At 40.6% G+C, this 265,628-nt stretch overlaps 1 protein-coding gene and 1 long non-coding RNA gene across 5 annotated transcripts; one reads left to right on the forward strand and one right to left on the reverse strand.

Annotated features, from left to right (window-relative positions):
* The first annotated feature begins 7,988 nt into the window (after positions 1-7,988).
* LOC127060150 (uncharacterized) lies at positions 7,989-11,182 on the forward strand. The gene is made up of 2 exons (XR_007778803.1): positions 7,989-10,449; positions 10,748-11,182. It is a non-coding gene; the product is annotated as an uncharacterized LOC127060150 (long non-coding RNA).
* An 18,757-nt stretch (positions 11,183-29,939) lies between these two features.
* Positions 29,940-224,870, reverse strand: APP (amyloid beta precursor protein). Of its 4 annotated transcripts, XM_050970759.1 has the most exons (17): positions 224,651-224,870; positions 176,360-176,527; positions 155,026-155,155; positions 121,685-121,797; positions 120,081-120,274; positions 113,990-114,189; positions 103,010-103,177; positions 96,770-96,903; positions 87,422-87,496; positions 87,090-87,248; positions 75,810-75,938; positions 73,661-73,760; positions 55,476-55,697; positions 47,652-47,705; positions 36,367-36,467; positions 32,778-32,924; positions 29,940-31,180 (listed from the first exon to the last, which is right to left on the reverse strand). In XM_050970759.1, the coding sequence occupies exons 1-17, from the start codon at positions 224,705-224,707 to the stop codon at positions 31,079-31,081; spliced, it is 2,253 nt and encodes a 750-aa protein (XP_050826716.1). In that variant the 5' UTR covers positions 224,708-224,870; the 3' UTR covers positions 29,940-31,078. The 4 variants fall into 4 exon arrangements, with proteins under 4 accessions (XP_050826716.1, XP_050826733.1, XP_050826724.1 ...); XM_050970776.1 differs by lacking the exon at positions 103,010-103,177; XM_050970767.1 differs by lacking the exon at positions 47,652-47,705.
* Positions 224,871-265,628: the final 40,758 nt, after the last annotated feature.

Consider the following 265,628-nt stretch of genomic DNA (forward strand, 5'->3'; position numbering starts at 1 on the left):
TATGTCGTGAGCACTGATCCTGGGGAGCAGCTTCCAACAGGCTATTGTACCACAGTGTTATTCAATGTATTATTTCAAATTACCAATTAAGGACTTTAATCTTGAAGCCTCTGCCTGCTGGGGAATCTTGTATTTCATTTTTTTAACTGTATTTGGCCTTGTGATTACCTAGGATGCCATGGTTTGACACTGGCCCAATGCCAGGCACCCACAGCTGGGCAGAGGAGGGAAAAGGGAAAAAAAGTTAACCAAGGATTCCTGAGTTAAGGACCAGCAGAAAACACTTCAAGGACAAAACAGGCTCAACTTTAGTTGCAAAGTGAAATTTATTACTAAGAGAGTCACAGGAGGATAATGAAAAGTAAAATAAGCCCTGAAAACACCTTCTCCCCCCCAGCCCCTCCTTCCTTCCCACTGACAGTGCAGGGAGACAGGGTGCAGGTTTGGTCAGTTCACCACTGAGATTTTCTTCCACTGCTCCAGGAGTGGAGTCCATCCCCTGTGAGGCCACGGGGTCCCTCCCACGGGAGAGAGTTCTCTGTGAACTTCTCTGGGCTGGGTCCACTCTCACCAGCAGCAGCCGTACCACACCTGCTGCAAACATGGGTTCCCCCCTTGGGCACACAGCCTCCCAAAATTGCTGCATCGTGGCTCTCTTCCACGGGGTGCAGTCCTCCAAGGACAGGCTGCTCCAGCCTGGGAGCAGGAGCCCTCTCTCTTCTCTGGGTCTTCCACTGGATCACAGCCTCCTCCAGGCATCCACCTGCTCCAGCATGGGCATCTCCCCCATGGGCTGTGGGTGGATCTCTGCATCCCCCATGGATCCATGGCCAGCAGGGGGACAACCTGCTTCACCGTGGCCATCACCATGTCCTGCAGAGGAGGCTGGGATCCAGCACCTGGAATACCTCATCCACCTCCTTTTCCACTGACCTTGGTGTCTCCATGTTGTTTCATCACATGTTCTCACCTCTTCCCCTCCTCTGACTAGAAGCAAAAACTTGTGACTTTGTTTTGATTTCCTTCTTAAATATGTCATCACAGAGGTGTTACCAACCTCTCTCGTTGGCCCAGTTTTGTCCAGCAGCATATCCATCTTCAGAGCCATCAGCCATTGGCTTTGCCAGACATGGTGGGAAGCTTCCAGCATCTTCTCACAGAAAAAAAGGAGGGGGGGGCCAGCATCACTGTGGCCCCCCTGCTGCCAAAAACCAGGCTGTGCCAAACCAATACATAAGAGCTCTCACTAGAAATGTATACTGGTAATGCTCTACACTTTTCCATTGCTCGAGCCACTGATGACAATTTTGTTTCAACCAGGAACCAAATAAAAATTTGTTCACTGCAGAGAAACACAAACTTCATACCAGCTCAATATGACTTTCACAAATAATTTTGGAATTACCGGAGCTATCTACTTTATTTAAGCACTTTGTTCCTTCCTTTTACTTATATGACCTTTAAAAGTCTTCAGTGAAGTGCAAGTACAGCAGGCAAAAGTATTCCTTTTTCCTGACAGTGGTCCCAGAGAGTGTGCTAGCTCAGCACCTGCCTTTTGCCAAGGGACATTGGTGCCAAAATAAGTCCAGAAGTCACTCTCTCCTGGGAAGCTTTGCTTTTTCCTTTCTTCCAAAAGACATGCTGTGTGTGCAGACTCATTTTCAGGAGATATTTTCGACATCTTTTAATCTAGTTTGTGTCTAGAAAATGCATTTTTTCCCCATGACCTTCAGGGCAATCAGTTTTCTGTATGGAAAAGAGGCAATTTCCCTTTGCAAAGCTTAACTTAGACAATGAAAAAATGCCTGTCACTTGCTGGAACTGTAAATCTTTGGTCATTAAACAAAATCTTAATTGAAATCCTGGCTGTAGTGGTTCAGCAAACCAATAATAGGTGTAAGAGAAGCAAACATAGATATTACCAAGTAGGATCTCATGCAGCTTCTTTCCCAAAAGATGAGCTCAACTGTACCTATAGAGATTTCTGGCTAAAAAAAATTTGAATAAATAGTCTTCAGCCCCAGGAAAAGAAACCTTTTTTCAATGCTGATCTGAGACTGAGAATTTCTTTACCTATCTTCTTTGACAAGGATTTCTCCACCCACACCTATCACACATTCAGAATTCAATATGCATTCTTTCTTGTCAAAGAAGAAATCCTGATGTGCTTCCCACTAGTCTGTGTGTTCTAGAATTGTCCATGGTACTCTACAGCAATTCTGGATAGCTTTCAGAAAGAAATACAATTGTGCTTTATGCCTTGATCATATGAAATCCATTAGGTTCTTGCATAGTAATACATGTTGGCAGCCTGTGACAATTATAAACATGTTGATTCAGTGTTGTGTTGTACCTGCTTTGCCTTTTAATGAGGAGCCTGTAGTCTTAATGGTAAATTAAAATGCAATTACTATCACCAGAAGGACCAGGAAGGAAACATTCTCAGCAGCCAGCCCTTCAGTATGACTGCTGTCACCTCCAGCCCCCATAAGAGCTGATGCTGAAGCTTCATTCTTGTAAGATTAAAAGAAAAACTCCACTGTGCTGAGCTCTGTCCCTCAGCTGCGCTGCTGTGCCTCACTCTTTCTCATTTCGTCTGTGAAGAATTTACAGTCACAAGAAATAATTAAAATACAACTTCATTGGATATGAATCTTGGTAATGCTCTTGAAGAAGGAGGTCATTGCTTGCTTTCAGATTATGGAAAGTTACAATTTTCTTACAATTTTTTTATTTCAGAAGAACTGAGGTGATTTTCTGTGTACTGTAGTGGGGGGAACTTACTTTTGGGTGGAAAGTAACTTCTTAAAAAGAAGTCCTGCTCCACTACCAGCATTTCCCAGCTGATGTCACACTGACAATAGATTCAAGCACACCAGAGGTCACCAGCACTCCTTATAAAATCTAGTGATGTTCCTGAACAGAGACATGTCCTGGGGTTGCAGGAGCGAGATGCATCGACACACACAGCAGAGCTGAAGGCTGAGCATGGGCACCACTGGGCAGCTGAGCCCCACTGGGAGGGGGCAGAACAGGTGTGGGCAGGGGGCTGGTGCAAGGACATATCCCAGCAGCCTGACAGCCCAGCCCTTCTGTAAGAAACAGGAGGCCTGGGACCCCCAGTCTGAATTTGCAGCGAGTCTGGAACAACTGTTCTGAGAAATATCAATAGTTCATTTGTTTTTACTGGATTTTTGATGTGCCCCTTCACACTGTTTTGTCCCAAAGCCTAGCACAGAGCTTCCCATTTGCTACTGCTGCACCTTCACCTTTCCAAAGCTGCCTGGTTGGGTTCAACCTTTCTGGGCAAGTGAACATCTCTCCTTCTCCTTTCCACCACCTCCAGCTGCTGGCTGTAAGCACAGAGCTTTTGTCTTCCTTGCTGGAGGCAAGGTATATCTCCTGGAACAGCAAGTAGTGAATTAAATTAATCAGTTGAAAATGGCTCTTTTCAATCCAGGATTTTTCCAAGTATATGAAAATTATTCCCATCCTTCCCAAATAAGTACTTTGGTTGCCTGTTGCATTGCAAGCTGAACATGAACCCAGTCATAAATAACAAATCCAGCTCACCACCACAAACCAGCCTTTGGGCTGACTGACAGAGGTTTTGACAAATAACAACTCTCCCAGAACACAAGCATTTGACTGGTTAAGAGTCTGGGGCGCAGAGTTTAGACCAATGTCTGTGTAGCACCGGGAGTCTTTGAATTGCCTGTGAAATGGTGACAGATACAATAACCCAGGCTGTTTGCTGATGACCAAGGGGAGTTTTGTCGTGTGTTATGTCTCAGACACATGAACATCATGGGTGCTATTAATGTAATACGTGGTGATCCCTGACATGAGGACTAGCAGTCCAAGGACCCACGGAAATTGCGGAGAGAGACGGAGCGAAAAGCTGAAAGAGGCCAGGAAGAGCCAAAAATAGGCAGCAAAGGCTGCAGGAGCTAGCTTTGAAACAAAGGTCACAGGAAATCACAGCCAAAGGGCTGTGGGGAAAAGAAACTGGAGAAGTTAAAAAAGCTAAAAAGAAAGAGGCTGGAAAAGAGCCCGAAAATAGGCAGCAAAGGCTGCAAGGATACAAATAGCAATGAGGATTGCAAGTCAAAGCCAAAGGGGTGTGTGGAAAAGAAACTGGAGAAGTTGAAAATAGAAGAAAAACCCCACAGGAGACCATGGGCACCTGGATTTCAACGTCAGAAAACCCCACAGTACAGGTATGGAAAATTTTCTTTAAGGAATGGAATATAGACTATGATGAAGAAGCATTATTTAGATTAATTACATGGGCAAAACCCCTCAGACTTGACACAACAAAAGAAATTGCTTTTGACCTTAATACTTAGGAACTAACTTTATATTAAAAGCAGCCTTGAAGGGGGAGTGTCATGATTCGCTAGTACAAGCAGGGGCTGTGATGGTTTGTTAACTGATCTCAGAGTGCAAAAAACAACACAGAGGGGATTTCAGTATTAATCAAAACAAATGTACCTTTTATTGAGTGCTCACAGCAAAATGCGATAGAAGGATTAGAAAGGAAATAAAGGATAGAGAGAGAGAGAAAGAGGGGGAGGGGAATACAGCTACCAACGGAGAGATGAAATCCTCGTGGTCCGGCCAACAGATCCATCCTGACACGTCGGGGAGAATTCCAAAGTCTCTGGTTTACTAGGGGGTCTTTTACAGTCCTCTGCTGGGAGGGGAACAGGTAAAAGACAATGGAGAATGAGTCCATTGAAAACAGGGACAGACAGTCCATGCTCGGAAGCAGGGCAAGTCAATTTCAGCAGTGAGTGGGACCCATTGTTCTTGGTCCAGCGAACACATCTGCAGGCAACGCTTGGCAGACATCCTGCTTCAGCCAGCCCAGTGCCCCTGTGTCAGAATTGTGAGGGTCTCAGTCTCAGTCCTTGGGAGGGGCCTTCAATCTCCATCTGTCACGGTGGTCGTGAGGCAGATGAGGGATTTTCCATGGGGGATCACTGAAGTTACCCCAGAAAGTCAGGCTTTCTGCAAAGCGGGTGGCATCTGGCCAAGAGGTGGGGAAATTCATGGGTGTGAAAAACACCAACCACTTGTTTGAAAATCGTAAAAGTTTAATAGTAATAAAATGGTTGTAAAAATAGTAATAAAAATTAGAGTACTAAGAATTTGGACAATCAGAGTTAGGACAATAAAGGACAATAAAAAAGCAAAGAATTATGAATGTTTGGATGCTTTCCTCTTGAAAGCTAACAAAGGATTAACTCTTAAAAGCAATAGCCTGTTGCATATTCATATATTTCATATATGATTCAAAAATTCTTTTCAAACAAAGGGTGTTTTCTGGTTATTGTCAACTTCCCTTCCTCATCTTGCAAATCAGTCATCTCAGCCCCCACCAAGTCTGGTCCTTCACGATAAGGAGGCAATAATTCTTCTCTTGGACATCTTGGTGCCTTGTTGCTGTTGTCTCTGTGCGAAGAATTTCTTGAGCCAATTAGAAAAAGTATCTTACATGGCATAGTTTATATTTTAATATTACGTTATAGCCAAAAACTATATTTAACACACTACTAAAAAGGATTAAGACAGTATAACTTTCTAACATATCACATATAATATTCATTTTAATATTAGTGAAAAGCCAACCATATAATACTCATTTTTCACAATGGGCTATTGTGATGAGCGGGGATCGTGAAGCAGGTATAAGACACAGCAAGCACACCTGCAAACAATCACTTGGCGAGCATCCACCTCGAGCAGGCCGGAACTCCAGCCAGGGTCTTCAGGGTCTTGGTCTCTCTCCTTGTGACAGTGGTGAGGCAAATGAGGGAAACTTTGGACTGTCTCTTACAGGGAGGAAAATGCAATAAGAGTTATAAAACCATGGAGGCTCATTTTAGATTTAATAAGACTAGTAAATACTAAGCTATATAGGGAGGAAAGCACACCAGATGAGTTTTCGGGGGGAATGCGTGCCTTTCTAAGCCCCAAAAGCATGTGGGGGAACACATGGCCAGCCATGCTGCCTCACCTGGCCAAACTGCACTGAATTACTCCCCTGCATCAGCACTGCTCCCAAGAGATCTGTGAAAAATGCCAATCACTTGTTTTTTTTCAATTTTAAAAGTTTAATAGTAATAAGATGGTTATAAAAATAGTAATATAATTAGAGTAATAAAAATTTTGACAATTAGGATTTAGGACAATACGAGACAATAAAAACACAGAGTTACAGATGTCTGGGTGCCTTTTTCTGGGTAAAATAAGCCTGAGAAAAGGACACACAGTTAACAGAGGATTAACCCTTAAAAACAACAGCCTGTTGCATATTCATACACCTCATACATGATGCATAAATTCCATTCAAACAAAGCATTCTGTCTGGTCAGTGTCAGCTTTTTCCTATTAATCATAACGACGTCTTCAGAGCTGAGTGAGGCGGGAAGAAGTTAGCTTCTGATAAAAGAGCAATAAATACATTTTCTCTGAAAGATTTAGGTGTCCTGTGACTGCTATCTCAGTGCGAGTTCTCTCTTTAAAAAAAGTGTCATACATAGCATAGTTTCTATTTGAACATTTTGTTATAACCCAAAACTAAATTTAAGAGAATTATTACAGAATAACGTTCTGACACAACACATATAATATTCCTTTTAATATTTGCGAAAATCCAATCATAAAATACCCATTTTTCACAATATCCATGCCCTGCAGCTCCCCAGCACGGAGAGGCACCGCTGTGCAGCGAGATGGAGGGGGGCGGCGGGGTCCCGACCGGCAGCGGGGATGCTCCCATGCCAAAGTGCCATGCGGGGCTGGGGGTCCGATACAGGCACCCATGCCAAAGGGCCATGCTGTGAAAAATGTGTATTTTATTATTGGCTTTTCGCAAATATTAAAATGAATATTACATGTGTTATGTCAGAAGGTTATGCTGTTTTCATTTTTTTAGTAGTGTGTTAATATATAGCTTTAGGTTATAGCAAAATGTTAGAATAGAAACTGTGCTATGTAAGATACTTTTTAAAAGAAAGGACTACTAGCAAGATAGCAGCCACAGGACACCTAAATCTTTCACAGAAAGAGAATTTATTGCCCCATTATCAGAAGAAGCTGACTTCTTCCTGCCTCGCTCAGCCCTGAAGACGCCCTTAGGATTGATAGGAAGAAGCTGACACTGATCAGACAGAATCCTTTGTTTGAATGGAATTTATGCATCATGTATGAAGTGTATGAACATGCAAGAGGCTATTGTTTTTAAGAGTTAATCCTCTGTTAATGTGTGTCCTTTTCTCAGGCTTATTTTGCCCAGAAAAAGGTACCCGGAGGTCCATAACTCTTTAATTGTCTCATATTGTCCTAATCCAAATTGTCCAAATTTTTATTACTCTAATTATATTACTATTCCCCCCAGCCCCTCCCTCATTCCCACTGACAGTGCAGGGAGACAAGGTGCAGGGATAGTGGTCAGTTCATCACCAAGATTTTCTTCCACTGCTCCAGGAGAGGATATAACCATTTATAACCATTTTATTACTATTAAACTTTTAAAATTTTAAAAACAAATTATTAGTGTTTTTCACAATGCGGAGCTGGGAGATCCGATACCGGCACCCCAAAATTGCCCCCCAGTGCCGGGAGCGGGCAGCTGCTGCAGAGATCATCCGCAGAGATCAGCCGCATTTGCCGGCGCCGTGGCTGCGGGCATTATTCAGGCAGCCGCCACGGTCCCGGCAAGCTCGGCAGCCCCGGCAGCTCCGAGACACCGAGCGGTCACCGTGAGGGCCCCGCCGCCAGCCGCCATGGGACCGCCGGGCCGAGAGGGGGTCCCTTGTCGCCATGGAAATGCTCGGTCCGCCCCTGCCCGGAGCTGATTGGCTCCGCCATCATACCACGCCCATAGCCCCGCCCCCGCAATCAGGGCCTGCCTGCCACGGCGACGCGGGGGTGAGGCCCGATTTGATGTCACTACAAATGCCCGGGTGTTGTTTACGTCACATCCGGAAGCACGCCGGAAGCAGGAAGCTCCAGCCCCATGATGCAGAGCCCGGTCCCGGCACCGAGCCCAGCCGGGCACAGCAGTCACTGCCATTGTCACAGCACCACGGCAGCTACAGGCAAGGTCCAACAAGCTGGGGAACTCCCTACAACCCTGTCAACACCAGCTCCAGCCCCTGGGATGTTCCGAGCAGGAAACGCCCCCAGCTGAGACCCAGTGACCCTCTGGGTGGGGGTAAACAGAAGGCTCTAGACTGTGGAGATGTAGAAGGGGCTGAGCTGACTTCATCATCAGAGACCTGGCAACAGGGTGGGGGAATGATTCCAGCATTCCCAGCGGTGTGAGGAAATGGGACAGCACCTGAAAAATACACAGCCTTTAATTGGCAAATCCTCTCAGAACTACGCTAGCTAGCTGCTAAACATGGGCTGCTGTTGCAAATATGCTGCGATTTATAACTACTACTGAATTAACCCCGTGTGATATGAAGTAGATTGTGCAACTGCTTGGTACTCCAGTGCAATACGTAATGTTCAAATCGAGCAGGAAAGCTTATGCAGAAGATCAGGAACTAAAGAAATCAAGAGCTTTGAACCCATGTTTCGTTCCATATTTCAAAACCTCTAATAAGCTGATAGCATATGATGAAGATAAAAATACTGAAGAGGTATCACACAAGAATTACAAAAGTGTACAGTTGTTTGTTAAAAATGCCTTAGAGTTCATAGTGCAATATTTGTCACTGCTGTTTGCATTTATTAAAATCAGACTCCTTAAGCCTATGGTATCTGATTTTACTAAGGTTATTAAGAGAGTATTACATTTCTCTCTCAGTCATGGGCTGCTGTGTATCAAAGAGATGGTAGGATATATATATTAATAATTTGGCTCTTAGTATTCCTAATAGCCCTGCTTGCATTATTACTAGATCAAACCTGAAGATTCAAAGAATATAATCATCTTAACATTCTAGGTCCATTGACACATACACAGAATATTAATTTACTAAATTCATAGGCAAATTTCAACTACAAAGCCTCTAACCAAGAATTTACCACCTATCATAATTTTAAAACCTAAAGTCACCTGTTAGTGCCAATAACAAAATTTCTAACTCCTAATAAAAGGAAAAAAGTAGACTGCTTGCCCTGTTATTCATGTTAACAAAATTTTCTTGCACTAGAATACTGTTCAAAACCAATGTTTCGTTCCTTTTCTTATTTACTCTACAAAGAAAAAAGGGGGGAAAAGGTTGGGGTGAATGCATTCCCCCTTTTGAGTCTTAAGTAATGTTATGTTCTCATGTTTCACAATGAATCATGTAACAGTACAACGATCCTAAACCCAAGATAAAAGCATTACAATGGACACTGGGAGCCACAGACACCAGCCCTTTGTCAGACACCATGAGCCATTTAACCAAAACAACTGATAACTGCCTCATAGAAATCTGGAACTTTTGAAATGACAGTTCATATAAAGACTGTTTGTTTACAAATTGCCTTATCTTTTAAGTTTGTTTTTTCTTACAGCCCTAAAGTTGAATGTTTCAGAGTTCTCTAATCTCAGTTCTGAGTAAAGATATAACTTACAGCTTTGCTTACAAACTATTTTTCATGTTTACACACTGTTTTTCTGTTTAAAAATTGTTTTTTTCTAGCAGGTAGACTTTCTTTAACAGTTTTAGGAGTTAAGTAGCTTGTTGTTGTTAAAATAAGCTAATTTGTAAACTAACCATTAAGAAATTCTTACCTGCAGGCTCTAAACCAAAATGCTGCAGCTTCACTAATAGATAATTCATGCAAATTAAACCATACTATTTTCTGTCATCCTGTTTGCTAGGGACTCCTACAAATAGATGACAGAGAACAAGTCACAATTTTTAGTAAAGAAAAATTTTAGGGTGAGATGTTGCATTGCAAGCTGAACATGAGCCCAGTTATAAATAACAAATGCAGCCCACCTCCACAAACCAGCCTTTGGGCTGACTGACAGAAGCTTTGACAAATAACAACTCTCCTAAAACACAAGCATTTACTGTTAAGAGTCTGTGGGGTGTAGAGTTTAGACCAATGTCTGTGTAGCACCGGGAGTTTTAAATTTGCCATGAAATGGTGTTGGATAAACAATAACCCAGGCTGTTTGCTGGTGACCAAGGGGAGTTTTGTCATGTGTTATGTCTCAGACACATGTACATCACACGTACATCATGTTATTAATGTAATGGTTGCCTGCTGTGAGAGCTTTGAGCTGAATTAGAGTAAGATGGTCACCTGGAGTAAGACTAAAATCATTAATCATTGCTCTCCTCTCTTCCTTTGGATGAAAGTGGCAGGCTGCAGCATTTACAGCACCAGAGCCTCAGCAGGCAGGACCGCTCTCTGTGAGCCTGCAAGGGGAAGGTTGATGGCTGTGCCCTGGAAGGGCACACCATGGCCTCCAGGCACTCCTAACTCAGGGTGAGAAAAAAGGCTTCCCCCATGATGCTTTGTAATGACATGTTAATTACCCCCAGTTGTGTCCTCCCCATTGGCCTTCCCTACCCCTTTTACCCTTATATGTTCACATTCTAGCAAGTTCTTTATTCCCTGTTTTCCCATTGGTTCTCATATCCCTACCTATTCACACTGGCACTCCCTTTTGGTTCCTACCCTTTGTACCACCCCTGTGCCCTCAGTTCATTGGGCCCTGGTGCTCTTCTCCTCCCCCTCTTACCCATACTTAAACCTGGACTCTCCTTTCCTTCTGGTCTTTTAGCCCTGGACCCTTTCTTTGTGTGGCTTCAATAAACCCCATGGAAATTCCACCCAGGAGACCCTTCCTGCGTTTCATTCACCGGGAGCTATCCATGGCTATGTGCATGGGCTGAGTGGTTGTTTGCCTGCCTGCCTGAACGCCTTCGACAGAGGATGCTTTCAGGCAGGCAGTGGTGACTCACCACCCTGCCATGCTCCTGCAGTGTGATACAGCACAGCACCAACAGCACCCTCCTCTCCCTGACACTGATCTGTTCTCTGCCATTTTCAGTGGCCTGATTGAAGCACATGGTGAGAAACGCCATTCACTTGTTTTAAAATTGTAAAAGTTTAATTGTAATCAAATGGTTGTAAAAATAGTAATAAAAATTAGAGTAATAAGAATTTGGACAATCAGAGTTAGGACAATAAAGGACAATAAAAAACCAAAGAATTACGAATGTTCAGATGCTTTCCTCAAAAAAGCATGGCTCACTAACAAAGGATTAACTCTTAAAAGCAATAGCCTGTTGCATATTCATACATCTCATGCATGATTCAAAAACTCATTTCAAACAAAGGGTGTTTTCTGGTTATGGTCGACTTCTCCCCCCTTCCTTTTGTAAATCGTGGTCAGGCTCCATGGAGTCTGCAAGGAGACTAGTTCTTCCCAATAAGGTGGCAATAATTATTTCTCTTTGGGATTTTAGTGTCTTGTTGCTGTTATCTCTGTGAGAAGAATTTCTTGATTATCTCATCTCTTTCTTGAGCTAGTTAAAAAGTATCTTACATAGCACAGTTTCTATTTTAACATTATGTTATAACCTAAAACTATATTTAACACCCTACTTAAGAGAATTAATACAGCATAGCTTTCTAACATAACATATAATATTCATTTTACTATTGTGAAAAGCCAATAAAAATATGCATTTTTCACACACATCTACTGAATTAAAGTGGGGGAAAAGGAGGGGTGGGGAGGGAAGCTGTGAAGCTGTAAGGTATGTGTGCCTCCTGTGTCACAGAACTGTGCTCCCATGTATTTGCTGGAGAAGCACTCAGAATTCCCTGTGTCCATGGGTGTTGCTGCAGCTTTCTTTCTACTAACCTTGGGTTCTCTCTGTCTCTTGATGGTAAAATCCTGGGTGCATGTGCCTGACAAAATGGATGAAGGGTATATGTTTTCTTAAGTGCAGATACAAATAGCAGGGAAATTAATAGAAGATTGCAGTATTAATAATTTGAATTAAAAATTGCAACATAATCTTTAAAATTCCTACTCATTTGTGCATGATTCCAGCTTCCTAATGAGCTGTGTCAAAAGATTTATGATCTTTTTACCTCTTCAAAAGTGGGGCCATTTTTATTAAAAAAACATTCCAGTTATGTTATGGCACAACTCCATTTTTTTAGCAAATGGGGGAGAGGGGGATCCCTTCAGCTGCAGCTCCCATAGCAGCAGAGATGCCCTGGCCTGGCTGGGCTGCAGCTTCTGCTGAGAGAGGCAAGAGCCCTGCCAAGGGCACAGCACTGCCACCTTCAGCAGCTTGTTTTCTTCTACACTTCTGTCATTCTCTACAAAGCTACAGTCAGGGTTTTCTGGGAGGAGAAAGACCTTTCCTGGCACTTCCAGCAGCACACTGACAGTCAGCTTGAGCCTTCAGTTTTTGGTTTAATTGCCTTTGATTGCCTCTTGCCTTAACATTTGGTGCCTTTACACCACCTTGCACCTATTCTGCCAGTACTTATTTTTCCTCATTTCTAAAATACACCTGCTGCTTAGTAACAAAGGAGTTAGTTCAGAGTGACCCAGAGCCTGTGGTGCACTGTGCCTTCAGAGATTGTTTCTGCCTGGGAAAGGTTTGCACCTAATCTCCTCTGTGGCACACAGCTCTGACTGGGACACACACACATCGGAGCCTTCCTTCCCTGGACTCAGCCCAGAAGCACTGTCTCCTTGCCCAGGGAGCAAGCATAGCACAGTTGGCCTGAAAACTCACACCCCAAACCTTGTGTATACCAGCTCCCCTCCTGGGTGATGAGTACCATCCACATACCAGCTGTCCAATTAATCACTTGCAGGCATGGAGAAGATGGGGTGTTATAGCCAGAATGGGAAAGAGGCACACACTGCAGCTTTGCACCAATAAACATCTATTGCTGAGTGAAGGAGCTTTCTGAGGCAGCCATTGAATGCTTTAAAAATGTCCAGCTGTTTTGAGCAGAAGGCTTAAACTGTGTGCCTGTAGGAATTCCTGCTGGTTTTTACCCTTGAACTTTGCTTCTCTAACTTGCAAAGCCTCTAAATTTTTGTGTTCTGATCTGTCACTCTTGCTCCCAGTTTTCAACCAGAGTCCTTGTTGTAGAGCTAGCAGCCTCTTCAGCTGGATCCTTTGTTGCCCCACCGTGTCTTGGCTCACTGTAAGTCTCTGTCATGTGGCATGCAATCCTGTGAAAAAATGAATAAAATTTGAGTTGAGATGACTCATTTGAGATGACTGTAATGCAGTGTAAAAGCATTGACAAATTGCATGGCCTGGTCTCACATGACCAGGATAGTGACAAAACCTAATGAAGCTTTTGCTTTTTGGTTGTGTGTCTGGTGAATTAAGAGGCTGGTCCTGTACCCTTGTTAAACAGTTATCATGAGCAAGCTCAGGGCACTCTAAACACTAAAAAAACTTTCCTAATTGTCTGTCAGACAAAAGCGAGTCTATGTTCCTGCTGAGTCAGCTTAGGTTCAATTACTTTTAGCTTGCTGTAGATTCAAGATGGGAACTACTGAAAAATCACTTGGCATTCTGAGGTAGGGTTAACATCTCTTAGTGAGTGGGGGGGAGGGGTGGACAAAGAAGGACAGGAAAGACTGACTGTGTCTTACACCTGGAAAAGAGACACTGTTGACTCTAATGGTCTGGTTAGGATCTGCTGGGGGAGGGGGGTGTAAAATAACCCTCCTGGGAGCCTCCATTTAACCCACTGAAATATTTTTTTCTCAGAGGGATTTTGGTGTATGGAAGATAGATCCCTTTCAGAGCACATCAACCTGCAAGGTCTGTTTCAAAGGTGCACAGGTGCCTGATGGAGATGTAAGAGCACAAATCACTGAGGGCAAGGGGAGGGGTAACCCAAGTAACTCTGCTTGCTCCAAGCTTGAAGATTGAGTATTACTCAGGAGTGAGAGACTAGAGTAGGCAAATCTTAGAGGAGGATGGAGGAAGTCCTCTGAGGAAAGGGAGAAGAGAAAGATGACAGAAGGAAGTGCTGGGATTCTTTTGTATTGACAGTACTTTTACTACAATGACAAAAGCAATGGTCACTAACCACCCTACTGGGGACCAGTGTGTTTGGGGCCCTCAGTGACAGCCACGAGCTCCATATGCCACCAGAAGACTGGTTCCACTTCTGGCTAGAAACATCCATTCCACTTCCACCATGAATGTGGTGAGGGCTTGGAAAAAACATACTGACAAAGGTATGGAATCCAAGGCTGGACCAGATGCCCTGAGTGACAGGAGTCCTTCTGCAGAGGTGTCCATAACTATAATCTGAGGGTCCATGAAAGCCCATAAAGGGGTGGTCAGCCTTGGCAGTCAGTGCCATCAGAGATCCCCTGACCTCAGGATGGGAAGGTGAGCACAGGCCAGGAGCTCCAACAAAGGAAGAGAGCCTGAAGGACTATCTGACAAACTCTGTGCACCACCTTACTCTGGCACTCTTGTCCACCCCAGACTGGGTAATGGTTGGCTGGCAGGCCTGGCAACCTGGTGAGTTGCCCCAGGGCACCAGATCTTCTGATCCCAGAGCTAAGCTCCCAGAAATTGACATGGAACACCAGAGTCACAGCTGATGGTCTTGACTACAGCCACTCCCACTGAGGAGCTGGATGTTTGCCAGGCACACCAAGGGCAGTGAGGCAGTACATGTCCCCGAGCCTCTGGTCACACTCAGACAGGGGCATGGTGGTCACTCAGGAGGAAATCCTGCCATCCTCATCCTCGTGGAAAAGACAGTCCATCACAACAGACATCAGGTATCTTCCTGCCTTCAGGATTAATCTTGCAGCCTTGACCCACTGTCACCGACATGTTTTATGAAAAGTCCTTTCCTTAGGATTTTTCCCCTCCCGAGAAGCTGAGAGGCCTCAGGAACAAACTGTAAACAATTCTTATCTGCTGCTGTGGAATGCAACAGGGGAATCTGTGATTGGCCTCATCAGGCTGTTTCCAGTTACGGGCCAATCACAGATCACCTGTCCGGCCGGTCTCGGTCTGAAAGAAGACTTTGTTATTTCATTCCTTTTTTATTCTTAGCTTAGCCTTGTAGGGAGATCCTTTCCTCTATTCTTTTAGTATAGTTTTAATATATTATCTATCATATACTAACAAATCAAGCCTTCTGATACATGGAGTCAACTTTCTCGTCTCTTCCATCATCCTGGGACCCCTGTGAACAAGACAACAACCCACAGCCCCTTGGAGATCACTCTGTCCACACATGAACAGATAAGCCAGCTTTGTGGCTTATCCAGGTGAATGGATAAGCCAGCTTTGTGGTGCCCCTCAGGAGTCTCATCAGCAAAAACAAAACCAGAGATTTTTCTGGCATTAACCCTTAAAAGGGCAATGATGTGTGTACAAACTGATGTGAGCACCAACAGAGTGACAGGCAAAGGAAAAGACACTGCAATACTTTCTAAAAGGGATGTTGTGTGAATGAGACAGGGTTTGGTGGGGTCACTCGGCTCATGAAAGTGCCAGACTGTATGTGCAGCCAAATTCTTTAGCCCTGAATGCTGGATTATAAATACTCTGAAATAAACACCTTGAATTTAGGTTGTAATGAGTGTGGCAGGACATGTCCTTCCCCTCTACCACAGATAGTTGGTGCATAAAGAATAACCTTGGGTGAAACACTCAGCAAGGGGTCATGTCTGGCACCAAAAGGGCTCAAACCCCAGCTAAGAATCAGCACCTGAGTCTGGAGAGCAGATGTAGGAAGAGATAAAAGAAATATTCTTTACTGAGAGACAGTTTTAAACTATAAAAATAGACAAGTTATCACAGAGGCAGAAGCCTTTTATACCTTGACAAATGTTCAAGACTTCTTCCTGGAGTTTGGATGCAGATTCCATGGTTACTTTCCTGGGAATTGAGGGAAAGGGTCTCGATGTGTGCCTCACCAACAGTTAGATAAGATAGATTGAATCCTAAGTTGTATTTCTTTGCTGGCTGTAATATTAACAGGTACCTTTAACCTCACACTCTATTTGCTTACTAGTAGTTTCTTTTTTGTCTTTATTCCTGTCATTTCCTATTAGTTGGTTTTAAGTCTTATCTCTGTTAGTTTTGTGTCTATTAAATAAGTAAATCATTCTATAATGGACTGAATTAGTCATTATTAAAGAACTTGTGAAAGAGAATGGGTTTTGGGGTGCTGGCTACCTCAATAAAGCTACTGCCTGCTGCCAGAGCCCTGGGCAAAAGGCAAGGACTTACCTAAACCCACATCTATTAGTAACAACTGTAGCTTCACATTTCTCTTCACACACAAAAGCAAAGTACAATAATTTTTCTCTAGAATATTTCCGGGATCCACATTCTGTAAACCTCAGAGAAAGAAAACACTATTCTTATCATTTGCTGTGCCTGTGTTTGTGCCAAAGTAGAATGCAACATGGAGATTATTTACCCAAAGTGATGGAGTTTTGTTTCCTTGGCCTGTCAGGACCCAGGGTGTGTGTGTGGGGGGGACTGTTGGGTGGCAGTCAGGAGATTCTATGCAGAGTGTGCAGTGTGTGCAGGGTTGAGTGCTTGTCAGATTCAGTTTTAGATGTATAGAATAATTTAGTATAATAAAGTAATTAATTAGCCATCTAATATCCACGGAGTCAGATGCATCATCATTGTCTCCCCTCATTGGGGCCATGGCAGGTTGCAATAAACAACGAGGACACGAGATGCCTCAGGACCAGGTGCTTTGATCAGTGGATCCACACTTATTACATTGCATTAATTGCTAAGGTAGGCTGAGCCAGATGTAACACCAGGTTTCTCTTTATCAAAAGCAGCAGCAGCATGAAGTTTCCATTGCGTCTCAGCACTCATTCCTATCCAGAACAGCTTTTATATTTGATGGTTTCCCTGCTCCCCTGCTCTCTTTTCCAGCTGATTGAAGAGCTCTGTCTTACTTAGCCAGGAAAGAACTTGCTTTATTTTTTCAGAATTGAAACTCATGCACTTCCCAATTTCATTAAGTCCTGAGCTTGAAGCAAAACAAAATGAGAAATGTTCTATGTTTACAGATTTCAAGTTAATGAAGACTTTGCTCACAGGTAAGGAAAGGCTATCAGTGCTTGTTGAGGTCTAATTATTTCTTGTTGGAGAAAATCTGATTTTAAGCCAGTGTTTCCTTCAGCTGAGTGCCATTAAAGTAGATTTTTAAAAAGCTACTTTGGAAGAGTTTACAGTTGACATGGTCTGCAGCCAGGTTGGAGAAATATAATCAGAGGAGGTTTATTAAAAAATGCATGGGTTTGTGTTAATGAAGCCAGAGTTTGTTCTTGAGTTGTGTAATAGTCTGCAACACCATAAAACTGAAGGAAACATTCATTACACATTAGCAAAATGCTGAAGACTTTATTGTGTGTATTACAAAATAGTTTAGTCAAACCATATGGAGCCATTTAAAATGCCATTTGGCTGACACTGACTTACCTACGCTGTGCATATATTTAGTGCTCATTATAATTTTAGGGTGAGACACATCTTTTTTTTAATAAGGTTCACTGTGAGATAGAGGCCTATTTTTATAATGGCCTTTGACTTGCAACATTTCTTGAGTTCCGTAGTTAAATTTGAATTTTAAATATGAAAGTCCAAGGTAATGAGAATGTTGTGTGTTTTATAAAGCTCTATGGAGCTGCAGACCTCAAAGAGCTCTAAATTATTTAAAAATAGAAATAATAGCAACATTTTCCATCTTTCTTCACAAAAAGCAAGAGAAATTGTTTGATTAGGTATTGGCTGTGTTTGTGTTTTTACATACTGTAGGACTCAGACAGGGAATTTACTGGGACAGGGAAAAAGTGAACCTCTGTGATGCTTTCTGAGTCTAAAACCCTGACTCCTGTTGTCTTACCTGCACACAAGCACTGAATTTTGAACAAGTATGTATTTTAGGTATGCTAACTTAGTAAGATTTCTAACACAGAAACAAGTGTACTGTGCAAGTGGCTCAGGAGTTTTAAAGGGCAATTTTATGATCAGAAAAGTCCAATGTAATGTTACTCTCTGTGTCAGCCACAGCAGCACGAGGGATTCCATTTGTGCTGCTGACAGACAGGACTAATCTGGCCAGTGTCCCATCCACAGCATCACAAGCAGGCTGTATCCATGGGACTGAGGCTGAGCACTTGGGAGTGAGATGTGAATGGACCTTCAAGGTCTTGAAATAGAGGCAGATAAGAATGCTTAATATATTAAACCCTCGGGATCTTGCATTGCTCAAGCACATGTTTTGAATGCCTAGGAGTGTGAAAACTGCAGAGTGCTCCTTCCTTCAGTTAAACTTGTTACAGCTCTCCCACACAGCTATCAGAGCCATGTGCCAGGGCTCACAGTTTTAGGTAGATCAATGGAAGACTGATGTACATAAAAGCTGTGGGTTGGGGGTTTTTTTAATGTGTTTGGCTCCCAAGCCTCAGATGAGTCAGGGTAATGATTGGAAAGTCCTTTAGAGCAATCCAGGAAGAAAAACAAGGGATGAGAGTGTTTATTCCATATCCTCAGGGCTTCAGAGCTCTGTCTCTGGTTCCTCAGAGAAGGGCAATTAATCCTGTCCAGAAAATAGGTTTGTATGTCTCCTCCTTCCAAAAACTGTGCAAGGTTTACTTTTCTGCTCATAAAATGCAGTTAAGGTTTTTGCTCACTGTTCATGACTACCTTAAAGGAAGCCCTCATGACTACCTTATAGGAACCTTCTTAGTCCCTTTTTTCTCCCAGGCTCAGTTAACTTGAAGCCATGAGATGGCACAAGCTGAGCCCTCCTTCCCTGTGCTGAGGAGTCACCTCCCTGTGCAGGCAGCTGCAGAAAATGGGAGAAGCATGTTTGTGACCTCGGCAGTGGGAGGCTTGAGCCATCTTGTGCCTCGTATGCTGAGGAAGGCTTCTGTCACTGGACTTGTCACTGGGAAATAGAAACTCTGAGGTTAACCAGCTGAAGTCATGAAGAGCTGTATCTGTTCATTATGGTATATTGAATGGACCCTAGGGGAGATAAAACAGTACAGTGGAACTGATAAAGCAGCCTGATATCTTAGGCCTGATGGAGCAGAAACCATGGGAGACACAGACACAGATAACAGATCCCTGGGGTGGAAGTGACCAAGAGATATGTTGTGAAACTTTGTAATAATTACCAGCTAACTGATGTCATGAAGAATGTGTAACCAATGGGAAATTGTTACCAAAAATAGAATCCTATATAAGTAAAAACCCCAGATGTAAATGGTTGTGTTCTCAATAAAGATTAGCTTCTGATTCAGCTCAGTCATCCCTGTCTCTCCATTGCCAGCACGACCCTACTTGGTAGGTGGGCATGGGGCTGAGCCCACACTTGAGGAGAGACGGGCAAGCAAACTGGCTTCCTTGACTTCTGGAGCCTGGTGGGAAAGGTGGGCATTGCCTGGGCTCAGAGATTCTTTGTATTCCTTCTGTCCCAGGAGCAGCTGTGAAATCACAGGCATCTTCCCAGAATGGGTCTCGAGGTTTTGCTGCAAACGCAGAAGTGACCTGCAGAGTTTAGCTCGGGGTGGCAAGATGGGTGAGTGGGGCATGAGAGCTCCCTGACCTGCAGCCCATTCCCTCCTCCAGGATCTGAGGCTTGGTGTTGGTCCTTTGTAACTGTGGCAATCAGCCAACGCCTAAATTTCTAATTGCTACTTTTTAAATGTGGTTTTACAGGGAGAAGTCCAAAATGCCACTTACTGCCACAGTGCTAAGATTACTTTTCTGTCTGGAGTTCAGATTCCAGAGCTGAAGCTACCTTCAATCTGCATTTGCCCTCTTCAGCTTAACCACAAGGCCAGTAGCAATTTAACTAGAAATATATGGAATCCTGATTCTTTAATATGGCCACAAGGCTTGAGAATGTGGGAGTTTTGAGAAATCCACAAAATAATCATTCTGATTTGCATTATCTTGTTGAATCACTATGTTTAAACATTGTATTATTTTATCAAAGTCATGCTTAAAATGAATGATTCAGTCCTTTGGCAGGACTGGTCTAAAAGTTTAAAGTTTACTGGTTAGAGTTTATTATCAGACATGTCACTCTCCTAAAAATGCTGGGTTTCACTCTAATGATTCTGTGCCACACAAGTGATTCTGCATTAAAATGTCAATAAGGACCAGTAGCAGTTTTCTTGGCTAGACACACTCTGCTTCGGTATTTCTCCTATATGGAGCACGTACATTTCTGAAAGCCATCAGAGCCCCACCTTGCACTGCCATGTTCCAGATGGGCCTATCTCAACCAGGCATTGTGGATGTTAAATCTTCCTCAAGGTTAGCACCAGCTAACATACACTCAGCCACAGAAACACAGAGTTGTTGAGGTTAGAAAACACTTCTGAGATCACTCAGTCCAACTGTGCCCCCAGCACTACTAACCCCTGTCCCCAGCTGCCACATCCACACATCTGTTAAATCCCTCCAGGGATGGGGACTCCACCACTGCCCTGGGCAGCCTGTGCCAGGGCTTTGCAGCTCTTCCAGTGAAGAAATTTTCCCTAGATTAAATCTAAATGTGCCACAGTACAACTTGAGGCAATTTCCTCTTATTGCTTGGGAAGAGAGACCAGCTCCTCACTACATCCTCAAGCAGTTGTAGAGAGCAATAATAAGGTACCCCAAGCTTCCTTTTTCTCCAGGCTGAGCACCCCGGATTCCCCAGCTGATCTTCACAAGACTTGTGCTCTTCCCCCTTCCCCAGTGATGTTGCCCTCCTCTGGACTTGCTCCAGCACCACAATGTCTTTGTTAAAGTGAGACATCTGGAGCAGAACACAGTGGATATCTAGGAACCTCTTACACCCTTCCCCAGCTTTCCATTTCAGTCACCATGAGAAGCAGGATGCTGGGCCTAGGTGGACCTTGGCTCTGACACTCTATATCCATCTGCTATTCCATCTTTCTTTAGGTTGATCGTGCCAGCACTATGCAGTGCCAATCAGAATTTCCTCTCTCTACTTTGTGACTCTGTTGGTGTGTCCTGCAACCCTTTGGAAGGTGTTCTCTGCTTAGGGAACTGAACATGCATTGGAAAGTGTCACAGTGGGGATGTGGTTGTTTCTGGATAAACTGCAGATTGTAAATAGAATTTGCATCATGGATGAACTCTTTTTGTGGCTGCAGGTGCTTCCTCCCCTCAGAAGAGGCTGTGAGTTGCTCCACTCTATGTGAGCACATGAAAATTTGTGTCAAGACACTTTTGACAGAGGATGTCCTGACACCTTCTCTGGATGCAGACAGAACTACAGCATTAGGGCTGTTCTGGGCAAGCAGCAGAGAGAGACTTGGCCAGTCCTCCCTGGGGGAGAGCAGCTCTTCTTTGGGGTCTGTCCTCAGCTTGCTCCTCCTGACTTCCCCTTCATTTATGTTTTGTTGGTTTTTTTTTAATGGGGCATTGAATAGAGAATCTCATTTTTCATATCTAGGTTTATATACCTTCTTTTATATCAATCATGTAAAATTCAGGCTTTGCAAAATGCCAGCTGTTGACTGCAATACTCTTTTGGCTACTGAATTTTGGCAGCCCACAGACATTTACAGCAGATTTTCCAGCAACTCTATTGTTAGAAACAGCCAGTTGCATTTGGGGTTTTTTTTTGTTTTTTTTTCTTTTTCTGTGCCAGGGAAACAAAAGAAAACAAAAGAAAACTACAACACTTTGTATAGGTCATAGGGCACAAATTATATTTTTATAAAAGACGGCTAATTGTAGCTCAGTCTTTTATTGCTCATTTTTTATGTAATTTCTGGTGAGACTTTATGTTGTTGCAAGCAAGGGGTTTCTAATGAAGGTATCTGCAAGGCAGGTGGAGATCATTTTTGGTAGCACTGTCTCAAGACTGCCCTGGCAACAGACCAGGAACTTCATCCTGACTCCCCAGGTGCTAAACCCACATGCTAAATCAGCTTCCCAGATCCATCCCTTACAGTGCCAATGAGCACTCCCCCAGGAGGTCAGTGGGCAGCCCGAGTGCTGGGCATGGATCAGGATTCCAGCCCCCACTGCTGCCGGTGTGATTCTGGAACACCAAACTTGTCAGCAGTGGGCTGGATCCCGGCTAACATAAAACACTGGTGCAGCCCTGAGCAGCCTGAACATTACAGACACATCCTTGGCTGTGCCTGGGCCAGGAACACTCAGTGAAGGAGCAGAGTTCAATGTGGTTGGCATGGGCTGGCACAGCCATACAGCAGGCCAGATACAGGGCTTGGAATTTCCCCTCCAGACAATCCCAAATGAGTGCCCTGGGCCTGCAGTTTCATCCCAGCTAGGAAGGGAAGCACAGCCTCCAGCTTTTCCCCAAGAAGCAGCCAGTTTACATACACAAAAAAACCCAAAACAACAAAAAAACCCTGCTCTCTTTTTTCCATAAAGCAGGTTGAGGGACAAGGCTGTTGAAAAGAAAATAAACCCCACTTCCCCAGTATTTATTTGGTTTAGGTTTGTGAGGAATGAAGCCCACTACTCTGTTAAAATGGAAAGAAAATTTAATAAGGGACAACAGGGGACAAAGTCAGTAAAGGAAAGAGAACAGTGCTGGGTGCTTAGCCACAGCCAGAGGCACACCACTGAACACAGCAACACCCCTTATATACCCTGGGCACTGCATCAGCCAACTGCATATTCATAAATGGTCATATATATTCAAACACTGTAACATGGTTCCTCCTCTGTCCTGCCAATTTGGAGTGTGTGCAGTGGCCTTAGCCATGGTCATTTGTTACTTTTCAATAATTCAACAGGTTTAGATTCCTTCATTGGTTAAATGTTAACATTGCAACAACTCTTCACCAACGTTGGTATTACAATGCAACACTCACATTAGAAGAATTCTAAACTTTAGCCAAACTTCTCTTAGAAAAGTCAGCATTATAAAACACATAGTACTCACTCTAACAATTATGAAAGCCAACTATAGTATATTTATCACAATTTCTCCTCTTCCTTTTCATAAGTCATTTGTCTTGAGCAATGATTCTTATTTTTAATGTTGGTGATACACTCACGTTTTTCATAAATCAATTCAGCTTCTTTGAAGGGATCCTTTGTTTTGTCTTTTATCTTTTACCATTATATTTTATGCCGTTCCAGAAATAGCAAATTTCAGGTCCATTGGCATTGCTACTACTGGCATACCCTGGATTACACTGGTGATTAGCCAAATATAACAGGGAATCAGACAAGGAAAAATAATAAACCAGCTGCTGCACATAAGAGAAAGAGGCTTAGTTTTTTCCACCATTCCATTGCCAATAAATTGTCCCACCACTGGCTTTTAGTATCAATTCCCATTTCTGTACTGGGACATGGGCTATTTTTCTGATATCCCCTTTATCATCTATTTTCAAGCAGCAGTCAGATGTATTAAATTTTCTACAGACACCCCCTTCTTCTGCTAATAAGTAGTCTAAAGCCAACCTATTCTGATACACTGCATCTCTTGTTTGCCTTTGTTGGTTTGATGTTAATTCCAGGGCTAAAGCAATTTTGTTAGTTATTATTTCTACACCTGCTTGGAGTCTTATAATACAATTTAGCATATAAATTGGGGTTCAGTATCCCCAAATTCCATCTTGTCCTATGTGCCTGGCTGTTCTGGTTTAGGGCAAATTTGGGAGGAAACCTCCAAAGGGGCCCTCCAGAAAGCAAACCCACAGGTCCCTCCCCCCAACCGGTTTGGGAAGGATTCCTTGGAGAGAAGTGGAAAGAACCTGTTTATTTAACAGGCACAGCACCCCCCAACACACAAAATGATCAGTACCAGATGACACCACTCTTTCACTGCTCTGAAAAAGATGACAAATTCAGAAAATCTCTCTGGGAGTGGTTGCTCTGTTATCAGTCCTTCCAGCGCTGGGGCAGCTGCTGCAGCCACAAGATGCAAACTCTTGGTGTTCCCAGGTCCCAGTCCGGAGCAGGCTCGAGTAGGTCCAAAAAAGGGAAAGAAAAAAACAAAACAGTCCAGGGAAAAATTTGGACTGCATAGCTAAACTAACTAATGAGTAGAAGCAAAAAAGCAAGAACAAAGCAGGAGCAAAGCAGAAGCAAGAGCAAAGCGAAAAGCCAAGCAAAAAGCAAAAGCCGCACTGAGTACTGCCCCGTCTGTGTGTCCCACCAGCCATGGGGGAATGGCTGATAACAAAACAAAACAAAACAAAACAAATCATTCACTCTTCAGAGCCAGTCTTGAAGGCACAGAACATAATACCCAGCATAAACAGAACAGATGACTGGGGATACAAGCATCATAACGTCACCCTAGGACACCAATGATGCCAGAAGAAGCCGATGGAGCCGCCAAAACTGGCGGGGCATGCCTCTAGCTCAAAATCTCCCAGGGCCACACAGACAGGGTGTCCATCCTGGACTAACATCCAGCAGTGAGAAATGAAGCCCACTACTCTGTTAAAAATGAAAGAAAATTTAATAAGGGACAACAGGGGACAAAGTCAATAAAGGAAAGAGAACAGTGCTGGGTGCTTAGCCACAGCCAGAGGCACACCACTGAACACAGCAACACCCCTTATATACCCTGGGCACTGCATCAGCCAACTGCATATTCATAAATAGTCATATATATTCAAACATTTTAACATGGTTCCTCCTCTGTCCTGCCTTTTTGGAGTGTGTGCAGTGGCCTTAGCCATGGTCATTTGTTACTTTTCAATAATTCAACAGGTTTAGATTCCTTCATTGGTTAAATGTTAACATTGCAACAACTCTTCACCAACGTTGGTATTGCAATACAACATTCACATTAAAAGAACTCTAAACTTTAGCCAAACTTCTCTTAGAAAAGTCAGCATTATAAAACACATAGTGCTCACTCTAACAATTGTGAAAGCCAACACTGTAGTATATTTATCACAGGTTTGGGGTTTTTTTCTTCTCAAGGGACTCTAAAAGTCAAATTAAGACTCCAGAGCTCAGTTGCCTTCCAGGCAGGGACCGCTGCTGGCCATAGCTTGACTTTGCTCTCATCTCTGTGCAGTAGCTGGAGGGATGCAGACCTTTCTTCATAAACCCCTCTCAGAGGAACAACATGCGGGGTAAATAGGATTTTGCCTGTTTCTTCCAAGCCCTCTCATCCTAATTAAATGGAAAAAAGATCCTGTGCTTGAAACACGCCCCAGAGCTACAGCCTAAAGTAGTGTTAAATACAGTTAGATGGACGTGGTGCAGGACTCAAAATAACCATAATTACCACAACCTGTTTTGGACCAGCAGCAATGTCACAGCTATTTCAAGTATCTTCTTCCTGGAGGTCAGCCCCTGCTGAGGTGTGTCTGCCCTGTTCCAGCTAGTTTTCTTCCTCTGTCTCTCTCTCTTTCATTTTTTATTAATTAGCAGCATTTTAAAAGACCAATTGTCTTGGTTTTGGAGACAAATTTCTGGAGAAATGAGCGTTTCCTCTAAAGTGAAAAGAGCTTCAATAACTCCCTCCCTTTTCTTCTACCAATGAGAGAAATTTATACCAGTGGATGAAAGTGAAAAAAAAAAGGCAAAGAAATTTATTGACAAAATAAAAGGGGGGGGGGGGTGTGAGGGGCATGTGCCCACAATGCACAGAAAAGGACTGAATAAATGCTAGATATGAACTCCCAGAACTTACTCTCCATCCACACATGCCCACATCAGAACAAAAAAATCCCAAAAATGCCTAGGGAAGAAAATTACTCGGACTGACCATGTGGCCTGGAGAACAAAATGGCAACTGGTCCCTTTTGTCTCAGGGAAGGGGAAGAGGAGTTCATGCAGCAGCCCAGAGTGAAGCAGATGGGAAATCTGTTGAATTTCTGGTGTGGGTCCCCTCCTCACAGCAGCCAAAGTTGGTGGATTTTAATGTTCTGTCTCGTGTTGCTTCAGGTCCTCCTAGGTCTTTGGTTCGGGGTGGTCCCGCTGGCTCCTGGACAGGCCAAAAAGGAAAACCAGCCAAGCCGAAAAGAGTTCAAGGGAAAAACAAAAAGCCAAAAAGCTGCTGGGAGGATTCCCAGTACAGCCTCCAGGCTAGGGGAAGGGTAGGGAAAACACTTCTTGCTTTAAGCAAGCAAAAAGCTCGATCCAACAAAAGTAACAATGCAGCATCCCTGGTCCACTCTGGAGAACACCGGAGAGAGATTGAGCAGAGCCCACACCCTGCATTCCAGGCTCCAGCCCCGCTCCCTGACTCATCTTAAAGATACCACAGCCATTTCTGGGCATAAAGTAGACGATTAGGGAATAAGGTATCATAAAATCACCCCAAGACACCAATCACCCTTTGACCTAGGTGGTATCCTATCTGAAACTGCTGTGGATGCTTTACTTGAACAATCTTCCTCAGAGAAACTAAGTTACAAACACAGAATCATGGAATTTTCAGGGTTGGAAGGGACCTCTGGAGATCATCCAGTTTAACCTCCCTGGAGCAAGTGACACAGAAATGTGTCCAGGTGGGTTTGGAATGTCTTCAGAGAGGGAGCACCCAGGACTTCCCTGGGCAGCCTGTTCCAGTGCTCTGCCACTTTCCATGGAAAGAAATTCCTCCTTGTGTTGAGGTGGATCTTCTTGTGTTTTAGTTTATAGCCATTACTCCTCATCCTGCCACAGTCTTCCTAAAAACCTGCGTTGAGGTATTTTTATGTGCTGATGAGATCCCCTCTCAGTCTTCTCCAGACTCAACAAGCCCAGCTCCTATGGGGTCTCCTCACAACAGATGCTGAAGACCACACATGGGAGGCACTAGTTAGGGAGACTTGCTTTCTAATTCAGTGTCCAAATTCAGCTTTAACTAAGAATCCTATTGAAGCCAGAATATTTAATTACTTCAATATAAATCTCAGTACTTCTATTTGGAACCTTAAAAGATTTTGCTGTATAGTCAGCCAAATAAATTTCCCAGGACTGTAGAAAGCTGTGGGAAATATTCAGTGCTTGCTTCTTGTAGGAAGGAGGAGGAACAGATAATTGCTGGAAAGCAATGAGAGAGAAGAGCCATTATAGCCTGACTTAATTGAGGCCACTCATTTTCAAGTGATGGAAAAAGTGCAGAGAAACACAAGCAGACAGTGTTATTTGTAACCTGTTCTTATGTGTGATTAGGCTGTTTTCATGCACTCTGCCTGGAGGCACTTGAACAGCAGCTTGCCTACTGCCCACAAAATCCATTAGTTTAAACAATAAAAATGAGCCATTTGGCCACACAGTGAAGGCCCTCAAAAATTGCTTTGGTGAGTGCAGACACAACGAGGATGGAGACTTTGGAGCTGTGCAAAGATCACAAGAGACCTAGAGGAAAATGCAGCTGCTGTGAGGTGATGTCTGCAAAGGCAACACAAAGCCTTGGCTTGCTTTTCCTAGATAACCACGTAGTCAGAGAAACACAGCATCATCAAGGTTGGAAAGACACTCAGGATCATTTATTTAACTGTCAACCCATCACCACCATAATCACCCCTAAACCCTGTCCCCAAATGTTGGTTCTCCAGTCTGATTTGGAGGCAGATACTGAATTCAGAGCATGGCACATTTTATGGTGGCTCCACCACTGTGTGCCTGAAAATATCTGAAGAACCTTGCACCTGGGACTCATTAACCTGAGCAAGCCAAGACAAGCCAGCCAAAGCAAGACCTCCGGCATGCCCAAAGGCTGAGGAGGCTTGGTCTGGCTCTCATCCCTGCCTGGCACCACTCTTGCTTACCAGGGACCACCCTCCCTAGCCCTGCTGATTAACCTGCAGGGCAAACACTTTCTAACCATGTTCTGTTGAAATGGACAGGCTAGAAAACTTCTTCATTGTAATAGATCAACTCAATAGACAGGGATATTTTTATGTATTCCCCCACCCCTCCAAGAGTAATTTCCTCAGGGCTGGAGAATAGCATTTTGTTTCCAGCCCATGGCTTCATGCAGTGGCCCTGCCTGGTTTGTTGCTGAAGAGGGTGATACCAAATCAATCCCACACTTAGAAGCAAGGCATTCAGCTACTGTCCTCAGCAAGCTTTTCTACTTTGTGCTCATTCATACCTTATACAATCTTTCCACAATAAGGAGCTTGCATGGCTAGAGATAGGTAGGATGCTGCCACTTTCACCTGGGAACATCAGCTTCCAGAGTTGGTACAGTTGTGGGAGTGTTTCTCTTGAAGTTTTGGGAACTTCGTTCACACCTTGTGCTTTCCATGCATGTCACAGTGTTCATTTACTGCCTTTCTTTCAGGAGAGTGTGTGCAGGGAATCATAAAACCTGATCACTTAATCAGAGCATAAAACAGCAATCTATTAACAGCTCATGCACAAGGAGCAAGAGCAGCACCAGCATCTCGCTGGACACATAACCCCACACCAGGAGCCTTGACTGGCTGGGAATTGGTGTTCAAAGCAATTGCATTTTTCTATAAGTGGGATTGCATGGGATTATGGTATTATAAATGAAATTTGCTCTAAAGGCCAGTGGTTCTCTCTATCTTATGGATTATTCCAGCTTCCTCTCAAAGGAATTTTGATAATCCCTCTTTAATGAGACTGGGCTAAATTGAATTACATCCTGCCTTCCCCCTGAAGTGGGATCATCTTCCATGACACTGGACATGTGCACAGAAGAGTCTTACGTATTCCTTTCTAGGTGGTGTGTGTGACCTATATAACACCTATACAAACAGACACAAGCTTAACCTAAATATTTGTAGAAGAATTTTTTTCTTTAAAGGAGCTTGGGGCCTGAAAGCCTCTGCTTATCATCACACATTATTCTGGCCCAACCAGTTCAGTTTTAAAACTGGAGAAGGTAAATCCTCTGGGGGCATTTTGTAAGTTTTTTTGTAACACACTGGTATTCCAAAGCCTGCAAATAACACCAACCACTTCCAGTGTTCTGATCCCTTGAGATGAATTCCCTTAACACAGTAGAAATGGAAGAGCAAAGGGAATAAACACTTGGTTGGTAACAGGCAATTGGAAGCTCTGCAGTTTTTCCCACTACTGGTTCAGAGTAGTAGGTGTCACCTCATCATCCTGAATCTCCCCAGATGGCTTCTGAAATTCCCAGACCTGGTTGTTCCCTCACTGACTGAACATCCCTCCTGGCCTGTCTGATAGCATGGCTGTGTTCCAGGACAGCAGGTGAATTACGTGAACAGGTGAGGTTTTGGGTAAGATCATGGATGGGGAAGGACTAGTTAGTAATAGTTGAAGTCAGGAACAACTCAGCCATTTGCCTGAGCTGTGCATCCCCACTGCAGCCATGCCTCATCTTGCTTGCTGAGACAAAGGCTGCCAGTGATGCTGAAGACGAGGCTGCCATGGCTTGCACACAAACTGAGTTACAAGGGGCTTTCCCTGAAGAGATCATGCTGTCTTTATTCTGCTCCTAGTTCTTCCTTCAGTCCTGCATTGTCTAACCCAGTCACTGTAGAGAAACAGTAATTCACTTTCTTTTTCACAAACACACCCCTCCAGTTTATTCCAGAGCCCATTTCCAAGTTTGAACAGAGGAGTCCTTATTTTGGCAGGAGAGCCCTGTGGTGTGAGTTACTGTGCTCTCCCTGTGCCACAGGAGCGCTCCCAGAGAGCCAGGAACTGAAGGAAGCTCTCAGGCAATGGAGTGAACATGCTGGGCAATGGCTTTGCCCTCTTCCTGCAAAAAAAAAACTCCTGGTGCTGCTGTTCTACCCTCCTGGGCACTCGCTGTGAGGCAGCAGAACCAAGCTGGGTGCAGTCTGGGAGGCTCCTCCTCGCCTTCACCAATACAGCACATTGCAAGGCACAGATCTTGCCAGAAAGCCAGCAGAGGCGTGGGGAGGAGAGGGAAGAACTTGCTGGTAAACCACGGCAGGGGATGACCAGGGAAGTGGGAGGTTGGTTAGCCATCCACGCCATGCTCCTTCCTCTGCATGAGCAAGGGTGGCTGGTTGGCACAGAAACGCACTACTACAACAGGGCTCCTCCAGGAATGTATTTATTTACATTAAAACACTGTTATACAAACTGAAAGTAAAAGAAAAGGAAAAAAGGAAAAGACATCTCAGAGGGTAGCTGTGCCAAAGATGGCACTTCCCACTTCCTGCCCTGTCTCAGTGCTGCCTTCCTTCTGCTCCAGTCCCACTGTCAGTGCCGCAATCTCTGTAGGATCCCAACTCCCTCAGTGTGAACACCCTTGTATTCTGTTTAAATGGCTTTCAGAACTCTTTGTTTTCTGCCTCCAAAGAAAACTCTTGCCCACACATTCTTTTCTTAATTTATTTATGTAACACAGTGTAGAAAGCTATCAATTCATAAGCAATGGCTCTGTACAATCATCCTGCAGAGGACCCCTGTTAACTTTTGGCCAGCAGGCACTTCGTCCCCCAGAAGTGCTCACAATTAACAGGGACTCTTTTTAATAATTTTTTTTAAGATCAAAAAGATACATGGAAAAGAAAATAAAGTTTACCTTTCAATGCCTAAAGTGTGCACATAAAACAGGCACAACAAAACAAATGTGTATTCTCATGATTTCTACATCACTAATACAGCAGGAGCAACAATCCGTACAATAAAATGCAGTTGCAGAGAAAAAGAATTTCAATAACTCATCTGAAATACTTTTAAAAAATGTTGGTTTACTTTAAAATGCATAGTGATCAGAAAAAAATGCTCAGCAAAGAGAAGCAGCTAAACCCCACAGACACAGAAAGCATCCCCCATCAATTCTTAAAGCATGTTTCAACTAGGACCTAATTTTTGTCACAAATCACAAGAATAATATACAACTGGCTAAGGTGCTACATGATAAATAATTGGGAAAGAGAATCTATCCATGCACTAGTTAAATACAGCTAACCTCTTTACAGTACACAAAAAACATTCATTAATAATGTAGTGTAAAGACTGAAATGTAAAGAGAAAGAGAGAGAAAATACATTACCGATTTTATTAATTCAAGTTCAGGCATCTACTTGTGTTACAGCACAGCTGTCAAAAGGCGAGAATGAGTAAATAATAAAGCAGAGTGTTTTTCTTTCTTTCCACATTATAACTGAACACCAATGGGCAGTGAAGCAATTACTCTTCCATTCAACTCATGAGGCTGCTATGATGTCCTAGTTCTGCATCTGTTCAAAGAACTTGTATGTGGGATTTTCGTAGCCATTTTGCTGCATCTTGGAAAGGTGGCGCTCCTCTGGTGTCACTGCAGCATCAACCTGTCAGGAGAGGGGACAACTGGGGTCACATTCCTTCACAGCATGCCCTGTGCCTTTTAATTTTCCTATTAGGCTGTAGTTTGTTGTTGCTGTTTTATTTTTTTCTAATTTATACATACTAGTAAAGAACTGTTATTCCTTTCCTCGTATCTTTGCCTGAGACCCCCTTAATTTCAAAATTTTAATAATTTACAATTTCCTTCCTCCTCTGAGGGAGGCTTCTGCCTTCCTTAGCAGACACCTTCTTTCAAACCAAGACATACTGCAGCAATGGCATGTCTACATTCAATGTCTGATCTGGGGTTTGGCCTAACAAGGTTCCTGTTTTTTCCATTATTACTAAATTCACCCAAAGGAGAGTCTTTGGTGGCACAACTGTTGGCAGCAGATATCCAGATATCCACCAGCTTGGTGGATTAATACTAAAGTCTCCTTCAATTTTCTACAAAATGGGCTGACAGCTATCACATCAAAAGCTAAAGTTGAGATTCCTGTTTGCTATTTTCTGCCTCTTGGTCCAAAATTCTGCACAGGTTGCTATCTGTGCAAATCACCCCACACTGTTGGTGATATTCTGACCACGTCTCTTTGGAAAGTTTCAAACCACATGGATAACCACAGTGTGGACACAAGGATGCACAAGCATAGCCTTTAGACAAAGGCTTACCCAAATAATTCTTAAGACCCTTTGTAATCCCAGACAGTGGAATAAATCATGTGTCTCCAGCTAGAACAAAGCAAGGCTCATTTGACTCAAGATTAAACCAACATAAACTAGGGACTTAATCAAGACTTCGGTTTCAATCAAAAATGTAAAATACCAATTCTAAAAGGCAAAACTAAACAAGTGTCTCAAGTGCTTACTAATACAAGTACTATCTGCAAACCAGACACTCACACAGCAAAATAATAGGAAGAAAAAGAGTTAATGAACCTCTTCCAGTTCTCATAATGAAGTCTTTCTAGTTACAGAGATCTTATCATAAAGCCATGAAACAGAGAAAATATTTTAAATTACTGTAAATTAACCACAAACCTCCTTGGCAGACTGAGAAGAGACAAAGATTTTAATCTTGAAAATCTTATGTAAGAGTCTTACCTACTATTTGTTTCTCAAAATTATGAGTTTCAGATCAGCCATAAATCCAAAGCTGTTTGTGGCAACAAAAAATCTTGTTTACAGAACAGAGAACAATAAAATACTTCTCCAGGGAAAATCCTTGCAGTGCACAGCACAAGCTATGGGAGGGCCAGTCTCAAACATTACAGCTAAATAAAAATTGGTGTATGATTTCCCAACAGTAAAACCAGATTTTTCCTCTTGCACAGTATCTTCTCATTGGCTGCTGTCAAATTTCTTACAAAATGAACTTATTATAAGTGCAGAAGAAAGTTTTGTGGTTTTACACCCACTTTAACACAGTTTACATTGTGCTTGCATTTACTAAATAAAGCAAATTGATTCCACACTGCTGGATGTATCAGTGCCAACATAGCTAAAACCACAGTTTCTTCCTTCATAAATTAATATTTATACAGCAGTGTGTTGCCTGTGTTGCACAGGTGACACCAGTTGTGCTTGGAAGTCTCTTCTTACCTCCACAACCCCATGATGAATAGATGTGTACTGCTTCTTCTTCAGCATCACCAAAGTAATGACAATCACTGTTGCTATGACAACACCTCCCACCATTAGTCCAATGACAGCACCTTTATTTGAGCCCACATCTTCAGCAAAGAACACCTACAAAAGAAATATAAAGGAAGATGGCTAATAAAAAGCTCACTGAACATTTGGCTAACCTGCTAAGCTGCCACAGCAATATAAAGGCTATTGAAGCATCAGTAATTCAATGTCTTGGGAATTACTCAGATCTGGATTGCCACAGAGCTCTGAAAGCTGGAGAGGAGCAATCTGGGACATGTATATGGCAGTGTAGCAGTGCTGTGCTGAAAGGGGCACTCAGCTCCATGTTCAGCCTCACACAGGTCTTAGATAGTAGCTCCCTTTTTTATTTTCAGAATGCTTATCATGAGTGTGGTCATAAATTTACATCTGTGTGGCCTGTTTGGACAATGATGCATTTTTTCCTATAAAAGAGTAGTGAAGGACCTGTGAACTACAGTGAAAACTGCTCCCAACCAGCTGGGAGAAAATTCTCACACCAAAGGAGATGAGACAACAAAAGCTATCACTGATTTAAGTTACCACGAAGGAGTGCTCCAAGATTTTGCAGGGTAAAGAGAATAAGCTGTATCTACATGATGTACTTCTGTGAGACCTAGGAGGTTACAGCTGAGTGAAAACCAGAGCAAATCCACTTGAATTTTATACACTGATAAGGCAAAACAGAGGACAGCAAGATGCTTTACTGTGCATATAATAAATCTGGCTTTTATAAGCAAGAGCAGGTATGAAAAATGGGTGATTGCCTTCATTGCCTTGTTCCATATTCAAAGAATACACAGGATTATGTCACATCTGAGCATACATTACAATTCTTTTGTCTGCATGCCAATTGCAGGCTATTTTAATTATTATATTTATTATTAATATTATTATTGTTGTTATTGTTATTATTATTGTTTTAAACCAAAATGGGCAAAAATAGAGAATAAATTACATTTACAGAATCATACAACGATCTCATATTGAAAGAATAAATACTTTGACAAGTATTTAACAAGAATGTAGAGGAAGCAAGAAACCAGCTGAGAATTATACTGAGCTGTGTAACATTCGCACTCTATAATAAACACAACCTTCATCAGAAAGGTATTATAGCATGCAGTGTAAATATTTATATTGTTCCTAGTCACAACAAAGAAATGTGTTATAACAAAGTTAAAAATTTACTAGAAAGTACAAACAATGGATAGTGTTGGCATAAAATGGTGCAAAGTAGTAATTGCTTCCATGAATTTTACCTGCCTAGGACTGAAATTCTGTTACTACATTATTTCAGGAGCACTGTGAAAGGCCTCAGCTAATACACATGGACAAGAGAGGAAGGCCTTAAGCACTCCAAGCCATGAAAATCAACTTAATGTACAGTTCAGACATGAACCTCCACAAAGGAGAAAATAAATGCAACTTCAACCCAATTCAGAGGTCTGCATGCAAAATAGCATGTGCAGCTGAATTCAAAGCAATATCCTTAGGAGACTGTTTCAGGAAATTCTACTGTGGGATGGAATGGGTGCACAGATCAAAGCGTTTTCTGCTCCCTGCTTTTGAATTAATGCTAAATGTAGAAGGGCATTGGACAGGACATGCTGTGTGGCAGGGAAGCAAGGCCTTGTGAGCATCAGTCCAGTACTTGCTCAGCAATACCAGAATCCCCGCTCAGTCTCAATTGAAAAGATAACCAGAAGGCAGCTCACTTGTCTTTACATAGTGGTTGTACCTATCACTGTAAGAGGTATGGCAAAAGCCACTGTGAAAAGCTAGAGAGGTCCCATTTTAAGCATGACACAGGGACTGCAATGCCCTCCCCATCAGCCACCATGGTATGGGGAGTTCCCAGCACCTAATTCCTTGAGATGGCATCAAACCACTTCCACACTAAAGGGTGCTGCTGAAAACTATGACAAGCAGTAACTACTGTGTCTAGCACATGTCCTGCAAATTCCTTCCCTTCTACCCTGCACAGGTTTGCTCCACTGGCATGTTTAACCCACCTGAGCTAAGCACGTTGGACTTTCCCAAATTAGGGCTAATGCATTTTGGATTAACTCATCAAATTGGTAATTCTCAGTTCTTGGCATCAAAGAGATGGCAGAATATCCTTTCACAGAGTGATTGTCTAGTTCAAATGCAAATTTGAGTCCCATGTTAATTTTGATTTTCAGCACTACTTAGCTTTAAAAATATATTAAGGGAAAAAAGCTTTCAAGTTTAATATCAGGATATTGAAAATTATGGAACTGAAACCTCATCACATAATATACCCTTCCAAAGAAGAAAAAGAACAGGTTTTTTATAGTCAACACTGCTGTCTGGGTTCTTCATTGCTTATTAAACTACCAAAAAAAAGCTTTTAGAAGATGCTTTTCTTAACTACAGTGCTTTTGGTTGTCATTTTTATGCTCACAAGAAGCATACTTCAAATGGGGAACAATTTTTTGCTCCTACCTGCCTTTCCCCTGTTAATAATAATTTCATACACCTTAAGGAACAAAACACAATGATACAGCCAAACACAAACTAAAATTAAGGCCAGTGGGGAATCTCCTGTTATCCCAAGCAGCCATTCTTGTGAAAGGTTATGCTCCATGCATACACCACTGCTGTCTGTTTTGATGGAAAAGCACTATATTCCTGAAATGGTGTCATTCTGTTTCTTGCTGCAGTGTGCTATGCGTCTCAAACTCTTATTGTTTTTTTTTAACCCAGCATTTTCCATCCTCTCTATCCTTTGTATGATGCAGAGAGACAATGAGACAGATGGACTGTGGGACAAGTATTCTCCATATAAGGACATCCAGTGGCATAGTAGTGTGTCACTGTCATATTTTCTGGAAAAATCCTTTCACCAGGATTTCTCTTCCTGGGAAACTGAGAAGCCTCAGAGAAAAATGAAAACAATGATTATCTGATTGCTTCTCCTGTGTTTTGCTGCTTTGGAATGTGGTTGGAGATTGTTTATCCAACAGGTGGGTGGTTGATTGGTTTCATGTGAATTGTTTTCACTTAATGACCAATCACCGTAAGGTTGTGTTGGACTTTGAGGAGTCAGTCATGAGTTTTTCATTAGCATCTTGTTAAGCCTTCTCTAAGTATCCTTTCTCTATTCTTTAGTATAGCTTTAGTATAGTATTCTTTAATATAATATAGTCACATAAAATAACAAATTAGCCTTCTAAGAACATGGAGTCAGAAGCATCAATTCCTCCTTTGTCCTGGGGACCCCAAAAATACCACAGAAGTGCAAGGACAGGAACTGTTGCAATTTCCTCTCACGTGAGGCTCAATGACTTTCCATCCTTTTCAGTGACATTGTTCCAGGTTTACTCTCATCGAAGGGAGAACCAGAAAAATCATAATCTTTTCACATGCTAACTTTCTGTTGACACTTACAGTGTCCACATCACTCAAGCAAAACATGGCCACAAGTGACTCACTAGTTCAGGATTGAATCAGCATCTCAAAATGCATTCATGGAAAGCACTGTTTGATCACTCACCAGCTTTTGATGATGAACTTCGTATCCTGAGTCATGCCGGAACTCCGCATCCATCTTCACCTCAGATATTTCTTCTGTCTTAACATTGGTCAACCCAGAACCTGCATTGCACCACAAAGACAATTCATTAAATTCAGGATTCAGATTCAGGAAGATTCTGCTTAACCCCATTGCTGGAGAGCAGAAGGCAGCAGTGCCATTCACATGGAGGAGGTGTGATGAAATGTGAAAACGAACTGGGAGGAAAGTGAGGTACATCTGGTGTTTCAGTCCCACTAAGGTGACACAGAATGAGCTAGTAAAGTTTCTCCTCTGTTAAAATGATCCTTAGTCCTCAGCAGCTTAAATTAGTACAAGCATTAAAGGCTTCCAGCATGAAACACTGCATGAACAAAGCTGTGAGGGACCAACAGAGGCCTCCTGAATTGGCTCACAGGCTGCATACAGATCTGCTCTGACAGCCTCTTTAGCAATGTCAAGAAAATTTGTTTTTTAGGCCAAAATCTTCCTCCTCCCTCAGCTCAGGCTGCTGTGAGGAAAAAACAAAATACTCATGGTATGAGTAAGAGAACTCCAGATATCTTATTTTCTTGCTTCCTGTGAGTCTATACCTTTTCCACAAACATGCACAAGTTACTAAAATGTTTATGGAGTTTACAGAGTTTTCAGATTTCATACTGCTCAGAATTAATGATTCTTCTTGTCTTCTCTCTGAAAGATAACTGTGTCTCTGTTAGAAACATACAGAAAAGCAAGTGACTACAGCTCACAACATCTATAATTGCACACAGTTTGCAGTCCTCTTCTCTTACGGGTGTGAAGGGGAGATGCTGCACTCATCTAGCTGGAAAGAAGGGCAAAATTTCCTCCTGGAAAATAGCCTTAGGAGGATGAGCAGTGAATCCTGAATATGTCTATGAATCCTGAAGAGCCAGCTCTGGCCTAGAGAGACTGTATAGATATTCATGGAGCTGATTGCTTTCCTTCTCAGTAGCAATGAACCAGACATTTGTATTTCTTGGAGGTAAAACACTGCAGAAGAATGGTGTTTATGAGTCGTAATTTCTTCCCTCTACTGAATACAGTAAGAACAAACCAGTTCATATTCCTTGTTAGTGTTTATTTCAGCATTTTCTCACTCCCAATTCCCCTCTCCAAGGCTTAATTCTTAGAATCTTGTTCTGAAGTTAAATTTTGATTAAGAGGAAGAACCTCTTTTAAAATTCTCAACACTACTGACTGCTCCTGTAGTTCCACTGTCTCGCTGAACTCTAAATAATAACTCCTTAAGAATTCCATGTTCCAATGCGCTCCACAGCCTAAAATAGCACTCAATCCAGTAATTTTTTTTATTGCCTTCAAATGTGCAATTTCTTTTTTCATTAAGTGCTGGTTTACTTTTGATATTTGAACCAGTAAGAATGGATCTTCCTTCTCTGGACTTTACAGATAACCCACTCTAAGGTTCTGATCTTTATTTTCATAGGAAAACATGCAAAGGAGAGAACAAGAATCACCCTCATGCTATAAAGAATTTTTGGTTATTTTTTTGAAGAGTCTGCCCCATCAATTTTACCTTACTTTTTCTTTTCTAAGGAATCAAGCACTTCAACCCCTCAAATCTATTAAGTTCCTGATTCTTGATGCTACATAACAGTACTGACACAAATATATTTTGACATTTATGGGAGACCATTTTAAAATGCAAGAAGTGTAAAGTACCTGAGGAATTACAGTCTGAAAACAAACAATGATATTCTGTCAAAGAAATGCAAGAGGAAGTGGAGCTGCAGGAAATAAAACCCCCATGGTACCTGAAAACAGGTTTAACTTTCTATCCTTGAAGCAGCTGTGGCTAGTTTTCCAAATTAAGAGCACAGTTTACTCTCTTTTGTGCATCATCTCAAAGTACCTCCTACACCTGCATCAATGGGAAATGAGGAAAAGTGTGGTGGAGACTGAAATGTTAGAGTTTATGGCTTAAATATTTTTACAAAGGACTAGTGCCTGTCTTAGCAAAACCGTAGAACAAAAACTGCACCGAAGACTCTGGACTGAGGCCCTGGGCTGTAAATTTTTTTGGGAGAAAATAAAGTGACACTGTTCTCAAGCCTGGTTTGAGAAGAATACTTTTACAGGAGGATTAAGCCCAGCACCTTCATGGGTGGAGGCTACAGCCCCAGGCTTATCTGCTGCAAGGCTTGTGCAGACCCCTACATCAAAGGGAGGATGACGTGAGGTTTTACGTGTATGGCAAAAATCCCCTAATCAGAGGCAGTGAACACCCATCCTCCACTGGGCAGACTGGCCCAGCTGCAGGGCCTCTCACCCCTGGAAAGCCACATCTATGGGACATTCCACATGGAGCACAGATGAGGGGATGTTATGGCCCATCAAAGGCCCTCCCAAAGGGGACCCCCAGACCCTGCACCAGAGCACTGCACATGATACTGCATGATGCAACAGATCCAGAGTCTTACAAGAGTCAGTACACTGGCCCCTCTCAGGGTGTGTTCCCACCTGCCCAGATCCATTGATTCTGTACTTTTTGGCAGGGTATCCTCACCAGCAAGAAGATCAGATGGAGGGAAACAAGGAGACGTCATTGGGACCCATGGAGGGGTGGTCTGCTTCTACTTAATCTGTCTCAGTCATTCTCCCTGTCCTCCCTCCCCCCACCCCCTATCTCTATTTCTTTCTCTCTTTTCTTTTCCATTTCTTTCTCTTTGCCTCTCTTAGTATTAAATAAAAGATACAAATTTTTTGGTATCAACATCTAACCTCTTTTGGTTTTAATTGCATTTTGGGGATTATTCAAACATCCAGGTTTGTTCCATTTAATTCAGAGAGTTAGTTCTCTTTGCTCCTCTATGATTAGAGCAGATTGCAACAAAGGAGAACAAGGAAGCAAGGAAGCTCGACCTGTCAAGCCCTCCTGCCTTTTTGGTTTTAGGATTAAAAGGGAAGGGGGAAAATTACAGCAGTGGAGTACCAGTGCAGTAGCTGGGGGGAAAGGGCTTTCCCAGGACTTGTTTTACTGTCCTTGGCTGCAGCAGCTGAAGAGGTGGCTGCTCCCAGCTGCTCACCATTGTCCATGGCCACACTTGCTGCCCTTGCAGATGACCTGGCAAAAGCACCACATGGAAATTGCACCAAGGCAAAGGCCTGAGGAGCTGTACAACTCGACTGCTACAGCTGGCAAATCCACTGTAGCTATAAATATTGACTGGAACGTATCCACACACATATAAGATAAATTAGTGAAGAATCTGCTTTGCCTTTTGTTGAGGGAAGTCCTACCTCCCAAACTCTTAGAGGTCACTGGAAGAGTTAGGAATCACATGGGAAACAGGAATTCTGCTTGGAGTGAATCTGGATTTCCAAAAAGCTTTTGAGAAGGTCCCTGATCAAAGCTCTGGCAGAAGCTAAGAGCCAAGGATTAGAAGGGCAAGTCCTACATTACTTTCCATAACTGACTAAGAGAAAGGAAATGAAGTGCAAGTACACATCTGTTTTGCACAATGGAGGAATATTACCAGTGGGTCCCAAAAAGATCTGTGCTGTGCTGTTTGCAAAGTGATCTGGATAGGAGAGTGAATAGTGACATGACAAAGTTTACTGTCAAAAAATGTCAAGAAAAAAAGAGGATAGTCAAAGTAAAACCAGTTGCAAAGAACTGCAGAAGGATCTTACAAATTCCAAGAGCAGAATAAAAGGGAAATTCTATTTAGTGTTGATATAATGCAAAGTGGTGCTTGTGGGGATACAAAGCCCTAACTACACATATATAGTTATAAAGATTCTAATTTAGCTCTGTTCCACCTGGGCCAGAAACCTTGCAGTCACAGTGGGTAACTCTGTGGGCACTTGGCTCAGCTGCAGTCAAAAAGGCAAAGAGAAAGGTAGAAGCAATTATGAGAAAACAGAAAACATTTTTACACCACTGTATTTATGATGCATCCTCATTTTAAATCTGGCTATTTGCTCTGGTCACCTCACCTCTCACAAAGGCAGAAGAACTACAAAAGATACAATGCAGGGAGACACAGATGATCACAGGTATGGAATGGCTTTTGTACATGAAGGACTGAAACTGTGAGTCTTCAGACTAGAAGAGGCAAATGAGGTGAAACACAGCAGAGTGTGTGACTGTGAATGACAAGGGGAAAGTCAACAGGAAATGGTCATTCATTATTTCTCCTAAGAAATACAGGACACTGACATGGCTATGATACAGCAGATTGAAAGGTAACACAAGAAAATGTGTGTACATATATATAATTCAATACAAAATTGGACTCTGGAACTCAGTGGCATAAATCATGAGGATGTTCAAAATACAAATGGACAAATGCAGAGAAGAAAGGTCCTTTCAGGGTTACTAAACACAATGGTGAAAATACAGTTTTCAGTCCTGGAAGCTATCAAATGCTAGCTGCCAAATGATCAATGGATGTGCTGAGGTATAAGGCAGAGGTGAAATCTGTACATATTCTGTTTGCACCACTGTTAGAGGTAGGAAAATGGACATGAGCACTTCTGCTTCTGACAATTCCAATCAAACAGTAGCATGGGAGCCATGCTTTCAGCACACAGCAGGTTAAACAATGGGTTTTTGCCTTGGGATCAGGCAGAAAATTTTTTGTTTGCGCCAAGTGACCAAGACCCCACAAAAATGCCATGGAATCTGAGCACAAGGTAGGATCTGATATTAGGAAGTTAATGATGTTAAGACTTACTGAAACTTGTTTTTGGCAACTTGCACCGGAAAAAAGTCAGAAACAGAGAATTTTTTTTTTTTTAGCTGTTGCAGTAACAAACCTGATAGCAACTTTTTCCTTCCTTCTACCTCCTTCCTTCTACCTCCCTTACAAGTGAGGAAAAAGGCTTCAACTAGGGTAAACTGCTCATCTTCTGCAAATAACTGATTATATAGCAAGGAGAAGTATGACATTGCACTGGAATCAATTAAATACCTGGTATGAGATAAAAATATACATGGGGTTAAACACACCTTTCCACAATGTCACAGAATTGAGGCTTTGTTGAAGAGATTCTCTCTATTACCAGTAAAGTTAATTCACTTTACTGTCCTAGTGACCACACATTTAGACTTGCATGCTACAATCAAAGCTATACTTTTCAAGGGTACTAACTGAAGTAGGAAAAACTTCAGGGTCTTTCTAAAACTTTGATCAGAGGTGAGATGCAAACAGTCAAGGGATTCCTAAAACCTCTTCACCCTTGCACTGAAGACAAGCACACAAAGAACAGTTCTCTCTCTGACAAGAACTTTAATCCTGACCTCAGACAAAATTATGTTTTTTTCATTACCAATTCTAAAACACACAAGCCAAACACAAAAGCCAATATACAAGATGAAATGTGAGAGCAACAGCCTCATTGCAAATTCACAAATAATGATAATTGCTACCAGTTTTCTTCTGAATTACATACCACCTTTAGGGAGCTGCAATCTTAATAACTTCAATTTAAAAATGCTTCAATTCAGCTGAAAAATACATTAATTCATAGCTCCTTAGAAAAACTGGCAAAACTATTTTTTAAAAGCTTCTAGTGAAATGCAACAAAACGAGCTAACTATGATGGGCTTTTTATTGATATTGCCTTTAATCAGCAATATTAACTGCTTTTGGAAATGTACACATGCATGTGTGCACACATCCATTTCCAAACATCAAAAAATGGAGAGTATGAAACCCGAATTTTTCCTTGCCCTTATGGGAAAAAAATAATATGGAGTGAAAAACTACTCATATGAAATAAAAACCAAGCAACTGCTTTTGGAAACAGTCTTTACTAACATTGATGAGCTGTGTTTGTGTAAACATATATTTATGCTTTCAGATGACTAAAAAAAGAGATTACAGTGAATCACATCAAGGATATAATTAGATGCACCTCATCTACCAAACTGCTTGCAATTACTTTGTCTACTGGTTACATAAACAGCTGGAAAGGTTTTGTGATATTGTTTTGCACAGATCCAGGAGTGTTAGCTGTGCCTGAGGTTACATCTAGAGTTAAAAATTAAATCTCCAAGTGAAGTGCTTCTCACTGTTGAAACAACTAGACCTGGGTGTCCTTAACCCAGTGCAGCACTGTAATATGCAGCAGTTTGAGTGACTGTGGTACCAACTGCATTTAGGAAAACATTCAGCTCCATGTCCATGAACTGTGCTTCAGTCATGGCAAGAACAAGAAAAGAGTTGTTGAATCAAAGCCTGTTAGACATGTGGCAAACAGCTTTATCTGGGCTCATCTTCATCAAAGATAAAAAAGGTGGAAGGGAAGGAATGCAGTCTTGGAGCAAACCCCTGGAGGAGAGAGCTGCCTGTTGTAATGAGAAGTTCAACTATTACTTCCATATGACTCGGTGACTTTGTGCAGGTCATTTAATTTTGAAATGAAAGAAGAATGTATATTGTAAACTCATAAAGATGAAAATGAAGACTATATAACTCTTTTTTGTAAGGTTAACTCAAACATCTTTGAGGGATATGCACTTTAAAACTGTGTGGAGCTAAAACTTTCTGGTCTCTCCTAAGATGTCAGTGACCTGCTGGTTCACTTTTACTTCATGGATGATTATGGGGCTCTCAAATTGAAAAAATCAGAAAATAAGTGGAATAAAAGCATTATCTTTTTAAAAAGGAATCTCAGAATGAAGTATAAAATAGTTACTTCTCAGAATAAGTGTGTGTAGAAATAATCAAAACAATTAAAATCTGAATGAATAATCAAAACAAGAAAAATCTGGTTTGATAATCTTTCCGGCATGTCAATCCAGATGCTGTGCCTATGTACCTATAATTGCATTCATAGTTAGCAACAATCTCATAAAACAAGCCACAACAATTGAATGGAAAAAAAAATATTAATGATTTTTATTTAGTAGCTGCAGACAGTTTGTTTAAAGCAACTGTATTGAACTAACATCACAGACACAGGAAAAAAAATATGTTGGCAGTTTCTGACAAGAAAATCCTAAATAACTAAGCTGCTCTATGCCCTCAGCTCATACAGACTGCAGCATATGTGCCAATGATTCTCCAGAACAGCCATTAGGCTTACAGAGACTCTGCATGAGGGAAAAAACCCTCAGTTATTATGCAATGTAATAAAGATAGACATGCCAGAATTTATTAGCAGAAGGGCCAAAGACACAGAAGCAGATTTATTTTTTTGTGCAACATTTCTCCAAATTAGTTAAATGTTTGCAAAAAATGATCAACTGACAAAGAGCTGGAATAACACAAAAAACCACCAAGTCCAAACTATACTACATGGAAAAAAGTAATATGCTTAAAAGCAAAAATCCTTGCCTTGTGAACTATGGGCATCCTGTAAGTGATGTATTTACAGCTCTGAGTGTATAATTCCAACTGCAGCTGTGGAACAGATGAAAATATGATCTGCCCTGAACAGAGCATTTGTTGTTTATCACCTTGAATTACAGAAAATATGCTAATAGTAAGCAATGTCCCTTCTGATGCCACATTTTCTAATCTTCACTCAATTTCCACAGATCAGAGCTGCTGAATTAATGTAAGTAAAAGGGGCTTGCTCATGAGCATCTAGAGATGTTTTTATATGTATTTTTATGTATATGTCTCTATATGCACAAAGAAAAAAATCAGCTAGCAAACAGATACCCAAAATTCAGTTGCAAGAAATTAAGTGCTCATCATGAAGAAGTGACTGCTGGAGCACAGGAGAGAAGGAAACACTACTGAATAAGTTGTTACAGTGAGGTTACCAAGAAAACAGGTACTTGTTCTATCTGAAGTTCTTTGTATGGAAGTTCTCAGGCTGGACTGGAGCCTTCTAACACCTAACATCTAACAGCTCCTTGTATAAAGCAATTTATAAATGGCAAGAAATATGTCATTTATCTGTTATAATTTTGTGCTGTATTAAAAAATAGTGCACTGATGACTACTTAATAGATCTAGGTATTTTTCTTCCCTCTGACCATTGACCATCTCATTTACTTCCTTTTTAGGAAGATTATAAGAAAAGGTTTTAGGCATAATTTTTATGTTTGTTTGCCCATTTGTGAATTAGGAAGGGGAAGGACAGTAAGTTAAGGCACTGGAATCCTTTTCTAATGCCCATGTGAATTACACAGATGTTTTATCCATACTAGAAAATGGGATTCATCCAGACAAAATTATTTTCCTAGGACTGATGTAGATCAGATTCCAATTCAAGCTTTAACTGTGGACAGTCAAGGTGGAGCACAACAGAGGTGGGGGTTTAGAAACTGGCATAAATTTCAACAAATGCTTTAAACTTGGTCCTTACTCATAAACTTTTCTACTCCATGAACTGGACAACTCCTTACTTTTTCTGGCTTGACCCACAGACTTCATTTTTTTAAAGAGAATGATGTGGTGAAGGAAAAACATCTCAGGTATCACAAATACTATTAAATACTAAATACCATCTAAATATTTGTTGGACCAGATGATTGTTGAGGTCCTCTTTCAACCTAGTATTCTGAGTCTGTGACTCTGTTCTGTACTGTGACCAATCTATCTCTCTTGTAAGAAAGTGACGAAGATGATCTGCATGATTTTGATCTGCCTGTAAGAAAAACCTACTGATCATTATAAGAATGTTGTGTGAGCAAGAAGTAAATAAAATGGAAAAGAGAAAAAAGGGCACATGTTTGCATGTTTGGCTTAGTCCTTTCAGAGCTCATTTTCTTCAAGAAATAAATTCAAACAGCTTTAAAACATTCATTTGTTCTTCTTAAGGCCTGTAGTGTTACAGGCTGACATGATACCACTATTTCTATCCTGAAGAAGCAGGTCACTCGAGCCAAGCAAGTAGAAGCATCAACTGGAAAGTCAGGCCCACAGAAAGGGCAAACCTTTCAGGAAACCAACAAGAAGCTGGGCAATTAAAACAAAAAGTCACAAGCAGCTGGATGCATTAATCTGCAGGTCTTTCATTAATAATTTTCCACTCTGCAGTAATCTACTATATTTTTACATTTTTTTTCTTCAATAATAGCCTCAAACTGTAAAAACAGACTATCCCAAAAGGACAATTCCTGCACAAAAAGTATTTATTTTCTTTTTTCAACCTCCAGTATAGAAATTTTGTTTGTAATTAGCAAGTAAAGTAAAATTATTTTAAAGCACACACTTTTAAACTATCAGAATCCCTGTGCACTTCATAGTTGAAATAAGCATCTACTTGCTTTCCTTTATTCCTAGTTCATTAAGATATTCAGATTGGAATAATTTCTCTGTTAAAGTGAAGTTTTGTCACACATAATTTGCTTTTGAATGATGATAAAAACCACATGCACATTTATAGACAGAATCTGTATGTGTAGGAATTTTTTTTCTAAATCTATAAATGGTGATTGAAGACATAGGAAACTTAAGCACTTTAGCAGAACATTGAGGAAATGTCCCCTGCAATTTTCACAGTACAAAAGGTACAGCACCTGCCATCTGCCAAATTTCAAGCCATAATGGTCAGATGCTGAAATATTTTTGACCTATCCTTAGTAGTCTATTGCACACATTCACCAAGATGACTCATGACTTCTTGTCATGAGGCTTCTAGACTTTAGTACTACTGGTATCTACACAACCAACAAAGCACTCTGATGCAGTTGACTAAAACATACAGTTTCTTTCTGAAACAAGAGAGTGGCAGTGAGAGGAAATCCTCTCTCTAGAGAAGGACACTAAGGATTTCTGAGAGTGTGTGATGGAACAGAAGGGAGGAAGGAAAAACCTGCAGTAATAAATATGGGCCTCATAACAGGAAATTTTTTAGGAGGACTGAAATTAAAATTGCAAATAATAATAAATTTTAATATTATAAGAAAGATGAATTAGCATTACAAAATTTGGATTAAACCATATGCATGTTTCATCTGTGATATTTCTACTGTTCCTGGGGAAGAAGGTAGATAATGCAGTACGGAAAGGATTTTTTCCTGATCCCTAGATTTTTGGCATTGTAGCTCTGTACCAGTTTCCAGGCTCTTTTCATGGACTGAATTAAGACTCTAAACATAAGTAAAAATATCAGACTCCTAACACAGTGCTAGAAGCACACTACCTTGCCAGTTCTGACACATATCCCAGTTGCTGCAACATAGGAGCTTATTTTAGCTCCCACTGTTTAGCACCCACTGTAGCAATTTCTGCAGTTGCTAAACGTGGGTGAGTTAAGATTTAAAAACATTTAGCAAGATGTTGTCCACGATGTCATCTAATGGACGTTTGGAAGACAAGATAAAGGCAAAAGGGATACAGATCAATCAATTTAATATGATCTGAAGGAAGAAAACACAATTATGATGTGACACTGAAATAATCCTGACCCTGAAATATATTCTCATTACATCAAAGGGTCAGAGAGTAGCCTCTTCTGAAATAAAAGGCTGTTTCCTCTCAATGGCCTTTTATACTATTAAATACTAAATACTAAATACCATCTAAATATTTGTTGGACCAGATGATTGTTGAGGTCAGATAATTCTGAACAAAAAACAGAGGAAAAATAATCCCAAAAGCGCAAAAAAAAAAAAAAAAAGTATGAAAAGCTAAAATAAGTTTTCCTTTTGGAAACGGGAATTGTCCCATTTTAACTTTTCCAATCATTTGCAGCCTGACTCAACCTAGTGATCTGCTACTGTTCTGAAATTACTACAAAAACAAAGGTACCCACAGAGTAGAAACAATCACCCTGCTCTGTCCTAGAATGGAATGAATAGTTGTGTCCTCAGGCATCCTCAGGGAATCCAGGGGGATAATACCAAATTTTAGGTATTTGGAGTAAGATAAATACCACAGCAAAAAATATCAATGCCCCCCTGCAGTTCTGAAACTGTACACATGAATTCTTCATTAGCTCTGCTCACTCTACATAAAGGATTCAACATTTCTATTATACATTCCCAAATTAGAAGTAGTGTCTGTACAGGGTACCAAGTTTACCATCTCCTGCACCTGCCAAAGTGTTATTTCTGGAAAGGATGAGACCTTTGATACAAATCAGTTCTGGATCTGGGACCCATTCCCACTACAAGCACACATCCCAAACTCCCTCAATACGGACAGCACTCATATGGGGATTATTCGTGAGGGAATGATGCTCCCATCATTCATGGAATAGCATTAAATTTTGTGAGCAGGGTACAACAAAGCAAAGGTAAATAATTTCAGCACCAGCAGACCATATGCATGCCAGAAAAAAATACAGGTTAGGTAAAAGCCATGCAAGTCATATACCTGGTCGTGTGGTGAGTCCTCTGTCTGCAGCTGGGCGGGCATCAACGGGCTCAACTAGGCACGTGCAGAAAAGAAACAAAAAAGCAAACAAAAATAAACAAAATCCCCATAAATCACAAAGTCAAGGGCTCTTCTGTTGGGACAGTGCAGGAGAGACATACTGCATTAACAGTTACCAAAGCAACAACTAGAAAATATCCGCCTTCAGTTAATCCTGAAAGTAAAAGGAAGGGATGGGTAAGACTTCACAAGGAAAGCTTCAGCATTGAGGCAGCATCACTGCTTCAAGTCAGAAACCAGTAAGACTAAATAATTTCTGTCAATAGAACAAAACCATGTTCATTACATGCAAACTTTTCCCCATTGTCTGATCAGAACTGGCAGCCAGAATGTACATAATGAGCTCTTCCTGCAGCGGCTCTTTATCAATATTGATTTAAAAGCCTCCTGAATCCCTCCTTTTTCCTTTCAACAGGGATTCTTTACAGCACCATCTATAATGTTTAAAAAAATAAAGTGTATTTTGAAAATACAATCAATATTCCTATATGTTCGGACTTGTGAACAACATATTTATCTTCCAGTTTTTGGAAGGGAAAGAAAGAAGAAACACAAATTTCTATCCAAACATATGTCACATACAGTTCTATAAAACTCTTTTATTACCCTACTAAGGTTTTATCAGCTGAAACCTAAGTTGAAGTAGCTGACTGGCACTAACAGAAAAATAGCATTTGCAAAACTTAGAGCTCTTTGAGTCACTACCAACTGCCTCAGTAAGTTCAAACACACTGGAAATGTTTATTAAAAGATTCAGATTTTGTTTTGGTTGTTTATCTCTTTTGTTCCAATTGTGTTGCCTTCCTTATCTACTCAGTCTTTGACAATGTCAAAGAACTTAGATTCAGAAATGAAGTGTTACATTTTTCCTTAGAATTCAGAATTTTAACATATATTCTTATTCATTTGAATGTCTGGATTCAGCTATGAGCCTTCATCAGCAGTGAGATGCAGTAACACAGGGAATCTGATAGACCCACAGTTTTCAATCAAGAAGAACTGTTCATCAGAAAATCACACAAGCCTGATGATACTGTTGATATGAGCGATGGAACTGCCCATCTTCTCAGGAAGCCTGTGTCACTGGCTTAGTGTTCCTGTGGGTTGGACAAACAACCTGCCATGCTTGTAAGTGAGAGCCCAAGTGGCTCCCATGCCCTTTGCACATGAGATGACTGCATGAGCTCCTGCCTCTGAATAATTCCCAGTAACTCAGCTTTACACTGGCTGCAAACTTAAAGCACATGAGCACATCTGACTCACTTGTGTCTCCAGCAAGGTAGACTTCCACAGAGCTTGCAAGTCTGGTGCTGCAGAGGAACTTTCTTTCACAGCAGTTCAGAGTGGCACTACCATAGCATGTAATTATTTTCCTTACATAGCTCTATACAAAACACAATTTCCGTCCTTAACTAAAACCCACAGTTTTGAATATTTTTCTATTTATGTCTTCTGCTAGGTTTTTCAATACTGTCAGCACCAACCCTCAGGTGGGTCAGCAGTAATTTTCAGTGGCAAGGACCCAATGGAAGAAATAACCATGAGCATTACCCAGACTGCTCTTGCAGACCCCTCCTCTATTACCCTGGCCCCCACATCCTCCCTAGAAGGCTGAGGAGTTTTTTCCCCCCTCCTCTCTGTAACCCCACATGGCAACAGCTATGGAGAACTGAGAGAGAAGCCTGTGCACAGCATCAGAAATGAGAGTAGGGGAAGGGGAAAAGGATTAAAGAAGCTCCTGTTGTACAGTAGCATGGACCTGACCTCAGATTAATGCAGTATTTGTGGTTAGGTGAAAGTATCAGTAATGAATAATTCTTGTAATCTAAAATTTTAGAAACCCTTTACAGGGGGAAAGGCTGGGCCACCGGCACATTTCGTAAGTGACACAGAAGTGAAAAGACCTGGTCAAGGAAACAAACCAGCTTCAGGGCAAAAACTGGAGGCAAATGGTAAGAGCCAAGAGTCTTCCAAAGCAGACTGTGATGCCAGGCAATGTGATACAAAGAAAGGTTAGTTTCTGGAGAGCTACCACCTTTTGAATTTCAGCTGGATTTTAAAACCTTCTTGCCCTGCTCAGTAATGATACATGCACAAACAGCAGTTAACTCTGAAACTCTTGTCTGTCGGTTTTCTCACTGCTTGCCCTCATATGCTGGTTTAGCATTAAATTTATTTTGGTGAGGAGGAAAGACATCAGCCACTGAAGTAATTCTCTGTAGGAAGCTGTTAAGCGCTTCACCTGTGCCTGACAAAACCAATAGCTGTCTGGCTTTGAGAACTGACACACTGCTAAGCCAATTAGAGAAGCTGGGAACACCTCTAGGATAACATACTTAAGAACGAAAACCTGGGGGAAGTTCTCTTATTTTTCCTGCTTTTGGAAAGGTGGCTGATGGGGGCTGCTGGGCCCCTGGCGTGGCTGCTGCGATCCCATCGGGCCCCAACAAGGTCCGGCCACCAAGATCCTGCTGGGGGTGGCCATCCTGGCACTGCTGAGCCTTGTGGCAGGGGCCATCCCAGCACCTCCAAGCCATGCGGCCAGGGCCATCCCAGCACCACTGAGCCACGTGGCTGCTGCCATCTTGGCCCAGCCAGAGTTAAGACTTTTCATGCCTGTCTGCCTCTAACCTGCCCTGCTGTAAAGAAAGAGATAAAAATGACATTTTTATTCATTTTTCAGCATCCCGCTGAGTGGAGCTGACAGCCAGTGCGGCTCGTGCACTGCCAGGAAGATCACACGACCAACAGGGAGAAAAGCACAATGAGCGTTTCCCCCGATTTGTGGAGCCTGGTGAAGATCTACTCTTCAGCTTTGCAGAACTCTACTTGAGAAGAGAAGAACTTAGGGACACCAATCTTCTCCAGAGCCAGAGAAAAGGGAAAGCGGGGACATGTGAGGAGAGCATCAGGGATACCTGGTCAGTTCAGAAGGGTGAAGGGGAGGAGGAGATGTTCTGAGCATAGGAGCTGAAAATCTTCTGTAAGCCATGATGAGGACTATAATACAACAAACTGCTTCCCTGTAATTCATGAAACATATGAGGGGATGAAGCATTCACCAGCAGCCCATGAGAACTGGAGAATGCAGATGTTGAAAAGCTGTGATCTGACTTGAAAAGAGAGACAGAGAGAACTTTTGCTTTCAGAGACAGAAAAAGAGGACTCTTTGGTCTTATACTAGAACAGCTCATCCTCAAAAACTGTACCCTGTAAGCTGAAATGGCCCACAAAAGTAGTTGTGGGAAGACTGCAAGACACGGGAAGGATTTCATGATGCAGAGTTTTTCTGGGCAGACTGTTTGCTGTGAAAATCAGAACTGTGCTGAAGAGTTCATGGGGAGCTGTTTCCATAGCGTACCAGGGGAGACTCCTCTCCCAGAATGAACTGAAGAAAGATTCTTTTTAGAAGTGATAAACTGACTGAGAATCCCAGGTTCTGTGTCTTTGCATTGTCAGTGGGAAGGAAAGAGGGGCTGGGGGGAGGAAAGGTGTTCTAAAGGTTTATTTTAGTTCTTACCATTCTTCTTTTACTAGTTTTAATAAAGTTTTCTTTATACCTTTTGAAGTTTTAATCCTGTCTTGCCCTAAAGTCTCTTCTCCTAAAGCTTATCTCAACCCCATGAGCTTTATTTGAACTGATTTTTTTTCTCCTCCTTTGCTCACTTATAGCAGAGGAAGATGAGTAGATGATTTTTGTGAGTGCACTGGCGTTTGGCCCACGGTCAAACCGCTACACCTCACCGGACCACATCATCATAACAGCTAATGAAGAGGGGAAAAATTTAAACCTTCCACAGCATTTATCAATAATCAAAACTCAAACATGGACTGTATGTTATTATAAAAAGCACATTCATTTTGAAGCTGCAGAATTGTATTTCTATTGAATACACTTTCACGTGTCCAGAAGTAAGACTGAAAATGCATTGTCCAAACAGACTCACAAAACTAAACCGGTACATGTTTATTTATACCGCCTGCTCAGGCTTCATGGAGGCCACACATTCCCACCTTTACCTAATACTAATAGATCTCAGAAGAGCAAGAGAGAACGTGTTTACTTCTCTTTTCAAAAGTAAAAGAAAAGTACATGAAAAGCTGGTACAGACCAGCAGGAGAGGAGTGCTATGTGATGCTCCCCTATCAAGAACATCGTTGAAGGGAGTAACTGAACAAATCATAAGGATAACACAGTACATTTACAGGAATATCACTTTAGAGAAATACTAGATATAGAAATTAAGGCTCCCTGTAATCTGCAAGCTAAAACACAAAGGGTAAACCACGAAACCCAGTTAGTCACAGGCAAAATGCCCAGAAGGCTTGGCAGTGTCAGAGCTTCACAGCTGTTGGGGGTTTGTTGGAGGTCACCTCTGAAGATGCATTTTGCATTGCTGAAGTACAGCTTGCTGACATTTTTCATGGTCCCTCCGAACAGTTCTCAGAAAGTGTTTTCTTTGTTAACCTAATTTGTGTCACAGCATGCTGGACATCTATACAGTATATTATGTGCTGCTCCAGATCAACTCCTGTCAACATTTCCAGGGAGTCTACTTCAGGGGAAAACAAGTGAGAATATACTTGCAGAAAATACTGAGTAATGTTAGACTTTCAAGGTCTATTTATTTTTAGACTGTTTTTCACTTACTAGTCAGTAAAAGCAATTCTAGGAAAATCAACTATTTGCATAAAACCTGTTCTTAAAAACCTGCAGTTTACATTGGGAAAATTTCAAATGGAGTTATGAACCCTTAAGATTCCATGGCAAGATATCAATACATTATTAGTATCTGTGGGTGAAACATGAGATTAGATCATGGCCATGGAAGTAAACAGGCATGGGAATTAATAATAACAAGAAATATTAGCGGGAAGGGCTGTGGTATTTTAACTTCATCAAATTATAAGAGGGAGAAAAAAAGGAGGAGAAAAGTATGTCAATTGTTAGTAACTTTTTGCTACTTCCAAACCATTTTATAAGAAGACAGAAACATATTTTTGGAAGCAAGGTAGAAAAAGCCTGAAGTAACACCACTATCAAAAAAGAAAACAGGAATGGGAAACAAAGACAAACGGCACAGTCAGTCCTGGGGTTCTGGAACAACAAGGTGGGAGACAAACACAAAGGAAAAAAAACAAGCTGTGAAATTCCACTTTGATGCTATGGACAAAGGTATAGAAATGGTCTCTAAAGAAAGAAGGTATTCTTGGTATATCTTGGCAATGATCATCCCATTGTGGTTTGGGTAGAGGACAGGGAAACAGAAGGACTTGAAGAGGTTTAAGTCACCAAATGATTTCCACTTCTAACTGCGCATACTTGAACAATTATAATCGTTGGCCTAACTGAACTGACTGTTGCAATAAGTTCATGACAAATACAACACAATCCTGGTATAAAAAACTAAAACTAAACCCTATCAACTTGGAGGCATGAAAGAGTAAGTGCTGCAACAAACCACAAACTGCATTAAAACACACAGGCATAATAATTAAGAATGGTGTTCCAGGCAAGAGAGTTTTATTTCTTATTTGCTGCCATGCATTTTAAAAGGAGAACCATGCTCAGTACAGCTGCCTGTGGGAATTCAGTGTCACTTTGAAGTACCTTTCATTATTAGATTCTGAGCTTAGACAGGTTTCTGAAGGAAAAAATACTCTTGTGTGATTAAACTATGGGTATGTCTGGGGGTACCTGTCTACCTAATAACTTCTAAACCTGGTGACTGAAATCAATGTATTTTGGAAGCTAGGAGGAAAGACATCAACAACAATTAATCCCCACCATGTTTTATGAAAGCAGACGAGAGGTACAGAAACTGATGCCCTAGATTCCTCAGCTATGGAAAAAAACTGGAGCAAGAGCTGCAATTGAAAATTCCTGCAGGACAGACATGAGCTAGACTGTGACCTGCTCCTGGCAGACAGCCTTGATATGTGTGCTAGGGTTAGAGCAAGCTGCAGCTCCTTCCCCAGGAAACTGAGGTTCAGCCTGACAGTCTGTGAGCCATCTGTACCCTTGCCAGTGCCTGACGTGCTCCAGCCAGCTGCTCTCACTGCCTGGCATGCCACTTGGCTGCAAGGGCCCTTCAGACACAACTGGAGTCCTTGTCACAATCTCCTGCCTTCTGGTTCTTCCTGCCAGCGGGTCTGTTGAGTTTGCTCTGGCTCTGCTCTTTTACTTGGTCCCTAACTTGCAGTGCTGACTCACTGGTACTCTGATTTTAGCCCTATTCCTGACCAGCCTCTCCTCTTCCTCTCACATCTGCTATGTATCTGCCTCACTGACCTTTGTGCAGGTCTTTTCTTTTGCCTGATGCTAGGTTTCTCTGACTCCTTGGGACAAACTTTGATTGCAAATCTGTCACCGACATGTTCTATGAAAAATCCTTTCCTTAGGATTTTTCCCCTCCTGAGAAGCTGAGAGACCTCAGGAACAAACTGTAAACAATTCTTATCTGCTGCTGTGGAATGCAACAGGGGGAATCTGTGATTGGTCTCATCTGGCTGTTTCCAATTAAGGGCCAATCACAGATCACCTGGCCAGACGGTCTCGGTCAGAGACAAGACTTTGTTATTCGTTCCTTTTCTATTCTTAGCTTAGCCTTCTGATGAAATCTTTCCTCTATTCTTTTAGTGTAGTTTTAATATATTATCTATCATAAAATAATAAATCTTCTGATACATGGAGTCAACTTTCTCGTCTCTTCCCTCATCCTGGGACCTTTGTGGACAATACCACACAAATCTATTTCTGATTCCACTGATTTCACCTGGCAAATCCATGTCCCACACACCCAGCTGCTCACAGTCACTCATACCATGTGGAATGAGACTAACTGCATAAGGATGAGCTCAGAACTCATTCTGAGGACAGGAACAGCCTAAGCCAGTGGTTTCAAAATACTTGAAGATGATTTTAATGTCTGTGCAGTTCAGCTCCAGATCACAGATTTGCCTGAGAAGACTTCTGCAGTTCCAGGCTCTGTATGAACTGTGGCTTGGCAGTATCAAACTTTTACTGATGTGATTAACTTAGCACTAGTAACAGTGCAGTTGAAGAAAGAACCACAAAGGCAAGAGGAGGAACTTGAATGACATGACCAAAGTCCCTCAGGTTTCTGATTTACTGGCTCCAACTCCTAAGTGAAGTACCAATTCCAGATTCTATATGGATTATTCAAGTACCATGCAGTCACTTCATTGAAGTAGCTCATGAACAACATATAATACTCTTCAGGAAAAACATTTTCACTAGCCAAGTTGAACTGATGTGCATGTAGAAGCATTTCTGCAGTACATTCCAGGCAACCAGTGTAGGGAGTGAAATAACATTATCTGTCTGCTAGGATTATGCTGGAACTGTAATAATTTTCATGCCAGCAAATAAAAAGCTCTACCTTAAATAAAACATTCATTTCATCATGGCACAAATCTAACAGCTTATCTATCTCCCTGCAGTCATTGTCATGTATCTTATAAGACTGTTACTCATAATCTCCTAGACTTATGATTTGTTTCTGAAGGCAAGTAAACTCAAAACGTGCCTGAAATATACTGTGTGTCTAAATTACCAGGACTTTCTATTCCATCAAAGAGACACAACTGACACAGGAGACCAGTTCCAAATGTACATTTCAGAACCTCTATCCCACTTACTCTTACTTATAAGAAAAATATTAATTTTCAGAGAATAATGTGAACAGAAACCACAAACTTCAGCTCAGAAAGTTCTGTGGTTTCTCCACCTATTGTACTTACCTTCATTTTCAGTATTGGCTGGAACAGAATCAACTCCAAAGGGATGCCATGGCTGAAGGTCATCTAGGCTGAAGTCTCCATCCACTGGAAGAAGTTCAACTGTAGTCTTTGTTTCCGTCAATGAAGGCATAAGAGCATCATTTCCGTAGCTGATTCTGGGTTCGCTGATCATATTGGCCAAAACATCATCAGAGTAGTTTTGTTCTTTCTGAAGTAATTCATCTGCAAGGAAATTTCAATGCAGAAACATATGAAAGAGCCAGCATGTCTGAAGACCTATTTTCAATGCTACTCAAGTAAGAATTCTCTGTTGTGAGATTCTGTTTTCCTACAATAAATAAAAATAGTAAGGCTTGGAATAGTCAAAACCCCATGATAAGCACTGCAGCTAAGGCATTTTTTGAAACATCAACTTCAGCTGCTCAATACTGTTTCCTACCCACATTTCCACTACATAACAGATCATAGGTCTGTGCTACTATATACATTCCTTGGCTCTTCCCAAACACTTTGAAAGGAAGCACAAAATTCCTTCATCTCAACATGCTTCTGTAAGTCAACTGGGGAGAGATCCAAAGGAAAGAATGTCTTTGTAATTTGTCCTTCCTCTTAAATGCTCACTGCCAAAGCTCATCACAACTCTTAAATCCTAAATCTCCACAACAGTCACTGTATTAAACTGTTTACTATAACACATCAAATCTGAAGAAACATTTGATTTTTTAACATATATAACTTCATCATAACTGAAGTAGTTCTTTGTTACAAAGCAGTAGTAGACATCTAGTACTAGTAGTCGTAGCAGCAAGCAAATTATTTTATAAGCTACCAGCACCTAAAGCTATGTAGTACTATCTATGCTGTGGAGTTTTTCTTTCTTGAAGCAAGGTGAAAAAAATCAAAGCACTTTTCAGTTCCATCAGGTGTATAGGACAGACAGTTCAACTCCGTGTTAAAAAAAGCTCAGAGATTGTGTGTGCTTCATTATTCCTGCTCCCTACCAAAGTTCCTCTACTCTCACACCAAAGTTCCTCTACTCTCAGCACAGAAAGGACATGGACTTGTTGGAGTGAGTCCAAAGGGCCACAGAGTTGATCAGAAGGCTGAAATACCTCTGCTATGAGACATCTGGGGCTGTTCAGCCCAAAGAAGAGAAAGGTCCTAGAAGAGCTTACTGTGGCCTTCAATACTTAGAGAGGGCCTATAAGAAAGAAGGGCCAAACTTGTTATCAGAGCCTTTAGCAATAAGACATGGGGTGATGGTTTTTAACTGAAGGAGAGTAAATTAATATAAGAGAGAAGAAAGAAATTTTTTACAAGGAGGGTAGTGGTAGATGCCCTGTACCTGGGAGCATTCAAGGCCAGGCTGGACAGAGCTCTGATCAAGCTGATCTACTTGAAGATGTCCTTGCTCATTACAGAGAGAGCTGGACTAGATGATCTTTAAAGGTCCCTTCCAACCAAAACGATTCTACAATTCCATCCTTGATCTACCCTGATTCACTGACATCTGTTTTTGTAGGGAAAATATACTATTTGCAAGTATTTTGGGGGAACCTGCTGCACAAGAGCAAATTCAAGCAAGAAATTGCAATGCAGCCCAATAATTGCTAATAAGGCACCAAAAGTGAGCAAGTTCCACAGAGTTAAATAATTCATAATAGGAGACTGTAGTAGTGTGTAAGTGCCCACGTGAGAACACACATGGCAGCTGATGATACAACAGTTTTTATTAGGACTGTTTTCTCTGCACTTCATTAAGGACCCCCTGACTGTCACTACTTCACACCCACATCTCCACCATGCAGCAATGAATCACCACTCTGCTGCTAAACTCTTTATGCCCCTCCATAGGGGCTCACTCATTTCCTAGTAATATCAGTGATAAGGGCTATCTAAGTTTCTATACACACCACAGCTTTAGAAAACCTCAGCAAAACCTTTTGAATGTTATGTTTCTCCCGGCTTTGCACCATGAAGCTTCACACCACAGAAGTATAATGTAACCATGCAGAACCCTCAGAAAGGACCCATACCACCTCAGCAGCATTAGAGCTGCCACTGCTTCAGTGCCTCTATCAGTGATCATGCAGTAGGGCTCTGCTCTCTAATTCATCTCTCAAAGGCCACCTTGACATAGCTAATGAAATTCTCTGCCACCCTATTCCCATAAGACTGAATTCAGAACATCAAAAATAGCAAGAATGCTGCAACCTCAGCTCTGGGGCAAACACAGGTTCTGAATCTTACAAAATAATGTTTCAAAATAAATTTTCCAGTTTAAACAGTAATTACTTGAGCAGATGGTAAGACTAATGTGAATAAAAAATTTAATTCTGTGATTTAATTTGCCCGTTAAAATGACTTACTAGGACAGTATAGAAAGCCTATGTCAATTACACTGAATTGTTTTTCTTTTCATATTCATTTTACTGAAACCAGTACTACTTTTTGACACCTACTAAATCTTCAGCATTGAAGTTAAATCTGATTTTGTCTCCAAAATGCACTTACACTACTCCTTTTTCAAATTAAACCACCTCCTTTCATCAGAAGAGACAGGAGAAGAACCTTGATATTCTGAGCAGACATTATCACATGACATGTTAGTTTTCATAAGATGTAGATGAAAAGACTTTACAAAAAAGAGCTAGATTTTAGTGGCCTGAGGGAGGTGTCCATGTACCTTGCAGGGTGCCACAGATGAGTGCAGCTGAGAACTCTACTACCATGGACCACATTACCATCATGGACCACACAAGAGAGTGTTCAGTACTGAGCATCTTTGTGACCACGCGCCTTTCAAAACCTGGGCATTGGAATGGTTTTGGAATAGTCTTGTTCCCACTGTTCTCCCCATCCCCAGAGGATGGTGTAGGGCAACTGCAGAGACCTGGAGCTCAGGCAGGGGATGGTGGAGCTGTGGCTGGAGGAGCTGTGCCCCAGCCACTCCTTTGCCCTGGACAGTGCCTAGCCTGTACAGCTCCTGTCCATACTCTGCTGCTGACATACTCAGTGTCACCTGCAGACAGCTCCTGCCCTTGCAAAGGGATAAATGGTACACAGAGGGGAAGGAAGCACCTGAGCTCTGGCAGTGCAGGAGCAGCACCAGGATGGGTACAGAACTCAGGAGAGGCCACGGTGCAGACATGGCTGTGCCTGCAAGGCTGACAGAGAGGGGTTCCAAACTCCCATCCTGATACCCATCATTATAGCCAAATTTCTGAGGGCTGGGAGTGATCACACACAAGGTCTCTCTCAAGGCTACCCAACTGGGAGCACGTCGCTGCCAGCTCCATTGTTTTCCACCCAGCTGTGGCAGACAGCATGGAAAGGAACTGACCTGCACAATAGCTCAAGTGAGGCAGACAGATATTACAACCAGCAGATTATGATCACATCCATTTTACAAACGGGGAAACAATGGCTACATGAGTCAAGCCCATCTGACAGGATGAATCAGACACTGAATGACAGTGAGAAATTGGAAGTGCCTGGCATAGAAACTGCTGGAATCCATCACACTGAGGCAGCTGTGTCTGCATTGAGTAAATGATTCGCAAACAATTGCTTCAATCGTTAAACTGCTAAAAAAGTTTGCCTTAGGATTTCCAGTTATTGATACTACTGGCAAAGCCCAAGATCAATATTTCAGGGCTGATTTTGTTCCAAGTATCGATGGCTACTTGAACCATCAGTTACACTAATGGAAAGCCATACATCTATTCATCGACACAGTATTTCCTCCATCTGCAGCTGCCAGCTCAACTCCCCCACCGTGCAAGAGACAAATCCCTAAATAAGCAGGAGTACAGACACAGCTAGAGGCTAGGATGTGCATTCCAGACTGTTTCAGGGGATTTATTTGTACTATGAATATCTTATCATTAGGTGCTGAAAATAGAGAGATCCTAGGTTGTTCCTCAAAATTTCATCTCACATCAAACCAACAGGCCAAAAACACTCTGAGAATCTTCCTATAATAAATGCTTTTTGCTTGGGTTATTATATCCTGCATTCTGCTCAGCCTTGCCACTGAGAAAAATAAAGAGGGTGGCAAGTGTTTCTGTCCCTCTGAGAGCATGTGCTCAAAAGCAACCATGATCTTAGGATGAGACCACACTCAGTTAGGATCTCAGACCTCCCACTAACTCTGAATTTGGTGTGAGGGCACACAATTGCTGCTTCTCCTCCAGATACTTAAAATTCTCCTTCAGGCACCTAAACTTTTTCTCAGGATGAAAGACAGGCTCACTTCTAGTATTTTAATAAAATGCTTCTTGGGCTTCTCATAGTGCCCAAGCAAGTTTCACTAATTCTTGGACTTACTGCAGGCCTCCTCATGGGTCAATAGTCCTCAACAACAGCATCTAGAAAAATTTAAGTGAAATATGTCTGGGGAACTGGATAAAAGTGTAATACCAATCCAAACTACTTTCAAGACTTCTCTTATCTCAAAAAGAGGCAAACAGAGCCAAAGCAAAGAAAGAGATGAAGAAAAGAAATAAAATTTACTACAGAATCTTCTGGTAGATACTGCACTGTTAGAAGTTATTTGTCTACAATGCCCCAAGGCCACAGTTCTATTTGCAAATCTTTGTGCTAGAAAAGATATCATGACAAATCCCAACAAAGTTGATGGAGTCTCTGAGGGGCAAACCCATGTCACGTTAAAACCTTATCTAATTTTACTGTCACACAACATTGTTTCCAATGTTGAACTCTGGGACCTACTTCCCAGCCCTTAACTGGCACAGTTATAATGACAAGAATTTAATATTGAACAGCTTTCTCTTGTTGTCCTGGAGTTCCAATAACCCATTAGCTATTTTTCAAACCATAATTTTTACTTAGTTCATAGTTTGTTTTAGATTTCCAAAAATAATTGTAACATTTGTTGTGTTTTCAAGGAACCCACCTACTAGATGAAAAGCTCTGCAGTCACTATTATGTGCAAAAATGATTTAGTTGAAAAGCTGCCTTAAAATTGGCAATTGTAATTGTGAAGTTCTAGGAAACAACTTCTTCAACCAGATTAGAAATGAAGTGCACCCAAAACACCTCTAATTAGGACTAGTTAAAATACCACCAAATGATATGCCAAAGTTTTGACCAACATCTAACTTCCTTTGTAAAACGCCATTTACATGGTAGAACATATATTTGATCCAACAGAGATGGGCTTGGAATCAGCTCAAATAAAGTTGTGCAAATGCAGAGTCTTACTGCCTCACTCAGCATCAGTGACCATTCAGTCTGAACTGAACATGTGTTTTTCCCAAAGTTACTTGCTTTTGAGCATGTGCTTTCAAAATGACAACACTAAAAAGTGTCAGCAACCTCCCTGCTCTTCATAACAGCAGAAATTACAGAGCAATTGAGTCACAGCAACAGCTTCATTTGCACTGGCACACGTAACTGCCTTAATCCAGTCTGAAGGCAATTTAAATCATACACATGTTGTATGTCACAATTAGGATTCACTAAGAACACCAACACAATAATTTATTACAGCACATGTGGCAAGAGGTAACATGTTTAGCTGCAGCTTTCAATTGTATGCTTACTTTATGGGCTAATTTAATGTTATTTTTTAAAACAGTTGCACTGATGTAATGCAGTCAGGTTTGAACTAACTTTGAGTGTCTGTATCTTGTCAGCTGTACGAATCAAAACTCTCCCAAATTGGTAAATATGAAAACAAGAGCTCCTGTGCCTTACCACAAAGAGTGAAGCTCCACTGAATTTCAAGTATTTTGTTATTTTTAGATGTTTTACTGAATCAAACACTGTATGATCATGATGCTGCATACTGCCATGAGTCATAATTATAACATTATCCAGCTACAAAACACAATTCTGTGCTATTCAGCACCGAATTAATTCATTTGTGTAGTACAAATCAAATGTAATGTAGAGAGACTGATGAGAATGTTACTGAAAGTGCCTGCTGGAGGGTGGAGAAGTGCCTTTGTTGCCTGCATGCTTTGAGGATGATGAAAGAGGAGTGATATGGTAGATCACTCCTGTGAAATACTGGAAATGAGCCCAACCTTCAGTGCTCAGATCCATAATGACAGAGAAATGTGACCACAACATCAGATCTAAGTTTTCTTCTCACCTCCTTGACAGCCTGTGAAATTATGCCACAGGTCTCTTTGTCTGGAAACTCTTTCAGTGCATTGTGTCTCTCCCTCATGGCTAAAGGGAGCCAGAAAGAGCAAGAACCATGGAAAAAGCATTTCATAGTTCTTATTTTCTGTCCTTCAGAGATACCACCACTAGGTAAGAGCAAATAGCAGCCAAAACCCTCCATTTTTCAGAAATTTCCTATGTGTATGAAAACCTTGTTCAGTAAGTTGAAAAGTTTGCCCTTTTTTAACATTTAAGGTATCATGAAACAGTTGACCTAAAATATTTTTTCTAGAAGTTAATAAGAGAATAAGCATCTCATAGCCTTAGACAACACCTTGATGGCTAAAAAAACCCCTAACTTTAGAAAAAATACACATTTGAACTTGAGAATAGCTGCAATAATTAGAACCATGCTAAAAAGAACATGCTTCTACTACATTTTTAAAAATTCACAACTTTAGCACTTCCATTTCTTTCCCATTTCTTGCTCCTTCTATTTCAGCACATGGAGATTTTGCTGTTTCCTGAATCACATCATAAAAACAACCCCAGTGAGTTTCCTCCTGTCAGCTGGCACATGGAATAATGTTTCATTTAAATCTGCCTTGCAGAGATTTTGTCTTTATCATTAAAACTCCCAAAGATGTTTAACTGATATACAGAGACAATGTCCTTGTGCAGGTAAATCACAGTTTTTCTGGTACAGAAGAGTCTTTAAAGCTTGGGTAATCCAATTCAGGATATAAACTTATCACCAAGTAATGACTGATTTCAAAATGTCCTCAGTATCTTTTCCTCATGGATGGACTTCAATGCAAATTTAGTTTTGTAAGCAATTAGTGAGCTCTCTGAACAAAGATTCATGACAATTTTCACACCACTTAATCAGCCTGCTATGAAACTCATGGTCTGAAATTTTGTCTAATTTTCCTGGAAGCCTGATATGACAATCCTTGCCTTCAGTGACAGAAACTTTAATTACTACAGACCCATAATTATCTGACAACTACACAAACTGTCTATTAATTAAAATTAAATCTCAACATATGGCTGTAGCTAAGTGCACATTAATAATTTTTTTGGTATTTAACAGCCAGTCATCTGATTAATAACTGCATTTCCTCCTCACTTCAAAGCAGAGAGTATTGAAGTTTGTGCCATCTCTGGAGTTATTTAACAGAAATGAAAGACCCTGCTCTTCCCTTTCACAACATGCTTTGTTGGCAATTTCTGTTGTCTCTTTCCCTTCTTCTCATCCCCTCCTCATGCAATTTGGTTAAATTAGACAGGTCCTCTCCAAGTAAGACATGGAAACAATCCAATATGAAGGTAGACAAGATAATATTAAAAAATACTTGGGGAAAAAACTGAATTGAAATTACACCATAATCCAGAACATATATTGTATATCATCATCCTGATCCACAGAAGGCACTGTGACAAACTCTCCAAGTCTAAATTTAACTCCACATTTGATTCAGAATTAACATGTCATTAAGTGCTCTAAAATAGGCTGAAGAGTCTAAATTAAAACAAATAAACAGCCTGACCAATTGTCACTGATATTCTAGTCAGATGAATCAGCAATCATTATTCTTGCTCAGGCTTGTGTGAAGTAGAAAAAGCCAAGTACCTTTCCCTCTTAAGGTCCTGATAAGGCTTATAAGTGAAACTACTCTGCTAAAACATTTATATGAAGTATTGCTACAGAATTTTATTGCCTATTTTTCTGAAAACAATAATTTACTTTATTTATAAATTATTTTTTAGTCTTATTTACTGATAAAAAGAATTATATTTACTTGCCAAACTTAAAATATATCATAGAACTTAAAACTGCAGTAAGACCTAAAACTACCACTTTCTGACACCTGAAAAAAGTCAGTTACCAAATTTTCTACAATCACTTCTCAAGGTTAGATTGTGAATACCACAGCAATTTTTGCCATCTTGGAAGCACTCAATAATCTATAAAAAATATAAAAATCTGAACACTAACTTGCTGCACTGATGCTTTAAGATTTTAGCTTTTATAGTTTTCATATCCTGTACTGCACTAGTGTATAACTCTGAACTCCATATAGAGTGTTAGGTAACTCTCTTCCTATTTTGGTCAGACAAAGCAATCCTTCTGGGCCTGAGATCCAAGGACACCATCTGCCTCAGGCCCTAAGAAGTATAAATAAAAGTGAACTGGGGGAGAGGGGAGCAAACTGGGAGAATGTGACTTCATTACCTGAAACTGCTATTGGAGGATTAACACCTGACATGCTAATAGAGCACTTACATCTCTCTGAAAAACTCGTGCCCATCATCCACTCTGGGTGTAGCACCCTGGGGAGGCTCTGTCTGCCCTTAATGAAGGCCCTTCATTAAATATATCTGCTTTTATCCTTTTAACTTTGTCTGGCCTCTGTGTCTAGGTAAGCCCAAAATAGGCATCAGCAGTTGATACTCTTGGTCAAAAGAGAATATTTCTTAATTTAAATCCAAATTTACAGAACTGAATTGTGCAGTGCCTGCTCCAGATAATAAATATTTTGCCTACTTATTAACTGCAGTTTTAGTGTTTGACAGGCCAGATATATCCTAGGTTGCCAGAGTAATCTAAAGAGATGCATTTATTAAATTTACCAAATATATCTATGAAGTGGGACGTGGCCAGTTCTGATACCTTTTATGCTGTTTGATCTAAAAGGAGGAAGCAGAACAGAGCAAGAACTGGAACCCTGCCCAGGCACCACTATTCAGAAAAATGAATCTTTCAGTGAAGTTGGGTATTTGAGAATCACAGGCAGGAGAAAGCTGCATTGATGAAAGATCATTTGTAATCCCATGTGAATGGGAACTGACAGAACATTACTGCAACATCTCCATCAACCCAGCCATTCTGTAAAGTCACATATCCTCTGTAACTTTTTCCTTTTTTATCCCAACAGTAACAACTTGCCAAAGAAGAACACCACAGATACTCTTGACCATGATAAACAGCTGTGAATTTTCCCTCTGCACTTCTGGAAAGTGCAGCTTCAAAACAAAGCTATACTTCAAAACAAAATTTAGTATACCATTGGCATTAGAGGTTTATTTTCCACCCCCCTCAGGATACCTGCCCATAAAGTGATGCAGTTCAGACTTTAGTGTTTAAATCCCTTTGGGTAACAATTCCAGAGACTGACACACTAGCTCTGTAATATATTATATATAAAACTGAATTACCTAGTGCTAGTATAACTAGTCTGTAACTGGTTCTCAATGGAGACTTATAATTTGCCAGCAGGTAAGAGTTAGGATGATTCCTTTGTTTCTTTCACAGTCCAAGACCTCCTACGAGGAATCTGATCTTAGAGTGAATCACACAGAATGACACAACTGTGTTTCCAAAACATGTTAACTGGGAAAAGAAAATCCATCATTCAACAGCACAAATGAAGCAGAAGATGTTGGAGTATTTGTGATCCCACAATTCTGGGCTGCTTCAGTACTCGTGGACATTGACATTATGAACTTGATTTAGGGTGGCATATTTATGAAAAAATTACACATATATTCAGTATTTCAAAAAATCTCCAATAGCTCAGTATAATGAGATTTCTGTAAGCAGGCAACATTGTATAAAGTCAGAGCCTCCCCTCTGACTGGAACTATGCATTTGGAAAGTCACCTGCTCTCAGATCATATCTGAAAGCTGGACAAACTGGAAGACATTTTCAGACTTTGCCTATCTACCCCCCCCCCCAAAAAAAAACCAAACCAACCAACCAACCAACCAAAAAAAAAAGAAGACAAAAAAAAAAAACCCAAACTATCTTTAATTTGGCAGATGATGAACGAACATATGAGCTCCTTAAAGCATAACACTAGAAGCAATTATCAGGAAATATTAATGAGGAAGGCTGAGCAGCCATTCTGCTTCTTAAGACTAAAAGCAGACTTATAAAAAAGTCTTTAAAAAGAACATGTTGGTTCAGGCGCTAAAGAGAACATGTTGGTATCACCACATGCTTTACCTGCATCATCTCAAAACTGAGTGCTGGGCTTTAGACTTTTCACTGAAGACACAAAAGAACAGGAAATAATTCACCTAGATGTTTATGAGCAAATCTGTAATCCTGACCTATAATGCTTTTTAAAATCAAATATATCCAGTATACTGATTTAAAATAATATACACACTCCTTTAAATTCACTATTTTCATATAATTGTAACCCTACTCCTTGGAGAAACGAGGCTCTCCAAGACAGAATGTCCCAGTCTATTGTATTCATGAAACCAGAAAATGATTGGTGATTAAGAAGAAAATCCTGATTAAATCCACATGTATCCAATAAAATAAGAAAAAATAGGAAAGAATACAACCAATAACTGGACAATTATTCAAAGTCCAATGCTTTTTTTCCCCATTGTGCACAAGGTGACTGTAGATTCTTCCAGAGGGGTATCAAAAGAAGTTAAGTGGACACTGTCTCAGCCTCAACCTGTTGCCACTGCAAGCCCAGAGTGGTTCATGATCATTAACTCCCTGTGGATCTGTAGTGGGGATGGCAACTTTCTATTAAAAGAGAAGTGTCTATGAAAAAGTACTTCAGGCTAAGGTAATGGAAAGGTCACAGAACAAGGTCGTCAAGAAGGATCTATCAATGCACAGCAGAGTGCTCTCACCATCAGCTCCTGAGAAAAGCCAAGGCAACACCTTTAAACCTCTCCTGCAAATAGATGAATTATTTAGAGTGAAAGATTTAAATACTCACTGACATAGCAGATGCTCAGAAAATTTAAAATTACTTTGTTTATAATTTACAGGTCCACGATTATTATCAGTTTTCAGTTCTAACACGTGGATCATGAGACCAGATTTTTTACAGGTACAAGTGAAACAGAACAGCATTATTCAAACCAAAGGAAAATATTCTCTTAACAAACTTAGTCACTTCTATTAACTTTTTACTCTGACTATATTTCTGAACTGGAAAACAAGAAGTCCCATATCTTTCCTTGAAGAAAAAGCCACCTCAATCCAAAGTCACCTGAAGTAATTTATCCTTTTGCCAGTATCTGTGCACCCTGGAGGAAACTGGCTCTTTTATTGACTGAAGTCGTGTTCACAATATTTATGAGATGGAAAGAGGGCTTGTGCACACAAAAATCAGGATTCATGTCTTTTCTGGAGAACATTAGTGCCCATGATAGCACACAATAGCCCATTTAGCTATAAAAAGATGGGGAGGATATAGTACATTGCTAATGAAAGCACTTCAGAACATCAACGTCAGTGATGTGCATTTATATCTATTTTAATCATCTACAATTCTCCACCTAATTTTCTTTGACAGTTAAATAATCTTGACAAAAAATAAGAGATGCTTAGAGAAAGAAAATGGTGGATTTATTTCCAGGATTTTTTTCCTTATCTCCTACACTGATGCAAAGGTCATATCTTACTAGCAGAGAGCACTGAGTCTCTTAAAAATGCCTTTTCACTGTGAGGGGTGACCAAAGACTGGCAGCTGGCTCTGGGTGGCCTTGCTTTAGCAGAGGGAATGGAGCAGATGTCCTCCATCCTCCAGAGGTTCTGCCCAACCTCAAGCATTCTGTGCTTCTGTGACATTGGCTGATTCCCTACATAAATGTCATACATCACCCTGCTCCAACAAATGGCAACTTATTATTTATGGTATTTAAATAATTATAAGAATATTTTATAGAGATAACAAAGTGGCAAAACAGCTTAGTAAAGGCCACAGGCTTGTGATAATTAAAGTAAAAAAACAACACCTGGTAAAAAAAAGCTTCAGAGTGTGTGTGTATATATATGTATATGAATTAGTCAAAATTGGTTTAAAAACCAATGTCGTTGGGTGGAAAAGTTCTTAATTGCTCATCAGGCTCTCTACCTGGGCCATATGTCAATACTTAAGCATACAGAATCTATCTCAATGTTTCTGTGGAAAGTTTAACACAAAATTCATTTGCTTTTGTGGAAGGACTCTGCTATTTTTAACCACTGATGCAACAATAAATATTTTGCTAGAATCCTAACAAATCATCTTTTTGACTGAATGCTACAAGCCTTCAAGGGAGAATATTAAAGGTAAATAACCACTTCACAGAAAATTTAAATTTTTCTTTGAAAAGCTGAGGTTACTGGATACACATAAGTATGTCAAATCAATTATGGGGAGTAAACACAGGCGTAGCTAGTGCTGGAAGTCACTTCAGCATACCTGTGCAAATACACATTCTCCAAAGGCTGCTTTTGACTGCTTGTTCCAGTTGCATTGCACTTATGGGCACAAAGGCCAGAGCAGAAGGGCAGGAACATGGGCTTGTATGATATAGCCCAGACACATCAAACAGGCTATTCAAAACTAGAAGGCAGGTTTTACAGAACCTTTGGGAACACCTACATACTACTGCCCTACTTCCACAAACTGTTTAAAGTTTGCTGAGAAGTTTCTCTGTGCTGTAGATATCAACAAATCTCAGTGGAATACTTGCTGTCACAGAAAAATGTGCTGGTTTTAAAGAGATGAAGGTGGAAATTCAATATTTCTGCTCTGGTAAGGATGATGTTTGTTGTATCCAATACTGAACACTCCCCTACACAGTACTAGCCAAGTGCCTGGGGCAATTTAAAAATGACAATTCCACTGATCTCCAGAATGGCAGCATGTATGAAACTGAACAGAAATTGTCCAACTTTCCCCAGCTATGGGTTTTTGCAACTACTGCAAATGCTCACTCTATTTACATTGTCTGGATGAAGCACATTTGTCAACTAGTGCAAAACCCAACTGCTCTGATGACAAGCACCACTGGTGACTATTCTTTATTTTTCTCTATGCCAGTTCACTGAACATGGTCTGTTTCAGTGAAGACAAATCGTGGAGTGCTAATTAATTTACCCATGCCTCAACAACACTGTTTTACTTTACCAGAAAAAAAAAATTAAGGCATTTTAAGCACTCTAATGCATGACATTCATTATAGCATCAATCAAACGCTACCAGTGTTTTTGCTCTACTTTTAGAGGAAGACTAGAATTGGTTCCTATTAAGCAGCCTAGAGCTCCCACCTCTACAAACAAACAAAAAGCAATTTCAAGAATTTTCTAGTCTAGCACACTCAAATTGAGTTACAACGTAATTACTGTTCTTACTTGATAAGAACTAGACCATGCTGTATGATCCAATTACAGTAACTTTGTAAATCTTTAAACAAGCTTTTGACACAGTCAATGTAAGTCAACCACCCTTTATTATTCTGATACCTTGATAGTGCAACCCAACTTCAAATAAAGGTTCAGAAATCCTAAGTATTGCTTCAACATCTTTAACATTTTTGAAGGTAGAATTCTTCCCATCAGATAAAATTTAATATAGAACGACAAGGAAGAGTTACAGAAAAAAAAAAGACACTGAGAAGTCCCATTGCAGTCTGACAGATATTACTAATTACTTATTCAAAACATGAAATGTTTTAAGGGAGAGGATGGTATTTTAAGGGAGAGGATGAAGAAAACAATCACAAAAGTTAAACCCCCAACAAGACAAGAAACAGAATTTGCTTTTGCAAAGCCTCCAAGAGCATGTTTTGGTTTTGCAGTATCAGTCCCCAGACCACTCTGGTTGTGTTTTGAAGCTGTCAGTCTGTGGCAAGAAATGAATACCATTAAACCTCTTAAGAAGGATACCACAGAATGATGGGAAACAGCATCCTAATTCAACTCAAGGCAAGAAATGCAGAAAGGCTGTGGATTGACTACAGGTCAAAATTACAAACTAGAAACAAAGAATCAAAAATCTGTCTAAGAAATGCTGAAAGACCAGAACCAGCTGAGGTAGTGCTAACTTTGCCCTCCACTCAGATAGGTATTGGGCCTGATGATTAAAGAGGAAGTGTTAAAGGAAAGGAAGTCTTCAGAGTCTGCAGCTGCTTCTAAAAACACTTACGAAAATATTCAAAGGAACTTGCAAGGCAAATGTCAAGAGGCAAATGTCTCTTGTTTCAAATTTTGTCATGCTAAGTTGGAGCACACAAATGTTTAAAATAGCACCTGACCTACAGTACACTATATATATCTGAAAGCAGGAACTGATTTGGGGTCAGCCTGGGTTTGCCTTCTCTTCTAGACAAGTAATGTGTGTGTGGCATACAGAAAATGCTGCAGAACAACAGGACAGACAGAGTGGAACAGAACAATAAAATAACAATAGCTTGATTTTATTTGTCAAGGGACAGTTGAAATAATATTCTTTTACTTATTGCTCATAACTGAATGCTTCTGAGCTTAGGTACAGTACTGTTGTGGTATTACTACAGTGCTTAATATTTCCTCAGTAGTGAGCTAGAAAAGTTGAAGCTGAGGACATCAATTTGGAAACAAGTAGCAAACACAGAATTAAAAATTCAGATCACTGCCTACCCACATGACTGATGCACAAAGCTCTGACGTAGTTTCTGATTCAGAAGCTGTGCCTGCTGTGCCACTCTCTGCAATAAATTGCCTTTTACATAGATGGATAAGCAATCTAATCAAATAAGGATTTAAAGCAGGACGTGCTCGAAGGAACTGTTGATTTCGCTTAAAGCCTACTATTGCTTTTTCTGGGTTTCCATACATGTTAAATAGTATTTGAGATTTATCAGAGAGAAAAGGTGAGTACAAATATCTAGGCAGGCAAATAATCTGCTCAGATTTCTTTTTGTGCCACTCTCCTATTCATGGGGATACTCCTGCTCATAAGAAAATCCATTTATCACCAAGAACTACATCAATTGCCAAGAGCGACCTCTTTTTTAACACATTTGCATCCCTGTCCCTTGTGAAATCATTTGCAGCCAGAATGCCCTCTCCTACCCAAATGACCTGCTTATTCTTTCCAAGCTTTTTTCAGAGCAACCATGGTCAGGTGACCTCTTTCTGCAGCTCTCAGACTGGCTCCTTTTCCTCTGCCCCAACATGAACAAGAGATGGCCAGCAATATCCTTTCTCACACATCTGGAATTTGCTGCTACATTACAATGCCTGAAACCCTTATGGGGCATTTGCACATTACACATTGGTCAAAAGCTTAGGATGAAAGCCCTCACTTAATTTAAATGCTGTTTTCTACCCTCTGGAGTGCTGTGAGTCTTCTAACTATCTATGTGCTCCTATGACACCCACTGTTAAAGCCGGTGGACATCAGCTGGTAATGGACACCTGCAGCTAAGGACTAAAACTCTGTTAAATTTTACCCTAAATTCCTACCACCGTCTTTTGCTGGACTTTAAAAAATAACAAGAAGAGGCTGCTCTTAAAAGGCATCAGAGCCTGTTTTTTAAGCATAGAAGCTGGATTTTTTATTTTGGATTTTGCACATTATAACAATGGCTGTAAGCCTGCCTTTTAAGGTAGAAACTTCAAACATGGTCTGTATTTTAAGGTAACTCCAAATGTCCAACAGCTAGACTGTAATTTTTCTGATTAACTGTGCAAAAATAGGTCATAATATCTTTTAGCAATAGGAAAAATAGAGTGAAAAACAGCACCACGTTATATGTAAGAAGAATTACACCCATGGGACAAATTCATAGCAAACTAGATCTCATTTGTATTGCTGCTTATAGAGCTACTTGTTTGATTCAGGGAAAGACTACCTTTGTTAGAGCTCTGTTATCTAAAGCAAAGCTTATCCATTCCTCAAAGTACAAACTTTTCATGAAGAACTCTACAGCAGAGTGGAACTAGAAACTAAAACTATAATCAAGAAAGAAAATGAACTAAAACTATTTTCAACCATGTCTCCTTATAAGTAATTTATTAGACTCTCTGCGTGAGATGTTCTTACCTCGTTTATTTTTCAAATTTTCTACTGACTCAGACTTTCTAAGTCAATGGCTCCAGCAAAAGGTTTTTAATCAAACATCTATCCTTTTAACGAGAGTTGTAATACTTCTTGGGAATGCTACAAAGTGAAGTTTTATTAGAAGTTTACTTCTCCACAGATTTTGTAGCTGTAATAGATGTCTTTTTCCATGGGTTTAGGAAGAGTACAGAGACTAAGAAATTCAGTAATTTCAGAAGAGAATTTTAAACAGGCTGATCAGAGCTAGAAGGCTCAAAACTAGAAGGATGCTGTCTTCTTGAACACATGGGAATGAACTCTACAAACTTTCATTAAAACCAACATTTAAAACAAAGTATACAGACAATATTATTAACAAGAAGAACATTGGTACTGAAAGACATTGCATTATGGAAAACTATTTTATCTAGATCTGATATTTTACCCAGAAAAGATAGTATTTTAATTTGTGCTGCTTAGTTACTCCCAATTATGACAACTTCGTTTTAATTGCTTTAAACTTTGCAATGCATTGAACAGTTTTTAGCACAGCCTAAACCACAAAAATAAAAAAAAAAAAAAACAAGGTAAGGAAAAACTGCTCAAGAGACTGTAGCAAACATTTTCTTTGTGATTTCTTAGCTGCTCTCAACTTATTAGGAAATAATACCTTATTAATTTTAGGCTCCTTTTTCCCCTAAAAATTAGTATTACATTTGAGATTAGGAGTCAGATTCTTGTAAACCACTCAGCAGTTACTAGACTTTTGGTCTCGTGCCACTTCAAAGATTCTGGAATTCTTGTTCCACTTCAGTACACAGAGAGGAGAACAAAATTTACAAGAATATCCTCAGCAACAAGCATTAGCACTACCAAGAATAGAAGAAATTGAAATTTGAAGCCAAAACCCCAAGATAGCAGTGCAAAAAGTAAACTAACTGAGCATCTCAAAGACCTCACAGTACTGACATCTTCTTTCTGCAGAAATGATATGCTTTCAAATTATCAATAAGATGTTGTTCCTCCCTGAATAACTACATCCACAGACTGAGACTGTTGATTGTGCCTTGTAATTGTGGAACATAGAAACACAGTTAAGGACAATTACTAACCAGTTATCTTTTGGCTGCCTCCCAGTCCCTTTCACTATTTCTTGATCTCATCATCTCCAGCCCTCTCAAGCAGAAGCACCTCTCGGTCATAATTCATACTTTGGGCAAATAAATCCACCACTATTCCCTGTCCATCCCTCCCTGTGTCTTAAATGCATCCTAATCCTTACTGCAGTGGCACACCTCCCTCCCTTGTGTTTTGAAGAAATCAATGACTTATTTTTTCAGCTGAACCTGTTCACTAGTGAAATTAATATATCAACTGCCACATACTGCCACAACTTGTGCAAAAAACTGCTACAAAAATGACTGTCCCATCTCTGACCTTTACATGTAACCTTGTGTTATTTTTCTTAAAGACAAACATCAGCAACACAATGTCCAAAACTGAATGCAGTTGCCTTGCTGCAATAGCAGCAAATGGTAAAGTGTGAGTGCTGTACTGGAGATATCTGTGCTGCAGCAATGCCACAGCCAAGAGCAGGAATTTGGATGGAAGGAAAGGCCATTCTCCCTCACAGCTATCTGCCATTACAGCTCTCAGGGAAGAGGCAAACATAGGTCTGCTACTGGATTCATCCACAGTCCAGCTTGTATGTTGGAAAAAATGGGAGGAGCAGAGATATCGCATTGATAACTAACCAATAACTAAAATGCATGACCATTAGGATACTGCCAAGTTGATACCTACACTTTTCTCAGATGCTTGGTTCTGCAACCAATTTTTTAGTTGTGGGATTTCCAAATGGACTATATCATGTAAATACTTACCAGGCAAACTAAATATTCAAAGGATAGAGTTTGCCTAAATCTCATTGTCAATTGCTGTATCCCTACAGCATGGAAGGCTCCAAATGTCAATTAACATATTTCAGGGAAGACATTTACAGCAGTATGGTGATGCCACTGCGTGGGTTATACAAGATTTGTCTTCCAGGGGTTCATTATAATTTAATTCAAAATTTAAGAATGTTGCCAGGTTTACTCTTCTATTTTTCAGCTGAGGTAGTATATCAATAGGAAAAGTGAGATGATACATTTTTGCTTTTGGTGGTAATTTCTCATCACAGAAATATATGTCTTTTTTTACATTAGTAGTTTGCATACCAACTTCATCCTGGATCTCCTCTGCCACAGCAGGCACATTGTAGAGGAAGGAGAGAGACTGGTTCATGCGTTCATATATCACGCGTAGATGTGTCATAACCTATGGAAACAAAAGTATTCAAAGGAGGGGAATACTATGGATAATTTGACATTATCACAAATTTCATAGATTATATGAAGCAAGACCGTTTTCACTTGTGCAGGATAAGATTTCAATATGTTCTATGTATAAAAACTGTCAAACCTATTACAAAACACCTCCCTCCTACAGCTGCTAAAAAATACTATTCTAGATGCTCTTCCATAGCCACCTGAAATCCCATGGAAATGCAGTAATTTAAAGTAGGAGTTTACATTTGCTGTGGGTCAGAACATGCACACAAGCAGCAATTGTGGCAGAAATCCACAGCTTCATTCTTCTTTCAGCAACATTTACATTTTCTCATACTCATAAGTTTTCACATAACATGTAAAGCAAGTGAGGCACATTGATTGCTGCATCAAAATGTTTCAGATGTTTGGATTTATTTCCTAATCCAAATACTGTGAAAAGAAACAGCTCTCCAAAGAAAAAGAAAAAAAAAAGGTAACATTTACAAATTGTAAACATTTCAGCTGCAAACAAAAATATTTCCACCCAGAAGCATTACTGCATCCTCTCATTCAATTACAGCTCTATTGCCCCAAGTGCCCTCACATTGTTATGGGTTGGGTTATGACATCATATGATATGTGCTCCCCAGGCTACTCTTCCAGTATCACCTCTCTTCAGTAGAAGGAGAAATTGAGGTGCATCTTAGAAGACCGACAAGACAATTAGGCCTAACAAGTAAAATGAGTTGCAGACAGCAATTTCAATGAAACAGCAGCATGATTTCTTCAAATCTAAATATTTATGCTATTGAACAAAATATTTTGTTTTCCATTTTCCACTGAAAAACATTTCACAAACAGAATTCCCAGGCCACATTTTCCCAACCATCTGACCAATTCTAGACACAGAGATGCTATATCAATACTCATTCCTACAATGACATGTTAGACAATACACTGCACTTCTTGTATTTATAGGTCTGTTTCTATTCCTCACTAGTGCTGCCACACAACCTGCACCCTGCAAAATTTCACTGATTTTTGTTATTAAATAACCCAATGAGACTTGGAAAAAAAAAATAAGATAGATGCTTAAGACAAGGCAAAGACAATAGTCACTGCAGAAGACTTTTAGAAGTGTGCATTCTCACTCCAGCAATTTCAAGACAGCATGATCTCACTCAATGTACACATTTGGCTGAAACAAATATTTGAAAATCTAATTTGCCATTCAGGGAGGTACATGGTTTTGATTTTTCTTTTAGTGATGTCAGTCAATTCAAAAACTGTGGCTGGAACAGTGCCTGCCACTGAATCTTACAGAGGGAGCAGCAGCAGATTCCACAGATTCCAGCACACTGCTTTTACAGCTTTATCCACTGTGACTCCAATTTTAATTGCTGTTTTGAAAGCCAAATACATCTTCAGTCTTGGGTGTTTTCACTCTGCCTTCTTGCCCTCTATGATTTATGAAGACAAGATAAAAGATGTTCCAAAATATTTGCATTGAGGACTATAGTAACATTCAGCAGTTAAATGCCATGAAGGACAGTGGCTGTTTTCAAAGAACACATTAAACTCAAGTGCATGGCAGTAATCACATTTATAGACATCACAAGTGCCTCTGCAATGATTATAGAAAGGTTGGTCACAGTCAGATGGCTACACCACTTCTGGTTCTGCCACTTGAGCTGAGAGAAGCACAACCATGTGCTGTTGCTAAATCTAATACTGATGTTTTTCCAGAGGTATTATTTACCAAAGCACTAACAAAGTCTCTCAGCATTAATGCTCTGGAGGGCTCCTCAGAACATGCCCATGACTGACTTATGGTCCAGACAGACAAAAAACCTGTATTCAGTTCTTCTCAGAAGAAAAATCATATTTACATTACTCTATCACTTTGCCTTAATCTTCTGATGGAAAACAGATTGGTTTTGATTGCATTTAAAGCTGTCCATGGAAAGGATTTGGGTATTTTATAAAAAATAGGTTGACAGAAATTTCACAATAGTTATGAACTAACACAACCTCACTAACCATCAGTGGGGATTACCTGAGATCTGATTTGGGCAGCTTTCTTTGGGTCCACCATGCGGACGTGTTCAAAGTGTTTGAGAGTGTGCTGTCTGTCCTTCTGCTCAGCCCGCACGTACTTCTTCAGCATGTTGAATACATGACGAGGCTACAGGGGAAGAAAAAAGAACAGAAAAACCATCAGTTTAGAATGACACATGCTTTCATTTCTTGCACTGGAGATGTATCCCAAGCCAAAAGCCCTTGGTGCTACCTTCTGAAGGCAACTCTGACTACTATGAGGAAGATCCTCTCAAGTGAATACCATCAGGATGCACCATTAAATAGTAGGTGTAGGCAGTAGATAATGTCCCCGAGAAGGGTGTTCAAATTTCTATGTTTCTATGAATAACCAATCCCCAGACTTGACTGCAAAACTTAAGGAAAAAAAAATTCACAACGTTCCTGCCCTGTCACTATTGTTACTCCACAAGAGGAGAAAACAGAGGAAAAGAACCACAGGGCTGAGGTACAGAACATACACATCCAGAACACACAACTGACTGAAAACACCTAAGAAAAAAGAGACACCTGCCCAGTTTTCTGAAGTTTCTCAGCTTACATGCCAGATTTTGCAAAAATATGAAGTCTATTGCAAATAATATTAATCAGTAAAACTTAACGGATATAAGTTAAATTCAGATTATTGAATACAATAATCTACCATCAGGCAGATTATTGAATACAAAGAAAGAAAAAGAAAGAAAAGATCAGCAGCTGAAGGGAACTTGAAAGTATACACAGTGATGACAGAGCACTGAAGGCTAAGACATGTATTCCTATGTACTTTCCTTGTCTGCACAGTAATACAGTGCCAAAATAGGAAGTGATCTCCAGCATCCAGCTAAGACATCCATCTTTAACTCTGAGATTATATGGATTTTGGAAATGCAGTCTCCCTTCTCTTCATTCCCACTTGTGGTGCTGTGCTTGTGCATCCTACCTGAAGCTGCTGAGCAGTGAGAAGGAATAGAAAGATGACCTTACTGTGCAGCAGATTAAAGAATGAACAGAAGTGATAAAGAGCCTGTCTAGGCACAGAGAGTGACACAGGGAAGAAGGTATGGAAGTGATAAAAAAAGTGTCAGAAGCTCTGTGCACAGCTTTCCAAAGCAGGAAGAACTGTGGGTGAAGAAGACTTAGATTCATGGACAAATATAGAGCTTAAACTGATTTAACATTTACACAAGAGATGAATACTCAGATATGGAGTCCAAAGATTTCAGAATCTCTTCAGTTTAAGAGAAGCAGAAGATTCAAAAATGTCTGAGGAAAGCAAACCAAAGGCTATTTGAAAAAGAGATGTCAGACAGAAATAGAGATATGAAGCCATATCCTGCCAGAGAATTAAACTTAGTGTCTCCATTGCTGTAAATTCATTCATGAGAGAAATAACTCAAAGTCTCCAAAGCCAAGTACTCTCAGAAGAAGCTGCAAGAAATTGTGGACAAATGCTGGAAAGTGAGTAATCCTCACAACCTTGTGGAAATGGCCAAACAACTGAAATGTCAACTGTAAAGCTCTATTGAAATGAAGGCTAGAAGACCAGAAAGTTTATTAACAAGAAGAAAATTTTGAAGACAGGTATTTAGCTACCTTTCCTGATAATTCAACTTTTCTTAACCCCAAGACATGTCCAGGTAACAGGCTAGGGCTATGCTGATTACTTAGGAATAATATGGGTACTGTGTACTCCAAAACTCTGGACTGGCTGGCAAGAAGCTTAATTCCACAGTCTCATGGCACACACCGTTCAGGAAAATGCAGCAAAAAAGACACACCTAATAAGATGTGAACCTATCAACTATTTTAAGCACATACTGTCACACTGTTTGCTCCCATCAACTCATTCCAAAGCTCCCCCTTCAGCAGAATCAAACATCTGTTTTTATCTACAACTGAGCACAACTGAGATTGAGCGTAGTCCTTCTTACAAGCTATTGTAACCATCCAACAGATGTGCTCATGTCTTTGGGTATTTTTTATTTGTTAGTTTAAAATCCCATTTATTCTGGAGAATGTTGTCAAAGTACTATTTCATATAGCTTTCCTGAGTACCTGGGGACTTGCATGCATTTGATACCTGTGGACAATTTCACAGACAATGTATCTGGGCTACACAGACTACCTAGGGTGACAATACACCACTAAGAACTAAAGTTTTACTTAGAACTGTAGAGAATATGCCTTGTCTCTTATTTGAAAGATGAGTCCTTCTGTGGTTTTGTATATGAGATCTAAAATGCTCATAATCCAGTCTCTAGCAAGTTTATATATAAACATGCAGATGTCCCTATACTGATCCTAATCTGGTATTTCAGATTTTAAGGGAGTGATCAAACAGTGAAGTTTCACTGAGCTTGGAAAATGGAAACATCACATGTAGTTTGCATGGCTAATATCTCTCCTCATGGGGAAAAAAACCCTCCTCTTGTGGAAATGCAAAATACTTACTACAAAGAAACCACACTAAAACCATAATAAAGCAGGTCTGTGTATTGAAAATACAACTTCCCGGCTTTGTGCCAGGAACTTCCATGGGAAATTCTAAGCTGGCTTGTCATTTTGATCAAAATTCACTCTAAATCAGAGAGGAAACTTTCTCAATGCTATTTAACTTTGTCTTTAGAGAAAAATCAATCATCAGTCCCTTCCAATTACTGCTCTTGCAATGTGCAACAATTGCTTCCTTTCATTCCCTATTCTGAATACCTTGTGTATCATATTCAGTACATATTTCACTCACTGCATTATTAACTTGCAGGTCATGTTTCATCATGGAGAAGTAGCTCCTTTTAGAAACATTCAAGTTGAACTGGATGAATGCAAACACTTACTCATGGGCAAGATAAATAAATCCCCATCCAGATACCTGTTCTGTGGAGTGAAAAATGCCTTCTAATAATTTCTACTAATTTGTAACAAAACATGTTATCTCACACGTCAAAACAACACCACTATAATGGTGCTCAAGACTTACATTTGCCTCCCCTCTCAAGGACTCCTCTGGTGACCAAATAAAATGAAAACTATTTGATTCAATCTCATTGTTTGTTTTTCAGTATTTCAACTTACTGAACTATGACAAAGACAAATTTTGTTTCTGCTCACTATTTTAAAACTCTGAATTCTAGATATAACAAACCTGCCAAGGTTTAAAATGACACTTTGGAAAATGGAACTAGCTAACCACATTTCTTGAAATCTGACTTTGTATAAAAATAGAGTGGAAACCCATGCTATTTCACAAAAAAAAACCCGACAAAATTAAGTTTTTGGGAAGAATTCCACAGCTGGAAATTAATGAGTTTGGAGAAGCAGAGCTAAAGGGTGGAGTATTAGAGCTGGACTGTTGTTTCCTGCTGCTCAGGAAGATTTTTATCACCAATTCAGCAGCAACACTTTGGCCTGCCTCCAGCTGCATATTTCCACAGCAAACTCCTTAGACTCAGGAAATGCTTTGAGCTTCCCAAACTCTGAGACACTGAGCATGGACCCCCCTGCAGATTCCTTTTCCCTGTCCAAACAGCCAAACTGGAATAGTTCCAACCTGCCCTGTGCTCTCTCTGTGAACAGGCACTGCTCCCAAGCATAAAAGGTACCTGAGTAAGTTCTGAAGAAAAAGAAAACATGGGAAAAAAATCAGATGGATTAATGTACATTACAGGGTTGATTTAATGATTTCAGTCTTCCAAGCAAGAATTTCCATTTCAGTTAAATAGTGCTGAATTAGAGGAAAAGCATTTTAAACTGATTTTAAGGATTATATGCTCACTTTAATTTATGTGCAAAGTAAAGAGGTTAATTAATTACCTTTCAAAGTTTTCCTGTATGTTTCCCTCATCTGAAACCCTTTATTTCATCAATTTTATTTTCTGCTTGTCTTTGTTACCCACCACCACCTTCCCACAGATAATGTGCCTCTCTTACCATCAAAGATTAGAAAGGAATACATAAATCCACAAAAATTTGACATGCACATGAAAGAGGGAACAGAAGTAAATTACAGAATCAATCTGCTCACAGAGAATGATGGATTTGGATTCCTCTACTTAATGTAAAAAGTTAAGGGGAAAATTTCCAAATGTTTTAAAAACTAGAGGCATATTGTTTCCAGCTGCCACAAATCCTCCTTTCCTGTAGAGTAAGCCCACCAAGGATGATGAAACAATATACTATTTTGACACTGGATACTGAACAGCTGCACCCCATTTTCAAAGGCAGCAAAGTACAGCAGCACAGCTAAGCTGCATCAGGAATCAAAAATGAGGATCAAATTTTGAGTTTCTGGGGAGCCTGCACGACAGTGCTTCTGAGAACAGAACAAGAGTACAAATATCTGGTTTTACTTAATTTTATTTTCTTGTGCACCTTGAAACTATCCAATTTCCTCTCTGTGTGCTCCCTCTCTCCCTTGCTGCCCTGAGTGGTGCTCAGAGGCACACCTCTGACACTGCCCTGGGCAATCATGTAACACATGAAAAAAACCTGCAGTTAGTTTTGGATCCAATACAGGAGCTATTCACAAAGGATTCACAGACTTTTAAACCCTCCTAATTGCATGCAGCACTTCCATAAAAATGTATAATTTATTTTTTTAATTTAAATCCACATTCTTCCTCACAACTTTAGAGAAAGAGACTCCATAACTTACAGTATTTAGAACGTATTTTTGCAGTAAACATACTATTAGCAAACCATGTAACTTGAAGCAGGGAGTGAAGGGGGTTCTTAAAAATAATTTGAGAACTCCAGAACCCCTGACTCCCACAATTTTTCTAATAATAGTTAACAAGTTATAAGTAGGGTTATGAATTACTCTCCCAAAGATAACACAACTGCATCAAATGCACTTTTAGTTTACTAGGAAACTGCCAGAGTGAAATACAGCTAGGGTATCAAAGTTGCATTTTCCATTAAGCCCATTTTCTCTTTGACTAGGCAGCTGAAGTTTGGATTCCCAGTGTATTCAAACTTCTGGCTCCATATCCTGCAAAGCAGTTAGTGGACTGGATTAACTCATTAGGTCTTTCAGCTATCATCAATCACTCCCCAGGTTTCACCCTCACAGAATCATACAAACACAAGTTTGGAAGAGATCTTTAAGGTCATTGAATCCAACCCATGCCCTAACACCTCAACTAAACCATGGCACCGAGTGCCACATCCAGTCTTTTTCTAAAACACATCCAGGGATGGTGACTCCACCACCTCCCCAGGCAGGCCATTCCAGTACTTTATCACTCTTTCTGTTAAAAAATTTTTCCTAATATCCAACCTCAATTTCCCTTAGCTCAGCTAAAGACTGTGACCTCTCATTCTGTCAGTTGTTTCCTGGAGAAAGAGACCAACCCCATCTCATTACAGCCACCTTTCAGGAAGTTGTAGAGTGACAAGGTCACCCCTGAGTCTCCTTTTCTCCAGGCTAAACACCCCCAGCTCCCTCAGTCATTCCTCACAGGATATGTATTCCAAGCCCCTCTCCAGCCTCGTTGCCTCCTCTGGACGCGCTCCGGCGTCTCCAGGTCCTTCCCAAACTGAGGGGCCAGAGCTGGACACAGCACTCAAGGTGTGGCCTCACCTGTGCCAGGTACAGGGGAAGAATGACCTCCCTGCTCCTGCTGGCCACACTGTTCCTGACACAGGCCAGGAGCCATTGGCCTTCTTGGCCCCCAGGGCACACTGCTGGCTCATGTCCATGTCAGCCAGTACCCCCAGGTCCCTTTCTGCCTGGGCACTGTCCAGCCACACTGTCCCCAGCCTATAGTGCTGCTGGGGGTTATTGTGGCCAAAATGCAGGACTCAGCACCTGGACTTACTAGACTTCATCCCACTGGACTCTACCCATCTATCCAATTGTTCCAGGTCTCTCTGCAGAGCCCTGCATCTATCATCCAAAAGATTGACATACGCTCCCATCTGCAAATTTACCAACCATAGACTGAATACCCTCATCCATATGATCAATAAAAACATTGAACAGAACTGGCCCCAGCTCTGACCCCTGAGGACACCACTGGTGACTGGCCCCAGCTGGATGCAGCACCGTTCACCACCACTCTGGGCCGGCCATCCAGCCAGTTCCTAACCCTGCACAGAGTGCCCTGTCCAAGCCCTGGGCTGCCAGCTTTTCCAGGAGTGGGCTGTGGGAGACAGTGTCAAAGGCCTTGCTGAAACCCAGGTACACAACATCCACAGCCTTTCCTGCATCCACCAGGTGGGTCACTTGGTCATAAAAGGAGATCAGGTTGGTCAAACACGACCTACCCCTCCTGAACCCCTGCTGGCTGGGTCTGATTCCCTGGCCATCCTGCAAGTGCTGTGGGATGACATTCAGTACAAACTCTTCCATAACCTTACCAGGCACTGAGGTCAGGCTCACTGACCTATAATTACCAGGAACCTCCTTCCCACCCTTGTTGTGAATAGGCATCACACTGGCCAGCTTCCAGTCCTCTGGAACCTCCCCAGTGAGCCAGGACTGTTGGTAAATGATGGAGAGCAGCTTTGCAAGCTCATCTGCCAGCTCCCTCATCACCCTGGGATGGATCCCATCTGGTTCATAGATTTGTGAACATCCAAGCAGCTGAGCAGTTCCCTGCCTGCTTCCTCCTGGACAGCAGGGGGACCATTCTGCTCCCTGACACCATCTACCAGGCCAGGAGGACAGCTGTCCTGAGGACAAGCTATCTTTCCACTGAAGTCCGAGACAAAGAAGATGTTAAACACCTCCACCTTCTTTCCATCTGCAGTCACTAAATTCCCTCCCGCATCCAGTGGAGAATCGAGGATGCTCTTACCCTTTCTTTTGCTGTTAAAAACATTTGTAAAAACATTTTTTATCATCTTCCATAAAAGTTGCCAAATTAAGTCCTAACTGAGCTTTGGTCTCTCTAATTTTTTTTTGTCATGCCTGTCCTGGGGGGACCTTATGATGCTTAATTACAATTCATCCCCATTCATCTGTTTAGACCAGAAATAAGTTTTGCACCTTTAAGACTGGTTCTGAGAATGAAGAGGAGAGAAGAAATGCACAATTTGTTTTCAGTAACTGCACTCACTCCTACACATTCCTGCTCCTGGACTGTGGTGTCTGTGGTGTCTCTGCTAGCTGAGGCAGAGAGGTTCCCTGGACTGTGGTTTTTTTCTTCTTCTTGGACCTGTTTAAACCTGCTCTGGACTGAACACCAGCAGAGCACCAGCAGCTCACACCTGTGGCTCACTAAGCCAGGCCTGGGCTGTGGCATTCCCAGCACCAGAGGGACTGATAAGAGACTGAGTGAGCTGAGCTACAGCCCACAGAGGGACTTTCTGAGTCTGTCATCTCTTCTGGAGTGGCAAGAGGTTTTATTGTTTAATATTGTTCATTTTTTGTGCGGGCGAATGCTTTGCCTGTTAAATAAACAGTTTTATTCCACTTTTCTCCAAGGAAATACTTTCCTGAACCAGTTGGGGGAGGAGCCGCTTGAATCTGCTTTCTAGAGGAACTCCTTTGGAGGTTCTCTCCCAAATTTGTCCTAAACCAGGACAAATACAATTTTTGGCACCCAATGGCATGGCTTGAGAAAGTGGAAAAAATTCTTACTGATTGCATTTTGGTTGTACTTACTCTGCATTGGGATAAAGCAGTCAGTAACCATGTTGCTTGAATTCATGATGTCTCTCTGGGTGGAGGCCTTCATGTGTTTCTGGTCTCTAGGCATTCTTGAAGCTTTAATACCTTTCTGGTCCCTAGGCTTATTTTCTTATCCAGCTTCAGTATTGCCCCAAATACATAGTTTTTACAGCAGAGGGGCATGGATTACAATAGCTATTGAGCTGGGCTTGGTGATAATGATTTATAGGGAGTTTACAAAGGTACTGGAGTCTGTTCAGGATATGTATGGTTTATGGTATCTTCATCCTACCCTGTGTCCTAGTTCCAGTTCCTAGTTCCTAGTAGTTTTGGGGATTTATAAGTAATTCCACCCAGCTTGTTAGAGGAGGAGCAGGGGATAATTCTTTTCAGCCTTTTCTTTCCTTCTTCTCCTTTGAATCTGTTATGTCACTTTTTGAGAATGTTCAGTTTCCCCTGAATGTTAAAGATACCACCGTCCTGGTATTTGATCTGGTAAGCTTTCTTTATATGTTCTGAGTTTGTCTAGAATGAGGGCTGAGATGTCCAAAAGAGCTGATGAGACATGTGACCCAGAGATAGACCCAGGTGTGGAAAATCCTGGGTGGTGTGGGAAATGGGAGGATATGGGCCAAACCCTGAAAGAATTTTCTGACCCTACAGCCTGGCACTTGCCACATGAAAAATACAGAACCCAGCTGAGGTGGGGAAATACTTGAAAGAGAAGTGCCATGGTGATTCTAAGAAGAAAAGGATCATTGCAAGAAGCTGGGCCCTGGCCTGTGCTTATCACATGCTGCTAGATACTATAGGGCAGCAGATAGAGACAGGGGGGCAGGGAGATAAATCAGCAGCTACCCCAGTCACTCAGACTGCACTCAACACCCCAGCTACTCAAGTTGTAGCTAAACCAGACAGTAAACCTAAGCCCATAGCTAAACCAGACAGTGAGCCCAACCAATGGCTCTTGCTCCTACCACAAGAGGCAAAAAACACACAACCAAAACCTATTGGCCAGTGGATGATGATGATCCTAGGGAAGGACTCTCAACACCAATTACTGACAGAAAATCAGAAGTCACTATTGAGTCCTTTTCCCTGAAGGCCCTCCGTGGCCTAAGAAAATGCGCTAGGAACCTGTCACGGACATATTTTATGAAAAAACGTTTTGCTAGGATTTTTTCTCCTGAGAAGCTGAGAGGCCTCAGAAATAAAATGTAAACAATAATTACCTGCTGCTGTGGAATACAACACGTGCATCTTTGATTGGTGTCATGCGGTTGTTTTTAATTCATGGCCAATCACAGTCCACCTGTCTTGGACTCTCTGGTCAGTCACAAGATTTTACTATCATTCTTTTCCATTCCTTTCTAATCCTTGCAAGCCTTCTGATGAAATCCTTTCTTCTATTCTTTCAGTATAGTTTTAATATATAATTTTCTTTTAATATAATATATATATATATAATAAAATAATAAATCAGCTTTCTGAAACATGGAGTCAAGATTCTCGTCTCTTCTCTTGTCCCGGCACCCCTATGAACACCACCACAGGAACCCCCTTAAATATTTCCTGGGATACCTGACCCTCCTTCCAAAGATGATACATCCTCTTTTTACTCCTAAGTTCCTTCAAAACCTCCTCCTCTCTTTCAATACAACTAGACAAATCATCCTGCTGAATTCAAGGTCAGTGTTTTCAAGTGCTTTGGCATGCACCTGATCAGCAGTTCAACACCTCAACTGTCATCAGCTACAGAGCACACAACCAAAAAATGCTGAAGCAAAGACAAGGCCATCTACAAGACTGAACAAGGACTTGTTTAAAGACACTATTTTTTAAACTGTTCATCCCTGTTATTTTGAGATGAGTCCCTGTCTGGTAGCACTTTCAGCTAATATTACCTCCACGTTTGCTGCCTGCTCCTTTCAGAATTATTAGCTTTTGTAGGACATATATAGGACATATACTCAATGGAGGATGCACTTCTGTCTTTCAAACAGTACTTTCAAAACTTAGTTTTACTAGACTAATGTCACCTTTCAGGCCTGGTGCTCTCCCCCTGACACAGTAAATGTTTCAGTAATTTAAACATCCTGGGAGCTGACTACAAGCTACACAAGCACAAAATGCAAGTTTTTCTGGTCCCAGAGTCACTTAACATTTTTTCCCCTTAGAGAATTCTGCAGCTGAAGTTCACTTTGTGTCCTCTGAGACCTTTCTGCCTATGAGACCTTATGTGGTACCCATCATACCCTTCAACAACCACAGATTCCCAAAGAACCAAGCTTCCAGCCTGACACACACACAGCTTGAAATCAAATAATTTTACTGGGGTACTTTTCAGACAGGATTACATTTGTACAAGGCTGAACTTCAAAGCAAGAAAGCTTGGCTCCAAAGCCAAATGTGGAACCCTACCTTAGGTGAACTACCCAAACCCACAGTGCAAGAAGGCAAACATGACCTGCAGCCAGTCCATATACTTACCTCAGTTCTGAGCCACAGACTCCAGCTACTTAAAAGAAGCTACATCCCAGCTTATAACTCACTAATCTGTCTCCTAATGAGTTCAAGCCTTTCACTACCCTCACTGTGGTAAGAGGTTATAACATGCAACTCACACTCAGGCCAAGTAGCATCCTCCCAATTTACCATCAACTAGCTTCATTTTCCACAAATTACTGCAAAATACATGGAAACTCTTCACACAACTATCCTGCAGTCACCCCTCAACACTTTTACCTATGTGAAAGATTTTAATTTTTACTTGACAGACACGGTAAAAGCAAGAGAGTTTTGTGCCACAGAGTGAAGAAAAAAGTTCAATTATGATGACAATGATAAAGAACTAAGAGAATGATCACTTTTCCATGGTCATCAAATACGCAGGTTTCTCCTCAGAAGGAAATTTACTGAAAATATGTAATGTAATCATGTTAGCCATATTGGTGTAACTCCCTGTAAGGTCAAATTCACTAAAAGATTCACAGTGTAACAATGTTTTTTCCATCTAGGAAAGTGTTCAAGAGGCCAGAAATACATAAAACTGCTTTCCTCCAGTCTTTTTGCAAATTCTCTTCCTCTGGAGGTCACTGACCAGCTATTTTGCTATTGAAACAAGTAACAGAGATACAAAGTCATTAAATTCCACTCAATCTGCATTCTGAATGCACGTGTTTACACCCATCAAAAGCAGACAACTTTGAATTGCTAGTGTGCTAACTTCATGCCATCCAACAATCCTCACAAGATCCTTCACCAAACACTTCAACAGTTCAAAAAACAAAACAAATCACAACCATCCTATCTTTAAGCTCCATGTTGTCATGGTGAAGTATCTAATGAGCATTACTTGGAGGGACACCATCCTCCTGCAGGATCTGTGAACCGCTGCAATTTCTGACAACCAAATCACTTCCACATTATTTGTTTAAGTATCTTTATTATGCACCTATCCATCAACAGGTATTCACATGGGGAGCTTGTGTATGCATTCAGGCAAACTGTCTGACTGCTGTCACAGCTCTTGCACACTGAGCTCCTGGCTCCAAAGCTCGACTGCACCTGGGCACATCCACATTTCCCCCAGGATAACAGCAATGATTTTGACAGAGCTGGCAGAGCTGGTGGTATCCCACTCACCCTGGGCGGGACAGTCTGCAGGGCTGTGATGTAGTTCTCCAGAGCAATGCGTCGGCGGTCATTCAGCATGGCTTCCACCCGTGCCATGTGAGTCTCCACAAGCTGCTGCCTTTCATTTGCTGCTTCCTGTTCCAGTGATTCCACTTTCTCCTGGAAATGCTGAAAAAAACCATCAATCACAACAGAAACAGAGAAGACATCAGCATAGATGGGAAAAAAAGAGTAGAGAATAACATGAAAACTCCATAAAGTAGATTATTAAATTACATCACACCCAGCACCCCTTGTATTTTAACTGGGGCTCCAGATGCTAAGGTTGCATTTTCCTTTACCTGGATGACAGCTTTCTTGTCGGCCTTTGGCAAGCTCTTTGCTTGGCGTTCTGCCTCTTCCCACTCTCTCATGACCTAAAGAATAAAATAAGGAGTGTGACTTTGCTATTTTCCTCCTTTGTCCCACAGCTAGCAACAACCAAGCATTGAAGCTCCAAGAGTCATATTTTTACATTCCTCTCCTCCTTTTATCTCTTAAAAAAAAAGGCAGTTACAACATTTTATGAAGGTAGGATCCTGTTATTAAATTAAAAAAAGACAGCACTTGTGTGCCTGAACACTGTGCCAAGCTCTCACATATGCTGTGAAGGAACACATTAACCAGCCCTCAAGCAGGGGAAGCAGAGATCTCCATGGGTAAACACACCAACCCTTTTTCATCTCAGACAGAAAGAAAACAGATTCCACTCTTTTTGTCCAAGGGTGTAAATTTCACACCTTGAACTCATTCCATTTGAATCATGCCACATTTTTTGACACCACAGAAGCTTTTAATTTATTCAGACTGCATCACTGGCCTTAGTAGGGCAGATCAAAAATTACACATAATTTGTGCTAGTCCAGCTATTTGTCCAGAAACACTTCCAAGAACTGAATATGCATCTCAAGTACAACACTCTAAGAAAAATAACATAGGAGATCTTTCTGTGTCATTTCTTTCAGCAATGTGAGAAGCCTCCTCTTCCTGTAACAAAGAACAGTAGTGTTTCAATGGTCAGGGAGTGGGTTAACTTGTTGCCCATGAGATCTGAAACCTTTCTGTCCTTTGTAGGCATCACTCATTTCACACCTAGACAGCAATCTCCTCAGATAATACATTTTATATACGAACAATTGTTCCCACTGAATGAAGTGCACACAAATAGATCACTATTTATGTGCAGCAATAGCATGATAAGAAACCTATAAGCAATTACTCACAATGTGCATTTCCTTTCATTCCCTTCTCAATAAAACACACTTTCACACCATTTAATAAAAATTGTCAAGATAATTTTTAAAAAAGCTCAGAGTCCACATGGACAACTGAAATTTTACCAAGACCAATACCAAAGGCATGACATATAAGACCTGCTGTGTCTCATGCTTGCAAGTTGAGCCTCCAGCTCTCACCACCTGTCTCAGGCTTCCCAGTCTTCCCACACACCACAGCAGACATTGCTAATCAGGCTCTCTGATGAGCAGACTGGAAAGTGCTGGTGCTGCCTAAGGGTACCTGGCTGAGCCTGTGCCTTTAAAAAAAAACAATCCACACAAACTTGGGCTCAAAGGAGACTTTTACAAGTCCCAGGCCTTAAAATGTAATACCTCTCAGTTTTATACAGGGTTGTAGGATTACCCATACCCAGCAGGCTGAAACTTACACTCTAAAACAACTCACTGTATGGGATTTTGTTGCCCAGTTTTAATCTTCCTTTTCACCCCAAACTATAGTGTATCTTAAGACAGCAATACATCAGTTATGGTAAAAACAGATCAACTCATTGTCAGTGAAATTATTTATCTGTAAGAGATTCTGGCCTCAATAACAGCCCAAAAAAATGGAGACTTATCTTTTGGGAAGCTAATGAGGTGCTGAAAACTTTAAAAATTTTTTGTGAAATTTGAGAAATTGTTTTGCCTGCTTTTTGGTTTCACCAGGGGCATGGTTAAGCAGCAGTTAAAAGCAGAGGCCTCAAACTAAATAGTTAGAATCATGGGTCATTATCTCACCCCACTCTTTTACTGAAAACTAAGCTGAAATTAAAGTCTCAAGAACTGTACTCCAACCAATGTAACTGTCAGCCTAAAACTGCCTATTCAGTTTACATTATCTCCTCATCAGACAGCGTTTAATTTGAAGCCAAGCTCTAAGGCAGCAGGAAAACAAAATTTACAAGGAGTTGTAGCAAGGAACTAATGACAGAGAACATGATGGGCAGCGCACTGAAGTTATAGGTCACCCCCCACCTGCTACTACTGCAATACTTTGGCACAGGAGATTTCACTCATTCTCTGACAAAAAAGAACTAGATGACAATAACTGACACCACAATATAGAACACAGTGATGTGTTCTGGAAAAACCGTATTCATTCTTAGAGTGCTGCTGTGTATTCAGTGTGCATTAAGCACTCAGCTCTTAATTGTGCTTGGGCCATATGACTGTGGGGGCTGAGAAAAAATTTCAGGTAGATAGGCAGCATCTTTCCAGAGACCTGAGATGCCACTGAAGGCAGGATGTGTCAGAGACTGAAAGTTTATGGTTTTGTCTGAAGTACATAACAAAAGCTGCACAGAAGACCATCCAAGCCCACTCTGAATGGGCCTCCTGACTGAAACCCTGAACTGTGAGTTAAACCTCCTAAGGAGCAGAGATAAGAAAAGTGACACTATTGTTCCAAGCATCTGGAAGAGCATCCACTGCAGGGCCCAGCCAAGCACCTTCAGTGGTGGAGGCTATAGCCACAGGCCTATCTGCTGCCAGGCTTGTACAGACCCCCACCAAAGAGAGGGAGCAAGAGGGGTTTGGGTGTATGCAGAAGTAGTCTCTGGTGAGAGGCAGTGAATGCCTAATCTCCACTGTGCAGAGGAGCCCAGGGGCCCCTTCACTCCAGGAAAAGCCACATCCATGTGAAGGACAGCTGAGGGGGTGTCATGGCCCATCAAAGGCCACCCCAAAGGGGACCCCAGACCCTGCACCATGATGCAACAGATCCACAGTGTTGCAAGGGACAGTGTCAAAGCTAGCCCCCTTATGGGAGGCACGTGGGTGTTCCCACGTGGCCCAAATGTATATTAATCCATGGGATTCTATGCTTTTTGTCACAGCTGTGGCAGGGGACCCTCACCACCAAAAAGACGACGGAGGAGAAAAACAAGATGTCATTGGGACCTCCAGAAGGGTGATATGTTTCTACCTAACACTTGTCACTCTCTCCTGGTCCACCCACCCTCCACACACAACTCTTTTTCTTTCTTTCTTTCATCTTTCTTTCTCTTTGCCTCTTTTACTATTAAAATATATCAAGTTTTTTTGGCAACAACATCTAACCTCATTTGGTTTTAATCACGTTTTTTGGGTATATTTAAAACCATCCCGGGTCTGATCCATTTTATTCACAGAAACTTAGATTGCTTTGGTCTTCTGAGTTGTGCCACATCATGACAACCCCCCAAAGGAGTCCCCAGACCCTGCACCAGAGCACTGCACGTGATACTACATGATGTAACAGATCCACGGTCTTGCAAGCGACAGGGTCTGACTGGCCCCCCTCAGGGAGGTACCTGTGCATTCCCACCTGCCCAAATGTATATTAATCCATGGGATTCTATGCTTTTCAGTGGGGGACCCTCACCTCCAAGAAGATCAGATGGAGGGGAAAAATGAGACTTCATTGGAACCCATGGAGGGTGATACACTTCTATTTCATTTCTGTCACTCTCCCAGTCTGTCCACCCCCTTCCCTTCCCCTTCCCTTCCCTTCCCTCTTCGCCTCTTTCAAATAAAATACATAATTTTCTTTGGTATCTAACCACTTCTGGATTTTATCCCACTCTGGGGAATATTTGAACCAATATATGAGTGAATATTCAGGGTTCTTTCTGCTTTGCTCACAGAGTTAGTTCTCTTTGCTCCTCTGTGATTAGAGAGGATATCAACAGGATGTGAACTTACAGAAAGCTCAAAAATTACAGCATTAAGCCAAGTCATGAACTACAATGATGTGCTCAAGCTTGAACACTGGCCTAGAGTAGCAACTTTATGATTTTCTTCTTCCTCTTCTCCCTTTCTGTCTTAAAATCACATCTCTGACATCTGCTTAATTTTTTTATCCTGAAAGAGCAGCTATGGATTTTCAGAACAAGAGTTGCATTGCCATCTTCATCCCCCAAACTAACCCTCTGCTAATCTGCACGACAAAGATAAGCACTGTGGGTAATGTGATTAAGAGGACCTGTGGCTACACCAGGTCTGTCTCTTCCCTTTTATTTCATTAAACCTTTTAAGGCATAGAAGGCAGGATGATAAATTGACAGCCTATACAGCTAGTTGGGAGGAATGTAAATTAGTGGCCTCAGAGTTCAGCTCTGGTGCCACAAAACTGAAAGGTTTTGAAAAAAACCCAGAATTACATGGCTGTTTGCAGAAACAATATTCCTGTAAAGACTGCTGTGACCTGAGTGATGGATTTTTGTAACTGAGAAGACTTCAATGCTTGAGAGCATCTGCGTGTGTGTGCTAGCCAACTGAAGATACAGCTATCCATGGGCCATGCTACCACCCACAGGGAACTCCTGCTCCCACCAAAGGCCAAAACTTCAGGGATTTGTGAGTGAGAAATAAGCCACAGCGCTACAGAGAGCCCCAAAGAGCAAGGAGGAGAAAAAATTCTCCAGTTACACATGTGCAGAAGAAGGCTGAACTTGGCCTCTGCACTTAAAAATCTATTCTCTTCTATTGACAGCACAGACCTATGAAAAACATACAGATTTAGGGCTCTTCAAGGGTTGGAGGCTTTGTACAGGGATAAAAACAGCCTCTGATTGAGATATAGGCAGCAAGCCATTTCAAAGTCAAACTTCTTCAAAACTCAGGCCTTAGAGCCTGGCAGGTGCTTTTTGAAATTGGGCTTCAAGGGACAGTAAGAGGGAAAGAGGCAGTATGGAAAATGTCATTCATTATTGAGAGATGCTAAGTACAAAAATTTCATTATGTATTGAAGCAGCAGAACTCATTCACTCCCATTTTTAACACAAGGGCACAAAAGCATATCTGCAAGAGAAGAATTTATGGCAGACATTTGGGTTAGCACAATCAGGCCAGCAGAGGTACCTGCCTGCAGGCTGGCTCAGTGAGAATGGTCTCAGTTGTGCCAAAAGGGTGTCTATCTTTGTCAAGGGCTTTTCTTCCACACTTAAGTCTTGACCTTTTTTCTGGTAATATCATTAAACTTCTCCAAAGAGTTCTGAGTACAACTGAGGGGGTTAATCCTATTAACTGGACAGTTTTAAGGAAGGAAACAGGCTTCCCACACACTGTGGTAGAGATGGTGAAATCTAGGGAATACATGTACTGGTATATTTAACATCTTTGTTGAGGACACGGACAGCAGGAATGAGAACAATCTCAGTTAGATGACACCAAGGTCAGTGGTGTGACTGATACTCTACAGGGCAGGGATGTCATTTGGAGGAAGCCCAGTGTATCCAGTATCCAACACACCATGGACAGCAGGTTGAGGAAGGCATTCTGTCCCTCTCCTCTACTCTGGTGAGACCCCACCTGCAGTGCTGCATCCAGCTCTGGGGCCCAACAGAAGGTGCACATCAACTTGCTTGAGTGGGTCTAGAAGAGGACCATAAAGATGCTAAAGGATTAGAGCACCTCCTCTGAGGCCAGGGTGAGAGATTTGGGGTTCCTGAGTTTGGAGAAGACTTCAAGTAGACTTTATAGCAGCCCTCCATTGTCTAAAGGGGGCCTTCATGAAGGCAGGAGAGGGGACTTTTCAAAGTGTGTAGTGATAAGGAGGAATGGTTTTAAACTGAAAGAAAGTAGATTTCAATTCAATATTAGAAATTCTTTACTCTGAGGGTGGTGAGGCCCTTGCACAGGTTGCCCAGAGAAGTTGTGGATGCCTCATCCCTGGAAATGTTCAAGGCCAGGCTAGATGGGACTTTAAGCAATCTGATGTATTGGAAGGTACCCCTGCCCATGGCAGGGGGATGGAACTAAATGATCTTTAAGGTCCCTCCAACTCAAAAAATTCTGGGATTCCACAGTGTCACTGGGATTTAAAATCAGCTGAAGATGTATCTAGGATGTTAGAACAACTGGCATGCAATGATCAAAAAAAAAAAAAAAAATCTTGAACAAACACCAGACCCCATCAGGCTGGTTGAGAGCTGCAGTATTTTTAGATGTTTGCTTTGGAAATAAACTTCCAAGAAGCAAAACTATTCTAGGACACAAGGTGTCATTAAGTTCCTATCATAAGTTTTCTACATGCTACAATTCCAAAAATATCGTAGACAGCCAAAGGAAGAGCAAATTTAAGACATGAGGACGTCACAGGATGTCTTAGGAGAGAAGTGTATAAATATACTGCTCCCTTGAGTAAGGTTTGGTATCTGGTTAATCAGGCTATTTAGCAGCAACTAATTAAGTAAGAGAGCTGTACAGCCATTAACAAAAAGAAAAGAGGAAGAAAAAAAGGGGAATTGTACCAAAACAAGAAACAAGAACCATGACACCCTGCAATCAGTTAACACAACCTCTCCCTGTTATCTTTTGGAGAACCGGAAACATTTAAAGGTTACACATGCATCAATGACTGGCTACCCCTGTTTGCATGGGAATGCAGTTTTCCTGCTATGAGGCTGCATTATGAATTCTTGGGAAAAGCTTAAAATTCTGTATTAATCTAATTCTCCTTAGAGTACTTCCTGTAAAATAGGAAAGTTTATAAGCCTTGTTGCTTCAGGTGTGGTGCAGAAGCTTTCACAATATGTAGTCTAAAGAGATGGACACTTTGGAGCACAAGAGATTGAGTCTGAACCACAGGTGCCTCAGGTCATCACAGAGACAAACTTCCCTACTAAAAGTCTTTCATGAGGGGTGAATTATGATGTGACATAACCACTGACAGAATCCTCATCTCTGCTTATGTGAAAATGTTTATACAAAAGAAAAAGAAACACAAGTTGTCAGAATTTCATGGTAAATTAAGGGAAATCTCAGAAAAAGGATATGCAGAATATTTGCATTTTTTAAATGTTTTAAAATATTTTACTTCACGTTTAGTGATAAACTTTCCTACTCCTTAGATGATTACATTTTTCATGTCAACGAGAATGCATCTGATTTTTTTCTTAGTTAATTGACTGTTGCAAAATAAGGTGTGCACCAAACCTATTACTATTTTAAAACTAGATTTTTCATAAATGAAATAATTTATTGGTGTTTTGTGAACAAACCAATCTATTTCAGATCATGGCATTTATCAGGATTAAAGAATTACTTGATCATTTTTTCTCTTTTTATTAGAAGAAAAATGGGCATTTCTGCTGCTTTCTAAGCCTCCACTTTCCAGCTTTGAAAGAACTGGACTTGGAATTTAAAAAAAGTTTGATGCAGCTGGAAGACTTGGCTAGTGACTGTTATTTCTTACCTTTTCTTTTCACCAAGAAAATCATTGACAGCAAAGGTGTGATAACAAAGTTAACTTGTTCAGCATTATTTTTAACATAACAAGTAAGAGTTCCACATTAATTTTCAACTACATATATATTTGAATTTTCTATTAAGAACATACCTGATTTTAAATAAAATGTGAAAAGCCATTTTAAAATAAATTGCCAGAAGAGGAAACCAGTAGTATTGGACATAGATGTTTATGTCAGGAAACAAATAATGGTGAACTAGCTGGCTTTTCTCTAGCATCTACTATCTTTTAAACATTTGACAAGTTAACATGGAGAGGCTAGTTCAATACTGTACAAATCATAAGTTAAGTTCCTAAAAATTACATTTCCCTTCTAGATCTTCCCTGAAGATCTTTCTGATCTTTAAAGCTCTGCAGGGGGTCTGTGTATTTCAAAACACATGTCCTTTAAGATGTGATTTCATAAGCAGCTTAGGCAACTTAATGATTGACTTTTTTTTAATGTACCTATCATGCTGCTTTCTACCAGGATTGACTTAGGTTGCTGAGCTGGCCAGAGCTGGTTATTTGACTTGTTTTTGGAGGACTGACATTGCAGGAGGGGGCAGCTAAACAGCCTCACCCCCTGTGTGCTCAGTGCTGTCAAGAAGAATTGTTAGCAATGTGCTAATGAGGGCCATAGCTCCAATTTCAAACCTCTGAATCACATCCATCAGTTGACAGGGTCCTCCAGATGCTCATGTTAACACAGAAAATACACAGTTCACCCAAATACTGCCCTTAATTATGCAGCTTAACCTTTACATACCAGATTTTGGAGAAAAACATGGAACCACAGTGAGAATCTAAAGACTATGCCAAGGAAATCTGCACTATCCTTTGTTTTCAAGAAACCCACCTCAACAGCATTTTTTACAAAAAGGTTTTTTCAAGGGGAAGGGATGATGGGGTGGTGACTGTAGTATTCACCAACCCTCTGCACACCTAGCTAAGGCAGGGTCTCTCCTCTGCTAGACAGGCTATGTGCCTGTTTTTATTCTCCTGATTCCCTGTCCATAAATTTGCTCTATTTTCTCTGTTTAAAAAGGAGACAGATTGTTTGTGCTTCAACATTTCTCAAGCAGATGAGGAGCACCCATCTTCCTATTTATGACATATCATATTCCATGTTCTCAGTATGTGGCTTGCACCCATTGGATGAGTGCTTCAGGTAAGATGCACTGCCCCCAATTTATTAGCAAAGTGCCAGGCACAGCTGGGGTACCAACAGGCATGGATGTACAGTAAGATCTTAATTTCATTTTCATTCGTAACATTTTATTTTCATTTTTGGAATAACATTTTAGCACAGAACTAAAGGCTAGTAATGTATCAGTAACAGGCAGACACACTGAAATCCCATCAAGAGAATAAGTTATAATGAAAAAATACAGTAAAATTAGCATGGGTATATGAAGTGCATCTGAATTTTACTACATTCATTTTTTGTGGTTTTTTTTATTCTCAAAATATATGCTTTCCTTTAAACCTCTTATATTTTTCTTTGTTGTTATTAAAGCAGAACTGTGACCACTTTTACTGGCATTGCTAATATAAACCCTGTTTCTGAGAGAGTGGGTAACTCATCTCTCACTGGATTAAAACCTGGGTACAGTTTCAGGCTACACAAATCTCTTTGGTTGAAGGGAAAGTAAAGGGCTGATTCAGTTTGGATTTTGAGCTCAAAAGCACCAGTTTTTCCTCTTTTCTTTGACTTTAGATGGATATCATGTTACCTTGAGGCTCAAAATCATTAGATGAACATGTGATCTTACATTACCCGCAGGGCACACAGAGAAAATGCTCAACACAAACCATCTTCCCTCAGAAGCTCCAAGGGAAGGACAATTAACAGAGAGGCCAAGTTCTTTACTTTAAAACATGAATAATCTCACAATACAAACATTTTGATGAGAGACTTTTTTTACAGTTTTTTTTTTCTTTTAACCCTTCTAGCCGCTTATCATCGCACTGGTGACAGAACCATAAACGTGTCAGACAGCTGAATTCTTAGACAAGAGTCAGAAAGGCAGTAAATAATGTGTTTACAGCATTGCACACTGGCAGGGCACCTGGATGAAGCCTTGGGAAATAAGAAGATGAAGGATCAAGTATTACTTGACAGGCAAACTCACACACTTAGGAATAAAGAAATCTCCCCTTACCTGAGACATTCTTTCACGATGCTTGGCTTCAAGCCTCTCCTTGGCCTTCTGGAAATGGGCATGTTCATTCTCATCTCCAGGTGTCTCCAAGTATTTGTCAACAGCATCAGGAGTGCTAGCAGCTGTGGTAGGGACTGACATAAAATTTGAAGGTGGAGAGGGGGAGGGGAGGGAGAAGAAAAGAAGAATTTCTACTTTAGTATGGGAAAGATTTAGATGGATTAATAAAGAAGCATCTGTTCTAATTTCTACTGGAATACAGCCATCTATTTAGCCTCAGAGGAAGACACAGAAACAGAGTTTAGATGAGCATGTTACACAGAGCAAGGACATAAAAATACATCAGGATTTCTTCCCCTTTTCTTACCCCATTTTATAAACCAGGAGAAGCTGTACAGAGTGAACAAAACAATGTTCTTGAAACAGGTTAGAAACTGCTGCCAAAAGACAAATTCCAAGTATGAAGAAAATTCCAAGTATGAAGAAAAGCAATGAATAAAGTCCATTAGCCAGCAAAACGCCCTTTGCAAAGTTACAGGCTTTGTACATAAGTTTATTTTTAAAAGATAAATTGTAACATACAAATGTGAATGCAAATCCCTTTTAAAGCAGTTATGGACCTCACAGCACCTAATGAAACACCTCAAATCCTTCCCTTAGCAACAGAGTGGCTTCACAGATAGTTCCTTCATTTGTAATAACTTTGATTTTAAAAAACCTCACAAAGGCTGGAAATAATCAGTGAGCTTGCACTAACAGCCAGCCTTTCTGTTGGATAACTAGGAGGGAGCTGTGACACTCGTAGTGGAAAGGTTTCCATTTAGGATAATTCAAGCAAAGTGAGCAATAGTCCCCTCTCTATGCAGTATATTCAAACCCTACTTTGCAAAGACTGATTCTGTTTTCCTTTAATATGTTTGAATTTAAGTAATTGGTATGGCATCAAACAACAGGCAGCTTAAAAGAGTTTAGTGAAATTCCTCAGAGACTCCTTGGAGAGGGAAAAAAACCACCCAACAAAACATATCATACTCCTATTATTCCCGATCCATTATTTTAATTAAAGGTGCTACTTGCCATCTAAACTATGTTTAAGCTGAATTTTCTCATATAAAAAGCCTCCTGAGTAAGAACTTCAAGATATATTTCCCACCTGTGCACATCTAGAGCTTGGAAATCGAACCTTCCATGAATGCCTTCCTTTTCACCAACCCTGACAAACAGAATTTTGCCTTGCTGATATCCATTCACCATTCATCCATTAATGGTTCAGATCACACCTCTCCAAGTTCTTTGATGCACTTCTTGACTGGGAGGAGGTCCCCAAAACAAAACTTCCTCAAGCATCTTTGCAATACTCTACTGCAAGGTCATTCTCTTTCAACTTATCATAATTTAAATATTTATGAGAGGAAAAAAACCATTAAATTCTTCACGTGTGGTTCAAATGGGAACAAATACAAGACAAAAGTATGTTCCCAAACATGACCTCTGCCAAGGTTGTAAACAAGAGTCATCAAGTTCCACAGAGTAAAAAGAACCAAAACAAAAAATGCTTTGATTAGACAGAGCAAAATAAGTTACAGTAAACACTGCCCACAGCAATACCTTATATTAATTAAATTATTTGTGTTTGAAATTAGTAGTAGTCTAACTTTTGGATATGAAAACGTTTGCATTATTTCCTTTTTGAATCCTAAACTTCAGTCACTTACTAAAAAGTCTAGTACAACATGTGTGGTTCAAAGGTGAAATAAAAGTGAAAATTTATATAGATGAAGAAACTGTGGAAACAGAAATTATTCAATTGCATGCAGTAAAGGTAGTAATCAAAATTAACAATTTATGATATTAGAAGTCACAGTTCTTTAATACCTTAGACACTAGAAGCTGGCATGCAATTTTAGCTGCCAAAACATTTCACTTCCTGCTAACTAGGGAGATGTCAACATCCCAAACAAACAATGGATAAAGGAAATTACTGACAACAGGAGTATCTTCTTGTAAGCTGCTGCTGTAAAAGGTACAGATCTTTATTTGCAATACACCTCTGAAGAAAAATTAAAGTGTACAGTATCTGCTCCCTAAAAATCACTGAGAGATTTAGCAAGCTTGGAGATTCACAGTATTTAGTCTAGAGAATAAATACTATTTTTACCTAAATTCACCCAAAAATCTGTGATACTGCTCTAAAATGATCAAAAATAAAACCACATGTGTCATCATTTAAACTTCCTACTACATTTCAGGGTTTATGCAAGGAAGGAGGGAACTGCCAACAGTGAACCCTGTTGGTTCTCTCTGTTGTGAGCCACAGAAATTCAGTACTGTCATAAAATTTAAAAAACCCATTTATAAAAGGTCATTTTAATGATAAAAATTTTCAAAAACTGACTGTGCCACAAGAGTTCAACTCACTCCCACTTTGAATGAGGAGCAAATGAAAACACAGTGAATTCCAGTGATGTCAGGCTCTGACTGCTGCTGGAGCTGCTGGGAGAGCTGTCTGAGAAAAGAGGTACATTTAAGAAAATTTATTTTCCCAGCTTTTAACTTCCCAAGCTAAGAATTAAACGTTAATGTAATATCAAGATAGCACTCATTTAAAAAAATATACTTCCTGTAACTTTAAGAATGTTTAAAATGCAACAATTAACAGACAAGTAAAAAAATTCATACAATAGATCACTTTTTAGTATAAGACAGAAATCTTTCCTTTGGTAACAGCAATATGTTCACTTATTCTTGTCAATATATATTCATTCTAAGGCCATTCAATCCAAATTAAACACCTGACAGATTCTATGACTTCAAAGAAGCCACTATGGACAGTCACACAGTGGAAGTTTGAATCATTATATTGAATGGAGACCACAGACAGTACTGAACATTCTTATTAGGAATCAATAGAGACTGAGCAGGTAATCTGACAGGCTGAAGGAATTGGTAACATCAGCCTCAAAGCCTTCTACTTCTAAGGCAATTATGTATCAATTGCCATGGAGTCCAATGATAAATGGAAAAAAATATGACACCAGTAGTTCCTACCCTACAGATAAATCACTTCCATCAGACCTCAGAGCACCAGTCAAATTCAATCAACATGGAGGGACTTCAGGGCTTTGCATGACAGGACAGACCCACCTTCCAGATCAAGGCTAAGAGACTTAGAAAGAAGGCAGAATAAAACATGCTCTTTAAAACTCTTTTTTTCAAGAGAAAGTGTTCAGGATATTAGTATTGAGATTTCACAGTGTATGGGTATTTGTGACAACAGAACATCCTCACATTTTGGTTCAGTCCAATTGCAATTCATTACCAGAAAATCTGACTCACATCCCACACTTCCACCCTTTGCCCATTATACAAGAGAAACCCAATGCTATTCACTATTTCATATTACTCTGTAAAATCTAACTAGTTTATCCTGAAAAGCAAACTATAGCTAGACAAAAGAAAGATGTGCTTTAGCATCCATCTTTCCTCCTGCCTAAGAGAGGCTTGATTTTTCTTTTGGTTTAATAGGACAGAAAGGAGCAAGAACAATCTGAACTTTGGAGAAAAAAGAAAGAATGGAACAAATACATTAATAATAATGAAGTGGGGAGGAGAAGGCAGAAGAATCAAATACAAAGACTAAACTAAGGGTGATGGTGGGAGGAAAAACGACAGGAGAGAACAGGAGTGGCCTTGATGGAAACTATTCTCCACTGTTTTTCTTTTTTTTCTGTGAGATTCAGGTGAAAAATGGTGCCTGTTCTACCTCCTTCAGCAGCATTACATTAGTACTAAAAACAAGACATCATTTCAGTGATGAAACTTATGATATTCAGCACTTCCAATTATTTTCATTACAATTTTTATGCAGCAAAAACATGAAGAATAAAGAGAAACTGCATGGTGAGACTGAAACAGTACATGAAACTAAAAGAAGAAATTACTTCAGGAACAGAAAATACAGGTGTATAGATGAGGGTATAGAACACACTATCATAACATTAAAAACCACAAATAAAATACAACTGAAATAGCTTAGAAAGTGTATCATCATAGACTCAACTGCTGCTTGAGAAACTACTGAAGGAAAAAGGCAGGAAAAAAAACCCTATGGGAGATAAAAAATCAGTTTGAGTTGTGCAAATAAAGTCAAAAAAGCTCAAGTACTCAACCTAACTGCATTGTCCTTAAAGAGAAAATGACTTAGACCAAAATTTTTGACTTCCAGAATAAACCTAGAGAATAATGGAAATTATAAATAGTCTTGTCATTGTTTTATTGAAATGAATCTGAGGAAAAAACCACCCAGACAACCACCAGCCAGACAACAACTTCCATGAGACAAACCAGAATCTCCTGAGAAGAAGAGAAGATCATTTATCTTCCCAAAGAGAGGCTGCAATCAGAGACAAATCATGTTTTGCATCTCTGGAAATACCTCACCTAACACAGGAACTTAATGGTTTAAAATGTTCCTCTGTCAGTAAATACATCAGACCTCACTCCAACCTCCTGCACAGATCTCTCCCTTCACTACATCTTCTGCCTTGCTGCAGGAGCTGATCACAGTTCATTAAGTATCCTCCTCACTGCCATCATGGCAGATTTCTCCATGTCCCTTCCCTGGAGCTTTGCCATGAGCAGCTCTAGAAGACGCTAAGATAAAATGCTGCTGGAACACCAGTTCAGCAATCCTGGCTCCAGGACTGCTCTTGCTTCTGCTCCAATAAAATACAGGTCAGCTCCTCTGCTCCATGACACACACAGTACCCTTTCCTACGGCTCTACACTCACTTGTGTGCATTTTTAACCCTTCTACTTACTGGAAATGCTCCTGAAAAGGCCAGGTTTGGAAAAGCTTTTATTAAAAGGAGCCCTGAAATGCTGTTTGTGTTCTGCTCCTCCATGTCTGGTGAGCAGACAGGGCAGAGACATGTACTCACTCTTTAATGTCTCAGATGTAAATGTCAGGTGATGCTCTCCCAGGAGTATGCACTTGCAAGGCAGATTGGGAGAAGAGTGTACAAGAGGCTCTCAAAAAAGAATCCATCTGATAAAACTATCACCTAATTTATCAGCTTCAGTGGTGTATGGTGGAGAATGCCACCACTCTCAAACAGTGCAAACACCATTTTTTCAGCAAAAACAGCCATTACAACATATGGTTGACTTAAAGTTTTAAGTGGGAGGTGATTCACATCCATGTGCACCACAGCCCTTAGGGAAACAAAAAAATCAAATACCATTTGTTGCGGTGTAAGCAACATCCTGTCCCTCAGGTGTGCCAACTTCTTCCCCTCCCCCTTGCCCTCTTCCTAACTGCTGTCTGTCAAGTTCCACATTCCAGTAAGGGCATTGTGTGATTGGCAGAAGTTCAAAAGATGTTTCTCAGACCTGGGGTCAGTGGCCTGTCCAGGTGTCATTGTCCCCTGAGACCCTCCCTCTCGCACCTGGTTGGTGGCTCACCTATCCTTTCCCTCCCCCCTCCCTGTGGGCTTAAAAGACACGGAGACCATGCGGTCGGGATTCTGTTGGAGCTGTTACCGAGATTCAGAGCTCTGTGACCCTGGAATAAAACTCTGGATTTAACCCTCCAGCGGAATCCGCTCTTTTTCTCTTCACCATCACCTGAACTTTTCCACTAGAGGTAAACTGAGTTTCTACCATTCCGAGCGCCTAACTGCAACCTCCAGCCAGCCAAAAGTGTCTCTGAGGTGAAACATCCACAGCTGTTACTTTTGGTTCAGAGCATTAGGGCCAGATGAGCCCAGGCACGCTCCACTCAGCAATATTAGGATTTTATTCCAATAACCATTTCTCCCCTTTTCATTGCAAACACACCCAAAGAATTCAACCAAACAAATCTGGAAATACACATTCTAATACTTTTTAGCTTTGGAAAAAAAAAAAGGTCAGAAATACATGAGAATACACTGTCAAAAACATGAGGTATTTTTAAACTAACCTAAAGTTAGTGTTTTTTCCTGCACATGCACTGCAGGTGCCCACAGACACACGAAACATCAGTACATTTTGACAGAGAACAGAGAGAAGATGGGTGTGAAGGCGGTGTTAAGCCCTCAGCCCCCAGCTCAGAGCGCACCTACGGTGCCAAGAAGTTCCCCACTACCGTGCCAGGTTAGCAAGAGGCCGAGGAGGAGCGAGTGGTGAGCAGAGGTGTGGACAGACCGCGGCCGGGGTTAGTGTGAGCCCAGCGGGGCGGGCGCCGTGGAGGGCACTTACTGATGCTGCCACAGACCGCCATGCAGTATTCCTCCGAGTCAAAGTTGTTCCGGTTCCCGCCACAGCCGCCGTAAAAGAAGGGCGCGCACTTTCCTTCGGCCAGGTCAAAGTACCAGCGGGAGATCATGGCGCGGCACGGCCCGGTCTCGGCTTGCTCAGAGCACACCTCTATTCACAGGAGACCCGGAGGAACCAAGTTTAGCATGGAAATAGCATCGTCTTGGCTTCTTAGTTAGGTGTCTCTCTGTGTCCATGCACCCAAGTGGGGAAAGGACATGCACCGAGGCAGTGCTTTGGAAGGAGATGCACCAAGGTGGTGTTTTGAGGAATAGGAAACCCTTCCCCGGAGACAATGAAGGTAAACTTTGAACTGACAGAGATTCCTGCCACAAAGTCTCCTTAGCCTGCCTATATCTTATGTTTCTAGCAACTTTATCTGCACACATTAAGAGGTGCTGCCCTGAAACATATGCTTCCAGGCCAGAAGGGTACAACCACTGGCTGACTGGGGGTTTTGCCAATAGCCCTGGGTGGACTCCTGTCCAAGCAGCTTACTTGGTACCTGAAAGGAAACATCTTAAAGTAGAAGACACATTTTGTCTTGTTCTTTTTAGCTCTATATACCTTCCCTGACCATATTATACAAAAGAAAACAAACAAACAAACAATTGTTAATACATTATAGTGGAAAACCAATTAAATTCAGACACCTATTTAAATGTAGCCAGTGATGAAAAAACTCCTGTTTGCAAGCCACCCAGCACAGGGTCTTTAATTCACAGCTTGAGGGCTCACATATATAAAATTACTGCTGAAGCTTGAACCATCCATGGGAGGAAATCTCATCCCCAGTGAATATACCTACAGGAAAAAAAATTTAAATAATTTGTGCTTGTGTTCACTGTGAGCTGCTCTCTGCCTACATTCTGCAACACAGGGAAATCTGAGCGAAGAACCAAACCACACAAATTGAAGGAAGACAAAGAAAATTCTGCCTGCAATTTGGAGTTCAGCCAATTACACATGTAAACACATAGCCTTTTAGCAATAATGTTCCAAACAGACAAAAACAGTTTTAGCTTTCAATGTGCTGCACAAGTAACTTCAAAAATACATAATATTAAACCAATAAACCCTTCATTTACTTTCATCCCACACACTACCTGGCAAACAAACTGCCACATTCAACTGGCGGCTTTTAAATTCTCTGCATAAATTTGAATTTTGTGGAAATCACATTCCTAAGGGTTGAAAGGTAAGGAGAAAATATCACTGCACTAGCACTGAAAATCTTCTGCAGGTTCATCACCTCTCAAAATGCTGCCTGCAAAGAATCCTGCTTTTCAGTGTCTGTCCTGATCCATCAATTCACTATCCTCAGAAGCACCACTGCTTATAAACAAGATTTTATTGTCCAATTGTCACTGGCAATACAACCTATATTCCCTTAAATATACAATACAGGTACAATTTTACATGTATTTAACTTATTCACATATTCTAACTATAAATAATGTCAGGAGTCAATTTCAGGAAGCATACATTTAGTGTGAGAGAAACAGATCCAAGAGTATGCAACCATCAAGAATGTGCTAAAAACGCTGCACTTCTGTATGAAGAAATTAGGGTGAAAAGAACACTTAATTTTTTACTTGAAGAAAAAACAAAATATGTATCATTAATTGCACAGCACATGAACTACAATTAATTGTATATTACCATATGATTAATTATAGATAATTTTTAGTATACAAGCAGTTCTCCTGTTTTATTTTAAAACCAAATCCAGCCACACCACCCAATTATACAGTCAAATCTTGACAAAAAGCTAGCTTTGCACAGTCTTGGAAAAGCTGTCACATGTAAACTAAAAATTAATAGCAACTTCTGATATAAAACAGACATGTAAAATCAAAATAATTTTTACTGACAGGAAATGTAATTTCTGAAAATACAATGGTCACAACAATTCAGCCTTTCTTATTTAATGCTGATTGTGGGCTAGCGTGCAGCCACACAGTAAGCCCTTTCTAGGTTTCCCTCAAAATATTTGTTTTGCTATACAGACTGATTTATTTTGCACTGTTTTCAGGTTGGAAACTGTTTACAGATTTAATCTGAAATTTCCTAGAGGTACCTTTCTCACAGAAATAGCAACAGAGGTTTGAATGTGCAAAAGCAAAGGTAATTGTCCATCAGATTGGACACTGGAATTGTCTCATTGGTGAACTAAGTCATTTATACACATGAAGATGCACCTGAACAAGTGTTCAGTAAAACACAGAGTAACATATTAAAAAGAGCAAGCCAGAAGCTTTGAAGCCCACTGTTGTGGCCATTGAAAGGCCCCCTGCCTGACCTGTCACCTCTCACCAGGGGAGGGATATCCTTCCCTCCAACCTGCACTGCCAACCCTACTGCCCTTGGTGAGACCTACATGGTATTTAGGTCACCACAGAGAGAAATGTTCTGTTGTCTTCTAATGTTTATGACCTAAATGGAGAATAAACAAGAGAGGGGGAAGTGCTCTGGTTTACTGTCTCATGACTGCTCTTTTTGATGGAAGTGTGGTGCCAGTTCAGTCTAGGAAACGTGTCACTGCTGTCATTCATCCCTTTCTCGATGTTACCATGCCTGTCTGCCATTTTCTGCAGAGAGCTCAGAGTAGCATCCCTTCACCCCTGCTTTGGGGCAAAGGCACATCTTTAAACCAGCTTCTATTACTGGGCAATGGTCCCAAACTCCTGTTTGTGGGCCAGATACTCCTCCCTGCGTCTCTCTGTATCCCCATCCATCACTTGTCCTTCCAAGAAAAAGCCACTGCATTTGGATCTCAGCTGCAACACCTCAGCTGAGAAGATAGGGAAATGAAGTGCTGAGATGAGAAATTTAACAGGTTTTCTTGGGCTATTAATCCAAACACCACTTCCCCTTCCTTCTGCTGCTGCCAAGTATAGCAAATAATGTCTACAGGGGGTGAAATACAGTATTTTAGCAGATATTAGGAGTAGGCAGCATGCACTGCTGTAGTGGGTGGGTTAAGCTAAATGATTCATCAAAAAATTAAAAGCTGTCTTTGCTTCATATTTTAATTCTGTTGCTGAAAACTGAGGCAAAGATGAGTTACTTTTTGCAAACATGCAATTCAGTTTTACTCGATACCACAAATAATTTGTACGCAGTACAGCATCAACAATGAGCTTTGCTTTGTTTAAGGAACTTACTCTTCCTGTTACATACAGGTAGAAGTATTATAAAAGAAAGGCCTTATGAAATCAGGCCTTGCTCTGCTGAATTGCCAGCTGGCCTGTTACTTCTTTCAAGTGCAGCTAGCTTAGTTCTCATGTGAAGAAACCTTAAGAATAAGAATCAATTTGCATTAAAACCTATACGTGTAGAAAAAAATAAATTTGCACCTGCAATAAACAAGAAATCTGTCCCATGAGAATCAGATAAGAAGATATGTGAACAATCCAAAATTAGGGAGATTTGATATGCAAAATGCCAATTACTAACCAATGAAATGAGTAGCAGGAAAACTATTAGCCAATAGGAGTAAAACACGAGGTCTGTGAAAACTGTATAAAAATGAGTTATGTGAACAAAGAACAGACTTTTCAGCATAAAGAAACTGAGTCCTATCTCCTTACTAATGCAACATTTCCCCCTCTAAAGACAAACTTTTGCCTTTAGCTTCAAGAAATTGGATACAATTAAAGAGGACAAGCCTTTGCAACAACCCAGGTTCATGAACAGTTGCTTTTAGACACTTGAGAGTTTTCAAACCATTCTACTCCAATAGTCAGATTCCTTTCATCCTGTGTCCTAAACTACAGGTGCCAATACCTCTGTTCTCCAAAACCTCAGACATGACAAATTACTTTTGAGATAATCAGGAAAATGTAAGTCAACTTTCTCCATTCCAAGCTCCTTGTACTTATTCCAGCACGTCAGGGCAAACCCAGTTGTTTCTAACCAGGCAAGCACCACCCCCTGAAGGACAGGGCTAGGGCAAAGCTTGTTGATTTGCATTTAAATTAAGTAGTTGAATCCTGAAAACTAACCGGTTACATTAAACATTGGCAAAGACTGTGTTATTTTTTCTTTGAAAAGCACAGACTTCAGCACCCTAGCAAATACAGTCTTTAAGTATGTGGACATTGATTTATACTGACTTTATGCAAAGTACTTCCATAAGCACTCATTTACCAAAATGCTGTAAGTAGAGCTCATTAGAATTTATGTGCAAACATTTTAGATATTTTTGATCATCACTTTTTACAGAGGCAAATATAAAATATGGTTCTGAATGTCAGTTTAAATTTTTCATTACCATTTATTTCTACTGCTACTTGAAGGAAACCAATTTCAAATCAAAGTGAAATTATAATGTCTTTATTTCAAAATCTCAACTCCATGGTTTTTTTTCCCTTACGGGACTTAAATCCTCAACAACATTTTCAATTGAGAAATTGGAAATAAAAGATGGACTTCAAACAGGGAGAATAATTAAAGCTACATTTACATATTTCTATTACTGTAAATATCAAGTTTATTTGATTTTTTTCCAGCATATGAATTTATTTACATGATCATGAGAACTAAGCTCATTTAATACTGGCAGTCAGCCCCAAACCTTAAATCAGAAATTAAATTTGAAGGAATCTAAGAAAAAAGGGACCAACAGGAGGAGTTAGGTTACTAATTCTGACCTGTCTTGGAAGTTGGTTTCCCATGTCTAGTTTACACCTCTGAGAAACTTATTTACCTAAATGCTACAGGAGAAAGGTACCATCATGCTGACTTATAAATACTGTGAGGTCTTGATAAATATAACCAGGGTAATGGAAAATACATTGCATTGAGGAGCCTTTCTGTGCTACCAGCCCTGCAAGTTTGAAGCTGATATAACCAAGTACACACAACTAAATCATACTGAGGGTCTGAATGAGGCCATTAGCACTGGTGTGTGTTTGCTGTCCATTCCAACTGTGTCACAATCACACAGCACCTAACACCTCTTAAATGAGGACCTCAAACAGTTGCTTAAGTATATGGGATCAGATCTTTTATTTTACCATTTATATCTCACTAAAGAACTGAGTAAGTATCTGATAAATGCAAGAGAGGTCAAAGGAATAAACCTCTCAAATATGTATCATGAGGTATATGCTCCCCTTCTTCAGGCACTAGTATATAGAACATCACAACTGGAGTAATTTTGTCTTCCATACCTTCAGGAATTGAGCTATAGTTTGGGGATATTAATATATATGCCCCTATATTAGTCTTTATTTTTTAAACTAGCTGAGAAAAATTAGGCAAGAGCAATAGCACTGTTTTTCTTTCAGTTATATTCTTTGTGTTCTAAAAAGGCACAACTGTTTTTACTCAATGAATCAATCAAAAGGGAATATTTGAAGATAATTTCACTGAAACAAAAACTTCCTCATTCTGAATATATGGTTAGAAGAGGCAACCAAATTTTAATTTGAGTATTCAAAGACAAGAGCTAATTTCAGAAGAGGCTTTTGGAATTAGGAGAAGACATCTGTGAAGCTGGCACATGCACTGGGACCAAAGTTGATGCACAAGCTACACAATTGCTAAAATGCTTTTTTACAGAGAGAAGTTAAAAAAGCAAAATTATGACTTCTCAATGCAATACTGAGGACAGCTCCTCCAAAGCTGTTAAATACCCTTAATTGTGATTTCCATCCTGTGTAATCAAGATGAAATTCTCTCTATAATGTTTGTTCTTAAGCTATTGCGAGGGCATATTCAGAATATTTAAAAAAAATTAATGGTATACTTGGCTAGAATACAAAGCCTTATAGTTCTGAAGCGGAACAAATATGTGAAAATATATTTTTTATTTCCTGTGCACAACAGAACTATATTTGGAACTAAAGTGTCATAAAGTTACCACTGATGGCCAGAAAGCAAACAAAAAACCCAGCTTGATTTTAAATCTAGGCTAATATAATTTCATGAATTTATGTGTTTTAGAAAAGGTAATCTTTCCACATAACTTCACAATTCTGCCAATATGGCATGACAGTGAGTATAAGGGTTAGTCTGGAAGTGCATTCCAGTCTTTTTACACAGCAAAATCTTCAGAAAAAAAAATTGCAATTAATTACTACTTCAATATAATAACATGACATCTTCTCTAGCGAAACAGATTCTTGGTAATTTTTTCTGGCAGGATACATTTCAAATGAAACTACTCTCCACCTTCCAATTTACATAAAATAACATTATTAGTGTTTTTAGCATTTCAGTACTTTTGCCCTTGACTCAAAAAGGCAGCACTGTATTCCATTTCCATCAACAAAATCACCAGATTACAAAAAAAAATCCTCCAATTACATCATATAATAAAGTATTATATTATGGGTGAATAGCTGTGCTTTAAATTAAAATGTCTAATTAAAAGCTATAAATGCAAATCCATTAAGCTAATTTTATCAGCTCTCATTCATAAATTACAGTAGATGATCATTCTGAATGAAGATCGCATAGCAAAAAGCCCCAGTGGATTTATATGAATGTGTACTATTTATATAGTAACCAATCATGTTTTCTTGATATGAAATGCAATCACACATCACCCCTCTCCACAGAAAGCATACTGCATGGCCTTGAAGGCAAGGAAGAAGAGCAGGGAACGACTACTATAGTACAAGGGTATTGTATCTTTCATTAGTAAATTTACAGATGACACCAAGCTGGGAGCGTGTGTTGATCTGTTGGAAGGTAGGATGGCTCTGCAGAGAGACCTGGAACAATTGGATGGATGGCCAGTCTAACAAGATGAAGTTTAGTAAGTCCAGGTGCTGAGTCCTGCATTTTGGCCACAATAACCCCCTGCAGCACTATAGGCTGGGGACAGAGTGGCTGGACAGTGCCCAGGCAGAAAGGGACCTGGGGGTACTGGCTGACATGGACATGAGCCAGCAGTGTGCCCTGGGGGCCAAGAAGGCCAATGGCTCCTGGCCTGTGTCAGGAACAGTGTGGCCAGCAGGAGCAGGGAGGTCATTCTTCCCCTGTACCTGGCACAGGTGAGGCCACACCTTGAGTGCTGTGTCCAGCTCTGGCCCCTCAGTTTGGGAAGGACCTGGAGACGCCGGAGCGCGTCCAGAGGAGGCAACGAGGCTGGAGAGGGGCTTGGGACACAAACCTGTGAGGAATGACTGAGGGAGCTGGGGGTGTTTAGCCTGGAGAAAAGGAGACTCAGGGGTGACCTTAGCAGTCTCTACAACTTCCTGAAAGGTGGCTGGAGCCAGGTGGGGGTTGGTCTCTTTCTCCAGGCAGCAACTGACAGAATGAGAGGTCACAGTCTCAAGCTGCATCAAGGGAAATATAGATTAGATGGTAGGAAAAAGCTTTTCATGCAAAAGGCGATGAAACACTGGAACAGCCTGCCTGGGGAGGTGGTGGAGTCACCATCCCTGGATATGTTTAAAAAAAACTGGATGAGGCACTCAGTGCCATGGTTTAGCTGAGGTGTTAGGAAATGAGTTGGACTCTATGATCTTGAAGGTCTCTTCCAACCTTGTGATTCTGTGATTGTGATGGGAAGTACTAAGCCAAAACTGCTTATTCTTTGTTGTATGCCAAGACTGATTTTTCTTGTCACCTCCTGTGTCCTTCTGCTGTCCTGTACAGAAGGACAGCAGAAACAAAATCCAAACAACTGCACATGATGGGGGAAGCAGTGCTCCTGCTTGCCTCCATCACATGCTGGAAAAATCACAAGGAGCCTGGATCCTTGGGAGCAGCTCTGCAACACCCATAACACCTTGGCAATGACTGCAGAAATTAAACCACTCCCTTACCTAAATCCTGGCCATCAGAGTCACTTCGCTTGCTCCATATAGAGACAAAAATCAAGAGCAGGGCTTCAAGAGCCAAATTTTCTTCAGGACAAACTCAATGCTAATATCTCCCCACGGTGAGAGATATGAAAAATGTGTATTTCACACTAATTTCACCATCTGAATCCCTGTAATCTCAGACCCACAATCATCTGGATTTAACATCTGAAGCCCAGCAAGAGCATATCCAAAACTTTAAACTGGGTCTGCTGCTATACACCATATGAATTCAGAATAATGATCATCTCTCACAAAAGGTAGGAAAGTGAATACTGGCAAACACTGCCCTATGGAAAGTTTATTCACATTTTTTAATAAACACATAGAAATGTGGTTGCAGCAGAATGAAAATACTATCTTCCTGCCAAAGAACTTTTTTCATTCTCTGGGAAAGATTAATTTCCTTTTCACTGAAAATAAGTTTGTAAGTGGCTCTATTATTACTATTTTGGTCACGAGTCATTATAATATGAACAAAAATAAAACTGCCTGAAAAATTGATTCTACAATAGCTCAAGTATCTTTAAAGTATTTACGCTTTTTAATTATTTATGGCTGATGGCAGCCATTCCACTGATTTGGCAGAGAAAGGGCTCAGTACCAGCCCACAATTAGATCCTAACTTATGGCTTTACAACAGTTGTCCATTTGAAAAGCAGCTCCTCTTAAACTGGATAAACCCACTCTCTCTGTTCTTTAATGCTAAAGACATAATATTACAGCTTCATAAAACTGGGTGTAAAGGGTTGTGAAGAGCATCTAGGATGCTTTATAACTAGTGCTTGGGCAAGGCAGCCTGGAACAGAGGCTGTCCACATGAATGAAGCTCTGACACTTCAGTCCTTCTAGAGAGGCTTTCAGAGTGTCTCCAAAGTAAAGACCACTTCTTCATACATATGTTCTCAACAAGGTCCCTCCATCTCTTCCATTTACAATGACACTTGCATCAGCAAGATGCTCACCACACAAGTTCCTATGCTGGATCTGCTGTCTGCACCAGGAGAACAGGGACCCTGTAGGAAGCTTTCTCTTGTGTGTAGGAAGGGAAGCAAAAGCAAGAATCAAGGCTATGTCATCTGGACACTTCTACTTGAATAAATAAGCAAGCACTTTGCGTAGTGCAGCTCTGTCAGATAGCACTTACTCTCCAGGACAGTCCCTACACCATGTGTGCCCCAGCAAGGCTGAAGGTCAGGAAGGCCAAAGGCTTGTGGCAGAACTGTGCTGAAAACTTGTATTGGTAACAGATTGTCCTCACCTCACTTTAACCAATGCATATTTTCCTCACAGTCACCCAAGGTGGGAAATAGTAGACTTGGGAAAAACAACATGCAATCATTTCATGATCAGCAAATATATACAATTCTAAAGGGCTTCTGAAAGGTCATTTCAATAATTTACCTCATCTTTTATGTGTTATGTTTTATATTCAGGTGATTGTATGCTACTTTCCTGAAAGCTATAAATCTTAACCTCTTTGAAATATCACCCTCAGTAAAGAAATATTTCTACCAAATTTGTCCTCATTTCTACTCATCCAAAATCCCAATAAAGTCAAGTGTACTTTTAATTTTTTTTCCCTTGCAATATTCATTTACCAGGGAAAACAGGGCATTTTATCCCCAGGGGGTAAAAGCTCACATATGGAAATACATTTAATTGGTTTAAAGATATTAACTCCTCCTACTCCCTCCTCACTGAAAGAGCTCTCCAAGAACTGAGCAAAACACTCAACAGTTATATAAAACAGAAACACACAAGACTGAGTTGCCAGCCTTAGAAAGAAACATTTGCAGGTGATTTTAGCAAAGCTTTAGTGCTCCATGTAGACTGAACAGAAAAATAAGCAAGTAACTCTGCTTTTCCCAAAGCATCCCCTGGGCATGCTCCTGTATCCTGGTGTAATAAACTACAGCCAGCACCCTCTCCTCTGACAAATACTGGCACCAAGGCTCAAGAGGAAGGGCCACTGCCACATGCAAAATGTGGGACTCCACTACCACTGGAGTCCCAAGAATACCCAGAGGCAGGGAAGCATGAGGAGACAGGCCAGATATTTTCTCCCTCATTTCACAACGGCCTCAATTTCTATCATTTTCCCTCTGCCTCCTACATGTCACAACTCCCTTCTTTTCAAAATACAGTCTTTAATCTCATTTCTGGCCACCATCTCCAGCATTTATTGGCAAAGATGTAAACATAGTAGAAGAACTGGGATTTGTTTTACTTAGATTTATACCACACTGACCTGTATTATTAAAATACAAAAATAAGGATAATTAATTCCAATATGCATTGTAGGAGAAATGAGACATTTAAAAAAACTATGTTGCTATGCTGACCATGAACTAGTGTAAAATTCAAATTGTAAAATGCAGTTCTGTTAAGAACTAAAAAATATAATGAAAATTAAATTTTACAAAAGAAGAGCTCTTTCTCACTCCATGTATTCTATTTTTTCCTATTTCTTTCTTCTCCACACATTAAAACTCATTAGTTTATGTTCATATTTCTGCATAGTTATTTTAAATTTGTCTAACTTTACTGAATTACTAAATCATGAAGAAACATAACAAACAAGTATCTAACAATCACACAAAATGACCCATTAACTGCTGGTAATATGAGGGACCCAACCAGCTCATGATATCTCCTGCTTGGAACTGATACTTCATATCCTTCTGTAACTCATGTGCAAGATAAATCATACACACTTTCCTGTCCTATTTGCTACATAGGACAGTTGAATTTTATTTAATGCTACTTTAAAATAAAATCAACCCTTCTGTTTCTGAACAAGAAATGTTGTGAACAACACACCCAACAAACACAATTCGAGGACAGACAGTCCCTGCAGCATCCGTGCACCGGAGGACTGGAGGTCAGAAAATCCAAAGGGCTGTGGCAGAACTAACCCCACAGAATACTTGTAATGGGAAAGGGAAAGGTGAGGAGATTAAACACGTAAATTACAGGAGCCAAAAAGCACAACAACACTGCAGCTTTGGGTATTTTGCTGTTTGGAACATTTTTTTGTTGTAAAGTGCAAATATGCAAAGCAGCAGGATTAGTGTTTCAGTCCCAAGCCTGATGAACCTACCTCTGACAACCTCTTCCACAGACTCTGTAGTTGTGGTGGTAGTGGTTGCAATACTGGTAGTTCTTTCAGTTGCCTCCTCATACTCTTCTCCTGTCTCTTCCATTTCATCGCCATCATCATCATCGTCATCAGCATCTTCATCTTCCACAACAGTTAGCTCCTCATCTTCCTCTGCCTGTTCTTCTACCGCCTTATCATCACTAAATGAAGAAAATCATCATGATGTGTCAGCAACAAAATTACTTCAAGGTCATATGAGAGAACATTTTCTTTGAAATCTCTATAAGGAAAACAGTTACCTGTTTCCTAATTTCCCTCCCTTTCCTTTAAACAGAAAAGAAAGAATCTGGGACTCTGGAATGTCCCAAAAAGTAAGAAATGCTTAAGAAATGTCTAAAGAAAGAAAAAACATTAGCATCCCATATTTTGACAGCTGAATAATACTGTAAACGTGCTCACTGCATGATACCATCAACCAAATTTTATTTTGAAAGAAGATCAACTTTGCACAAAATGCACTCAGTTGATGTGAAAGAACCAGAAAGTTCCTCAGGAACTTTTCTGCCTCTCTTAGGAGACAGCTTATCCAGAGGTTCCCTGCATGCCTTTCATAGACTACTACCAAGTGTTGAACTGACCTCAAATTACTGACTACAGAGTTTCTCCTGCTGTTACAAGTGCTATGTGAATGGAAAGGACACTTCCACTGGACAACAGGAGGAAATGCTGAAGTTGACTAGTCAATGCATTTGGTGAAATAAGATATGTAAAGAATCTTCTGGAATAATTCTTAGTTCTGTTCTGAGTGATATAGACAACAGGTCAAAAAATCTGTTTGTAGTTCAGCTACTGCTACTGTTGCCTTCAAAATATTTCTTAACCTTAATGCTCTGTTGTGGCAAGATTTCAGGTTTGTATCTGATCTTCTACTTGAAATTTACTACTAATGAATAAATGATCTTTAAATATGTAAACATGCAGTGACTTTCTGTCAAATTCAAGCACAAGTGGGTGTGAATCTTTCTCATGGCATCACATACGGTTGAACAGCCTTCTAGGTGAAGTTAACAACTTCTCCAACTCATTTCAGAGATCAAGCCTTTAATATTTCATTTTATATTATGTTGCCTACTACAACTTTGAAAGCGACCTTGGCAAAACAGAAGACAGTATGATTCCTTTTTAACAGGCCATTAAGAAGTTAAAACATGGTGATAAAATTTTCATATGCCACAAACCTGACTCTACTAGGAGTTAAGCCTCTATACAAACAAGAATGATTTCCCTCTTTCCTTCTCCCCAAAATACCTGGCCTCCAGAAACACAAGAGAGACTTCAAATAATACCGCAGCTTTCCCCTGGGGGAAACCCAGGTATATTTTATTAATAGATATGGTTAAAGCCACCTTGTAGAAGAGTCTGCACGAAAGATGACTTGTTCCCATTTACACAGGAGAAAAAGTTAAAAAGGGGCACAAACCCACTTGGTTCCTCTTTAAATTTTTCTTGATTTCTAAAATCTGGCTTACAAATTTCACCATCTCCACTGTACCATTCATCTGCCATGACATCATTGTGCGGAGGAACACAGCAATGGAAGGGTTTGAGAAAGGAGAGAAGATCATCCAGATTCTGCTGGAAGCTGGCTTCGCCATTGAGAAGAGCAAAGTCAGGGGACCTGCCCGAAAGATCCAATTCCTGGGAGTAAAGTGGCAAGATGGATGGCATCAGATTCCCACTGAAGTTATCAATAAGTTCACCACAATGTCTCCACCATCCAGCAAGAAGGAAACACAAGCTTTCCTAGGCATCCTAGGTTTTTTGAGTATATTCCCGAGTATTATATTCCCGAGTTTTTTGAGTATATTCCCGAGTATTTTGAGCATATTCCCGAGTACGGCCGAATCGTGACCCCTCTCAACCTGGTTACCCACAAGAAGAATGATTTCCACTGGGGCCCTGAGCAGCAACAGGCCTTTGCCAAGATCAAGCAAGAGATCGTTTATGTGGTAGCCCATGGCCCAGTCAGGACAGGACCAGAGGTGAGCAATGTGCTTTACACTCTGCAGCCAGGAACCATGGTTTGTTCTGGAGCCTTTGGCAGAAGGGAGCTTGGGAGCTTGGCAGAAGGGAGCACCCCTGTTGCTTCTTCAGCACTGCTATGAATTTTACACTGGTCTGCCGCCCCCCACCTCCTGCCTGATATCCTGCTGACCCAGCTTGCTGCTTCTGAGTGTCCGGCTGAGGCACTGGGACCAACTGCCCCAGGGAGTTTATGAAGCAAAAGCTTCTCTTCCATCCATCTCAGGCAAGCCAGCATTACCGTGTGCTCCCCGAGCTGGTGCCACAGCCCCCGCCTGCAGCCGGGGGGAATCACCGCCCACCGGGAGCCACCGGCACCCCTGCCAGCTCTGACCATCACTGCACCAAAGAGGAAAGTGACTGCAGCTGACAAAGCTGTTACTGGGTTTCTGGTTCTGTTTGTTGTTAATGCTGTAGTTGTTATTGTTGTTTATTTGCTTTATTATACATACTAATAAAAAATTGTTATTCATATTCTCATATCTTTTCCTGAGAGCCTCCTTAATTTTAGAAATTATAATAATTCAGAGAGAATGGGTTTACATTTTCCATTTCAAGGGAGGCTTAGCAGATACTTGTCTTTCAAATCAAGACAACAGAGAAAACCTGGAAGTTTCCAGCTTGGCCATCACTCCTGAAGATGTTCAGCTTTGGACATCAAGGACACTAAAGCTTCCAGCTAGTTCCCACACACAGGCAGGAGGGCCACCAGGCTGTGCTGAGTTGCAAGAGCAGCCAGAGCTTGCAGGTCACTTGACTGAGCTGGAACTATTCAGGGAAAGAGTCTGCAGTTATACTGGAAGTCAGCACCTACATCTGACTGTCCCTCAGGCAGACTTCAAGGTAAATTTTAATTAAAGGTGATGATAGCAACAAGGAAGTCCACTGCTTAAAAATGCTTGTGACCTCTTTGTCAGAGTTAAAAACTATTTCAGGGTGAGCAGGACAAGACAATTTCAAAAGCAGATGTGGACCCTGCCTCTTGGCTTCATGAATAAAACAGGCACATATCACACCAAAATACACCCTCACACTTTCCTCCAAGTACTGCCAACAAACCACAACAAGCAAGCCACATCCTTTTACATCCAAACCCAGTGGTGGTCAGATATCAGGTAGGAAGGACACCCAACTATGAGGCACTGCAGCCCAAGCTACCTCCACATCCCCTCTAATAGTCTGGCTCCAACACGCAGCTGAGCTTTTCTTTCCCCTGTGGAGAAGAAAACACCCTTGACAAAGCAAAAAATAAAATACTGACCTCAGGGACAACTGTTGGAGGTGAAAACACAACAGTCTAAAAAAGGGCATTTATTAACTGAATGGCTGAAATGTGCTTTCCTCTACACACTGAGAACTACAAATGCAAATATTTTAAAATTTAAATCTGACAGCTTAAGATATAAAGTTATCTCAAAATAGATCATCCACATTTGTTGGATTCTGCTTTGTCATAGTTTCAAGAAACAAGAATATAATCATCTGCCTTTCAGCTTGTCACCTCCACCTCAAACATGTCACCTTCACTTTTACTTAGGAACTATGTAAGGTGACAAATGAAGACTTGAGTAAGCGCTTTAAACAGATGTGCTTCAACAGCAGAGAAAATTGGCAATTTAGCATTAGCAAAGTGTTCTCCTACCTTACATTTCCTTTTTCCTTCACAATCAGTTTAAGACTAAGGCATATATGCATTGATAGCCACACAAACATATGCTCAGATATGAATAAATATACACACACAAGATATTTGAATTACCACATACTGCCATGTAAGATTTTTTTTTAATATATACATATAAATAACTAAAATTCAAGAGTATTTCTAGCTGCAATACACACAGCTTAAATGTACTTGGCCTAAGAGGCCGCAAGAAATGAGTGAGTCATTCTAAAAGAACTACCAATTACTTGGCTCTTCATCTGCAGATGAAGGACAAGTGTCCCATAGTAGGGCACTTTCATTTTCTTTTTGCAAGCACTTCTATGGGAGGGGAGGGTAAAAAAACCCCAAACCAGTATTTGCTTGGAATTTCAGAAATGGATTGAAATGCAATTACAGCTCCCATTCCTAGAGAAGACAAAATTTATGAAGTTATTCTTGAACTCATCTCTTCAGATATTAAACTGCCTTATGTAGAAGAAAATGGACTACAACAGTAAATTAAATATTCAGTGGAAACCACAAAAAGGACAGAAATACAGTGGATATTTGTCTTACGAACAAGTACTCTATACCCCTATAAGCCCTTGTATTTAAAATAATTTTGGCATCTTTGATCCTACATGTGTAAGACAGGTACTTTATATATAGGTGTGTAAATATATAATAAATATGTTACCTATATATTTAATAGGTATTTAAGATAGATTGATAGGAGAAATCTATCTTGTGTGAATATATATTTATATAATGAAAAAACCAAACATGTCCATTAGAAAAAGGTCTGCACTCATCTCTTAGAATGAGAGAACATTTAAACACCCAATCAAAATCTAAATTAAATATACAGAAATGACACAGCAAAAGCCCAAAAGCAGCTTTACAAATCCTACTGAAAGGGTTATAAATAGTGACACTGATAGTTATTAGAAGTACAAATCAGAAGAAAGTCCAAAGATATCAATATGGAATATGCAAAGTTCTTTGATGTAGGCTTTTGCATCAAACAGCCTGACCATTCACTCCTGTTTACAACAGAAAACTGGAAATTACCATTGGGAAGTATTTATTTTAAATATATTCCATTATTCACAAAGGACTCTACCTTTGGCAACACTTACCAATGCTTTGTCAGGAAAGATTTAATTACCCACCATTATATATGTTCTCATTATTCTGTCTTAATGCCACCTCATTGCATCAAATTACAGCAATTCAGTCTCTGTCCTTCATCTCTGCACTGTTCTTTGAATTGTTTCCATCTAGATTATTAGCAAGTCCAAACATAACACAATTCAGACCTATTAACTTCCTGCACTATTCACATAATTTAGTCCCCATTTATTTTCTGTGTACTCCTTGAAACCACTTGCAATCAGCCCCAAGTTTAAGATTTTGTGCATTATTTGTACAAAAAAAGAAGCAGAAACACTGCATTAGCACAGTACAAAGTGATGAAAGCCTGGGGAGCACAAAAAGAATTTGAACATTGATCTTATTTTGTGAAGAAAGCCATCTTTGCAAGTTGCTGACATCCAGTTGCAAGGACATGACTTGTGGTAATGTGCTCTTCCAATTGCTCTCTGACAGGCTCAGGAGAGTGATAGGAAAAGGCTTTAACAGCATCAGACCACTCAGTTACCTCTGAGTGTTGCAACACAGTTATAACCCATATCTGGCTCAAAATTACACCTATGTGCACAGGGGATGGGAAGGGTAAGGACAGGGATGGTATCTTCTCACCCATCACTGCCTTGCAAAGGAAACCTCCATGTTCCTTCTCAACAGCAGCAAATTAGGAAGCCTGTCAAAGGCTAGATACTAAAGCACATTTTCTTTTAGATCATGTTCAGAAACTAACTGTCAGCAGAAAAATATTCTTATGGCAATAACAATATTATATATTATATATATATATTATAATAATTAGCACACAGCTAATGCCTATTATGAACGAAGGCATTTCAAGAACTCCACTGGTTATGTTGGCTGATACCTGCTGCAGTACCCCAGACTGCACATGAAGCACCTTAGGAGCACACCATTTGTCATTTATTTTTAAAAAATATGAATTTAGGCATTTTTGTTATAAATATGGCAATAATTCTCACTGAAGAAATTATAATGGCACTAAAAAGTGTGCCTTAAAAGTGTATCTTTTAACAACAACCTTTACTGTAGAAAGCTAAAAATAAAAGGAGCAGAACACCGATGCTTTCAACCACTGTAAATGCAAGTTCGTGTATAAGGTACAAAGACTCTTCTATGCCAAGGTCTTTTAGACAGATTTTTGGCATTTTTAATAACATTTGGCATTTTAAGTTGAAGGGTACAAAGTCACTGTACCTTCCATCTGCATAGTCTGCATCTGCACCTCCCCACCAGACATCTGAATCATCATCTTCAGCATCAGCTGAATCAAGATTGTCACTTTCCTCTGCTAAGGGGCAGCAGACAAACTCCACACCACGAAACTTGTCAATTCCACAGGGCAGCAGCATGCCATAGTCGTGCAGATTCATGCTCTTCTCACTACAGGACTGCAGAAAAGAGGGGAAAAAAAAAGCAGCAACAATATTGGCATGGAGGAAGACTAAAAAAATCTCAGACCTTGAGAAAATATGAAGGGGCTACATACTGCCTTAGGAAGTTAAAGCTGGTGAACTGCATTATCTCTGAAATTTGAAACATGACTTAGAAAGATCACACTTGCATTCACAACATTACTGTAAGCAGCTCCCTACCCATGTCCAATGCAAGAAACAAGCTCTCCCTATCAGTCTTTCCCAGAAGAAAATCTTCCTGTCTAAAATCCTCACAGGCTCTGCCTCATAAACAGAAAATGTGATGACAGAATAATTATTTATGTGTTAATCTCAATCCTGATGCATTATGCTATTGAAAACTTTGTCTCAAGGTAAATCAACATTTGAAATACCTCTTACACTGGAAACACGCTGTGTCTGGTCTGACACTTCTGTCAGTACAGTACCTCCTAGCCTTGTTTGGAAAACAGTCAGTTGGGTATAATTGTACCTTAAAGATATTGTGATGTATGACAGATGAAAAAAGGAAAATGGTTCAGTGTTGCACAGTGAGGATGTCCTTCCAGGCTATTGCCATTTCAAGTTTGCAAGAAGTCAAAATTAACTAGAGCTCCTTTGTGTGAAGGTTGGTGCCTTACATGTTTTATTTAAGTATAATTCAAACAAGAACTGAAAATTTAAAAAGCTGCTGATGCCATTTCAAAATTCATCTCCAGAAGGTGGAATAATGTACAAGCTAAGAGGTTCCAAAAAAACCCAGCAATCAGAAATCCCCACCAGAAAATCATCTCAGATTTTATTCCTAAATCTCTCTGCATAGGAAAAAAAACTCCAAAACACATCAGCAATTGAAACACAAAGTTTATTTCTATTTTCAGTAAAGCACTGTTAAACTGTAAAAACTCTGTGCCTGCAAAATGCCTTTGGCTAGACCTTGTTTGATCAGCTCTCCTACCCTTTTCTGTGGAATGTCACATGGTGCACTCCTTGAGGCCTGTTTGATCTCTGTGGGCATCTGGCATACCAATATCCATGATAAATACTGGATAATATCCACCAGGGATAATGATTCAAGGTAAATCCTAGGCTTTTAGTTCCAGTGCTGCCACAGGAAATTGGATGAAGCAGAAAACACAGTGAGTTTGTGAGTGATTGTGAAGAAAAAAACTGTGCTATGAAAGAGGGTCAATGTTCAAAGGTTAATGGTAAGTATTCAGTTGTGGTGTCTCTTGTGCTCTGACTCCCATTTCCTACCTTACAAAAAATCCCAAAATGCTTCTCACTCAAACATTTGAAAGTATTGCTTTTTGTTTTCCATGTCGCTGCTATATTTTAAATCATCCTCAGAAGAGTGGGACAGCTTTAAAGAAGGAAGACAGGAAATTTTAAGACAGATGAATGTACCTCTTTAGCAACAGTATGCCAATGCAGGTGAGTTTCACACACATCCATTCTTTCCTGGTGAAGGAACTTGCACTTGTCTGGGACCAGGAGAGCATCACTCACAAACTCGCCCACTGGAAGGGAAAAGAAAAGAAATGAACACTGAAGAAATATTACTTTTACTTCCAACATCTCATCCTGTTAAACCTCTAGCTATTCCTAGCAGCTTTTGTGAATGAGTGGCAGGTTTGCAGAGAATTGTACAGTTTCTAGATGGTGCTTCAAATTATGACCATCTTTCAACTTGCCATTGGATAGGAGCTCTGGCCTTTGATCTCATATATATTTGTTTATGAAAACCTCAGCATAATAAAACTTGCAGGACCCATTGCAGATATGTGTGGTGCAACATGAAGTCAGGAGTTGTTAGGTCTAATTCCAGGAAGGAGACTACAGGGGCAGGGAGGGACAGCTACGTTTTGCATCTTAATAGCAGTAGGGAAATACTGCTGAAATACTTTGGTCTTCCACATAAAACAAGTTACACCATCACCTTGTTTCAAAGCATTTGAGAATATTTCCATTGATACAGTGCTAACAGCAACACAGTCAACTCAGTTATTTTTGCTGCTGCAGCCTCTTCATTGCATCCTCATTTCATCAGCCAGATGAATTCATGGTAGCCCAGAAGGCTGGTAAGCAAGTAGAGCTTATCAGCCAGGAAACAAGATGATTCATGATCACCAGAATATCTGGTCAGATCAAACTGGGTGAAGAGCCTTTTTTCCCAAGGACATAACTGACCAAAGAGATTCTTTCATCTTCAACAGCAGACAAAAATTTACATGCTTAAGAAATGAACACTGCTCACAACATAAGTACTCAGAAACTCAGGTGCCAGGTAACATGATTTATTAGACTAAAATCACTGTTATTCTGTACAATTCTGATGTTGCAATTAAATAACCCCAAACCCTCTCAAAGGTATTTTTAAAGGGAAAATTACATAGTATTTTAGAGAAGTGTAAATACTGAACATTTACTGGATAGTGAAAGCACATGACTCAGTTGGCATAAATCAGCTCCCTAAAGCCCACTTGTCTGTAGCCTACAAAAAACTACAGTCTGTGTTACATGAGAGAATCAGGATGGTCCAATGGCTATTAGGATGCAATAACAGGTTAATTGATCAAAATGAAATGACTGCAAGTTTACTGTTGAGTAGAGTAATTTCAGGAAGCTGATGAAGTGGCCCTTAAGGCTTACAATTAAAAAGTCAGTTTTAAAAATAACCAATACCCAATGTATAGGAAAAAGGCAGAATTCAACAAACAAACCTTTGCTATATACCACACCAAGATGTGTATTTCACAGTAAATCCCTTGCTGTATTTCAGTGCCTTTGATCTGAAGCCCTAAAGTCCATTAATCAACTAGGAAATAGTAACTAGTTTCTGTAACTTACTTAGTTAACTAGGGGGAAAAAAATGTTATTTTTATGCTTCCCTCCCACACCCTAATGACTGCAAATTAACAGAAGCATTTTCTAGAGGTGTCCAAAATTACCTTGCAAAAATGAGTAAGTACACTTTCTGGTAACCCTAAATACAAAATTTGCATTTTCATTTAATGAAGTCTCAGTTCCCAGTGGTGTCACACACAAATGCTGCAATGAAAGTCCCATAAATCTGCAGCTTTTTGGAGACTGGCTTGGCCCATACCTGAACTTTCTCAGGACAAAAGTAATTGGCAACTGTTAATGCTTTAATTTAGTGAAGTGCCTGAGCAGTGGATAAGCACACAGAGGCCTTGCTGAAGACTCCAAGAGTATGATGATTTCATGCAGAACTGCAGTGTTCTGCCCTGGGGAGGAATAACCCTGGGCACCATCACAGGCTGGGGGCCAAACTGCTGAAGAGCAGCTCTGAGGAGAGGGACCTGGGGGTCCTGGTGGGCAACAAGCTGTGCCTGAGCCAGCAGTGCTCTGGGGACCAAGGGGGCCAATGGGATCCTGGGATGCACTGGGAAGAGCTTTGACAGCTGGTAAAAGGAGGTGATCCTGCCCCTCTACTCAGCCCTGGTGAGGCACTTCTGGAGTGCTGTGTCCAGTTCTGAGCTCCTCAGGACAGGAGAGACAGGGAGCTCCTGGAGTGGGTCCAGCAGAGGTTACAGAGATGATGAAGGGATGGAGCTTCTCTCTTATGAGAAAAGGCTGAGGGAGCTGGGGCTGTTCATCCTCAAAAAGAGACAAGTGAGGGGGAATTTCATCAGTGTCAGTGCCTGCAGGGAGGGGTCAGAGCAGGGACCAGGCTCTGCTCAGTGGTGCCCAGCAATGGGACAAGGGGCAGTGGGTAGAAATGGATGCACAGGAAGTTCCACCTGAACACGAGAAAGAGCTTCCTTCCTGAGCAGTGACCAGGCACTGGAACAGATCACACAGAAAGAGTGTGGAATCTCCCTCACTAGAGATATTCCAGAACCACATGGATGCAATCCTGTGCCATGTACTCTGGGACGATCCTGCTTGAGCAGGGAGGTTGAACCAGACGGCCCACTGTGGTCCACTCTAAACTGACCAACTCTATGATTCTGTGAAAAGTAACACAATCAGATGTACCACTGAGTTACATCCACCAAATGGAAGATGGAAAGCTGTATGTCCAAAGTTCTGGGCAAGGCAGCTTGGGCTGCAGTGTCATTAAAAGTATGCATGAGTATGCAATAATTTAAAATAATTGCACAATAATTTTTGAGCATATAATTATATCAACCAACTCATAACAATACACTACAGAAATAGTAGCTGTTCAGATGTCAGCGAAGATACAGTGTTAGATTTGATTAGCACACAGAAAATGTGCATTGCTTTATAGAATCATATTACTTGAAAATAAGGCAACAGCATCCTCACAATAACCCAAACTCTCATTTCAGATGAGGCTCCATGTTGCAAACAATTGCTGAATTTAAAAATAAACAATTTAGAAATAAACAATCAATTGGAACAAGCCCTCCTCTGTCTTTCAGAAGGAACAGAGGACCTGGGGAGAAGGATGGCTGCTCATGGCAATACTCCTTTAATATACAGAATTATAGTAAAATAGGTGTGTGAAAATCTAGGCAATAGCAATCACTTGCAACTTTACATGTGATTTCTACTGCCTTCAATTCTTTTTTTATTACAAATAAAATTTAATTCTATCCATTATTTAGACACCCACACAGAGCTAATACTCTAGAAACCTTTTTCAATCCTTTCACAATAATTACTACTGAAGTCTAAATGCAAAGCTTTAAACTTCTGTTCTATTTTTTGGGGTTTTTAAAAAATAAATTATTGTTCAAGTAGCAGTTTGACAAACTCAACTGAAGTCATTTGGCAACTGCAATATTTAATTTGCTTGGAGTAATCTAATCGAAACATAAATCCATCAGAAAGAAGCACTTCTAGCACTTTATGCTTGCAGGCAAGCTTCTACCTGTATTGTTCCTGTACTCGTTTAACTTTGAGCTATGCTGAGTCATAAGATTTCTAGGATTCTTTGCTTTAAGTGAGTAACCCACAGATTACACCGGGAAAACAAGCACACATGAAGGGAGAGCAATCCTGGGCATCCAAAGAGAGGCTCCAAAAATAAGGAAAAACTGTAATACTACTTTTCTTTGCCAGAGCATACCACGACAGAGAGAGCTATGCATTACTACATTTCTTTGACTGATGGAGCAACCCAGACCCAGTGCGGGTTGTAATTTCTACTGTCAGGTGATGGGATTGCCAAATTCAACTCCAATTTTTATTTTTAATTCCAACACAGCAATATACGAACTTTGAATCATACTGGGCTGGTCCCCAACACCCCGCCTGTTTTGCTTAAGCAGGATAAGCACTTCCCTAGGTGGCAGCACTGCCTTAAAAGCCTCCCTGGCCCCTAGCTGTTCCCTTATCCTTACACCTTGCCCCGATCCCCCAGCAAGTCAGGGTAAACCCTGACAGGACCATGGATGGGGGGCTTTCAAAATTCCTACCAACCACAAAGCACTGGAATCATTACCACCAACAACACTACCTCTGTCTGCCTTATATTTACCACTATTTTACAGTGCTTTTCTGCCTTCTTCAGCATCTCTTGTATTTTGATTACAGCTGGAAATATGTCCTGTGCAGAGGTACTCTAATAATAAACCATGATGGCACCATTTTTCTGTTGATGAGTTTATAAATCCATACATCCTCTCAGGTTATCCAACACGTCAGTGTACCAGCTACTTGTGTTCCAGTAGCTGCTCACCCACTTTTGCAGGGAAGAGCTGGTTAAAACCAGACCCTGCTGGCTTATGGGTGTCTGGCCATCTGGAGAAAACAGCCCTAAAGGGGAATGCTGAGTAGAGGTTGTGTTACCACATTAAAACTCACCATCATGTGCCCCTCATTCATTTAGCTGAAGGCTGCCAACATCCTGCTCAACATCCTGCAAATTGCTTCTTGCTTAACTTTCCACTTTTAACTGCACATCACCACAACATGTACTGTGTCAACATAGGAAGTCACATTTTAATTTAATTTTAGAAATATCATCTTTGCCCCCATAATACCAGTAACCTCCCTCCTGATTTCCAATTGTCCATTGTGTTTGTAGCAGACTTCTTTGATTGCCCCATACTGGTGTATCACAACAGGTTACAGCTCACACTGTTCAAAAACAGTTTTGCTGGACGTTACAATGCCACATTTTAATATTTAGTAACTTTATTTCGGTCAAGGACATTCTATCATCTAAAAAATACTCTTGGAACAACAACAGATTTTTTGCTGTAAGATGAGAAGTTCTGGTCCAGAAATTTCATTTTTCAACACAGCAAATACTAAGAATATGATTAAGAATCAGCCTCTCACAAAAGAATTGGAATAGTGAAGGCTACAATTCACACAATCTTTGAAATCTGTCTTGGTTTAAAAGACAGGTGCCTGCCAAGGAATGTGGGAACCTTCCTGGGATGGAAAATATGAACCCCTTCCCTCCAAATTATTATAACTTTGAAATTACAGGGCTATCTGGCAAAGATAGGGGAAAAGGAATAACAGTTCGTTACTAGTGTATGTATGTATAACAAGACAAACAAATAGCAGCAATGGCAGCAACAAGAAACAAGCCCAGAAACCTAATAAACAATAAAACAATAAAGCCAGAAGAAGCAGTGAAGGACAAGAAGTCTACAGTGGCAGTGAATGCCCTGGGCAGCAGCAGTCTGTTACCAAAACCACAACTGTCTCCACTCTGATCCAGAGAGGCAAACAGGGAAAGAGGACTGAGCCCAACCCCTGACCCCCAGCCAAGATCTGGTGGTATCTCTGCACTTTACAAGGGAAAGTCCCCCAGCTACCAAGCTCACTCCTCAGCTAAGAGACTACAGCCAACTGCACCTTCTCCCCCGTGGCCACATCTTTTTTCTCTTAAGTACTCATTGTTGCCATCTCTTAAGCAATAAATGGGAGATAAATTCCCAGAGAAAAAAAGGAAAAAATCCTAATCTCCAACATCATCTCTAGGAAGAAAAAGGCTCAGCAAGTCCATATGTTCCTAACAAGATGATTGCCCTATCTGTGTAATGTAAGGTATGAAAGCAAAGTAGTGCAAAATAAAAGCACTGTGTGAGACATGGTCCTGATCAGCAGATTTTCCAGACACTCCATAAACTAGATGAAATGTGAAGATCCCACCAACACTGAACAGAAAAAAAAAAAAAGCAGAGGTAAGATTATAAAGGTAATAAAAGAAAATCTATTACAAAACCAAACACCTTCTAGCAGATGGCTGGGCTCCAAACCAAAAAGTAAGCATGTTCAAAGAAGTACTTTCAAACAAAACCTGTGTTAAATTTTGCATGAAGAGGCAGTGCACATGCTGAGGGTCTGGGGCTCAAGGCTTCATTTTCATGTCACCAATGGGAACAAAGGCCTGGCTAAAACAAATTCACAAGCTCAAGTGCCTGCACAGTACATATCTGAGAACATTCAGAGAAATGTGTCACTTCCCTGTGACTGCAGGTTATCCAGAGCCATCCCACACTTGGCATGATGGCAACCAAGGAACAGATCAACCCCTTTCCTGTGATGCTTTGTTCTGCCCTGCTCCCCAACACCTCTGCTGCCTCTTGTGCCACATTTCTTTATTACATATTATGTTATGCATACAGTATTACACCTATTTAAGCAGATATGTAACTTTGGGAATTTTTATTACCTAAATCTTTATGTTTTCTCATTTATAACACTGGTAATTAAAAGTAAGCTGAAATCTGCATGAGAGAGCAAGACAAATGCACTGGTCTGAAGTTCAAGGAAACAATGCTTTCCTGAAAATGTTTTTTCTTTTCTTCACAAGTCCAGAAATGCAGAGAAGATGCAAAGCACCTAGATACTTTCAAAATTTTTCAGAAAAATGGTTTAGTAAGCACAATTATCTAGCAATAAAATGAACCAGCCATAGTGCTCTTCACTGTATTAGACTAGGTACCTATAGATGAAGAGAAGAGGCTGTGCCAGTCAAAATGTGATTTGAAGGAGTTTGCTGCTGTGCCCAGCCTCTGGCATGGCTGTCCCCTGAACTTGGGCATGACACATGTTAAGCCATACGGTTAAAGATCTTCCTTCACTCTAGTTTGAAGGACTTAAACAGCCTATAGTATACAAGGGATTTGTAGAGCTCTTCAATTCAAATTTAATTTTAAATGGAAGTTACAGGTCTCTCCCTAAAACCTATCCATAAGCCAACATGAATGCAAGGTAGTGCTGATATAGTGTGTTTGTGCCCCAGCAGCCTGAAACATCTATATTTTCCTGATGAGAAGAGTCTTAACTCCTCCCCATAACACTGCCTCCAAAAACAGCTCTGTAGCAAAATTGTTCCCACTCTCTCATTTTATCTGTAGCCTGTAATATGAATTTCAGTTAGAGAGCCACAGCAGTGCAGACAGACAGCAATGCAGACCTGAATTGGAAGGGCAGAAGCAGAAGTAACAGAATGACCTGTGCATCCACCTTTGGTGCATGAAGTGGGAATAGCTACAACTCTTCTGTCTTCCAGAGGCTTGGCCAAAACTGTGCTGGTGAAACAGCAAGGCCAAAGGCCTACAAACAATCCTGACTCAAGCTGACAGAAGCCATGAGAAGGCTGACCGCTCTTTGTGAGAAGAGAGTTCTGCAGCAGTGAAAAACAACTTGTTTCCCTTGAGAAAAACTTTAAGACTGTGGAAAACAACCTCCTTTTCCTGAGAAAGAGCCCTAGAACTGTGATAAACACTAGCCACCTGTATAAACTGTTCCTACACTGTTAGATAGAAAAATGAAAACTATCTCCCACAAACAACTTTTTCTGCACATACACACCTGGGAGCTTGAGTGATCAATTAATAGAGGGTAACAACTTGTTACTGACCAACTGGGGATAGACAGGGGATGTTCTTTAAAAACCTTATTAATAGACATGCAAAATAAACTGGTATCAATCTTTTTCTTCTTTGCACCATAAAAGCATGTCCTGCATCTTTCATTACTGAGTGCCACAGCAATACAAAACCAACACTGATCTCAGTATTTGCCTTCATCCTTAAAGTACCAAGAAATTTTCTTTCCATAACAATAGTTGGGTGGGGATGGGGGGGAGTGCTATTGTTCTGTTCCTTAGCAGGCATAGTACCAACCCACATGGCAACAAATACACTCTGATGCAATGACTCTCAAGCAAAATACCTTCACTGTTCTAGGCTACAAAAGGCAATTATTTGGGATGAGCAAAGCCCTCTTATTAGATTAAGAACTGACTGATAATTCCAATTGTATTATACATTATCATCTTGATGCTCTTAGAACAGTGCTATGAAATCATGGCAATTAAGGTACTTTCCACAAACACTGAGGTGGCATACAACATGCAACATGCTTGGGACACAAGATCAAGGTAAAGGGAACCCTTCTGGAATGGACTCATATCTACATGTGCACCACAAGGAGCTACAGTGATGATATATCACATGATTTACTGTGATTTTTGGCAGGTCCAAATACCTCACACCGAACTCTAAGAGTCAAAGGGCTAAAATCCTTTAGGTACAATCCATCAAAGTACATTTGACTGGACAATTAACTACATATGTAGAAATATACATATAATTAATTTGTGGTGTGTACTATGTCTTCATTTTCATAGGGTACCATACATTAAAAAAGGTTATTTCTCAAACTTTCTTCTTCCTTCCTCTGTAGTTCTTCCATCAGAGACATAAATGGAATTTCAGCTCATTTTGCTATTTTGTTGCCTGACTACATTTTCTAATATAATTGTCTTGCTTCCCAGATAGAACACAAGATCAGATTTGATGCATTACACCACTAGCAGATATATGTGTTTACATGCAAGAACATTCAAATGCACATCACCACACACTGGCATCTTTATAAACAAAGCAAATAAGCATTCTTCAAAAGTCCACAGCACCTCAACAGTTTATTGCAACTTTAAGTTCATTTACTTCTCTCATGTTTTTTACTTGTTTCCCAAATCTTCAAAGACAAATTCTGCTGTGAGTTCAGTAAGATGCCTTTTCTATCCCTTTCTTGCTCAGTAATGCAAGCCCATTACCATAGCATCATGCCACATGGATTCCTGCTCCTGTGCCACCTTCCTTCAAGGCCTACAACGTAAAAAACACCATCCCAGAAGTTATCAGTGTGACCAGCAGCAAAGGTCACCTCAAAAAAGGCTTCCTGAGGGATTTTCCCTTCAGTTTTCTTCCTTTAGGTACCCACCACTCATGCTAGCAAACTTGCTTGCCTTGCACCACAAATCAAGAGTTTGCCTCTCAAACACCATTTACCAAGAAACAGGCCCAAAAGCAGGCTGCAAAATTCACCTTGGGAAGATGACAAATTTCTGGACAGAGCTGCTCTCCCTTCTAATTCCTTGGCACACGTTATATCTGCAATACTTGTCCCACAAATGAGAATTTGTTGCAGGCACAACCCCTTCCCTCCCAATTACATAATCCTGCCTAATTTATTGGAATTCTTGAGTTAGAAAACAGCAGGAATAATGAAGTCTGGATAGTCTGACTCCATCCTGTCTCAGTCACAGAGCTTTTACATGATTCTGCTCAAGTAAAATCCTTTTATTGTCCTCCCAAACTGCACTTAATTGCTTAATGCTTCTTCCTCTCTCTTTCTACAGCCCCAGCAGACTCTTTACATCCACTTTTTCCTTTCCACTCTATTATGGCAGTAATTCTGCCTGACAAATCTGTAAGAGAACATGCTCAGCTGCTTTGGAACGCTGCTGAACACACTGGTGACTGAAGCATTGCTGCTTACAGTGGTAAAAAAGATTATAAAGTGAAGGATGCCATGAGTGGATGCTTGCTGCAGAGTAACTGGTGGCAAGTTTTGGTGTTTTTTCAAGTAGGGAGGTTGGTTTTGTGACATTCCAGGTCCCACCCTAAACTGACAGCAGCATGTCTGGCTAACACAGGTCTACTGCAGTGCTATAAAAATAGCCAGCTGTAAGAGGTTGGAAGGTGCTGAAAGCCAAGGTAAGTTAGAAAAGACTGCTTGATCCAGAATAAGAGGGAATTACTGGGCTACTCAAATGGGAGGGCAGAATAACCACATAACTACTGGAAATTATTTGATCTTCAGAAAAGTCAGTAATTTACATAAAGGAATAAGGCTGAAAAAAGAACAGTACTGGAAAACTCTAAGGAACAGATCTGAAATATTAAAGGCTTAATGAGACTATTTTGTGAAGATTTACTATGATTTTGTCAAGAACCCTGGACAGAATTCTGGCCACAACCCAGCAGGAAAAAAAAAATACAGGAGAAATATAGGACAGTGGTTCCTTCAAAGATAACAGCACTTTTACTTGAAACAAACCACGTGCCCTCAGAGGCTGCTTACACAGTACTGCCTAGAGATGCAGTTATATCCCTGCCATTACATGCCACTGCCATTCTGTCTGCAAAACATCCTGTCTCTGTATAGCTTTGTACAGCAAGGTGCAGCAAAAGAAACAGAAATGTTCCTTAAAACACTGACCACCTCAGCCTGGAAAAGGAAGTGCAAGGGACAAGAGATAAGAATATCTTGACCTCCATGTCCCTGAAAACTGTCATGAAAAACAAAACCTGAAATGTTCATAAATATTTCTCCTCCTCCAAAACAGGCAGAATTCTTTTTCTTCCACAATGAAGTGCACACATCCCTGTCAAGTACTTAGGGCGACATGCAGGGTGCAAGACTGCAAGAAATAGGAAACAAAAGGGAAAAGAACCAAACAATTTCTGAACCACATGTCACATCTTGAGGACTTCCTAGATCCAAAATAGTGCAGAAGACTCCAGATATTTGGGTATGCTCCTTTCAGCAAGGTAAGATTTTTCTAGACTTCTCCTTTTTCTGACAATGCTTTAATACAGAGCAATTCTCTGTCATCCAGTATATAAATCTACCCAACACCTTTTGTTCTTGATATCTACTTCTTTTCATAGTGCTTAGCCAACAAAAGCCATCATCGAGCACATCGCAGGACCTAAACTCAGCCAGGTAGAACAAAGTATAAGAACATGGACACAAAAGGTATTTGGGGCACTGGCTGCAAGACAGGTTGTCTAGGTTTGGAAGACAGGTGTCTGCTAGGGAAGGAAGGAGCCTCCCTTGGAATGGAGAATGTAAACCCTCTCCCTCTGAATTATTATCAGTTTGAAATTAAGGAGCTCTCAGGCAAAGATATGAAGATAGGAATAACAGAATAACAGTTCTTTACTAGTATGTATAACAAGGCAAACAAACAACAATTATGTCATTAACAACAAACAGAACCAAGAATCCCATGACAGCCGTCTGGGCTGAGACAGGAAGGGATGGAGGAGAGGCTTTGCTTCACAAAACCCTGGGGCAGTCGAACCTGGTGCCCCTGCAGGACTTTAAGGAGCACCAAGCGGGAACAGCAGAAATGAACAAAAATCCCGGGCTGGTGGGCGAGATGTATCAGAAGCTCCGTGGCAGTAGCTGGAGCAGGGCAGGTCAGGGCAGGTCAGGGCAGTGAAGGGTTATAGAGTAGAGAAACCCAGAGCAGCGCCAAAGGAGCGGCGGGGGCAGGACAGCAGCGGCCTGGCTCCCAATGGGGCAGCAAGAGGTGAGTTCAGGATTCCTGGGCACACGAGCAGACGGTGATGGGTCCCTCTTTTAGTGAGGTAGGGTGTTAAAAAGGTCCCAACCCAATGGCTGCTCTTACGAGCAAGGGCTCACCCACAGAAAGGAAGAAGCAGTACAGGACTGGACTCCAGCAGTGACAGTGAATTCTCCCCGCAGTAAGCAATAGCTTGACCGTCCTCCTTCTGATGCCGAGAGCAAGAGAGCAGCTGCCCCCAGGACCTTGTCCTTTAACTGCCCCCAACACTCACGGTATCTTCTTCCTTGGAGAGAAACTCCCAGAGAAAAAGAAGTGTAGCCAGATGCTACACTCCTCTCCCCACCTTGGTCACCTCTTTTAAGTACCCATAGGCACCCAGTAGTTAGTCTCCTAGCAACTTAAAGGAAAAACTTCTGTAAATAAATAAAAAAGAAACCAAACCCCCAACACAGGTTTTCTTCTAAAGAAGCACATTTCCCAAGTACCACCACACCAGAGGTCAAAAGCACTATCTGGACTCACTAACCCAGGAAGGCTCAAGAGGAGAAAACAGGAATGTCATACTTACGGGTGCTTAGTAAAGTACCAGCTGTTACCTCAAGAAAGGACCTACTTCATCCTCAGGACAGAAAAATGACATCTATAATGTCACCATTAGGCCAGACGTGACATATACATGTGATCAGGGTCCAAGAAGAAAAAAGTTTTTATTCTGCATGTTCTCCAGCTTATATACTCTTAACAAAGCATGATCTTAAGTCATTAACTGCATCACAATAACTTATTATATTCATTGGTGCAAAGCAATCAGCGTCAATATAATTGGCAAAAGTTTTACAGAAGTTCAATAAGGCACGTATACACATCTACTTAGGTATATAGTCTAACTTACAAAAATTTTCATGTATCTCTTCTAATCTGTTTCCATGCTGATGGCCTTGTCTTCTTCCTTGCTATGGATACACTCAAAAATCATCAACTGTTATTTCTTCTATTAACTCAGCTTTGCCTGCAGGCCAGCTGTCAAGCCCCTCCATACTATACACCACTGAAAGTCTTTATGCTAGCATCATCAGTCTAGTGTTGAGATACTGTTAATCAAAAAAAAAAAACCACAGACACTAAGAAAAAGCCTCAAGTGGTGTATAAAATAAAAAAATTATTTTGCAGAAATGCATTCTCTTCATCATTTTCAGGCTCTTCTTTTATATTAAGTACACTTTGCCAGAGCATGGCATGACTCAAGTTAGGGGAAAACTGAAGAGCCTACTTGCACATGCTAACTCTATAGCAGGAAAGGAATTGGATTATTCAAGGCACACTTCTCTGTAGTCAGTGAGTTTTTAACGAAGTCGGTTTCCACAAACGTCAAGACTGAACAAAGACAGCAGCTTTTAAAAAACAAAAAAATTTCTCAGAACCTTTACAGAAATTACTAACAAAACTGTATACCGTGATTTAATAAAGAAGACTGATACTGCATGACCCATTTTAGTGCCTTTCCTTATATTTAAATATAAACACTAAATAAAATTTAGTGATATTTCTAAAGAGCAGATACATTCCAAACCTTCAGAAATCTTGTTTTTGTGAATGTTTCCCCCCCCACCAGCTGTCTTCAGGTTTTCAAAAGCTGAAATTGTGTCTGAATTTCAGAACACATTAGGCCTCACAAATGCTACCACATGCACTAATTTTAGTACTCCAGCTATTGACATCACTTTCTGTTACTGCTAAGCTGCACAATGAGTTGCACACCAGCTGTCAGTGTTCCTGCTCCCCCTCTCACAGCAGGCAGCATACATATTTTGCAGCAAGACCTGCAAATGCAAATCCCCAAGCAGTTTATAATTTTGTGCCATCTCTCTGGCTGAAGGGATACTTAATGCACTTCACTATGTAAGATGTACTTGGCAAATGGGCTCTGAAATGGCAACAACATCCAGTGAGAAGCAATTTGGATTAATGAATTCTTTAATACCTTATGTATTCCTAGGAGTGACTTGCTAAAGACACCAATCAAATGGAAAGATGGCATCAAGATTAAATGCTTGGGAATAATTCAGTACAACTGGGACCAGTAATCCTGCTGTGTTTGCATTATTATATGATGAGATGTTTCTTATGGAGAATTCTTGGTAATTAGAGTGGAGCATCTGGTATTAGGAGTACAGCTAGGGAAAGGCATGCTAGTCATTGATGTCTAGTGGGAGTAATGACCATAGATAGGTGGAAAGAATGAAAATACTTCAGATATTTAAGGTTTGATCATCAAAGGCCGTTTCAAATGCTAGCATTTCAATGAGGAATATAACACATTTTAAACATGGACCTGTTTACTTCAGCAAGATTTCAACTCTATTCCCCTGCTCTCCCTTCCCAAACACATTGATATGGCTCATTTTTAAATAAAAATTTGACTCCTTCTACTTCAGTAGTAAATTAATCCAGTTGTTCCTCTCCTTTCTCTTCTGACAAAGAACAGAAATTACTACAAAATCCAGTTCAGGCAGTAAATGTTGCTGCAATACTATCTTGTGCAAAGGCTATAATGAGTAAATAAGTAACCTTAGAAGGAGCATTTGAAATAAATAACTCCATAAGCAGCACCTGAAATCAACTTTGTAGAAATACTTTGTTGATTATTAACACCCTAAGCAATCACTTCCTGTAACACTGCTGAGTCCTGACCAAACTTTCACTGAAATTTTTACTACTCATGAGAGAAGGACTATGCCATATTACCAGTGACATGGGAAACCAAAAAACTGCTCTGAGGCTTTGCAAAGTTTACAAGCGATCAAATTAACAATTATCTGACAACACAATACTTTGTTCTATACAAAGCAAAACCTTTACCCATCTCTAAGGAAGAACGGCAGTGTGGTCTGGCAGCTCAGCCAGGATGGGACAGCTTGGGAGAAAGAGAAGAGCCTATTTTGCACATGTAACTCAAAGAAGATAAAAGCAGTAGCCCCGCAGACTGAATGCAATATCACAATCAGCATTCAGCCAGCAACACTTTTTAGAAATAAGACACTAATTACTAGCAACAGACAACTAATAAACATTGCCATTTCTTCATGTTAAGGACAGTTCTAAGGACAGTTAGTAAGCCAGGTTTTAAGTATCAGAGCAATAGAGGACTTGAAACTTGTCTATGGCTACCATATGGCTACCAGTTTTCCAAAAAGCACCTTCATGGTTAGCGGTTTTAAGTTCTCTGATTTATAAACCAGATTAAAATACAAGGTTTAAAGCAAAACCTGACTGATTTACATATTCTAAGATAGAGAATCTGAGGGAGTTTTTCCTGATGTCTGCAAAATGCAGAAGCTGCAAACACATTGCTAGAAAGATGCTTCAGGGAATTACAGGCTGCCTTACTTCAATTTCTGGGAAAATCATTAACCAAGTTCTACTGAAAGCCATTTCTGGGCACATGGAGATGATGATGATTAGCAATAGCCAAAACAGATCTAATAACAGTAAATTGTGTTTGATCAGACTAACTTGCCTTCTAGGATGAAACAGCAAAATGCTGAGTTAAGAACAGCTGAGTACTTGAGATGGGTGGGGAGGGGAAACTCATTTGGTTTTTGAGAGTTTCTGTCAGGGGGGACAGACACACCTCGAGAATGGGCGCAGGTTAAAAGAGATGGGGTTGGGGGCAACTGGAACTGCAACAAAGGGGAATGTGCTGCAGCCAAAAAAGGCCAGGACTGGGTTCCTGGTTCTGTTTGTTGTTAGTGCCATGGTTGTGGTTGCTTGTTTGCTTTGTTATACATACTGGTAAAGAACTGTTATTCCTCTTCCATATCTTTGCCTGAGAGCACCTTCATTTCAAAATTCTATAATTTGGAGGGACAGGATTTATATTCTCCATTCCAAGGGAGACTTTTATGCCTTCCCTAGCAGACACTACTAGACACTACTTCCCTGTAGTGTCTAGTAAACCAAGACAGTGAAAAACTGTGCTGTGGAGCTTTATGTGTAATGGCACCTGGCTGTACTGTTCTCACAGCCATATTCTGACTGGAAGGATGTAAAAATACCACACCTCAGGGCTTCTTTTTGGCACTGGTTTTGTTTAGCATATTCTATCAATGAGGAAAAGACAGGCTGCCTAATGAGGAAGACAGTACATTTGATTAGAGAAATGACCTGCCTCACTGGGTATGCAAATTTTTTGGACCCCCTCCAGGTATTAAAAAATAGTTTCTAAAAGAAGCACAATGTAAATATAATTTCTGGCTTCTATCGTTAAACACACCAAGAGAGGAAAGGAGACTGGATTCACCAGGACTCCAACTCTCCTATCTTCAAGTGTAGGATGTCAAAGTTATAACTGTTACTAATGATGGAGCTGAATTGCCCTGAATAACTAAGAAACAAAAGCTCTATTGTCACTATTAGTATTGCCACTAACCTTCTCATGAGCATACCCAATAATACAGAAGTCCCTGTAACATTCTTTCTGCATTCAATGAAAGTCAATAATTTCTGTGAATGTGCAATGCCACATAAATATTTTATATAAATATTACGACCTACAAAAAAACCTCACCCTCTTTATAATAAAACTGTTTCTCTCCAGTTCTCATTTTAAGAATTAACTCAGTGAACACAACAGTAGTTACCAAGAGAAGATGTTACCTGGTAAAAGATGTTAATATTTTACCAAGTTATTAATTCCAACCTGTTTCATTTTTTTCTCTTTTTTGCAAATGAGTCATTATGGACAAAAGCCAAGTCAGAATTAACAGGTAAGATCATGTTCTGTTGAGAACTGTATCCTGACCTTAAGGAATTATATAAACAACATGTTCCATGCAAATACTGAGTGGCATATAATAATATTTGCTACTTGCATGGACTTTATGCTCAGAAACATTGTATAGTGTCATAGTCTAATCCCCAGTATCAGAATGAAGATTTTTTTTTTAATTCAAGTATCTTGTATCACATAAACAGATAAAAAATAATTGAGAGAGTAAATGGATTTTAGAGTAAGGTGGGCAACAGTTAAGGAATTCATCAAACTCTACAAGAACACTAAATATATCACATTGTAGGCCTACAGATAGGATGACTAAATAAGAGAGAATAAACCAAGATAAACCACTGGAGTGGAACGTTTTGTAATATATCTAAAAAGCCTATTTTTAATTTTTTAATTAAATCCTTTGCAGATTTCTGCCCCTAGTCAAAAGGGTCCAGTTGAACCATCACTGAAAAAAATGTGATGCCAAAGCATCTATCCCAAATAGGTAATACAACATAAGAATGATATTAAAGAAGGTCAGTGCATTATATATATTTTATATATATGTTTGACAATGTGTATATGAGCTGAAATGTATCTTATCAGTTTCCACACAGAGAAAACATTAAGCTAACAAAAGTTAGCTGAAGTGGGCACTGCTCAGGAGAACCCAAATTCCATTTGGACAGAGTTACACACAACACAGGGAAGCAAAGAGATTTAAATAACAAGTTAGCAAATCAGGAGCAAAAACTTTCAAAAGAGCAAATGAAAATTGGCATTATGGTGTGCAGTTCCTCTGACATCAGCAGCAATGCAGCATTGCAGATAAGCCTCTAGCGGTGTTAATAACTAAAAGTGGAGAACAGATATCGCTGGCCAGGGGCTATGTACAAATCACGAACAGGACAGGACTGCTAGGAACGTGCCTTGAGCTGTTTTATTTTCCAGCATCAGTCTCATTACATGCTTATGACAATGGGAAGATGCCAGCAGCTCACATCCCAGGCAGCAGACCAAGAACTTAATGTTACAACTTACTATATAAGTTTTTTGACCAATCACACAAAACAAAAGCATATTGACAGTAGTTCCATCCAACCACTATAAGCACACGTACCTTTTTTAAAACAATGCTTGCTTATTTCAAATACAATGCCTGCTTGTAAGCCTTAAAACACAATGCACAGAGCTCCATTATTAAGCTTACAACTTGCTAATATCTTGCTAGATATACTTTTCTGCAGCTTAGGGAGTTATTCTAGACAAGCAGCAATACACAGACCATTGTTCTATTTGTCATCACTTTTCTACTTCTTACATAATTTTTCTGCTGACCTATCTCATGGCTACTGCTCAGCTCTAATCACAGTTCTGCTGTCTCTGAGGCCTGCCTTTTGCAGCTTTCCCAAAACCCTCTGATTTTATGAATTCCCACAATCAGACACAAAATGTGCTCCATTGCAACATCTATTGGTGGTGCTGCCTCTTCCCCCCATGTGCCTCTGCCCTAATTGCCCAGGAAGCTGAACTACTCTCTCAATGCTCCACTTAAAAGTCACACAGAGGAGACACCCTGCCAACAAACTCATACTCAGGCCAAGACTGGCCCAACAGGACAGCAAGAAGCCTTGATTGCATTTGAAGTCAAATTGCTACCATGAAAAACTTCACCTATTAAAGGTGATAATGATGAAGGGACTGGAGCACCTTCCTTATGAGATCCCTCAGAAAGACTGAGGGATCTGGGATTGCTCAGCCCCATAAGGAGACAAGTGAGAAGGGACCTCCTCAGTGTCTGTCAGTGCCTGCAGGGAGGGTCAGAGCAGGGACCAGGTTCTGCTCAGTGGTGCCCAGCAATGGGACAAGAGGCAAAAGGAAGAAACAGATGCACAGGATGTTCCACCTGAACATGAGGAAGAGCTTCTTTTCTGTGCAGTGACTGGGCACTGGAACAGATCACACAGAGAGGGTGTGGAGTCTCCCTCACTAGAGACATTCCAGAACCATCTGGATCCAATCCTGTACAATGTGCTCTGGCAAAATCATGCTTGAGCTGGGAGGTCAGATCAGAGGATCCACTATAGTCCCTTTTAACCTCAACCAGTCTGTGATTCTGTACATAGGATTAAATGATTCAAATAAGATGTCTGTTTGGACTGTCATGGTTGAAAATTCTTTTAAAAATATATTGCCTATCCAAAGCTTCAGATGACAGCTGCCAAAACAGATATTCAGGTACTTTATTGCAGCATAGCTCTTCCTGCTCAGAAAGAAATCTGAACTTGCCATGTCAGACAAGAGACTCAAACAAGTTGATATTCCAGTTCAGCAAAACAAACACTTTCCTTCTAGCAGTACTTAAAGAAAAGCCCTCTTTGCCAAATGAAAGGGCACATCAAGGAGTTCTTCACCAAGGGTGCTACTGTATCTCATTTCACCCTCAGCTACAGCTGTGATGTGGTAAACAGAAATCTTGAGAGAATAAGGAAATTCAATGGCAGAGAGACAGATGGAAAAAAAGGTTAGTTCGAGATATTAATACCACAATAAGGTACCATCTACAGAGACCCAAATTTTAAGAGGAATTTTTGAGCATTCCACATCTCCTGGTGTGGTACACAGGCCAAAACACAATTAAGACACTTCAGATTTTCTCTTGTTACAGGCAATTGACGACAAAAATGATTTTTGGCCAATGAGCAGTATCATAGACACCTTCCTTACAAGCCATATTGCTGGAAGAAGGGAGAGGGACAAATAGGAAGAGGTGGTACCTCAAAGCACTTGGGATGACCTGGAAGGCATCCTCCCAGTTCTCCAATGTGGACACAATACAGTGCAGGCTACGTTAGTGAACATTTCACTTCAGAGCTGTGGCTCTTATAACATGCAAAAACCTGCTGTAAACTGGTTCTGTTTTAACAGACCAGATAACAATAACTGTACGCAAGCAATTGCTCATACATAATCAAATGGCATAAAAGCCAAGCTTGTAATTACACCTTCCATTTTTATTAGAATATAAAAGTTAATCTTGAAACAGCTTGACATGAGACATATTGAGGGCAGTTACATTTGTGAAAAACTGACATAAAATACTATAGCTGCCTATCATTTCAGAGAATTTCACAAAAAAAGAAAGGTGCATGGGAATTCAGTTTTACTCCTTTATGACATGTCAAATTAACTTCGGGTATCATTGTTACTTAATAAAGGAGAACAAATGAAGTAGTAAAAAAGTTCTAGATAGGCTACAGAAAAACATTAGATTAAGATCAATTAGATATTCATTGTAAAATCCTTGTTTCCCAGACTCACTAAGAACAAAGTAACATACAAAATGTTATTTACAGAATGGAGCACAAGGACATGTGGAGGGGAAGTTCACACTGTAACTAGAATGAAGTTTGACTTTTTTTATTTTTGCCAAAATCTGAAACATGAAGGTTTAGAAGGAAAAGAAACATGAAAGGTTACTTCAGTTTTGTACACTAACAGCACAACATTCATAATGATTTACACATGCTATGTTTTCCATATTCAAAATCAACCCTGTATTTCAGAGATAAAATCCAAGATAACTAGAAAAAACCCACACTGGGTAGCCAAGTATTTCATGGGTCATTGATGAGCCTGGGAGCTTGCATTTTCAATTAACTGTGAAATAAATTTCAAAAGCTTTCTTTTCAGCCATAGAGAGCTGTGCTGAGGAAGGCTTAGGTTAGATACTGGGAAACAGTTTTTCACCCAGAGGGTTGGGCACTCAGATGGGCTCCCCAAGGCAGTTGTCACAGCACCAAGGTGACAGAGCTCAAGTGTTTAGACAATAGTCTTGGGCACATGGTGGGATTGTTTGGGCTGTTTTGTGCAGGGCTAGGAATTGGACTCAATGATCCTGATGGGCCCTTTCCAACTCAGGATATTTATGATTATAGGGCAACACATAACCACATAATATCTCTGTTGGGTGTATCCAGACAACTGTAGTTACAGGAGCTCATCATAAATAGTTAGTGATCTTCTAACAGATTAAGAGCATTCCCATGCCAAAGATAATGACTTCACAAAATAACATATTTAGAAATTGTGCCCTAGGTTAAACTGTAATAAAAAGAAATAAAAACATCACATGTAAGACTAACTCAATTAGGAGTAGCTAAAACTAAATAAAAACCAGTCTCCTTCAAAGCATGGAGCTCAAACTTCCTAAGACACTGTTTATGTATTCACCTGAGTACCTTCCAGAAAAAGAAGTAAAAGCCAGTATTACTACACAGCCAATATTATTTTACAGAAATTAACTTTGATATCAAGTAGTTAAGATTCAATTTTCTGTTGACCTAGTTGCAAATGACCTAATAGAAAAACAGGGTAATTTAAATATTTTATACATCAAGAACTCACTAACAAAGCCACTGGGAGTTAAAGATCAAATACCATAATGCATAAAGTAAATAATTTACAATAATCATGACCTTCATTCATTATTCCTAAAAAGGTTTTTTGCTGTTCTTCAGTATTTTAAACTGAACAATTAAAAAGCATTTTTAATGGCTGGGCTAAGTACATCAGCTTGGCTACAGAACTAAAAACTCAAAATACAACTCTTAGCTATCAGTTCTGTCATTTTTAGATACATTCAAATTCACTAGAAAACAACAACAGAAAGTCAGGAGGTTAAGAAGAAAAATTATGACTAAAGATTAAAGTTGTTTTTCTTTTTTGAAGCACACTCATATGTTCTACTAAAACTGAAGGACTTTGTAGAAGCTTAAGTTTCACATATTTAACTGGAACAAATTCCCCTTTAAGTTCCCTAAGTGATAATAAGAAAGTTTCCATGTGATTCTGAACATACTGAAACACCCTAATACTACTTCTCAACTTGAAGGTCAGGAAGAAACTTCAAAATGTCAGAATAAAGCTTAAATGAAAAAAAATGCAGAACTGCTTATACATGCATTAATATAGATGCAATCACTCATCAGTACAGCAATAAAACAGCAATCCTTCAAGCTAGCAGAGTATTAAAGCTATTTGCTTTATTTTGTTAACAAGGAGGCTGTGGGTATCACTAAGGTATGACCTCACATTGTCCATTCCCAGAACTAACAGTATTCCTATGAAATGATAAGCTGGGATTCCAGGGCTGGCATGATCTATGTATAAACAGATCAAATCTAGGAAGTTTAAAGCCAAGCTGGCTATGGACATGGCTCTGCAGAACCAGATTCTTCCTTTCCATCATTTTGTGACTCCCCCACACAGACATTTTTCCTCACTTTTAGCCCAATAAAGGCAGAAGTAGAGAAGAGCAGAGGAGAGCATAGTCCCTTTCAAATAAGCCAGTGCAAGTCTTCTCATGGAGAATAAATAAATAATGCAAGCATAGGATTTAACAAAAACACCCAAACATTCCCACCAAATGCTTGCTTTAGTAAGTGAATGCATTCCCACGCCTGGGTACCACCACTGTTCTTTCTATAGCTTCCTGTGACAGTAGGGATGAGAAACCTACAGAATCTCAGAACACAGCCTGTGCTAGCAGGCAAAGACTGGCAGGCAGATGATGGTGGTAGGAGGGAAACAAGAGCTCTGAAGAGGGCAGAACACCTACCCATCAGCAATTCCTTAGCTTCCTGGGGCCAAGCTGGTGGCTCCTTAGAACATCCACTTCCATCCCAGCCATTATCCCCTGCCTGACCCTCACACAGGTTTCCAAGCACAAAAATCTCACACACAGTCAAAATGGTTCCTTAAAAAACACACACTACCGTTCCACTTGTTTTGGCAGAAGACCTGGGCAGAGGGATGACAGCTGTAGTCTACTCAGCTCTCAGTTTTCAGTGCTATTGGCAAACATGGCCAACTTTAAAGACCTACAGGAGAAGTAAACTTAAAAAAACCCAAATAAAAAACCAACCAAACAAACAAAACCAACCCTGAAGAAGACACAGCCAAAAAAATGTTATCGAATGTATGAATTGATGGAATTTGGAATGGATGGAATTCTGTTAAAAAAAACCCAAAACACCAAATACACCTATTGTATTTGCTGGGAATGTCCCAACGAAGGCAAGAATGATGAATCTGACTCCATGTTCTCAGAAGGCTAATTTAGTACTTTATAATACTATATTATATTGAAGAATACTGTACTATACTAAAGAATACAGAAAGGATACTTACTAAATGCTAAAAAGATAATAATGAAAACTTGTGACTCTTTTCAAAGTCCCAACACAGCCTGACCCTGATTGGCCAAAGAGTCAAAACAACTCACACCAGAATCCAATCAAACAATCACCTGTGGGTAAACACCTTTGGATCTCCAAACACATTCCAAATGAGCAAAACACAGGAGAAGCAAATGAGATAAGAATTGTTTTCCTTTTCTCTGAGGCTTCTCAGCTTCCCAGGAGAAAAATCCCAGGCAAAAGGATTTTTTCAGAGAATGTGAATGCCACATACACCTGCCTGAGAAAGTTCATAAGTTACTGTTGCTACTCATCCCATGACAAGAACATTAAAAATAAAGACTGTGCATAACCATTCTCAACTTATATTTTCCATTGCAGAAGGTTTTCAGAAGAAACTAAGTGGCCACATTTCAAGATAAAATGCATTCTTGCTACACAGCCATTCTTAGCATCAACCACAAGTGTAAGCTTTCATGTAAAAGACAGAGGAACCTAAAGGGAATTTCTGATTCCACAACAAAGATGCCTGTGCTTGTGAGCAAGGGAGACTGGAAGTGTTGAAAGATGTTTGACCTTCAAACGCCAGTTCACCTTGCAAAGATTTTGGATGTTTACACAAGCATGAAGAATTCTTTCCCCAGGCACACACTGAGCACCACAATCTATCCAGCGGGAAGGTGGCTGATGTTGTCCCATCACAGCCCTGCAGCCCTTGAATCCCAGCTTGTCATTTCATGGTTACACTGCTGAGTCTGCATCTGGCCAAAGTGAGGACATTCCTCTTCTTCATCCTGACTATGTCAGTGATGAAGTCTGATGAATGAATGTGCTAGAATTAAGTGACTTCCAGTACTTAGAACACAAGCCCCATAATGCTGTCATTCTTCCCCTTGCCAGTAGGGACAATTTTGAGAGCAGATAAACATTGAGGCACTGCACTGTCACATCCCAAGTACGACCTTTATCTTTGCCTGAAGGGCAATGTGCCCTAAATGAGAAATCCTTGACTGAAAATTAACCAAGCTCTTTCCTACACCTACTGAAGGTCAAGGTTACAGGTGAGCTCTGACACAAGCCTTCCCCAAAACGCAGGCTATCCGCTAAAGACGAGAATGTAAGAACACATTTATAAACAATAATCAGTCTCCTCCAGCTCCTCAAGCATTTCCCCTTGGGTGCAGTTACCGGCACAGCCGGCAGGGGCGCTGGCAGGTCCCTGGGTGAGCACGGCAGGTGCAATGATCCCCTGCGGCTGCAGGGGGCGCTCCGGTGCGAGCCCGGCGAGCGCGCAGTTCATGGTGGGTTGGCCAAGACAGGAGGGGATGGGAGAAAGATTTGCTTTGCAAACCCCCGGGACCGCCGATCGCAGTACCCCAGCAGAACCCTCGGATCTAGCAAGCTGGAACGGCAGGAATGAGCAAAATCTGAGATGTATCAGAAAGTCCACAGCTGTAGCTGGAACAGCAGGGGCGTCCCTGCAGGCAGGGGCTGCGGGGGCTACGGTGCAGCAGAAAAACCCCAGCAGGAATGAAGGAACCGCGGGGGGCTGGGCAGGGCCAGCCCGGCTCCCAAACACAGCGGATTGAGGCTCCCTTGAGGAAGAGAGGTTGGGGGAGAAGGGGCTTGGGGTCCTGGGGTTTCCTCTGAGGCACCCCAGCAGATGGTGAAGGGTCCCCTGTTTGGTGAGGTAGGGTGTTGTGGGAATTCATAAAATCAGAGGGTTTTGGGAAAGCTGCAAAAGGCAGGCTTCAGAGACAGTAGAACTGTGATTAGAGCTGAGCAGTAGCCGTGAGATAGATCAGTAGAAAATTTATTTTAAAAGTAGAAAAGTAAGGACAAATAGAATAACGGTTTGTGTATTAACACTTGTCTAGCAAGTCTTGGTCTGCTGCCTGGGATGTGAGCTGCTGGCATCTTCCCATTGTCATAACCATGTAATGAGACTGATACTGGAAAATAAAACAGCCCAAGGCACATTCCACAGCACTCCCGCCCCGTTTGTGATTTGTACATAGCCCCCCGCCGGCGATAGGTGTTAATAAGGTCCCGATACAACAACTGCTCTTGTGAGCAGAGCTCCACTCACCATAGAAGAAATCATTCTGGAACAGACTGATCTTATCACTTCCAGGAAGGATCACAGAGCCCTTATCTGCTTGCTCAGGTAGCATCAAGTGAGGTGTGAAAAAAGATGACAATAGATGCATGGCAGAGCTGATGATGAGCTGGGAAGTAGACACAAACAAAACTGGCTTGGATAGCAGATGCTGACAGGAAGAAGAGAATGTGCTGAGAGGAAAAGGAAGATGTCAAGGTGAGGATTACTCAGAAGGAAAGGAGAGGTTAAGAAACATCATTGTCTGGGAGACTTGAGCAGAATGGTCATAGTCAAGACACTGGCATCTGGTAAGCCAAGGAATAGACCAAGGCTGGAAAATCTGGAGCAAGTGGCTCTGTAGGAAGAGCCAGACAGGGGCAGCACCCTCAGAGATAAAGAAAGGCAGGAGAAAAGCAGTTTAGAAGGGAAAGGAGTAACTAGTCTGATGACAAGCACTTTGATATGGCAGAGGAAGCCACATAAGCATGACAATATCTATCTCAGTCCACAAAACATTTTAGCTCAAGTGGTGAAAAGCAGGTCAACACTGCATCACAAAAGGGCATAAGGTGTATGCAGGGGTCCCTAACACCTTCTGAGTCACCTTGTAATGAACTGTTGGGTTTTGTAGAGAGCATTTTGGGCAGACACTGGATAGAAGCAAGCTGCACAACCCTGCATACGTGCCTGACAGCAGAGACATGCTGCCCTTGGGCAAACAATATAAAGAAGCTTTGCCAAGATGTACCCCAAGAAGAGGGATGTGAAGCAGGATGTTCTAAGGATGTGAAGAGAAGATATGGAGCAGAACGTTCTGCTAACAGTTCTGCCAGGCTATGCTATGTGACTAAAAGATATGTTAGCTCTTTGTCTTATACACAATACTTTGTAACCAGTTATATGCATTCTTACCTCCCAGAACCCTGCATTAACATATAAATGTACCCTCAGATGTGAAATAAATCGAGCATTGATCACTACCTCTATGAGGATTGATCTCTGACTCCTGAAGGCTCCTCTCTCTCTTTCCCCCTGTCTTTCTCTCTCCCTTTACCCTCCCTTCCTTTAGGTTTTGAAACTTTACAGGCTCTCAGCGTCCAAAAGAAACTGTGGCAAACGGATGAGGAGCTTACATACACATTGTGCAACAAAATTTATGACCTTCTAATTACTTGTTTGCTTAAAACCTGAAGCCTGCAAGTTTTAGTTGATAATCTGAGATTTTCTCATTAAATACAGGGTGAATGACCATTCCTCATCCATCCTCTCCAAGCTACTCATGACTCTGCAAAGTGCTATCAGATCTTCCAGTCATCTTCTTTTCTATACAGGAAAAATCTTAACTACTGTGTCACTTCTTTTATGGCAGCCATGTCAGACTTCAAACACTCCCCATCACTCTTAAGAAAATACTTGAAATGACACAGTTATAAACCATGAGGCAGCAGACCTTCTTAGAACTATGATAAACCAATAAATTTGTTTCTGTTTATGTGAGAAATGACTGCTCACTTTTAAAAATTTTAAAAGTTTATGAAACCTTTACAAAAAAAATTTAGCACTGGGAGCCCCCCCCATGACTATGAGGCTCCTGCTCCCCTACAAAATGGATGCTCTGCCTTTTAACTCTTTAGCCCTTCCCAAAGTTTTATCAGTCAACTCTTTCTCTACTGTCTGTTGGTGGAGATTTTCTCTAAATGCCCTGACTACTGAAGCTATTACAAGGGGGAGGGCAAAGAGGACTATGGGGGACATACTACAATAACAACACTATACATCTCAAAATACACAAAAATATCTCTCTCTTCATTTTAAGAGCCAACCATTACATTACTCATCTATAATAGTTTATCTGAATGATCAGTGACTCCTCTGCCTCCTGTCAGCTAGAGTTGTCAGAAAAACCAGACATGTTGTAGTTGTGTAGGCTGAAACTAAGGGAATTTTTTTTATTTTAGGAACAGTGTGGTGTGAGGCTTGTCTGCATCACTCACATGGCTGACTGAAGACTGAGGCAAGCTGGAGGTGAAAAGCTAAACTAAGAGGGACAGAAAAATTCTGGGACAATTATTTAATGTCATTCTGTTAATCAGGCACTGCATGGAAAAGCCAGTGGAAAGTGTTCCCAACTACCCAGAGGAGAATTTGTATGGTCAGTACAATACAAATAGATGCAATATGAGATCAGAGGAGGTAAAACCAGCAAGTTTTGCCATGTATACAAATATACAGGCACTTAACATTATTGTGTGAAAAAATTCCACTATTGAAATGGCAAGTAATTTCAGAAGAACTACTACTAGAAGAACTGCCAATTACACATCACGTTGAAGGTTAGGAGTTTTCTTTTTTTTTTTTTTTGCCTTTCTCTCAGGCAATTTTGTCCCATTTGTTGCCTAAGAGACTACAAAGACCAGTACTTAAGAGGCAAAAGATGTGGTTGGGAAGGGGAGGAGGGGGAAGAGTGCAGCTGGCCTCTTGTAGCCATGATATTTTCTGAAAAATCCTTTCCTTAGGATTTTTCCTCCTGAGAAGCTGAGAGGCCTCAGGAATAAAATGTAAACAATAATTATCTGCTGCTGTGGAATGCAACAGGTGGATCTGTGATTGGTCTCATCTAGTTGTTTCTAATTAATGGCCAATCACAGTTGACCTGTCCAGACTGTCTCAGTCAGTCTGAGCCTTTGTTATTCATTGCTTTTCTATTCTTACCTAGCCTTCTGATGAAATCCTTTCTTCTATTCTTTTAGTATAGTTTTAATATAATATATATCATAAAATAATAAATCAAGCCTTCTGAACATGGAGTCAAGATTCTCATCTCTTCCCTCGTCCTGGGACCCCTGCGAACATCCTCACAAATGGTGACCCTGAGTGACAAAGAAACCACCACAGCCTCTCTTAGCTGGAGGAGGTTTCCTCTTTGGAAGGGAAGATGTTAGCGATGGATAATGAGGTGATTGTCTCTCACAATTAAGGGATGAACTATTGTATGAATATTGAGAAAAGCTTTAGTGATGTATGGTTATGTTACTGTAGTTGAGATGTCCTCTGCTCTCCCCACAGTTCCCTTTCCCCCCTGTATTGTTGCCATCAGACAGCCGGGGCTGTCCAGGACAGGTACAAAGAAGGCTGCACGTGTGTCCCTTGCATGGGGCAGTGGGGAATGGAAAAGCTCAGGGGGTGCTCAGGGGGTGCAGCATGGCAACACCTGACCTCCAATCCAGCTACAAGAGAGCAGTCTCCACTGATAAATGGCAAAGAAGAGCTGACTGACAGACTTTGGGAGGGCTGGGCTGGCTGATGCAACCCCCAGGGGTATAAAAGACTGAGCATCCATCTTGAAGATGAACTGGCCATGTGGTATCCATGAGGGCAGTTCCCAGCACTGCAGCTTTTTCCTTATATACTCCTTTTGTTGTATTTTTGTTAAGGTTTAATAAACCTTTCTAAATTTTCAAAGAGAGCAGTTGTTTCTCACATAGAGATAACATAAGTTTTGGCTGGGGGTCAGGTACTGGGCTCAAGCTCCTTGCTCTCTCTCGCTCTTAGGATCAGAAGGGAACACCCGAGTTGTTGCTACCATGGGGAGAATTCGCTGCCACCGACCTTTACTCATGAGAGCGACTGTTGAACTGGGACATTATTAACACTCCTTTTCTCACGGGAAGGGCCCCTCATCATCTACTCAGGTACCTCAGGGGAAAAACCAGGACCCGAACCGCTTCCCCTTCCCAGAAGGCGCATCTCCCGGCTGCTTGCGCCAGCTGCTTGCAGAAGCCCAGCTGCAGCTGCCCAGCTCCACTGTTTTCTGCCACTGCCTCAGGCTTTTTTGCAACACCTTAACATCAGGTGCCCAACAGGACACCCCAGGGCTCCTGACAGGGCTGTGAGTTTCTGCTACATTTTGTTTGTCACCCAGTGGGTGCCCACCTCTGCCATTCCAGCCACTGCTCCAAGATTCTTGCTACAGCCCATTTTGCCATCAGAGGGGCTCAGGGATCAGTTTCCTGAGGTGAGTTTGTAAAGGAATCCCCTTTTCTCTCTCTCCTGCCAGCCCGCCCGCCATTACCACAGGTAGGAATGGCCAAGCCCGCGCCACAGCGCCCCCTGCAGGCGCGGGGGAATCTTGGCACCGGCCCTGCCCGGCCAGGAGCCACCAGTGCCCCTGCTGGCCGTGACTGGAACTGCACCGAAGGGGAAGGCGCTCAACGGCCGAGAGACGGCTGGTGCTCGTTTTCTGGTTTGTGTTTCTTGTTGCTGCTGCTGTTTCTGTGCTTTAGTATACATATAGATCTATATATAAGTAAAGAACTGCTATTCCTTTTCCAATATTTTTGCCTGAAAGCCCTGTAACTTCAAAGTTATAATAATTTGGAGGGAAGAGGTTCCTATTCCAAGGGAGGTTCCCGCCTTCCTTGGCAGACACCTATCTTTCAAACCAAGACACTTCAACACAATAATAACTTCACAAACTGCTAGAGTAATAAAGCATGAAAAGTTTAAGAATATTTTCAAATACTCTTTGAAAGTATTCTTGAAAATACTCTTTATGTTTGTTTTTTTTTAAAAACAGGTGCAGAAGCCAGTTTTTCATTACATAACCAAGCAGCAAAATATACTTTTCATATAACCTAATGTGCTGGTGTGACTTTAAGATGCTCGTATGCCCATTCACCAGTTTAGCCCAGAAATAAGTTTTAAGACTGGTTCTGAGAGTGGAGAGGGAGAAGAAGAGCGCACAGCTTGTTTTCAGAAATTGCACTCTCTCCTACACATTCCTGCTCCTGGACTGTGTTGTTTGCAGATGGACAGACAGCAGGACAGAGCTCTCCTTCACTTTTAATTAGTTTTTAGCTAGCTGAGGCCCAGAAGTTCTCTGGAATGTGGTTTTTATTTTTATTTAGACCTGTTTAAACCTGCTCTGGACTGAAAGCCCAGCAGAGCAACAGCAGCTCACACCTGTGGCTCACTAAGCCAGGCCTGGGCTGTGGCATTTCCAGCACCAGAGGGACTGATAAGAGACTGAGTGAGCTGAGCTACAGCCCACAGAGGGACTTTCTGAGTCTGTCATCTCTTTTGGAGTGGCAAGAGGTTTTATTGTTCAACATTGTTCATTTTTTTGTGTTGGTGAATGCTTTGCCTGTTAAATAAACAGTTTTATTCCACTTTTCTCCAAGGAAATATTTTCTTGAACTGGGAAGGGGAAGGGGCCGCTTGAATCTGCTTTCTAGAGGAAACCCTTTAGAGATTCTCTCCCAAATTTGCCCCAAACTAGGACACCTAATCTACTTCTTATGAACAAATGACTGCAAGTAATCACATTCTGATTGACAGAGGCTGTATATATAGTGATATTCCAACACATCTGGATCTTTCCAACACTGTGAATGCAGTGTTTAGCAGCATACATTAATGGGATAATGAGGCAGAGCCACTCCCAACCATGCACTTCACACAGCACAGGTAATGTGTAATTTCCCCTTTGCCACACCTCGCTATATCCTGTCCATGCCCACATAATGATTCACAAACACCCACATAACTGAGCTTCTCATCTCCATCCAGGGTTCAGGATGTATTCCACCAACACAAAACGAAAGGTCATCTATTCAGAAATGCATAGCCACAATGAAGGTATTCTTTTCCAAGGTATTCTTTTAATACCTTGGATAAAAGGTATTCTTTTAATACCTTTTATCCAAGGTATTAAAAGAATCACATCACTGGGACAAGAATGCCTGTTCCCACAACCAGCAAGGAACATGGAGTGAACTACTTCATTTCACGGGCCACACTGCACAAATTCACCAGCTGCTTTTCCTTGGGCAGGCGTGAAGAGAGGAGAAAGTGCAAACCAGAAATGCTTACTGCCCACACTGCCCCAGCGGTGGCAGAAATCCTGCCCTCGTGCTGTGACCACCAGCAGAGCTCCCACCAACACTTACATGGCCAGGTTGGTGGCCATGGTATTTTCCCAAAAACAGTTTCTGTAAAGCAAAGATGAAATCACTGGTTGCTTGACACTGTCTGCAGCAACCCTGCAAGCTGTGCCACACAGCAGGTGGGGCAGGCACTAGGGTGGCACACACACCTGCTACCAGGAGAAGGGAGTTCTGCAGATCTTCACTCTTCCACCAGCACATCTCACAGCTCCTCATCTTTGCTGTGTACCCAAACACATTTGTGGCTCCATGTCAAGCACCACAGTCCTCACTCAAACAATTTAACTCTTTAAAATTAGATCCAACTAGAACATTTTTAGGGAATATTTCTGTGGTCAATGCAAAGACACATGGGTGACTCAAATAAGGGGCTTTCATTTTGTCTTGTTTAAACCACTGTTTTTATGCTTTAGTTGCATTCTCTTCAGAACATATGAAGCTGTGTAATCTAGTAAATCTGATGGATGTTACTGAAATATACAGCTACAAAGAACTGCTGTAACTACTACCCTGCACAAGTCTCAAAGAGAAAAAACTCCTGGAGCAGGCAAGGGCTGTAGTGAAATGGGCTCTACACATTAGAAAGCCTTGGCTGAAGATCATGATGCAAGCAGACTGTTCATCAAAGATGCTCTGGGCTGAAAGCAGACAGAGTTCTGTCACTTGCTGTTTCTCAGCTGTGAAAAATACTGTCAAGATAGAAGAAATTACTGGGCTAGTAAGTATCCTCAGAGCAAAGCAAAATTAAAACTCAACCCTGCAATCAGCTGCCCACTGACAAACTTTCTGTTGGTATCTTGATTCTTACCAGATGGATGTAACAGTGGTCTAGGGCAAGGGTCTATTTGCATGAAAATTACAGAGGAATGGATACAAGCAATGCCCAACTTCTGACAATGTCCACTAACAGCTACCACACTATGAATAGCTGAGGCACACACAGAGCTGACAGGCAAGATGCAACTTTTAAGAAAATTATCTTTTAATACTGAAGAAATATTAGGAGGAAAGAAAAAAAAATTAAAGCTCTCTGAACTCCTTAGTTCTGTACAAAAACATGATTTAAGAGAAAGTATTCCAAGACAGATATGGTACAGAACAGAGGGCTGGCTGATGGAGAAATTGCAGATTATGGCTACTGCCACCATGTTTCCTCCAGAGGAAGTAATTATGTGGCCCCAGTAGACCCTTGCGAACATCAGTATTCTATTCAGGGTCAAAAGATAAATGTCAGCATATGAAAATGATAAATAGTGTGTCAGACAACTACATAATCCTCAATTACATGGAAACTAGAAAAAAAAATAGCATATATGGGGATTTTAAAATAAAAATAGACGGCTACGGGCTAATGGGAATGAAGTGCTTAAACATCTTTTAAATCTTTGCATCCAAACCTTGCTACCTAAGATAGCAACCATACACCTTGCAATGGTTTTTCTTTCAAAAGTGGAACTCAGGGAAGGCATTTTAAAAGTCCAGCTCCTTACTCCTGCAAGGAACTGCATATGGTCCTGTCCACAAATTTATGAACTTCCTTCCACGTGATAGACTTCCTACTCTTTAACCAAATGACTGCTGGAGCTCCTTATGCTTCCAGATACTTCCTTATAATTGCAGACTAAATGTATTCATAGCCAATTTATATTCATTTGCTCTCATGATGACATTGTCTTTTTGCTTGAATTAGGTTGTAAGACCTCCAGGACACTGACCAAATCTACATAAGGATAGAGAGTCCTGAGGCTAAGTCCTAAGCCTTAATTCAGAGCTTTGCTTGTGGTGACAATAAAATCAATAATAAAATTTAGTTTTTATAGTTCCACTAGTCTGATGTTCTTCTGCTGTACCTTTAATTAGTGCAAGTGCACTCTCATGGAGTCTGATGAAACATGTTGTGATGTGTTCTAGGTGAGACTGCAGCTCTGCCTCATCTCTGACAAGTTACTTATGTGGCTTTAGACATACATTAAGACTACAAGCTGATGCTTCTATCCTGACTATAAAAAACTAAAGAAAACACAGCAACAAATGGGTAAAAGAGCATGTCCCTTTTAGCAGTAAAGCTTGTGGTGGAACCAACCAACCAAACTCATGTCTGGAAAAAGACAAAAGCCAGCAGGTCCCTCCCCACAGGCAGAATCTGTAATTCCTAGAGTTAGGTTCTTCTCACCAAAAGTCTTGAATTTGTGTTCTCCCGGAGGATTTTTCCTCAGAATAAACTAGTCTTTCAGAGCCTCAGCAGCATCAACAATGATATACTGCAGGTTTAGAAACACTGATTTTATATCTGTACAAACATACATCAGATCTAGAAACTTAGCCAAGCAAAAAAATTTCCCTGATACTTAGCACAGATTTTATACACCTTCTCTTTTGGCACTTTTGACCACACAGGTAGCATTTCTGCTAGCTCCTCTTCAGTCCCAGCTTTGCTACAGACAGATTGTGCCCTGTGTTTTATCTACTCTACACAAATGAACAAAATTTCTAGAAACAGTGCATATTTTTAAAAATTTCCTTTATTATTTGTTTAATGGAATAACTGGTCTGAGTTGGCTTCTATGCTTTTTAGCTGTCCTGGCTTACTAGAAAAGCAAGTTCCAACTCTGAACTCCAGCATTTATCACAGTTCAAATGGCAGTGATAAAGCAACATACTTAAATATGGAATAATATCAAGAAAATGTCGTGCCTAGAATGTTAATGAAAACGGCAAATCCACAATTCTATTTTCTAATGCAGACAAAAGTAAAGGTTAGCAAAAAAACAAGGGCTCAAACATCCCTTTTAATTGATTTAAAGCACCAAGGGCACAGGAGAGAACAGCAAGCAACTGCTACCAAAATAACATTGAAGGATAAAATGGGGGAATGCATAAAGTATCTTTTGTTTTGTTTCAACAAATACAGATTCCCATAGTCTTTCATGGTAAGAGTCCAAGTACTAGATATTCAAAAATTAATGTGAAAAAAGAAGGGTTTAATTAGGGAAGAGCAGGAGTACTTTCTTTTTAGATAATGCAGTTCCAAAGGACTGAACAACTGGGCAAAATTCCCTTCAGAAAAGACAATAATACTGAGGTATAGAAGACATTTATGCAGATTCTGTCTTTCTTATGAAGACATTGAAAAAAACAGAGCAGGAAAAAAAAAGACTGAGTCACTCACCCAGACATCTGTAGGGAACCACAATATGTGGGTGACCATTGCACTGCTTCCATCCCCTCTTGCACCAGTTCTGTATTGTAACTGGCTGGTTGGCTTCAACAACATTGGTGATTTGCAATTCAGGGTAAACCTAGCATTAAAAGTAGAGAAAAAGACAAACGTTATCACAAGTATGTATTCTGGGTCACTGTAACACATTTGTAACAACACAATATTCATCTCCCCTCTCTTGTCCCTCTTCTGCTGTGTAAAATATTTATGTCATGGTATGACTGTGTGCATCTATCTGGAAAGCTGGTGTGTTTGTTCATCAGTAAAAACATGCAGCTGCCAGTTCAGAAAAATTATGGTGGTAACAGCTGATTGTCAAAACTATAACTTGCCCAGTTATATCTGACTAAGTTAAAGATCAGCTATTCATAAGTTAAATACCTTTTCCTCCATGTCTAGGCAAAACTCCATATACACAGCATATTCTCTATACAACTAAACTGAATAGCATGCCTTTATGTTCATCTCAACCATTTTAACAAACATCATAATCCTTGCCTGCTGCAGTCTGCCTAGTACTAAAAGTCTGTTGAAAAAGTTATTCATATTTAGGTCTGCATTACCAATTACTAAATTGCTGAGATCAAAATTCCATCTGCTTTAATACCACAATACACTTCTACACCCACAACCATCACACCAGCAAACGTGCTATGAATTTATTGGCAAACCACAACTTTGGCTTTTTATCCCACTCAATCCCTTTATCCCACCCCCCTCTTCTACGCCAACACAGCCTATAGCCCTCACTTTACATTTTTCAAATTGGCAATCTACCAGCCCTAAAAGGATAATTTTCCTTTGCCTCTCCTCAACAATCCTTACCAATTTCCAGATGTGTGAGACCTGAGGATTTAAGTGCTCTGAAAACTACTGTCTATTCATATCTACCAATGGAAAAGTAAAATAGAAATAAGAACAAGTCTGAAGTAACTGGAGATGGTCCAAAAACTTCCTGCAGAGAAGTAACATAATCCCAAAAAAAGAAAACTGGGTTAAGATGGGGTGAATTCTGAGAGTCCTAAACTGGTGCTTGGAAAAGTACTCTAAGAATCTTGACAACCCCGCCTCAAGTAAAAAAGATTTGTCTCAATCATGGATCTCCACTGAGGTCATGGCATTTGAGAGGCAGTGCCTCCTGGCACTCCCCTGATTGAAGGTTTAGAATATAACCATGGCAAAAATGAGGAAAGCAGCTTGAGCTAAAGTCTTGAATTTTAAAAGATGCTAACAAATTACAGTACAGCCTTCTCAGATTTGAGATCAGTGGTCTTTAAATGAATGTGGCCTGGTCCATACACATGGGTACAACCAGAAAGCATTTAAAGCATAACTGGAAATAATTATAAATATGTTTTTACTTTAATTAAGAGATACAAAGGGGCTATTACAGTTTTAAAGTTGAACTGTATTAACAGCTTAATGCACAAAACAAGGGCAGATACAATTACAATGCCACGGAAAAGACTACAGAAAGAAACACTGCCTACTAAACAACACACTTTATGCTAAAGAGCTTCAATATCAATCCTGCTTTCTATTCAAAAATAAAATTAATCAGATACTTCTTTCCTTGTGCAAATCCTTCATAGAATACTGTCACCTTTAGGTCAGACGTGACATACACACATGTGATCAGGGTCCAAGAAGAAAAAAGTTTTTATTCTGCATGTTCTCCAGCTTATATACTCTTAACAAAGCGTGACCTTAAGTCATTAACTGCATCACAATAACTTATTATATTCATTGGTGCAAAGCAATCAGCGTCAATATAATTGGCAAAAGTTTTACAGAAGTTCAATAAGGCACGTATACACATCTACTTATGCATGTAAGTCTAGCTTACAAAAATGTTCATGTATCTCTTCTAATCTGTTTCCATGCTGATGGCCTTGTCTTCTTCCTTGGTATGGATACACTCAAAAATCATCAACTGTTATCTCTTCTATTAACTCAGCTTGGCTGGCAGGCCAGCTGTCAAGCTCCTCCCTAGAATACATCTGTCAGATCTTTGCCAGTTTCAACAGCACCCTCACCACCACTGATGGCTGAAGGTGCAGCCTGGGATGTTAAACCAGCATACAAGACCCAGCACACAGGGACCTCAAGAAAACCCACAGGCAGAACTGTAAAATGTGAAAGTTTCCTACACTCAGAAGACTGAAGCTTTACTTTCTTCCTTTTGTCAGCAGGTGGCCAAGGCTGATGGTCACCATCCACATCACCCACAGATGCCCATTTTCACACTGCTTGTAGAAAGTGGCTCCAGACGAACTTGCTGCTCCCCCTGCTCCATCAGTGCTTCAAATACTGAACTCTGCACTGAAACAGCAGGTTCAGGGACCTCTGCACATGCTCATGATCCCTGTAACAGCACTGCTGTGTAAATTATTACCCTGCAAGACTTCATAGCTGCCTCAAGAGCTAACATGCATGATGCAAGAGGAGGATTTGTTCTTCTTTGGGTACTTCCTTTAGCATTGCCATGCTGAACTCTTCCAGTTCATGCCTCTACAAATGTCACACTCATGTAATTAGAACCCATGGTTAGATAATACTGGGTGCTGTCAGAAGCCATGTGCTGGATACATCAGTGTCCACTGACATGCTCTTATCAGGGACCCAGGGTTAAGTGCCACTTGTAATCAGCAGGGGAAATAAATGCCTTAAATAAAGACAACTGAGGATATTTCAAAATGGATAGACTGGAATGCTTAAAAAAGGAAATTAAGACCCAAAAGACCATTTATTTACCCACATGAATGTGTACACAGCTTTAAAGTGACAAAAAACAGGATTATGAGCCACAGGGATGAAGATACACTTGGGTGCTTTCCTGAGATGAATTTTTGAAGAGTGAATTAATACTGTAGGGCCTCAATGAAACAATAGTATTAGTTGGAAAAATAAGTTCATATCTTATTTTTATTTTTACTATTACCCAAAACCACCATTTTAACTGCTGGTTAGTAAAGGGGACCTAATGCTAAGCAGTATTTGTCAAAAGTACACCAGGACAAAGAAATACAAAGAAACCTCTTCTTTTTTTACTACATCAATTACTAAACTCTTAATTTCCACTGACAGCTCACACAAAGCTGAGTCCACCCTTCTGGAGAGAAAACAGGCTTTGAATTTCATTAACAATAGGTTAATGCCAGTGTATGTGCCAAGGAGAGCTCCCCTCACTAGACTTATATAATGTATTTGCTCTGAATTGAAGTGGGACCTACTTAGTGGCACAGAAAAATGAGCCTCATATTTATTTATAGTGTCCCTAATGAGCTCCTTCTACAGTGTCAGTGTAAAGCAGAGCCAGAAAATTGCAAGATAACCAAACTTTCAACATTATTGTAACTTGATGTAGAGAAGTTCCATTAATTCATCTTAAAAGAAACAGTGAAGAAAACAGAGATCAATGTAATTTAGAAAATTCAACTGGCCATCAAGAGTTACAGCTACACCTTCATTTACTTCCATTTTCATTACCAAGTCTCCTTATATACTGACCAGAGGAAGAAAAAAATCTAAAGAGCCACTCAGACTATTCAGAATTTAATATAATCTTGCTAAAACTCATGTTTACCACTACCAGCTTTAATGCCACGTAGATTTAGGACTAAAATGTATTCATCCTTAATAAAAGGAGAGAAAATGGGATGAGAAAGATTTTGGGTTGAGACAGAGAGAAAGTATTTACCAATTACTGTAACAGGCAAGAGAGATTCAACTTGGGGAAAATATTTTTAATTCCCAATTAAAACAATTAAAAAGGGGACATAGTGGGGACAAGCACTGAATCTCTTCTCTCTGACCAGGAGGAACAGCATGAAGCTGAGTCAAGGAAGGTTTAGGTTGGGTATTGGGAAAAGATAGCTGGGCACTGAAACAGGCTATTTCTATTCCTTTCTAAAGTGTATATAGACTCTATAAAGTTTCTGCTTCCCAGAATTTTGCATTGATGAGCTGAAGAGCAGCAACAAGCAGACACCCTACATTAATTTCCAACTGTTTGCATATCCATGAAGAGGAAACATAGGATAATTATTCCTGTATGTCCATGCATAGTGTCTCTGCAAGCTTTCCAACCTACAACCTGGGAAGCAGCAACAATGCAGAGTCCCAAATTAGCAGCAGCAGGAGTGGTGTCACATGAGCAGCCATGACACAAGCACCATCAACCTTAAAAGAAAAGCCCTGTTATCAGTCTTGCAGTCTGTGTCCAGAAAACAGACAGCTATATGCAGAATAAAGTTACTAAATGTATCATGTGAAATACCCTCATTTATTCCTGGTTTTTAAAACTATTCTACAATACATTAAATAGCTCCATGGCTTTCCCTGTGGCAGTCCCCTGCCCCATCACCCCTCTGATCCAGAGTGCTCCCATCACCAACAGAGCACCTTTCCTTCTCTTCCACGTCTCCATGGCTTCAGCTGTGTCCTGTCATGTCTGACCAGACTCAGCCACTTGCTCCTGGCTTTCTCAGCCATCAGGCCCTTCTACACACAAAATGAGGGCTAGAAAGTGGGCACCCAAATTTCTCCTGTCACTCTCTGTAACCCAAGCAAAGCCTTCAAAGAGAATTATGAGAGACAAACCCAGCATTAGCAGCATTGGAGCCGTTTTGAAATTCTCTGCCATGAGCCAACATGAGAAATAGCAAGGAAACCAAGAAGGAACAGCTCTGCCCCTGCACCACAAGTTCCAGGCATCTACTGCTGCAAGTTAATCAGTACAACATCTAGGGTATTTGCACTAATTTCCAGCAGCCCCCCGGGAAGAGTGTATGCATACACCTTTTTAACCCCACAGTTTTAAAGAAAAAGTTAACAGTAATCAATTCCTAATCTAAAACCCACACCCAATTACTTAGGATAAATAAATAATCCCAGGTTGAATGTCTTCCAAACCAGCCAGGGAATTTTTTCTACTAATTAAATCCTGAGGACAAATTTCCAGAGACACACTGCTTCTTATCTTCAGCCACATCCTCTTGCATCCATCCATAACATCATTTCAAGTTTAATAGCTCCAGACTCATTAGCTATCAGAGTCAATCCTCAGCCTCACCTAGGAGTTCCACATACTGCTCTTATAAATACTTCATTAGACCCATCTAATAAATCACCCTTCTTTCCAACATCTTAGCTGCTTCACTGTTACACACAGAGTCGCTCTTTAAGAGTTTCCTGCCACAAAACTCACCCACTATTTCAATTCCTTTCACCCCAACTCTTGACTCATCCCAGCATTTTTTAATTCTCATTTCCAATCTCTCTGCCCACTCAGAGACTCTTAAGTTCCATGCTAAGACACAAATGAAAAAAAAAAAAAAAAAAAAAAGAAAAATGAAAAAGAAAAGACACAAAGACACTCTTTTCATTAATCCTCTTCCTTTTTTTCTCTAGGCTTGGAAAGTTGGCAAACATTTCAACACTCCAACTGGTTTCCTTCTTTACTGATCTTATCCTACGGAAAGGAAAGCAAAGCAAAACTAAACATGCAGGTGTGAGTGTATGTGTGAGAGCAAGATGGCAGATGATGAACCTTCTAAGCATTAACCACAGACCATGGGGAGATGGGGTCAGAGATCAAAATGTTGCTGCAATTTTTACTCCTGGTCATGACCATAAGCACTTAGTGCTTTTCTCTGTGAGCAGGGCACGTACAACATCCCGATACATCATTCCAACTGCCTTGGGTATTGAGAGTGCTAGAAACATGAGCTGGTTTTAGTGCAGTGACCAATTGGGTTGGTTCACCCAATGAAGCTTCATACATACATGATCTCTTCTCTTAAAAATTCCCTAATGTGCTTTTATCTGGAATTTCATGCAAGACTGCCACTTCCTCTGTAACGAAAGTGTTCAGAAAGGCTGCCAGCCATGAGGCAGCTGGCTCAACCCTAATCCATGCACCAGACTCCATATTTTACACAGACCTAAACTGAACACTTGTACTGGCTTTCTCTCAACTTAATGAAAGTGGGCTGCAATATGCAAAATTTAAATCATTAAATTATCTACCTGAATTACTTTCACAAACCATACTAAAAGAAACTTCCCACCTTTCTATAGAACAGAAACATGGTGGCTGAGTTGTTGGTTATGTTTGTTGAGGAAATCACAGTACAAAATTAATCTAAGCTGTAGCAGAAAATCTGTGAAAACATACAAGGAAAAACCTAATTGCTCTCTATGGAAGTATTTCCAAGTTCCACTGCTTATAAAATTACCTACTTTATGTCAAAGTTGTCCTCGAGGTCATGCAGAAACTGTCACAAAATAAGAGGCCCATTATGATTTTTCATATTCTAATTTATGCATTCTTGAGTTAACTGCAACTATATCCAAAGGGTAATTTATTAATCTAAGAGCCTAGATTAACTTGTATGCATGCCCCAAGAGACAAACAAGGCTGTGATTTCCTTTTTCATGAAATTGACTTAAGGGACTAGTACCAAAAATGCGAAGTGGTATTACCAAGTCATTTTCTAAAACAGTGGTTGTACCCCATCACCTAGGACACAAGAAAACCATGCATGGTTTAGTCCAGTAGTGAAAGCTATACAGAAAAAGTTGGGGAAGTCTGCCAATTAAAATGGACTACCTGATATTCTAAAATAAAACTTGACCTCAAAAGAAAGAAAGAAAGAAAGAAAAAAAAAAAAAAAAAGAGGGAAAAGTTGAAACAGAATGCAAGAATTAAGAACAGAGCTATAGGGAGGGCATCTGCAGAAAACATTCAGAGCAGTAACTTTTCCTGTTTGTGAACTATATTCAGTGTCTTGTGTTTCCATGTCTGTCAATCAAGATACCTACAAGTAAAATTACCTGAGCAGCTGTAAGATGACACTGCATTTTTCTTTCTTTATAAATCAAATAGCAATGTTTTTTCATGATTATTGTTCTTGTGAATGAGATACACATTATACAGACTATAGTTTTTACACTGAGAATATTTAGTGTCAGGAAAAAGATATGATAAAAAATTTCCTTTCTAAAGAAATAAAATCAATCCTTCCTTGACAAATATTTAGAAACAGGGCAGTTATGCTGTTTAACACTCACTATGCACTCTTTTTTTGTAAAATACACTTTTTTTTTTCTGAATGGAAACATGCAGCAAAAAGTTCCTCTCTGTTGCTGCACTGCTGCATCAGACCCACCCCCCTTGGTTTATTTTCCAGCAGTGAGAACAGGCCCACAGTTCACCTCTGCACTTCCTCAGCAAACCCCACTACTCACAGGCTCCAAGCTGTGCACAGAGCACAGCAGAAGTTAGGGGCCAAAGTTTTTGGTCATTTTTTTCCACTTACAGGTAAGAAACACTGCTGGTAGAGCTGGCTGCTGAATTTTGTACACATAAGGAAGGAGAAAGGTTCTGACAGAAGCTCCCAACAACAAACTCACATAAGCATCAAGTCTCCATGTGCATGAAGTTGCCAGTCACCGGGCTGCCCATGGGCATCTTTGCACTTATCAGAAGCAGCTCAGAAGCCTGCAAATCTAAGAACATCCTCTCTTAGCACTCCATTCCCCACCAAAAAAGAAGCTGAACATTTTCTTGCCAGCTCTCTTCCTCCAGCAGAATGTTCCCACACAGATGGCAAAACATTTTTTGAGACTTGGTGCTGCATGCTCCAATGAAGTCAGTAGAAACCCTGTGATGCCTTAGGATTTAGCTTTAATATTTTTCAGATCCTGTACTGCTTTAGTGTGTAACTCTAAGACTCCACAACCTACCAGCTGCTGTTCTCCCATTATCTTCAGACAAAACAATTTCTCTCTAGGCTTGGAACTCAAGGATACCTTATTGTCTCAGGCCCTTAAAAATATAAACAACAGGGAATTTGGGGGTGGGGGGGGCACAAACTTAGAGTAAATTACTTCATTACCTGAAGCTGTCATTGGAGGATTAACCCCTGATATATAACCATTGATTTAAAAACGGACCAAACTGTCACCTGTATGAAAAACTCGTGACCATCTTCCATCTTGGGTGTAGCTTCTCAGAGGCTTCTGACTGCCCAAGGTGTATCTATTGAAGACCTTTAATAAACACCCCCTTTTATTCTCTTTATCTTGTCTAGCCTCTGTTCTAGGTAGCCACTCTAAGGCATCACCTGGCACCAATTTCTCTAACAGAAAGATTCAATCCAACTCCAAGAAAACCTGAAATATGAAAAATGTAATTTGTTTCCTCCTTTCTCCTGGACAGAAGGCCAGTCCCAAAAGGATTAGGATGGCTGCCAAATGGAGAAACCACTTCAAATTGCTCCCAGTGACTCAGCTGACCACAGTGATATCAATCCCTACAGAACAACACTCTTGGGGTGCAACAAAGTCCAATCATATCCCACAAAACTTCAACACCAGTATTTAAGATCTTATTCTTGTTCTCAGAAATGGGATATTAATTTCCAACTGCTCAAAGGCACACCGAGCAAAAGGAACATCAGAATAAACTGAAATCCAAGTAAATTATGAATCTTCTGAGATGTGTTGGGACAGAGTAAGGACTGTAACACTGCATCTGCTTTCCAATATGCAAAAAGGCAACATGCCCATGAACATGTCCCTCTGCACCCTGCATCTTGCCAGCAGATATCCCAGCCTACTCACAGAATCATCAAGATAGCCAGTTCCTCAAAATTCAGAAAGAACTTTAATATTAAAAGTAATTATGATAATTTATTGCATGTGTCTTTTTTTTTCTTTTGTTTCACAATAAGGCTGGCAAACAATACCTTTAAATTAATATGATCTTTGGCACACCTTCTCCAACAAGAATTAAGTTCACTGAATTGGACTGAAGTAAACATAAATAAATCAAATATGACCATTCAAATCAAGGACTTCTGGACTGAAAGGATTTAGAAATTGCTGAATAAACCAAACAAGAAATCCTTAACATTCCATACTGCTTTGGCTGATCCTGGGAGAGAAATTGCCTCTCAGAACTGCACCTAAACGTCTCTTGAAAATTTCAGAAACAAACAAAGAAAAAGCAGATAAATTTTAAATGCTCTTATCTTTATGTTTTGATTATGTTTTGATATAATCTTTTACTGTGCTCAGTGGCTTAGCAGCTCCTGTTGTTTAGTGGAGTAACTGAGATAAGCTTTACTTTAGCACTCATGAAAGTTAAACACTAAAGTGGAATGAAGTTCCTTCTTCAAAGATTAACCTAAGCAGCAAAATAAGGATTGCAGAGATTTCTGTTTTTAATTTCCAGCACAGTGCAAGCACTTTGGCACCACTCTGTTGCTGAAAACTGTGAAAAACACCAGGCTGACCCTCTGACAATCTGACAGCCCATAAACCAGAAATTCTATGACACAGCTACACAACATGATAAATTATTTTGCAAATATCAAATCCATTTGTGCTATGAAAAAGGTAATATTTTAGTTTGCCAAGCAGCAACAAAGAATCCTTATCTTAGAAACCAGCACGCAATACTGATGCTCCTCCTGTAACTCCAGCTGCAAAACCCTGGCAGAAACCAAAGCTACAGCAAAATCAGCAGCAATTGGGATTCTGCATTTGATATGGAGGGTCCATATGCTTTTTCTCCACAGCTTTATGGCAGGTCTGTGGAATCTGTGGAACTGTTCAGCAACTGACCCAAAAAACCTAAATTTCAGATCAGATAATCGCTACAAGGATACTGAATCACGTAAAATTTCTCAGACTTTCATTCACCTTTCAGTTCTCCTCTGTCCTTCCTGCTGTCATCACTCTGCCTAAAAATACCAACCTTTTCCAAGTTCCTTTATTTTCACCTGCCTTTCCTCTCATTTTCTGCACAGATTCTGGTATTTTTGAATACATTTGCTCTCCACGTAATATTTTCTGCTGCTAAAATGAAATTGTAGATCCACATTTTCATCTCAGATTAACATGTGGCCTACTCTTCAGTAGACTTGATTTGACATCTGTCTTTTTGACCTAATAATATTGGGACTTTTTCTCCTTTCAAATTGTTCATGTTGTCATTTTCTATTACCCAAGAAAGCTTGCTGGCAAAATTTAGAGATTAACAGCATGTGTTCTTCTGAAAATACATAGAGCCAAGAGGCAGGAAGATGTAGTGCTTTTAGAAATATCTAAAAAGCTTCTCTTCACAGGCTGTTCAAAGACCATAGCAAAGCCATCCTCTGGTCAGCTGTCATGAGAAGAAGTCCTGCCCTCACACCTCCTCCAACATTCCAATCCAGCTCATCTGAGGAGAGGGTCAAAGAGGGTCTGTTTGCTGGGGTTTGCTTTGTGCCATTTCAGCTCCCTAAACTTCCTTGCTGCAAGATCAGACATCTGCTAAAATTTAGCAGAGAAGAAATGAGGAGGAAGGAGAGAAGAAAATTGACTGTTTCTTCAACAGCATGTACTGCTTAGCTCAGTGCTTGTGCCAAACTACTGTGTGGCATCTCTCCTGCTAAGAAACTCTTAAAAAATCAGCTTGCAAAATCTGACCATCTCAGATCTGGCTGCAGATCCCAAGCTACAACAGCTCAAAACATATAAGCTGAAAGTCTGCAAAAGCATGATTATTCAGGAATTTCAAGCCTGGCTGAATATGGGAGACTCCTCAGTCCTCTATGTTGCTCCAAACTAGAGCAATGTCTTTATGGAACAAAACTGCTAGGAACACATCATACTCAAGAGTGGCTCCAATCCAAGTGGCTCCAAAATATTCGAAGTCATCTTGCAGACTTAAGCAAGTAATTGTCTGTTAGCATATCCACAGATGTGCTGTCAGCAATAGCTTAAAATTAGTTTCTATGACAATCACCTCTAAAATACTAAAAAACATACACATTTTAACTTACATGGTATTACAAGTTTAGCTTTAATAAGACTAGTCTAATCAAGTCCTCTTAGATTCCTTATTTAGAATCATAAATGCAATTGCTGCTTCTTAGATGAAACTTTTTTTTTTCTTTTTCTTTTTTTTTCTTTTTCCTGTCCAATGGAGTGTACAGTCTGGTCAAATTGTGTGGGAACTTGGAAAAGCAACATTACCTGCAAAACTTTACAGATGTTTGAGGAAACACTCATCAAAATCAATTTTTTTAAAGTTTGTAATTGGCTCAAACTAGGAAAGAAAAAAAATACCAAAGGATCTTTAGAGTGTGTTAAAACCTCAGAACTTGAATTTACAAGGAAGCCATTTACTGACCACAGCTCTGGCAGAGATGTCTTCCCAGGCCAAGTGGAAACGAGTAATGAAGGGACAAATAGGATGTTTTATAAACACCTAATTATTACTGTTCTTCAAGAAAACCTGTGACTCAGGATAAGAATTAAAAAAATAAATTGCATTGGCTCGGAAACATTGTGTGATTTCTTCACACAGCTGAAATGGGACATCTTGAATAACATTACATTCCCATGGGATTAGCACTTTTCTAATCTACAATGATACTTTTAGAAACTATGCTGGTAAACAAACATTACATTGGATAATATTTCCTCACATCCAGCATTCATGTTTCAATATTCATCTCTGGGCAGAAGAAAAAAAAATTAAACACAATATTTTCATTACTGTACAAATAAGTGTTCTTATTTTCTGTCCATATATGCAACAGCTATTGGCACTCACAAAATACAAAGCTGATGTTTAGGAGATACTGTGATGCATCTTCTTAACACTACAGTGTTTTTCTAGTAGAAGCTCCTGTCTCAGCTCAAGAGAAGGAACAGTTTCCCTTTCCATACAAGGATTCATAACAATTTGGAACAGTCTTAGGGACTTATATCCAATGTTGGTTTTGGTTTCAGCACTAAGCCAGATGCCTGTTGTGGGTTGATGCTAGCCAGATGCCAGGTACCCACAAAAGCCACTCACTCACTCCCCTTGGCTGCTGGACAGAGGGGAGAAAATTTAACAAAGGGTTTGTGGGTTGAGATAAGGCCTGGGAGAGAGATCACCCATTAAATACCAGCACAGGCAAAACAGGCTCAGCATTGAGATAAAAGGTGAATTTATTACTAATGAAATCAGAGCAGGGTAATGAGAAGTAAAATAAGCCCTTAAAAACACCTTTCCCCCTACCACACAGAAGGCAGGGAATGGGCACTGTGGTCAATTCATCACCCATGGCTTTTCACACTGCTCTGGGAGAGGAGCTGTTCCCATGCTCCATGGGGTCCCTCCCATGGGAGAGTTCTCCACTGACTTCTCTGATGTGAGTCCACCTCACAAACAACAGCTCTCTGTGAACTGCTGCAGCATGAGTCCATCCCATGGAAACAGTCCTCCCAAAACTGCTGGGAGGGTCACTCTTCCACGGGGTACAGTCCTTCAAGGACAGGCTGCTCCAGCATGGGAACAGGACCCCTCTCTCCAAGGGTCTCCCACAGGTTCACAGCATCCTCCCACGCATCCACCTGCTCCAGTGGGGGCTTCTCCACGGGCTGCATCAGATCTCTACATCCCCATGGATCTCCAAGGGGAGACAGCTGTTTCACCATGGTCCTCACCCCAGCCTGCAGAATCTCAGCTCCAGCCCCTGGAGCACCTCCTCCCCATCCCTCTCCATTGACCTTGGTGTCTGCAGAGTTGCTTGTCTCACATTTTCTCACTCTGCTCTTCTCTGACTAGAATTAAAACTGTGCCACAATCTTTGTTTTCCTTTCTTCTTAAATGAGTTATAGCAGAAGCATTATCACCACTGGTAACTGGCCCAGCAGCATGTCCATCTTTGGAGTCATCAGGGCTTGGCTCTGCCAGACATGGGTGGAAGCTTCTCGCAGCTTCTCACAGAAGCCACCTCTGTACCCTCACCCGCTACCAAAAACCAGACCATGCAAAACCAATACAATGCCTTAAGAAGTCTGAAAAAATAATCTAAAAATCAAAAATCCTCACCTTTCAAACTTTTCTGTTAGTAATTTGAAGTAACATCCCTCCAGGGAAAATCTTGTCCCACTCAAGTCAAAATTAAAAAAAAAAAAATTAGCAGCTAAAATTCTGCTTAAACCATTAAAAACATCCTGTATACTTATAAGGGAAAAAGATGGATAAATCCATTAATAATTGGACAACTATTCTGAAACCTTTCCATGATTCTAATTAATCCACAACTATCTAGAACAAGTTTTTATAAGGAACACACATCTATAAAAAAAGATTATCAGTGGGATTTTTTATTAGCCAGAAGCATACAGTATTTGGAAGATTATAGCAGGCACTCAGTATAGTGCTACATAATCATTTTAATTGGATAAAGGTTAACTGGATGATAATGCTGATGTATGAATTAGAAATCAGAAAGCAGCAGTTTTAAACTGCTTGGGGAAAAAATGAATGTCCCAGAAATCCAGAAATACTACCCCCATCCAACCTGGGGCCATTGCCCTGCTATGAACTCAAGCAAACATACTTCCTGACAGCTTCAAAGCTATGGAAGGAGAGAAACTGTCTTTCCTTTTTTAATGTTTTCCTGTAGAACCAGCAACAAACTCTGTGAGTAATGACCTTTTCCTTGCCAAGAGACCTCTGAACATGAACCCATTTCATGATCCAATCATTGCTCCCACTACAAGCTTCATACACTGGTATTGGGAAGCAATCACCACTGTAGCCAATATTCTTTGATTTCCACATCTTCCAAAGTAGATGAACAACAGTGAAATGGGAAAGGGAAAAAAAAAAAGAAAAAAAGAAACTTGGCTCCACACAAAACCCCCAAAACCAAATCAGAAGCCAGTAACACTTCCACCACAAGAAAAAGCAAGGTAAGAAGATAATAACAAGGTAAGATTAAAACAATACTGTAGCACAGGAAAACTATAAAGCCATCCAAAAGTGATGGGGACAATTAAAAAAAAAATGGAACATAACACAAAGCTTGTCACCTGTTCATACACATACAATCATGGACAGAGACTTGTGGAAGACCAGAAGGAGATGAAGCCCCTAAACACTCAAAACCACTCAACCACCCAAACCCTGCAGGCAGTCTTTCAGATCTCAGGAGCACCTGGGAATCCAGGAGGCATCATTCATCCATGTGCAGAGGTACACTTGCAGATGCTGGGGCTGTGGTTTCAGTGCCTTGAACTGGAGACAAGTCTGACATGGCCAGGGCACAATTCCTGTATTATTCCATCTCTTGGCCATTTACTGCTAAAATCTCTCCAAGAGCCACTTCTAGCACAGAAGCCGGATCAAGGAACTGACCTATCTCTGAAAACATTCCCCTAAGAACAAAAACTGCATCACAGTGGAAAGTGCCAGGAGTTCAAGAGGACTTAGATTGATCTTGAACAAAAGTGGGATAGATCTGTGCCAGACCATGTAAACATGGTCTCAAAAAGTGGATTAAAAAATCACAGAATTGCATGGGTTGGAAGATACCTTAAAGATCATCTTGTTCCAACCTCATTGGCCTTGGACACATCCAGGGATGGGACAGTCACAGTTTCTCTGGGCAACCTGTGCCAGTGCCTCACCACCCTCACATGTCTAATATAAATGTATTCTGTCGGTTTGGAGCCACTCCCTCTTATCCTGTTACTACATGCTCTTGCAAATAGTTTCTCTATCCTCTTCAAAATGGCTGAAACATAACAGCTGTATATTTATAATAGATTCTTCTTTTCTTAGGGTAACCATCACACTTTTTGCCTATTATGTCTTCAGCTTCTTATTTATTAAAGGAACAGCTGCTACCAGTCAATCTCAAAGTTACACAGTGAAAGACTGGGAGATGTGTGTGTAAAGAAAATTGCAGACCATATAAGATGAGAACTCTGTATGCAAGACAGAAAAGAGAATGTGAAATGCAGAAGTGAATGTCAGCTGTGTTGTCCCCCCCAGGATACCATGGATATGGGAAAGGCAATGTCTCTACCAACAACATCCAACACTACACAGCCCTCTCAGAAGTATCTTGGGCCAGGAGTTGGGTCAGTTGAGCTTTGCTCCCTTGGCTGGGCATGCTGAGCATCTAGTGCAAGTGTGCCTGGTCTTTTTGTAACCTGAAGGAGCAAACCAAAGCACAGAACACAGATTGGTGACAATAATGAAGAGCTTTTTCTCAAGCATGTGCTACATGGTCGTCTGCTAGCTCAGCTATGAACCCAACAAGGTAAGACAAGAAGGCTTCCCTGCATACAGCCATTGCATTCGTGTCTTTTAGAAGACAGAATAAACTACTGTACTCTTGGCACAAACATTATGCTGATGGAACCCACTGATTCATCTTGTCCATCATATCTGTGAAATTAAAAATTAATCTACAGGAAAATGCAGCATGGCTGTTTCATTAAATGCTGCAGTACATGTTCACCTAAATATTTATTTACACAAACAATCCTCATCCCTTTTCATCCTTTTTCCTCCCTCAGCCTCAAAGCAGAAGCACTCTGAAAAAGTCCTTATTTTTTCATTTAATTTCTTTTTGAGACAAGTAAAAGAAAATCAGTGCAGAGAAAACCAATAGGGAAGATTTTTTTATTATCAGCAAAAGATAGACAGGAATCATCTTGCAACATAAGCTCCAAGTTTTATTAGTCTCTTGATTTGAAATTTATTTCCATGGTAGACTACAGTTAGGGCTAAAAATCCCAGCCTTCTTTCTCAAGTAGGTGAGTATACTAAGGTTTACCTGCAGGATAAATATACAATCAGTAGTAATCCTCTATTTCCAAGCCAGTCAAATTTAAGCACTGTCAGAGTAAACTAGTTCAACCTTTGCTGCAGATGAAAAGCTAAATAAAACCTAAGACCTTAATAATCAATGCAAAGAATGCTAAGATACAATTCAGTCAAACTTTTAAGCATGACTGTACACGTCTCAGAATATACCAACACCCATTTCTGTTGAAAATGTCATTTGTTTTTAAGGACATTCTGTGCTGCCAAAAATCTGTGTTTCCCCTTTCATTAAATGGGTAATTTTCTTCAGAGCTAAATTTATGGCTTTTTAGACTGCTGAATTTCAAGTAGAGCAGGTTTGAAATTAATTTTCGCCTTCAATACTGTGGCTATTTGCTTTGAGAAATTAGAAAGGGCACATTATGCAGCCTAGATAAAAACAACAATTTCTATTACAGTGAAAATGATAAGGTGGAGAGAAACCATTATCAAAGCAGTAAGACCATTGTCATTGTGTGTCAAATTTTCAGAAAAAAACTGGCCAAGCAATTTTTCTCTTTTCAAAAACCTTGTCATTCCTGGCAGTTTAACAAACTCTTTAGCAGGAAGACAAAGACCAGAGGGAAGGAACTGCTGCCATCACTGCTGCCTGAAGTAGACCCCAGGACAAGAAGCACAGTAGGATTATCAGATATGGTGACAAGAGGAAGCTAAGCAAGTAAATAAAAAAGAGATGGGCCAGTCATCTGGTGGCCCTTCTGGCTCATGTACAAAACAGGGGACATCTGGGGATTATGGGCTAAGATAAAGTCAAAGCTTTAGTATGGTCATACACCAGCTTGTACTGGGCCTGGCTAAAAGTGGTTTTTGGGTTTCACAAGTAACATACCTAAATATATGGCACAATACCAGGGGATTTGAGAAAATCCCAAGATAACAATTTCTGGAAGCATTATGGTTAAGGATCAGAAATGTCAACAGTGTTCTGTCAACAGTTATAATGAATTACCTATTACAGGAATTTACCCTACTATTTTCTGCTCCATCTAACACAAATATAACAATAAAGAATGTAGTAAAATGCATTTATAATTTTGTTATTTCTGGGGAGGATTCTTCTAATAAATACACACTGGCCACAAAATGGTCACGCATCCCAGTGATGTTTAAAAAGAAAGTCGACATGTGTAATGACTTTACAAAAGAAACCAAGCAGTCATGAGATGCCAAGTGTAACACCTTCCAAAGCCAACATTCACTTTACATCTGAAAGCTACTGTGGGCATCTAGCTAAAGACTGCAAAGCAAGCCAGCTGCTGATTACCAAGTGCACTAGATTTCCAAACTCCCAGGTTTAATTCATCCTCACAACATCCAGACCCAAACTTACTTTATTATAGTTGTGGTTCGGTCTTCCAGGAAAGGAAAAAAACCAATAGTTACATGCATACTTAAAATGGAATTAGGTATCTCCAAAAGAAACTAAGTGGGGGGGGAAAAAACATGCATTAGACAAAATAATTTTTTGCCAGCTGTGACTGTTTTACAATTCATTTTGGACAGGGAGTTCAACGCAGATGGTAAAATAATTTCAGTCCTTCAAGGAACTCATGTATGCTAACTACTAGACATAAAATTCTGCACATAGTAGCTGCTCAAAATTGCTAATATAATAAATTTACACCAATATCTTCCATCTGAACACTCTCTCCCTTCAAACAGGGAATGAAGCACACCCAAATTAACTTCCTAATCTGCATATTCAGTAATTCTGAAAGCACACTTTGACAAAGGGCATGCTCCAGATGCTTCAGAAGACAGGAGCTGTCTGACCTGCAAAAGCACCTTCCTATGACAATAAGGTAGGTGTAGGTGGGGGCAACCCAACTCCTCCCATAAAACAACAAAAGGCAATTCCAGGAACAGTGGTATGGGACACCAGCAACCATCCATAAGAGGCTATTAGGAAGAAGCTTTTGCCAGGGGTAGCTATTGAGTAATTGTGTAGTATGACAGGGTTTTCCCAAAATTCCTCTGAAACAGCTGGTGCTGCAGTGTCAGCAGCAGGACCCACTGACCAGTGGCTTGATCTGAAGTGTCATCTAGATCACTCAACATCTTAGGGAATTCTGGCACACAGAGCTGTAAACCGTCCAAATTTACATCAGTTCTAGCACCTGCAGCACTGGCACTTGACTGCTGTTTGCAGATCAGGCCCATGCAGTTTTACTTCCAGTAACAGGTACAATCCATACAGCAGTATGCTAGCTAGTTTGACATTAAAAGAAACCACTACTAAATTGTACTTATCTATACAGGATTTCATTCCACCCAAGAAAGTTTCATTTTGTGATATTTAAAAAACAAACCAACAAGAAGTCACCAGCTTACACTGAACACAAGAAAAATGTGGAGATACGCTTCCAGCACTACTTCCCATGAGTTCAGTGTTAAACTGAAGTCAAGGAAGCTGAAAGGCAGCATTCAACTATCTTCCATGTCCTTTCAAAAAAAGCAATCTACTGCCTGAGCTTTGCCATATTTAAACTGTGTGATGTGTTGTCCAAATACAAACTCTGATAGATGCACTGAGCTCCCACTCAAAAAAAGTAAAGCAAAACCAAGCAATATTAATCTTTAAAACATGTAGGTGGTTCTACTTATTCCCTGTTCCTCCCTTCCTCCTCTGCAATGCTCCTCTACTGCTAGTTCCTGCATCAAGACTTTAAAATCCACCTAAGCTGGCAGTGGACCACAAGGGGAAACAATGAGAATCTCAGGGTTCACAGTATGTCTCTGCAGGAGAAATACAAGTCCTTCTATAGCCTATGCACCTCCTAGCCCTGTGCTCTGCCCACTACTCAGGCATCTAGCCTTGCTCTTTTAAAAGAGTTAAGCTCTTTTAAAAGAAGAGTTAACAAGGAGGCAGAGAAACACATCTACTTGTAAATTTTGATGAAAGGAGAGATGGTATTTTTTATTTTTTGAAAAATACCTTCAAGAAAGAAAACAGAGCCAGAGTATATGTGAAGTATCTTTTTTTTTTTTAATAAACAGTGAACAGAGTTTTCTTATATACTAATTTTGTATTATTTTAGAGCCAAGGAGCCACATAGCAAGATCACTGCACTTGCACATTGTGTTTCCACCCAAACAGCTCCTTTTGGTATGTCCCTCCTGGTCTTTCCCAAGCTGGAGGAAGAACTGGGTGCATGGGCTAACTCTACAGGTTTTATCACAGGAGTGCATCTCCCCTTACAATGCAGTCACTATCACACTGCCTGGAACAGTGCTCACAAGGGATCTGCAACAAAAACCAGATGGACAGATTTCTCAATAGATGTACAGGGTGGAAAATCCAACCCTTCCCTTGCTTGCTGTCACTTCAAGGTTCTGTGTAAATCTGGGTAAAAAAACCCAGTTCCTCAGCAGATGGTACAAAGAGCTGCTGCTACAGCAAGAGTGAAGAAGCAAGAAAGCTGCCACAGAACCAGGGAACATGAAGGCAGACACAGGAAGAGTACCTGCCTGCTGGATTAGCAGAGCATTTACACTCAGCCTCTGCCTAGAGCAAGAAGTGAAGCACACAGGAAGAAACAATCCTTCTTTTGGGGGAAATAAACAGCATTAAAGGAGAGAAAAGAAAGGAAGGAAAAGATCATGTTTGGCAAAAGCAATCAAAAAGGAGACTATTACTTGTGTACTATTCCAACACAAGAGGTACCACATCTCAGCCTTGCTACTTATTGCTTCCTGGTAATGGGAAAATGCAAATTTGTCCCATTCCCTGATAGCAAGTACTGTCTTGCAGCCAAACTAAACAGCAGAAAGCAAGGAAAATACCAGGCATATCTGGAATATCAACCACAATAACAAAGAACTCCCCAAAGCTAAGAAGCCAGTTTGAGTTGCATTTGCTAGCAATCTTCTACAAATTAATTTCTTTGGTAGAAGCGGGTGCTGTTATCCAGCTCTTCCATTTCTCTTGTTGGGGTCATAGGCAAGTTAATAGCAAATATTAAATAATATTTGCTATAAAATATTATTTAATATTGAATAGAAAATATTAAATAATAGCAAAGCATCAGTGCCATTCCCTATCCAAAGCCAAAGCCCAGCATGCCACAGACCTGGTCAAACGGGTGTGAAGAAGGAGGGAGGACCATGAGCAAGAGTTGTACAGAACAGGGAACTTTTTTCCATGCTGCTGAGTTGCATCAGCTTCCATGTGGCTTTTTGTTTTAAATTGCTGTCAGCAGATCTGAACTTCCTAATGTTTGCTATCCATTCCTGAATTTATTACCAGCATTCAAAAACCTGGGGCTCACATGATTCCACCCCACCCCAAAACACCTGCTGGCAGTGACCCCATTGCTGCCACATGCTCCTGCACCCCAGACCACCTTGTCCCTTCTCCATCAGCAGCCTATAGCAGCTGCACCATGCATCTCAAGGGGGTGTGGGGAGAGGACACAGGAGGACAGCAGGACATCAGCAGTTTCCAGAAAACAAACCAAAAGCCTACTGGTGAGCATAGCAAGAAAAGATGGGGGGGTGTTGCCAGATTCCCATGTTCAACACACCACAGCAGAACTGCTCACTTCAAGTTGGTAAAAGCATACTGCTTCACACAATAAACAGATATTAACTAAAATCCAGAAAAAGCCCACCCCATTTTTAGGGAGTAGACCTGCCCACTCTGCCCCACAACAGGACAGAACCCTGTAAGCCATACTTTTACCTGGAACTGGGGACACTCTAAAATTGTGACAATCATCTAACACTAAGTTACTAAACTGTCAAGCACACAAAATAGGGCTTAATAAACTGGAATTTAGGTATTTGCCTTTAAAATCCAAGTAACATAAGGTTTCTCCTCTGTTTCACTTATGAGAAAATTTCAGATTTGCAAAAAAAATCAGGTGCTGGAAATATGCAATAACCCTCACTTAAAAAAAAAAAAAAAAGAGGTGGCATGGTAAATTATTAAATGTAAGAACTAAGGTAACTTAAAGCATGCCCTTTTGTTCCACTAAATGAAATAACACATTTTCTTTTCAAATTGCCACATGCTGCTACAAGGTTATTGTACTATCACATCACAGAGACAAAACAAAATTAGATCCACATGTTCTTAGGATATAAGCAAGTGGGTAAGATGTTTCTGCTCTCAAATATGAAATCAGTGATTATGAATTCATCCGTAGGGGAAGCTTTTCTATTAAGAAACTCTGAATGGTTCTGTGTCCAGCAGAGGCCATTAACTCTGCACTGCAAAAGTGCATTTCAGTTTCATGGCAGAACAACAGAAGTCATGCTCCAGCTGACCTTTCCAAATCAGCCTAAAAAGCCCAAGGGCATTTTAAATAATAAATTGCCACCTCAGCTTTATTCAGAACACTTTATAAGAAAGAAGTCCATTGCACATATACTATACAAAAACTATCCCCCCCAAGGGTAGAAGAGAGAGAAAATTTTTCAACAGTCCAGTGACTCCCTCAGCAACCAATTCCATAAGCTGTTTTAACAGGAGAAAACCTCTTCAGAAAGGACAAGAAGGCAATGGACCAAAAGAGGGAAGATTCCCTACAGACTGAGCTCTCCAGCACATGCCTGCACTTACACTTTTGAAAGAGCAACCACCACACTTATTCCTGAGACAGCACTTACTTCCTGGCAGTACTGAAGAATTCCTTCTTTTGTCCCAATGCAGGTCTTGGAGCCAGAGGGGTCTGATTCCCACTTTCCATTCTGCACATTCATATGCATGTTGAGTTTGCCACAGAACATGGCAATCTGAGGTTCTGCCAGCAGCCCTGCATTTCCATCAGCAGGCACCTGGAAGGAGAAGGAAAGTTTTAGCCTCACATTTGACATTTCAGTCCAGCCAAAGCAGCAACAGGTCAAGCAAGTCTGAGACAAACTCCAGACTCATCCACCTATCGCAGCAAAACCCAAAATTTTTTATTCAGGGAGATGTGAGAAATGTAAATGGGATGTGCATAGAAATCCAGATTACAATAGTATAGTTTTAAAGCTGAACTGTCACAGTTGGCCCCTGGTAATAATTAGCACTGACTCCATTATTCACAGCAGGCTGATCAACCTCTTTATTATATTATTATTATTAAACCCATTGCTTTTATAGACAGTTACGATACACGAGGACCTAATTGGTCTACCAATCCAAACACCATCACCATTGGCTAATTAAGAAACCACCCTTTGGTAAACAAATCTCCATAACACATTCCTCATGCTCACAGTACCAGGTGCAACAAGTGAAGATAAGAACTGTTTCTCATTCTTCTCTCTGATCTTCTCACAGCCTTTTCCCAGAAAGGCCTGGGAAAGTTATGTGCTGCTCTCTGTGACCAGAGAGCTGCTGCCACACTTAACCAAATGTTTGGTGGCCCAAAGCTGTCTTCTTACCAACTTGGGCTAAACAACGAGCACAATCAGAGCACAGTTATGGAAGTTTAATTTCCCAAATATAGCTGTTATAATGTGGGGGAGGGGTTTACTAACAACTAAATGAAAAAGTAACAAGTTTTTAGCAAAAGTTTCCTAAGAAACCTCACAGTGTATCCTTTTCCAGGCCCCTCAGTAGTTCATCTCCTTGTTGAGCACACTGGCTCTATTTTATCATTCCTTATGAAGGTGGGTAGGTTAAAAGCAGCTTCCACCAAAGCTTCTCTTGGATTGAACCTCAAAATGCAGAGGGGGTGGGGAGGTATCAAAATGGCCCTGCTGAAGTTTTAGCTGACAACCAAGAATTACAGAATATCATCTCCCCAACAAGCATTAAAATACCAGGCTCAAGACAGGTGCTCCTCCTCTTGAGCCACAGACACTGCCCAAGACACCAAAACCAAGCACTGCTGGGCACAGAGCCAGACATCAGAGGCACCCTCAGCACAGATTTAAATCTCTCCCATGGTACCACAGCACTGAAGACAAATCACCTTATACCTCTGAAGGTATAAGGTGAAAGGACTAGCTTTTTGTTTTACATCTGAGGAACATGACACAAAGAGAAACCTCCTCTCTGGGTTAGGTACCTCAAGAGACAAGTCTACAGCTCTCCAAAGGCCAGTTGGTCATATTCAACGTGCAGCAGAGTATTCATTTCAGTTTAAATATCTATTTTTAACTTTCAATCTCTTAGCTAGAAGGCTTCTCAAATTAAACGCATTTTAAAAATTCACAAAAAAGAGAAAAAACAGAATTATGGCATGATATGCAAACCCAGGATATTAGTTTGACTTTCTGTTTAAACACAAAGAAGATGTAATGAATTTTATATGCCTACAGTACTATAAAAAACCCCAAGGTCCATACTAAGAAACACTGAGAGAATGAACATCAAACTATCCATTGGATTCACATTGAAAGTGAAAATGCCAAAATTAAACTGAGGTTTTGTTTGAGACTTTTTTTTTTTTAAGAAAAAAGAGAGAACATTTCTTGTCCAGTTTTCATAAGAAGTTGACTTTTTACTTCAATTCAGCTCAAAAACAAAAAAAAAACCAAAAACAAAACAAAAAACCACCAACAAACAAACAAAAAACCAAACAACAACAAAAACAAAACAAAACCAGGAACACCTCAGCTGGCTGAGATTTCCCTTTACTATCTCAATTTCTCTTCTTCTGTGCAACAAGTACATTCTGTACAATTTAAGAGCCAACTATCACTGTTGTTCCACTGGGTAATTAGAGAATTTCCCAATAACTGGGATGACACCTTGGCTTGGCTTGCCTTGATCAGGAAAACTATCACATGCTTACTCCTTCTAATACCTTCAGCAAGTTTGGAGAGCAACTCAATTGTAACACATCTATAACAATCTGCAAAATATCCTCCAAGTTAATTATTTTATTTTTCTTTATACATGCAACATAACCCTAGAAAAATTTCAATAAAAATAGAAGTGAGTCATTCCACAGGTGATGTATGGATGAGAACTGACTATTCCCAGTCCACTCCTTCAACTGAGATCTTTATTACATTAATAAAGCACACCATAGTCCCACTGTGGCAGATTTTCAATTTTTTTTTTTTTTTTTTTTACTCACAATCATAAATCAAAACAAAAGTATTTAGATCATAGAATCAAAGATTCATTTAGGTTGAATGTGACTTTAAGATTGAGTCCAACTGTAAACCTAATACTGCAAAGTTTATACCAAACTAAAAGCCAAAAATAAAAGCTAAAATTTAGCTAACTAATATCAAGGGATCTCTATATGGTGCAAGTTCCTGATAATATAAAATCTCATGAAATTTTACTCATTTTAAGAAACATCGAATAGCGGTTTGATCACGAAGGGAACTGGACTGCAGTATTTTTGGGGAAAGGTGGGGAAATGCAGCACTTTCTGTAAAACGCATACACTTACATTATATCATCACAAGAAAAAAATATCAGCATTATAATGCATTTCAATACTCTAGAGCAGCAATCTACACTGATAAGCAGCTTCTACAGAAGGAATGCTCAGTAACATAAAGCTACAGTCCAGTTTGTTACAACAACACCTGTAGTGGCAAATCCCTCCTTGACTAATCCTAAAGCTCTTAGGCAGACTAGTCTCCCAAAGGATAACCCATGGGACACAAATTACATTAACAGCAAGTATTTACTTTATTAGTATTCTGCAAAAGCAAAAACTCGAAGCATATTAATGGAATTGTAATCACATCATATTTTTTCTTGTTTGCATATGACTGCGAGCTAGCAGCATGGCTTTTTTTCCTGCTTCTTAGCAAATCATTAAATAACAGATCAATTAGCTCAGCATCTCCAGGTAACTTCAAATGTGCTCAGGTTTTGTCAGTACATCCAGTTTTCAAAGACCAAGTAAGAACACTACTCATCACTTCCACAAGACATCTGTAATATGATTTCTGTCATGTGAGCCACATAAATTTGAAAAATGGCATGTACAGGACTCTGAAAAAATTATCTCAATTGATGGTACACTATTTAGATCTCTACATTAGTGTACTATGTCACAAGACATTCAAGCATCAGCCTGATATATTTTCATATAGAAAATAAAATTATTGATTTTTATAAGTGTAAGGGTACAAGTTCTGAAAGAAGGGTTCCCTGGCTGTGGTAAATGCTCACAACAGGTTCTCCCTTAAAGAATTCCAGCATATCAGAGGTCTGTCTTCAAGTTTCAAGACTCATTTTACCTCCAGCTGAATGCATGTCCTGGTTTAGGGCAAATTTGGGAGAAAACCTCCGAAAGGGGCTGCCCCAGAAAGCAAATCCACATGGTCCCTCCCCCAACCAGTTCAGGAAGGATTTCCTCAGAGAGAAGTGGAACCAACCTGTTTATTTAACAGGCAAAGCACTCCCCAGCACAAAAAATGAACACTACCAGATGACAAAACTCATTCACAGCTCCGAAGAGATGACAAATTCAGAAAGTCTCTCCGGTGGGTGCTTGCTCTGTTATCAGTCCCTCCGGCACTGCGAATGGCCACTGCCCAGATGGTTCCAAGAAAAGGGAAAGAAAAAAAACAGTCCAGGGAAAAACTTCTCTGCCTCTGCTAGCTAAACTAACTAAAAAACCACAGAGCATGCTGTTCTGCCCCGTCCATGCCCAGTGGAGGAGCGAGAGCAGGCTGATAACAAACTCTGTGCTTCTTCTTCTCCCCATCTTCGCTCTCAGAGCCAGTCTTGAAAGCACAGAATATAATATCCAGCACAAACAAAACACCCAACTGGGGATACAAGCATCATAAAGTCACCCTAGGACAGTGCATCTTCCTGCACCATGTTCTCATACATTTCTTTCTTACAAGCAGATAAATGATGAAGTGTTTAAAACATTGTTTTAGAGAAAACAAATTCAAAATACCTTTCAAGGATAGGCTTTCAGTATTTTGCATACTCTTACAGGTGGGGATATCAGAGGAAAAAAAAAACTAACCAACACTAAAGACTGAAATCAGAAGACAACTGTACAATGAAGCCCACTGGGTATGTAACTGCTCTGGATCTGCAAAGAAGAGGGACATAATTCAAGTGTTTTCTCCTCAGATTGGTCAGTTTAGGACAAAACAAGGTCAGTCTTAGCAAGGCCATCTGAATGGCATCATTTAATTACTGGAGCCTGTCTTTATAAAGTAGGTATTTCACAGTATTTTTCTGTTTGTTTTTAGAGAAAATAATCATTACAAATATTTATTTCATGTCAAAATATTGAATTACAGACAATACAGGAAAAAAAAAAAAGAAATCATGTAAGCATTAGGAGACTAAGATGTAGGGAAGCTGTTTCCTTTCCATGGTAAGAGGTAGTAGAGATGCCTTTGCTTTCCTGTCTTTCAGGTCTGGCAATTTAACACATTTATTTGAGGAGAGATGCACATCCACATGGCATGCTGGATGCCATTTATACCATGTCTGAGACACTCAAAAAGGATTTTGAAGGCAGAGTACAGAGGACTGAAACCAATTGCAAAACTGTAAGGAATACCTTACATTAATAGAAGTGTGTGGAGGTTTTTAGCTCATTGCAATTCCATCATAACATCAAAAGGCCTCTTCCTGTCAAGCACTATCATTGCTTAAGACAGAAAGCATAGCACTCTCCCTGCCTCCACTCTATCTGTCATTGTTTTCTGCAGTTACAAATTAGTATATTTTCAAATTGTAATTCATAATCCCTATTTAACCAACAAGTGTTGGCTTTTTTCACAATTCAGGTTATAGTCAGAAAACACAGGCTGCAAGGTTTTACCCTCAAGAGGTTTTCCATCAATGAACCAAAGTCACTTCAGATAGCTCTACTATTAACTTATGATTAAGAACTACAACATAATATGGAAATAAGCATCACACCTTCTATGTGCTGTTATTAACCATTGAAACATTTAAAGCCATTCCCCAGAAGTCCCTCAGACAGCTTCTGTGATTTATATTGCTTTATTCTACAAATACTAACTTGAAGCCACTTTTATAAAGATCCAAAGTGTACTTAATTTGCAATAAATACTTAATTTGCAATTACTTTCAAGGAGAGGACGTTCAGTAGCAACCTTCATAACTACAACTCACTCAAGAACAACTGTCCTCCTTAGTTTAGGAGATGACAAAAATAATCCCTCCCTGATTTTAATTTTTAATGCTAACACCAATTGAAACCTCCAACCATGAAGTCGGTGACTAGTTTTGAGGTTTAACAACAGTAAAACTGGTTCAAATAATGTGAACAATTAAGCATATCCAATCATAACATATCACCCTTCCAACCCCTGGCTGTGCTTTCTCCAATCTTTTTTACCATATTTGGGTTGAAATCTCAGGTTTCTCATTAACTGAAGCAGCACCAATTTGCATACATAGCAGTTTACTTCCTCTATGACAATTAACAAAAGAAAATAAATTCTGTCTTTAAAGTGCGGCCACTCATAACTTTTTCCTATAAAGAATAGACGTAAAAATAGAATGAAAGGATAAAATAGAATAAAAGGATTCTCTGCTTGCCTTACACATTCAGTGTGCAAAACATAATACAGAGACTTGTTATTCCCAGTGGAAAGACCAGGGTTTTTTTAACTGAACTGTCTTGTCTGCTGTACCCTACAGGTGAAGATTGTTGCTCAGTTCTAGAAGTCTATGTTTCAAACTGGGCAAATGCCATGCAAATACAGGCTTATGTCACCAGACACAAATCCATGGTTTCTTGCCCATCAGTTAGCCATCAACTTTGGCAGACTGTAATCTGTTACACTCTGCTCTAGACATCTTATTTAAGCCATAAAGTATTTCTCCTGCTAGCTCTGTTAAGGATCTTCTCAGAACACAAATACTTTAAAGACTATTTGTATTTAAAAACCTGCACATGTAGATTCACAACGAAAAAATCTCCTTTCTTAAATATGCAATCAGAACAAAAACATTAAAAAATAAGACACCTAAATTAGAAAAGGAGGAAAGATCAAATTATTGTCTCATCACAATTTTAGGATGTCTGTTTGTCAAATCCAAGGAAAATTTTCCATCTCCTCACTTTTGTTTAGAGATGAAAAAGACTGAGAGGTTGTCAAAATCAACATGAATAACTTAGAAACATGTTTTATTGTATAATGTTCACATAGAAACAGCAGCAGCAATTACTGTTGTCAACAGCATACACAAATAGGTCAGAAAAACATTCTACTAATTACACAGTTAAATTGCTCAGTACAGTTGCTCCTCCTGGAAGACAAACATTTATCACAACAGTCACAGAAAGAACCACCTTCCTAAGCTGCAAAAACCCTGTGAACATCCGTATTTCATTTACAAAAAGCCACCATCTAAAATTTGATTGAGAAAGAAAAAGCAGCTGGAAAACTAGAGAAGTTTATTTGGCCTGACTATAACCTCTGTCCCCCAACTGCAAATATCTGTGCACTGTCTTCCTGGCCTGCTTCATAAACAATGATGCCAAAATGCATCACAACAGTGCAATGCCCACATCTCCACAGCAGCTCAACTGCTCCACAAATCAATTTAAATGCAAGGTTTCCCTCAAGCCTGCTGAGGAAAATATAATGTTCTCAAAACTATCTTCTGGCAGCCAACCATTCTCCTCACCTGCATCCTTCACAAGGTCCTGAGAAATAGGCTGTATTTACTCCATACATTCCATTCATCTCAGTTTTAGTGCTTCCCTCAGGTCACGGTCCAAGTACTTGCAGAACAACACCCCAACCCAGCCCCAGACATTTGTTTACTCTGAAATCAAGTCTTATAATCAAACCAAAAAATATGCCAGCACTAAGCACTGAGTTCACAAGGCTATCTTGTGGAGCAACAGGGAAGTGAGTGCTCCCCTCCCCAAAGACCTGAGTGAACCAGCAACCAAGTGGATACAAGAGATATTCATAGGGCTTGAGCAGAAGTGTCTGTATAAACAGCTGACCTGCATGTGCATCTGTGAACACACACAAGAGCAAAGGGATTTCCCTCCCTGGAGTCCCTGGAATCACTAGGAAGCAAAGAGGCAAACTCAAAGAGCAGCAGAAGCCTAGCACCTGTGTGGAACCTGTCTAACATCATTCTGCATACATTTCCATGCTCCTGTGAGAGTGAATAAAAATTAAAATTTAGCTACAAAAATCAACATCTCTGAATGTAATTGTAAATGTGAGGAATTATCACAGGGGAGTATCCCATCAAGTCAGAGAAGGCAGATCTTTGCATCAGCTACATGAACATAAAAACACATTCCTCTGTAAATGCAGTGTCAAGAGCTTCTTACCTACCACCACCATTCCCAGCAACAAATCTGCTTCCAAAAAAAAAACCCTAAAAGCCACACTCCCACAACCTCCAATTTGAGTGTCTTAATTTATGAAGATGTGAAGGTGCTTGAATGCATCCATAGGAGAGCAACAAAGCTGATGAAAAGGCTTAAAGGAATGACATCCCACAAGAAAAACCTGAGGACTCTGGGCTTACCTAGCTGGATGGAAGGAGGCTGAGGGGTAACCTCACTGCTCCCCATAGGTGCCTGAGGAGGGAAGTGCTGAGCTCTTCTCTGTGGGATCCAGTGATGGCATGCATGAAAATGGTTCAACCCTGTGCCAGGCTCAGACTGTACATTAGGAAGCATTTTTTAACCAATAAGATAGTCAAACACTGAACAGGCTTCATGGAGAGGCTGGCAGTGCCACAAGACTGTCAGTAGCAACTGGGCAATGCCCTTAGTAACAGGCTGTAACTTGGTCAGGCAGCTGGACTAGATGACCACTGTAGCTCCCTCCATCTGAAATACAGTATTCCATTCCAGCCTCTATATCACCATGGTCACAACCAGACCAGGAACGCCAGCAGTTTGCTGTGGGTGATGATGTGCACTGCCATGAGCAGGAGGATAAGGGGAGGAGCAGGGACAACCTTGACCCAAGCAGTTCTTCTCTGGAGTTACCTTAAGAGTCCATCCCAAAATTTACAGACCTTGAAGTCAGCCATTGATATAACAGGAACTGAAAACCCTCACAGCTAACAGATATCCCCACCCTGCAGGTACCTCCACACAGTTTAGTCACAATCCTTTATAAAAACTGCCATTTTAGCAGGAAGAAGAAGATGTAGGCACACAGTTTGTGGAAATGGGGAGTGGGGCTGCAGCTGAGCCTCATCCCTAATGGGCTACAACTGTGTAGGACAGGTGACCAGTATAGAAGGTATTGTGACATGGAGTGCCAAGGTGCACTGACCAGTCACACAAGGGTACAGAGGGCACACAGGTGTAATGCATGTCAGATGAAGGGTATGAAAGGTTGTACTGAAGAACAATAAAGTGCTGATGACTGAAGCCTTCTTTGGTGTCAGTTGTACCTCCACCTTCAACAAGCAGAATGACTAAAATTACCCAAGACTGGGAAGAATTTCATGAGAGCATTAAATCTACTGCAGCACCAACTAAACATTAACATAGGGGATGAGAAGGTAGAGGGAGTGGAATAACATCAAGATTTTACAAGCTGAATAAAAATTGCATTAAGAAGAAAGTAAAAAAAAAAAACAAACCAAACAACCTAATCTTGCTCCCAAGCTATTCATTTAGATTTTGAAAGAGTCTTTGGTCATTTACATGGCTATATGTGCTGACTAATAGCAGTATGGTAAACAAGAAAAAGACAAACCCCGTCAGAATGAATGATCTTTTATTCATGTAGAAAAATAGGAGATAAAAAAAGATTAAATTCAGCAAGTGTGCAAGTTTTACAAAAGAAGTGTTTAATGATACCAATAAATATGACAACTGTTATGGTTTCTTTTGGTAGATCTACACATACAGGAAGGCTAATGATAGTGCATTTAAATTTCATCATCTGCAGGGCTGTCGCTACTCCAAAACAAACATAAGACTGATTTACAGAGCAAATCAAAGTTTTGCACTGAAATAAATCACTATAAACTATCTAATTCCAATATTGTCTTTTCTATTTCAATGCTCAAAGCCACTATCACTTAAATAAATATGGGAAGTAGAAGAAAAATAAGAGTGCATTTCACAGCCATGCAATAGACCACAGAAGTACTCCAAATTCAGTAATAACTTCTAGGGTCCTATCATATCCATGAAACTCACTGCTGTAAAACTAAAACTACAAGGTGAGAGCAAATACTTTAAAAAGACCTAAATTCTAGTTTGCATTTACATTAAAGCACTTTTTTTTTTGTGATGTAAATTATATTTTAAGCCTATTTCATAGCATGTGTACCTGGGAAGGATGTGAAAAGGAAAATTACTATATGCAGTGTAGCAATGAGGAATAAAGACACACAGGCCCCCTTTCAGCAGTCGTAAAGAGAAATTGTTTCTTGCAAAAACCCAGGCTTTTTAATGCTCTAAACTCCAGCAAGGCAAGCAAGCATTGGCTGCCAGCCACTGCAGGTGCTGTTCACAGGACCTTTTACCCAAGCACCTTTTTGACCACCCAGTGTCCATGCATGTCCCCAACCAATCACTGCCTCATGCACGAGGTGACCACACACTACTTATACAATTCGTTCTCTGGTAATATAACCTAGTTTTTAACTCACTGTTAGCTGGACCTTCCCAGAGTGCTTTCTGCTGAGCAAGAGTGAACAGAAGTGAACAGGATTTAACAATGGTGAAAAGGGCCCATATTCTGTTAGGCTTTTCTTATCTCCCACAATGCAGGACCAAACTCAATAATATGGAACAAATTTAAATTCTGTTTGTCCAGTAAAAAATTAAAGAACAATCCTAGTTCAATTAACCTGATAAAGAGTTTAACATTTGAGCAATGTCAGCTTCTCAAAAGAACTTTATCCCTCAAATGTCAACGCTCAGTAATTTATTGACTTGTTTTTCATTTGAAGTAGCTGATAACTATAAGATAGCTTCACATCTTGTTCATCACATTTCCACTACTGTGCTGGTTTTGCATTGGAGCCATTCACAGAAGTGATGTTCTAGAAGTTGCTGGCAGTTTCCTCCATGTCTGACAAAAAGACCAAACCGTAATTAGCTGTGAGAATTGACAATCCGTTAAATCACTGAGAAAGCTGAAAGTATGCATATACATGTTAAAGACAAGAAAACCCCAGGAGGGTATCTTTTCCTTCTGGCCTGGAAGCAGGTAACACAGCCAGCCCAGGCTGGGCAGGCTCTGCCATGGAGCTGAGCCCCATCAGCTGCTGGGCAGGGGGAGGAGAGCTCATCAGCCCCCAGCGTGCTGCAGCTGAGCCCCACCTGGCTGCTGAGATCCAAGCTGTCCCCCAGCATAGCCACAGAAGAAACCTCCACTGTAAAACAGTTCTGGCCTCAAGCTACCAAGCCCAGCTGGGGTAACAGGACCATCTGCAGGCCCCGGGCGAGATATTAATTCTTTCAGTGCACAGATGAGACTTGCAGACCTTCAATCCTCCCTCAGGTGAGAGAAAAGGACAGAGTGAGGACATGCAGAGGAACAACATGAAGACACCAAAGTCAGAGAAGAAAGAGTCAAGTCCTAGATGGGAGGAATGAGGAGATGGTTTTTGTTTTGGGCTGAAATCCTCTTGTAAAGCTATGGAGAAGAATCATTTTTCTACCGTAGAATGACAACAGTAGATGACTGAACTAATTAAATCTACAGAATTATTACTGCAGTGCAGCAACTGTACAATGCATTTGTAAGCTTCTCCAAGAAAGAATGGAAGCTGAAACCAACCTGCTTAGAGGATTTTTTCCTGTGTTCCAATCTGGAAAAAAAGCTTTCTCTACCTGAGCAAAATTCATCATAGCAAAAGAGCTGTAATTTTCCTTGTAAAACAGAACCTCCACCCTGCATCAACTGGATTTCAAAGGAAGCTCTTAGATGGCTATTTTATTCTCAGTATCACTTGCATGCAGTTCTTTATCTCCCCTTGATACAGAGGCACCATCTACACTGCTAAAGCAACTCTTCCACAGACTGCATCACTTTTGTTATTCTCCAAATGGTGCAGGCTAAAATCATTCTCTGCTGCCATTGGTCTGAGCCACAAACATCGGAACAAAGCCATGTGAGAAGTCTGATGTAATTCAACAGTTTTAACATGAGGTGTTTCAGCAATTTTGCACTATGACTGCATTCCACGTGTATGCCAAAGGTCCCTCTCATCTTCCTTTTGATGTAGAACTATTCTTTGCTCAAGTGGCAAGTCTGTGACTCAAGTCTGCTCTGCAAGCCATCTGACTAGTTGGGTTACTAGAATTAATATTATATTTAGAAAAAAAATAATTTCCCAATTTCATTCCACAAACAATGTGAAGATGAATTAAGAAAATATTTCTGGCATTTGCTGACTTTAACCACCAAGTGTTTGGCATGATGAGGACTTGATGACTGCTACAAGGAAGAATGTGCCCAGAAGATCCTTCCTGAAATATTTACACTAGTCAAGATGCCAAGACATCTCTAATTAGACAACCCTTTTTTTGGCACACAAAAGCACCACTATAAGCAAGCCAGAAGGAACTAATCTGTCAACAGCAGGATTAAATAACATAACACATTACCTGGTTTACTTTCAAGGCATATAAAAAAGCTGGACAGAGTCAAATAGACGTTTGACAGACTTCATTCATTTTGAGTTGAAGGTACAGTTCTTCAGTCCTTCCTCTATAAAAATCTATTAATTTTTTCTCTCCATAACAGAACAGTGATGTGGGAATTAATACAGCATTACCAGACACCCCATGCTGAAACAGATCCTGCCCTGTATCTGTTTCCAGGGTACTTAAATTACCTGTTACTAAAACAAAACCAAACAAACAAAAAAAAACCACCCCACCCAAACTTCACTGTCCCACTAGATACAAGCTATTTTCATATCACTGTACACCCAGTTGCTGGTTTTTGAGCAGCTACTCCATGTCCATGAGGTTTTTCATAATAATAATGTAGCACATTCAAAAGAAAGTCTGGCCTTCAACCTCTGATGCTGGACTCCACTCCCATGGTTTCCAATGTAAAGCCATTTCTCCATCTTTCTGCTTTCTTAGACAGCTTATTTAATTCATCCACCAAAACAAAGACAAGACCATCATTATTGCATACATAAAATATCAACAAGAATTTAATTAATAAAGAAAAATACCTTCAGAAGTGCTTAGCAGAAAAAGGCAGAAGATTCCTCAGTTTGGGGAAGAATAAAAATATTCCTTCTGTGTTACAATTGGGCATGTTTCAGATTTCAACTCTACAGTTTGAATTCTGCATGTTCTTTGACTGATTAAATGCTACTGTACACGACCTTCATACAACTATACTAATGCTCAAAACCAAGAACCTTTTCCTTTTCAAGATCTATGAACAAGAAACAAGAATAAGGAAAAAAAAAAAAACCCAAGAAAATGAAGACACAGTGAAGCCCTCAGAAACAACCCAGCAGCTTCATTCAGCAGACTGGGCAACAGTAACACATGGTGAGCCCCAGCACCAATTCTCCCTTTGCATACCAGTACATTACATACAAAGCCCTCTGCACAATCATGATCAACAAACAAAAATATTTTATAAGCCAGGAGTCTCAACTTTACTGAAAATAATGAGCCAAAGAGGTACAGGTTTGACCACACAAACCAGTTATTCTATAGAACACAACTCTTCAGCTTAAAAAGCTAAGCAAAAGCACTCAAAACTGGACGTGAAGGAATTCAGTCAGCCTCAAATAAAATAAACCTCTAATGACACAACAATCAGAAAGTCATGTTAAGCCTATGACTTTCCAAAATCCATTATTTAAGAGATTCAAGAAAACAACAGGGGGGAAAAAGCAACTAATATGCAGGAAGCAGTATGGGACAAGACAAAAAAAATGTTCAAACCCCTCTTGCCAATACATGAAAGCCACCCTACAGAAGTACATGAATTTTTCCAAGACATATAATTGAACTTTCAAACCCTACCTCTGGAAACCTACAGCAACTGCTCTCTTTAAAGACACAGCCTACGTCTGAATTCTTCTGCAAATGGTCTTTTAGCAAAAGCTCTACTGATTTCAATATTTTGAATGTTAACCAAATAGACAGTAGAGTACCCTGTACATGTGCTCACTCTTTCCTATTTAGAAGGTGTACTCCCACCATGAGTTCTGGATTTCTGATCTTATTGAATTCTATGGAATACTCCAACTGTTGGTTAGGTCTGGAAGCCAGGGAAACTAGAATCTGTCAATCCAAGAACTCTCTTCCACTGTGGTAGTCCTACAGTAATTTTCTAATAATACAGAAAAGGGTACCACATGCAAGTTTAGTTATGCAAAACACTGAAACACAAGAAAAACTGTGCTTGAAAACGCTTGCTCACCTGTGGGAAGACATGTTGTTATTATAGTTGCCAGAACCTTACACAAACACCTCTCATTCAGACAAGGATAGAGAAAACAACTGATTGAAGAGGTGAACCAGAAGCCAGAAATTCAGAGTATGACTTTCTGGCTTTTTCAACTATACCAAGGCCTCAGAGTCCTCTTCCAGGTTCACCCACTAACAGCAGCTGCTCTCTGTCTTGACAAGAGTGACAGCAGAATAGACATCTTCACACACATATGATTTAAAGGTTCATGAGAAGTACTGCATTCAAATGCAGCTCCCTTAAAGACTATATTTCAAATTCATATTAACTGAATTTAACAGATTTCCATGAAAGAGACTAAGATGAGCTTGGAGGCAACTTTCAGATCTTAAAATGATGAAGATAAATTAGATTATCCATTGTTAACTATTACAGCCAGATCCAAATAAGATGACATAATAGAGATGAAGTGCTGTTTCCTCACCAGTAAGACACACAGATCATTAAGCATAAAAAAACTCCAAAGCATTATCTCTCTTCTAAGGAGGGTAAAAAAAAACTCCCAAGTTTTTTAATCATGTTGGAACCACATACTTGAAAAGTGAGCACTTTTTGTCTTAAATAGCTCCATTGTATTTAGAACATGTAAATCCTTCAAACAGTGAGCTACTTTTGGGGATTTTTTTTCATTTGTCTTTTAAATGAATAATTTGGAAGATTAAAACATCATCTTTCTTTTGAAAGTTGTCAGCTAGAGCATCCTGATAAACCATCACCACGAATGAGAAAACAGTACTATGCTTTTCCACCTCCCACTTGTTGCTTTATTGAGCTGTAATAAGAATGAATTCTACCATGAAAGATGTCACACACACTGCAACAATGGAAGGAAAACATTTTTATTTGGCTACTGAGCCTGGTGCTCTACTACAGAAAATCCCACTGAACACTAATGATGCCTTGTGCAGGGAGTACAAGGAAGCCCTATTTCCATATACTAATAGAGAAACAATGGCTGTCAACTTTTATTTAAGGCTAGCTAGGTAACAGTGGGCAGTGAAAGCAGAAATAGCACGAGTTTTAGTTCACTTGATGTGACATCCATCACTTATAGTCCATCCATCAAGGACTATAAGCAGGGATGCTGACCCCTGACAGGGGATTTGATCAGAGTACTAAATGTAGACCACAAACTTTACACAAGCTGCCCACAATCCAAACACCACAAAGCAGCAACACAACAATTTATTTCTCCTCCAATTCTCCACACAGATATATCTGAAGATATTAGGAAGTACTTACAAACCACATTGGCAAAAGTTGCCCCAAGCTACAACAAAGCCTCTTCTATGGATGTTTCTTCCTTTTCTGAAAGAATATGCCCTGTGAAAGTTGCACACATTCATTTTCACAATCACGGCAAGAAACCTTTAAACCCAAGATGTCCTAAACAGCTAGGCTTCATTTCACCTGTTGTGCTGAGAGATTGAAAGAAACAGTACCACTGCAAATATAGTACCAAATACAGGTGACATGAGTAATTGCCTCAATATCTGCTCTTATTCCATGTACTTGCTAAGGTAATCCAAGGCAACCAACACCTGCCTTCTATTCCCACCTTCAGATGACTCCCTTCATGTTCTCCTTCCATTTACAACCCAGTTCTGCTGAAAGCAGCAGCAGCCATGCTCAGTGGCCACAATAACTTTGACATTCCCTGAAGCACAGCAAAAGTAAAAAAATAGTAAAAAGACGGCCTGAAAATATACCACAGAGCTGAAAAGTCCAAGTAGGGATGACTCCATATGAGCCTTGAGACCATCCCAAGCACTACCTTCAAAACAGAAAGACACCAGAAATTACTTAGGGCTTTTAACCCAAGACAGGTGAAAAGGTCAGAGATCTGCACTGGAGCTTACAGTCCTTGTCCTTCGAGCTGGCAACAACCACCTTCCAGCAAGAGACAGACTTCTCAGTGAGCCATAAGCAGGCAGCTCCTCCCTTCCTGTCCACAAGCTCATGAAAGTGGTCACAGTTCCCAGCATTTGCCAAGATGTCAAGAGGGTTCAGCTTAAAACAGCACAGCAGCAGCACAGTGTTGGGCTCCAGAGGCTCTGGAAACCCTCAAGAGAAGACATGGCAATTCCCTAACCTGTGCCCAGCCTAGGCTTAGCCAAGATAAGTGTTCTTCATCACACCCAGTCTGCAGTGGTGAGGCTCTTGCACACAGTGCAGACCCCAAACTGAGATTTATTCAAAATAAAGCAATTCTTAGTATTACATTCACAGTATGTACACACATACCAAGGGAACTTCACTAATGGTATGCTTCCATATCAGCAAATCACCCACAACCACAATATTTTGAAAACTGAGTATTATTAAAAGTTCCTCAACTCATTCCAACTGATAACAGAGTTCTTCCTTTTGATGACAGGGCCACATGGTCTTTCATCCTCATCCTCTGCAGTTGGCCAGTGTACATTTTGTGGTTCTTCCTTTTGTTAACATAATAGGGAACATCATCCATTAACACCAGCACTGTTTTTGCCAGCATTGTAGAACCACGAGGACAGCTGAAGTTGTTTCAAGGTAACAGAGAGGATCATCCAAAGCACACATACTTAGTTTCAGATAACACTTAATTTTCTGTTGCTACATAAAGGTAGAAAATAAGTATCAAATATATACTAACAATGAGCTCATCCCAAGCTCCCAAAGAGTAATTTTTGTCACAAAGACATTTTTCTTCCTCTAACTATCCCTTACCTTGGCAAACATCTATTCACCTTAACAAATGCAAACTACTGAGAGAATTTTAGTACTTCTGCAAGAACTCCTCAGCTTTTAAGAGGGAAAACAGTTTTTGTTTTTCTTCCACATTCACAATGCATTAGATCCATAGCCATGTTTTTCACCATGCCAGTAAATCTTCAGAATTGTTTGCCTGACAAGTTTAGAGTCTACAACATACATCTCTGACAACATTATAGAGAAGAATAAATTAAATGCAGATTTGTTTTAAATGTCAAGCCATCAGTCAGTAGGCTTTTCAAACAAGTATTTTTTCTAGTGCCTGCGAGGTTTCAAGGTTGTCCTGTCATCAGACATTCCAGCCTGTTCTCACAGGACTTGCAAAACTCTCTTCCTCACACATATACTACATTCTGTCTCCAGCTCAGAGAACCTTCTGAGATATTAGTTACCTACCCACTGTGATTCAAAACATTTTATTAGAATCCATAAAATGCAATTAGCCTGATGATGGGGTTTCTTTTTTTTTTCCCCTTTTTTCTTTTGACTTTTAGAATTTTTTCCCCATAAGTTGCCAGGAATCTGACCACTGGGTACTTATGGATACTTATGGGTACTTAAGAAAGAGAAAACAAAGTGACTGAAGTCACTTGAGAGGAAAGTAAGCTTGTTAAAAATAATCAGAGCTTTTACCCAACATTGGCTTCACTTCACTCCAAACACACCACTGAGGAAGCTAGCAACTTTAAGGACTAAAAAATCTGAAAAAAACCCAAACTTCTGTAAATCTGTATTTGGGGGTATGGAAGTATTATTATTGTGCTATCTGTATACTAAGCTGCTTACAAAGTTTATCAGGAAAAAAAAATCAAAGTTATGATGCAATTTACTATTGCTAAAATTTGATGAGAAACTCACTTGAGAGTTAACAGCAAATGATCAGAAAAGCAAACACTCCAAATCAACTCTGTTTACCAAATACCTTCTTCAGACCACCATTTGAGCACTCTTCCTCTCATTCTTTATTCTACTGAAAACAGCACATGGCTACAAAACCTGCACTGTCCCAGCTGCCATTCAGTCTTCCATGAATCACTGATCTCCAGCAAAAAACAAAAAACACTCAAGCATTTATTCTTGGAAGGGATCAGTGTTACATGCACAATGTTTTCATTCTGTGCCTGCACAGGCAATTTGTTTACTACATTATAATGTAAAAAAATGCACAGGTGTAAAGGCAAGGTAACAGATTCTTCCTCTTCCTTTGCCCAGAACAGCTCACAAGGGACAGAAAGCCTTCTAACACAACAGAACATCTTTCCTTGACATTAGTAAAATGAGACAAGCTGTAACTGAAATACACCCTACAACAATAGGTCCCTTCAGAAGAAACTAATTCTGGCTCTTCTCAGAGAACAAATGCAGTAAAGAAGAGGGCGACAAGAATAAGGGGATGCCAAAGGAGGGGAAGGACTCCCACTTCTTTCACCTACATTAGCCCACACTACCTGCAAACCTCACCCAGACAGTTCTGCTAACACTTGAAAGGTGGAAATATAAGATTAAAGCATCACAGAAAACATTTGCTTCTTGTCAATGCAAAATATTACATTCAGTTTTAGAAACCATTTGCAAAGATAGTTCCAAAGTAAATGCCTACCAGGTTTCAAGGAACACAAAAACAAATGAAAGAATGAAAAGCATTACTACTCCAATAAAAATCAGTACAGAGGCTGTCTACAAAACCTATCTCTGAATTGTGAGCAAATGAGAAGAAGTAAACAAAAGGAACCTTTTATTTTTCCTGCACAAAAAAGACTGTAATACTGTGTATCTGGTAAACACTGGTACAACAATGACAACTCCATCTCATGTACCAATTAAATCCTCTGGGGAATACAAACCTCTAAGCCAGTTTACCAAGGACACAATTTATATAGTAAAACAGATATTTATTTACTCACAAACAAAACACACAGTAAATTCAGGATAGTGTCCCACAAAGACCCACAGGTGAAACGTGAAATGCTCCTCACCCAAACAGATCAATGCACTGGTGAGGAACATCCCTCACTTCCCCCAGGTAGAATGATGCTTCCCTGTGAAACCCATTACCACTGAAGCTACAGACACTACTTATAAACCAAAATACCCATAAGACAGACCAACGCCAAGAGGATGTTCTGTTGATTTTTTGTTTTGAAAAACAATGTCGATTATTAGAGAATCCCAGGGAATGTCAGTTTCTGAAAGTCAATACAGTGAAGAACTGGGCCACCAACCCAGGCTGAGAGCCTGACCTTCCTTCCACCAGCAGAGTGAAGGGCCAAGATAACCAATTCTGAACTACCACATAAACCAAAATGAAACATAACTGAAGTGCACATGCATATGGATCACATAGGGTTTAATTTTTAAACAGAAATGCTAACTCTTTCTCTAATTCGCTACTCAGTTTATCACAAACAAATTACAAAAATCAGATAATAAACTTGTGTATGGTCAGGCAAGCATCAAAACACTCAAGGTAAGCTACAGGGTGTGACTGTAACAAGATCACAGAGTGCAACATTTGATCTGGGTCACATTGAGGCCAAATGGATTCAGAGGAATTCACAAGCACCCAAGGTGGCAGCACATGAGGCTGAACAGCCCCAGCACAGCAACACACTACAGGAGTCTGTGCAAAACCTGTTTGTCAGCAACAATGACATACAGCCATGGTCTAGTTATCACCAACTGGCAATGAGGACAATACACAGAAGAAAAAAGTGTGCACTGATTAATATGCACACTCTAAGCTTATTTTGCTACAGAAAAGGGGATGTGTGGAAAATCAATTAAATCCACCCAATTAATCTAAGGACAGGCTTCCAGACAGTAACAGAACTGGCTGCAGCATCATCCCTTAACACGCTGGTGTAAGATGGAAGTGCTTACAGAATCTCAAAATCATTTAAGTTGGAAAAGTCTCTCAATAGCATGAAGTCCAGTCATGCCCCCAGAACTGCCAAGTCTACCACTGAATGATGCCCCTAAGTGCTGCATCTACCTACATATGTTCTAGTTTCAGTCAGGACAGGGTTTATTTTTCACAGTAGCCAGGAAGAGGGGATGGCCAGACTACTGTTATTTGATATCATCTCACATCCTGGAATAGTCCAGTACTGTTTTACTTTCCATGTAAATAATTTATCTGATACCTTTTGTAATTACTATTGTTGCTGTTACAGTTTTTCTTATCTTATTGTTCTTTCCACTAAATTGTTCTTATCTCAACCAGTGATTTTTCACTTTTTTGTGCCTCCAACTCTCAACTCCACCCCAGAACAAGAAGGCAGGGGAGGGGGGGAGGAAGGGGCAGGGGAAAGGTGGAAATGGAGAGCCAGTGAGCTGTGTCTGGTTTGGGAGAGTCTTGATGGGAGCACTAAACTGGGGAATATCACTCCTAAAGCACAACAAAAGATCTTTTAAATCCCTCCAGGGATGGTGCCTCCACCACTGCCCTGGACAGTCTGTTCCAGTGCTTGGCAGCCCTTTCAGTGAAGAAATGTTTCCTACATCGAATCTAAACATCCCCTGGTGCAACTTGAGCCCATTTCCTCTTGTCCTATGCTTGTTACCTATGAGATGATCTCAACCCCCACCTGGCTACAACCTCTTGTCAGGCAGAGTCTCCCTTAAGCCTCCCCTGGATCCCATCTGGTGCCACAGTTGTGTATGTCTCAGGAGTGCAGCAAACACTAACCATTTCCCCTTGGATTAGAGAGCTTCATTCTGCTCCCTATCCTGGTCTTAGAGCTCCAGGAGTACTTAAGGAATTATTAGTCTTACTATTAAAGACTGAGGTAAAGAAGGCATCAGTCTTTTCTCATCCTTTGACACCATGTTTCCCTGTGCAACCATTAAAGGATGGAGATTCTCTGTAGCTCCCCTTTTCTTGCAAGTGTATTTATAAAAACATTCTTTATTGTCTTTATGGTAGTAACCAGATTAAGTGATAGTTGGACTGTGTCCCTTCTAATTTTCTCCCCACATAACATCATGACATCCTTGCAGCCCTCCTGAGTTGCTTTTTCCTTCTTCCAAAGGTCATAAACTCTTTTTCCTGAGTTACAGCTTTTCTGTTCAACCTGATCTTCCCCACCTGCTCATCTTCCAGCACATTAGGACAGCCTGCTCCTCTACTTCGAGAATTGTACCATCTCTTTGCCTTTATGAAACCAATTTTGACACAGAGCATGTGTCAAAATAGCATCCCCACAGATGGCACAGGCCAACTCCACCTTGGCAACACCTCCAAACTAGATGAACTATGATCCTTGTTATTTCACTGCCCTCACAGAGCCTCATCCCTGTCATGTGAGGGCACTTTGGAAGTGAGGCATTTCTGTGGGAGCTGTTAGCCAGCACACATGAAAATGCACAATAATAAACAAGAAACCTCTTTCCCTTCTTGTCCAGATGCAACACTGACTAAAAATAACCGAAAGCGAGCACATTGTAGGCTTTTAATGGATACAGCACTGAAAGTGAAGTCAATGACAAAAAAAAGCCTGATTTTGGCTGCTCCCTTTATTATACTCCTGGCTATAAACATTACTCCAGCACTTTACCCTAACTCAACAGAAATTGTAAGGATATAGTAGCAATAATAGATGCTCTTTCTGAGAAGGGTAATCCATAAAGTTCAAGCAGCCATATAAAACACCACCCACCTCTAAAAAAATTATTTTGAGTGCCTGCTAGGCAAAAAATTCAAATGGCTCCTAGAACTTCTCATTTACACTCATGTTTAAGTTCAGTTAGGGCAGAAGAATAAAATTATTAGCGGTGACCACTGTACAAGTGTTATCTAGTTAAAACCTCAAAACTTAAACCACCTTGAATTCTTCTTCTTGCACAATTACTGCATCTCACAGACCCTAAAACTCCCAAGCTTAAGCACAGCCTATTATCTTACACATAACAATGCTGCATTTATTTTCAGGGCAGTTTTCTTCCATTTCAGGGTGAACTCAGTGCAGTAGAAGTGCAGGAAAAAAGGATGACTCCCAGTCTGGCAGGATTCTCCCTTGACTGAAAAGCTGCCATGCTTATTTATCCCATACCCCAAAAGTAGCTGCCTGTAGTCTCTCTGACCCCAGACAGCCTGCAGATGATGGTCTTCATTCCTCAAGCAGCAGAGCTCTGAAGCTGCACCACACAGACTAGGCTGGCACCACCCTGGGCCAACACACCCTGCCCTGCCTCCAGGCATGTGTCCATCACAGCATGTGACTGAGTAATGTCACTTGACATCACTTTAAAATATGGAATGATAGCCTCAATAAATCACAAGTCCTGAAGCTGCAAGCACATAGTGTCAAGTGACACAGCAAATGTAATACAAATAGGAAGTGTTTTCAGATCAGAGTGCTGAGATTCCAGTATATGTAGGTTTAGGAGTCCTGCTATCTCAGTCAAACATTTTCTCTGTCATCAAGTTTCATGTCTTCATATTCTTCAAAATTCATATGAAATTTCATATCTGGTTTTTCTGAATCATACACAACCTCAGCCTAGGTTTCACAAGGCTGTTCATATCTAATTGTTGCAGATGGCTGAGGGGGACAAATATAAACCTGTGGATTCTTTGCTTCCTTTTTGCCAAGGTCAGGATTAAATGGGTGAGATGCATTTAATATTTATTTAGTATTTCTTGTAGGGACTCAGATGTTTATTAGTTCTTATCTATATTACAGTCTCACAGATTGTGAGTTCTACAGCACTTCATTCTAACAAACTAAAAATGGAGCCCTCTCTCTCTACAAGGCCTTTTAAGGATAAACTGTCCAATTAAGAAATGACACCTAAATTATTTTTACTTTTAACCCAAAGCCAACCCCCCATGCCCCACAATGTGGACTTTTTCATCCAATTACACAATACTACTCAAACCCATGAAGAAGAAGGTGAAGAAGGACTAGCCTCCACCCTAAAACCTCCATCTTGCTTTATACATATTACTATATTGTAAAACCTTAAACTCTAAGTTTTCCATCATGTGATATTACACACTTCTATTCAAGCTACACACCCATAATCCCAGTTTTGTCATTCAATTTTGGAAGCCTTCTCCACAGCCTCAGGTCAAATGCAGTGTTCTCTGGGGGATCAGTGTCTGTCAGCATAGGAAGTCTAAAATTCTCAGTAACCAAGGTTCCAACATAAACCTGTTACAACTACTGCATAAAGCCCATGCCTCAGCCTCTTTATCCTTGCAAAAATGCATCACTGCCTATCTACATCAAACTGAATAACTTCACACTATTCATATAACAGCAACTACATTAACTTGGGTTTGCACATTTTCTGCTTGTATGAACTTCAGGAGACCAAAGAACCCTCTAGAGAACTAACCTCAGACCAAGGCCAGTAATTTAGCTTTCAGCGTCAAAGAGTTAAAACTTTACCCTCCAAGACAGGCAGAACATTTTATTTATCCTCTCACCCTCATTTGAGAGCAGCAACTCAAAATTTGGGCTTTTCTCAGCCACCTTCATACATTTCCCCTCTGCTGAAGGTCCATTATCCATTAAGGTTTATTATACTTCTGAAAACATAGCTTGCTCTCTGCAAAAGTAAAGCCTGCTGTTCACATGTGAGCTGCCATATCCAGCTGTTCCTCTTCATATCCTTACTGCTGAAACCTCTTCTTGTTTCTAAGGCCCTGACACACAGCAGAGCCCTGTGTTGTGACATCTCTGTCAGCCTGACTTATTTGCAATTACAGGTAAGACAGAGTATCTCTTCCAGCTATAAAAATGACTGAGGAAGACATGCTGGCAATCAGAGCTGCAGTGGCTAGAGAAGTGCACGTACTGTACACACTCACTGCTTCTCTAAGTACATTCAGCTTCAAGATATGCAAAATGCATAGTCAACATAGTATTTGCTTCAATTATACATTGTTATTTCTTTCATCTGCAGGACCAGATTTGTAATTGGCATTAATTTAATTTCACTGTTTTAAAATATACACCACTGGTTAACTCAGTATATAATCAGCAGAGAAATACTCTGCACTGAGAGAACAGTGTCCCCCATAATGCACATTTACTCCTTATTCCCAGCACATTAAAAAGTGAAGCTCTGCAGGTAACCAAGAAAAAATGAACATCCCAATGAAACATCAAACCAGGACTATCACCTATATGACAATAACTGACCACGGTTTTCTCTTTATGCACTGCATACCTTGATTATTTTTGCACTTCCAAGAATCACATTGGGAAATACCCACAGCAGTAGCTGAAAGAAGACATTGCAGTTCTGTTCAAAACTCTCTTTCCAAGATTGTAAAATTTTTTATGTAATTCTAAAGAACACTTCTAATACAGGGCCATAAGTGAGCTCCTTGCTAAAAGTTTTTGAAATTACTGAAGCTATGATAGTTATATTTCTTCTTAATTCTTATTTTAATTCAATCTAAGAGTAATAGCTGGGAACTCTTAACAGATTGTTATTTTAAGAAAAACACAAGAATAGATGAATAGCATTTAAATTAGTCTGATAAAAATTCTGAAGAATAATGATTCTAGATCATTAGCCTTTCTGCAAGTCACCTAAGTATTACCATAAATTGATTATAAATAGGTGTTATAAAAATTATTAAGAACTACCTCAACTCAAGCATAACGTCTGAACTCTGCTGCTAAACCTTACTGTATTATTCTTAGGAAGAAATAAAAGATGAAAGCTGAAAAATAATTCAGGTCCTCAGTGAAGAAGAATGAACAGCATAGTACTGGATAATAACGTAATTTATCAGCATCACAACATTTAGCAAAAGAGCATGAAAATACAGACACATTCTTTGAAATCTTTACTGACCTATATCAAAGTGTCAGAGTGGGTTCTATTTATTTTTCTAATTGTGTAATGTCATTTTCTAGAGATGGTTTTGTTTGGTTGGTTTATCACCAGGAGCTGGAGTATTCAACTCTACACATGCAGTGTTACTACTGTGATTTTGCCTGATGCCAGGGAGCATCACATTTGCTTGTTCAGACACAATCAAAGGAAATAAAGTCAGATATCAGTGTTGCCCAACCTGCTACACTCCATCTTTCATTCTCTTACTCTAGAGGTAAGTGGGATGAATTTAATATACTATTCATTAAAAGGGAAGGCAGTCTAAGACAACCCCAAGCTTACATTTTCTACTCAAGGAAATACAAATCCAGAGGTACTAATGAACCCTGTCCATCTCTCTCCTCACAGAGGCACTGAGGAGAGCTAATCATAAGTAGCATTAGCTATCTTTAACATGCACGAACAACACACAAGCACACACAGTCTTCTACATCAACAGCCTGCAGTGCCATTTCAGACTTGTATTTCACCTATTTCATATTTACACTCTATGATCATTACCCCTTTTAGCAAGGGTCATTTTATTTTGACATCTATAAAGCTGTTCAGTATCTTCACCAAAAACAAACCACACAAGAATATTTGACCTACTCTCCATGTCTGAAGTAATAATTTCTCTGAATTTCATTAGATTCTAAGCACTCAGCACCTAGGAATAAAAAAAACCAAAAACCACTGAAACAAAAACCCAACCAAAATCACACACACAGACATAAGTTAGGCACCAATCTTTGCCAGCTACAGCCTACATTCAACCACTACCCACAAACGACATCTTCTGAACACCCACTTCACAGCCAGAAGAGAATGCAATAAGTGCCCCAAAACAGGGAACTGTTCTTTGCTCTTGCACTGCTCCTGTAAGCAACAGTCTCAAAGGCCCTAATGCTCAGAAGGGATGCCTGGGGAACCTGGGTCCCAGACACACACACTGCCCAGCTTAGCACATTTTCATTGGCAACAGCGGATGTGACCATGCCCAAATTACACAAAGGAGTCACTAAGTGCTTTGTAAGGGATATGGATTGCTTTAGTCACTCTTCCCCAAATGGCTGCATACCATTCTCCCTTATGAAAAGGAGAGTGATGAGAAAAAAAAAAAAAAAACAAACAAAAACCAACACTCTTCAAGTGGAACTTCTCTCTTTGCAAACACTATTTATATCCTCACCCCTTTATTTGGAGCCTTAGCACAAGGCCAGTGGTGTCTAACCACAGGTTCTGACCATGGTGACAGCACACCCAGTGCCTTCATTGGACAGGTAACACTGAGAAACAGGAGAGTCAGCACCTCCTTACAACAACCAAAACGTCAATAAGAAATTTCCAAAGGAGAAATTTAGCTCTTTTAGCACTCACTGTTAGATTTCTGACTACAGTGTTGCAGGTATACTACCTTAGACTAACAGAGTATCCCTACAAGCTGATAGGCATTGGCCCTCCCACCACCTCTACTGCATTAGAAATGGAGAGGACATGCAAAGCAGAACTATTTCCACCAGTCCTCAGTGAGCTTCATTTCCAATCAGGATTAGTCCAGTTGTGTGCCATTGGCACCTGTGAGAGGCCAGCATGTTTCAGATGCATTCCTAGAGAACACTGTCTAGTTGAGTTCCACTGTGGAAGATGCTATTCCAAGCACCCTGCAGTACAGCTAAAGCCAGTGCACCAGCACAACAGCACCTTCTCCCCATACGTGCTTGTGATTTGAATATAAATGCCAGTACAGGCACAGCATAAAGCAACCAACTTTAATCAAAAGGAAACACCAAATCATAGAATCCAAGTCCAACTACTGTCCCTGCACAGAACAGCCTAAATAAGCCCACCACGTGCCCAAGAGCATTGTGCAAATGCTTCTTGAACTCTGTCAACCTTGGGGCAATGACTACTTTCTTGGCAGTGTGTTCCAATGTCTTGGCGAGTTTTCACCCAGAGGTGCCCAACCACCTCTGGGCGAAAAACCTTTTCCTAATATCCAAATGGAACTTCCCTTGAAACTCCAGCCATTTCCTCAGGCCCTGTCACTGGTCACCGTAGAGAAGTGATCCTCCCTCCCCTCCTGAGGAAGCTGTTGACTGCAGTGAGGCCTCTGCTCAGTCTCCTCTTCTCCAGGCTGAACAGCAGATCAAGTGCCCTCAGCTGTTTCTCGTATGGTTTTTTCTCCAGGCCCTTCACCATCTTCACAGCCCTCCTTTGGATTCTCTCAAACAACTTTAGATCTTTCTTATATTGGGGTGCCCAAAGCTGAACACAGGACTCAAGGTAAGGCTGCAACAGCTTCTTGAAACCAAAGCACTGTACCAATCCTGCCCATACCACAACATCAGCCTATTCTATCCTCTACGCTCACTGTGCTGTCTTCCCCTTCAAGGCTTCATTGTGATATTTTCCCCTTCAAAGCTTAACAGGCTTTTTCACTGGGATTTATCAACTGATAGCAGCACATGCCACACAGCCAAACAAGGCTCAGCATGACTGCTTCTAGTTCAAGTTCCAAGAGGTTCTAAAAACAGGTGTACAAAATGTACATCCTAGCCCAGAAAGGCTGGGCTTTTTTAAGCTGGTCTTTTATCCTGACTTACTTTGGAAGTTACTAGAAATAGTCCATTGACCTATTGAATCTGCTGGCAGAACAACCATCACCGACCTGAAGCATAAACTCATTCAGAAGGGGTATCAGTTCCAGGACAGAGGCAGGGGTACATCTCTCAAGCACCTCACTTCATAAAGATATGGACAAAGCTGACAAAAAGATGTGGCTAATAGGAGAACTGTAGAGACTTCCTGTCACCACAGGCCCCCAGCCAGGTAATAATTAGCGTTGACTCCATGACTGCAGAAGGCTGATCAATTGCTTTATTCTATTATACTTTACTATACTTATTAAGAGACTCGTAATCATCACAGACAGTCCAATACAGTTTTGACCTAACTGGTCAATCCATCCAAACAGAATCCACTGTCCATCTAAGAAATCACCCTTTGGTAAACAAATCTCCATAACACAATCCACATGTGCACAACAACAGGTGCAGCACATGGAGATAAGAATCCTTTTACATTCTTTTCTCTGATCTTCTCACAGGATAAATGATCTTCTCTCAGGAAAATGTCTGGGAAAGTGATCTGTTGCTCTCTGTGGCCAGAGCTGCTGCCACAACTTCATAGAGCCTATGGTCTTTGGTCTGCTATGACTTCCCCAGGAGACAAGGGCATCAGCACACATTGCTCCCCCCATTCCAAAAGATCATCTCAAGAGCTAAATTTCATTCAGAGAAAATTGTTTCCTTTTGACATCTCAGAAAAATCATCTGTGTAGGAACTGTATGTGCTTGCACACAGAGAAGGGAAAACAACAACCCATGTCAAACAAACCCACATGCTATTGAAACCAAAACAAAGCAGGATGGCAAACACCATCCAACAGAGGACTCAGAAGAGGTGCTTCTGGAAGAGAACCATCACATGCAGCTGAACCCTGTGTCTGGCACTGCAGCTTCAAGGATGAGTGAAGGAGGGTGGCAGAGACCAACAAGCAGAGGTGGGGGGCACAGCAGTGATGGTGTAGGGGACACACTAAGCATAAGACCAAATATGAGTCTATAAGAATTTTCACCATCAAAGCCAATGGGGGCACTTAGGAAGCATCATCCTGCCTAGGAATAATCACTGCAAGCAAAGCATGTTATTTTAATTCAACTTTCTTATCGCCTCCCATCATTAACTGGGAAGAGAGAGAAATCCACACAGAGACGTGGGTGCGTCTGCTAAGCATTAATAAAGTATTTGCTGTATGTGTACCTTCAAGTACAACTAGGCTACATATTTCAAACAGTTTAAGCAACCAAACCCATTTCCTAACTCTCAATTAGTTCTGCAGATAACTCCCACTAATAAACGTGTCAGTGGCAGGAAGGTGTTAGGGATTTATGGAGTATATAGATCTAACAACCTACATGCAGAAAAACAAACAAATAAGAAAAACCCCAGTAACTACCACCATTACACAAAAGCATATATTTTTATTAACAACAAGAAATAAACCCATATGTATACCAAGTGTTTCTTCACACAATCATAATATGCCTTGCAATAGCAAGGAAACAGACTACAAAACTAAAAGGTTTACTGAAAATTGAGGGGACATTGAGATGAAGCACTCTTATTCTAAATTACAATCTCTCTTTTTTTAACACTGTGTTTTTAGCTATGTCAAAAAAAAAAATTCAAACACTCCTGTGGTATGCTCTAAGTGAGCACTTTCCTAAAAACCACAGCTGTGTGTTGTGAGTGCCAGTTATTCAGCAATTATGATAAGCATTTCTGAGTACCTAATCAAAACAACACAAGCTACAGAACTGCATTATTAACTTCAAGCACAAATTCATAACCATACTGTACATAAACCTGCTAATACCAAAAGCAAAAAGACCAACAATTACTATTCTGGGCACCAAAAATGGGAGACTCAGTATAGGAAGTTTCAAGAATACTTTACAAGTGTATTGAAGAGGGAGCTACCAAGGTTTCTGTAAAAGTAAAAATAAAAACAGAAATGTAAACACACACAAAACCACTCAAAAAAAACCAAAAAAAAAAAAAAAAAAAAAAACCAAACCAAACAACCATGCCCACCCAAAAAAAAAAAAAAAGCCTACCAAAATTTCAAGGTTGGTGTTTTTTTAATCAAGAAACTAAGCATCATTTGAGGTCTGAGACAATAAATAACAGAGGAAAGAGAAAGTTTCTAAGCAGACTAAAACAAACTACCAGCACAAATGTGAACAATTATATTAAAAAAATACATGTATAATTTTAGCTTAACTCTGCTTAGTTTAAGTTCTATTTCACTTCTACATTCTTTTCATCTTCTGCCTTGATACTCCCTTAATGACTAAAATGAAAATTTCTCCGAAAGACATACCTGTGTAGTCAGAATTCCCCATATGCAGTTAGTGACACTCACTTCATCCCTACCTACAATTTAAATAAAGTCTCCAAAGTCACACAGAAACAATAAACATTATTTTAAAGGAATAGCTCCAAAAAGCTGTGACCTCCCCAATTCCATAAAGGAGAATATAAAATTCATACATAGCACAGCAATTCCTATAGACTTCAAGACCACATCCCAAGAAGGCAGGCAGGGCACTACTGCCGGCATTCTCTTCTTACCCCAGGTGCACTTTCTCCTTTCAAAGCACAAGGAGAACAACAGGGAGGATGTGGCCCACTAAATTCAGAGCCTTCTATGTTTTTGACACCATACCCTGTCAGGTATTGGTATTTGATATCTGATATTTGATATCCCATGACTTCAATTATATATCTAACAATACATAATTGAAGTCATGGGAACAGTTGAGTCAACATACTCCCCCTTTCTTTTCTGAATACTTTGACTCAAAAAAATCCACCTGACTTAGGAAGAAAACTCGGTATCCTATGACATATATTGTTCATCAAAATAAAGCCAAAGGATGAATCTGCAAGGTACACGTGCCCAAAATCTATAGGGTTTTTAATTAGGAAATGCTAAATCACATACAGATTTATTTGTAACTATAAGGCTTTCTCTCTGTTCTTCCCCTTGATTCTTACAAGAGAATCACTAGCTTTCCAAAGACACTCAGTAAGTTGTTTATTGCCTCTTCCCATCAACTTGGGAAAACTATTCAAATCTGGTTCTTACAACACCTGCCACAGAGCAGCAAATAAAATCTTCTATTTTCCTACCCTCAAAGATCACCTTCAGACAGACCAGCAACTTGACTCCTGACATGACCAAAAGCAGTCTTTGAGTGACAGAAAACGGAGTCAAAAGTCACAAAAACCAGTGACACAATATTTCTCAAAGATGGCTAGGGTGAGAAGTGGGGGTGGGAGTGGCACTTCTTTGGGGTGTTGATGGGTGTTGTTTTTGTTTTTTTTTTTAAATGAACCTTTTATTGCATTGTTGCTCCTGAAATAAGAATTAAAACTGTTAGAGCAAGATAAAAGAAGCTGAACACCAAAAAGGACAACACTTAATAAAAAACAAATCTCACAAGGCTTATGAGCTTACTGACTGCACATTAAGTGAGAACAGGATTTTTCATTGGTGTAGAAGATGCTCACAAGCCCCTCTGGGTCTGGTGTGATGGATCCTGGCAACCCATCAGCCCAGACAGGTAGGAGAATCCCAGGGGAGCAGCACCAGAACCACAGAGCTTGGCAACAGAACAGAGATCCGGGGAGATCTCCCCACCCACACTTCTGCAAAGGGCAAAATAAAGGCAAGAATCCAAAGCAAATCTTAAGACTCTGGACAAGGACAATACAAACAAAACAAACGATACTCTGATGGAGTGGGGCTGACACCCAATTGCTTCAGTTTTCTTTCAGCCCCCTGGACAAGCTTATACCTTGCCAGAAGCCTAATTCCAGGGAACGAGTAGGGGCATCTGATTGCAGCCAAAGCAATGGTATCACACCAAAATTTAACTTGCAGATTTCTCTGGAACTACTCTCTGGAATTAAAAAGTAGTAAGTAATGGATGAACGAAGCCTGTGCTCCAGCTTAAAAACAGTATTCCCCAAAGGCTCCTGTGGCCTTGCACACCAGCCTCAGCTGTGACAGGAACACAGGAACTATTGCTCCTAACCACATTATTTAGTGATCTCCCTCACAAGGGTTTTTTGTCTCTGCAGACTCAGTCATCTAAAAATGAGAAGATGCGAAAATGCATTAAATACTCCTCATCTGTTGATGTGAACCAATTTCCTAAAAACTGTTTCTTCTTGAAAATTTGTTTTGAAGAGCCAAGGAGCAGGGCTGAACACATGGAGCAAAGACAACCATAAGCAGCTACAGAGCAAACTTGCTCAGCACTACCCAAAAGCATCCAGGATCTTTAGTTTTTTTACCAGTCTTTCAAAGGGCTCAAAAAATTTATCACTCACTTTTTATCACAATTCAGCACCAAGAAGAAACACTTTCCAACTGCCTCCTTTATTAGTTCTGCAAATGTTATTGCATTTTTATCTGTGAAATCCCAAACTACAATAACGAATTTTTCAAAGAAAACACTTGCTCACAACAGGCTTAAAAAATAAAAACATCAAATTTAAGGCTTAATTATGTTTTGACAGCAGCAAATCTCATACCCTGAAATCAATAACAAAATAATCTATATAGTATTTGCAACCAGTCTTATTGTCTACAAAATTTGGTATGACCAGACACTAGTGTATTCTCCTCAGGGTTTGTGGTCAAGGTATTGGGAGTCTGGGGAGTAGCCAGTGCAAACAGAATTCAAATTCCATAATTAGAACAGAGAAATTTAATTGAAACTCTTCCGCATTACAGGTTATTATTATATTTCTCCTGGTTACAATGACGAAGCCATCTTGTATTTACCTTCTTGGAAAATTAGTTCTGCAGTCTTCACATCTGAAGGCAAAACAATCTATTTATCTTTTCAGCTTGTGCCAAACCTTTACTGCCAAAAACATGTCTTCAGTTTCCATCAGCAAAGCCTTTCAGATAGGATACTTGGCATGCCTTTCCTTGCCTGGTATTTCTTCTTTGAGGAGGCAAATAAGGCACTTTTCAGAGTCTTCATTTTGATAAATTAGATTGTTCTTCTCACCTGGTTTAACCTCCAGAGCTGGAATTATTTTTTTTTTGTTTTTAATGACTTCTATCCATCAGAGACACAAACTGCTGCCCCAAGTCTCCCTTCCCCATGCCCTTCTCAGAGAGGATGGCTTACTCCCAACATAAGGTCCAGGCCCTCTTAAAAAGGAGGCAGACACTTGACTGATTATCAGACTCAGTGTCAAACACCAGTTTTACAGCAACAACAGAAAACTCAAGGCTTCCACACCCTACTGTTGAGCCTCACAAGTCAACAGCACTTTATCAGTCACATTTTCTCTCTCTGCTCATAAAAGCAGTACACAACAGCTTTTTGTTACTTCGAAGTTTTCTTTCAAGTGACAGATTAACTAAAACATTCTTTGTCTTATCAGTTAAGAGATACAATTTCCTTAAAACACATAACCAACATTTATGCACGCACTGATGTTCAAGCATGTTCAGCCTCACCTAAATAGAAGTAGATGCTTCAGATGAGACAAGCAACCTACACCAGTCCCAATTTTTACAGCCTGAGCCTCGACCTCCAGTATTTCTGCCACTACCCACGGCAGTCCTGTACACAGTTTAGCATTTGTGTTACAGCTACTGCCTCAGTTTTGGAGACAAATTTCAGGAGAAAACGCCCTGGAATGAGCATTTCCTCTAAGGAGAAAGGGCATCAATAACTCCCTTTTCTTCTGCCATAAACAAAATGGATATCAGGGGATGAAAAAAAAAAAAAAAAAAAAGTAGAACTGTTTATTAACAAGCAAGATACCTGCAAAGCACAGGGGGAAAAAAAAAATTGAACCTTACACTCCACCCCCACCTCACTGCATGGCCAGAATGCAAAGATGGCAGCTGCCTTTCTTCATCTCTGGGAAGGTAGGAGAAAAAAAGAGTTCACACAGCAGCTGGGAACCTGTCAGATTTCTGGTGTGGGTCTTCTCCTCACAGCAGCTGAAGCTGTTGGAGTTTAATGCCCTTTATTGTGTTGGTTCAGTTCCTCAGAGGTCTTGGGTTCAGGGCGGTCCCCCCACTGGCTCCCCAGAGGGGCCAAGAAGAAAAGCCAAGCCAAAACAGTTCAATGGAGAAAAAAACTGAAAATAAAAACCAAAATACAAATAAAAACAAACAAAAAAAAGACCCAAAAACCAAAACCAAACAAAAAAAAAAACCACACTGAGGGGACTTCTCAGTACAGCCTCCAGGCTGTCTGGAGCACACCAGAAAGAGAGATTGAACAGAGCCTGTGCCCTGCATTCCCAGGCTCCAGCTCCCGGTTCATCCTAGATATCACAGCCATTTCTGGGCATAAATCAGATGATTAGGGAATAAAGCACCATCATAAAATCACCCCAAGAAAGTTATGAATTAATCTAAATGTGGTTGACTGTGGCAGTTTCAGTTTGAAAAGGGGCAGAAACACCAATATTGTGCAGTGGTTTTGATTTGACAATTTGAGATCTCCCGGCCAACGCACCAATTAATGTGGTGCTGGCCAAATGCCAGTGCACCCACTAGCATATACTTACTCATTTCCTGGGGTGAGATAGGAAGGAGAAAGGAAAAGCAGGAGGAAGGAAAAGAGGGGTCAAAACTTAAAAGGATATAAAAAAAGCTTTATTAACACTTACTAAAAAAAAGTAAGAAGAATCAGAATAGAATTTTAAGAACACTTCTTCTCCCACTACAACTTTTTCTTTCCCACTCACAACACACAGAAACAATTCAGTCAGTTTATCACTTCTAGAATAGTCTTTCTACAGTTCACTTAAGAGAGAGGAGTCCCCTCCTCATCCCTCCCATTGACTTCTTTTTCACTGACCTCGGTGTCTTTATGTTGCTTCTCTACATGCCTGCACTTTGTCCTTTTCTCTCACTCGCGGGAGGATTGAAGCACTGAAAGAGTTAGTATGTTACCCAGGGCCTGCAGATGGTCAGGAGGCCCTGGCCGGGCTCAGCAGCTTGCAGGGGAAGCTGTGTGGGCTGGGGCGGTGTCCGGGATCTCAGCAGCCAGCCCAGATCTCAGCGGCCAGGCCAGAGCTCAGCATCCAGCCCAGAGCTCAGCGGCCAAGCCAGGCCAGAGCTTATTATCCAACCCAGAGCTCAGCGGCCAGCACCTGGGGAGGGGGGCCGATGGCTTCTCCCCCCCTGCCTGGTGGTTGTGTGCGAACCCCAATGGCGGCAGCATCTTGCCCGCACCGCCCCGGTCCCGTCTGCTCCTGGGGCCCGGCAGAGCCCGGCTCGGCGGCGGGCAGGGCTCAGCAGCAGCAGCAGCAGCAGCAGCAGCCCGGTGTCAGCAGCCGCAGCACAGCCCGGCTTCGGCCCCGAGGCCTCCCCTGCCCTGCCCTGGCCTGCCCTGGCCGCCAGCCCGTGGGCCCGGCTCCGCGGCACAGCCCGGCCGGACAGAGCCGGCCCAGCCGAGACAGGGGGGCCGGGCGGCTGAGTTACCTGCTCTCTGGCCAGAAAAGAAAAGATTCCAGTGATTTTTCATTTTTAACATGAGAGTTCACAGAGGTGTATCAGCTTTCTCAGTGGTTTAACAGATTGCCAATTCTCAAAGCTAATTACTGATTTTTTTTTTTTTTTTTTTTTTTTTGTCAGACATGGAGAAACCTGCTAGCAGGTTCTCTCTGCATCACTTCTGTGAGTGACTCCCATGCAAAACCACCACACTCACAAACCCTAAATCTCATTTAACTAAGTTTTTAGAAATAGTTTAGACTGATTTCAAAGTAAAATGCTCTGATTTAATTTTACCCTGCTATTCATCAGCAATTACACTTTTCTCTCCAGGCTCAGCTGTCCACTGGATTTTCTTGCAAACACTTTCAGAAAAGCATCAGTTCCTCTGACCAAATGAACACCTGAACTGGATCAGGGATGTTATGAACACAGCCAGGGCAAGCCAGCAATCCTCCTTCCCTCATGGCACAACAGGAACAGCATCTGCCCTTCTCCCACTCACCCATCTAATCTTGGCCATTCACCAACTAAAACCCATGCAGGCAAGTGCTGACTTTTGTCAGAAATATTGCTTCAGCCAGGATTCCAAGGAAGCTGGCAGGGAAAGGTGAGTCACTCCACCTACACTGCTCAGAGATGTGACCACGACTAGGAAGAACACTCTGCACATGGAAAAGGAGAAACTGGTTTTCAGATGCTATGGCTGGCTGGAAAAAGGAAAAAAATCCTGACAACTTATATTACCACTATGAGAACAGAAGAAGACTATGCCAAAGTAGAAACGAATCTGAACAGAAGTGAAAGAACTGCCAGTGTTTAGGTCCCCTCAGAAGACTTCATAATCCTCTCCTTCATGTTTGTTTCTGGGCCTCTTATTTGGTCTTTTAGGCTTTGTAATTCCCCTTCTAATCCTTCTGCATAAAATTTAAATATTAGATTTTAATTTGGGGGGGAGTTTTATTGTTTTATTTTGTTTTGTCTTTTTTTAAAATGAAGTAAAGCTGACATCCTTGTGATAAATCTGGATGTTGGGATTTCAGATAAATTGTCCTCTGCAAATTGCCAGCAATCAAGAACTAGGAGAAAAGAAACACTGAAAGAAAGATAATTTGGAGTTCCAAAATTCTTGGTTTAAAAAGCTTGTTCTCAAACAACTTCAGCATCATCATACTTTTAAGATGTAATGGAACACAGGACAGAAATGGCAAAAGAAAACAATGAAATCATGATGCTGCAAGATGAGTCATTAAAAGCAATTTTATTCCACTTCATAATTAAAAGAACGGGGCAGAGGACAGACAAGGGACACACAGCAGAGCTGCAAAACAGAATCAAACATACTTCAAAACAGCCCAACAGCTTAATGCATGTGACAGGTCTAGATGCTCACTAATACCATGCACGGACAAACCCCGCACATTTCCATACTGGAAGCATTCAACAATTACACAACAATCCATCAACATTTAGTACATTTAAGTTTGCAACACCTTTAAAGAAAAACAAAAGAAAACACCCAAAATAATGAATGCTTTTTTAAAGCCACAACCTTTCTATTGCATCTTATTTCCTTTCTCAGTTTACCTTCCCCTAATAATGTTGTCATTTCCATTGTTTATATAAACACATATGTACACATTATATGGGATGAATACTAAAGAGAGGTTTTTCCAAGGAAAAAACCCAAAACAAATAGAAGACATGACTTAGTTCATGACAAGCTTTAAAAAATAACTACTAGGACATCAAACCTTCAACAACAATACTTCAAAAAAATCTACCTCCCCTTGTTTTCAGATAAGGCATAGCGATCAAATAGCTTGTGGTTACATTTGAATGATGGGAAAGCAGAATGCAATAATTCTATCAGTTCAGGATTCTGTATTTCAGATCCAAAACTGCAGCTACAAATAAATTTACATAACTAAGCATAGACAAGGGAACAATTTAGCCATTAGTTGTTTGTCACTAAACTGTATTATGGTATCTGACATGGGGAAAAAACTCTCCCCTTTCCAGAGACTGTAACTTGGAGAAAAATCAATTTTACAGGGTTAAATCTTCAGAACAAGCAATCTCTACTTTAAAGTTGTGCTGATAAGGTAAGAGAAGGTTTGCTGCAGGCACAAAGACAATGCAATAGTATGACATGGAGACTGGAAACAACTCCAGAATCCTGCCCCATCTCTATGGTTTTTAACGTGTGTGTCCATTGGACACTAATTCTAACTGGTGGAGGTGGATGAGGTGACAATTTTCAGTTTCACCATAAGTTAACGGTATACTTCAACTGTACTGGAATCAATTAAATGTATTACCTAAATTTAAGCTGTATTCCAGTTTCATAGTTTCAGAAACCTTCAAGTCCAGTATTAACACAGTTCCACAAAAATATAAGAAATTTCCCAATCTCCCCCCATCTTGAACACCTGTTAAACATTTGCTTTCTTTGATTAATTGTAATCCAAACAGATTTTGTAAATCACACAAACTGTCGCACTGGATCACTGTGGTGGCCTCCTCTGAAAAGGAAACACTTCTAAATGTTTTTACGAACAGGCAAAACCAGTTTTGCCCCATTCCTGTCATTTGTTACCTGCTGTGCTTGAATAGGTAAACTCTGCTCTGGGGAATCATGAGACCAGATGCAGAACAGAGTGTTCCTATCTGGATTAGCTCCAAATGGGTCAGTGGGAACTGAGTGGAGTCATCCATCCCTGAATGTACTTCCTTGGAGATTTCTGCCTTTTTGCAGTGACTTGACACTAAGCTTTAACAACCAGACACTCAAGAGGGGTGATATATGAAAAAATTTTCACGTCCTGCTGCAAGTCACCAGAGGGAGGCAAAGGAGCCAACACCTTAATTAAATGTTATTGCACAAACGTCCATAAATGTGGTTTTGGAGGTTGCTCTCTTCCCCAAAGAAGCTGCCTGCCCTTTCAGATGAACCAGCCCAACTGCTTGTGCCCAGTTTCCAGCTCAGGTCCCTGAAATGTTTGCCAGAAAATTACCACCTACCAAAAAATGTCCAGCTCATTCCTTTCAGCACAGCCTAGAGAGGGGTCACAGAGCACTTACAGAGTGGTGGCCACTGGAGAAGCAGCTCTTTGCAGCCAGGTCCTGAGTGAGCTCAGTTGCCAACCAGTGGTAAACCACTGTCTGGAAAGAACAGCTAGACTGCAAAACCACAAAGCACCCTGGTTCATGTGCTCCTCTCTTTAAAGCTTGGCTGTCCCATGGTATTTACATCTGAATGATATACAGGTGTATACATACAGTAATGTTAAATGTAACATATTATATATGCAAATATGTTGAGGGGTTAAATATATTTGCATACATTATCTTGATACATAAGGTGTTTTAATTTATGGAATGCCATCACTTGGCCAGAAGCTTTACTTCTTTTGGAAAGCCTCAGTCTGTACTTACTTAGCATTTAATATTCAATCCCCAAGAGAGGATGAAGTTCTCCTGAACATGATGGGAGGACTATCAAGAAAACAAAGCCAGCCCAGATGTACAAGTCAGAGCACTCACAAAGTTGTTACACTGGGAGCTCCAGTAAAGAAACCAGCAACATCCACACCTACTGCTCAACCCTGTTTCTGTTAATCAATGCAGGGCAAGAAACCTGCAGCACACAACCACCTAACAGTGGTGTCCTTACTGCCAGTAGCTGGTGTAAGGTTTTCCACCCTTCTAAAAAACATGACTTATTTGAGCATCTTTACTTTCACACTCCAAGATGTTGCCTGTCACCTAGAAAACAAGTTTTGCAAGCTACTACACTGATTACAACCTTAGAGTGTACTGGCCCTTACAGTAATTTCCATCACATGAAATTTTTAGTTTGTAATTACTTGAATCATTGTTTTGCTGGAAAGGATAGAATCAAAACAATCCTGTATCCTCCAAACAGCAAGGAGCTTGAGGTGTGGCATTCATATATAGAGATATATGCAAACACACTAATTTGCTGTAATTCAAATTGATCTCCTTTAAGAGAGGCCATTATCCACATCTATTTTGTTTCTCTTTTGTTCTGTGAGTAAATTCTCATGTGGAAAGATAAATATTTTTGGTGACTGGAGGCATCTGGAGAGCTTTGTAATCTACATCAAGATTTAATAATCAGGTAGCTTTCAAACAGTTCTCTGGTCCAAATGAAGAAAAAACCCCTAGGTTTCAGAAGCAATACCACATTAAAATCAAGGGCAGAAAAGTGACTTATTTAGGGCTTACGACTCCAAGACACACAGCCGTTTCTGGCTGATATTCTCAGCTAGGTCGTATCTCCTAAGAGGGCAGAAAATGTGTTTTCAAAACCTCAACTATAGGTTGAAGGAGAGTTAAGAGAAGGCAGGCAGACTCCAGATCAGGTTGTGAGAATGAGGACTCATCAGACTGCATTCAGCTTTAAGCAAAAAACAGGTATGAGTGAAAGTTTAACTTCTCTTAAGAGTCCTTTGACTCCAAATTATTCCAGGCTCAAGCCTGCTATCAACATTGCTCCTGGCATTCCTCAGCCTGGCAGCAACTGTTGTAAGCTCTCATCTCAAGAGCACGTTCTAAGAGCTAGCCAAGCTTACATAAAGTCCTCGTTCGGTATTTTTTCAATTTGCTTCACTTTTAATCTTCTTATACCACAGGAATTTTTTTCAAAGTCTCCGGAATTTAAATCCAATAAAACACAGCTCTAGACTTACTTGTTAAAACCACACCAGACATCTCACCTAACAACTTCAATAAACCTATTATGATATATAAACCAAATTACATTTTTAACAGCAGCAGTCTTAATCTCTTAATTGCCTCTATGTAAGGAGGTATGTAAATGCCTGCTGGTTTAATACACTCTATGCACTAATAAAATACAGATGTATACATACAGTAATGTTAAATGTAACACATTATACATGCAAATATGTTCAGGGGTTAAATATATTTGCATACATTATCTTGATACACAAGGTATTTTAATGCATTATGTGTATGTGTTGGCAATGGAGAGAGACAGGGAAGACTGACTCGGTGATCAGAATCCAATTTTATTGTGGGATGCAAACACGTACATGCTATTTCATGGAGCCTAGTAATATGTACTACAGTGATTAGGTTAAAATCACATCCACAAACTTATGCATATCACAACATCTCTTGCTTGCAGAGTTTAATGGAATTTTCTTTTTCCAGTAAACCTGTCTGATTGAATCTTCTTGCAATCTAGGTCTAATTTTCAAAGTCCCACCTGCTTTTGCCAAGGCATCCTGTTATCAAATCTCTTACATTAACCAGGTCCAAAGTCCATCATCTGTCTTGTGCCTCCCAACATCCCAACATCTCCCCTTTTCCTTTTGACCAAAAATACTCTTTTAATGGCCTTATTAATTAATCTCTGCATACACTGAAAGGTATCATGATTAATACCAGTATTATCAAAATTACTACATACATACTGATCCTAAGAAGAATCCTTTAGTTAAAAACTCCAGCCATAAAAAGGCTCAGGCTTGATCTTTATAAACTAAAACCACTCCCGATGGCAGCCACATTACTGGATTTAGAAAGGCTACCAGAAGCAATTGTACCAAAAGGTTTGATTCTCATACACAGGGTGATAGGGGGAAACATTTTTAGACTGATTCCTTCCCATGTATTTAAAATTATCACAAAAATCCAATTTCACAGAACACAGTAATTCTAATTATTTGGGTTCCACCAAGGGTGTTTCAGGAGGGTGAAGGATCCAATTTGATATGATTTGGTTTGCTTTCAAAAATTTTTACTGTAAATATTAGTGTAATATTCTAGAGGAGCTATATTCCCCCTAATTTTTTGTGTAAATATTAGTGTAAATTTCTGGAGGAGGTATATTCCCCCCTAATTTTTGGTTTTAAATTACATGTGTGTTTCTCATTATGAACATGAAGGTAACATAAAAGCATAACAATATGTAATAAAACAATAAACTTACACTAAGTAAAAATAAATCAGATAATAGATACAATTAGTAGCATGTGAAAAACAAAATGGTGATTTAAAACAATTTAAATCAATTTCTTAAATATTGTACTTTTACTTAGAGTCTGTAGTAATTGGCAAACTTTATTTTTTAAAGTGAGGGCTTGAAAAATCATTCCCAGGCAAGATTTTCAAATTCAGCTTAAAATGAGGTTTAGCTATTACAGGTCCAAATTTGATAAGTCAAAATTACTTGAATATAATTTTGGTGCAGAAAATTTTCTCCACTAGTTAAGGCCAGTACTTGACCAGGGTCCAGGCTTTTAACTGGAAGAGTCTTTTTAATATATTTTAGAACCCTCTTAGTAACAGTAGTTAGAAAACTAAAATATGTCTTATAAATAGCTATATAACAATAAGTGAAGGTTTGCAAAGAAGCTGGCTTTCTCATTTATCATTGGTTAGTCCATGTACCATAGACAAACGGCAAATGAATCAAGTAATGCTTGTTATAAAAAGCCAGTGAATTCACATCATAAGATTAACAACATAACCAGGGTTACTAATACATCAGTAGAAACTGTCTTGATAAATTGAGGTTATATTTTCCTAGACATTTATGCATATATGACATAAAAGTAAAAAAGTAAAAAAGAAAGCTCTAAATATCTCATAACTAATAATGGTCATTATATGGAATTTTTTCTCATTCTTCAGTATTACTTATAAAAAATAAAATAGCAAATATTGTTCATATTTCTATATCAAAATAGTGTTATCTTGTAATTTTAATGAGTCAATTTTGACAAAAATTTATTCAGACTTTACGTCATTCACTTGTTTAGCAAAGGAATTATTTCTTATAACTCAAACAGGTATACTTCAACAAAACTTAAAATCAACTTCACTAAAACTTAACCTTAAAAAGTACCTCTAAAAGAACTTAAAGTTAACATCACTGAGACTAAACAAAAATCAATCTTAACAAGAATTAACTTATTTAAACTCTATTATTACAAAAAGGTTACTGAAAATTTGTCATGTAACAGTTAAACATAAAAATAAACAACATGCAAGTAAACAGCTGTACTGAAATCTTTACAATAAAATCATTTTGCTAGAACTATGAAGGAAAAACCAAGCACTTAATAAAGCTGACAGTGGAGTTAAGTCTCAAAGAATCACTACAGATAAAGTTCAAGGTTTGTCTTGCATGTGAGCTGAAGAATCTTGAAATTTAAACTTATCTAATTTCTCCTAGTGAACTATGTGGTTTTGCTATGTTACTAATATGTAAAAAGACACCACCTCTATACCAACACCTTTGAATTTTTCTACTAACAATCCTGTCAAAACTCACAAATCACAAGTTACTGAAATTAGAAGATAAATCTCAACACTGACTGGTGAGCAGCTTTTAAGATTGCTTGTAGGATAGATTTAAATTTGGCTTAGTAAGAGTGATGGGATATAAACATGGAAGGCTAAAACAAAAAAAGATTTAGTTTTACAGTACTAAATAGATGTATGGAAAAATTCTCAACAAAACACATTGTTAACAAAGGGCAAGTAACTGGAAAGTATAACCTGTTTGACCAGGGCTAGGCGTCCCTCAGGGCTTTAGATCTGTATCAAGTGACCCTTTGGTAGCTGCTGCTCCTTCCAATGCTTGAAAGCACCTGGGGCACTTCAGCCAGGGACCATTATGGGAGTGTCCCAGATGCCTCCTGTACAAAGTGTGAATGTCTAAAAATTCCCCACTATGTTAACACATCCCATCCCCACAAAACTGGGGGGACAGACAGCACCAGAAGTTTAACTGTGGAGGATCTGCCCATCAGGCCCCGTTATTTGCACCGAGTGTTGGCTTTGCAGGCTTTTACTCCTTCCACGGATGCCGGAGTCCCCGAGTCATTAATGGCCGATCTTTGGGCTATCGGCTTTTTGAGATAACACTCACATCGGCTCCTGTATCAATGAGCCCTGTTAGGAGCGTCTCTGCCTTTCAGAGTCACTTTGCACTGGCATGTTCCACGCTCAGATGAAATACAATTGTGCCCATACAATCTGTGGAACCCCTGTGGAAGCAAAACCCCCATCCCTCTGCTCAGGCATCGGGGTGCAGACAGGGGTGCTGCAGGAGATGGTATAAGCTGAGTGATATTGCTCCTGGCCAGGACTGCACAGGGCAGCTGGAGAGTCCACGCCATGAGTCGGCGTCAATAGCTCCAGGGAGAACAAACAAACAAAGCATGTGTACACTGTCCAGGTGGTCCAAAAACTCCTGTGGGAATCAAAGGAACCGATGAATCAAGCAACATTACTGTGTTGTTGGAAGTTGTCAGGTCCATTCCTGCGCTGGGGTGGCTGGTCAGTAACAGTGCTGCCAGGGCTGCCTGCGGTCTGGTGAAGGCTGCTTGCGGTGGCGGCTGGGCTGAGGTTTGCTGGGCTGAGGTTTGCTGGCTGAGGTTTGCGGCTGTCCACTCTGAGGCATCGGCTGGGGCACGCGTGTCTTCGCATGGTGCCGCTCTGTGCTTTGGCTCCGGATTCCCAATATCGGATAACCTTCAAAAGCATACTTGGACTGACACTGATTGCTGCACAGAGCGCAAATACCAGGAGTTTTGGATCTGGTCTCCCCCTTTTCAACAGTCCTTTTTCAAACGCCCAGATTTTCTGCAAGTTTGGCAGTCCCCCTCCTTAAGGGCCTTTTTCTTTAGTTGCATCCAGTTTTCATGAGTCAGGAGGGAATGGATCAGTCTCATAATCTGAGTCTATTGGTCCTGGATCAAAAGGCTCCCCCTCCTCCTCATGGCTAGAGCCCCGATCAGTGCTATAAACTGCTAACGACCATGAGAAAGGATGCCTTTGCCTCCTTTCTCTGGGCAGGGGTGAGGCTGATGGCTGTGCCCACTCTTCAGTACAAGAGGTGCCAGTTTCAAGCTGGCAGGGAGAGCCAGAGTGAGGAGAGAGTGGGGTAGGGTCCCAGCATCCAGCTGCTCTCCCTTTTTCAACATCTTAATAAGTATTCTTCAGGACATGAGTAGAAGTGATTTCAGGTCCTGCTTTAGGATGGGGGAGTCATGCTTGTCCAGAAGGGCAAGCATGGTTTCATGTGCATGTAAGAGCCTGGTCAGAGAGCAAGAAAACCAGGTAAGTTTTTTCATGGCCAACTTGTGAGACTTTAGGGAGTTGTAGAGAAACGATGATAGCTTGTTATTGTAAACAACCACAGGTGGTGTTTTCCTAATCTGTTTTCCTGTTTTTTCTCAAAGATTATTTATAAGAAAGGTGTTTTTGTTAATTACCCGATCAGATGAAATGAACTGATTGATTGATTGACAAACCTGGTCTGTCTGTATCAGAACTGTCTATAAAAAGAGAGAATGTTCGCGGTAAAGCTGCTGCTGTGCAAACCAGCGTTCCGGTCAGTCTGTGCCATTTCTTACTCAACAGCGACAGTTTCATAGATGTCTCTCTCTTTGGACATCTCCTTTCCCATTTTCAGTTCCTTTTTCAGTTCCCCTGGCTCACCTGTCAGTCACAGCACCCAGGCAATTGCGGGCCCAGATGCAGTTCTCTCTCTCTCACCATCAGATCAGTTCCAGGGGCTCGCTGACTGCCACCAGTCAGGCAGGTTCATTTCCTCACATGGAGGTACCAATTGTTGGCGATGGAGAGAGACAGGGAAGACTGATTCAGTGATCAGAATCCGACTTTATTGGGATACAGACACATATACTATTTCAGAGAGACTAGTAATGTGTACTACAGTGATTAGGTTAAAATCACATCCACAAACTTATGCATATCACAACATCTCTTGCTTGCAGAGTTTAATGGAATTTTCTTTTTCCAGTAAACCTGTCTGATTGAATCTTCTTGCAATCTAGGTCTAATTTTCAAAGTCCCACCTGCTTTTGCCAAGGCATCCTGTTATCAAATCTCTTACATTAACCAGGTCCAAAGTCCATTGTCTGTCTTGTGTCCCCTAATATTCCAACAAGTATGCATATATATAGATACATATACATGGACATGTGTCAAATATATTTTTTATTTATTAAACCAAAACACAGATTTTTCAACTTCTGGTTATTGCATACCTTTCTTGGAAGATGTCAAAATTACATCATTCAGAGTATTCAGGATAAGGATGTCAGTTAAACCTAGAGAATTCCAACACAGGTGAACCAACCAAAGAGTGGATGGGGCAGGCTACCCAGAGAGGCCGCACAGGCTCTGTCCTTAGAGCTCCATTTTCAAGACTGAACTGCAGAAAGCCCCATGCAGCCTGGTCTGCTTTGGGCACAGGGTCAGACCAGAGACCTCCTTCAGGTGATGCTATCTACCAACTTCTTAGCCAAGCCTCCACACCCAACAGCTTGTGTTAATTATTTTACTGAGTCACTAAAAATAATTATTCTATTCAAAGAAACAGCTGTCAATTTGTCAAGCAATTAGAGAAGTTACTATACTCTTCAGCTATTTTGTTAACCTTTGTTTTGGAAAAGAGCTACTAATTAAAAGAAATTGTCATACCTTTTCTTCACAAAAGTTATAAATCAAGCTGCTTATTATTCTTCACAGTTTATTAAACACATGCAAAGCACAAGTCATGAAGAACCAAAGGAGATCTATGCTTCTTGTGGGCTTGCCCTATAATTCAGCACTGATCAATTACAAATGAGTAAGGGAGATGGCTTACATCTGTCACACAAACAGCTCATGGGGGAAAAAAGTTAAAATTTAAAAGCATGAAGATCTTGTCAGCTTGCTCAGGTTTTCATACACGATTTGTGAAGAAGCACAGCAGTTGATCATTTTTTTTTCCCACAGAAAAGGCATCTGAAGATCATGCAAGTCTCAAAATTGTTAATCATTAATCAAACAAAACACCAATGAGAAAGTAAGGGAGAAGCTTCCTTTTTTTATTTGCTCATTGGTTCACCTAACTGCCAAGGACCTGATGATCCCAGAGAGCCTGTCCTATGTACCCACTCAGCCACCCACCCCATGTCAGCATCTTAAATAAAAGTGCAAAAGGGTTCCTGCAACAAATGCAGACCTTTGCCAGGAAAATTTGGGAACAGAATGTACAGAAAAAGGAAATGAAAGTCTGTAACAGAAGTAAAGGCGTTGCTCCCCCTCCCACATTTAAACGTCATTTCTTGAAAGATCTACTAGGAATCTAAACAACAAAGAAACAAATATTTGGGGTCTTCTCCTAAAAAACAAACAAAAAAAAGCCAAAATAACAAAAATTAGAACTTACATACATTACTCAGTTTAAAGAAAAACACTGTCAAGAAAGATCCTTTTTGTTTTTCTGAGGGCCAGCTTATGAGATAGCAATATCTTAGCAATTTCATTTCAGTCAGATGGTAAAGGAGTCTTGCTTAGAAACAGGCAGCTAGAGCAAGGAGCAAAATAGGCATAGCAGAAACCTCAGTGTGCTAATGAGAGGAAATTATTTATAAACTGGGATCATTCACACAAATTCATGAGAATAGTTACTGTCTGTTGCATTTATCTACTAAAACCAGACAATTACTGAAAAAAATTAAATGCAAAAATAGCTACTGCAGAATATGGCAGTTTCACAAACCATGACAACTCTCAGCCAATAAGAATGATTCACATGAGGGTCAGAAAGTAATATGCTAAGCAACCATGGCATCAGCAGGACATCACCACAGAATATTTTCTTTTAAGATGTTAAATCATTCTTAATCTACCTGTAATTTTAGAAAGGAGTTCTTCATGTGTAAAATAGAGAGAATTTGTTTTGGTCTTGCTTTTTCTCTTCCTCATACCATTTCCCAAAGCAAAAGTACAGATTCTTTGCTGCTTTCCAGAAAGTATTTGTTAAAATAGCAGGAAAAACATTTCATTTCAGAAAAGAGATCTACAGAAAATCTAATTCAAACATTAAAAATTTCACCCTTTAGCATAAAAAGATAGTTCAAGAGCAGAACATGCACACACAGCATTTCTATTATGAAATATTTAGTGTTATAAAAACAAGTGGCTTGCTCAAAACATCAACCTTTCAGAATCAAGACTGACAAACGCCTTACCACAAGATCACCAGATGTTAAAACCTACTTCCCCATCAAACATAAGGAAAAGGAATAAATGTCAAGCTTCAAACATTCACATGGAAGGACAGAAGACAAAGCTTCTGCAGAAACATCAGTACACATTTCAGCAAATGTTTCCAGAGGATGTCTCTCAAAATTCTGGCCATCACTAAGGCAGAGAGCATCGAAGAAGTCTCTGAGCATACACGTTCAGTCCTCCTGAACAGTTCTGGTACAAAATTCAAGCCTCCTTTCTTCCAGCACCTTCGCAGTGGCAACACCTATACACTCATCATTAAGGCCAGGGCTACAAAGAGAAAAGTCCATCCTTCTATGGTCTATCTTGACACATGGTGTCAATCATAAAAATCTCATTTTTCACTTGAGCTACACATCCAAGGCAGACATTTCCTTCTGTTACATTCAGACAAGAAATGGTTGAAAGAAGCTACTAAACTCCAACGAGTGCTATAACTGGAAGCTTTAAACATCTGAGCATCTGCAGAACTGCTCAAATTAATACATCCTGCTCAATGTTGGCGAGATCATGCCTCAAAGCAAGAGCCTGTGGCTGGCAGCCTTGGCTGCAGGGACGGAGGGCTGGTATGAAGCTGTCTGTCTCCTCTTATTTATGGCGTACCGGGGTCCCTCCGGGAAGGGCACCTGAGCCACAGACCTGCATCCCCACGCCCTGGGGAAGGGGGGCGGGGACCGCGAGCATCCGTCTCTACTATTAGGTTAAATACAGTCAACCACCTCACCCCACCCAGTCCTTGACCCCACCCCCCCCCCCCGGAGAAGGGGGAATTGACACAGGAGGAATACAGAAGCCGAAGTCTTCAGGCCGAAGTATGGCAAGCAGGGAGCGAAGGAGACCTCGAGGTGACTCACCCCTCCCACACCTTCTTTTTTGAGATCTGACGGGGGGGTAGGGGGAAGAACGACACCCAGCCATGCCAACTCCTCCTCTGGGATCCAAGCTTTCCCCGCAGCGACTGCGGTGCGCGCACACCCCGGCACGGGCGGGCACGGGGGACCCCCAGCCCCCGCCCGACCCCGAGGGAGTGACCCGCGGAGGTGCCGCCCGGCCGGGGCGGGCGGAGCCACCCCGGGGAAGGAAAGAAAGAGGGCGGGCAGGGGCGGAGGGGCGCGGGCTGTCGGCGCCTCCTCTCTGCTGCACTGCAGAGGCGCCATCTTCCCGCGCCTCCGGCCCGCGGGGGGGCTCGGGCCGGCCCCGACCACCGCCCCCCCGGGCACCGCCTTCCCGCGGGGCCACTGCACCAGCCCGGGCAGCTCTGGCCGCCGTCCCGCACACCTGCGCCGCCCAAGGCCCGGTCCCTCCGGTGGGGGGATACCACCGGCTCCGCAGCCCGGCTTCGCTTCCCTCCTGGGGAGACGCCCTCGCGTCCCCCGCTCGCAGCCTGGCTGCTCGCCCCCGACCCCCTCCCCATCGGGGTACGCCACGGCGCCATCCGCCTGCGGCGTGCCTGCTCCTGGGGAAAGTTTCCCTTCCCAAGCCCCCGGCGGAGCCAGTCCCAAGGCAGAACTGGTGCCCCTGGCGTACGGGGCAGCGCCCCGACAGCCGGACACGCACAGTGGGGCTGGGGGCGCCAGCCCCAAGAGCTCCAGCCCCGCTCCCTCCCCGACGCCTCCGCCAGCCCCCGGCTCGCCGCTCCTATTGTTCGGCGGCAGCTTGGGATGGAGCACCCCTAGGAACGCAACCCTCGCCCGCGCCGCCGCGGCCAAGCCCACGCCGCGGGGGCGGTTGCGGACAAAGCTTCGGAGAAGCGGTAGAGGGTGGCGGGGAAGCCCCCGCCCGCTGCTTCCTACCCCACTTACCTCTAGAGCCCGGGCGGCGCCGGCGGCCAGCAGCAGGACGGCTAAGTGGGGCAGCATCGCGGCGGCTGGGAGAGGGGAGGAAGGAGGGGAGAAGGGATGCCGTCCGGCGAGACGCGACGGGGTCCTACTATAAATCCTGGAGGCCGTGCCGCTGCCGAGGAAAACGACTGATGTGCGGCGGCTCCGGCAGCGGCGCGGCGGGGCCGGTCAGCTGATGGCCCGGACCGCCCCCGAGCGGGCGGTGCGGCCGCCCGGCCTGCGGGGACCCCTGGCGGCGGCGCCCGGGCGGTGCGGCCGCGGCTCGGGGTAGGAGGACCGACTCTACCTGCCCTCGCTGGATCTCAGAAGCAGCTCCCGTGCCCTCCTCGGCCGCTCGGGTACCACACATCACCTTCCTCGAAGGCACCGTACTGCCTGTCCGCCGCCCGCGCCTGCAAGGGACCGGGGCGCCTCCATGCGCCGTCCCCCCTCGCTGAGGCATAACCCCATCTTTGCAAGCTGCTGACAAAAACACCCAAATCTGAACGTGTTGTGTGATTTAAAGGCTATTTAACAAATTCTGCCTTTCCTAGCAAGGTTGCACAGCAGCCCGGGATCTCCTGTTCCTGTCGAGGTGGAGGTGATGAGTCAGCACAGCCGTTTCACACATGACACGACACACCACAGGCACCACTGATAACATAGATATGCAGGAACATCAGAAGAGCTGGGACTTCTGGCAGATGAACAAGAAAGAAATCAAATTAATATGTAGGACTTTATCAAATACCATCAAATCCGGAGGCCAACGTAATCTCACCATCTCACCCTCTGAACACCACTGTTATAATTGGTATAATGAACCTGTAAGAAGAACTTGAAAGTGAATATTAGGAGCTTCATGTTGAAACAGCTGCTATTTTAGCCAAAATTCAGTGTGACAGAGCCTGGCTCATTCTGCCACTGATGTGCAAACTCCATGGCAGGATTTCTGCTGCCAATTTCTGAGGTTCCCAAGACAGCAGCTGATAGTTCCACCCTGTAATGGGGACCTGCAGCCAGGCCACGTGAGGGGCGGGTGGTGGAAAGCTGGAGCATGAACTTGATGAGGAGCAGCTGAAGGAACCTGGGGTGTTCTACCTGGAAAAAAAGGAGTCTCAGAAGAGATTTTCTCACTTTCTGTAACTACCTAAAGGGAGGTTACAGAGAGGTAGGGGTCACCCTCTTCCCCCCATCATAAGTGATAGGATAAGTGGAAATGGCCTCAAATTGCAACAGGGGAGATCTAGGCTGGATCAAGCTGCTCAGGGAACTGATTTACTCATGAACCCTGGAGGTTTTTAAATGGTGTATGGCACTTTGTGGCACTTTAGGGACATGGTTCATTGATGGACTTGGTAGTGCTGGGTTATTGGTTAGACTTGATGATCTTAGGGTTCTTTTCCAAGCTAACTGATTCTGTGATCTGATGCTATGACATGCCCTTGGTGTATGGCTCACTACAGAAACCCAGTGTTGTGCTCACTGCCACTCACACTCATCTTCCCTTGAAGTCAGAATTGCAATCCACTGAGATTCTTGGACCAAGTTATGTCCAGATGTGGAAGGATGCTTTGCAGGTGAGAGGAACCCAGGTTGCCTGCCAGGTGGGCCACAACATGCAGTGAGAGACCGTAGGGCACTTCACCCCTCCAGCCAGGCCTTAGAGTTAGAAGACTGTTCTCATACAAACATGAATCTTCTTATAAAAGCTTATGAACTGGCAATGTATGGAGGCTTTGGGGAATTTCTTGAGTCACACTTGATGAATTTAACAGTTCTCTGACAGGCAGATAACCTCTGAGCTTCTGAAACACACCAGTGACACAACTGTACATTGAAATTAGTTAAACAGTATCAATGGCAGGCTTAGCTGTAATAATTTAACACCATTTCCTGCTTTTTAGAATAATGATCACATTACTTTGAGGGGTTACAAAGGATTTGCAGTGCAAATTTTCTAACCAGTTGGCTTCTAAACTCAGTCATTGGAAAAGCAACTCCATGGCTGCAAAAAAAAAAACATCCTGTTAAAGCTTATAGAGGTCATTCAAAAACAATTCTTCCCTGAAACAATGGAGGCAGTCAGAAGGAAGCTGTTTGCAAGATTCTGGGAAAAAAGGAAAAAAAAAAAAAGTGGACAGATGGAAAACTAAAATAGATTCATGTAGCTCTTTTATTATAGGTTGGCTTGGTACCTCTCTGTAATCACTTCTTCCAAGTTCTAAAATCAAAGACTATTTCAACTGCTGCTTCTCTGGATCAGCCAAGCCTGCTTTTTTTATCACAAAGGGAGTGCAGGAAGGCTGGAGGTTCCTTTTGCCTATGGCTAGGAGTGGGGCAAACCCATGGGATTGCACACCTTCAAGGAAAGCAGGAAAGACTCCAGTGAAAAGATGGGGAAAAGTCAAAGGGACCTGGAGACCTCTATGAAATAGGTATTTCCATTTACAGCAACTAAACACCAGTGGAAATATCCAAAATACAGTTTGCTTAATGAAGTTACCCACGGAAAGGTCATGAAGTTACCCACGGAAAGGTCAGAGGTAAAGACACTTTTGAAAGCTGTTCGGAAGGTCTACAGAATTTGGAGATGACCTGCTGATAGAGAAAAGAATAAAGACTGTGTCCTATTTTCCACTCTATCATTTTCAGGATCTGTACAGTAGGTCCAATACACTTTTTTCCATGCTTTCTCTACTTGTCATTTTAGTATAGAAATATATTTTTACCAGACCTCAGAAGCTGTCATAGCTGGAGTGCAGCAAAGCCCACTACTGCCTCACAGCAGAGCCAACAATGGAAACCATCTTCCTGGAGAAGAAGGCAGCACAGGCTGGATGACAAAATTATAGGGCTTACGTTAAAATTTAAAACAATGCAAACAATTCCAAACTATACCCAGATGTGATTTTTGCCTTAAACTCCTGAGCTTTTTTATTGTGATGAGCAAACATGCATGTCATGGTTTTGTTTTGGTTATTTTTGGCCACTTCTGTGCTCCGGCTGTGTATTTTTTTTTTCCCCACAAATCATGTCTAATATTATTTTACAGCCTTGTCATTTTAATATATTATGTATATGCAAACATTGTTCAGCCATTCCCTTTCTCATTAAATACTCATGAAGCAAGTGGACCTTAACCACAGATGCTGATACTACTCTACAATAGGTAATAAACCACCTCAGCCTGCTTCATAACCTAATTAATTAGAGAACAGAATAAACCTTGTCTGTGATTTCTGAAGAGGGACATGCAGTCTGTGGCTGGGACACAATTACAATTGCCAGATATCTCTGAATATGAACAAGTAGTTCTACATAATGCCTGCCATTTACCCGTGTTCATTGAATTTCTGATGCCCAAGGCTTGTTTCATTCACACCAACAAAATAGAAGTTATTACTGCATTTGTCAGCTATATTTTATTTGTATGAGAGATACTTCCTCAGATTATTTCAGGACAACGCTGCAGTGCTTTCATGGAGACGATTTCTCCATTTGTTCTCATCTCTGAGAAGAGGGCTCTGAGTTGGCAAACTTGATTTTTTGGTCCAGACTTCAATGCTGACTCATTGTCTCCTTCTGAAGTTGCTTCACTTCAGTGCTCTCCATTTTCTTTGCAGGGGATAATACACTTTGCCTGGTTTTTTTGATTCACATATGGAACAGATGAAAGCACTGGGGTTAGTATTTCTCAATGAACCTATGGAAGTTAAGGTCTCAGATCCTACTGAGCTGACACTTTCTGTATTAGTCCCACTTAAGGAGGTTTTCTGTACTCTGAGCATAAATTACCGTCCTGGTTTGAAAGTAAACCAGAGAGAGAAATTAACCTCACACAATTACCTTGAGAGAGATTTCAGGTTGGACTTACAATTTAATAGAGAGATTATAATAAATGCAATGATACACAGAAACTGGCTTAAACCCACAGAGTCAGAGTAAACCTGGCATCCTGTTGGTTAGGGTGGCAGTCACAGTTCTATCAAGTGGTGGATGCAGTCCTGTTGAAGTGATGGTTGCAGCTGAAAGCAGCCATCCTGTGGAAGTCCTGGTCTTTCTCTGGATCCATCCAGTGGTGGTGCTGATAGTATCCCAAGTCCCCAGTTATATATGATCAGGTTCAGGTAGGAATGTTCAGTACCTCCCCCAGGGTGCATAACTTTACAATGGAATTATGTAATCATGTGAGTCATAGGATATTTTTGTGAGCTCCTGATGTTCTAGGTCTTCAGAGTGCTGCCCTTTATGATGGTGCAGTTGAACCAATGAGGCTCATTAGCTGAGATGTCCCCCTCAGGATGGATGTAACTATGCTGGTGCTTCCCCAGAAGGAGATATCATGGCTGAGTCATTTGTGAAGACAAAGAAACACTTCCCTGCCTGGAAGGGAAGGGTTTGCCTCTTATTTAACACCCAGCTTGGAGCTGGGATATGCACTGGGCAGGTACTACAAACCAGCCATCATTAACAGTTTGTCAGAAACGGTGTAGTAATACAGAGTTTGGTTACACCCCACATTGACACTCTCCTGTAATGCAGGACAATGGCCAAATTTATTTCAGACAGCTCCAGGAGGAGTTTGTGTTTTCAAATGCACAACATAAATTTTAATGGAAAACCTTTTAGATTTATGGTACAACTTGAACCACTGCAGGTATAACTATTCTGTTCACTATCATGCAAGTGCCCTCTAGAGACACTTTTTTTTCCTTTGGAGTCAGCCTGCAGCCCTTCGGAAAAGACTGTGTAAATGTTAATCCAAAATAGGGAAAGAGAGATTGTACATAATCAACCCTACACAAGTACATGCTGATAGCCACAGCAATAGGTGCAGATATGATTTTAAATAGTGAACAGTTGGTCATTGTCTAAATTCTGCAAAGCATCTTTAACATCAGCTTTTACAGATGCAGTACACAGTTAAGTAGCCAGTAGCCACAGAGACCTTCTGAAATGCAGATTATCTGTTCTGTATAGCACAGTAGTAATAGGCATTGATGATATCTGCTGGAGCAGGTACAAAATACAAATGGCAGAGCAGTGTGAATAATGAAATCACAGTCCAAAATCCCAGGCATGTTCAGCCAAGGAAATGAAATGGACATGAGAGCAACAGTAATTGCTCCAGTGATTAGGATGTGAATATCCACGGGCATCACTCCATATCAAATAAATATGGTGCTATACTGGCTTCTTTTGACATAAGCTATTGTGTTTGCTGATTGTGTCAATGAAGGGGAAATCTTTAGGGTTTCTGCTTCTTCATTTGATTCTGAACACCTGATTTTATTTACCTAATTACTACTTTATGCAAATATTACAGCAGAATCAGAGTTTAATATCTATTCCTTTTTTTTTTCCGCACTGCATGCACAGAATCTTCCTAGATATTTTTGGCCTCATGCTTGTGTGGTTTATTTACTAGTAAAGTACTGCAGGTGCAGCCTTTCTGCAGCTGTTTTAACTCACCATCCTATATGCAAACCACTCAATACTAACATGCTTCTCCCAGAAAATAAAAAAGCCACCCTGCAGTAAACCAAGCCAATTTCTTTTCAAGCAAGTCATGTTTGGCATTGCTTACAGAACAATGAGCATTTCTGAATGATTAAAGCAAATCCTTGAGAGTATCTAACTCCAAGGGAACCCCAGAGCAAATTACACTTAGCCATTTCCTTCCCTCTTGTGCAGGCTGGAAAACTGGCCGAGGAAAGGCTTGCTGCACTCCCTTGGAGAACCAATCCCTAAACCATAACCTCTGTGGTTGTGGAGAGCTAAAAAATTCCCCCCACAATGCTGTGCTTCCCTATGTTGAGTCTTTGTACCCCTTTGGTCCTTCCCCTTTGCTCCGCTCCCGTGTCCTCCCCCAATTCCTTCCAGTGTTCTGCCCTGCCCCTCGCTATTCCTGTATAAACCCCTGTTTTCCCTCTGACTCTCGGAGCTCTTGTCCCTGGCACCCTTCACAGAGTGCCCCTGCTGACAATAAAGGCTTGTTCTCTGTGGGTCACCATACAAGGCTCTTGTCTTTTGCCTACACATCGCCCAAGAGTGGGTCTGCACTCATCGCACGTGGGTTGTGCCTGTGCACCCGAGAGCGTGTTCCTTTCAGGACACTTCTCTCAAGGAAGTTTGGGGCAACCCCAAAGACTACTGCCCGCCATGACACCTTCTAAGTGCAAGTTATGATGTGCTTTTTGCATTTGCACTTATGGAAGCCACCAGATGAGATGGTACTGGTCCTCTCGGCATCTTTTCAGCAACCTGTTTACTGTGATTTGTCTTCCCAGATAAAATAATATTGTAGTTTGTGGAGTGAATATCCCAAATCAGTAACACTTAACAAAAACAGGGGCAACCTACATTGTCTTTGATTTCTCTCAATATCTGAGTGCACTAGTAAGCTTATTAATACTATATAAAAGTCATTAAGTATTTTTATTTTACGATCAAAGATTTACTTCGTTGTTTTATCCCTTCCTGTGATTCTCGATGTTATAGATGAATAATGCGATAGTTGACTCTCACAATTAAGGGGTGAATATCATGTATATGTTAAGAGAAGTCTTGTATACTTATGTTTCCCCTCCCCCTTGCATTGTATTCACAGAATGCTCTTAGTAGTCAGGGCATTTGGGAGGGTCAGCTTGTTACTTTGGCAACACCTGACCTCCAACCAAGATGTAAGAAAGTGATCTCCACCACTGGACAGTGAAGAAAGAGTCAATGGACAAGACTTTGGGAGGGCTTAGAAGGTATAAAAGGGGGAGCATCCATTTTGTAGACAAGCACATGGTGGTCGAATCCTTTGCTCCTGGCACTGTATTTTTCCTTATTCGGTCTTCTGTTGTATTTTGATAAGGTCTTAATAAACCTTTTAAAATTTTAAAAGTGAACTTCGTTTCTCACACCACAATGCTTTACCCAACTCTCCACAGACACAGCTCTCAAGGTTTGTCCAGATTCCCCCCAGGGAATCTAGCTCTTACAGCTCAAAGCTGTTCTGCTGTGATCTGTCTTGCCCAGCCCCCCAAACCAGGAATCCACAAACATTCCTCGCAGCTTTTAGATTCTTGTCTTTAGATACTTTCATGGTCTGAGATAGAACCTGTTAATACACACCTTCTTTTTCTAGAGACTTTGTACAAGAGTGCTGCCAATAAATTAACCAACTCTACTTGGAAGCTGTAAAGTTATTTAAAGAAAATCTTGTTATTTTTGGATTAGCTTCCACCTTTTCCAGGCCACACCTCTTCCTTGCCTGAACGACCTCAAGATAAAAAAGAAGTCTCTGTCTGGCCAAAGGAAGCTATCTGTACAAAGCCAGACACCATACTTTGTTTCCACACTATTATTGGAACAAAAATAAAAATAAGGAAATTTATCAGATGGTTATGTATGTATATCTTATATAAACACAAAATATTTCTTAGATTCTGAGTTTAGTTTACTGAAGACATTTGTACAGAAGGAAAGAATATACTGCTATTTGGATTCTTTCAGCATCATGTCTCAGACCATAAAACACCTGTTTAATTGCTAACACAGCAGGTTGGGATGCTCAAAGACCAATCCTCCCACCTGTTCCTAGGAATACAATGCTTGGCTCAATTTTGAAAGACCCAGCTAGATTGCAATAGACATTAAATCAAATAAATTCAAAAACAGCAGCAGACCCTACATAATACAGAGAATCTGTTTGTCAAGGAACTTTAAGAAAGGCATTCCCATTCTTCAAGCCCCCTACAGCAGATTTAACTCATCACATGATTTAGCTTTTCCTCAAATGTCTTTAAAGAAAAAAAACATAGTAGTTTTTTGAAGGCTGTGAAAATCTGAAGCGGTCAACAGAGACTCTTCAGAGGAAGTAAAGTCTGACCTTTACATTATGAAACGACAAATTCATCTGGAACACAGCTCCACCAAAATTCAGCAGGTGACAGGAAGGTCTCTTGAGCCATAAACCTGCACTTCAAATATGGACAAAAACCACCCAACTCAATAAAATGTTGCATGGGTTCAGTTATTTCAGCAGCAGTGAGGTATCAGGTGCCACAGCTTTCTGTCTCTTCACTCCCAATACAGCTGCTTCAAAGACTACAGGCATTGCCCGACAGGCTCTGGTTCCAGTGGAGTACGGTGGCAGCTATAAATGGTGATGCTGCTGTAGCCCCACATGGTCTGTATGCAACTGAGGCTTTCACTCTGACAATTCCCATCACCCTCCCCAGCAATGGTATGTCTGCATTCCCAGTGCTGAGCTGCAGCAGCATTTGAGGTGGGAGGAGCAGAAGGCAGAGGGTAAAGTGTGCATCTGTAACTCTTTTAGCATGCTGTTTGTAAAGTCACATTAGGAGACTGAAAGAGTGTCATGGGGCAGCCTGTGCAGTATTTGTATATGTGAGGTTGTTGTTAAAGGGGAAACAAAATGGAAAGAAAAATAATTCTCCCTTCATTTGTACTGCAAAATTCTGGTAGGTTTTTTCCCTGAAGATCTACAGTTCAAGCCAAGTGGTAGAGCTGAAAATAAAAGAAACATACTTGTTTTAAATTAAAAGTAGCGCTTCTTGTTGGCTTTCTGTATTTCAACATGCTACAGAGATTGCAAATGCCTCCCATCGTTATCAATCTGAAGCAAATTTATATTGCAAAAGAAAATATAAGAAGGCAGAAGGAAGAGGAGGAGAAGGAAGCCTCAGAATATTGCAACATCTGCTGAGTCCTTCTATGGACCCTCCCCGCAGCCATCATTAACATTTGCCAGGCGAGCTGACTCAGTGTAGTCAGAAATTCACAAGCAATTATGGAACATGAGGCATTTTCTCATCTTTAAGCTGATGCTCAAAGAATGAGCTCAAAATAATGTGCCTGGCCTTATATGCACACATTAGAAAGTACAAATCAGTTCACTTGGTGAGACAGTTGATATTGTTCTTGGACAAGGACTCATATAATCTCCTGGGACCCTCAAAAATGGGCTGTAGGGTAGCAATCAGGATTTTGCTATCACAGACTGTTACCCCAAAGAATAGTGCATAGTGCAGTAATGCAGATTAGGCGATCATCAAAATGTAAATGAACTCTTCTATGAGAAAAATTTCTGTAGAGTCTCATAGTAAGACTAAAATCATTGATGAGGCCAGGAGCATAGTAAAGAAGCTTCAAAACAGCACAGGAACAGACATCTAGAAATCACAACCTTTTATAAAATGCTCACAGTATTAGAGGCAGGAAAGTTTGATCACTAGCACATAAATCAGTGACTGCAGGAGCTTTGTAATGGATGGTTTTGGGTGGAAAAAAGGGGGAAAGGAAGTAGCAATGAAGTACCACAGCCTGTTCTGTATACAAAAACAGTGCCATCCTTAGAGCCTCCATGTTTTGTAATCTGCAATCTCTCTCAGCACAAGGGTTTTAAAATATTTGTTCAAGTTGATTTGGCATACATCTGCCTCATTCTTTTACACAGAAAATAATTTGACATACTGTTTTCTGACTTACAGCAGAGACACAAAAATACAGTGAAAGCAGGAGAATAGGTAAAATTTCCTTCTTGCTTGGAAGGATTTGTGAGATAAATGGCAGGCACAAGGTTGGTTCCACCAGAAAAGGCTCTAAAACTAGGCTCTGCATACTCGTAAGCTAAGGTCAGGCTCCTGACATCAGATCCCGTGTCATAACCTGCTCTTACAAGGTGCAAAGGCTTGTACACACACTGCGTTCAGCCTCAGTGGCCAAGAGGGCAGGAGGGCTGCAGGCGGGGACACCAGCACCCAGCCCCTGTGCCACTCACAGTGTGTTCCTTCAGGCACCCAGCAGTGTGAATGTGAATGCTGAGATATTAGTTGTAATAGAGATGCTGACAATATTCTTTGCATTTTTAACAAGCTACTTGTGGTGAAGCATTATAAGTGATACAGTGTGGAGGCCCATGAGCCTACGGGGGAGAAGGGGATGGTGATGCACTAGAGAGATGCAAGTTAGGTTCTGGGCATTCCTCACAGTTCAGGGCGAGAAAAGAAGCTTCCCCCATGGTGCTCTGCAACACTATGTTAATTTGTCCCAGTTTTGTCCTTCCCATTGGCCTTCCCTACCCCTTTTACCTTTACATGTTCCAATTCTAGTGAGTTTGCCTTTCCTTATCTTGCCACTGGTTTGTGTAACCCTGCCCATCCACCCTGGCATTCCTTATTGGTCCCTTCCCTGTGTACCACCCCTGAGCCCTCAGACCATTGGATCCCTAATGCTCTTCTCCGCCCCCTCTTTCCCTGTATTTATACCCTGGACCCTTCTTTGTTTTTGTTTTTGGCCCTTGGACTGCTTCAGCATCTCCTGGAATTAAAGCAGGTTGGAACTCCATGCCTGGACCCTCCCGTGTCTTCACTGCCGAGCTGCTGTCTGTGTGTGTGTGTGTGTGTGTGTGTGTGCATAAGTGTGTGTTGTGTGTGTGTGTGCTGGTGCTCTCCTGGCTCCTATCTGTTGGCACAAGACGTTCTCAGGGAAGGTTGTGTCTACCACCACCACAGACCACGGCAATGCAGCTGCTTTTACATTAGCACAGAATTATGCAGAGTTAATGAGGATCAGTGTCGTGTCAGACATTTCAAGAATCATCCACTTTTTTCAAAATATCAACATGGTGCTGTAGAGGGAACACATTCTGACACCTGCTTATGAAAGCCTATTGCTGTACAAAACAGAGCTCCCTGGCCCTAGGTGCAGTTTATTGTGAGCTGCTGCACTACAGAATCACAGAGCAAGCCAGATCGAGCTGTAAAAGCCAGCATCCACTTAAATCTTACTACGTTCTATTTTGAAAAGCAATTTGTTTGAAGTTGACTTCATTTAATTTAAAGCAAACAGACTCTGAAATCACTAAGCTTATTTCAGATACATCACCTGATATATTTTGCATATGCATTCATTCCCCCAGATTGAGTCTCTAATTTTTTTTTTCAAATATGAAAAAAACCCAAACCACCACATTTTTAAAAGTTGTCAGGAGGTTATATAGCACATCTGAGGTCACAAATATATCTGTCATTTCTTCAGAGTTTGGAACACAGCAAATTCAAGAAAACTCATACAAATTCAGTTTTTGGAGAAAAATGGAACAGAGACATTCCTATGGCTGAGAAAACTAATGAAAAATTAACAGCATCTCTAAGTATAGTGTACAAATATTTCTAACATAATAGCTGTACATTATGCCTATTAAACTATGGCTATAAACCTAAATATATTAAAAACAATAGACAGATATAAATACTGGTATTCAGCCTCTAAAGTCTCAAAGGAAAAAAAAATTAAGGAAATTAAGCAGATAAATCCAACGTTAGTAGGTGCAATACCAAAGTTGTTCTATTTGGCTTCTTATGCTTTTTACACCAAATGTAGTACAGCTGTTACTGTCACACTGTTAAAGTAACTATTCCTTCCTCCTCCTCCTGTCACTTAAATATCATATCTATACCAGAAATTATTTCTATACCTAACAATACTAAATATATATATATATATCATATACACTTACATAAAAATATATAACATGATACACTCACTGTGGTGTATTTTATAGCTACGTATCTCTGTTAAGGTAGTTATTGGTGTCACTGTATGTCTAGATGAGAAAAAGAAAACCTGGACTCCCATTAATCATGTGAGATGCTGGAAACAAACTACCAGCATTGCAGCAGCACTGGTGAGATTCAAAACTGCCTGAACCATCACTGACCTTATGAAAAAAAAAAAAAAAAAAAAAAAGAAAGTAATTTAGAAAGTAATTTATTGCTCTTTTTACATGAACCCATGCTGATCCATGTCTCATGGTGATCAACAAAAGCAGATACCACACAGGATTTGAAAGCAACAATTCTACAATCTCCAGTTCACATCAAGAAATACTGAAGATATTCTGGTGCAATACCACAGCCATTTAAACCACCCAACACCCACTTTGGTGAACTTTGTTTGTGCAGTCATCTCAAACTATGCTTCAATTTCTCATTGTAGGCTCAGCCTAGGCTTAAATTATCATGGAACTCACTATTCTCACCAGCATCTGGTAGGAAAGAGATGCTAAAAACCAGTGTGCTTGAATTACAAAATACACATCTATGTACATATAGGTATTGACATAGAATATAGATACATAGATATAAATGAGAATTACCATCATCATAAGGATGATTTTTCTGTTCTTGCATAACTGCATCATACACTGTTTCAGTCAGATGTTAATAGTACCCTGCTCAAACAGAAATTATCTAAATTCTTTCAGATTCCTGCTCTCAAAAAAAGAAAAAAGGAAAATTAAAAAAAAAAAAAAGCAGTTATGTATAACAGCAAGGGTGTGAAAAGCTGGTAGGTTTCCAGTGCATTTCGGGTAAACATGCCACAGCAGCAGCTTGAATTAAGCAGTGGTATCCATAGGAAGTATTTGACTTATTCTCTGTCTTTGTGCAAACATTAAGTAGAAACCATGGACTGAAAATACGGTGACATTTTTAAATAAATGTTTTGAATTCATTTCTTCAGGATTGTATCTGGGTAGCATTTAGTTAAAATGATGCTTAAACTGTGCTTTTCAAAACTGTTCAGGATTGACATAGTTCTACTCCCAAGTAAAAACCAGTAGGAGTTTTACTGCTCACTTCTGCAGAATATGAGCCAATGCTGAACACTTCTGAAAATAGCTTTCCATCTGTATATCTATGAAAATGAATAGGCACTGTTAGTAGAAATAGGAATAGAAAAGATCAGGCTTTTAATTTTAAAAGTTGGAGTTAAATATAGTTACTATACTAGAAAACAAAAACACAAGAAAATTTCAGGAAAACTTTAATACTTTTTGCTTTCATTTTTGGCAGGAATGGATGGAAAACAGCTCCATTGCCTCAGGTGACACAGCTTCAGGTTTTCTAAGGTCATTAGACACCCCCAACTCCTTAGTAATGGAATTTCACACTTCTAGTGGGCAGACGAGGACTGAGCCATTTCTGAGTTAGTCCCAGGCAGTCCACCACCGCTAAAAGAAATAAATTTATCAGCCAACACCATGAAAACCATCATTTTCCAAATTTAGTAGAAGTAGAAATCTACTGCCCATTTTCCCTAAGACAACCTTTTCTTCTCCCATTAAAGGTGGTTCTTTCTTTGAAGGAGCAGCCCTTAGTGACAAAGAAACATCTGTTGGCTCTGAACCAGCACAACATTTACAGTAATCAATATTTATCACATGAATAATCCCACTGACTACAGGGAGGCTCAAACAGCCTTACTTTAGTACTTTGTATGCTCACAGCCTGACTACTGCAGAAGTTAGCAAAGTTCATGGCAAGATCTGGGAATGCTGCTTTTTGGTATTTTAGGCCTGTTCAGTTTTGGTTCCTTCAAGTCTTTCTGACCTCACTGCATTTTCAGAGGCCTCTACTGAGTGAAGGGTCATCTTGCATTCCTGCTCCATTGTGCACCTCTATGGACAAGAGATCTAGTGGGCTAGAAGACAAGCTGATATAAAAGGCCAGGAGCCTTATCAGCTGCAAATTTAGCTCTTGAATTCTTGAAAGCTCAGTTTTGAGCAGCAGTGCAGTGTGGGAAGAAGAACTTATGTGACACTGCTCTTGGTAAGCAGGTAGAAGTTTATTCAAAGTAATTAAAGTCTAGTATGTGTTAAGACATTTTTATTATTATTAGAGGTTTGAAAATTTTGATGTATTTTGTTATATTATCTAATTCAGATTTAAGTACATCCTTTACCAATTTGCCAACCAAAGTGGCACCTCCAGTCTAACTTGATTTTTCTTCTTTTCTTTAAATTGGTCTTCTTAAAAATCAGGAAGTGAAGAAAAGAGGAACTAGAACTAATGGCGTGATAAGCTTATCTTCCTATGGCAGTCAGAACTTGATGATCACGCCTTCTGAGCATCTTGGGCTGTACTTATGTTCTCAGAAAATCAGTAAAGCTTATTCAAAAATCCAGGTCTTCAGAATGGAGCTAGTTTTGTAATGGGTGGGGAAATTTTTGCTTTGTTTTTTTACATGTTATAAAAACACATTTAAAAAAAAGAGCCAATAATGCTGTGAGCGTGTTGCTAGTAATTCATATCTAATACCAAAGTACAGAAAGCCTCACATCTAGTACTTCATGTGGAACATTTCTCCCCTGTGATCAGTCTTAAGTTGACTTAAGTCAGATTGAAGTTATCCTAGTTGAAACTCTAGAAGAGACAACTTCTTGCAGTGATAAGGAAATATGAGAGTGAGATATAAATATTGATGCAGTTTTGAGGCTGACTTTCCACAGAATATTTTGGCAAGTTCAAGAACTTGTCCTTTAACCCAGTATATCTTAAAAGTTACCTCAGTGCTCCTCAAGGCTGGAGTAGAACTCTGTGGTCCTGCTTCATTCTCAGAGCATTCTGCTGCATGAGTGTCCCTGTGTTTAGGCAGGAGACACAGATCTCAGGGGTGCTCTGAATTTGTTAATGGAGATTTTTCAGAGAGTGGTAAGACTTTATTCCGAGTGCAAAAATAATTTCTTTTATCCTGACTTCATTACTGTATAGCAACCAGTAGCTCATTCACACACAAAAATAATTCCTAAAATCCCCACACTGCTAGCACAGTTTTCAGCTTGCAGAAATGATGACAGTTTGTGTTTGTCATTTGTCTAAAGGAAAATAGTATAAAAGCACAGCAGATGAGAAGGAAAAGGCATCTTTTACTAAAGGTTGTTTGTTTCCTCTCAGAAGTGTCACTGGCACAAGAAGTGGATGTGTTTCCTGACCTCTGATGACTAGGAAGTAGTGCTATGTAAACCTCTCCCTCACAAATCAAATAGTTTATTGATGCCTGTCATTTCTGGCCATATTGTCAAGGACTTTTCAGTCTTTTTCTGGGCATTCTTTCCTAATGTCTCTTATAATGTGCAGTAAGTTATGAGCAGAGATAGGAACTACTGCATAACTAGATCTACAATACAATCTGTTACTGTGTCAGGATGAAATTTAATAGAAGCTCTGCACTTTCAATCTCTTGCCAAAAACTACAATTTAAGTAAATTGTGTTAGAAATTAAGTCATCATGTCATATAATAATTGAAAGTGGCTGATTATGTTTTGTACTATAAAGAGCTGTGTGTCATCATAGCAGGCGATTCAAGATCTTTTTTAGAAAGATAAAAAAAACCCCAACCCAACCCAGTCTGAAATATTGACTTCTAAACATAACTTTTCAAGTAAGAAAATATTGGGGTATACCTTTTAGGCTCAAGTCCACATAAATCTCAATATTCATAAAGAAAAGGAGTTTATGAACCTGATTAAACCTTTCCTTTTCCAGAACACCATATTTGAAGACCATCTTGTACCAAAATTTCCTAAAAAACCAAACAAAAAAACCCCAACCCCCCCCCACCAAAAAATACCCCACATAAGACAACATAAATACAACAAGCAAAATATCCACTACCAAAAGTTGCCCAAGCACATACAGAGAGTTAAAATAAAAGAAAGTTAATGTTGTCATGAGCCAGTAGATATTACAGAAAGATATGATAGATTCATGCCAATAAATTGGTAGCAACAAATGAGTTTTATGGGCCCTGGCAGGTCTGTTGACCCGACATTTTCACAGGCATAACAAACTGAAGATATTACCTCTCATTGTTATTGAGATATCATGATGTAGCATGATTCTGCTTTTTTTCTTTAGGACAGACTGAGTTCACAGTGAAGCAAGTGCTATGCTGAGCTAAATAACAGAAGTGAACAGAGAAACAGAAACAAGCCAAGAAGAGTGAATATATTTCATAGCTAATGAATCTTTTGAAATAATTGCTTTGAACAGCTACCCACCTTCAGTCAGTTAGATCTAACTTTGGAAATAATATTTTGCTGGGATGATAAAAGTTGGACATACAAAAATAAATAAAAAACAAACACGGTTCACAAAAAGAAATGTTTTGTTAATACAAGTGAAAATGCCAACATAAAGCACTGTGAAATAACTTTGTTTTGCTACTTGGGGCATTTGTAGCAGCATCCAGATAAGCTGCAACGTTTCTGGTTGTTGAGATACCATAGAGCAAATCATCACCAGTAATTTTGGTGTGGAAGACTGAAGAGAAATAGGAAACTGCCAAGTCAATCAAAATAATATCACCTCAGGGTTTTGATCCAGGAAAGCATATAAGAAAGTGCATAACTCCTTGCACTTGAATTAACCCACTGAAGAGCATCTGCTCACAATCTGTGAGGAACCAATTTAGTTTTGAAATAATAACGTTCAGCATTGTTTAGTTTTACTCCTTGAACTGTTAGTTATGAATCTGGTGTTTGATTTTGAATGGAAAAGTACCAGACGGGCTGCACGTGCCTTGGCAGTAGCAGCACATGGCAGCACCTGCATGGAGAAGGGCTCTGTTGCTAGGCAGCCCCTGTAGGATACAGAGAAGGGTTCCATCTCTGCAGTGATTTTACTGGCAGCCTATTAGGGAAGATTTCCTCCTCCAATAGACTCTAAGCTACTTCCCCTAGAGGTGTAGTAACTCCTGCCACTGGGGGAAGACCCTCCAGATTATCCAATAATCTTCCTCTCTTCTTCTGGGGTGCGAACTAAGCAGAGAAAAATGAATCCCAGATATGAATTTGCCAAATAAATGTGCATGCAATGCAGTATTACAGGTATATATTATAGTCTCAAATTCAAATCCAGGGTGCTATTACAGAGAGAACAAAGAATACTATCATTGCTCGAAGGGAATTTCCAATCAAGGACCAAGCCTTGAATAACTCATGACTTCCTTTCACCAGTATAATGCTATTTCTCCTGGGAATGATTGTACAAGGTAGTACTTGCTAATAAAATGTAGTTGTTTAAAAGTCACTTTTTGGTTTTGTTTAGCTGAGGCTAATAACCTTAGAAAAAAAAGGTACATTTCCACTCAATGTTACAATCAAAGGTAAAGTGTTACATGTTTTTGCACACCTATGCAGTAAACATTGTTTGTCATGCAAGAGAAACTTGTATTTTAGAGACTTCAGGCTTATGTTTCAGCTAGAAATGCTTGTCCAAGTTTTCCAAAACAATCCTCAGCAAATTTTCACACCAACAAGCAGTATTTTAAAGAACGGATTGTTTATCTGTAGATGTGTTTAGATGTGTTCTGCCCTTTGATAAGCACAAATCAATACCATTGCTAATCAATGATGATCTCCAGGATACAGGTACTGATTTCTTTCTGCAGAGGTTTTTGTTGGCTCCATTGGCTTCTAGGGAACAGAGCAGATACTTGAGTTCTGCAAATCCATTTAGCTGTAAGATTTATTGTAAAATAGCAATAGACATAAAGAAAATTATTTCCTTCTCTCCCAACTCAATCAAAGAACACCCAAAATAAAGCAAACACTTTTGAGAAAATTAGAGTATATAATTTCAGATCACTTTTCTCTAAAAATCATCTTGGGCCTCAATAGACATGGACATGAAAATCTGAATTTTCATGGACAATAAAGTACTGCAAACAAATTTTGTGCCCAATTTCAGCAGATCTGTTTCAGTTTTGTCCAGATCATTCCTTACACACACAACTTTGGCTAAGTCACCCTGTATGATTCTATCTTGAAAGTTTAATAAAGTTCCTGTTGCCAGAGCTTGGGAGATGCATCACAGTAGTTTGCCAGGACAGATGGACAGTGAGCTGTCTTGGTGCTTCCCAGCTCTCTGCTGTGCAGCATGGACAGGCACAGCACTGGCATCCATGTAATATAACTACCAGCCAGAGGATGCCTTGGTTTTAAACCTTTCTTGGAGATTTTAAACTTTTCTCTCTGCCTGAGCTTCAGCAAGGACTGGTAGACATGGTTTGGCAGACGTCTGCCAGCTCAGGCTCCTCCAGTGTACAGGACAAGCCCAACAGTGATACTGCACACAGCTTCCCAGTCTCCTCTTAAACACAGCGATGCCACTGGAATGCTTGCAGAGCTGAATCCAGATGTTTTGGCAAAATCCCTTTGCCAAATGGAGACAACTTCATTAGCCAACCTGGTTTGAGTGGGAACTAGATTGAAGCCCTTTTAGTTTTCAAAAAGAATAAAGTTCAAGTGCTGTGATATGATAAGGGAGAAGTGACCAATTAGCTCATGAGTTTTCCTTACAAAGTTCTGGACATTCAGTTCGTAAAATCATAGTCTAAAAGTACACATTGAGCAAGTTCAGTCCTTCTGGAGAAAAAACTGGAGCAGTAGGACATACAGGACATACTGAATCAGGCCTTTTCTGGGGCTGTACCTGAAATCAAACACTCACTAGTCTGTTGTAGTAGGGAGAAATACCAAAGATTATTCTCTGTCAACAAAGACTAGAAGCAACCACTGTAAGAACAGTGCAGGTGGTTTACAGGGGTTTATCAAGTAATGCTGCCTTATGTAAAAGTGTCCTCCAGCATCAACAGGAAACTGTGGGATGTCTTTCTGCCTGGCTTGAAGGACTAGTTTTGTAGTACCATCATGTGCTAGTGCTTTTAAATTTAAATCACATGCAAAGCTGAGTGCTCTCTGATGATTAAGAGAATTTCCTTTTGAGTTCATAAGTTCATTTCATTCCAGAACAGGAAGCTGTTTTATTTACTTGTTTAATACAGCACCAGCATGATGAGCAGAACAGCTTTCTAGCTAAAAATGGAAAGGTTCAGAGAACAGCACTTTTCCTGAATGGTTGTTATGGCTCATATACCAAACAGCCCTGCACAGAGATGCTGGAGACGGTTCAGACCTTCAAACTGTAAAACTGTGTTAACTCAGATGAATCTCATATTTCATTACTACAGATAAAACATACAATGTAATTAAACATGCACCTATAATATGTAAGCTTCAGTTAACCCTCAGCTTTATTTCAATACAACCAACCCAGGTAACTATTACAAAAAACATTGTGTAAAGAATTAATAGTTTTCAAGCCTTAAAACACCTTGGAGCTATGTCATTTTCTCATTTATAACAGCTCCAATTTTGAGCTTAGTGTCTGTTCATATCATCACTTAACCCTTCATCTTCTGTGCTCTTTGTCACTTGTCTATGCAATGTATGTTTAGACCCTTGAATAGATCTATTACAGAGATGTTTCCTGTATAATAAATGGAAGTCAATTTCAACCTGTACGCCTCAAAACCCAAAGCTGGGTTTTAAATAGGGGGGATACAATATTTAAAGAACACACATCAAGTGTTACAGTCAGAACATTAAGAGCAATGAAGCCAATGAAAGTAAATTTTAGTCTGGTTTTTACATAGGTGCATATTTGAAAATCAAAGGAATTGAGCCACAGGACATTCTTTTCCTATGTGTAACCAGATGCCTCAAGGATTCATCTTTTACCTTGGAACCCAGTGATATTTTAATTAATCAACAAAGTTGGAGTAGGGTGCTTTTCATCCTGATGCTGATATGACTTACAGCTTTGTTGTCAAAATCTAAAGCATTACTGTTTTGCAAACATATATTTGCATCCATTTAACAAGGTCAAGAGACTTTATCTTCCCCTGGGATAAAAAAGGAAGAAAATGAAAATGCTACAAGTTGTTTTGAATTAAATTAAGTAAGTGACCTGTCCAAGATACTATTCCAAGTACCTGTACTATTACCCATCTACCATACATTGAAAGTACTTTCCCTGAAAACAAAAAGCATAGACTTCCTTTCTCCAAGACATTGCTTTTCTTGGATAAGGCAGTCTTAGACTATCCTCTTTCCAGATCCTCATTCTTCTGCTTTTTCTTCTCAAAAAAACCCAATATTTAAACTACAATAAATGATATTGGAAGGTGTGGGGTTTTTTCAAGTAAACAAGTTAGTCCAAATTAGTGGTTTGTGGCTTTTTTGTCAATGGAATAATGCTGATTGACTTGAAGGACAGCTCAAATATTTTTCTCATCAGCAGTCCCTCAGACTTCCAGTTAATGAAGATCTTTAATTAAGTTTATCAGAATCAGACAATACAATTTATATGATGAGAGAGTTTACTGCATTAATGAAAACATTTTCATTGGCATTTGACAGATATTAAAGGAAACTCATTCCAAGGCTGTGTTTCTATCTTGTAGAAGGACCAGGCATTAAATTATCTGACATCAATATGACAGCAAGAAAAATCTATATGTTTGCAACACAGGAACTCATCATTTCTTAACCATTACCTTGAAGGCACAAAAAAATCGTTTTTCCAATCAAAATAAATGGCCAATTTTGAAAGTCATGCCCAGGACAATTAAAAAAAATTAAACCCCCCACATTTTTGTCACCAGCAAAAAAACCCCAAAACAACAAAAAAGAGGGTTTCCACTGAATTTTGGTTAGTGAAAAGATTCTTAGACAAAACCCGATTTCTTTCAGCATTTTATCAGTGTTTAATTTCAAACTTGTGAAAACAGCTTTTATTGATTTACCTTCCCTCTGGTGTGCCTTACAAACCAATCATCCACATCCAAGCACACAATTGTAGTATTGGATAAAATCAGTGTTTTTCTTGCCCTCTGCTGCCATTTCCCACCAGCCCCTCCTGATACACCACTGTCCTAAGTGATGTGGAAATTAAAACTGGCTGGGATGAAGGGCGGATATAGATTTTTCCACCCAAAAAGAAAACAAATTGTTAGAATGATCCCAAAGGAGAAGAGGAATCCATAAGAGAAGCAATTTTTTCTCCCCCAGTGTTTCACATGGAGAAACAACATTTTCAGCCAGTTCAGTCTTAGCATGTGTATATTTAGAAATAAATTCGGTTCCTAGAGTCCACCTACCCTCAAGAGCTTCAGTTTTAGGGTCAAGACACAAAATATCCACTGTCTAGGGACAGGTAGAACCTACAATGATCACAACCACTTTAATGAAAACAAATGTTTTATACTGCATTTAAATGGGCTGAAAGAATTTTTACACCTAAATTTGGCTTAGGCTTTTGTTTGAATATCAATAATATTCTAAAGTTATTTAATTTTAACACAACTTAGCAATTTTGGTTTTTATAACTGCAGCTTGAAAATGAAAGACACATTTATGCTTCATGTGTTTAGAGAAGGACTTACACTGAAGTCTTCTCCATATCTTGCTTCTAGAATAGGACCAAACTTGTTTTGGGTTCCTGGTGTACATGGCCTGTGTCCATCCTTATTTATGCAACACCTGACTGACATTTTTAGCTTGTTTTCTGAAGAACAGACTAAATCCTATTTCCTTTTGGACAGAACAGAATCAGCAATAGAAGGACTGTATTTTCTGAAAGCTATAGCATAAAATTCATGAAGTACTGCATAAAAAAAAATTTATTGTGATCTCCACAGCTCTGTATTTGCTGTAGAATTGTTTTTGCTTTTTCCTATTTTCATCTTCCTGCTTTCTCTTAGAAGAGCAACAAGATGCTGCTTGAAGGCTACCATTTTTATCAAGATTTCCTAGAAGTCTGGCATTTATAGAAGCTCTAACAAGGTCATATTCAAGGAACCTTACCTCTCTCTGCTATCCCTTTTACATACATATTTGGCATTTCATAGCATGAACAGACAGATCATCAGCAATGTATTTTAAAACTTATTCTAAGAAAATGTCCCAGAATGTAAGACCTTTCTAGCAACATCTCTCTTTTCTGTTTGGCTGTGCAAAACTAGTTTTATTTTCAGTTGGACAGTGGGAGCAGCAAAAAGTTGCATGCACATGTAAAGAAGATAAAATTTAAGAACTCGAAGTATTTTCTTTTTGGGAATGAAAGTCTTCTACGGTACATTTAATTTAATTCAAAATTTGCTACTTGACTCTGTAGGAATCCCTAGACATCCAGGCTTGTTTCCACTGACTCTGTATTACCCAGAAGCACAGGGTTAGATCATTCAGAGGGAAATTTGTTGCACTGGAGGGAAAGGCAACACTACTATTCCCTTGAGGTCTGTTGATTTAGATCCTTTTTCTATTTCCTCCCTTCCCTCCTCCTACCCACCCTGAACAAACTATTTTGATTTGACCATAATGCACAGCTCATTTGGGGTAACAAAAGACCAGGATTTCACCAAATATATTCTTCTCTGGAAAATATTCAGCATCTCCTGAAGAGAGGGCCCAAGAGGGGCCTCCAAAGATGGGAGGGCTTAACAGCTCAAAAATGTGAAGGCCTCTGACACAAGCACCCCTGACCTTAACTTGATCAGGCTATACCTGTGAAAGAACAGAAGTGACACCTTTGGGGAGAGGAGGGACTGAGCTGCAGGGAACAGACGTCAGCCAGTCAGTTGTTGGTCAGTGAACTGCTGGTAACATGTTACTAGCCAGCAGGGATCAAGCATGTGATTTTTGATAACCACATAAATGGGAGTTGTGAAAAATAAAGTTTTGCTGTTGCCACATGAACCTTGGAATGTTGTATCATGCTGTTTGGGATTTAAGCCTTTTAAAAATATTTTTTTGAGAAAAAAAATCCACTGTAAGAAGGGTTAACATAATGATAAAATACTTCTTTTAGGTGTTGTTTTACAGAATTCTTCTTCTCTTCAGCCTCATGAGCACTGCTGGAAAAGATGAATTATGATTTTGTTATTTTCCAGTATTTTCCTCAGTGTTTTCCCTTTTCCACAGAGTCATATTATTTGCAATCAATATCCATGAGAGAAACCCCTCAGTAAAGCTTACACTGAGAACATGCAGGTTTGATTCCTGCAAGGATTTCCTCAGGTATCACTCCCTCCTGCTGAGCTCGGGAGGGAGACATAGTCAGTGGAAAGATTAATGTTCCAAGAGATTTTTTTTTAAAAAAGGAGTAAGGTAAGATATTGGCACACATTTTGTATCTGTTTTGGTTTAACATTTAAGGCAAACCAAACAAAAGCTTATGGCACCATATGCTAAAAATAAAGAAATTAGCATTAACAAATTGATACAATTTCTACTGGGAAAGCATATCCATTGCTATCACTGCATTTTATGCATGCAGATACAGACAGATATCATCAGTGGCTGCAGCCAAGCTGTGTCAAAGACTAAAATATTACTTTTGTTAGATTCCAGGGATGCAGCAAAGCCAAGTTTTTCTGGGAAGTTATTTTATAACATCTTATAATGAAGGTAAGAGGTTCCCTTTTCTGAGATCCTACTAACAATGCTTTAGAAGGATTAAATTCTCTGTAACTCAAATTCTGAGCTATGCTGTGAGTTTGATGGCAAACCTGGCTCCAAATGTGGTGGTTTTATATCTCAATATGACAGGGTCATATTTCTAACTCTAGATTTAGGATTTCACAGCATTGTCTTTGTTCTGCCATTAAAGAGAAGCTGTGGGTTTCCAGATGTCTGACAGCCATTTGAAAGTCAATTTGCCATTGTTAATGCCTATTTCACTAGAGTTGTTCCTCACAGTATTAGCAAAAGGGACAGCAACAAATGTGAGGCACAGCATTCTCAGTGGCCCATAAAAGGGAAGCCAAGGGGACGCTCACCAGTTGTTACCAGCCAGCCTGCATTTCCACTTGGCAGGATGTGGACACACACAGATGAATTCATTTGTAGGCAGGGCAAAAATCACAGAGAGCTGGATTGGCTTAAGAGTCCCTGGAAGAACATAAAAATAAATTGCTGCCCTTGATTTATCCCTAAAACTTATTTAGTTGTTTTACTTACTGTATTTCAACACTTTGACATTATTCTCCATACTGTTGTTTAGCCATTCCCATCTACTACACTTTACCTTTTAGAGATGAATTGAAACCAACATCTCTGCCTCTTCCCCTGCCTGTAAAATAAAACCACAAATTAAAAAAAAAAATATATATATATAAGCAGTTATAACTGAGTCACATCGTTTCTGTTCTGCAAAAAGACCCTGCCATTGCCAAGGCTGGGGTAACGCTGTGTTCAGTGTCTTTTATGATAGGAATTCCTGTTTGTAAAATTTACCACAAGATCCATTTTGCTTCTTGCCAAAGGAATACACTCTATGATAGAAGCTGGCTTTTATTTTAAGCTGTATTTCTTGTTTACACAGTATGAAGTAAACTTAAAATGGAAGAGTATAACTGGATGTAATGATTCTGCTGAGCTTGGTAGAGAGGCCAAAAAAGGTCTATGGTAAGAAGCAAGGATTGTCCAAGTCACTTCAGAAAGTCAAACAGATTATTATGAACAAGTTATTCTAGTTTTAAATTATCCTTCAGTCTCTTTCCAGGCCATATTTGGCTATTCATTGTTTGATTTTCACACACAACCAAGTGCATTATCTATATTTTGTGCCTTTTAACATCACCCACACAGCCCATGTAGGACACCATGTAACACCAACACAGAAGAGAAGACAAGATAATTCTGCATCTCAAGAGAAGAATGTGGAAGACAAGAAATCCTGTTCACTCTTGCTCACCAGAAAGCCCTCTGGGAAAGGTTCAGCTAACAGAGGTAAAAACCAGGTAATGTAACAAGAGAACAGGTTGTATGGCTTGCTCACAAGGTGCTTGCCTTGTGGGTGAGACAGTGGTGGGTTGAGGAGACACATGGGCATCACATGATCGGAGAGCTGATGTCTCAAAGCAGTAAGAAATGCATTTACATGCATGCAGACCTCCCTGACCCCACAGGTGCATGTACCCAGAGCACCTGCTGAGGTCCAGGGTTGGATGCACGCCCCATTTCCATTCCACATCCATCATGTGCATTAGATTCCAGCGTAGATCCCTGAGAAGAGTCTAATGTGTTCATGAGGACAAAAATATCAACCCCTCTGTGCTCTGTCCCTGCAAACCCTCATTTTCCTTGAGTGAAGATGAAGAGTACAACTGTACCACATATTGACATAGTTCTAAATTGTCTCTAGTTAAAAATATATTAACACATAAAAGTCACAGAATATCCTCCTATTGTCACCTCCCACAAAATAGGTTGATCAAAATACAATACGAAAAGCTTATAATGCTGGAGTGGTAGAAGCAAACTTTTGCAGAAAATAAGAAAATGTCAAGTGGATTAATATGAAATATAAGTACATATAATGTAGATCTATGCTACACATAATAAAAGATAAGGCAAATCAGCCGATAACTAGACAATGATTCAATGATTATTGAAGACAGCATCTAGAATCAGACAAAGCCTGGGTTAATGACTCAACAGTTTATCAAAATAAGCATTACATACACCACGCTCAACTTCTGCCCTGTTCATTGAAAACTTTAAATCAGAGAAGTTGACTGGCAGACTTTGGGAGAGGACAGGGTTGGCTGATTCAACAGCAGGGGTATAAAAGGCAGAGCAGCCATTTAGTGGATGAGCTTCTGGCAGCTGGCCACACTCCCAGCACTGTCCTTTTTTCCTTATTCAGTCATGATTGTGTTTGCTGAGGTTTAATAAACCTTTAAAAGTTTAAAGTGAGTTTGTTTGTTTTCAGAAACTGCACTTGTTCCCCCACATTTTTCCCTCTCTCTGCAGCATGGACAGTGGGAGAGAGCTCTCCTTTGCTTTTTAGTAAGTTTTTTTAGCTAGCTGAGGCAGAGAAGTTCCCTGGATGATGGCTTTTCTTTTTCTTGGACCTTATTGGCCCTGCTCTGGACCGAGAATCTAAGAGAACACCAGGAACTCACACCTGTGGCCAACTGGGGCCTGGGACACAGCATTTTCCAGGGACTTCTAAGAGACTGAGCAAGGCAGGCTATACCCCACGAAAAGGACTTTCTGAATTTGCCATCTCTTCAGGACAGTGAAAGACTTTATTGTTTAATGTTATTCATTTTTATGCTTGTAAATACTTTGCTTGTTAAATAAACAGCAAGGTAAAGATTTCTCCAAGGAAATATTTTTCCAAACCAGTAGGGGGAGGGGCTGCTTGAATCTGCTTTCTAGTGGGACCCCTTTGGAAATTTCCTCCCAAATCTGCCCCAAACCAGGACAAGGCAGTATTGTTCTCTTTCAAGCAAAGTATTTAAGTCAGAGAACACTGACAGGATAGGCTGTCAGACATCTGATATACGTAATCACTTCTGTGGCCTGGCTCCTCTTTCTATCAGTACAGTTTAGGATAAATGACAGATGTAGCTTTTGTTTGTTTTCTTGTTTGTTTTCAGAGCACCAGGGTGAGTTGCCACCTTTATGAAGGTCATTTCAGTGGCCTTAAAAAAAACACACACACAAGAGCAAAGTCTCAAATTGAGAGCAAGGTCTCAAATTCCTGTTTCCTGAACAAAAGGCAGGAACCAATTATTCTGTTACCAAGTATCAAATTGTATTTTTGGTATCATGCATCCCCAGATAACCTCAAATTTTGTGGAAAATTTCAAACAAAGAAGTGAAACAAAAATATTTATTTGTTCAGTGCACAGAGATACAGATAGATAGATAGATAGATAGATAGATAGATAGATAGATAGATAGATAGATAGATAGATAGATAGATAGATAGATAGATAGATAGGGAGATGTGACCACCACATTGATGGACAGGCTGAGGAGGTGAAGAGGAGCCAAACCTCAGTGTTGAGCCCTCATGCTGGCAGGACCACACCTCATAAGAGCTCCACATCTGCACAGGAGCAAGGAAGCTCTTGCAGGAGCATCTGGAAACTGAGCAGTGAGATTTCTCCTGAGGAAAATGAGGATCCAGTTGTACAAATGGTAGAGAGCTGTATTATGGGGAAACAGGAGGTTCTGCACAACCTGAGACTCAGACTGGCACTGCCCAAAATCTGCATCAGTGTTCCAACATCCACAACTGATGGGAAGCCAGCAAAAAAACACCACAGATGCTGTCTGTAGTCAGAGATGACAAATTGAATAATGATTTTAAAGGGTTAAGATCTTAGCTGAGGATTAGAACCAATGCATATTGAAGTTAAGTATACCAATGATAGGTTAATGATTATTAGATGCTTAAGTGAAAGCTAATTGTTAGATTATGAGCTTATTTGTAGAAAGAAGTGGAGTGAGTGAACCATTATAGAACACGTTGAAACCATTAGAACAATGCCCAACACCTGGACTCTGTTTAATCCATCACAAAGCAGGGGGCCTTGGATCATGCTAGAGGGTCACAGAGACCTGACGAAGACCTTCCTGACTTCATCCCTGGGACCGCTGACCCAATTCAAGAGAAGAATTGCACACACATGAAGGACTAATAACCTCATTTTAATACAAAGGGGGTGGGATAAGCTGGGGTTATGCATATGAATTATTTTGGGAAATAAATGGAAGGCAAAGAACCTTGTGTGGTGAGGTCACACATTTTGGGGACGACTTCCCCCCCACCCCATGCTGCCCACTAGTGTAACAAACATACTACTTTCTTACTTTCTAACTTTAACTTGTTAGAGAGTCTTTGTCCATGATCCTTGGCTTTAGTGATTCAAAATAAGATTTAAAAAATTAAATTTTGAATTAAATCTGTGGCTAGTTTGAAGAAAGATTCACGTTTGTCTTCAATATTTTATAGAAGTGCTCATATCTCAAGAGCCCTTTGGGTTGTTTGAAGACTTTTCATTAATCTTTCTATAGCTTCTCCTGTTAAACATTAATAATCCCAGCTCTGGGTACATGTGAGCACAAGAATACAAACCTAGCCAAGAAAAGATTTTCATGGGTGGGAGCTGTACTGACTGATTTTCTCTTACTGAAATTGGGATTTGGGGGCAAATGCTGGCTATTAGATCAAAGAAATCCTGGATGTGTTTAAGAAATATGATGCTTTATTTAACCATGAAACAGACAAGAAAGAGCCAGTGTTATTTTACAATACTTTATCCCAGAATTCAGAGAAATGCAATGTTTAAGACTGATGCCTTCTGCCATAAATGTGACACCTTTTTCAGAAAAGAGGCCCAGATTTTTAAAGAGACTGAACAAAGCAAAGGCTGGCCATAAGAGCTCTCGGTTCCTTGGGCTGTTTGTTTAAAATAAGGTTTACAGTATAAAGCAAAATACAAAAATACCTATGTTTGGAGAACAACTTCAGGGAGGACAGGGAACAGCAGGATTACTTCTGATATTGTTCCTTCTTTATATGTCTCTTCAAAAATGTAGTAAAGAAAAGCTCTAGTAAAGATATCCTATATAATTTCTCTTTCTTGAGCAGCCAAAGGAACCATTTTGTGTCATAACTTCCCAGATTGACAACATTCCTTATTAGTAGGTTGAGACAAGGAGACATATTTACCATGATCCTCCTCTTTTGGGTTCCAATAACTTGTTTATCACATAATCATTTCTGGCTGAAAAAAAAATTAGATGTTGAAATTAAATAATTTTGAATATAACATGGTAAATATAAATACACACTTTGATCACTAGCTGACACAATGGATTGTCTCTCTGAGTATAATTTGGATATTAGACTTATATATGCTTGCTCACCCTGAGGCCTATAAGAAGTTAAGCTACTTAATACAATTAGCTTCCAAAATGGAATTTCCTGAATCAGACAAGACAGGAAAAAATGAGGAGACAAAGTCTTCTTTACTACTGAATACTACAAATCCTGTGTGCCATTTTGGCTATGAGAATCTGAGTTTTGTCTTGTTCTAATTTATGGCACAAAACAGAAGTCACATAAACACTGTCTTTCTCTTCAGATGACAGTTCAAGTGACAGAGTTTCAGCAGCTCAGGTTTAGATCTGGTTTCTGGGAAAATATTTCACACAGTGCCTCAGTTCTACCACAGGCATTGTGCAGAGACTCAAGGCTGTCAGAGTCAAGGTTCCTGAGCTGCTCTAACCAGGTCCATGTCCTCTGGATCCACAGAGATAAATCTGAGACCTGGCTTTTAGACCTGGTTTAGTGTGAACCATGATCTTGTTGCCTGCCTGCCTTTCCATAGAGAGGTCAAGAGCCTGGCTGTCCATGTGTCCCCGTGAAAGCAATCTTCTCTTCACTAAAAGACTGACAAATTATAGTGTAAGGTTCATCTTGATGAAATTTCAGAGAGTCCAGACATGAAATTTTTTAATGTAAAGAAAACTAAAAGTTTTTCAGGACTTATAATCAGAAGAAAAAAAAAACAAAGCAAAAGGAACATCATTAAGTATAGCCACTTCCCTTGACAGCAGTGCTATTAATTAATGTTGCCAAAACATGAAACTGCAGTCATTAAAAAGTTGCAAATACAGCTTCGGTGCAGGCAGGCAATGCTGAGTTTTTAGTGGTTTAACCTTCATGCAGCATAAACATACAACTGAACCATTAAGTGATGCTCAGGTTAATAAGGATCTAAAAGAGAAGGAAGAAGTTGGCTTCTTTCCTAGTTTTATGGGGAAGATAGCCTTTGGCATGGAAAGGATGGGGCAGACTTGCACTGGGAAGCAGTTTAGCTGTGGGGACATCAACTGAGCCACACAGGTCAGGGACGAGGAAGGACATTCTGTCTTCTTTGAAGACAACAGATAAAACTAGCAGGAACACAAACTTGTGGAATCCTAGGAAAGAAAGATTTATGCAAATATAAGCCATGTTTTATTAGAATTAAGCTCCTGCAATTATTTACTCCCTGCTTAAACTGTATGAAGAATTACGCCAATTAAATAGAATCCACTGTAATGCAAAATTTTCCTGTCACAGTTTTTTCTCTGGGGCTCCTTGTGGTAGGAGCATTTCAGATATTTGCACACTTAAAAAAAAATTTATTCTTTATTCCAATCTCAGCAATCTTCAGTTGAGGGCAAATGGGAGGTCAAGGATAATGATCACAAACTTCCAGGAAGGCATCAACTTTATTGCTTTTTCTGGGGAAGGCAGAAAACAACCCTTCATTTTTACCAAGCCAGATATAATTATTGCAGTTCTGTTCATACAGTTTTATTGGAAATTCTTTTGAAAATCTCAGTAGGAAGGAGAAGAAAAGATGGCCTTTCACCAAAACCTAGGAGAACCTGAAAAAACCTGCATAAAAAGGAATGCAGTGTTCAAGAGAAGTGTCTGCAAGCTGGCCTCCCACCTCTTTGAGCCTAATTTGGTAGCAGAGAAACAGAAAAATAGTGGTCCTTGAAAACTCAAAAGAGTTCAGATGATTACACAAGTTCTGCCTACCTTCCACAACTTCAGACTTCTTGGTAAGAACATCCTCCTTGGAAATTATCTCCCATAGAATTTATGCCAACCTACGTGGCCAAGTGACCTGCCTGTGGGTGGGACACACCTCAGTAGCATCACCTCCCTCCGACCTCTCCACCAACCAAAAACCAGGCCTTGCAAAACCAACACACAGACTTATGGAGAAATGTCATCCCTGCCAGGGAACTGAAGCATGGCAAAGATTAGTTGTTGAAAATCACAGCTGCAGCAGAGTTATGAGCAAAGGCAAATCACATCCCAGGTGATTGTCCTATTCATTCAACTATCCTATTAACAATCATATATTTGGTGAGGAAAATGAGGGTAAAATATTGAGGGAAGGAAATAGTAATAGAAAGAAAGGAACCATGGAAAAGAAAGATTTATCATCAATTTTACTGTGTAAAATTTTACTGATTTTACTGTGTAACCAGGCAATGGCTTTCCATTTTACCTGCTTGAAAGTGTCCCCTGATGCATAGCTAAATTGGCATTTGGGGCACGTTTTCATAATTTATTACTGCTGCAGTAAATGGGAGTTATTTGGGAATGGGAAGTGCTACTTGATGAGGGAGAAACACCTGACACAGAGGACAGTGAGATAAAAACCTCTGGTTACTGGTTTGACAGCGTGTCCTGTAAATAGGTTAAACACTGATCCCTGGGCAGCTGCTTCTGAACAGTGTGAGCATATGTAGCTCAGGCACTCCTTAACTCAAACTGAGGCTCTGGGACTCAGATTTTTGTTCTGGGGTAACAGCTCACAGTTTCAGGCACTTAGGTTTCAAAAATTCAGGCAAATTCAAATAGAACACACACACAAAAAACCAAAACAGAAAAGAGGAAAAGGAGAAGTGGCCATCCTGCAAAGTATCCTGCAAGAACTAGAGCCACAGTCCCTTGGGTATCTCATAAATAGGGTTATCAACAAACACCTTGGAGACTCAAAAAAAAATCTGTGTTTAAATAACTATATTAATTATACTTTTCAATATATTTATATATATATAATAATAATTAATTAGACTATTCTTGCTCCCATTTTAACCAAGTTTTCTTTTGCAATAAACCCCAAAAATCTAGACATTTAACTACCATCTTCCAAGACAACATTATTATTATAATATAGAAAAAGCAGAATTAGAGAGCTAATAATAATGTATAACCTATGTTTTCTTGAGCAAAAAGAATGACTTCATAATATACTGCTCACAATAAAGAGTAAGTTTCCAATTTTGTGCTGCAGTATTAATTACTGAGGTGAGAGGATTAAAGCAATCATGTGAGATTAAGATTCTTCTGAATCACAAAGTAGATAGAACACATCTCCTGAATAAAGAAATTATTTTACAGGCAGTAAAATGAGCAGCAAATCTTCAGTGATGCCTGCCTCTAACAATTCTCCATATGACTCTTGTATGCAGGCACATGGGAGAACAACTGATGGCAGAGTGATTATTTCAACTTCCCATTTTATTATTCTGCAGCCTTTCCTGGAGCAAGGGGATATTAGCTATTCCAACTCTTCTCTGTGCTGCAGAGTAATAAGGCTTCACATCACCATGTAATACATATGTAATTAATAATTTTTTATTGCAAAAGCGTATTTGATCTGAAATGCTGAGAAATGGCATGCTGAAGAGAAAGGACTTAGTGTATTACTGCTGGGGGAATTATACATTTCAAATAATTGATGTAAAATAAAATTGCCATCAAGAAAGCAATGCAATAACCGTGGATTCTCATAGATGAAAGAACAAGGTGAGAGCTCTGCCTCTTTCAGTGAGAGTATTTCCACCAATTTTGGTGGATTTTGGTGGATTTTCCTGTGCAGATCAGGAAAGAGCCCTCAACAGGGTAGCACAAGCCAGTGTTACCAGAGCTGGGCCATTCTGCTCTTTGGCTAATGCTCCTGTTAGGAGCCAGTTCTTTAACAGAAACATTTTGCCCATAATGGAACCAGTTTGTGAAGGCCCTAGGCTTTGGAGGAATTTGCTGCAGGCTGCCTCAAGAAAGTTGTCTTCTCTGAGGTGGCAAAAAAATTCATGTCCATAGTGCTGACACCTGTCAGTCTGCATGTGCCTTCCCAAGCTCCTCCTAAAGCCACCAAGAGCCCAGTAGTGACTCCACCTTCATGCCTTTGAATGCTTCAGCCTTGACTTATTACTCTAGTCTGCTGAGGAGAGCAAAGGAATGGATCAGAAGTCCTCAGAGGGGTCATGTTGCTGAGACATGACCTATGTAGGATGGGTAACCAGGAGGATTAGTGGTCTTGGAGGAATGGCCCAGCACCAGGGTAAGAGAAGGTGGGAGAAATGATGGACCTCTCTGAGGATGGGGCGCCACATGGAAGCAGAGACACCATCAGGAGTAGAAGCAGGAAGGCAGCCCCATCTCTTATGCCAGAGAGAAATGTTGACCCCAGAGCTATTATGGATCAGGGCTAAGGAGATGAGCACCACACTACCAGGCAACTCTCACACCTATTTCTATCCTAGAAATATTACAAGGTATCAATATTTAAAAAAAAATTAGAAAGAAGGTTCTGAAATACTAACTTTCTCTCCAAAATGCAGAGAGGTGACAAAACCTCATGCTTATGTGGCATTCACAGAAATATCTCTCCTTCTCATTAGCTGAAAAACTCTTTGCTTTGCCAGGCTCTGCAGAGATCCTGAAATGCACCATTATTATGACAAGAACAAGGTCAAGCTTGAGAGAAACTCTTCATCCTCTACATTTTAGAAGTGCTTTTTTTCAAGTAATGGAGCTAACTGTCCCTCCTAGAAAGATTAGTAAAATAAACATACTGGGTTTTTATTCAGACCTGGGAGGTAGACTGTGCTGTACAGCATCTTTTCCCTGCCCTGCAAAAGGCACTCCTTCCATTCCCCTGCGGTGAGCAAGGCTTGCCTGTGCCCACTTACAACACAGAGCTTCTGCTAGGAACTTCTATTTAGCCTTGGTGTTTCTCCAAAGTTTCATACAACAGAGAAGCAATGCTGCCTAGAGGTAACGACATAACATTTTGCTCTTTGGAAAATACCAACTAATAAGAACTCCTTGAGAAATGTTAAGAGAACATTCTTGTTATTAAAAAAAATAGATATAAACTATATTATAATTATATTTAAATCTTTATATTATGCTTGCTGTGGTGTCTTAACTTGTGTTTGGGGACAAGTTCTCATCTGTCATATCAAATCAAAGCCACTGGAGGCTGAGCTGGCTCAGGAAGAAGATCATAGAATCAGAGAATAGCCTGGGTTGCAATGGACCTTAGAGATCATCTAGTTCCATATAACCATGTGAATTTGAACTGCAAACAAGACACATACCTCTCCAGAGGAACAGAGGGATTCTACCTACTCCAGAACTTGCCTTTTGCCCTGGCACCACTGACCCTCACCAACCTCCTTAGCACTGGGAATGGGGAGCTTACACAAAAAAAAAAAAACAGCAACAAATTGCTGTTAGTGACAACAAATAGAGTCCTTTGTTTCTGAAATTCTGTGAGAGTTCCTAGTTATTTTTTCACTGTTTTCACTAGAAGAGCTAAACGATGTTTAAGGCAATGAATCATAGAATCATAGAATAACCTGGGTTGGAAGTGACATTAAAGCTCATCTTGTTCCAATCCCCACACTTTCCACCAGACTAGGTTGCTCCTAATATCTGATCTAAACCTACTGTTTGTCAGTTCAAAGCTGTTCCCCCTTGCCTTGTCATCCCAGGCCCTTGTAAATAATAGTGTCTCTCAATCTTTCCTGTCAGCTCCCTTCATGTACTGGAAGGTCACAATCAGGTCACCCCAAAGCCTTCTCTTCTCCAGGATGAGCAATCCAAATTCTCCCAGCCATTCCTCATACAAGAGGTGTTCCATCCCTCTGATATACCTGGTGGCCTCCTCTGGACTGGCTCCAACAGGTCCATGTCCTTCCTCTGCTGGGACCTCAGAGCTTTTCTTTGATTTATAACTGCTAGTGAATTAACCCCCTATGATATGAAGCAATATGCTCCATATACTCCAGTGCAATATATGATATTCCATACTCCATAGTCCAGTGCAATATATGATGTTTGAATCAGCCTGGAGGTCTTACACAGAAGACCAGGGACTGCAAAATTCAAGAGTGAAGCAGTACCACTTTCCTTTGGTGTAACTACAGTATAAGGTTCTGAAGCCTCATACAGATACTTCCACCCAGGAAGAACACTGCATTGTAGCTAAATGAGGCAGTCACAAGCCAATAGAAGCCCTACTTATATATTGGAGAGTGGAGAAAGAATGAAAAATATCAGTTATTAAAGCAGTTATTAACATAAAATAGGAATATTTCAGCTCAAGTTTAAGCATGAAGTCACAAAGAAGATACTTGATGCATGATGGGTAGCCCCCAAATCACACACCAGTGGTCCCTGATTCACAAAAGAGGGAGGTTTTTTTCCAGAGCAGATGTGTTGGATAAGGTTTCTTAGAGAGTATGCCACAACTTGGGCTTGGGCACCCATAAACTGACTGCCTAGTGACAGCAAATGAGGATAGGTCTCACAATATAATACTTCTACCTGCAAGGGGTTTTTACGGTGTTTTCTTGTGCTTGCTCTGATGTGACACAATGAAGGACTATATCTGTGGGTGATCCAGTCACCTTTTGCTGGTATTTCACCTGTTAAGAGCATTCACATTCCTCTCTGCTCACCTTCTGGAGAGAAATTACACTTAGATCAGAAGAGTTGGGGTCAAGGGACTTTTACTTATGTACTTACACTTTGGCTCAACCGGCAGCTTTCAGAGGAGAGGGAGGGGGAACTGATGTGTGAAAATCAGCTATGAACATAAAAAGATAATTTTCCAAACTGCCTAGTGATTCAGTCTCATTAACCTCACATTTCTATCAATGTTTAATGAAGAAGCTGGGTAAGAGGTGCCAGCCACCAGGGACGGAGGAGGCAATCCATCAAGTGCAGCTGGCATGGGCATCCATGGTGTGTGACAGCAGTGCAGACTGGCCCTACCATCTCCCAATGGCCCAGAGTCCCAGAGTCCCTCACTAAATGCCAGTAACCACATCACAGGGTGTGAGGCACTCAGTGCTGTGCCGTGTTGTTCCAGTGCAGCCATCAGGATCCATCCCGTTCACTGCATAAAAACTGAAATTGCAGCTTCAAGTTTAGATGCAAAACGAGCTTTTCCTTTCTTAAGCTCAGCTGATTTTAAAAGACTGTGTCTTCATTCTGTGAAAAATGGGAATTTGCCTATGTTTTTAATCAGTGAGATGCCTAATTATTCCACTGAAAAATTTTGTGTGTGGGAGTAAATCCTGTTGATGCAAAGTGTGGTTCAGGAAAGGGAAGCTGCTGTCAGTATTATAACAAACGACTCTGACTTTTATTTCAACTTCGTTTTGCACTAGGACCAGTTATTAGATTAGCCTGTGGTAAAATAATTTATTTTTTCTTCCATTTTTTCATCAGCCTTATCTTAGCCTGGAGATTTCCCAAACAGATGTATTATACAATAAATCTGAATTTTCTGGAAAGCTCTGCAAAGATGAAGTAAATCTCCTTCAAATGCAGGCACAGCACTGGCCTTCAAAATTATTTTACCACAAGGAGCAGATATTCTCCTCTGAGCTGAAGACGCCTCTGCCCCAGACCCATCAGTTCTGTGGGATGTGCAGGCAGACATGTGGCAGGATTTCAAGCCTCTGACTCTTGCACAGAGCCTCAATAGGTCTGCTGCAAATTCTCAGGAAAACTCTGAAAGATCCTAAAAATCTGCCATGGAGAAAACTATGAAAACTTGGAGATGAGTTCATCTCAGCTCAATCAACTGTTCAGGCCTTTTCCCTGGGAAACAAAACTCACCAGCCCAAGTCCCTGGTGTCAGTTGGCAGAGGCACTTGGAACTATTAAAGCAGATTGAGTTGGCAGTGGCAGCAGCTGGAGTCTGGAAGGCATCCTGCACAATGCAGCATTCCAGCAGGCAGCTGGCCACTCTGGGCCACAGGCCCCTGAACACCACTCCCAGCCCATTTTCCCGGGAAAGAAAACTCACCAGCCCAGGTTCCTGGTGTCAGTTTGCAGGAGGCACTTGGCACTGTCACGCCAGCCCAAGTTGGCGCTGGTGGCAGCTGGGGTCCGGGATGCATCCTGCGCAATGTGGAATTCTAGCAGGTACCCAGCCATTTTGGGCCTCAGGCCCCTGAACGACTGTTCAGGCCTTTTCCCCAGGAAACAAAACTCACCAGCCCAGCTTCCTGGTGTCAGTTGGCAGAGGCACTTATCAAAGCAGCCTGAGTTGGTACTGGTGGAATCTTGGTTCCGGGTGGCGTCCTGCGCAATGCGGAATTCCAGCAGGCAGCTGGCCATTTTGGGCCTCAGGCCCCTAAACATCAATTCCGGCCTTTTCCCCAGGAAACAAAAAATACCGGCTGAGGTTCCTGGTGTCATCTGGCAGGAGGCACTTGGCACCGTCAAACCAGCCCAAGTTTCCAGTGATTGCAGCTTGGGTCTGGGAAGCATCCTGCGCAATGCAGAATTTCTGCAGGCAGCTGTCCACTCTGGGCCACAGGCCCCTGCACACCACTGCCCGCCCATTTCCCAGGGAAACAAAACTCACCAGCCCAGGTTCCTAGTGTCAGTTGGCAGGAGGCACTTGGCACTGTCAAACCAAGTTTCCGGCGGTGGCAGCTTTGGTCTAGGAGGCATCCTGTGCAATGTGAAATTCCAGCAGGGAGCCAGCCTTTTGTAAATACTATAATGGTGTGCAGTATGGCAAGAAAAATAATTAATGTTTTCCATTTCCAGAGCTGTGTAAATATTGACCAATCTTCACAGCAGACCAGACAGATGAATGTTTCTGCTCTAGTTATTGCCACCAGAACCTTAAGTGATATGGTCCTGAAGCTGGAGCTCCCCAGGTCCTTCTCTCAGCTATTTTCCTAACTGTGTGGCAGCTCATTAACACATGGCTCATTGCTCCCTTCATACAGTGACCGTGAGCTGTCCTATGAAACTCACACAGAACAAGAAAAATCTTGACCGTTTTATTTTTCTGCATTTCTTTTTCTCTTTTTGAAGTGATGGCCATTACATCTCTTTTTTTCACTCCTCTGCTTGCTGTACACCAATGTCTCAACATTGGGAACAGGATTTACAATGGGTGAACAACAAGTCAGGCTTGGCCAAGGGCTCTGCTTCTTGGATCTCATACATTGCTGCAATATAAAAACTATGACCACTTTTCTGGGTGTAATCATAGAAGCCACTTGATATGAAGTCCCGGTCATTATTTTGTCAAGGTTTTTTGTCGAAAGATTGATATCTTAGGGAAGCACAAGAAATAAATCAAACTTCCATTAATTCTTTTGTGCAATTTTTGCCTCAGGGTGTTAGATGCTATTACTGTGTGCTGCTAAATATCTGTTATGTTTTATTCCACGGTGTCTAAAAAAATTACTTTTAGAGTTACTAAAGCATTTGGAGAATTCCCAGACGTCAGAGACTGAAATGTTTTAATTTATGGCTTAAACATCTTCATGAAGGACTTTTGCATATTATAGCAAAACTGTGTAAAGGCTGCAGAGAAGACTACCACACCCTAAGGCCCTCCATTCACATTGATGGAGATAAGATAAAGTAACTCAGGTCTGGGGAAAAAAGAAAAAGCACTTTGGGGTGGAGACTACAGCCCCAGGCTTATCTGCTGCCAGGCTTGCACAGATTCTCACACCAAAGGGTGGAGGGAGGAGGGAGGAGAGCTTTTTGGGTCTGTGGGGAAATAGCCTCTGGTCTGAGACAGTGAACACCCATCCTCCACCGTGCAGACCAACTCAGATCTGGGCCCCTTCACTCCAGGAAAATCCACATCCACTCCAGGAAAAGCCACATCCATGTGAAGGACAGCCGAGGGGGTGTCATGGCCCATCAAAGGCCCCCCCCAAAGGGGACCCCAGACCCTGCGCCAGAGCACTGCAGCATGATGCAACAGATCCACAGTGTTGCAAAGGACAGTGTCAAACTTGCCCTCCCTAGCAGAGGCACCTGGGCATTCCCACCTGGCCCAAAGGCATATTAATCAATGGGATTCTATACTTTTTGGGGGCGGGAGACCCTCACTGCTAAGAAGACCAGATGGAGGGAAGCATGGACATCACTGGAACCCTCAGAAAGGTGACATATTTCTATCCTGTCATTCTCTCCCTGTTCCCCCACCCACCCACCTACACCTCCTTTTCTATTTCTGTCTTTTCTTTTTCTTTCCCTTTGCCTCTTTTACTATTAAATAAAACACATGAAGTTTTTTAAGGGACCAACATGTAACCTCATTTGGCTTTAATTTTTGTTTGTTTTGTTTTGTCTTTTTGTTTTGTTTTAATCATTTTGCACCTTTCTGGGTTCAATCAGTTTTATTCACAGAGGCTTAGTTTCCTTTGGTCTACTGTGTTAAACTGGCTCGTAACACCAAGATCAAAGTGAATATAGAAATGCCAAATGTTTACTATTCAACTAGACAGCCATCAGTGCTTTAAGAACTATCCCCTTACATCCAAAAAAATATCATTGTGATTTCACAAATGGTCTTGAGACTATTTGCTTTAAATTGAAAGACTCTATTTCTGCTATATCAAGAACACTGTTAATATTGATCCAGGTGCTCTATGGAGCAAACTAATCTTTTCATTTTGGCACTACTGAAAATCCAGTCTACTGTACTATAATGGTAAACTGCATCTTTTGAAGTTACTAACATTAAAAAAGCAAATTGTTACATTTTTCATTAATTAAAACCAGCTCATAATAACATTAATCATCATATGTAGTTTAGGCAATGGCAGCCTACCACATTAACTTCCCCTGGCTTTGCTTTGGCCTTCTAACTCCTCCAACTGATAATTTCCTAATTTGTTAAGTTTCCCAGATTGGTCATCAGCTCTTTAACTAGGTATCTCCTGCTGTTTGGCATATACCCTAGAAACAGTAGGCTGTCTGAGAGAGAACTAGTTTTGAAGTAGCTCTTGCTGGGGGAGAAAAAAGTTAAAGAAATGCCAGATTAAATCAAGTTTGTGAAATGCATCATGGCTTGAAATATCCCTCATACATTAATAAATAAGACATCACACAGATTTTTTTCTCCACAAAACAGGACTAATATCAAAGTATGTGCCATCATATGCCTTTTGTAAGCACCTGCAACTCCTGCTGCTTCCAATCCCTGCAACAGAAATCCTGCAACCAGGCAGACATCTAATGTGATAAACTAGTAAACCAAGGAGAAAGGCTCACGGGATTGGGGCCTAAACTTTTCACATAGAGACCTTTGCTTTCTGCTTCCCCAGTGCAGTCTAGAAATCATGAATAAAAGGCAGGGCAGCCTGAGACCACAAGAAAACCAGCAGCATTTGGCCCAAGTCCTGGAACTGCCCAGGACAATGATACATTCACCAACCAAATTTCTGCTAATATCCACTGCTAAGTGAGAGAAGCAAAGGATCCTCTGGCCTTTCTCAGCTATAGGTAACATTTACAGGTTTGGGTTTTGGGTTTTTTTTTTCCTTACTTTACAGTACAATGAGACTGAAAAAAGCCAGTGTGACTAAGCAAAAACTCTAAGTACTAATGCACTCATCTGCAAGCTATTAATGTGAAACAGAATAAATGACCACTGGCCAGCAGTTCACTGCAAGAACTTTGAATATGGAGATGTTCTTTGCGCACAAAGAATCATGGCACCATAGAGTGGTTTGGGTTGGAAGGGACTTTAGAAATCATCCTGTTCCATCCTTCTGCCATGGGCAGACACCTTCCACTAGCCCAGGTTGCTCTTAAGCCCTGTCCAACCTGGCCTTGGACACTTCCAGGGATGGGGCATCCACATCTTCTATGGGCAACCTATGCCAGTGTCTGACAATGCTCACAGGAGGAATTTCTTCCTAGTATCTAATTCAACTCTATCCTCTGAAATCATTCCCCCTTTTCCCCTACATGTTCTTGTAAACAGAAGTGCCACTCCAGTCTTCTTGCAGCACCTTTCAGGCACTGGAACACTTCAAAATTTTCAACTAAACTCAAATAACAGAACTTTACTATTGTCAAATGCTTCCATTTGTTACACAACATTTTTTTTTTGTTCTATTCTTTCAGTTTTATAAATCTCTTAGGCTCCATGCTGCTCTCCATTTCTCTCCGTTTTACTTATTTTCAATGCAATCATCATGTCTTTTAGGGACTCTATACTAATTTTGTCTGGTTTGCTGAAAGGGCAATACCTTTATCTTTTATGCCCTTAGCAAGGAAAAGAGATGTGCAGTCCTTTGAGATTAAAATCACTGTCTGGTATGCCCCAGTATATGTGGATCTACACAGCATGAACTAACATACAAAAATGAACATTCCCACTGCTGTTTTAATCACAAACAAATAGCTCTCAATCACTACTACATTCTCAACTTCCCATTTCCATAATATTCCCTGGAATAAGTCATGTAAACCTTGTAGGTGCTTTGGTCACTACATCCTTTATGCAACATCATCAGAGGAAACATGCAATCACAAAGCAGAAAAACAGAAAACTCTGTGATCAAAGACTTTCAGTCTTAGAAATTCCTTCTTATGCAAGAAATCTGTTTCCTAACTTGTTCTGACAAATGTCACGGGTGGAAAAATTCTTTCTCTAAGGGAAGATTTATGATCTATAGGATAGTTTTCTTTCTCTGTATTTTTCAGAAGAATGAATTACTCAAATACAAGCTTCTCTTTGACTTGTGTGTCTCCATGTTCAGCACAAAGAAATGAAATACAGGAATGGGAAAGTGACAATACTCATTATTTATAGGTAACTTTTTGGCACCAAAATATTATTCACAACTAGAAAGTACTGAGGTAATAG

Source organism: Serinus canaria, chromosome 1, assembly GCF_022539315.1.
Source record: "Serinus canaria isolate serCan28SL12 chromosome 1, serCan2020, whole genome shotgun sequence".
NCBI lineage: Eukaryota > Metazoa > Chordata > Aves > Passeriformes > Fringillidae > Serinus > Serinus canaria.

Excerpts from the sequence above, each read along its gene's own strand:
- APP (XM_050970759.1), bottom strand. The coding sequence starts at position 224,707 with ATGCTGCCCCACTTAGCCGTCCTGCTGCTGGCCGCCGGCGCCGCCCGG. Across the intron at positions 121,798-155,025 it reads GGTTCCCTACAGATGTCTGG|TGGGCGAGTTTGTGAGTGAT; the intron begins GTGAGTGACTCA and ends TTTCCCTTCCAG. Across the intron at positions 114,190-120,080 it reads GCAGACTATGCAGATGGAAG|TGATGATAAGGCGGTAGAAG; the intron begins GTACAGTGACTT and ends TTCTTCATTTAG.